The 288,358-nt window shown below is 43.4% G+C and overlaps 2 protein-coding genes across 2 annotated transcripts; one reads left to right on the plus strand and one right to left on the minus strand.

Moving 5' to 3' along the window:
• The first annotated feature begins 78,815 nt into the window (after positions 1 to 78,815).
• LOC121282283 (T-box transcription factor TBX22-like) lies at positions 78,816 to 201,461 on the plus strand. Its single transcript, XM_041195928.1, has 8 exons — positions 78,816 to 78,880; positions 79,536 to 79,692; positions 80,531 to 80,632; positions 81,924 to 82,098; positions 91,845 to 92,009; positions 106,061 to 106,125; positions 106,438 to 106,532; positions 201,354 to 201,461. Coding segments are annotated over exons 1-8 (843 nt in total). The 5' UTR covers positions 78,816 to 78,879; the 3' UTR covers positions 201,437 to 201,461.
• Positions 201,462 to 216,693: 15,232 nt separating this feature from the next.
• Positions 216,694 to 239,688, minus strand: chmp1b (chromatin modifying protein 1B). The gene is made up of 8 exons (XM_041195383.1): positions 239,582 to 239,688; positions 233,752 to 233,849; positions 230,692 to 230,838; positions 227,896 to 227,964; positions 225,307 to 225,414; positions 223,560 to 223,603; positions 220,033 to 220,105; positions 216,694 to 217,538 (listed from the first exon to the last, which is right to left on the minus strand). Exons 1-8 carry the CDS (start codon positions 239,595 to 239,597, stop codon positions 217,494 to 217,496), a joined length of 600 nt encoding a protein of 199 aa, XP_041051317.1. The 5' UTR covers positions 239,598 to 239,688; the 3' UTR covers positions 216,694 to 217,493.
• Between the last annotated feature and the right edge of the window lie 48,670 nt (positions 239,689 to 288,358).

The raw sequence follows: 288,358 nt of genomic DNA on the forward strand, positions 1-288,358 counted from the left end.
ATGTCTTGAGGTTATGAACGGTGCCATACAAATGCAAATTCTTTCTGAAAATTAAACAAATCAAGAATATACAATTTGATTTGCAAGCAAATCAGATTATGATCAATTCAGATTACTGATTCACAGATTTTTGAGACTGAGCTGGACACCATGATCTACACTCCTGGCTGGAATCTTATGAGATAGGATTTTTTGAATGGTGGGGCTTCCTGTGCCCACTACCCAAAGAGTCAGCGGGGAAAGCATCCCTTCCAATACTGCCTGACTCACAGCCATTTGATGTTCGCTGGGGCATGAATTGGCTAAGGGCAAGACTCCAAGCCCCATCTGGGGGAGGAAATCATGCCAGAAAGCTGCTGGTTCAAGCAGTGGCCACTGCAGGGACTACAGCCAGTCCTTGAAGAAGAGGAGCTAATGGGGTCTGGACTGTAGGTAAGTCCGGAGTATCAGTGAGGCCTGGCTGGCAAGTCCAAATGAGGAGAGTGAGGGGGTTGGGGACCGGGTTTGAGAGGGTTAAAAGGTGTATGGTCTTGGGGTGTGCCTTCTTAGGGCAATTTGGACCCCAAAAGGAGGTGAAATAGCGGCAGAGATGAGGCATTTACGTGGCAGGCCCAAGGGCGGGTGGTCCACCTGACACCTCCAGCGCCCCCTGCAAAATGGGAAACAACCCATGGGGTTGGGCAAGCCATGTGCTGCATTTTATGACCCCCTCATCTTCAAACCTATCAGTAAAGAACCGTTAAAATCCACCCACTTTGAATGGACTCAGATGGGGTTAGGGAGGGGGATGGGGTGCAGCATAAAATTGGAACAGACAACGTCAGACTGGAAGTCCAATATCTCTGCACTTTATCAACAGTGACCAACATGGAATGCAGAGTTTGCACATGGATGCAGGGGGGTGGTAACTAAGACTGCACTTTTACCGCACACTTTGAATTTTACCAATGGTGCACGGGAACCCCAAGGCATCATGAGACGGTCTACCATCCAAGGCTCAAGCAAGTGCAAATGTCCAGGCAGCAAAGTCTGCAAGGACTGTGCCTTCCCAGGGAGGCTGTCACTGACCTGTGTACCATGCTGCAGGCTGAGATGATCTTGGTGGGGGCTGGTGTCCACCCAATGCCAGCGTTGCAGATGGCCCACTGTGGCACTGAACATCTATGGCTCCAGATCCCTCCAGGGATCTACTGAAGAGATGTATGGGATCTCACCGTCTGTGGCTCATCTGTGCATCAAGAAGTCAACCAATACCACATTCAAGAGGGCCACCGATTATGTGTGCTATTGCACCAATCCCAGCAGGCAAATTGAAAGAGCCAGTGTTGAATTCCCCCCAGATGCAGGGTGTGATTGACTGCATGCATGTGGCCATCAAGGCATTCACAGTCTAGTCAGTGGCTCTCATCAACAGGAAGGGCTTCCACTCGCTCAGTAATCATTGAAAGAGGATCCTGCAGGCGTGTGCACAGTTCTCTGGGAGCAGCCACAACACCTATATACTTCAGTACTCTCGGGTACCACAGCTTTTCCAGCCCCAGCATGCCTTTCGGGATGGATACTTGGAGACAAGAGATACCTTATCACTGAGGACGTAGCTTCTCCTGCCTTTAGGAACCCATGCATGGATGGAGAAAAGAGGTGTAACACCTGCCATGGGGTAACCTGAGCAACCATCAAGCAGGCCAAAGGTGATCAATTGGTGGAGCCCTTCAACATGCCCCAGTGAGGATCTGTCATATTGTGGTAGTCTGCTGTACATTGCTCAACCTGGCACAACAGACGGAAGAGGCATTGAACAAAGAGGATATTGTGGAGGCCTCCTCTGATGTTAAGGTTCTGAAGGAGGCTCCTGACCAGCAAGTTGAAGGACCCCTGGGACCATGGCAAGAGGCATTGAGAAATGCGCAAGGCAGGTCAGAACGCACTAATACAGAACTACTTCTTATAGCCCTTATAGCTTGCAACCATTCCAATAAAATCTTAATTTTAATCGATACTGATTGTGCCTCCTTCATTTTGCACCCCTCCGCCGAGCACACAGGTGCACAGTGCATAATGGCAAGGCTGAAGCATTGAGCACACACAGTTTAGTCCATCATTTCTAGCCCCCTGAGTAATCCAGTATAAATGAAGTTTCAAAGGACAGCAAGATTTTGAAGGAAGTGCAGCAACAATACATTAACGCTTTATTACTCAGCACAGCAAACGTAAAGTTCAACATCTACATACTCTATTTAGCTGTGAGCCCCAAGTTAAGCTAAGTGCTCGTTTTCAATTTTTAATGCTCCTCTATCATTACAGCTACTCAAGAGCTGAACATGTAATCCAGGATGACAGCCCAGTGCAGTACTGAGAGAGTGCTGCTCTGTCAGAGATATTGGGCTGGATTGTCACAGAAACATGAAGACTCCATGGACCTTTAAAAATGATGGGCAGGACCAGGATTCAGAAGTCCTGCCCACCATTCAGTGCTGAGTTCAAACAGACCCTAATTTCACTGCCAGGCCTTATCCCACTGTATGGGAGTTATGAATGTTTAGAGTACAGATAAAGTGCTCATGAAAGGTGGATAAGTTTGTAGAACTGTCAAGCTAATCCTCAACCCTTTTAAAAAATAAAAAACGTCTGCCTTTGCCAGTGAAGGGTAGTTACTTGAAACACCAACCCTTAATTAAAAAAAAAAACAGCCTTCCTGTGTCAGTGAGTGATAAAACAACTCAAGCTGTGAAGTTATTTAAATCCCAGGGCTTTTAAAATTATACATTTGGCTAGCTAGTTCAATAATTCTAACAATTACAATAGCTGTTTGTTGACATTTCCCTGAGGGCTATCATTATGTCATTATTAATGCTTGGCAGCTTTCCATAACCTAGTTATCTCTTGGTGTGGGGGAGGGGGGATGCCAGTTTGACAGTTTTGACAGCTCAAAATGGCTATCAAAGGATTAGTTGTCTTTCACATGCCCAAATATTTTATATATAGGGGTTATTAATACAAGTTTGTTTGTTTTTATAAGGGAGTGTACTTGAGGATTTAAAAGTCTGGAATGGACATACATGATTGGGAGTGTTTTTATTTTACTATAGGAAAGGCTGTAATAAATATGTAGATCTTTATTTAATGGAATCTCAACATGGCTCTTGAGATCTGCTGATGGTGGATACAGGGTGAGTTGGCATGGAGGGTATAAGGACAAAGGGTGTGGGGTATGAGTTGCCATGAGTTGGCATGGGGAGTGGGTGGGGAGCTGATGGGGTGTGAGAGGTGAGGGCCAGAGGGCCTAAAATTTAGGGAAATAAATAGGACAAAGTATTTGAATCAACCTGTCGCAGAACTCAGCAGCCCCAGTGGCCGTCTCCAATCTGTGTCTGGGGGCTGTGGGCCTGACTTCATCCTGCACTCACTTCACCAATGTGAAAGTCGGATCTGACAGATAACTTTCTCCTCAAACAGGTGCAGTCAGCCAGAAACTTTGCCCACTCTCCCTATCTACCTCAGGAGCAAAAATCCAGCCCGATCCTTTTTCAGGTGAAGCATTAAACTGAGGTCCTATCTTCCATCTAAATTGGAAGTAAAAGAAGGGAAAGAGGAGCAAGGGAGTTCTGCTGGGTGGCCTGGTCAACCTTCATTCCTCGACCCAAACCATTCAGTTTGTTTGACTATTTAACTTGTTGCTGTTTGTGGGATTTCACTATGTGTAAATTGACTGCTGTGTTTCCTACATTGCAGCAGTGACTGCACTTCAAAGTACTTCATTGGCTGTGAAGCGCTTGAGGGTGTCTTGAGATCATGAAAGGTATTAGGTAAATACAAGTTCTTACTTTTGCAAAGATACAGTGTACCAAAAGCAGGACTTCTATGGATGAATGATAAAGTTATATAAACAAAAATGGCAAAGGATAAAGATGGAGATTAACATTGGAGAAAATGATGAGAATTCATAAAGTTTCAAGAATGAGATTAGGAAGGTGAAGAGGGATTATCCATGTGAAATGGCAGTCAGCTAAAAGGGGCGTAGTGCGGGGGTGGGTGGGGAGTTTAAAAACCCATTAAAAATAAAATAAAATGGCGGTTCAAGAATATGTCAAATCACTTTGAGATGAATGGATCATTTTACACTTGAGATTGAAAGATTGGTTAAAGATGCATAACAAGTCTTAAAGCCCCATTTTAAAGAAGATAAAAAATGTGCAGGAATTAACCCATAAATTATGGGCAACTAGACATGCCAGTTGTAGGTTAACTTTTCAAATCCAAAATACTGGATGAAATTAGTAAATAATTAGAAAGACCTGGTTATAATAAGCACAGAATTGCACAGGGTAGTATGCGGTTAACCATATTCACATAATTGTATGGAGAAAGAAAATGTGATGGATATAGGTATACATTTTCAGAAGGTGGAAGTTAAGATCTGGTATTATAGGGCCTGAAGCTGCATTAATTGCAAGCTGGCTAGGGGAGAGAAAACAAAAATAAATTAATACCATTCAGGTTAGGATCTCTTTATCAATGTGCTGCAGGAATCAATGTGTGGACCTCCTTTGTTTTCTATATATAGAATATTTGGGCTTTGGCTCAAGAGGAATGGGATTTAAGATTGCTAATGATTCAGGATTCATTTCCAAATTTGGGCAACCAGTAAGACAGAATGAAGGAGACTGATGGTGGGTAGGGAGATTTTTGGAATAGGTAGATAGATGTAGTTCAATGTTGAGACATATGTATAGAAATAGAATAATGAAAAGAAATGATTCCTAAAAGCCAACAATTTTAGCAGAATGAGGAATGAGTGCTCTAGGGGCATACATGTCCAGATCTTTATAGGTGGGAGTTCAGGTAGGAAAGGATATTTAAAAAGATTAATATGATTTTGAATTTTATATGGAAAGATTTTGAATATACAAAACATTTTAGGTCTCACTGGGATATTGTGTCCACTTCTTTACACCTGCTATAAGAAAGATAGATGGCTTGTGGAAAGAATATAGCAAAGATTTACTAAAATGACAATAAGAATGATGGGTTATGATAATGAAGAAAATATCAAAAGTTTATTTTTTCCATTGCAATGGAGAAGATTAAGATGTACATGATTTTCAAAATGATATAAGGTTTTGAAAAGGTAAATAGTGAAAGATTGCTTCTTATGATTAGCATTTCAGTCACAAGAAGGCAGAAACTCAGGACTAGCACTGGAGGAACAAAAATGAATTAGGTCTGACTTCTGTGCCAAAATTTAATATTGAAAATGCCTCTGTAATGTGTATATAGTTCTGATGATACGCTTGTTGGAGGATGTAGCCACCAGAGAGTGCTGTAGAGTACATTTTCGAGCTCCTTAATTCCTTTGCCACCTTGCACAGAGAAGCACATTTATTTTCATCAACCAACTGTGGGCATTTTACTAGTCATTTAAAAAGAGAATTTGGATGAGCATTTCAAAAAGAAGAATTTAAAAGAAAATAGGTAAAAGGGAAATAGGTTAGAATAAACAGTTCCAAATGAAGATTCAGCAAAGAATAGGTATGATGGGCTGAATTACTGCTCCTGTAATCTCCTTGACTCCATGTACTTGTTATGATGTTACATTCTAATCTTTCTCTTCTTTCATGTGATTAATCCTTGTTCTGAATGGTAGTTTTATGCCTAATCCACTCCCCTTGCATTACACTGCACGATTTTATCTGGACTTACTTTCAATCCCTTAAAGAACCCTAAACAAGTCTTTATGACTAATTTCCATTGGCCCGTTCTGGTTTGAAAGTAAGAACCAACATCTGGCAATAAGCAACTAAAGTCCATTACATCTTCGTACACATTAACTCACATCTACTGTTCTTTTGAAGATGAACACCTAGAGGCAAATACATGTCTTAAATTCTGCTTTACTTCAATAACATGTTACATGAGGTATTTACTTACAATAAAAACTTGGAAGTCCAAAGGAAGTCTGTGCAGTAGGATGTAGACACAGGATCGGCAGTGTACATGCTTCCTTTGACTAGAGGTAATCAAGAGGTCATGAGGCTAAATCTCACCACGGCAAATTTTGAAACTGAATTTGATAAATCTGTTAGATTGTCATTGAAAACCCAAATGGTTCACTTTCAGCTTCGAGGTAGGTAACATGCACTCTTACCTGCAAGTGACTTCAATCACAAACTATATAGCTGACTCTTAATGCCATCTGAAGTGGCCTAGAAAATCAAGCAGTTGTACAAACAATTGTTTCAAGCATGTGGCCCACCACTTCCTGGTGTAATATTACAAGGCATCCATTCCCATTAACTCCCACTAGTTAGCAGTCATTATCTAAGCATAATCTTCATCCAACATTCACCGGAAAATTTTTATGTCAAGTAAAAGATGTAAACGTTCATTTTTTTTGCAGCTGTTCTAAGTTTCTGTGCCCAAACTAGTTAAGAATGCACATCAAACGGGATGAACTTAACCTGATTTGAACAGTCAGTCATAAGGTGTGACTTGTCACTAGGGAAGACTTGCCAAAGCTGTGGTTGTTCACTCAGTATATGTTGAAAGGGTGGTTAACTGTTTCATGCAGTTCAAACTCACTGTGGAATAACCCAGGATATCAAATCCGTCAGTATTTATCCTTCCAGTTCACTCTGGAAATACAAGCACTTTTCCTATGTTTTAAACTACCTTGCACAGACTGAGATTAACTGATCTATTAGGACAGCTAATTGCCAAATTTAATGGATAATTATATCAAGAAGGTAGCCTCAGATGAGCCAGTAGCTTCACTGGAAGTAGGAAAAGTAGTTCAAGCATTTGTCAATGATGGAACCCTGCCTTGAATTGCCAGCATGTGCAATTTTAGGGGCTGTTTTATGTTAGAACAGAGGAGATAATAGGGTGATTATATTGAGGTGTAAAAATTATGAAGGTTTAGGGCATAGCAAGTAAAAATAGACTGTTTTGACAGCACCATACAAAACCGTGATCTCTACTACCTAGAAGGACAAGGACTGCAGATGCATGGGAACACCACCTGCAAGTTCCTCTCCAAGTCACACACCATCCTGACCTGAAACTATATCACAGTTCCTTCACTGTTGTTTGGCCAAAATCCTGGAACTCCCTTCCTAACAGCACTGTGGGTATACCTACACCACATGGACTGCAGCGGTTCAAGAAGGCAGCTCACCACCAGCTTCTCAATAGCAACTAGGGATGGGCAATGAATGCTGGCCTAGCCAGTGATGCCCACATTCCATAAACAAATATTAAAACAAGATTTTCCAACAGTTTGGAGGTCCAGAATGAGGGGTTGTTGATATGTGTTTAAGTTTAAGAGATTTATGATAAAGAGCAGGAGAAACCTTCTTCCACAGAAGGTTGTAAATGGAATGTAGATAGTGGTTGAAGAAATGACAACGCCAACATTCAAGAACAGATTGGATGGGTGGTTGAAGGAAAGGGGGATTAAGTGAAATGAGAATAAATTGGGCCCATGGGATTAGGGCTACTTGTGTGAATGCACACCATGCACAAAGTGGTTAGACCAAACAACCTTTTTCTATGTTGTAATTTCTTCATAACTCAAAGGGACAATTATTGGGATTATTAAAACTGCATGGCATTGAAAAAGCAGTAATGTATCATTCTTCTAACCAAACTGTAATGGCACGCTCTTGTGGCCATTTGTGTATGTATATATATTAGCAAACTGGAATAAACCAGTTTCAGTTGGGCATTAGAAGTCCATCTAGGTGGTCCAGTGTTTCTGTCCTGTAAGGAACTCACAGTCTGTCAATGAGGTGGGATAGTCGATTCCCTAGCCAAACAAAATTGGTTTGGAGAAGTTTCCAGCAAACCAGCAGAGGAACTGTGAGGTTGCTTTGATGAGAAATAGGCTTAAAAATCTGGACTTAGAGAAAAGGCTAATTATACACACGGATGAACTGAACTTCGAAGATGGCTACTTCAACCGATATTACTGGGCACTTGGGAGAGAACAGTTGTGATTGAGAGTCTTTTGGTGCCTATGTGTGCATCTCAAGATGTTTTTTGCTGCTAATAATATCCTCAAAGATCCTGATAATCAAGCCTTTAATCAGGTAATGGGGGAAAGAAGAAAGGCGATATTTTTGACTGAAGCAGGCCCAGAAGTGTATGAAATGCTCAGGAGTTTGCTTGCTCCAATAAAGCTAAAAGACACGACCCTGTCAGACTTTTGGATTAAGCTTGAGCAACACAATGACCCCCAAGGCACTGGACATTGCAGAAAACTACTGGTTTGGAACAAGGAATCAGTTGCCCTGTGAGGACATAGCAGAGCTTATCATGGCTTTGAAAAAGCTGTCCATTCATTGTAATTTTAGAGAATTTCAAAAGAAAGCATTGCGGGACAGATTCATGTGTGGTTTAAAAAGTGAACACATTCGCAGTAAGTTGCTGACATTGCTAAAGTTAACAGTGCCAAAGGGAACGGCATTATCCATGGATGTGGCAGAACGTGACTCGAGAGAAATCACAGTTAACAACTGCCAGTCATCTAATGAAGTAAATAAGCTGCAGATGAGTAAGCCAAAGGCCCCAACGACAGCAGTTACTAGTAGCAGCGGCATGTCAAAGTCTTGCTACTGCTGCCTAGGCCAACATTGGGCACAAAATTGTCCTTTTGTGAAGGTAGAGCGCTACAGCTGTAAGAAGAAGGCTCATCATGCATTTTGAAAGAATGCAAATGGAGAAAACGCTATTTAGTTACTAACAAAAATACTAATTGTTAAACTTTAACTATATTGAAAGAAATTAACTTTCTAAAGGGAGGACCCACAATCCATGATTAACTAAAGAAGTTAGTGAAAGCATCAAACTTAAAGAAAAGGCATATAACTGCACAACGATGAGTGGCAGATCAGATGATTGGGTAGAATAGAAAGAAAAGCAGAGAATGACTTAAAGGCTAATCAGGAGAAAGAAATTAGAGTATGAGAGGAAGCTAGCTAGAAACGTAAAAATGGGTAGCAAGAGCTTCTACAGGTATTTGAACAGGAAAAGAATAGATAAAGTGAGTGTTGGTCCTCTAGAGAGTGAGAATGGGGATTTAATAGTAGATAATAAGGACATGGCGGATAAAACAAACAAAGATTTTGCTTCTGCCTTCGCTATAGAGAATACAAAAAACATTCTAGTAATAGCTGTAAATCAAGAGGTGGAGGGGAGAGGGAAACTTGGTGAAATTATAATCACTAGGGAAGCAGTACTGAGCAAGCTGTTGGAGCTGCGGGCTACCAAATCTCCAGGTCCTGATGGACTTCATCTTAGTGTCTTAAACAAGGCGTCTAATAGGTAGTAGATGCGTTGGTGTTAATTTTCCAAAATTCGTTAGATTCTGGGAAGGTTCTTTCACAATGGAAAGTAGCAAATATTACCCTTCTATTCAAGAAGGTAGGGAGGCAGAAAACAGGAAACTATAGAACAGCTTGATGTCTGGGGGAAAGTGTTAGAGTCGATGATTAAAGAGGTTATAGCTGGGCACTTAGAAACGCTCAAGGTAATTGGAAGAATCAGCATGATTTTACAAAAGAGAAATCATGTTTAACCAGCTTTTTGAAGGACTAACATGTGCAATGGATAAAGGGGAGCCTGTAGATGTATTGTACTTGGATTTCCAGAAAGCATTTGATAAGGTACCACATCAAAGATTATTGTGGAAAATAAAAGTGCATGGGGTAAAGGGTAACATATTAGCCTGGATAGAAAACTGACTGGCTGGCAGAAAGCAGAGAGTATGCATAAACGGGTGTTTGTCTGATTGGCAGGATGTGATGAGTGGAGTGCCACAGGAGTCTGTGCTGGGGCCTCAACATTTTATAATTTTCATCAATGACTTATATGAGGGAAGTGAAGGCATGGTAGCTAAATTTGCAGATCACACAAAGATAAGTAGGAAAGTATGTTGTGAAGAAGACATAAGGAGTTTGCAGATGGAAATAGATGAGTTGAGTGAGTGGGCAAAAATCTATCAGATGGAGTATAAGGTGGGAAAATGTGAAGTTGTTCATTTTGGCAGGAAGAATAAAAAGCAGGATATTATTGTTAGACTGCAGGCACAGCATGCAATCAAGAAGGCTAATGGAATATTATCCTTTATATTGAGAGGAATTGAACATAAAAGTAGGGATGTTATGCTTCAGTTATACGGGGCATTGGTGAAACCGCATCTCGAATACTGTGTGCAGTTTTTCTCTCCTTATTTACTGAAGGATGTTAGTGCATTAGAGTTGGTTCAGGTGAGGTTTACTAGATTGATACTTGGAATGAGCAGGTTGCCTTATAAATGGAAGGCTGGGCTTGTTTCCACTGGAATTTAGAAGAGTGAGAGGTGACTTGATTGAAGGATACAAGATCCTGAACGGTCTTGACAAGATGGATGTGGAAAGGATGTTTCCTCTTGTGGGGTGAGTCCAGAACTAGGAGGCAGTGTTTTAAAATTAGGGGTCACCCTTATTGGACAGAGGTGAGGAGATTTTTTTTCTGTCAGAGGGTTGTTCTATTTTAGAGCTCTCTGCCTCAGAAAGTGGTGAAGGTGGGATCATTGAATATTTTTAAGGCAAAAATAGATAGATTCTTAACAAAAATAAAAAGTAAAAATACCTGGAAAAACTCAGCAGGTCTGGCAGCATCTGCGGAGAGGAACGCTGTTAACGTTTCGAGTACTTAGTTCTGTTGAAGAGTCATACGGACTCGAAATGTTAACAGCATTCCTCTCTGCAGATGCTGCCAGACCTGCTGAGTTTTTCCAGGTATTTTTATTTTTGTTTTGGGTTTCCAGCATTTGCAATTTTTTGCTTTTATCATAGATAGATTCTTGTTAGGCAAGGGAAATCAAACGTTATTGGGGAGTAGATGGGAATGTTGAGCTCGAAACACAAATTGTCCCCCGGAGCTACTGTTCAAAATGCTGGTAAGACAGGTAACTTATAACACAATCAGCCATGACCTTATTGAATGGCAGAGCAGGCTCAGGGGGCTGAATGGCCTACTTCTGCTTCTAGTTCATATGTTTGTATGTAACTTCTAACCTTGTAGTTTACAAACACTTGACTTTATTGATACCTTTCTTTGTAGGACAATATAATGAGAAAACTTAGAAGTAGGGCACAGAATAGAAAATATGCCAAGGTAGAGGAATTCTGGTCAAGTCATAAAGAACTTGCTCACAGCTAAAATGGACAAAACCTTGAAGTTTGTCTGTGTAAAACTACTTGGCTCTCCCTTTACCAGATAAGGAAATATGTAAGATTAGCAACAGCCACATAAAATATTTCTGGTTGGTCAAGGAAAGCATCCTCACACACAGGGCTGAAGATGATTGGGGTGAGGGAGGGGTTAATTGGATAACAGCCAGAATACACTGACATTAAGAGGCAATGAGAGAGGAAGAGAAGCATGAAGACCAAAAGACCAAAGCTATGAAAAAATCCATTTTGTGTGCTCTGCTGGCTAGATGTTGACACGGGAATATATTCCACATTAAGCTGTATATCACCATTCAAGTTTGTTGACATAGTTTTTCTGAGAACTTAACAAACTCACCCTAAATGTGTCTCAATAAACTCGATTCACAACAAAGCTTTGCTACCAAGTCTGATCTGCCTTAACAGAGTTCAAAGACCTCCAAAACTTTACAACTGGCTGGAGGAAAAGGCAGTCTCTGCATAACGTTGTCAAACAGTGCCAGGTTGATGAGGGGTCATTTGAGATCCATATGATCTGAAGCAGAAGGAGGTCCAGTGGAAATTTTCATGGCATTGTAGTCCAAGAATCGTTGGATGGCATCTTGATAAACATGGAAGTCGACATGGGTGCACCAGTCAGCAAGATTCCTGAATCGCTATACTGTGAAAAGCTGGATCAGCATCAGCAGGGTAAATCACGCATTGACGTACATAGTTAAGGAAGAAAGAAAATCCCTACAATGGATTTGATTGTTGGTGGGGGGGCCAACTTTCCCACCGCCGCACATTGGGGACATCATTTTAATACATCTGTATCTAATTATAAGCCCTGCTTGCCTAAATCATTCCCACACATCACAGTTCCAGTCACATACAAGAAGCAATGTGCAAATGTGCCCATCATTATAGTGACTATAGTGAAAAACCAGCTTTGTTAGGAAGAAACTGGTTAACAACATTTAAGTTAAACTGGAATGAGCTTTTTCATCTAGAAGTGAAATTCCTAATGCAAGGCAATGTGATTGCCAAGTACCCTCAGGTGTTTAGTGAAATCGGCAAACTTATTCAAAGATATAAGGCCAAAGTACAGGATCAGAGGAATGTAAGACCAATTTACTGCAGGCCCTGTCTAGTGCCCTACGCTATAAGGCAGGCTTGTCCAACCCATGACCCACGGGCCAAAATGTGGTCGCCGAAGCCATCCTAATTGTCCCCCGGACCCACTGTTCAAAATGCCTATAAGACAGATAATTGAAGTTGAAGATCCTGTAATGGGCTGCTCCTCCAATCATAGGCCATTCCCTCCCACATTTGCTGCTGATAGGCTCACTAGTGAGAGACGCACTGACAGGAGGTATGTGAGAGGCAGAGAGAGAGTGTGTGTGTGTGTGTGTGTGTGTGTGAGCGAGAGAGGGAGAGAGAGAGAGTGTGAGAGAGAGAATGGTCAGAATTTTCTATCCTCATTGGCATCAGGGACAGAAAATATGAGCGGATAATATGGCAGGAAGGCCAAAAATCAGTTTCAAGCCATCATGAAACCAGTTGGCTATCGTCTGCTCCACCCGTCAATGGTGGGGGGGCCAACTTTCCCACCGCCGCACATTGGGGACATCATTTTAATACATCTGTATCTAATTATAAGCCCTGCTTGCCTAAATCATCCCCTCACATCACATTTACCACCCATGTTGACGGAAAAACACATTGGCCCAGAACTTGTCTTGACAAGTGTGACGTGCAGAAGTTGGGATGTACCGTAAGAGCCATGCTCATATTGTGGACATTGGAGGAGCCCTACAGCTAATAGACCCTGGAGGAACAATGAATCGCATGTTGGGTGGATTCTCATGGACATGGCTCCACAGCAAAGCAGCTCACAGAGAGCAGAAGGTCACCAGTGATGTCTGCGGTCTGCTTCAGGACATCAGTGGCCTGGCCATGATCTGCTACAGATGATCATTGAGAGGTGGAGAGGAAGGCCCAGCTGTGAGTGGGTGAGGAACGTGTACTGGAAGGGGGCCAACGATGGTGTCAGTGGTGGCGTGAGGTTGGGAGAGGCGGAAAAATGATGTCTGGGGAAGGTGAGGTTGGGAAGCGGGAGGGAATGAGGGGGGGAGGAGGGTGTAAGGGTGGAGAATGAGGCAACTGAGGAGGTAGGTGTAAAAGTGGGAGGAAGGTACAAGGGAAGAAGTTTGGGATGGAAGGAGTCAGGAGGGAGGCAGGAGTTTGGAGAGGTAAGGGCTTTGGGGGAGGAAGGAGTTCAGAGCAGGACAGGACATCAGGGGAAGAAGGAGTTTAGTGGGGGAAAGGAGTTCATTGGAGGAAGGAATTCAGGGGGAGGAAGGAGTTTGGAGGGAGAAGAAATAAGGTTGGAGGAAGGAGTAAGGGTGGAGGAAGGAGTAAGGGGGGGGGGGTCGATGTCCAGGTGAACGTGCAAGAAAGGGGTCTGCAGAGTCGATGACTGCCTCCTTGGGTGTGAAATAAGGGTGGGCATGGTAGGAGGGATTGGTGTGAATGAGAGAGGGCAGAGTGAGCTGACAAGGTGGAAGGGTGAGGGTGTGATGGTACTGGTAGCAGGGACGGTGAGGGTGGTTGGTGGGGATTCGAAGGCAGATGCAGAACCTGGGGCTGGGAAGGAGAAGGCCAGGGAGATCAAAGTGGATGGGGGTGGGATTCTTGGGAAGATAGGGAATGTGCACGTTCACCTGGACATCCCGGAAAAAAAAAGGTCCTGGCTGGTAGGTGACCATGGGAGGTGGGAGGTGATACCAGTGGGTTGACAGTGATGGGGCAAAGGACAGGGGTGACTGTGGGAGGGAAAGGATGGGGGAGGTGAAGACATACTTAATAACCACTATGCTTCTAAAATCAAAAGTGAGCGGGGCCTCATGTTGGTCGGGCACAGGTGCTACATGGGAGTGTGATCAGTGGTTGGGTGGAGATGCAGGTCAGCTCAGATGGACAACTGAAAAAGAACCCCAGCAGGCAGCATTGAAAATGCTCAGGACATTGAGATGAGAATGATGGAGGAAAACTCTTTGTGCGTGGGAGAGTGCTTACACGAGGCTCTGAAAGGCCCCGCCACACACCCACTTCCCCTTTCAGAATCACTCCTGGGCCAGATGAGTGCAGCTGAACTGCTAGTGAGGGTGGGGTGAGGGGGGATGCTGAAATACAGCATTACGCATTATTCAGTGAAAGTCAATATATTCTCAGATTATAAAGTGACAAAATGTATTCACCCGTGTAACTACTTGCGATCAGAAATTCTTAACTTTTCTAAGACTACAACTTCTTCTAGGTGCTGCCCTGACATCTGCAGCAAGGTTGGAGACATCCTGTGAAATTGTTGGCCCTGTTGCCTCTGACAACTTCTGTGTAGGTCCTCTGGAGAGCCAAGCCCTTGAGAGCCCCAGCTTGCATTGGCTGTCCTCCTGTGGGCCAGCTGCTCCCTCTGTGGTGACAGAGGGTGAGGTTGAGGGGTCACAGGCAAAGGGGACTCGAAGGGAGAGGGCAGCCTCTAGGATTCCTGAATGGATGAACCAAGAGTGTCCAGCTGCCACTTCTCCCTTCCGGTGCCCAAGAGCCCCGGCCTGACTCCTTGAGAGGAATGAGCACCTGGAGAGATGTTGAAATTCTCCATTTCCCTCTCACAGTAGGAACTCACCCATGGTTCCCGTGATGGAGTGCAGCTCTGAGTGCATCTCCGCATTCTGCTGGACCAGGGTCTCCATGGCGTCCGCCACCCTTCCCATGAATACCTCCATGTGCGCACATGTGGGTACCACTTCATCAGAGAGCAGGCAGACACAATCCTCTTACTTGTGTGCCACTCTGTTGAGGGCTCTGCATGATGTTGCCCCACCTTCTGCTGACTCTTCACGATGAGTTGGAAGGCCAAATCTAGAGGCTCATCATCTGACTCAGACCTCATAGATGCTCTTCCCCAGCAGTCCTCCGAATGCCAGGGAGTTCAGCTGAACCTGCCTCCTCCTGATGCGGACACTTGTCTGTGCAGTGACCAATAGATTGTGAATCCGAGCCTGCTCTAGATCTACGTCCCACCGAGGCGTGTGTCTCTGCGCTGGTGGACAGTGTGGGTAAGCACTGTGGCCGGTCTTCCAGACTGCTTCTTTCCAGCTCTTCAATGGAGGGTGTGTCCTGTTTGCTGGAGGTGAGGACCTGAATGGAGCTGAGGGACTGGATGGCTGAGGGTGTCAGTCACTTGGCAGAGCTCCATGTGAACCAAAGTAGAGACAATTAGTGCATGGCAGCAGAGCAGGAGCAGAAGAGCAGGAGAGAGAGCACTCACAGTTGCATTGAGAGAGAGATATTGTGGTGCAGGATCCTCATGTGGGTATTTGCTGCCAACCTTACTATCACCGCAGGTGCGGTCCACATCCTCACCAGTCAGTGTGATGGCATGCTCCTCAAGTGAGTGAGGGGCCTAAAGTGGGCCACTCCACCCCGCGTTCAGGGACCACTCCCTGCTGCTGTGAACCAGCTTCTTCTGTATGAAAACAGATGGACAGAGTGTGAGAAGGACGCATGGCACTGTGTGGAATGTTTGTATGGTGAGCAGAGCGAAGCCATGGACAGGACGAGAACACAAGCTCCAGGGGATAAGAGCCTAATGGAGATGTGAGGGTGTGTGTGAGAGTTAGTTGTCCCCTGGGGTGTGAGATCCCTGTGGGTGTGATGGGTTTATGAATGCGTGTATTGAGAGTGATGAGAAGAGTGACTTACCCTGGCATAATTGATGAGATCATTCATCCTCTTCCTGCTGGATGGCTGTTCTCTCTTGCAGGGTGTTGGCGCTGACCACCACTGCCAACATGTGGGATTGGTGACCTTTCTTGCTGGCCTTCACCAACGGGGGGGTGGGGTAGAGGACATTCCAGAGCTTTCAGTAGGCACTTCAGCGAGATGTCTTTAAATCTGGGGGCAGCACGGTTCCTCCCTTTGGCAGTCATCAGTTTCCAGCAGCTTCCTATCCCTTGAAGAGTGCTGGCTCTGTGCAGGTGTGGCCTTTAAATATGGCACCCCAGTTTACTGAAGGTCTGTGGGGACAGTGGGGCAGGCGAATCAGAGTACGCCCTGCCAGCAGCCCAGCATGTTTCCCTGGAATGCATAATTAATGAGGTGGAAATGAGACGATTTGGTGCAAAAACACTCTATGGCAGCCAGCAGGTAAAACAGCTCTTTTCTTGCCCGCTACTGCATTTAGTGCAAATCTGGGATGATTCCCCATAATATGAGAGAGAGTGTGTTTGAGAGACAGAGTGTGTGAGGGACAGAGTGCATGAGGGACAGAGTGTGTGAGAGACAGAGTGCATGAGAGACAGAGTGCGTGAAAGTGTGTGACAGAGTGAGAGAGAGTGTATGGGAGAGTGTGTGTGAGTGTACGTGTGTGAGAGAGCGAGCTGAATGTTATGGGCTGAGGGAGATGGATGGTACACCCTGGAAACCATGTCAGCGTGAGCTGACACACTCCAGGCTGATTGCTGCGGGGATCGTTGACGAGGGCTGAGTAGGGCTTCTGCTTGTCAGAGGGATGGAGCTGCCGGCCAATTCAATTGACCGGCAATCCATCAGTCTCAGCAGCGCCATGAAGGCATCAGTAGCAGCTGTCAGGACTGCATGTTTGGAGTGGAGCCCAAAGCCTAGGATCTCCGGGGCAGGTAAGTCCGGGGCCGTAGGCTTGGATTGTTTGGGATCATTAGGGACAGGGGCAGTGATGGGAGGGGATGGATTTAAGAGAGGGAGCGAGTAGGAACGAAGGGGTGTTCAGTCTAAGGGGTCGGCCCCACGAACGGCAAAGGACAGCCCCTGAAGAGTGACCCCTCTTCCTTCCTGTCCTTTAATCATTTGAGGTTAAAAAAATCAGCCTACCTGTTCACACTTTGCTGCTCACACCAAACGCACGATGGCTGGGCAGCATATTATTAGTTGCTCACTCTAATATAGCAAGCGGGCTGCCGATTTCAGCAGCCCCCACCAGTATTCTGGGAATGAGCTCCGTGGTGGGTGGGTAGGTGATGGGATGGGTGCCCTCCCATTTTATGTGCTCCTGCAGGAAACATGTCTGCCGGGGGCATGTAAAATTCAGCCCATTGTGTGTGTGTGAGAGTGAGAGAGAGAGTGTGTTTTGTGTCTGTCTCACTGCCAGTCTCAGGATTCTCATTCACCCTCACCCCCTCACACCAACACATACTCACACTCACTCTCACAGTGGGATAGGCTAAGTGAGGGAGCGCCCTGAGACTGGGAGTGAGCCAGACACACACACACACCCATCTTCTCACACTCTAATCGTCATCTTTATTAATTACTCTTTTTTAAATTATTAATTTATTGCTTTTACTTTGCTTTATTTTTGCTCAGCAAGTTGTTTCTTTTGTTCATACCTCCATATTTTTTAAAAAATTGATCTTTAATGTTGTGCCAAACCTTATCTTTCCAAAATTTCAGCAAGCCGACCCCCCCAACTCCTACTCATCCTGATGTCCAGTCCCTCGATCAGGCACTTTGACTGAGAGACACCCCCTCCCCCACCAGGGATGATAAGTTGGCCTCATGGTTTTACCTGTCGTACACGTCAGATGGCGACCGGTCTGCCTGCAGCTGGGTTAATGCCAGGGGTGGTGGGATGAGGCCCTTTAGTGGTCACTGATTGGCCACTTAAGGCCCTCAATTGGCGGCAGAGCGGGAAGGTCAACAATGAGCCTTCCTGGCCAGAACTTAATTCTGGTAGAAGCAGGAAGGCAACGGGGTTCCGGCATGCCATCATGCTACCTATTTAAATGCCCTTTCTGTCTCCAAGCTCGCCACAAGAGAGAGAGCGAAAGATTCCACCCATAATTCACCATTTGGTGTTTCTTCAGCCCCAGAATTTTTCAAGAGTTGATGACCCAAACTTTGCAAGGAATTTGGGGAGTAGTGTGCTCTCTATATGACATAGTTATTTCACCTCCAAACAGGCAGATCCATGATGACAGACTGAAAAAGGTGGAAAAGCATGGAGTTCAAATGAAGGCACACTAATGTCAAATATTTCAAAACTCTGTAGAGTATTGGCTCATAGGGTAGATAAAGATGGGTCATGCAATAAGAAATGTGCCATACCCTCAGAGTGCCTATGAGCTCAGATCTCTTTTGGGCCTAGTGAATTACTAAGGTAAATTCACACCAAATCTGGCTAACTTATTGCATCCATTCAATGAATTCTTGAGGAAGAGCATTCCATGGAATTCAACAAAGGAGTGTGACAAGGCATTCCAGTTGTTCAAAAGTAAATTGGGTAGATGGTACAATGCTTGCACAATATGATATGTCCAAAAAGATTAAGTTAGCATATGCCTCTCTGTATGGAGTGGGTGCTGTGATCTCTCACGTGTTGGATACTGGTGAGGAGGAACCAAATTCATTTTCCTCAGACACCCTCAGTGCCAGTGAGTGAAATTATGCTCAGATAGAAGGTGAAGCCTTGTCTTTGATTTTTGAAGTAAGGAGTAAGTAATGGTATTTATCACATCACCTCAGTACCATACCACCCATCCACCAATGGATTAGCTGAAAGATTTGTACAAACCATGAAACACGCGTTAAGTTTGCCATGAGGACATTCCTCCTTTCAAAACCACGTCTGGGCACATTTCTGCTGAGATACCGAAACACGCCACATGCTACAACTAAACCATCTCCAGCATTCCTACTAATGAGATAGCAACTGTGCACTTGCTTTGATCAGCTGAGACCAACAAAACATAACAAGTTGTACAAGACCGACAGCAAGGCCAAGTGGTAAGAAGAGTACAAAGATAAAAGCTAAAAATATTCTGTTCTGGACAAAAAGTTCTAGCTCGTAATTATGCTACTGGAGCTAATTGGGTTCCGGCTACAGTGATTGCTCCGACAGGACCTGTTTCATACACAGTCCAAATTGCAAATGATCTCACCTGATGGAGACATGTTGACCAACTGTTGCCAAGTCAAGCACCACCTAAGGATACACCTCTAATGGAAGAGCCATCTCCAAGTCAAGGAATGCGGACTCCAGTCTCATCTCCTCAGTCTAGCTCGACTGATATCATCTCCTGCATTAGGCACAACTTCAGATTCGGCTGCAAGTCCTAAATTGCCATCAGTCTCTGGTGAACATAACCCTGTAAAAGTACCAGAAGTCCACCGTAACCCACACTGAGAGGGAAGACCTCCTGAATGCCTGAATTTATAAAGTCAGAGACTTAAGATGGCTTCAGCAGAAATAGAGGCAGTCTACCCTCTTTCCCTAGTTCAGGGAGTGTTTTATTAACCGACATTTCGAATAAGGGGGAAGGAATATGCTATATATTGAATGCCTTATTTAGCTTGCCATAGTTTGCAAGCCAGTGCATTATGGGATCACAGAATCCATGCTGTTTTGTTAGTTCAGTTACTGCAGTCAATAAACAAAGCACCTTGTTCAACCACTTCTGCGCCTTCATGAGTATTTATCAGTCTCTAAAAAGTTATCAGCAGTATATTAAAACATAACACTAGTCAATTTACATGTGCTAATATTCCAAATTTTCATCCAAGGTGAATGGGAGCCTTATGCAATTGGTAGCATTATGTCTTTGTGTCAGAAGGTGGACTCAAGCTCCACTTCAAAACTTGAGCAATTAATCTAGGCAGTCACCCTAGTCTGGTTCAGCAAAAGTTTTACTTTGTATGTGATGTGGTGAGAGATGCAATAGCAAATAATGCAAGCCTTTCTTTCTCAAAATATTAATCTTGAAACATCTTGGTACATTGGTGAAGTAAGAAGTAGAATGACTAATTATCGCCAAAAACAAAACCTACTGATTCGTTAGTAAATTCAGATATGATTTGTCAAGACCATGTAAACCCAAGTGGCTATTTTCAATGAATCTAAATGCTTCGCTTCCTTCATCATGCTTTCTAACTACAGAATAAGTATACTGCTGCTATCAAACTGCGTGTATAATCTAATAAAATGACCATTACAATGAGAGACTGTCAATGTAAATTAATTGCTGTACAATGCTAGGATTTAAACAGGATTGTCAAACCTATTTTAACAGTACTCACCCAGAATGTAACTTGAACCTGAAGAGATTAGCCTAGAGAACGGTGGGATTTCTAAATTAGAAATTCAGAACCCAAATAAATGGCTTGTCTGTAAAACCTGACTAATATTATTACACTTACAGATGTTACAATTTTCTTTGAGCTGACCAATGCCTCCATTAGCCCCAATGGCTCTCCGCTATATGTACAGCCGGTTCAACCTTACTTGTCCCAGACACTGTGTTCCCCTCGCTGGCCGCTTGAAAATCCCAAACTGGCCCAATGAGACCTTTTAATTAAGTCTCAACAATAATTAAGCACTTAATTGGAGGTGTGGCGGTGTTCCAGATGCCCCCCCACTCCCAACAAACCCTGCGTCTTCCCATTGAAAATTGCTTCGCATTCAGAAGCCAGCAGGATCCATTGCCACCCTCCAGGAGTGCAATTTTCAACTCGTGCCTGTTCCCATTCCTGTTGGCAATTGAAAATCCAGCCCAAGACTTTTTGTAATGGACGTGTACAAGTCCCATCATGCTTTGAACTGCTGCAAAGCAACATGGGAAACTGTAAATGCCTTTTGTCTGAGGCAGCCCAAAGAAAATTGTAACATCTGTAAGTGTAATAATATTAGTCAGGTTTTACAGACAAGCCATTTATTTGGGTTCTGAATTTCTAATTTAGAAATCCCACCGTTCTCTAGGCTAATCTCTTCAGGTTCAAGTTACATTCTGGGTGAGTACTGTTAAAATAGGTTTGACAATCCTGTTTAAATCCTAGCATTGTACAGCAATTAATTTACATTGACAGTCTCTCGTTGTAATGGTCAGTTTATTAGATTATACACGCAGTTTGATAGCAGCAGTATACTTATTCTGTAGTTAGAAAGCATGATCAAGGAAGTGAAGCATTTAGATTCATTGAAAATAGCCACTTGGGTTTACATGGTCTTGACATATCATATCTGAATTTACTAATGAATCAGTAGGTTTTGTTTTTGGCGATAATTTGTCATTCTGCTTCTTACTTCACCAATGTACCAAGATGTTTCAAGACGGACTGTCATGCTCAGCTACTCAAAATGTGGCAAAGAGTTGCCAATGCTGGTGCTGAGAGACTGATATTCTTTACCAGTGATAGGCTGAAGTCCTGAGAGGGGTGGCTGGCTGCTGGCATCATCTGGGCAGAAGAGTTTCGCAGACGAAGCCCAGCTGAACATACGAGCACCTATTGAGGGAGTGGAGGTGGGAACAGGCAATTCTGATATTGGGCTGAGTAGCAAGAAGGAGCCTCAGCAGGTTCCTGGAAGGATCTGGAGATGAAGAAATTCAGGGCTGGGGTGGCATTGACAGCCACTGGTAATGTCTGCCCGCCTTGCACTTTTGGCAGGAGTTCTTTCTTCCAGGAGGCTAAAAATGGCACCAATAGTCTGGCAGGAAAGTCCGAGCCTCCTGAAGCACTGCTGTGCAGTCATGCCCAGGAGACTTATCCTGTGTTTCTGTACCCTGACTTGGGGTATCACTTCCTGTCAGCTAGATTCCTTGCCCTCTCTGACTTGTGAAGCAGTAGGTGATGAAGGAGGAAGCTGCTGTTTCTCACTCTGCTGCTGGTGTTATTGGTGCTGTTCTACTCATTCATCATCAGGGGTCTGAGGCAGAGCGGCGTGAGCAGCTCCCAAGTTGCTGTGAAACTGGGAAGTGTGAATCAAAGGCAAAGCTCCAAGGTAGCAGAAATGACCTCCAAAGGCCTGGAAAACCTCCAAAGAAATGACCTCCAAAGCAATGAAAGCACAATCTCAGGGCACACAATGTGAGCAAAAAGCTTACACTTTGGTAACGAAACAACTGTCATTACTCAGCATTTAAAGGCCTGTCAATTGCTCGGGTATGTCAATCCCCCTTTTTTTATCCATTCACGAGATGTGGGCTTTGCTGACTGGGCCAGCATTTATTTCCCATCCCTAGTTGCCCTCGAGAAGGTGGTGGTGAACTGCCTTCTTGAGCCGCTGCAGTCCAGGTGGTGTAGGTACACCCATAGTGCTGTTAGGGAGAGAGTTCCAGGATTTTGACCCGGCGACGGTGAAGAAACGGCGATATATTTCCAAGTCAGGCTGGTGAGTGGCTTGGAGGAAAACTTCCAGGTGGTGGTGTTCCTATGTATCTACTGCCCTTATCCTTCGAGATGGTAGTAGTTGTGGGTTTGGAATGTACTGTCAAAGGAGCCTTGGTGACCTTTACCTGGCACCATCCAGGAAACCTGTGTGCTGGTAGACAGAATCTTCAGTTAAAACTGAACTCAATTGTTTTTTTACATATGCAAATATCAGACCCACCTATCCCACACAAGAGCTCTTGCACATTAACATGTGCTCCAGTTAAAGACAGTATTCAGTACATTACTGCCAACTTCTCAACACACTGCATTTTTTATTCTTTAAGTCTGCACAGACACCCACCCAGCCTGGCAGGTTAAAATTCAGCCCAGTACATTGGGGGGGGGGGGGTGTCAAATTAAGGTAACTTGGATGTGGGGCTTCTTGGATCTCAGTACAGGCCAGCAGTCTGCTCCCATATAGATCCCTGAGCTTGTGTCCAATGGGTGGAACTTGGCAAGGGCAGAGATATATAAGGCATATTACTATTAGTAATTCACCAAAAAAATGATTCGAACTCTAGGTGGGGATGGGGTTGGGGTGGGGAGCATTTTGAATTCGCAGCCGTCAGTTTTTTGCCTGAGAATTGGGAGTTGAATGGTAGGGTGGAGGAGAGAGGGAAACTTCAGTGTGGGGAGATGTGGGAGGGTGAATCTCAGTTCCCCTCCACCTCACTGATGCCTAATGCACAATGGTAAATGGACAAACAGCCCCAGCAGAAAGGCTACTTAAATATGCAAAGTGGTGTCCTACGCCAGTTATAGAACCCTGATTGCAAAGTTCAGGTACAAGTGGACAGAGAGAGCACTGTGCAAGCTCCGTTCAATTTACCTGGTTTTGAGTGGCCTAGCCAGTGTCTTTAAAGAGTTCCTTGGAGATCACATTAAATCCATCCAAAAAAGGTTTGTGTCCTTGTGATCTTCCTGCACTCACAGAAAAAATCTCTGCCCTTCTGTCAACTTGTTCAACAGCATTTAAATGGGGCCAGAACTTGAAAATGACCATGATGCCAACTTTGGACAGGCAGGCTGTGTGGCCCTCTCTGCCAACTTCATGCCCTTATGGGCAGGAATTGGATTTCTCCCTGTGTCTCCCTGCATGCCACTATCTGTGGAACTTGCCAATAAAATAAATAATCCATCTGGGCAAGCCTCTATAAAGCCCCTGTGAATGCCAATGTGTCTTTATTATTCAGTCTCGGGCTGTGGGTGTCACTGGCATAGGTGGCATTTATTGCCCATTCTTAGCTGCCCTTGAGAAGGTGGTGATACAACTGAATGATTTGCTGGGCCACATCAGAGGGCAGTGAAGAGTCAACAATGTTGTGTGGGACTGGAGTCATGTGTAGGCCAGGCCAGATAATATTGGCAGATTTCTTTCCTTAAGGACGTTAGAGACCCAGTTGGGTTTTTATGACAATTCAATTGCTTCATTGTCACTTGAACTCATACCAGATTTTTATTTCCTGATTTCCTAATTTAAATTCTTAAACTGCCACAGCTTTGAACTCACATTCTCAATATTTTTACTTGAATAAGTAGTAGAGTAGAATACTCCCACAGCAGCGAAAATAACATCCCAGTAGAGCCAGTGATTAGCATTCTGTGTTGGTGAGTTCTGATGAGACTGCGCATTAGGATGCTTCATTTGGCAAGTTGCATTCCCAATTGTTCGTCATATTAAAGTCACATTGTAAGTTCTTTAAACAGAACTTTCTACAGTAAGCCTCAATAAGGACGAGCAAGGGTCAATTTTATTTATTATTAAGATAGTCACCTGACCCTTTATAAGGCTTGACTGTAGATTGAAATCATTGTTGATTCACTGATGGAATAATCTTGTGGAGTTATATTCTTTGTCACCTCACCCTATTGTATGAAGCTGGACTAGGGAAGGAAATTTGAAATGATCTCCATTTTTTTAGTCAGTATGAGATTTTAAGTAGCTGGAATGCAAATTATGATACAATTTAAATACCTTGTAACCAAATAATGAAGGTTTGAAAGGCTTTATATTACAATTACTACTCTTATTTAAGACCCTGAAATTTTGCTGTGGGATACTGATGGGCAATTGTTTAACAAATTTGCCTGGGAGTCACCTCCCAGCTCTTTTAATGGGAGTAATAACCAAGTTAAAATAAAACAAGCAATATTTCTACCAAAAGGTTGGCGAGGGATATCATACAAACATGTTAAGCATTCACATGTTTATCTCCCCTGTTGTAATTTCTGGGCCTATGTGTGTTACATCATTGAGTTCCAAAAAGCAGTTTAACCTTGGTTTGTGAGGTTTGGATATCAGTGAACTGACTATATTTCATGGCTTAGAAAATAGCAATTTCTTAAAAGCTTATAACATTTCAAAATAGCAGGGCTAGGCTCAACTTAAATTTAAAAAGCATTGATAATCATAAGAAATAACTGTAGTCAGCCTCACACTGATCCCTCTTCTGTAGTCCTCAACAGGAAAGAGAGTTGCATGACAGTTATATCTTCCTTTCTCAATGCAGCGATTGTATTCAGTTATAAGGAATATCAGGCCTTTCATTATCAAATTCTGCTCACTAGTATCAAGTTTATCTTTATTATAGTGCATGAAGAATGCCAGCTCTTTCTCAATACCTCGCATACCATTACGGAGAAATGCGTCAATCCTCCAAAACTGATGGGTGAGTTTATACCCATGATTCTGTTTGATGCGAGATTCTATTTTTAATCACTGGATCAGAGAAGACCGTGGATTGAAGGATCTGCTCCTTCTTCAACATACAGTGAAATAGAAGGCAAATTTGACTTCAGCAAAGTGATGGAAGGGGTCATCAACCGTGTTATCAAGTGGCACTTACTCAGCAATAACCTGCTCACTGACACCCAATTTGGGTTTCAGCAGGGCCACTCAGTGCCTGACCTCATTACAGCCTTGGTTCAAAAATGTACAAAATAGCTGAACTCCCAAGGTGAGGTGAGAGTGACTGCCCTTGACATCAAGGCAGCATTTTTTTTCGAGTGTGGCATCAAGGAGCCCTAGCAAAACTGGAGTCAATAGGAATCAGGGGGAAAACTCTCCGCTGGGTGGAGTCATACCTAACACAAAGAAAGATGATTGTGGTTGTTGGAGGTCAATCATCTCAGTCCCAGGACATCACTGCAGGAGTTCCTCAGAGTACTGTCCTAGGCCCAACCATCTTCAGCTGCTTCATCAATAACCTTCCTTCCATCAAAAGGTCATTGTCATTCACAACTCCTCAGATGCTGAAGCAGTCTGAGCTCATATGCAGCAATACCTGTATGACATTCAGGCTTGGGCTGATAAGTGGCAAGTAACATTCGTGCCACACAAGTGCCAAGCAATGACCATCTTCAACAAGAGAGAATCCAACCATCTCACCTTGATATTCAATGGCATTACCATCGCTGAATTTGCAACTATCAACATCCTGGGAGTTACCATTGACCGGAAGCTGAACTGGACTAGCCATATAAATACTGTGGCTACAAGAGCAGATCAGAGGCTGGGAATTATGCAATAAGTAACTCACCTCCTGACTCCCCAAAGCTTGTCCACCTTACTCTCCTGTAAGGCTTCATTATTTTTTTATTCATTCATTTATAAAATATAACAAGGCACAAGTCAGGAGTGTGGTGAAATACTCTCCACTTGACTGGATAAGTGCAGTTCCAACAACACTCAAGAAGCTAATCACCATCCCAGACAAAGCAGCCCAAATGATTGGCACCCCATCCACCACCTCCAATATCCATTCCCTCCACCCCAACGCGTAGTGACAGCAGTGTGCACCTTCTACAAGGTGCATTGCAGCAACTCACCAAGGCTCCTTCAACAGTTCCTTCCAAACCCGTGACCTCTACCCCTCGAAGAACAAGGGCAACAGATGCGTGGGGACACCACCGAATGCAGGTCCCCCTCCAAGTCACATCATCCTGAATTGGAAATATATCACTGTTCCTTCACTGTTGCTGGGTCAAAATCCAGGAACTCCCTTCCTAACAGTACTGTGGGTGTACCTACAGCACATGGACTGCAGCAGTTCAAGAAGGCAGCTCACCACCACCTTCTCAAGGGCAGTTAGGGAAGGGCAATAAATGCTTGTCTAGCCAGCGCGATATCCACAACCCATGAAATATTTTTTTTTTAAAGATGGAAATTATGGCTGAAGCTTGTTTGAAAAGTTAAAACAACTCTGTGAAATTTCTCTCTTTTGTGACACAGAGATTAATCTTGAATAAGCACATTTAGGACCCACAAGGGAACACCACTAATGGTACTTCTGTCCTTTAGAAACATATTTCAGGCAAAAGAGGACTATTGATCCATCCAGCCTGCTGGCTCAATTATCCCCTTTCTCTCCTGTAAAGTTTCATTTTTTTTTATTCATTCATTTATAAAATATAACAGCCAGCAATCATACTCCAAGATTGTGACTATTTCATTTTCTGAAACTTTGAAGTTTTCTTTTCAAACAATAGTTTACTCCATATGTTGATGTCCTTTTGCAAAAAGAAGTTTGATCTGAATCTTATGCTGAATCAGATATTTGCCTGGTCACTACTTTCATCCTACTTGAGATCTTCTCAAACTACGTAGCTTCAAGGGAGGCTGATCTGGATAAGAACAATAAAGATACTTTCAGTCTGACTTCCCATGTCTGCCCAGCTGTGCTAAAAATAATTGGGCCAAATCTTCCGGCCTCCAGATTGTTGTAACTCGGACATATGACTGAATATGAGCATCAGGAGCCTGCACAAGTCCTGACATGTAGACCTCATGGGAATTGCCTAGAAAGTTTCATCTTCCGACTGGTAATTCCCCTGCTTCCCAGGGCCCTCTGTAAATGTCTCCGACTCTGAGCTAGAGTCCGAGACCCAGGACATTTCCGATGTACTTAGCTGGATAGTTACCCAGGAAATGTTTGACATATTAAAACCCAGTCTACACCTGACTCCCGACAATCCCACCCCCGGCCCAACTTAACGACACATCCAACCACCTGTGACGAACATCAGGTGAAAAAGAGAAAAGTTACCTTTCAAGATGGAGGCCGGGCCTCAGAGGCTGAGCACTTCAATTCCCAGCATGTCCTAGTGGTCCATCTGTGCATGCACTGGCTCTGAAAGGGCTGCACATATGAGTATACAAAATAGTATCTTATTCGGCCATATGAGCAAGCTCCGCCTTTCAATACGACCAAGGCTGATCCGTTTGTATTTTGAATTCCATATTATCTACCCCCGATAATCTTTGATTACCTTGCCTAACTGGAATCTATCTACCTCTGCCTTAATGATCCCGCCTCTACTGCTTTTGGTGGCAGAGCGTCCCAAAGTCGCACAACCTTCTGAGAGAAAAAAATTCTCCTCATCTCTGTCCTAAAAGGGTGAGCCCTAATTTTAAAACAGTGCCCCCTAGTTCCAGACTCACCCACCAGAGCAACCATCTTTCCCACATCCACCTTGTCAATTCCATTCTGGATCTTATATACTTCAATCAAGTCACCACTCACTCTTCTAAATTCCAGTGGAAACAAGCCCAGCTTGTCCAATCCTTCCTCATATGACAACTCGCTCATTCCAGGTATCAATTTATTAAACCTCCTCTGAACATCCTCCGATGCATTTACATCCTTCCTTAAGTGAGGAGACAAAAATGCACACAGTATTCAAGATGTGGTCTCACCAGTGCCCTGTATAACTGAAGCATAACACCCTTACTTTGATGTTCAATTCCTCTCGTAATAAAGAATAGCATTCCACTAGCCTTATTAATTACATGCTGTACCTGCATACTAACTGTTTGTGACTCATGCACTAGAACACCGAGATCCATCTGCACCCTGAAATTCTGCAGCCATTCTCCATTAAATAATACTCTGCTTTTTCATTCTTCCTGCCAACATGATTTCTCTTCCACAAAACCATGCTGGCTCTTCCCAATTACCTTGAATTTCTCTAAGTGCTCAGCTATAACCTCCTTAATGATCAATTCTAACACCTTCCCCACAACAGATGTCAAGCTAACTGACCTATAGTTTCCTGTTTTCTGCCTCCTTCCCTTCTTGAGTAGAGGGGCTACATTTGCTGCTTTCCAGTCTGACGGAACTTCTCCAGGATCTAAGGAATTTTGGAAAGTTAACACCTACGCATCTATTACCTCATCTAGCCACATCTTTTAAGACCCTAGGATGAAATCCATCAGTACTCTGAGACTTGTCAGCCCGCAGCTACATCAGTTTGCTCAGTACTGCTTCCCTAGTGATTGTAATTTCACCAAGTTTCCCTCTCCCCTCCACCTCTTGATTTACAGCTATTACTGGAATGTTTTTTGTATCCTCTATGTGCGCAGTTCGCTCTTTCTTCTGACCTTTGGATTTTGCGACCTTTGGATTTTGCGCATGTGCCGGGCAGAGAACGACAATAGAAATTGCAAAAAGAGGCAGGACCCAGGAGAGGTACCAGGAGCACGTCCCAAAACAATGATGAAGTCCCAACCAGGCAGTGAGATGGACAGAGGTCCCAGGAAGACAGCCGAATCAAGGGACAAGGACGGGAATCTGAAAGAGCTCCTGAAAAGTGAAGTTAAGAGTGAGGAGCAGAGGAAAAGGCTCCAAATTAAAGAGACAGAGCTGCAGTGAGCAGACTTGGAATGTGGTAGGCTTGTGAGAAGCCAGAAGATCTGAGGAGTCAGCTGAAGATCAGTGACTCCTTTCTATGGGCTTTGGTGTTCTGCTTGGCACAGCCAAATATCTGAGAGTGTGTGTGGAAGGTGCAGCTTGAATGAACGTAGAAATTCAGGGGTAGGAAACCTTGGAAATAGAAGTTGAAACCCTGGAGGTGGATCCTTGATGAAGACATCAGAGAGAAAGCAGTGTTTATGAGAGAGTTTCAAAATGAGTTCTTTGAATGTGGAGATTGGAAACCCTCAGGGGGAAGACAGTGAGACCATTTTGCTCACAGTGTGTCAAGCATCTGGGGGGCTGATGAGAAATCCATAGAAACTTGGCTTTGGAGCGTGGTGTGTCTGACCACAGTTCACCAATAAGTTAAAATGGACTGTATACTTACTGTGAACATTAGAGTATAAGCTAGATTTTGTAACTTGTGTTATCTTTACAAGTTTGTATATATCTGTAAAGGTATAGTTGGAGTGAAGGAGCAATATAATATAGTTCATCCTTTCTTGTTTAATAAATATTTCATTCTATTGTTAGAAGTTCATCAGCAGGCTCCTGTGACTCTGTTCAATAGACACCCGCCAAGTTTCTAAACAAAAAATAAAAATTGGTCTCTAGCATTCCACCCTGGGATCTGACTTGTCCAGTAATAACATCAGCTGGGATTGTAATGCACCCAAATACTTCCCCAACCTGACTGATGACCCCATCAACCTGACTATCCACCAAACCCCCCATGACTACCTTCCAGACCTAACCCAAAACCCCCGACCACTTGGCTACTCTCCCAACCTGACTTCCTCATTCACTACTTAGGTGAGCTATTTACCTACTTAGTCACCTCTCCCACTTGCCCACCTAACCCCTCCTACCTACTTGACCACTTACCATCTCACCCACCTACCTCTTACCCACTTATCTACTTCACCCACCGACCCACTTACCACCTCATCCAACCTCCTACATATTCACTCATTCACCCATTCATCCACTCACCCATTCATGGACCTTTAAACTTGCCACATGGCAGTGAGTGCCATAAAAGGGGGCATGTTCTGTCTTTGCCCGACTCTACTCCACTGTGATGGTTCCCCAATGGATGTTGCTCACACATTTCTGTGGAAGCCTGGCTTGGAAGAACCATGTAGAAATGCACAACAGCGTTGAGTTGGGGAAAATTAGTACATCAATATATTCAATGTACCTCCAGGCTAGTTACACAAACACCACTTTTTATATTTGAAACATTGAGATGCTGTCTGAGTGAGACATTGCCTTGAATATAAATTCCTCGGATTTTCAGCCAAAACAGCATTCTTTTGATGGGGCTGTTTAAATGATTCAATGTGTTTAAACCAGGGCGGAACATGCCCAATGTCTGCACAACAGTGACTGCACAGAGAAAGCCCACTGTTACTGAATCACAGAAAGGATTGGTTGATGAAGATAGCCTCAAGCAACAGCAGATTGCAGGAGGGTGCAGACTGTGACATTATTTGTATCAAGTACCTGTATAATGCCAAGCTGTTAGCAGCACAAGTGCCCAAGGCATCACTCTGAGAGCAGAATGGAAAAGGCTGAGCAAGAGCTAGCAGTACCTTTGCTCCTTCACTGGGTCAAAATCCTGGAACTCCCTTCCTGACAGCACAATGGGTTTTCCTCGCACCATGTGGACAGTTCAAGAAGGCAGCTCACTGCCACCTTCTGAAGGGTAATTAGAGAAAGGCAGTAAATGCCGGCTTAGCCAGCGACGCCCACATCCCACGAAAGAATGAAAAGAAAAGATGGGAAGGGTCTTAAAACATTGTCAGAGAAAATTGTCTTTGTTCCTTTCCCTTAAACTGTAGCTCACATTTTCCATTAGCTAAGAGCAATATGAAAGTAATTACTTGTGTTGTTGGATTTCAAGCCTTTGAGCAAAGATACTGCATTACCTCATATATAAAGAGTAGTGTGTCTAGTGGATTTATTTATCCCTCTAATTTTCAGTTATGGGCATGATACTCTGACGATAGCTAGACTTCATGAATATCTATATGGAGCTTTTCATAAACATTTGCATTATTTAGGCTACTTCTCTTTGTACCATTATCTACATTCATTACTAATTTACAGTAAAACTTCCAGAATATTCTGCTGCGTTATTTCTTGCATAGTTCACATCTGCACCAGCAATAACATCTGCAATCCCACCACCCCTGTCCTTGTCACAATCCATTAGCTTTCTGTGTCCCAGAGAACTGATTTTATCATGGAATTTTAACATGTGAACATGAGGAATTGCATGTGGAGGCAGGTGGGGAATAAAAACCTGGAAAAATTCCAAGCTGGCTCTAATCCACCACCCTTTGATTTTACAGTGGTAGATCAAGTCAATCTGCTCCTTAAATATGTTAATGAGTCTGCTGAGCTCTGATTTAACCTGTTTTGCAGAATTAACAGTGACCAGTGAGGCTCAGGAAACCAGCAAGGTGAAGGTAGAATCGTGGAAAAGGTAAATGCGTTCACAGCAGTGCTTGTTGGCCGGTAGCAACAGGAGTGCTTCCCTCTGGACCTCTAAGTTCCTGTGCATCAGCCCCCCAGCTGTACCAAGATTCCAACGGTCAAGAATCAGACCATAAAGAGTCAGGGACGGACATACCCAGCATTTTGGACTGGACCTACCTAGCTGTGGCCTGCTCTACACCTGACTGAAAGCCAAGGTTGTGAATCTGGGCAGCAACCTAACAGGGCCAAAAGATGCAAGTTGTGGAGTTAAAATTCCAAAACATGCAGGAAAACCTGGACTACAGGATTTCCTGTCTGCAACTCTGCGCCCCCCCCAAGTATATAATCTGTCCTGGTCTGACACAGGCCTATGAGACTCACCCTCTCCGAAGCCTCACCCCTCCCTATCTCTATGATTTCCTCCATACCAATGCCCCTGTGTGCACCCTTAGAACCTCCGAAGCCGACCTCATTCCCTACTCCTTCCACTAAAGGCAGCTTATTCTTCAGTTATATCATCCCTCGCACCCTCTCGAACTCTCCCCCTCAAATCTCCGACAGCTATCAAACATTACACAGAAACATAGGCACACAGGAGGCCATTCAAGACGGGGGAACAAAAAGACAAGTGGTAGTTGTGGGGGATTCTATAATTAGGGGAACTGTTAGCTTCCTTTGTAAGCAGGATCGAGAGTCCCACATGGTATGTTGCCTGCCCAGTGCCAGGGTAAGGGAAATCTCTGACCGGCTTGAAAGGATATTGGAGAGGGAGGGGGAGGATCCAGTTGCTGTGGTCCATGTCGGGACAAATAACATAGGTAAGACTAGGAAAGAGAACCTGTTTGGGGATTATCAGGAACTAGGGAACAGGTCCTCAAGGGTTATAATCTCCGGATTACTAACCGAGCCACGTGCAAATTAGCATAGGGACGTGAGAATAAGGGAAGTAAACACGTGGCTAAAGGAGTGGTGTGGGAAAGAGGGGTTCCATTTCGTGGGGCACTGGCATCAGTATTGGAACAGGGGGGATCTGTACCATTGGGCAGGTCTCCACCTGAACCAATCTGGGACCAATGTTCTAGCGAAAAGGGTAAATAGGGGGGTCAACAGGAATTTAAACTAGAAAGTGGGGCGGGGGGAAGGAAGGGTAAAACTCCAAGAAGTATGACTAATGGGAAACAAAGCAGCAGGTTAGCGTGTGGAGGGATGGATTCAACTTCATGGAAAATTATGAAAAAACTGAAAAGAAAGGAGAGCCCAGGAGAGGCTATTAAAGTCTCCAGAACACAAAGTAGGACAGAGTGTTTGGAAAGGGCTAGGAATCTAACTTCAAGCACATCAGATAAAGGGACGACAATGAGAAAGGGGACGGGAAATACAGGACTGAAGGTGTTGTATCTGAATGCACGCAGTATACGAAATAAGGTAAATGAGCTTGTGGTGCAGATTGAAATTGGCAGGTATGAGGTGATTGGCATCACGGAGACATGGCTGCAAGGAGATCAGGACTGGGAGCTAAATATCCAAGGATATACATCCTATCGAAAAGATAGGCAGGTTGGCAGAGGGGGTGGGGTTGCTTTTTTAGTAACAAATTAAATTAAATTGATAGCAAGAAATGATGTAGGGTCAGATGATGGAGAATCTGTGTGGGTAGAGTTGAAGAACCGCAAAGGTAAAATGACCATAATGGGAGTTATGTACAGGCCACCGAACAGTGGTCAGGATGTGGGGCACAAGATACACCAGGAGATAGAAAAGGTGTATAAGAAAGGCAAGGTTACAGTAATCATGGGGGACTTCAATATGCAGGTAGACTGGGAAAATCAGGTTGGTAGCGGATCCCAAGTAAAGGAATTTGTGGAATGTCTGCGAGAAGGCTTTTTGAAGCAGCTTGTGGTGGAGCCCACTAGGGAACAAGCAATTCTAGATTTAGTGAAAAAACAAAAACAGAATTACCTGGAAAAACTCAGCAGGTCTGGCAGCATCGGCGGAGAAGAAAAGAGTTGACGTTCCGAGTCCTCATGACACTTCGACAGAACGTGAGTGAATCCAAGAAAGGGGTGAAATATAAGCTGGTTTAAGGTGTGTGTGTGTGTGTGTGTGTGTGGGGGGGTGGGGGGGTGGGGGGGAGTTTGGGTTGGGGGAGAGAAGTGGAGGGGATTGGTGTGGTTGTAGGGACAAACAAGCAGTAATAGATGCAGATCATCAAAAGATGTCACAGACAACAGAACAAAAGAACACATAGGTGTTAAAGTTGGTGATATTATCTAAACGAATGTGCTAATTAAGAATGGATGGTAGGGCACTCAAGGTATAGCTCTAGTGGGGGTGGGGGGAGCATAAAAGATTTAAAAATATTTAAAAATAATGGAAATAGGTGGGAAAAGAAAAATCTATATAATTTATTGGAAAAAACAAAAGGAAGGGGGAAGAAACAGAAAGGGGGTGGGGCTGGAGGAGGGAGCTCAAGACCTAAAGTTGTTGAATTCAATATTCAGTCTGGAAGGCTGTAAAGTGCCTAGTCGGAAGATGAGGTGTTGTTCCTCCAATTTGCGTTGGGCTTCACTGGAACAATGCAGCAAGCCAAGGACAGACATGTGGGCAAGAGAGCAGGGTGGAGTGTTAAAATGGCAAGCGACAGGGAGGTTTGGGTCATTCTTGCGGACAGACCACAGGTGTTCTGCAAAGCGGTCGCCCAGTTTACATTTGGTCTCCCCAATGTAGAGGAGACCACATTGGGAGCAATGAAAGCAGTAGACTAAGTTGGGGGAAATGCAAGTGAAATGCTGCTTCACTTGAAAGGAGTGTTTGGGCCCCTGGACGGTGAGGAGAGAGGAAGTGAAGGGGCAGGTGTTACATCTTTTGCGTGGGCATGGGGTGGTGCCATAGGAGGGGGTTGAGGAGTAGGGGGTGATGGAGGAGTGGACCAGGGTTTCCCGGAGGGAACGATCCCTACAGAATGCCGACAGGGGGGTGAAGGGAAGATGTGTTTGGTGGTGGCATCATGCTGGAGTTGGCGGAAATGGAGGAGGATGATCCTTTGAATGCGGAGGCTGGTGGGGTGATAAGTGAGGACAAGGGGGGCTCTATCATGTTTCTGGGAGGGAGGAGAAGGCGAGAGGGAGGATGCACGGGAGATGGGCCGGACACGGTTGAGGGCGTTAAGGAAGAAGGAGGACATGTCAGAGTAACTGTTTTTGAAGGTAGCATCATCGGAACAGATGCAACAGAGGCGAAGGAACTGAGAGAATGGGATGGAGTCCTTACAGGAAGCTGGGTGTGAGGAGCTGTAGTCGAGGTAGCTGTGGGAGTCGGTAGGTTTGTAATGGATATTGGTGGACAGTCTATCACCAGAGATTGAGACAGAGAGGTCAAGGAAGGGAAGGGAAGTGTCAGAGATGGACCACGTGAAAATGATGGAGGGGTGGAGATTGGAAGCAAAATTAATAAATTTTTCCAAGTCCCGACAAGAGCATGAAGCAGCACCGAAGTAATCATTGATGTACCGGAGAAAGAGTTGTGGAAGGGGGCCAGAGTAGGACTGGAACAAGGAATGTTCCACATACCCCATAAAGAGACAGGCATAGCTGGGGCCCATGTGGGTACCCATAGCCTCACCTTTTATTTGGAGGAAGTGAGAGGAGTTGAAGGAGAAATTGTTCAGTGTGAGAACAAGTTCAGCCAGACGGAGGAGAGTAGTGGTGGATGGGGATTGTTCGGGCCTCTGTTCGAGGAAGAAGCTAAGGGCCCTCAGACTATCCTGGTGGGGGATGGAGGTATAGAGGGATTGGACGTCCATGGTGAAGAGGAAGCGGTTGGGGCCAGGGAACTGGAAATTGTTGATGTGACGTAAAGTGTCAGAGGAATCACGGATGTAGGTGGGAAGGGACTGGACAAGGGGAGAGAGAAGGGAGTCAAGATAACGAGAAATTAGTTTTGTGGGGCAGGAGCAAGCTGAGACAATCGGTCTACCGGGACAGTTCTGTTTGTGGATTTTGGGTAGGAGGTAGAAGCGGGCCGTCCGAGGTTGGGCGACTATCAGGTTGGAAGCTGTGGGAGGAAGATCCCCAGAGGAGATGAGGTCAGTGACAGTCCTGGAAACAATGGCTTGATGTTCAGTGGTGGGGTCATGGTCCAGGGAGAGGTAGGAGGAAGTGTCTGCGAGTTGACACTCAGCCTCCGCGAGGTAGAGGTCAGTGCGCCAGGCAACAACAGCACCACCCTTGTCAGCGGGTTTGATGACAATGTCAGGGTTGAACCTGAGAGAATGGAGCGCAGTAAGTTCAGAGAGAGAGAGATTAGAATGGATGAGAGGAGCAGAGAAATTGAGACGACTAATGTCGCGCCGACAGTTCTCAATGAAAAGATCAAGAGAAGGTAAGAATCCAGAGGGAGGGGTCCAGGTGGAGGGAGAATATTGGAGGTGGGTGAAAGGATCCGTTGAATGGGGAGAGGACTCCTGCCCAAAGAAGTCAGCCCGGAAACGAAGACGGCGGAAGAAGAGTTCAGCATCATGCCAAGCCCGAAATTCATTGAGGTGAGGGCGTAAGAGTATGAAACTAAGTCCTTTGCTGAGCACTGAACGTTCAGCATCAGAGAGGGGAAGATCAGGGGGTATAGTGAATACACGGCTGGGGCTGGGATTGGAAGAAAGGGTGGGGACGGAGGGACAGGCAGGGGTGGAGGGTCCTAGATGGGTGTTGGTGTCGATGAGTTGTTGGAGCTTGTGTTCCTTAGCACTTGAGAGAAAGAGAAAAAGTTTCTATTTGTGGCGTCGGATGAGACGAAGAATAAAATGAAACTGGGGGCACGCGCAGCTTTGAAAAAGGGTACAGCAGTGCTGCTGGAGGGAGAGGTCGAGTGTGTTCATATGGCGGCGCATGGCACTGAGTGTGGATTTCAGAATGTGACGGGAACAGCAGTCCAAGAAACGTTTTATGTCCCAGAGATACCTGTAATCCTGGGTGGGTTCGAAACATGAGGGGTGGAATTTCAGTTGAAATCCACGTGGGGTAAGTCGGAGATGGAGACAGTCACTGAGAAAGGAGATATGGCTGTGAAAGCGGGTTTAGTAAACACCTTGCTTGCCATTTTAACACTCCACCCTGCTCTCTTGCCCACATGTCTGTCCTTGGCTTGCTGCATTGTTCCAGTGAAGCCCAACGCAAACTGGAGGAACAACACCTCATCTTCTGACTAGGCACTTTACAGCCTTCCAGACTGAATATTGAATTCAACAACTTTAGGTTTTGAGTTCCGTCTCCATCCCCACCCCCTTTCTGTTTCTTCCCCCTTCCTTTTGTTTTTTCCAATAAATTATATAGATTTTTCTTTTCCCACCTATTTCCATTATTTTTAAATATTTTTAAATCTTTTATGCTCCCCCCACCCCCACTAGAGCTATACCTTGAGTGCCCTACCATCCATTCTTAATTAGCACATTCGTTTAGATAATATCACCAACTTTAACACCTATGTGTTCTTTTGTTCTGTTGTCTGTGACATCTTTTGATGATCTGCTTCAATTACTGCTTGTTTGTCCCTACAACCACACCAACCCCCTCCACTTCTCTCCCCCCCATCCAAACCGCACCCCACCCCCCCCCCACCCCCAGCCCACCATACACACCTTAGACCAGTTTATATTTCACCCCTTTCTTGGATTCACTCAAGTTCTGTCGAAGGGTCATGAGGACTCAAAACGTCAACTCTTTTCTTCTCCGCCGATGCTGCCAGACCTGCTGTGTTTTTCCAGGTAATTCTGTTTTTGTTTTGGATTTCCAGCATCCACAGTTTTTTTGTTGTTATCTAGATTTAGTGATGTGTAATGAGGCAGATTTGATAAGGGAGCTTAAGGTGAAGGAACCCTTAGGAGGAAGTGACCATAACATGATAGAATTTACCCTGCAGTTTGAGAGGAAAAAGCTGGAAACAGATGTATCAGTATTACAGTTGAATAAAGGCAACTACAGAGGCATGAGGGAGGAGCTGGCCAGAAATGACTGGGAGATGAGCCTAGCAGGAAAAAGAGTGGAACAGCAATGGCAGGAGTTTCTGGGAGTAATTTGGGAGACACAGCAAAAATTCATCCCTAGGAAGAAGAATCATACTATTGGGAGGACATTGCAACCATGGCTAGCAAGGGAAGTCAGGAACAGCATAAAAGCTAAAGAGAAAGCATACAATGCAGTGAAGAGCAGTGGGAAACCAGGGGATTGGGAAGCCTACAAAGACCAACAGAAGACAACTAAAAAAGAAATAAGGAGGGAGAAGATTAAATATGAGGTTAAACTAGCCAGTAATAAAAAAGAAGATTGCAAGAGTTTTTTTAGATATATAAAGGGTAAGAGAGGGGCAAAAGTGGAAAATGACACTGGGGAAGTAGTAGTGGGGAACAAAGAAATGGCGGAGGAACTGAATAGGTACTTTGCGTCAGTCTTCACAGTGGAAGACACAAGTGACATCCCCAAAGTTCAAGAGAGTCGGGGGGCAGAGGTGAGTATGGTGGCCGTTACCAAGGAGAAGGTGTTAGAAAAACTGAAAGGTCAGAAGGTGGATAAATCACCTGGACCAGATGGATTATACCCCAGAGTTCTGAAGGAGATAGCTGAAGAGATGGTGGAGGCATTAGTGGTGATATTTCAGGAATCACTGGAGTCAGGGAGGGTCCCAGGGGACTGGAAAATCGCTCATGTAAAAACCCCCTGTTTAAGAAGGGAGTGAGGCAAAAGACTGGAAATTACAGGCTGATTAGCCTGACCTCGGTCGTTGGTAAGATTTTAGAGTCCATTATTAAGCTTGAGATTTCAGAATACTTGGAAGTGCATGGTAAAATAGGGCAAAGTCAGCATGGTTTCATCAAGGGGAGGTCATGCCTGACAAATCTGTTAGAATTCTTTGAGGAGGTAATGAGTAGGTTAGAAAAAGGAGAGCCAATGGATGTTATCCACTTGGACTTCCAGAAGGCCTTTGACAAGGTGCCACACAGGAGGCTACTCAGTAAGATAAGAGCCCATGGTGTTAGAGGCAAGGTACTAGCATGGATAGAAGATTGGCTGTCTGGCAGGAGGCAGAGTGTGGGGATAAGGGGGTCCTTCTCAGGATGGCGGCCGGTGACTAGTGGAGTCAGTGTTGGGACCACAACTTTTCATTTTATACATTAATGATCTGGATGAAGGAACTGGGGGCATCCTGGCTAAGTTTGCAGATGATACAAAGATAGGTGGAGGGACAGGTAGTATTGAGGAGGCGGGGAGGCTGCAGAAGGATTTGGACAGGTTAGGAAAACGCGCAAAGAAGTGGCAGATGGAATACAACGTGGGCAAGTGTGAGGTCATGCACTTTAGTAGGAAGAATAGAAGCATAGGCTATTTTCTAAATGGGGAGAGAATTCAGAAATCTGGAGTGCAAAGGGACTTGGGAGTCCTAGTCCAGGATTCTCTTAAGGTTAATTTGCAGGTTGAGTCGGTAGTTAGGAAGGCAAATGTAATGTTGGCATTTATTTCGAGAGGACTAGAATATAAAAGCAGGGATGTGCTGCTGAGGCTTTATAAGGCTCTGGTCAGACAACATCTAGAATATTGTGAGCAATTTTGGGCCCCGTATCTCAGGAAAGATGTGCTGGCCCTGGAGAGGGTCTAGAGGAGGTTCACGAGAATGATCCCAGGAATGAAAGGCTTAACATATGAGGAACGTTTGAGGACTCTGGGTCTATACTCGACGGTGTTTAGAAGGATGAGGGGGGATCTGATTGAAACTTACAGAATACTGAAAGGCCTGGATAGAGTGGACGTGGGGAAGATGTTTCCATTAGTAGGAGAGACTAGGACCTGAGGGCACAGCCTCAGAGTAAAGGGAAGACCTTTTAGAACAGAGATGAGGAGAAACTTCTTTAGCCAGAGAGTGGTAAATCTATGGAATTCATTGCCACAGAAGGCTGTGGAGGCCAGGTCATTGAGTGTATTTAAGACTGAGATAGATAGGTTCTTGATTGGTAAGGGGATCAAAGGTTACGGGGAGAAGGTGGGAGAATGGGGTTGAGAAACTTATCAGCCATGATTGAATGGCTGAGCTGACTCAATGGGCCAAATGGCCTAATTTCTGCTCCTATGTCTTATGGTCTTATGCACTAACATGGGAGCAGGTGTAGGCTATTCAGCCCCTCCAGCATGTTCTCTCAGTGAATGAGATTATGACTAAACTGTACCTCAAATCCATTCATTCATCTTTGTTACATATCCCTTGATACCCTAACTTAACAAAAATCTATTAACCTCAATCTTCCAGACTCCAATTTTCCAGCATTGAGAGCTTTTCAGGGAAGGGAGTTCCAGATTTCTACTCCCCTTTATGAGAAAAAGTACTTCATGCTCCTTAATGGCCTGCCTCTTATTTCAAGGTTTTGCCCTCTTGTTCGCAATTCCCTCACGACTGAAAATAGTCTCTCATTATCTATCATACTTAACCCTTTATCATCGTAAAATCTGTGATTAGATTATCCCTCAATCTTCTAAACCCAATGGAATACAAGCCAGGTTAATACAACCTGCCTCATAATTTAATTCTTTAAACCATGATATCGCTCAGGTGAATCAATGCTGCATTCCCTTCAGGATCAGTATATCCTTCCTGAGATGCAATGTTCAAAACTGAATGCAGTACTCCAGATAGGCATAAGCCAAGACTGTACAACTGAAGAATCATTTTGCCCCTGTTAACCATGCAGTTAAACGGTAGGCCTGATGACGGAGTTTAACCAGCAGAATCACAACTCTGCAGCAGACATCGAGGTGTATTCTTGATCAAGGACGTGTGTTTGCTTCATGGATTTTGTGATGTCATCGCTTGCTTCCTGCATCTACCGTATCTGAAATTAAACGGCCATTAAATTGCTGCACCAGCTTGACTGTTTGGTCGAATGTAACAAACAGCAACTTGCTGTCTTCAAGAACCTCCTTGAGCCTCTCCTCATTATCGGAGCTCTTTCCTCTTTCTCCCCGTTGCTACCTTCAGGTACACTCATCGTAAAATGGTGGAATTCTCTTTTGGTATGTAACATGCTCAGTAGATGCATGAGTTATATGTAATGAAACATTTTATGCACAGTTTCAGACTGTGAGCCAACTGGCTTTCTAACCTTGAAGGGGTTCGCTGCCCAGCCACATCCCACATTTTCCAAAAAGCAGCACATTTACAATTTTTTTGCAACTTCTCCATTTGTTAGACCCGACCCAGCACAGGAGAACAACATGTGCATATAATCATGGAACTAATTATGATAGTTAAAGAAATTAATTTAAAATAGAATGTGGACACTCTCTTGCAGCAGATTTCTTGTGGTGCTGCGAAGCTTACTGGAGTGTCAGCTTTAGTTTTCCTCCTGCTTTTCACCTTTACGTAGAACATTATAGCTCCTTACTCCTGTTTCAACTTTACCTTTTATTATTAAATTATTGTTTGTGACAAAATAATCAGGCAAATAGCAAGATTATTAATGATAAAATCTGATCTGGCAGCATCTGTGGAGTGAGAAACAGTTTTAATTCACTCAAAACCGGGCTGAATTTTTCTGCTTACCTGGGAATTTTACTGCAGAGTCTGAAAACGGGAGGTGAGGCTGAGAGCTTTATATTGCTGGTGACGGTCAATTAAAATGCTGCCGCTGGGGCTGCCTGCGATTAAGGATAGTGGCTCACTGTGCCCCTACCCCCAAAAGAGCTACTGGCCCAATCAGAGAGCAAACAGCTCAGCAGCCTCAGGAGGGCCACTGCTAGGTGTGGCTATTGCTGAAACTCCAACACCAGGAAGAAGGTGCCTCAATGGCCCAGGGGTTGTGGGGGGGGGTGGGGGTGGTGGAGTTGCGGAACACTGGCAATGCCATTGCTGTGAGTGTAGCCATTGTTGCCCGGGGTGGGGAGGGAGTGGGGCCCCTCCTTGGGCCATGTTGGATGGCCGAACTGCCAAGTTTCTTGCTGCTGGCAATATGGCATGATGACAGAAATACTCCGCCTCCCCTTTCCACGCCTTCACCTGTCTTTTTGCCAATCCTCCTGCCTCCCAGCCCATCACCAATGGGTTGGGAAAATTCAGCCGACTGACGCAGAGTTCAAACATTTCAGGTGGATAACCTTTCAGCAGAACCACCTGTACAGATGCCGCCAAACCGGCTGAGTATTTCCAGCATTTTCTGTTTTTATATCAGATTTCTAGCATCCATCATATTTTGCTTTGTATCAAGATTATGAAACCTGTTATTGTACAAAAGGATTTCCAGCTGAAGGATGTGTAAAGAAGTCTAACTACAGTGAAATTTTCTACTCGAGCAGGATCCAACCCATTAAAACATTACACTTTACTCAAGAAACTAAAATTCCCATCTTGAAAATATTTTGTTGTTATTAAATTCTCTGTTGGTGCATTTGGAGGTGACTTTCCATTCAAATGCAATGATACAAAGGTCTTGAAGTAACACTAAACATCAGAATATTGAACATGTTTATTTGTAATCTCACATTTCTAATGTTACAGGGAGTTGTTTGAAAATAAATGTGTTGTTTGAAATAAATGGGTTAACATCTCTGCCAAACTAACAGAGGCCTGAAGTTCAGGCAAGTAAAGATTTGAATGCTGGGATCCCTTTGCAGGATTTCATGGTGGGGTTCTTTGCAAATCAAACCAGTGAACTTTTAGAATTGTGGGTCTAATTTCAATAATCCTTTATTAGCCTTGATTTGTAGTGCACTACATTATTTGTGTTTCCCCTTTTAGATTCCCAATGGCTGTCCACTGCTACCATGTGGCTGCCTTCAGATAGCAAGTAAGCAACCCCTAGACTGGAGGCACCTTCATAATTGCTAATGATTGGCTGAGAATTAGTGGCTTACAAATTGGATTGCACCCGAATCAGGGCCCATTACCGGTTCTGTGTGCTGGTGCTGCATGTGTCCAAGAAGGCCAATGGGCAGGATCACGTAGAATTAGCCCATTGGGAAAGTGGAGGCCAGCCACACTCTGTGAATTTACTCTGGGAGCTGAGAATACTTCCTCTGCCTCTTGCTCCTATGATTCCTCAACAAGTTAAGTCAAAATTAAAGGCTTCCATTTTGGGAGGCAGCCTCGAGCTGATTTGACTGCTACCTGACAATAATGATTATAGTGTGCATGGTTTGTACTACAGTCAGTCACTTACAAAGGCAGCCTCAAACAGGTGTGAAGTTCCCCCTTTGCATATTGTAAAGGGACTAATGTCCAGGCTCAGGTCCTAGATGCCTATATAACAGCAGTTACCGATATGCCGGGCCACATACTTCTGATACAAATATGTGGCACCCCTACATAAAATACCTGCCTGGGAGCCCATTTTACATCTGTAAAACAGGAATGTTTCAAATGGATTTTCAGGCTGATATCTTCCCATGTGTATCAACTAGACTTGCCAGTTTCTTTTCAGGGATATCAAGCCGTGTTGTCAGGTAGTAGTGCTTTATCTGAAAGCTCAGCTAAAAACTGCTAAAGCTCCAAGCAAAAGCAAGTGTGATCAAGTATCAGGCAAGTGCAGGAATCTTTGGTTAGCAGTTCTAAGCCTCAATCGCTACCATCTGCATTTTGATGGTTCCATTCCTGTGAACACACATTAGGCCAGAAATTTCTAAGAATTTAACAGCACGTTAATGACACATGGAACTGATAATGCACAACTTTGTCAGAAAATTCAGGGCAATCGTGAGTTGCAAATCTACAGAATTTGCTGTTTAATTTATGCTGCTTCGTCATTTGCTTTGTTCAAATGGCACTTCAGCCTTGGCTTCCCAATTTCTTTTACGAACTTGCTGATTTGCTCAGTAATTAAACTTGATGCAAAAAGTTAAGGCTGAAACTTAACAACATCAGGAACTTTTAATAGTGTCTTAATTGTTAATTCAATGCCTCTCTGGGCCAGAAAGGGAACGATTAAAACTGTTCAATTGGATTCCTGCTTGTAGTTAATTTTTTTCACTTTTCCTTTCTGCCTCTTTTGTTATTTTCTTTTAAGCTGATCATTATTTCTCTCTCCTTATTTCTCTTTCTGTAATTGACTCCAATTCACTTCCTTCTCTGTCATTCCTCTGTTTCTTCTCAAACCTTAATTCTCATCGGTTCAGGAGATATTCTTGGTCCTACTGTTAACTAAGACCTCCAATGCCTCACTTTCCTCACCACACCGCTATCAACTCACACCATCAGCAAGTTATTGTACAAAAGGATTTCCAGTTGAAGGGTGCATAAAGAAGTCTAACAGTGATACTTCCTATTCAAGCAAGATCCAACCCATTAAAACATTACACTTTACTCAAGAAACTAAAATTCCCATCTTGAAAATGAGAATTAATTAAAATCTCATGACAATATTCCAAGAAGACCCAACGGGGTGTTGGGGGTTTGGGGTGGTGGGAATTAGTGAGGGGGCATAGTGGAGAGGGGTGCTTCCCAAGTCCTGGTCAACATTAAATCTTCATACAACACCCCAAAAAAATTGGTTATTTTATCTCATTGCTAATTGTGGAACCTTACTGTGTTTGCCTATGATTACACTTCAAAAGTAATTCATTGCTTTTGAACTGCTTTAGGACATTCTGAGTGCATATAAGGTCATTATGTATTTACTCTGAGAGCTCAAAATTCTTTGACTCAATCTGCTAGAACGAAAAAGCATGGTTGTTTAATAATATAACAAGGAAGCTGACGCATCAATTTGTGGGATTATTAATATCTCAACCATGGTAGAGGGTCAGATGAATGGACTGATTTTTTGGGGGGTTGCTGTCCTAAACCTCAACATCGGGGGTGGGGGAGAGGGATCTTCGATAGATCCCCTTTCCACAGGGAGCTGAGAGACGTTAAGGAAGCTCGATTTAACGCTGTGATCAAGCAAGCACTGGATAAAGGAAAAGTCTTGAGTGGTGCAATTGTGGTTGTGAAGTGATTGCTTTTAATGAAATAAATTACAGCAATTCCTTACTTAAAGTTGTGGTTGTTCTCCAGTAATTCACGACTTTAAGTGAAACAACTTTAAATGAATCATTGGTTCCCATAGGAATAAATGTTAAAGCCAGAGTTAGGTTCCTTCAGACAGTGGAAAAACCAATGTGCAACTTGAAATACTGTACCATACGTGCAGCACTGTGCATTATTAGCTGAAATAACATGCAAAATAAAATATATTCACTAAATATAAAAGAAATACAATATACAATAATATTGTTTTGAAAATTACAGTTCTCACCTCAGTACAGGACTTTTAGATGGCCAGGCTCCATCTAGTGGCAGAAGCTATTCAGCTGAAGTCCCAGAACTACCTGCATCGACCAAGCTTTGTCTCTAGATGAAGCCCAGCACAACAGTGCAAGTCCAGGAGCCCAGTCAGAAGCCGTGAGCCACTGAAGAACAGTTCCCGAGAACTAAGGTAAGAACTGGGTGGAAAGGTTGGGGATTGTCAAGGGCAGGAACGGGAGGAAGGGGTCTGTGGGCAACAGTGGAAGCACTGTGGGAAAAGTCATGTGAGCAGGCAGGCCACGGAAAAAGAAGTTTGTGGTAATTGATGTCAAAGTGAAATTGGCAACGTTAAATGGATTTATTGACTCCTTTAAATGACATTAAAGTGAAAAAACGTTAAGTGAGTTGATGTTAAGCGGGGGCTTTCTGTATATCCTATTTGGCCTGTGTGCCAGGTACAAACAAAAATTGCTGCTGGACAGACTGGTTAGGAGCTGAGTCAGGTTCATGCTGAGTTGCCAATTAAAAGATGGACTTGTAGGACTTCTGGAAAGGGAATAGATCAGTGATGTAATGCACATGTTGTGCTGTTAAAACAGTATGTAGGGGATTCCCAAACTCTGTCTTCCCCGCAACTTTCTGCCCCTGCTGCAGGCAGGCAAGTAAAAATCCAGGCCATGCAGCTTCTGTCTGCATTTTCCATTTTTTCTACCAGCACAATGCTGGTAGAATTGATTGGATGTGTGCAGAAGATCACTGAATTTAAGTTGTGAATGAGTTGCGCATGAAGTCATGAATACCTTGTGTTTTCTGTGATCTTTTTATGCTGATTTAAGATTCAATTAGTTGGAATCAGACCCCATTGACCAAACTGGACTTCAGGTTGAAATTGTGAGTTTCCATTACCTATGCTGGTTTGTGAAAGGTTTTTAAATTACAGTAAAGTCCTGCCATTTGTGACTTCCTTTTTCAATTTTTCACTTACCCGTACTTTGTACTTTGTACACAGTGTCGCCCATCACGCGAACAAAGCTTGCTTCTACAGAATTAGCTGGAAAAACTCAGCAGGTCTGGCAGCATCGGTGGAGAAGAAAAGAGTTGACGTTTCGAGTCCTCATGACCCTTCAACAGAACTGGGTGAATCCAAGGAGAGGGGTGAAAAAGAAGCTGGTTTAAGGTGTGTGTGTGTGTGTGGGGGGGGGGTGGAGTTGGGTAGGGGGAGAGAAGTGGAGGGGGGTGGTGTGGTTGTAGGGACAAGCAAGCAGTGATAGGAGCAGATAATCAAAAGATGTCACAGACAAAAGAGCAAAAGAACAGAGAGGTGTTGAAGTTGGTGATATTATCTAAACGAAAGTGCTAATTAAGAATGGATGTTTCGGCACTCAAGGTACAGCTCTAGTGGGGGTGGGGGGGGGCATAAAATATTTAAAAATAATGGAAATAGGTGGGAAAAGAAAAATCTATATAAATTATTGGAAAAAACAAAAGGAAGGGGGAAGAAACAGAAAGGGGGTGGGGATGGAGGAGGGAGTTCAAGATCTAAAGTTGTTGAATTCAATATTCAGTCCGGAAGGCTGTAAAATGCCTAGTCGGAAGATGAGGTGCTGTTCCTTCAGTTTGTGTTGGGCTTCACTGGAACAGTGCAGCAAGCCAAGGACAGACATGTGGGCAAGAGAGCAGGGTGGAGTGTTAAAATGGCAAGCGACAGGGAGGTTTGGGTCATTCTTGCGGACAGACCACAGGTGTTCTGCAAAGCGGTCGCCCAGTTTACATTTGGTCCCCATTTCGCCAACTCCAGCATGATGCCATCACCAAACACATCTTTTGTTTTTTCCAATAATTTATATAGATTTTTCTTTTCCCACCTATTTCCATTATTTTTAAATCTCTTATGCCCCTCCACCCCCACTAGAGCTGTACCTTGAGTGGCCTACCATCCATTCTTAATTAGCACATTCGTTTAGATAATATCACCAACTTCAACACATCTGTGTTCTTTTGTCTGTGACTTCTTTTGATGATCTGCTCCTATCACTGCTTGCTTGCCCCTACAACCACACCACCCCCCTCCATTTCTGCCCCCCACCCCCACACCACCCCCTCTCCCCCCCCCACCAACTACCCCACCTTAAACCAGCTTATATTTCATCCCTCTCCTTGGATTCACCCAGTTCTGTTGAAGGGTCATGAGGACTCGAAACGTCAACTCTTTTCTTCTCCGCCGATGCTGCCAGGCCTGCTGAGTTTTTCCAGGTAATTCTGTTTTTGTTTTGGATTTCCAGCATCCGCAGATTTTTGTTTTTATCAAAGCTTGCTTCTCCTTTTCCCGGGACGGAGCAGAGACTGAAATGGTTTCAGCTGAAGGTGCAGCCCAAATGAAGGGGTTTAACCTGGAAATGTCAGAATTACTGGGCCCAGAGCTGCAATAAGGGCTCAATTCAATTTTAAATCTCCACCGATGTATAGCTGAGAGGCCTTGCTGTCAGTCCTATACAGGTACTGCACCACAGTACTGCCCTCGCATGACTGGAACCTATCTAATTGAGTCCTGTTCACAATTTCACCATTTGCAAGATTTCACAGGAAAGTAATCCTTGGGACTTTACATTTATTTTTTGGATATTTTTTGCACAGACACTAAAATCTTTTGAATAGCAAATATTGAATTTGTTCAGAATTTCACTGAAAATGACTTAGCAAAATCTTATTAAACTATATTTTTAAAAAAGTATTCTTTTATGGGATGTGGGCATCGTTGACTAAGCCAGCATTTATTGCCCATTCCGCCTGCCCTTGAGGTGGTGGTGAGCCCCTTCTTGAACCGCTGCAGTCAATATGATGCAGTTTCATCAGTATACACAAAACAATTTAATTTTATTGGATTTTGGGATGTGAATATTGCTGGCGAGGGCAGCGTATATTGCCTATCCCTAGTTGCAGTTGGCCATCGTCTTTGCAAGTTACTTCTAAATAATTTTCAGTAATTTCAAAGCTGGATATTCACAAGTGGATGATTGGACACTCATTTAAAAAAAAGTAGTCTTGTTGCTAAACCTATTTCCAGCTTTCATTAATAAAACTGCAGCAGGTCACTGCTCTTAAATACATACAAATATAAGAAGTAAGAGCAAGTCATTTGGACCTCCGAGCCTGCTCCACCATTCATTACGACTATGGTTGATCTTCATCAAGGAATACTTTTTAATGGAAAGAGAAAAATAAAGGAATTATTTCCTATTATGCTGCCTGATTGCTCTAGTTCATGGAAGATTTAACCTTATGATTATATATATGCAGTCAACTGAATTGTGAGCCTGTAGAAATGCAATATTTTTGGTGTGATGGTGAGACCAATGAGCGCTGTCATTAAAGCTCTTAGGCTGTAATTTTCCAGCCCCCACCCACACCACCCTCCTCCAACCACCACAGCGGGACCAGCAAGCCATTGGGCGGAATCACACCAGATTTGCACTATGTGCGGGAAAAAGGGCATTTTACCTGCTGGCCGCAATGGTGGCTTTTCACGGCATATTGTCCCAATCCCGCCTCATTAATCATGCATTCCCAGGAAACACATCGGGTCGCTGGTGGGGCATCCTCTCATTCACCCACCCCGCCATTTTCTCAGTCCTTCGGTAAACCAGGCAACATATTTAAAGGCCACCCTGCAAAGAGCTAGCACTCTTCAAGGGACAGGAAGCTGCTGAGAACTGATGGCTGCCAAAGGGAGGAAACATTCTGCCCGCAGGTTTAGGGATGTTCCCTTGAGCATCTACTGGACACAGTGGAACCCACTGTGTCGTCCTCTACTCCTGCTCTGGGTGAAGGCCAGCAAGCAAGGTCACCAATCCTGCTTGGGAGGTGTTAGCAGCGGTGGTCAGCACCAATGCCCTGCAAAAGAGGACAGCTACCCAGTGCAGGAAAAGTATGAATGGCCTCATCCATTTTGTAAGGTTAAGCCACTCTTCTCATCACTCTCAACTCACTGACAAAGCCATCGCACATTCGCAGGGATCTCACACCTCAAGGGACAACACCACTAACTCTTGCACACACCCTCACATCTCCATCAGGCTCATATCCACTCGAGCTCGCATCCTCACCCTGTCCATGGCTCAGCTCACCACACAAACATTCCACGCAGTGCCATGTGTCCTGCTCAAACTCTCTCCATCTGTTTTCATGCAGGAGAAGCTGGCTCACAGTAGCAGGGAGAGGTTCCAGACCCAGGAGTGGAGTGGCCCACATTAGGTCCCTCACTCACTTTGAGGAGTGTGTCATCGCACTGACTGGTGAGGATGTGGACAGTGCCTGCGGCAATGGTGAGGTTGGTGGTGAACAACCACATAAGGCTCCTGCGCCACATCATCCCTCTCTCAACGCAACTGTGAGTGCTCTCTCTCTTGCTTTTGACTCTGCTGCCATGCACTAATTATCGTTACTGCAATTCACAGGGAGATCTGCCAAGCGACTGACAACCTCAGCCAGCCAGTCCCTCAGCTCCATCCAGGTCCTCACCTCCAGCCAAGCGGACACCTCCTCCATTGAAGGGCTGGAAATAAGCAGCCTGGGAGACCCATCACAGTGCTTACCCACACCCTCCACCAGCTCAGAGACACACACCTCGGTGGAATCTAGATCTAGAGCTGGTTGGGTCACAATGTAGTGGTCACCACACAGACATGTGTCCACAGCAGGAGGAGGCAGATTCAGCTGAGTTCCCTGGCACTTGGAGGACTGTTGGGGAAAAGGCATCTGTGAGGTCCAAGTCAGATGACGAGCCTCTAGATTTGGCCTTCTAACTCATCATGGAGAGTCAGCAGAAGCAGAGGGAACATCACACAGAGCTGTTGGAAGCCCTCAACAGAGTGGCACACAAGGCGAAGGAGTGCGCCCTCTACTCTCTGATGAAGTGGTGCCCACATGTGCGTGTATGGCGGTCTCCATAGGAAAGATGGCAGACACCATGGAGACCCTAGTCCAGCAGAACGCAGAGATGCACTCAGACCTGCACTCCATCCCGGGTGAGTTCCTGCAGTGGCAAAGCGAGAAGGAAACAGGGAGCCCCAATATCCCTCCAGTTGCTCCTCCCCCTCAAGGTGTCAGGCTGGGGCCCTCGGGCACCCAAAGGGAGGAGGAGCGGCAGCTGGACATCCCTGGGTCATCCACTTTAGAATCCCAGAGGCTGTCCTTGCCCTCCTAGTCCCCTTTGCCTGTGACCCCCTCAATCTCGTCCTCTGTCACCACAGAGGGAGCAGCTGGCCCACAGGAGGTCAGCCAAAACCAGCCGGGGTCCTCAAGGCCTTGGCTCTCCAGAGGACCCACATCAAAATCATCAGAGGCAACAGGGCCAACAATTGCACAGGCTGTTTGCACCCCTGCTGCAGTTGTCAGGACTGCACCTAGAAGCAGTAGACCTAGAAAAGTTAAGGATTTCTGATCACAAGTGGTTGTACGGGTGAACACATTTTGTTAATTTATAATCTGAAAATATATTCACTTTCACTGAGTAATGTTTAATGGTGTCTTTCAGCTTCATTTACAGACTTCATGAACCCTCCCCATGCACCCCTCTTCCCCACCACTAGCAGCCTAGCTGCATGCAACAGGTCCACAAGTGATTCTGGAGGGAGAGGTGTGTGTGTGTGGCAAGGCCTTTCGGAGCCTCGTGTAAGCACTCTCCCACGCACATGGAGCCTCCCTTCATTACACTCATCTCAATGACCCGAGCATTTTCAATGCTGCCTGCTGAGGTTCTCTTTCAGCAGTCCATCTGAGCTGACCTGCATCTCTGCCAACCCACTGACCACACTCCCATGTAGCACCTGTGCCCGACCAACATGAGGCCCCGCTCACCTTTTGATTTTAGAAACATGTGGTTTGCCTTTAGCTCCCCAGTCCTTTCCCCTCCCCCAGTCACCATGCCCTTTCCCCCATCATTGTTGACCCCCTTGGCATCACCTCCCCACCGTCACCTACCAACCAGAACCCTTGTCTTTTCAGGATGTCCAGGTGAATGTGTACAAATGTATGAGAATGAAGTTCCCAATGTGCGACAGTGGGAAACGCAGCCTGCCATTGACAGGCAGCGTGGCCGATTGCAAGCTGGTTTCGTGACAGTATGAAACTGATCTTTGGCCTTCCAGCCATATTGTCTGCTCAAGCCCGCCATGGCCCCTGATGCCAATGGGCACAGAAAATTCCGCCCTTTGAAATCTCCATTCACATCGATGGGTGGGACCGTGAGATCCCACCAGCATGAGGGGCTGGAAAATTCCGACCTTACTTATAACTGTAACTTAAATGTATCAAAGTTCATAAGGTGTCAGACTTGACTCAGTGGTGGCACCCCTAGATTTAGACTGCAATTTCAATTCAAAAGTGAGGATGCAAGGCTTCAGTTGTTTAGAGCCTTAATCTGATGTAATCTGAAGTATTTAGTACAGTTTTGGATGGAACCTCAGGAGCAATGCAGTGGCATTGGGAGCGCAGATTCACCAGAATGGCACCAGAGCTAAAAGGGTTAAATTAAGAGGACAAGTTGCACAAGTATGGCTTGTAGTCCCTGGCATTTAGAATGTTGAGGGGTAATCTAATTGAGATTTTTAAAACAATTAAGGGATTTGATAGGGCAGAAACAAAGAGACCATTTCCTTTACCTGGGGGATCTGGAACAAGAGGGCATACTCTTTTAATTGGAGCTAAATTTTTGAGGATTGAAACCAGGATGCACTGTTTCACACAAAAGGAAGTGGAAGTCTGGAAGTCTACCCCAATAAGGCTGCGGAGTGGTGGGTCAATTGAAATTTTCAATATTGAGATCAATTGACCTCTGCTACGTCAAGGATATCCAGGCATATGGAACAAAGGTGGGTAAATGGAGCTGAGGTACAGATCAGTCAAGATCTAATTGAATGTGGAGGGGCTCAGGGGTCTGAATGGCCTACTCTCATTCCTACGATCCCTTTCATTACAACAGCAACCACACTTCAAAGTACTTCATTGTCCGCAAAGCGCTTTAAGAAGTTCTTATATTGCGAAAAGGTGCTTATATGAGTTCCTTCTTCCTTTTGAAGTTGGATCTTGTTTTTTTTTCCATTTTTTAAACAAATTCAATGGCCATATTTGATTTTCAGAAACCATAATAGTTTAAGTCAGCAGATTAGAGACTGATTGCACACATTGACCTTTCGCTTCAGAAGCCTGGATCAAAAGCTAGTGCAGATACTTGGTCTGAAAGTCTCTGGCCAAATAACAGTCCAATGTCAAAGAAAACCCAAAAATTCTCAATCCAGTTTGTAGTGCACTATACTTACACATACAAAATTACACCCAATTCAGTATCCATTTATGCTAAATTAGCAACCTCACTCAGAGCTCCCAGGATTGAAATGGAAATGCATTAGTAGGCTTGCTTGTCTGATGTTGAAACTGTGTCAGAATGTTAGGACTAAGCACAGGAATTACATTTAGCATCAATCTCTGTAATATTTGAACAAGGAGTATTTGATGCTGAAATTGGGCGATATAAATGGAAAATTCCCATTCTACAGCACTACATCCCTAACTTTGATCAAAACAGCATTCATAATGCCTAATCAGTTCCACATTTTCCTTCTTAAAACTCTGCCTCGTTGGCAATTGAAATATTGAATAAATTTGATAGTCTTTTCAAGTAACCTTTTGATATTATATTTGAAGAAACTATCATTCAACTTGATAAATGGTGAGATGGTTTCTCATAGCATGTTTTGTAACTGTTTTGTCGGCCAAATTCTGTCTTGCTATTTCTAGTCAGACAAAAATGTTCAATTGCAAGGCCACTGTTCAGAGCCCCACATACAATAACTGCACAATACTCTGAATGGCAATAAATAATACAGATCAAAGTGCACACATCAAAGTGCACTATCACAGACAAGACCCTCTGTACTAGAGTGACTGGACTGAAGACCACAGAAGCTGAATTAGAAAACTTTGTTGTCTGGTTGCCATCTCCAGGTTGAAGCACTTAAAGAGCAGGTCCCTTTAAAAGATTACTTTTGGCAACTGGTGAGTTGATGTATTGGACTGGATGGAATTGATGCTGTCCACTTGTATGATGATGAATTATTGTTAAACAGCAGTAGTGAGAATGCTTTAATACAATCGTGAAATCCCTCCGTTTATTCAATTAACAAAACTGTTGAGCCATGAAAGGACTGATGCCCATAGTTTACAATGTGTGAGTGTCCATTATTTCAGAGCATGACTTGTTTCCTTTTTAATGCAAAATATCTGGAACTGCCATAAACTTATGGTTCTCTGATGTTTGTGAGTGTCCTTGGAACAGATTACACTCTATCTTAAACAAAAATACCTGGAAAAACTCAGCCGGTCTGGCAGCATCTGCGGATAGGAGCACAGTTAACATTTCGAGTCCGAATGAGCCTTCAACAGAACTGTTCTGTTGAAGGGTCATTCGGACTCAAAACGTTAACTGTGTTCCTCTCCGCAGATGCTGCCAGATCTGCTGAGATTTTCCAGATATTTTAGTTTTTGTTTTGAATTTCCAGCATCCGCAGTTTTTTGCTTTTACACTCTAACTCGTTTAGTCATTTGGTAGTAGAGAACTTGAGCGTTACTGAAAAAAGAGACATGTTGTCAAAGCTTTTCATCTTGCACCCATCAGGACAACTTGCAAGAATATCGAATTGAAAACAATTTCTCATGCAGTATACATTGTTATTCCCTTTACAATTTGGTATTCCTGCAAATTGTCCTGATGAGTGCAAAAAGAAAAGTTTTGACAGCATGTCTCTTTTTTTCAGCAATACTCTAACTTGTTTGTTAATCAGGTTTCTTTAAAGGGCAATACTTGTCTAAATAGAAGTTGTAAGTGCCCATCACACTGTAGTTTCCAGACTTTGTATTAAACATCAACACATTAAAATGCCACAATCATAAACAGATGGTGTTCCTATTTTTTTCCCAATCTTGCAATCATTTGGCCTCTTCCCAAGGAGCGAAGGCAGCAGCTGTCAATCTTGGGAAGCTTCGAACTACAACCAATTTCCAGTTGAACATGGAATCTATCTGGACCACTTCATTAAAACAGCAGCTGAATAATAACCTTAAACAGCACAAGCCAGGTTGGCAACAAAACATTACAACTGCGCTATACATTCTAGATTATCCGTGAGTCGATTCACAGGAGGTCAGCTGATATTCTATAAGAAGGAGGTGTTGTATTTTAAGAGATATACAAAAATGGCACACCAGTTTCTTTGCCTGAACAGGGGCTTTACTTAAAAGTGCTTTTTAAAATGTCTGCTCTTGCAGACTTACAGTTTCTTGCTGTTCCTTTAGTTATTCTTTCTCTCTGTAACCACACTCAGGTTTGTCTAACAGTGAACAGAGAACAGTCAACAGACACACCACAATCAAACACTGAACAATTGAACAACTGAATATTACAGGAACGTTTGGTAAATGCAGCTGAAAGATTATAACCACAGTAATGTGGAACCACAAAGATATCACGTTGCTTGTACATGGCTTTATCATGATAAAGTAATGCATGGCTCTTGTAGCCATCCACCTGCCTTAAAACATTGCAATGGTTTACAATTCTACACAGCCCAAACTGATATCTACAGTTGGTTAGTTTGCAGCTTGTCCACAGTTTCAGTCCATTGTTTCATTACCAGCTTCTAGCATCTAGTAATTTGAATGTTTTATTAAAATTATAAACTTTGTAGCACAGAAAAAAAGGATTTTTTCCCTTAGCCCCTCTGCTCTTTGCTTATAGCCCTGCAAAATTTTCCCTTTCAAGTATTTATCCAATTCCCTTTGCAAAGTTACTACTGAGTCTGATGCCACCATCCTTTCAGGCTGTGCATCACCATTAGAATTGAGTATTGCTGAAAAAAGTGACATTTTTTGTCAAAGATTTTCATCTTGCACTCATCAGGACAATTCACAAGAATATAAGGGAAAAACAACAAATTTATATTGTATGAGAAGTGGGTGCTGATTGGTTGGCAAGTGGACTCTGATTGGCAGAGGCATTACCATGAATAATGCACCAGTTGATGGTGATTGACAGTTAACTGCAAAACATTGTTTGAAATTTAAACTAGGCAGCTTGCCCTGAGGAATGAACCAGGGAATGGCTACCACTTATTTTGTTTAGCTGAAACGGGCGCAATGTATATACATGTTCTTTCTATCTGCCAAGAACGGGGCCCTGTGTAGCTTCCAGTACACGTAAATGCGCCATGCTGCAAAACCAACTGACAATCTTAAATTGGTTGTCAATGTATTTCTTAGCACACAAAGATTACCGAGCAAATGTTGTCCAATCACGGAATCACATCTAATGTTGGACACTGTGTTTTGAATTTTGCAAGCATTGCTGGTTGGGTATGGTCTGTACCTTGCCCAGCGTGAACAGCGGAAAGGACATGCTGTTTGATATGATCCTCCAGTCTTTGGAATGGATGGCCTACATACCAAGCATTACCAGGCACTGAAATCCATATACCACATTCTCATTTGTGTGATAGGCAGAACATCTTTTTGGCTTGAATATAGCATCTTGTTAGTGGCAAACACCACTTGTGTTGCTACTGCATAGTAGCAGCGTGAGACAGCTAGCTTCATCTGTTGCTCAAATGTTTCAGATACCTTGCCTTCCAGCATAATCTGAGGTAGACTAGGCACTTTTCAGGGTTGAAAGTGACGGCCTTAGGCCTATTCATGAGTTTGCATGATATACAGCACAAAATGATCTGATCAGGGTAGCCATTATCCTTCAGGGTGCCTTTGATGTGCCCTATTTCAGCACCAAGCTTGCAAGGTGAACAAGTGTCTCAGGCCCTATTTACAAAGTTGCCAATAAAGCCAATCTTTTAGTGTGAGGAACTGTAACAATCACAACACATATATTGACCAGTGAAGGCAGGTTTGGAGTAGACCGTAGTATAGAACCCCCTGTCAGATTTGAGTGCAGGATAGAGCTCATTAAGACTTGTGAGGAAATTATTACATGCAGCTGCAGATTCAAATATAGTAAATGTATCATCCACATATTAGAAATATGCAAGGGGCAGGAGATCAGGTGTCATTCCATCAAAGACACATTTCCCATGGAACCCAACGAAGATGTTTGCAAGAGCTGAACCTCGAGTGGATCCCATGGCAATACCATCTATTTGGACATGCATGGTGTCATCAAAACTGAATTCAGCTGCGCAAGTTACCGAGTTCATTAGTTCAATGAATACTGATTCACAAAATGATGGTGGGTCTAGATCGCCATGAGATAGTGCTACAGCGCAAGTATCTATGGCTTCCTTAAATGGAACATCGATGAATAGTCTAGCAATGCCAAATGAGCACATGGACACAGCATTGCTATCGATATTCAAGTCCTGTATGGCCTTCGCAAATGTTAAGGTATCCTTCAACGTGTATGCTGAAAACATCAGAATTGTTTGTGGCTCAGAAATGATGCTCAACTCCTTTGCTCTCTTTCTGATTTCTGACATCTCCAACCAATGTCATAGGAGAAGGTGGGCAATGAGTATGGTTTAAGAGTTCTGACATAGCAAAGTTTTCCTAAATTCATTCTCTTCTCCCACTGCAGATCAAGGTGTACTATGTCCTTGGCCTTAAGAGCTGTTTCTCCACTTCCCCCCGACCATCCCACAGCTTCCTAATGTTGTGCTGCAATTCAGTCATGTTCTTAAGTTATGATGTATACTTCAGTTGGACAATACCAGGTTGAGGTTAATGAGTAAGCAATGAACAACGCCTATAAAGTCTGTATTGGCTCTGCTTTTTTCACACCATGCGCTCCACCACACTTAATATGAACATCTGAAATAGCAAAATAGACAGACAGGAAAAGAGTAATTGCTTCATTAGTCTGTCCCACACCAGAATGGCCAAACCATCATGGCTAAATACTTCTTTCCTCCCCAACCTTCCCCCACCTCATTCCTACCCACAGCTGTGTTATCTCCTGGAAGAAGTAAAAAGCAAGAGAGGAAAAACAGCACCAATAAGTAGAAAATACTTTGTAGAATTCTTCTCCATCCCCCACAGCTAATCGAAACCAGTCTAGGAGATCACAGGGGCCAATAAAGCCTTTTATATGTTGCAATCCCAGCCCCACTCAGGAACTGCTTCCACTCAGTCTTGAAGGCAGAGAGTCAGCACCCTCCACACCAGCCAGCGATATATTCTATAGGTCACAATTCTCTCAGTAAAGAAGAACGACCAGACATCTAGTCTATTTCTACTTTTGCATAGTTTAAATTCTTGTCCTCCTGTTTTTCCTAATCTGTAAATCTGGAATAATCTAACAGTAAATGCATTATACCGACCTTATATTATTTTGTAGAGCTCTATCAAATGACACCTAGGCCTACACTGCTCTAAAGTAAATAGACCAAGATCCATGAACCTATCTGAATAGCTCATATTTTTTGAAACTATGAATCATTGCTGCAGTTCTCCTCTGAAGGTCTTCCAAGGCCACTGTTTGCAGCCTGGTGTTGTGCACCAAAACTTGCTCCTTCTTCTGCCTCAAGGGGTTGGTCTTTTGGCAATATCGTACGACACCAATGTCGGGCTCAATCCCAGGTCAGGAACTTGGAAGTGGCTGTGGCGGGTTGTCAGTTGCCATCTTCCCCAAGGTGGTCAACGGAGAAACTACCTCTGGGGGCCATGTACAAAAAAGAACAGGAGTGGAGAACTGACAGGCGCATAGCAATGTCCAGCTGACTGCACTACCTGAAATGGTGGGCGCTGCCAGTGTGGGCAGGAGAACGGGAGGAATTTCAAGAATTATAAATGTGTAAAAAATAAGTGTGACTACAGTTACCACGCTATCAGTGTAGAGGGGATCCCCTCCAAAGGGTGGCCTGTGGCCATGGCTGTGTCTCTCTGTCTGTGACTCTGGTGGAGCGGGATTTAAAGGAGGATTTGCTGTCCCCCAACACCCCCCAACATGCCACCAGGAGGTTGTGTCCCAGCAGCAGCCATGTTTCAGCCTCAGCAGGGAGCCCAACAGTCTTCAGAATGATCCCAGTGGCTTCAACAATTTGGCTCTAAGCAGGGGCTTCATTGAGCTTAATTAGTTGGCAGCTAGCCAGTGTAATAATCCCCGTAAAAACAGATAATTTTAAAAAACAGATCTGAATTTCCAGTGACCAACTTCAAGGAATTGCACAACAAGATTTCAAGTTTTAAGACCTTTTACTGAAACAACTAAAATCAACATTCACCATACATTACTTCGCAGACAACAATATATTTAACTACAGAAATGATAACCCTTATTAGCATTTAAACACACTGAAAAATCCCCATGTTGCATTTATACTTTACAGCACGCCCTCTACAGAATTGCAATCTTTACAAAACTTCAGCCCAAAGTTACTCCAGCAGGTCACTTCTCCCCGTTTCACCGATTCTTAAAATCCACTGACCACCAAAAGTCCTTTCCTTTAGTTTTCCGAGAAATCTGACCTCCAGCAATAAAGTTCATACTGGTGATTCCTTCTCCCAGCCACGACTGGACAAATCTTCCCGGGTCCATAAATTTCTACATGTTCCATCTCTTCAACCAGAGAACATCTTCCCACCCAGTTTCTGCCTGGTAGCTAATTGAGAAACAGCCTTTTCCCCTCTGCTGACCACAGCAGCGGCCTTCCTGTCCCTCTCTCCCAAGCCACAAGCCTGTACAGGCAGCACACAGCAGGTTTTACACAAGACTTGGTCCATCTTAAATCTTGAAAGAAAGAAAGGAAAGAGCTGGCATTTAAATAGCGCTCTACATTACCGCTGGACATCTCAAAGCACTTTACAGCCAATTAAGGACTTTTGAAGTGTAGTCACTGTTGTATCATGGGGAACACAGTAACCAATTTGCAGAAAAGCAAGCTCCCATGAACAGCAACGTGATACTGACTAGATAATCTACTTTGTGATATTTATTGAGGGATAAATATTGACCAGGACACCAGGATAAGGCGCCTTCTCTTCTTAGAAAGACATCTTTGATGTCCACCTGGGAGGGCAGGCATGACCTCATTAGACAACTCATCAGAGAAGTGGCACCTCCAACAGTACACACCTCCCTCGGTACTGCACTGGAACATCAGCCTTGATATTTATGCTTCAGTACTGGATTGGGATTTGAACCATTTCCGCCCTTGTGGCCATGCACAACAATTTAAAGGTACCGCACCTTGAAAAACATAGCCATGCAAATCAACAAAATTTTAAAGGAAACATTGGTCTGGGGCCCAGTTAACTAGGGGATTAAATAGATATCCCTTAAAAACAAAAAAAACAAAATACTGCCGGAAAGCTGAAGACAAAAACTGAAAAAGCTGAAAATCCTCAACAGATCAGGCTGCATCAGGCAGAGAAACTGAAGTTGATTTTTTAGATTTTTAGACCTTTCCTCAGAAAGTTATAAGATAGATGAAGTTATAAGATATATGAAAGTCACAAGACACCATTTCTGGTTTAGCTTTAACATGTGGGTGCCTGGTTGACTATCTCTGCAAATGCTTACAAGAGGAAGGAGTGATAAACATGAATGACGGGGAAGTGAAGATTACTGGCAAAACATTTTCCACTCCCTTCCCTTCCCCAGCAGTCTGCTATGAAATGTTTCATGTATTGCCACTGCAGTCTGAATCTTCTCATTTTCTCTATCCTCAAATATATGTAGTCAGATCAGATACTGCAAATCTACCCACAAAGAAAATAGAACAATGCCAATAATAATCACACTGCTTGCCTTGTGCTCAGTTATGGAACATATAGAGACCATAAAATTACATCTTTGAGTTGTCGGCATGGCTACTTCTCATTCTGAAGAATATTCTAATGAAATATTCGTTACCAGTTCCATTAATTTCAACATAATTAAAGTCACTACCTTTACACCTCAATATTGAATATACAATTATTGTCATATTCTAAACTTCTTTCAATGACCAAGGCCTTAATGGCATGCCTTAATTATTCCACAGTTTTATGTTCTGATATTAATATCCATCTGCCTGCTGTGTTCTGCTTCCAGTGTGGGTCCTAGCTCTAGTCTCACACATTCAGGTACTTGAGCCATTTACGAGGGAAGTGTAGTTGAGGTGGCTTTTATCTTTGGAGTACCTTTTTTTGAGTAGGTTGTGACCAAGGCTACAGGCCCCCATTTACCCTTTATGATGGGGAAGGGAACCATTTGTACTGATCAGATTTGTACTTTCAGTGGACCAGAGCGGCACTCAGAGTCAGTGTTCAGGCCTTTGCTTTCCAAGACTATGTAGAGTGGGTTCCAAACCCACACATTTTGACACCACTGAACCAGTGATCACTTCATCTGGATGCAAGTACCCGACTGGATGTCAGTCCAATGCTGTCTTTGGCTTTTAGCCTTCAATCATCAGTGGGGATTAGGAGGGGGGGCAGTGTGGTGTTTGGAGTATGCCTTGATCCTTTTACTTTCTGTCCCAATTGCTGCCACTAAATTAAAGACACTCTTATATAAATGTTAAATATTACGATTCAAGTAGTCTAGTGGTTAAGAGGTTACATCATTGAGTTAATTGTGATGTAATCCATTGTTTCAAAGCTTATATTTTTTGAGACAGATTCTAAAAGGAACTGAAACTGAAACTTCAGATAACTGAAAAGGAGACTGAACCTTCAGGATTCCAAGAAAACTAAAAACTGAAATAGAAACAGGTATGGAAATGGAAACTTCAGGTTGCTAGGGAAATTGAACCTGGTTGAAACTATATTCAAAAAAATCACTGAGCCATTCTAACTCAGAGATTCCAGTGGTACAGTGCGGGCAGGCTGAAGAAGACAGAGGCTGGATCCTAGAGCTGGGAATAGGCAAATACACAGTTGCTGCCACTGTTTATGTTATTTGCAGATTATATGTGAGCAAAGTTGAGGTAAATTGGTAAATTTAGTCATTTTGGTTTATCGGTCTCCATTTGGTCACATATGAATTGAACATTAGTGGAATGGTATCCCTTCCTGTTGATGAATGCTCCTGGCTGTCTGGAAGGTACTTTAATAGCCGCATGTGCAATCTATACATGGCATCTGTGACCACCTTGTGGCAATGATATGCAGCTGGCTGTGTTATCCCAATTAAGTTTCCAGATGATGCCTGGAAGGACTCTGTGGCAAAAAAATTCAGGGCCACTGTAACCTTCAAGGCTGCACAATTGAGTGAGATCAGCCCAGCCAGCATGTCACAGATTGCTGTGACTGTCTCCCTGGACAGCCAGAGTCTACTCAAGCACTGGCACTCTGTTATTTATAAATAAGAGATGCCTGGTAGGCTTTTTAGCAGGATACAGCCTTCTCCTCTATCTGCCTGCCTGCTGCTTCTTCCCCTCCACAGGCTCTTGTTCAGCACCCGGTTTCTCATCTTTCTGGACCGCAAGTCATAGTTGTTCTTGGCCAGCTGTCCTCCTCTTTCTCCTTCTCTTCCTCTCCTCCACACTGGAGAACGCACCTCCCACTGAATGTACCATTCCCATTGGAGACAGTGATAGGGTTGCCAACAGTGATTAAATGAATTCCTGGATGTTTCACCACATGACTTGCCCCACACTCCAGCGATTGATCAGCCAACACATCCAACCTTGTGAGGTACTGCCTTCCTAGACCAAATGGAAAGCAAAATCACTCATTACCCAACTGAATGATGCTTAACTGTCAGCCAAACAGCTTTCCCCCCGCCCCAAATTTTCAATATTTTTATATCCGATAAAGAGAAGTGTTCAAAGAAAATAACAAAGAAAAAACAATCTTTTTAAATGCCTCTGTGATTTTTTTTCCAAGGTTTCACACAGCAGTGTAATGGAGATTGGTCTTCAATTTTTGAGACTCCAGGCTATGCCTGGAGGATTGGCAACTGTTGAGAGTGAAGAACAGCACAAATGCTGTACTGCACAATTTTCTTTGCTGCACTTCCTGCTTTTTCTCCGCCCTCAGGAAAAGCCTAATACCATTTTAAAGTAAAGGAAGAACAAATTAATAGCATTCAGCAAGATCTCCCAGCTCTGTCCTTGATAAAGTCAGCCATCGTCCCACATACAATCTTTATATCCTCCTCTGCAACACTTCCTTGATAAAAACTGTAACTTCCACCAACCATGTTTCCCATGGCATCGGCAATGTATCATTCGAGTGTATTGGCTTGTTAACAAGCTCAATTGCCCTAATAGGTTATTTAAAAATAGCGGCAGTCTGCCAATTTTGGCACCTGCTCGATTCCTGTGTTATGCCAGACCAGTGGGTTTGCAACCTGACATTATCTCGCTGCATTTTAAATATGTACAGGATGACAGCGGTCTGGATTTCTGCACATAAAATCTAGTCCTAGATGTGCACTATCTGAACTATAACTTCAGCCAGCTGCATAGCTTCACTGTACCTCACAGAATATTATAGGCATACGAATATTTTCAAACTTTCTGCACTTTCTGCACATTTAACATTAGCTTTATGGGGAATGGAGCAGAGGTCCAAGGCATGTACAGAGCTTCATTATTGCTGATGTTAATACAGCTTGCCATGATGCCCAGCTAGCAGTATAACTCCAGTCTGCCAAATGTGCTTTATACTCCACCGATGCTAATCTGAGACTAGTAGCTATCTGAGATGTTCATTGACTATGTGAGAGTGAAGTAAATTTACTTTGATGATATCAACTGCCTGAAGTTTGTTTCCCTGCAACCATCGATGTCAGTGTGTTTGGCATCTTTTTAAGTCAGTTCTGAGCCATATTGTTCCTCACTTTGTTAAAAGCAGCATACTATTTAAATAGATATTGAAAAACTCAGTGGTCCAGAGGGATCTGGGTGATCTGTTACATGAATCATAAAAGGTATGCAGGTACAGCAAGTGATTAAGACAGCAAATGGAATGTTGGTGTTTATTGCAAGGGAATCGAATATAAAAGTAGGGAAGTTTTACTGCAGCTGTACAGGGCCTTGGTGAGATCACAGCTGGAACACTGTGCATAGTTTTGGTCTCCTGATTTGAAAAAATATATAATTGTATTAGAAATGGTCCAGAGAAAGTTCACTCGACTCATTCCTGGAATGAGGGGCTTATCTTATGAAGAAAGGTTGAACTATACCCATTGGAATTTAGAAGAATGGGAAGTGATCTTACTGAAAACACATAGGATCCTGAGCGGAATTGATAGGGTAGATACCCAGAGAATGTTTCCATTTGTGGGGGAAACTAGAACTAGGGTACGCAGTTTAAGAATAAGGTCTCCCTTTTGAGATGGAGATGAGGAGATTTTTTTGTTTTTAAGGGTCAACAGTATTTGGATTCTCTTCCACAGAAAGAAGTGGAGGTTGGGTCATTGAATTTATTCCAGGCAGGGTTAGATTTTTGACAGACAAAGGAATCAAGGCTTATGGGGAGCAAACAGGAAAGTGGGGTTGAGACCACAACCAGATCAGCCATTAACTTATTAAATGGTGGAGCAGACTCAAAAGGCTGAATGGCCTACTCCTGCTCCTAAGTCCTATGTTTCAGAACAAATGATGAAAATTATTCTGAACATTATTCAAAAAAAGTGGGAAATGAGCCAGGAAGTTACAGAACATTTAGCCTAACATCTGTATTAGAGAAAATGCAATATATACTCAACCCATACTCACCCAAGAGTGGAGAGACCACAAGGAATAGTCAGCATAGATTAAGAAATAATAAGCTACGCCTCACTACTCTTTAGGAATATTTTGAGGTGGTAACTGAACTAGTGACCATCCTATTGGTAGAAGTGGATTTTCTGATATTTGCACACATGGCATTTTGTCAAAGAGGTTTGAGTTCATGGAATGAATGGGAAGTTTGTCAACTGAACTGAAAACTAGCTTGGCAATAGGAAGCAGAAACCAATGATAAATGATAATTGTAGCAATGGCTGATGCAGTCTACAGGAGCCTGCTTCAGTTACCTTGCTGTTAATAATATCCAAGAGTTATTTACAAGAGAGCAGTACTTCAGCCATCTAAGCCTTACCTTCAGGCCGCTCTGAACTTGTTATTTCTCTTTCCAGCATCATACACCTCCCTAAAAACTATTGTTTTGAGTCATACCTCCAGTCTCCTTTGCAAAGTCTTCCAGTACTACCCAATCCATTCTCATGGACTTTTGGGGGACATTTCATCCCTTTAAATGTGCTATATAAATGTAAGTTGTCATTATAACTTCTTAAAACATAATGTTGGGCTCTTATTCAAAGGAAGCCTGCGGGAACAACATCACACGAGTTCTGTTTTAGATGGGCGCTTTGGGGTCACAAAGTGCCACCCAAAATGGTGCTAAGAGTGCAGGGTGGGATGGGACACCCCAAATTGTATAAACACGATGACAAGATCTCCACCAGCAAAGCTGGATAAAGGAAAAGGTCCTTAATAACTGGCGGAAAGATTCTTGTCAAGGCGAAGCACAAATAAATATCCTCTACTCTTCCTATTCTGATGCCATTGAGCATCCCTGTCTCTGTTCCAGCATTGGTCACAGAACCTTTGAAGCACTTTGGAAATGTTTATTACATTAGGAGAACTTTAGGAGTTTAAATTTATGATGTCAGTGTTAAGAACCAATGAAATGTTGGGATACATATTTAAAGGTTTTAGTTATAGAATTGAACATGCTGACCTGAACCAATACAAATCACCAACTACAGATGGAATGGTTACGGTACTTTTGGACTCCTTGTTTTTAAAAGTGCATCAATGCATTGGAAAGAGTTCACAAAAAACCACATCATTGATTATAAAACTCTGGGTTCTATGTGAAGAGAGACTCACCTTGGCTATCCTAATTTTAGTGGAGAAAAATGTTGAGGGGAACGTGACTTAGGTCTTTCAATTGCTCCATAATATAGGTGAAAACATATTATTTGACTCTGACGGTGAGTACGAAAGTGAGGAATATATGCTCAGTATTAATAATGCTCATGAGAGATTGGGAATGAGAAGTAATGGAGAGATTATGAACGTGCACTTGGACTTGGATGATCAGCCACTTCATGAGACCCAGTGGTTCATGTGTTGCTGGAATGCTGCTGTGATGCCATTAAGGAATACCAGATGGACAACAGGAGACTGCACTTAAATAGTGGAGGTTTGGGCCCTTGTGGATCATAGAACATTTAGGTAGAGCATTTCCTGAGGAAATTAAACAAATTAACTCCATGAGAAGGTAAATAGTGCACACTGTTGGAAAAAGTCTGAAAATGGCCTTCTCACACTCAAAGCTTTTTGTGTTCTATTAAGTTCTTTCTTACCCTGAATATGTCCTTCTCCTTGATGTGAGTTAATTTGAGACATATCAAAAGTCAACAAATAACAAAATAATATTGCAAAATGGTTAAAATGGTAAGAAATATTATATGGAACCAAATGATTGAAATGGACTTTGGGATGAATTGCAGCTCTTAATCTGAGGCTAATAGCTGCAAATCCAGGATCAAGGACCTAGCTAGGCAAAGCCAATTATTTAAAAATTATTTTAAAAAGTTATGCTGCTTGGCACCTTCTGGCTGGAACTCTGACTGTCTTTCCCAGATCTGTATCTGCCAGAATGGACTCGGCCCTCTCTCCTCACAGTTAGAAATGTTAGTGTTTGGTGAGAGCTGAAGGAAAGAATTCCCCTTCTCTAAATATTTAACTAATGCTAGCTATGCTTAAAATGTGCCCAAAGGGTTCAATAGAAGCCCTGAATTTCCACTAAATCTAGTTGAACACTGGGCTGGATTTACACTTCATGCCATAAGTTCACCACCACCTTCTCGAGGGCAATTAAGGATGAGCAAAAATGCTGACCTGGCCAGTGATGTTCACATCCCATGAAACAATTAAAAAAAACATTGACCTCCTGCTGTCTCCACATGCTGCCTGACCTATCAACTATTCCCAGCATTTTTTTCCTGTTTTTAAAATTTTTTTTAAAGATTTAAAGCATCTTCAGCATTTTGCTTTTCTTTCAAGCTGTCAAACTATTGTATGTAATGAGCCCCACTCCAGAATCAAGATAGACTACAATTCTGTATCTACACTTGCCATTTATGTTGCGGAAACCGCTTTGCACCAATGTAATCATTCAGTGCGTACACCTAAAGTATCATTAAATTGCCTTCACCCATCACTTATATTCAGTTGCAGTTGGCTGAGGGATCCCAAGAAACTGTCTTCAGTAGAATCGTTGAATCATAGAATCTTACAGGACAAAAGGAGGCCATTCAGCCCATCTTGCCTGTGCCACCTCTTTGAAAGATCTAATTAGTCTCACTAGCCTAGGCTTTAACTATTTTCGCCACTGTGTCAGAAACAGCAGACACTTTATTCCCATTGGGATGTGGGAGGACAGTATACTTTGTGGAATGCGTAATTTGATTTGGTCTCCTGTACAGTAATTGAAATTCACTGCAATGTGTAATTTGATCCAGTCATTGTCAAACAGGCTATAGCGTGCAGATAAGGCACAATGCTAACAATACTTATTTCAGAGAGCAGACAGCACTGGTATTACTGATTTCAGAGAATGTGCTGTGCTGACACGATTGTGCAAAATTTTACATTCGCCTGCTGTCAGGTTTGCAGTTGGGGAGCCCATAAAATTCATTGGATGGCTTCACCAGACTCCCTCCTCCCTGACCTCTGCAATTTTATGGTGGGACAGGTGAGGCCCAGGACCTCCATTTTCAGGCTGGCAGGAGGACCCTGCTCAGGCGTCAGGTGGGAATGGGGGTGTTGGGGTTACTCCATCAACAACCTCCTTTGGACTACAACCCCCTTCCTTTCCCCATAAGCATAGGCCACTGCGGGTGCTCCTTCCCTCCCACCCCAGTCTGTCCAGCCTCTACCAGCCCTAACCACCCTTCTTCACCCTAAGACCCCCACACTTACCTGGTCCTGGATTCCTGGGAGTTAGACTCTGGGGACTGTTTGCAGACCCAGTCCTGTACACTGCATCTTCTAGCACAACTGGGAATAGAGAGCTGCTGGACAATCAGATTGGCTGGCAGCTCTTTAAGGAGGGATCTCCTACCGAGTGAGGGGCAGAAATCCCATCTCCAGCCAATTAACACTCGTTGGAGCACTAAATGGTTTTGGGGCAGCAAGTATCAGCAAGGACTCATTCACTGCTGGCTCCTTGGATGGCAGAAAGAGAAACCCTGCCATCCTAAAAATCCTGGCCATTGAATTTAGAGAATTCACAACATTAACACTACCAATTTCATAGAGGGATGAGTGAAGCCATGGAGGAATCTAAGCAGGATGAGAATTTGAAAATCAAGGTATTGGTGGACTGGAAGCCAGGGTTGATGGGTGAATGGGATTTGTTGTGAGTTAGGAAATATACAGCAGAGTTTTGGGTGAACACAAGTCTATTGAGAGTGAAAGATGGGAGGCCAGCCCTGGTCTGGAGCAAAGGCAGGGATGAGGCTTTCAGTTAGGTGGGCTGTGGAGGAGCAGAGTCAGGCAGCGTTGTGGAACTAGGTGATCTTTGTGAAGGAGAGGATATGGAGTCAGAGTTCAGCTCAGGATCATATAGGATGCCAACATTGTGTACAATTTGCTACAGCCTGATACAATGACCTGGAAGACATTGGAATTAGTAGAGTAAAAATAGAGTTAAGAAAAAAATGTTTTCAGTGGCCAGAGAGTCAGTAACCAGAAGACTCAAATTTAAGGTAATTGGCAGAAGAGGTGACATGAGAAACCATTACTTTATGCAGTGAGTTGTTACATTCTAGAATGCACTGCCTGAAGGGTGAAGATTCAATAGCAAGTTTCAAAAGGCAACTGGATAAATATTTGGAGGTGAGAAAAACATTACAGGGTTATAGAGAAAGAACAGGGGAGTGAGACTAATTGGATTGTTCTACCGAAGAGCTGGCTACAGCTGGAACAAATATCTATAACATACCATACTGTGATTCTATGGTTTTCTTCTAAGGGAAATGGGACAGGGCACACTAACCAAACCTCCAAACCAGAACTGGACACCTCAATTTCTGTTGTGATTTCGCTCCGATCATCCTGCTGATAGCACACCCACCAGAAGAAAATGAATGATGTTGTTGGTGGTGGCAGGGTGGGGAAGGGGAGGTGATTGGTTGGGCGTTACTTGTGATGGGAGAATTGCTTAATTCAAGCTGACAGGGGTAGTACCTGCTGCCATTACTGATGTGATTATATCTCCTATGCCCCTCTCCTAATGTCTGGCTGGCAGCTACATTGATCTACTTGACTATCATTGCTACTTAGAAACAGAAATAGTCCATTCAGCCCTTTGAATCTGTTCCACCATTGAATTAGATAATGGCCAATCTGTATCTTAACTCCATTTACTCATATTGGTCCCTGCCTCTTAATTACTCTTACCTAGAGAAAAAAAAATCAATTAATCTCAGTCCCCTCAACTTTTTGCGGGATAAATTTCCAGATTTCCCAATAGCCTTTGTGTTAAGTGCTTCCTGACATCATTCCTGAATGGCCTGGCTCTAATTTTAAAATGATGTCCCCTTGTTCTGGACTGTCCCCCAAAGGAAATGGTTTCTTTCTATCTAACCCATTAAATTCCTTAATCATCTTAAACAGCTCAATTAGACCACTTCTTAGAGCTTTATAATCAAGAGAACACAAGTCTATAAAGCCTGTCCTCATAATTTAATCCCATTAACCCCAAAATCCTTTAGGTGAATCTGTGCTGCATTCTCTCCAAGGCCAATATATCTTTCCTGAGGTGAGCTGACTAGAACTAAATGCAGTGCTCCTGATGCACTTTAACCAGAGCTCTGTACTTAGTTCCTCACAGTCCTCTGTATCCCAGTCCTCTTAAGAGCAAGGCCAACATCCCATTAGCACTTAAAATTATCTTTTTGTACCTCTCCACTAGTTCGTAGTGATTTCTGTACTTGGACCCCTAAAGCTGTCTCATTCACATTTCCTACCTTCTCACCATTTAGAAAATACACTACTATATCCTTCCTACGTCCAAAGTGGATGGCTTCACACTTTCTGATCATGAACTGTATCAAAATCCATCTGCCGCAGTTTTGCTCACTCACCTAATCTAGCAATCTCCTTTTCAACTTTGCTTTTACAATGCCACCTAACGTTATATCATCAGCAAACTTAGATATACTACTCTCTATTCTGTTACCCAAAATATTTATAAATATAATGAGAAGCTGAGACCCCAGTACTAGGAGGACACCACTAGTCACATGCTGGTAATATGACTGCATACCTATTTTCCCTACTCACTTTCTCTTACCTTCCCATCAAGTTCCTATCCAAGCCAATATGCTGTTTCCAATTCCATATGCTCTTATTTTTGTTAACTCTCTTAGCCTTGTTGAATTTCAGTCCTTGTAAGTAACATCCAAAGGCACTCCCTTACCTCCCATATGCTTTTAAACTCAAAAAATTAAACTAAATTCATTAGAAATGATTTACTCTTTGTAATTCATGAGAGCTCTCTCTCTCATAGGCTTACATTTGTCCAAATGCTCAGCCACACTGACCCTAATAACAAATTCCAGTTACTTGGTCACAACCGGTGTTTAACTGATGGACTTCTTACCTATAATGTGGTAAACAGGATTGTACACAATATTCAAGCTGTGTATAAAACTAGTATTTGAGCATAACATCACTGCTCTTATATTCTATGTCTTGGCTAATAAAGGAAAGCATGCCATATGCCACCTTAACCACCTTATTGACCTGTCCTGCTGCCTTTAAGGAGCTGTGGACATACAATTCAAAGATCCTTCTGGTCCTCCACATTGCTCAGTATCCTCCAATTTATGTATTCCTTCGCCTTGTTGCATCTTTAAAAATGCATTACCTCACACTTCTCTGAATTTAACTCCATTTCCCACTTTTCTGCCCAACTGAACTCCCCAACAGCACTGTGGGTGTACCTACATGACATGGGCTGCAGCAATTCATGAAAGTGGCTCACCACCATCTTCTCAAGGGGAATTAGGGATGGGCAATAAAAATGCTGGCCTAGTCAGCGACACCCACATCCTGTGAAAGAATTTTAAAAAATGATCGGACCATTTATATCTCTGTGTAGACTGAAGTTTTCCTCTTCACTGTCAATCACACGACCAATTTTTGTACCATCTGAAAACATTTTTATTATGCCCCCTGCATTTGAGTCCAGATGTGAACTACAAAAACCAAGGGACCAAGTACGCAGCCCTGCAGAACCATGTTAGTAATAGTTTTCCAGCCTCAAAAACAATCATCAATCATTACTCTTTGCTTCCTGCCACTGAGCTAATTTTGGATTCAATTTGCCATTCTGTCTTGGTTCCCAAGAGCTTTTACTTTGTTGACCAGCCTGCTGTGTGAGGCCTTGTCAAAAGCCTCATGAAATCCAGGTAGACCACATCCACAATACTGCCATCATCAAATCAACTGATCACCTCCTCAAAAATTCAATCAAGTCAATCAAACATGACCTTCCCTTAACAAATCCATGCTGGCTTTCCTTGGTGAATCTATGCTTTTCTAAATGAAGGTTTACATTGCCCCTGAAAATTGATTCCAATATTTTTCCCACTGCAAAATCAAAGTTAATTGGCCTAAAATTACTCAGATTATACCCTCTTCCCTTTTTAAACAATGGTGCAATATTAGCAGTCCTCCAATCCTCTGGCACCACTCTGTGGACAGGCAGGAATGAAATATGATGGTCAGGGCCTCTACAATTTTCTCCTTTGCCCTTTTTCAACAACCTGGAATATATTTTATCTGGGCCTGGCAGTTTATTCACTTTCAAAGATGTCAAACCCTTTAATACTTCCTTTCTTACAATGTTTATCCTATCCAATTTTTCACACACTTCCTCCTTAATTATGACAGCATCGAAGCCATCCTCTTTTGTAAATACAAGCGTAAAGTATTCATTAAGAACCATATCCACACCCTCTGCCTCCACAGATAGGTTAACTTTTTGGTCCCAAATAGTGAGACCAATGTTTCTGAATTGTTGACCTTTAACGGCCTTGACTCCTGAGATATTGGTCTTAGAATCCTCACTGAATGTCTCTTGCTTATGTTTCCTCTGGGGAAAGACAGGGTGTCTCCTGAAAAATGACTAATCAGTTCCTCCTGCTCATTGCTGCCCTGGGATGCCTAGGATCTACCCTGTGATATTTGCTCTTTGCCAGTAATACCATCTCCCTAAGTGAGCTGTTGTTGAGTAAACAAGATGCCATTACAGAGTGGGTGGACCAATTGCAGATCAGGTTTTTCTGGAGACACCAGGCTGTTCAGTTGCTTCTTTCTCTAAGCATTCAGCACCTTTCGGGAATGCGAAGAGCAACCAGCTGACATGTGCATCAGAAGGTCAATTTTATCCCCTTTCAAATATTTAGCCAATCACCTTTAGAAATTCGCTGTTGACTCTGGTTCTACCACTCTTTGAGGTAGTAACAATATCAATCACTTTCATTTGTCTTTTCACCTGTACTAAGCAATGTAGTGTGGAGGTCTTGTGGCATGGTGGTTGTGTCCCTGCCTCTAAGCCAGAAGTTCTGGGTTTAAGTGACCAAAAAGGTTGCTTATCAGCCTGTAAATTCTTCTTATTATTCCTGATGACAGGTGTTAAAAGCAGGAGAGTTTCCTGGTCAGTTATACTGCAGAAGGCAACAGCAAACCACTTTGCCAAACCTAATCATGGACCAATGGGGGTCTATGGTCACCAATGTCCTCTTAGGACATCAAGAGGAGGAAGAAATGTAGCTTTAAAGTGTACCTATCAGCCTGACACCAAACAGGGGGAAGATGGAATAGTCAATACTGAGGAGGACTGCAACAAATTACAGGAGAGCATTAATAAACTCGCAGACTGTGCAAAAAAATTGACTGATGATGTTCAACACAGGTAAATGCGAAGTAGTGCATTTTGGTAGGAAGAATGGGGAGGTCACTTATTACTCAGAAGGTACGAGTCTAGGTTGGGTAGGGGAACAAAGGGATCTTGATGTACAAATACATCAATCGCTAAAAGATGTGCCACAGGTTAGCAAGGCTATAAAAAAGCAAACACTATGTTTTATTTCCAGAGGGATAGAATTGATAAGTAGGGAAGTTATGCGAAATCGGCATCAAACCTTGCTTAGACCACACTTAGGGTACTGAGTGCAGTTCTGGTCACCGTATTATAAAAAAGTTATAGATACACTGCAGATGATGCAAAGAGGATTTATAAGGATGATATCAGCCATAGGTGGGTATATATATCAGGAAAGAGTTGACAGACTGGGTCCCTTTTCTCTTGAAAAAAAAAGCTGAGGGGTCACCTAATGATAATAAAATTATGTAAGCTTTTGATGGAGTGGATACAGAGAGAATGTTGTAGTAGAGCATAACTAGAGGCTATTGATATAAGATAGTCACCAAGAAATCTAATAGGGAACTCAGAAGAATCTCCTTCACCCAAAGAGTGGTAAGAATGTTAAACTCGCTACAAATGGTTGAAGTGAATAATATGGATGTATTTAAGGGGAAACTAGGCAAGCATGTGAGGGAGAAGGGAATAGAGGGTTACAATGGTAGATTTAAATGAGAAACGATGGAAACGGGTTCCAGGGGAACATAAACGCCGGCATGAACTGGCTGGGCCGAATGGTAAATCCTCTCTAAACAGGTAATCCCCACTCCAGTCAGGCAGTGATTCGTGTAAAACAAAAACAAAAATACCTGGAAAAACTCAGCAGGTCTGGCAGCATCTGCGGAGAGGAACACAGTTAACATTTCAAGTCCGAATGACCTTTCAACAGAACTAAGTTAGTTCTTAGTTCTGTTCAGGTATTTTTGTTTTTGTTTTGGATTTCCAGCATCCGCAGTTTTTTGCTTTTATCTTATTGATTCGTGTAGGCTGCCTGGCCTCCCAACCACTACTATCTTACCCAAGATCTCCTCTCCCAAGCAGTTCAAATATAAGTGTTGACATTGCGGGTGGGAACTTCTACACATTTAAGTCGGTTACAGCCTGCATGTTCTAGGCTCCTTTAGCAGTTTCTGTACTGCTTATGATGTCGAACTAAACAGGCTGAGCCTTCCCTCCAGCGCCGCTGTCAGCGGCTGGGTCTCAACCCCCAACAAACTGTCTGTAACTTCAGCATCACCGAGAAGGAAAAACCGCTTCCTGCTAAAGTCGCTGTTTACCGCATGTTGCCTTTTACATTAAGTGAAACAAATACTGTGGATGTTAGCTCTTTTCAAATTTAATAAAAAAGCTGCAGTAAAGTAAACTCCACCTTCAGCTAGTCCAAAGGCAGCTTTCTGTGTTGTTTTCAACAAGGAAGTAAAACGTGTAATTTCTAACACGTTAAAAAAACACTGCGTGACTTAATTCCTGTCAAATCAAAAGTTTCTAATTATTTGTACCTGCAGAAGCAAACGATTTCTATTACAGCTTCGGAGAGAAACAGGTCTGAGGACGGAGTTCTTGCGTTTTGTTCTGTTACTAATCCGACTACGATTGGGAAGACTTCTTTTCTGTCCGAAACAAAAACAGAATTACCTGGAAAAACTCAGCGGGTCTGGCAGCATCGGCGGAGAAGAAAGGAGTTGACGTTTCGAGTCCTCATGACCCTTCAACAGAACTTTTCTGTCCGCTTTTACTGAAATCAGCAGCAATGAGGACAGCGGCTTCAGGTAAACCCGCAGTGGAAATTGATTTCTTCCCGAGATTTGAACTAGGAACTGGGCTGTGTGGGTGAAGTCGCTCAGTGCCAACATTGTAACCCATTGATTCGCGGAGATGGCATAACAGCGGTAAACATTCAAGCCGGGGAAACTCTAACCTTTTAGCAGAATCACTGGGTACTGGGGTCTCCATTACCTCAAGACCTGCTGTTAGATAACCCTCTTCCCCTAACCCAAACACTTGTCACTCTCAGCACCTTTAGTTCAGTCAGTCAACCACCGACTTCCGCCCATTCAGGTTAATTTAGAACCGAGCTACCTGTAAATACGTGACTGCAATAATATTTAAATGCCCTTTTTTTTCTTTAAAATGGTAAATCGATTGCAGAATGTTAAATGTACATTTGCGGAGGGTTTTTTTTACATATACGCCACAAAGGCCTTTGGAATTCTCCAGCCAGTGTGCTTTGGAGTCTCAGTCATTGAGTTTGTCCGATAGATTTCTAGATATTAAAGCTACCAGTGCGGGAAGATGGATTTGGGTAGATCGGCCATGATCTGGTTGAAAGGCGGAGCAGGTCTAGGGGCCGAATGGCCTATTCCTGCTCCTATTTCCCAGGTTTCCAATCCCTCTTGTTACATTTTGTTAAAGCCCAATAACAGGTACAGTGGCACTCTCAGGCTCCAAATCCGTAAGATACATTCAGAGTGAAGTCGGAAAGTGGAGTTCTTGACTATTATTTCAAGACATCTTCATTATTCCGGGCTGAAATCTGTCGTTTCAAATGCACTTACAAAAATCCAGTGAAATACATACCAATCTTGTGAACCTGTTTCACGCAGACTATGATCGTGTTAATATTGACTCCGTTTTCAAAAATCAGTGGTCCACATTGTGCCTATCTCTTACCGCCCTCGCTTACCATCACTACAATAACCGCGCTCTGGCGGATTGCAAAAGATTTCCGCAACTTTTGTGATGAAAAAACACTCCTAACAAACATTCAGCAATCCGACAATATGTGAAAATATTTAATTAATGAACGAATGGCTTCCAGCTGTGAGATTCGCCGACCAGTTAAAGGAGAGATGTTACCGCCGACTATATTTGTGACACTCGCTCCACTGAGCCTGGTTTCTCCATCCATACTTAACGAATCCTTTCACAAAGGACCAAGCTGCTCGTTTGTTTAAGACACTTGCTGAAAGCTCCCCAAGTATATATTTTTTCTACATCTACAATGAGTGCGCACTGCCAGTTATAAATCAGATTCCGCCCCATTCTGCTTAAATTAACAGTAAATGTCACGAGTATGTTCCATATAATTATTATTTTGGAAACGATTGGACATTTCTGTAATTAAGGGTTCATTTTCTTTAACAATTACGGAGAAATGGCGTTTTCTAAAGAAAAAATCCGAATAGCTGTGGTATAGGATAAATGGGACAGTTTATTCCTGTCGAATCTGTTTGAAATGTGATCGTTGTAATTTAAATTTAATCATTTTGCGCCGGTATTTAAGGGGAAAAGACGTCTGGTGGCGGGCCTCAATAATAAATTATAACTTTCACCTTACGTATAATAACAAAATCTTACTTTATACACTTACATACATATATGTACATTTACGCGCACACACAAACCGGAACATACAAACACACACACACACAGACACACAGAAGCACACACACAGACACACACAAATAGAGACACACAGACACACGCAAACACAGACACACAGAAACACACATATATATACACACAAATACACACATGCACACACACACAAACATACACAAACACACACAGAAACACATACAGACACAGAAACACACGCACACACACAGAAACACACATATACATGCACACATAGACACACAAAACCCACACACACATACATAGAAATATGTAATGATTAATCATTAGAAATCCAACACACTGTTGAGGTTAGTATTTAAAGGTTGGCCCTGCATGCAGCCTGTAACTATTTAAATTTAAATCATCACCGCTCAGTCAGGTTTCGGTTTAAATTATGTTTGTTAACGATAGTCATCCATGTGAAAGGAAACAGTGCCCGCTCCTTAAGGATGCGTGCTGAAAGCAGTAGAAAGTGGAAGTAGTAAAATGTAATGCATATCCATGCTTCTTTTACCGTCAGCATAACCCCGCACGCTGTAGTAACCGTGTCGAAACGCGAATGTTCAACTTGATTTAATTTATAGTTAAAACATTTGAAATGTTCAAGCTTAAAAAGAGAGTGTGCAGTACTCATCAGCTCGCGTTTCCTTTAGTGGTGTCAGTCACAGGTATAGATTTCTGGAAATATTAGGTCAATTTCAATAAACCAAAAGTATAAACAATTGTTAAAATAATCCAATTGAAATGGAGAAAGGAAACCGAGAATGTACCGCATAGCTCTACACATCCTCTGAGAAGCCTTTGCTTGACCACATGTATTCAAGTCTCATGAAAGAAAATATTTTTACATATGGAACCAGTTATATGTCAGTCAGCTGTGTTTCTGTTGTTCAACCCCCATGTTATTCCTGCTCTGCATTTTATTTTGCCTCTCTGGCCAACGTGTGTTAAATTCATCAGCAAAAACACAAAACAGAATGTTTTTTAAACTGTAAAAACAATTAAATATTGTAATCGATAAAGGGTGAATCAGTGGTGAATTGTAAACCTTTTAATATTCGCAACATGGCAAAACGAATCCTGGGAGCTCATTTCACTTGTATTTGAATATTTGAACACTGTATTTGAACAATGCCTCAGTAATCACATTCAGTTGCTCCATTGATTGTACTATATTATTAAATAATTTCACCGCGTTACATAAGCTGGGACTGATTATATCAATAATGAATAGTTTAAGATGAAAATCTTTTTTTGAATAATTTATGTTGAATGCAAGTCGAAAAGCTTCGACAAAATGTCTTTTTTCGACAATACTTAATTTATTCTGATATTTGTAAAAAAAAAATAGATCGATCGATTAGTTTGACACGTATCACCTGAAATTTCAGACTCTTGGGCTGAAATGTTTGGGAAGATTTTCGTGTTTGCAACGAATTCACTTTCACGATTCAGGAACAAGAATTGGCTGCATGTTAACAGTTAATGTACGCAACATATTCAATACTTACAATCATTGCAGACGGAATTCTGCCTGTACGGTTCAATATCCGGTAGGGTTCTCACTGCCATTTGGTAAATGTATGGTTACTCGTTCTGTGTAAACTTGGTTATTGGAAATTGAATTTTCAGCTGACTTTTAACAATAGCGAACCGGGGAACGAAAATCGAATGGTGAGTCTGAATGCTGGGCCTGACCAGTTTGTAACTCCCGCTGCCTTAATTTATTAGCACATTATTACAGTCAAACTAGTTAAGATGCTCTATACATTTAGATATATCGAAAGCGCCCAAACATTGATATCAAACAGCAGACACTGAGGATCTCTCCAACAACACTTGTGGAGTGATTTAGGCTGTTTTTCGCGGACCTTACTGGTACTGAGATAGTTGAGATATTTTGACTAAAACTTTTTAAAAAAACACATACACATACCTAAATGCTACTATAATCTATAGAGGGGATTAAATTGAAATGAAGAACTAGGAAGAAATTGACTTTTCGAATCTTCTGAGATTATTCATTAGTTAGATTGAATAATTAGAAAATCAACTCGCACTGGTTAAGACCGGCAGGATGGTCCCAGAGGGTCAGGAAAGGTGTGAACAGGGGACAGTTTGTCTCCTAAGGTATCTCTGTCTCCAGTGGAGCTGGATTGTGAAGTAAACCCACTGACCCCACTGTGTTCCGCTGTCAGCACTGAGCCAAATGTACAGCAAAGGGCAGAAACACGTCGTGTTCTGAATGACAGTCCCATGCTGCTGAAGATGCAAACAACACTGCTGTCAAATGCTAACTGCCCTAATTTTCTGACCGCTCCCCTGCACCCACATCGCTATCTCCGCCCCCTGGAACGGAGGGTCACTCGCCATACACAGCAAGCTCCCCACCCAAATCCCGCCCCCCCCCCCAACCCCGCGTCTGAAAGGAGAGGTTATGGTTTGGTAATGGGGGCGCAGACCCTCCCTGCTAGGAGCCACACCGCAAAGAAATAACTGCTTTCTCCTTCCCTGGTGCCGATTGTCCATTTCCCAACAGTGCTTGGTTTTGTTTGAGTTCCAGCACACAGCGTTTGTGATTTTACTTTCATCTTGTAACCTCAGCTTGGGAGCACATCTCCAGGGTCGAGATATAAGTCCCCTTTTGTCATTTCAGTGTCCTGTTCATCAGTTCATGGGTAGAACTACACAAACACGTCAAATGTGGCATAAATGTGATTTCCATACAGTGGCTAACAGTGCATTAAAAGGAGCAGCTTTGTGGGAGCTTTCTGTTCAATGGAAACTTCAGAAAACTGGGTCTCGTTCAAATATTAAAGATACATAAACACATATACCCGCACACTTTTATGTACACACCCATACGTAAATATATATGCATATATATGTACACACACATTATAGATGTGTATATATAGATACATGCAGGCGGTGTTACTGGAGATTCGCTCCTTCTTGGAACATTTGCCTTTGAAGATGAGTCTTTGCCAAAGTTGATCTTAACTTGCCACAGGACTGATAAAAACGTGTCAGTGATCCGTACATGCCCATATTTACATACTGTATCGCCAGACAGACAGGCCTGCCTGTTAATAATTAGCTCCACGTCCAGCCAGTGTAAGGAAGGGCACTTCCTTGGGTATAATTAGTAGAGCTTCACTCGCTCTTGGCTCCACTGGTGTGTTGCTATTGGCTTGACTTTGACGAGGGGTGAGCTCTCGCCCTCCAGAAGCGCACTTGGCACTGCAGGGGGGAGACTGTGGGGAAATGAATGGCTCCTTTTGCCCTGGCGTGATGCAGAGAGTGCGGCTTCCAGTCAAAGCCTCCCACTAAACTGGAATGGCACTCATTCTGGGACACAGAGTGAATCTCCTCAGTCTCCCAGCACGGCTTGGACGCGCCGTTTCAAGACGATCTCTTCAATTCCTCTCGACCCCGGGACTGGCGTCTGATCGCCGGGATTTAAGGGTAACGGCCCGATGGCTCTGAGTTCCCGTGCTCATGCTTTCTCCGTGGAATCTCTGGTGGGGAACTCCCTGAAGAGAAAACTTGAAGACACCGAGGATGAGAAGCTGAGAGATGGGGCGGGCGACCTGCTGAAACAGCCTGAGCGCTCCAAGCAGAGAGAAGAGGAGCAATCTAGTCAGTCAACTTTGTCTAATAATGATCGAGACGGGCAGAGACTAACTCACAATAGCGGAAAATCTCCGCGATCTTTATATTTCTATGCTATCATTCCGCAAAAGGACTATGTTTACAAATTAGAAGTCTTTGATTTTTTTTCTTATTTGGTGGATCTCGGTTTGTAAGCCGGTCCTTGCCTTTTTCGATTCTGCTTTTTACTTCAATAACTTTTATTCTGCTTTTGTCGATACCGGGATCAATTTTTAATAGATTATTTAGTTCCAGGCTTCAACCCCCCACTTTGTTTTGGAAATACGAGTTAACATTTAAAGATGTGAAGCAGTAATAATCAATATTTTAAACGATATCAGCTAGCCTCATGAATTATATCCCACGACCAAGTAAGTTGTGGGAATAAAAGGTTGTTTTTCCTAGACCCAGGTTGCAAGTTTCGTGTAACTTTTGAAGAGGCTTTATTTGTTTTTTTTTTGTTTAAAGTTGCCCCAAGTTGCAAGTTCGAGGTGATGACATTCAGATGGAGGTCTTGAGGGGTTGGGGGAAGGGACGGGGGTGTGGTGTGGAGGTTGCTGGAACCGGGTGTCGAAGCGGGGGCATTGGACGTGGCTTTGTTCAGGATTGTTTGTTTTTGTTATTTTGCATGTTGATGGAGCAGTGGAGGCGAGAGGCCAAAGGAGCAAAAGCCGCCGTTGCCTGTCCCCCATATCGCGCGGCGGTGACTCGGGAGGTTTCCGGGTAGAGCTACAAGGAACGGAGCTTTGGAAAAGGTTCCATGAAATTGGAACAGAGATGATCATCACTAAAGCTGGCAGGTGAGGACGGGCGGGAGGGGGGGGGGGGGGGGGGGGGGCGGAGGGGAGAGACCAGGTCCGTGCCCGATAGAGAGAGAGAGAAAGCACCGATCTCATCAGTGCATTGCATTTTATGAATATACTCTGGGTTGTTCCGTCTTCAATTTATAACGAAATGGGGAGTCTGTTGATGTTTTTCCGTTTGACAAATTTTAAAACAAGCAAAGCGTCACCGAATGGAAACGCAGGGGTTTCTTTTTATCAGATCCCCTCTGGCCCTGAACGAGGGTTAACTTCTCAAAAGTCATTCAGCTAAACCGGGAACAGCTGAGCTCCGGTCTTCCACACATTTTGAAAGTCCGGTTTGTTTCACTACCCCCATTTGCTTCGAATTTAGCCCGATACATATATATATATATATATATACATAAAACCAAAATCACATAGCCTCTGCATGGAAACAGGCGGTTAAACAATCAGTTCCTTTCAAATATTGGGAATATTTCTACTTTTGTGGAGTTGCATATCAGAAATGTAATGATGCGTTACTCGCTCGGTTCCTCACATACTTGGAGCAAGGCTCGTGATTTATGGTTTCCATGTAAAACAAACAGGGAAATGTTAGGATTTGCTGCTCCAAGTATCAAAGAAAATCTCCACATAATAGATTTGCCTGATTCAGTCACAGTCAGCCAAGAAGCTTGATTATAAATCAGGGATCCGGATTCTCAAACCGGAGAAAAGAATGCATAATCACATTTGAAATGCGATGTGTTCTGTTCGGCGGGCTGGTTAGAAGCTCGTGTCTCATGAGGGGAAAGGCAAGTGCGGGGTCTGACCGTAATTTATCTGTTTGCAGGCGCATGTTTCCCGCCGTACGGGTGAAAATCAAAGGCCTGGAACCGGCCAAGCAATATTACATCGCCATGGACATTATCCCCGTGGATTCTAAGAGATACAGGTACCGAAACCTATAACTGCCCGTCCACCGCGAGGGCATATTGTCAACTCTCCGAGAGACCCGCAATGTATTTCGCTCACCTACCCTTTAAATCTTAACACATGTAACACTATTGTCCCTCATTGTTACAGGGATCATGTTGTGACTTGGCTTTTATATACAACCGTATAAAGGCGTATAACATTCGTGAATTAAGCGATTTAAACTCCAATTGGATTTTTTTTTATTTGCTACTGTGGATTTCTTAGTGAGCCAAGTCATTTTTTAAGGTTCGGTTTCAGACCGCCTTCTCTGACTAGATTTCACATCTTGAGAATGAGTTGCTTTGCTTGACACTTTTCGCTCATCGCCTCAAAAGTAAGTAAAACCAGAACTGATATAAAAGCAAAACACTGGGTCCTGGACATCCGAAATCAAAGCAGTAATATTCAGCAGCTCTGGCAGCACCTGCGGAGTCATAAACCAAACAATTCGGGTAAATGTTCAGTAGAATTGAGGGGAAGACTCGGAATTGAAGTGTTGCACCTGATTACACAGCAGGACAACATGAGGCACAAAAGTCAAATCGACGGCGGTTGTGAACCCGACAAGAACCACGACCCCAGCTCAAAATGAGAGCTGTCTCTCATGTTAACATTTAATTGTCCACCACCCCCCCCACCCCGCAAAATCATTATGATAACCACGCTTCAATGCTGCTCCCGACATACCAACTCTCAGGGACTGACTAAGCAAATTTGGCGGCATGACACCGGGGACAAGGGGTTTCAGTTATGGAGTGACCATGGATGTTGTTCGTGTTCCTCACCGAGCCGAGATGTTCGAGGGAGATGTGATCACGTTCAAAATGAAGGCCGTTAGCAAAGTAAATAATAAGGCGAAAGTGTTCCCAGTCACAGCAGGGTCACCAATCACAGATTTCAGGAGGTTTCGTAAAGGGAAGAGGATTCTTTTTACACAAGTTGTTATTGTCCAGGCTGCACTGCCGGGAAAGCGCTGGAAGCAGATTGAATAATGACTTTCAAAAGGAAATAATTGAAAGGGAATGTTACAGCAATGTGGGGGGTGGGGGTGGTGAGCAGGGAACTGAGACTAGTTGGATCGCTGTTTCAAAGAGCCGGCACATGCACGATGGGCCGAATGCCCTCCTTCTGTGCTGTATTATCCTATGATTCTTACACCCGTTAACTTTTGCAGCTTGAGGGCCAGATCCAAACCCCCACGCCCCGTCACCTCTCCCCCTTCACCCTTCGCCCTCCCCGGACATTCACTGGTTGTGTGTTGTTTACAGGTACGTGTATCACAGCTCCCAGTGGATGGTGGCCGGAAACACGGAACAGTCTCAGCTAACACCCCGCCTCTACGTGCACCCTGACTCACCAGCTTCAGGGGAGTCCTGGATGAAGCAAGTCGTCAGCTTCGACCGGGTAAAACTCACTAACAATGATATGGACGAGAAGGGACATGTAAGCATTCAGTCTCCAATTTTAACCTTATCTGAGCAATACAGGCCCCGTAAACCGTGATATTTACACGACCACAAACCCGGCAAATATTGTTGCATGCAATAATTTTCAAACTCGAATGTGTGTATGTGCGATAGTGTGTGTGTTTCTGACTGTGTATGTGACAGTGTGTGCGTTTGTGACTGTGTGCGTGTGTGTGTTTGTGACTGTGTGCGCAATGGTGTGTGTTTCTGACTGTGTACGACAGTGTGTGTGTGACTGTGTGTGTGTATGTGTGAGACAACGTGTGTGTATGTGACTGTGTGTATGTGTGTGTGTGACTGCATGTGACAGTGTGTGTGTGAGAGACAGTGTGTGAACAGACAGGCGTTTCTGCGGCTGTCAACGTGACTCCAGGATGGCTTGTTACCTCCCTGGTGCTAGGGTCAAGGATGTCACAGAACAGCTGCAGGATATTCTTGTGGGGCAGGACGAACAGCCCGAGGTCGTGGTCCACATTAGCACTAATGACATAGGTAGGAAGGGGATGTGGTCCCGCAATTGGAATTTGGGAGCTAGGTAGAAAATTAGCAAGCAAGTCCTCTAGATTACCCCAGTGCCATGTGCAAGTGAGTACAGAAATATGAAGATAAGACAGATGAATGTGTGGCTGGAAAGATGGTGCAGGAGGGAGGGCTTTATGTTCCTGGGACACTGGGACTGGCACTGGGGGAGATGGCACCATACAAACTGGATGGGGGGGTTGCATCTGAACAGAACTGGGATTGAATTCCTTGTGGGGCGTTTTGCTAGTGCTGTTGGGGAGGGTTTAAACTATCTCAACAAGGGTGTGGGAACCAGGAGATAATGTTAGAAAGTAGTACCAGGGTGCACAGAATTTTGGGAGAGGCAGATAGCACTAAAATAGAGAATCATAAGTAAATAGATGGTGTTGAGTACGGGAGCAAGAAATGAAGTCTAAATCAGGGCTACACTGCATGTATGTGAATGCATGGAGTATAGATAATAAAACTGGGAAGCTACAGGCACAGATTGCCTTGTGGGATTATGATGTTGTGGCAATAATGGAGAACTGGCTTAAGGAAGGACAGATCTGGGTGCTAAATATTCCTGGTTACAAAGTGTTCAGAAAAGATAGGAAAGAAAAAAAGAGGAGGGATGGTGCTTTTGGCTAAGGAGGGTATTGCAGTACTGGAGAAAGAGGATGTGCCAGAGGATTCAAGGATAGAATCGATTTGGCTAGATCTAAGGAATAGGAAGGGTGCAATTACATTGCTCGGTGTAATGTATAGATAACCAGCCAGTGGGAAGGATATAGAGGAACAAATCTGCAAAGAAATTACAGAGAGCTGTAAACATCATACGGAGGTTATAATTACCCATAAATAGACTGGGATAGTGGTAGTGTAAGGAGCAGTGAGGGAAAAGCATTCCTGGATTGTGCTCAGGAGGATTTCCTACAGCAGTATGTGTCCAGTCCAACAAGAAATGAGGCACTGCTAGACCTGGTTCTTGAGAATGAGGTGGGCCAAGTAGATGAAGTGACAGTGGGAGAACATTTAGGAGACAGTGATCATTGTATCATAAGGTTTAGGATGACAGTGGAAAATGACATTGGTCAATCCAGGGTAAGAATAATCAACTGGCAGAGAGAGGACTTCAATGCGGCAAGAACGGAGCTGGGCCAGATAGATTGCACTCAAAGGTTGGTGGGAAAAACAGCTGAACAATGGGCTACCTTCAAAGAGGAGATGGTTTGGACACAGTCAAGGTACGTTCCCTCAAAAGGAAAGGGTAGGACAAACAAATCCAGAGCTCCCTGAATGACAAAGGAGATAGAAATTGAGTTAAGGAAGAAAAAGTGTGCTTACGACAGGTGTCAGGTAGCCAATACAATTGAGAACCAAACAGAATGCAGAAGGTTCAGAAGGGATGTGAAAAAATGAATATGAGAAGCAAAGAGGGTTTATGAAAAAAGACTGACAGCTAACATAAAAGGAAATCCCAAAATATTCTATAAGCACATCAGTAGTAAAAAGGTGGTGAAAGGAGGACTCGGGCCTATTAGGGACCAAAAAGGGGATTTACACATAGAGGCAAAAGGCATGACCAAGGTATTAAATTAATACTTTGCATCTTTCTTGACCAACCAGGCCTTGGTCTCAGAGGAGGAAACTCAGTCACTAGAAGGATTTAATATTGATAAGGAGGAGGTACTGGATAAGCTGTTGGTACTTTAAGTTGATAAGGCACCGGGAACAGATAAGAAACATCCAAGGATATTGAAGGAAGTGAGAGTGGAAATTGCGGAGGCACTTTCCATGTTCCCTGGATTCGGGGGAGCTGCTGGAGGACTGGAGAATTGCAAACATTATGCCCTTGTTCAAAAAAGGTTGTAAAGATCTGCCCTGCAATTACAGACCAGTCAATTTAACTTTGGAGGTGGGGAAACTTCTAGAAACAATTATTCGGGATAGAATTAATAGTTACATGGAAAAAGGTGGATTGATTTGGAAGAGTCAGCATGGACTTGTTAAAGGAAAATCATGTCTAACTAACTTGCTGGAGTTTTTTGAAGAGGTAACAGAGGTGGTTGATGAGGGCAAGACCGTTGATGTGGTGTACATGGACTTCCAAAAGGCGTTTGAAACAGTGTCACGCAACAGACTTGTGAGGAAAGTTATAAGTCATCAAATAAAAGGGGAAATAGCAACATGGATACAAAATTGGCCGAGGTATAGGAAACAGAGAGTAATGGTTAATGAGTATTTTTTGGGCTGGAGTTCCCCAGAGGTCAATATTGGGACCCTTGCTTTTCCTGATATAAATTAATGATTTAGCTCTTGGTGTGCAGGGGACAATAAAGTTTGCAGACAACACAAAACTTGGGAGAATTGTAAACTATGAGGAGGGCAGTGCAGAACTTCAAAAGGATATTGATATATTGGTGGAGTGAGCAGATAAGTGGCAGATGAAATTCAATGCAGAGAAGTGTGAGGTGATACACTTCAGTACAGAGGACATGGAGAGACAGTATAAGATAAAGAATACTATTCTAAAGGATATGCAGGAGCAGAGAGACCAGGGTGTATATGTACATAAGCCATTAAAAGTGGCAGGACAGGTTGTTTCTGAAGCATAGAGTGTTGCCTCTAAAGCATACAGTATTCTAGGCTTCATTAATATGGACATAGAGTACAAAAGCAGGGAGGTTTTGATGAACTTATATAAGACACTGGTTAGACCTCAGTTGGAGTATGTGTACAGTTCTGGCCGCCAAACTATAGGAAGGATGTGAACGCATTGAAGAGAATGCAGAAGAGGTTTATGAGAGTGGTTCCAGGGATGAGACACTTCAGTTATGAGGAAAGATTGGAAAAATTGGGACTGTTTTCCTTGGAGATGAGAAGGTTATGACGAGACTTGACAGAAGTTTTCAAAATCATGAGGGGGCTGGACAGAATAGATAGGGAAAAACTGTTCCCGCTCATAAACGGATTATGAACTAGAGGGCACAGTTTTCAAGTGTTTTGCAGAAAAAGCAAATGCGAGTGAAAAAAAACTTTTTCACACAGTGAGTAGTTAGGGTTTGGCATGCACTACCTGGAAGTGTGGCGGAGGTAGGTACAATTGAGGCATTCAAGAGGGCATTAGATAATTATTTAAATAGAAACAATGTGCAGGTTTATGGGAAAAGGCAGGAGATTGGCACTAAGTTAAAATGTTCAGACATCTGCTGCCGACATGATGGGCCGAATGGCCTCCTTCTGCACCATAACAATTCTGTGATTCTGTATGTGACTATCTATGTAATGGTGTGTCTTTGTAACAGTGTATGTTTGTGACAGCGGGCAGAATCTTTATCTCGGCGGGCAGGCACGCGCACGACCCACTCAAGCCTAAAATGACATGTGTTGATGTCAGGCGAGCAGTCGCATGGTATTTCGGTCTGTGAGCGCGCGCGGGAAATGGCAGCACACCGACCGACAATTAAAAGGCTTATTAACGCCATCACAAAGAAAATTAACCTTAAGGTTGACGGGCTGGATAAGGTTTCCAAAAACAAATAAAAGTAAAATAAAATTTTTAAAATTTCATTTATAACTCATGTGAAAAAGTTACATGTGGGGTCATGTTTATAACATTTTAAAAATCCTTTTTTGTAACTTTTAAAATTCTTCATGTGATCTTTTAAAACTCTTTCAAGTGCTCACTCGCACGCATGCGCAAAGTTCCCCACTCGCCCTCCTCCCCTGCCTGCACTGAGCGCTACCACTCGCATTTCATACTGGGCAGGACTTAATTGGCCCCCCAGTATGAAATCGTGGTTCGGCCCCGATTGCAGGCGGCATTCGGCTTCCCGACTACCCCCACCCGCCCCTTCTGAACCAGCTTTCTGTAAGCCTGCTAATGGGGATTGTGGTCTCCGCTGGTGGCATCTCCTCTGAGGAGGAAGAGAGGGGCAGAAGGAGAGGAGATCGGGTGTCCCAATGCAGTTTCCAGGGGAGGGACCTGTGGGAGGAGAGCACAGGTAGAAGGGGTGCAGGGCCAACAGGAAGTCCAAGGCGGAAGGGGCTATAGAAGAAGTCACTAAGGTATTGCTAGGGTTTACAGGTGGCGATGCAGCTACCTCAATATGCCTGGGGTGCATTGCTGAAGGAGGCTCCGTCTCTCAAGGGAGACAGTGACCTCCACTGTCAGAGGATCAGGCCTGAGATCACCTCTGACTATGTGGTCAGACACCCCATGCCAGTGGCTCTGAAGGTCACAGTGGCCTTCAACTTCTATGACTCTGGCTCTTTCCAGGGGTCAGTGAGGGATCTTTGTCCAGTGTCCCAGTCAGCTGTCCATAGATGTGGCAAGCTGGTGACTGATGCTCTGCTCAGGTGGGTATTGACATTTATTCATTTCCATATGGACGAGGCCAGCCAGACTGAGCCAGCCAGAGGTTTGCTGCGATTGCTGGGTTCCCCCGCATCCAGGATGCAATGGACTGCACACATATGACCATCAAGGCTCCAGCGGGGCAGTCGAGTGCCTTCATCAACAGGAAGGGCTTCCACTCCATGAACGTGCAGATAGTGTGTGATCACAGGATGCAGATTCTGTAAGACTATGCGATGTACCCTGATAGCAACCATGATGCTTACATCCTGAAACACTCGCAGGTGCCGAGGCTCTTCAGTGCTGCAGCCTGACTGGATGGATGGCTGCTGGGTGACAAGGGCTATCCGTTGAAAAGGTGGCTTATGATGCCTCTCCACTACCCAAGAACAGAGACAGAGCAGCGTTATAGTAGGAGTCATGCCTCCTCAAGGGTAGTGACAGTGAGGACCATAGGTCTTCTGAAGATGGCTTCCGATGCCTGGACCATTCATGGGGAGCACTACAATACCCCCCCAGAGTGGGTGTCACTGATCGTGGATGCATGCTGCTCTCTTCACAATCTGGCACTGGCAAGGGGGGACCCATAAGATGAAGAGGATCTTGAGGCAGCTCCACAGGCCACAGATGATGAATCCAGTATGAGTGAGAAGAGGAGCATGGTGAGGAGAACACTGAGGGCATGGAGGCAGACGTCTGTAACCTCCAGGGAGGCAGGGTCATCCATTCAAGATGCCTTGATCCAATAGTCCATCAGCTAGGCTGCCAAAGATCTGCTTTCGCTTCATGCCGGGGCTCCTGCCTCCATCCCAGATGTCTGAAAGGATCCTCTCATTTGAATCCAAAGTCCACTCAATGCCTGTCCAGTAAAATTTAGAGCCACTCATGTCCAGCATTACATACTGGTGTACCCTGTACCAAAAATAAAAGGTGAAGCATACTCAGACCATTACGACAAAAACTAATTTATGTAATTTTCACAATTAAAACTAATTAACATAACCATTCCTGGTGTTCAGTTCCACACATAAACATAAAGAAAACATTACAGAACAGAAGATCACCCGTAACCAGTCCCTCTTGTGCTCATGGCGTCTTAAACCTATGTTTCTGAGTGCCCCCCTCCCCCCTCACTGGCACCGGCATTGGAGACAGCCTGCTGACTCTGCTGTCCTGTTGGCCTTGATGACCTAGGCTGTTGTCCTCTGGCCAGTGGAGCCTGCGCCTGGGAGAGAGCAGCCAGTACCATGGTTGGCATCTCCCCAGTCATTGCAGCCTCATCAGATGCCACGGTCGCTGACAGGGGGGGTGGAGGAGCTGCAGCCGTCATCCTGAGCACCCTGAGAGGAGCCCGCAGAGAAGACAAGCAGCTTGTGCACCAACGTGTTGGGGTTTCTCTGGATCTCCCTTATCGTCATTGATGGACAGGCACCTTGATGGGATACTGGGTGCCTCATCCAACTCCTGGCATTGACCACCTGAAGTTATTGCCTGTGCGAGGGTTTGCAGGTCCGAGTGCAACCCCAGGAACCCCTGATTCTGATCCTGGAGCTGCCTTTCCATGAGAGTCGCCACTCTCTCAATGGAGGAGGCAGTGCGCTCGGTCATGAGGGTCAATGCAGTGCTTACGCTCCGCATGGACCCATGCACAACAGAGACCATGGCAAGCATATCCTCATGAATCTCCACCAGGTCCTCACGCACAACCCACTGGACATCCAGCATCTGCTGCCGAATGGATGATTTCAGAGGCCATCGCCTCAGTATCATTCTGGCCTCCAGCAGTCCTCCAACTGCCGGCACCCTGGGCACTCTCTGCCTCCGCCTGCTCCTCAAGTGAGTGTGAAATGCCCTCACCGCTATGGTCCGACATTCTAACTGAAGATCTAACACCCACCAAGGTGCTGGTATCTGCATTGGTGCCTGGTTCAGGGAATGGGTATGACGCAGGTGCATGTGAAGCCTGATGATCCTCTGGCATCAGGGGTAGCTCCTTGGGGTTCTGTGGTTGGCTGCATGCTGGTGAATATAAGAAAGAACAACAACATGTCAGTAGTTAAAGTCATCACACTGTCATTGTGCATGCCAGGCACCTGGTGAGACAATGGAGATCTGCATCATGGTGCCTTCATCTTTCAATGATCAGTGGGAACTCCAGGTTTGAGGCTCCCATCAATGAAGAGACTGCACTAGAATGGTTGCACAGTCCAAAATTCTCATCTCTGTGCACTGTGCTCTTACCTTCATCTGACACCCCAGCCTGTCCACAACTGGTTGATTGAGGCGCATGGTGCCTCTCCAGCTCTAGGTGTCCTGTTTGTATCAGGTCAGGATTAGGATGTTTGGGGGGCCTCCATCTGTCCACAATCTCTCAATATTGTTGTGGGATATCTTCTCCTGAAAGGACAGAGAAGCATTGATTAGTCCACTCTCTACCTGCAGCACCATTGCAGCCTGGCCAACCCCACCTGAGGAACACCTGGCAGGGTTCATCTGAGTCGTGGCCCTTGAGCTGCAAGGTACTCAGTCCAAGCAGCCAGGGCTCACCCCCTTGGCCAGCTCCACCGTGATTTACAGTTGACACTCAGACTCTGCCACCCCTGAGCTCCACAGGGGCACAGCCACACCTTAACACTTCATCACACTAATCCATGCCAACACGGCACTAACCCTTCCCAAGCGCAGCAGGTCATGGTACCATTTGCAGTACGGCACCCATGTGCACCACACAACACCATGGCAGCTGACCTCAGCTGCCACCTCCTCTCAAGCTCTTTTTGTCAAGTGCAGTGGCCCCCTCCTTCCATCTCTGGGGACGAGGGTGTCCCACCTCAGCCCTCTGATGCAGCCGACTCCTCCAATAGCACCGTGAGGCACTCACCCGAAAACTGGGGGGGGGGGGGGGGGGCAAGTGCCCACCCAACCAGCCTTCCCTCTTGGCATCTCCAGTCACTGTTGAGGCCATAGCTTCACTCTCCAGCACGGCAGCCTAAAAGGAGCTGCCTGTGCCATTTTCAAACTGCCCACTGGGTCACCGTTGGACCCACCGCCCGATAGATCCCCGCCCCCACCCCTGCCCCTGCCTGACCCTTCCCAACCATTGGGTAGACACATTTTATGCTGGACAGGCCTTAATTGATCCACCAATATGAAAGCGCAGTTGTTGTCCGATCGCCGTCGGGACCTGTTTCCCGACCGGTCCCGTCGATTGTACGCGCCTGCCAAGAGTAAAATTCAGGCCTATGTGTGTGTTTCTGACAGTGTGTGTGTATGTGACAGTATGTGTGTGACAGTGTTTGTTTGTGACGGTGTGTGTGTGTATGTGTGTGTGTATATGTAACATTGTGTCTGTATGTTCTTACATGTGTGACAGTGTGCGTGGATGTGACAATGTCTGTCTGTTTGTGACTGTATGTTTGTTAATGACAGTGTTTGTGTAAACGTGACAGTGTGTGTTTGTGACAGTCTGTGTATTTGTGACAGTGAGTTTGTATGTGACAGTGTGTGTGGATATGACAGTGTGTATGTATGTGACAGTGTGTATGTATGTGACAGTGTGTGTGTATGTGGCAGTGTGTATATGAAACAGTTGCATGTCACAGTGTGTGCATGTAATAAAGAATGGATATGTGACATTGTGTACATGTGACAGTGTGTGAGTGTATGTGCCCATCTGTGTGTTTGCGACAGTGTGTGTGTATGTGATACTGTATGTGGGTGTGACAATGTGTATCTGTTTGTGACTGTCTGTGTGTTTATGACAGTGTGTGTAAATGTGACAGTGTGTGTATGTGATAGTATATATTTGTGACAGTGTGTTTCCATGTGACAGTGTTTATGTATGTGACAGTGTGTGTATGTAGCAGTGTGTGTGTCTGGGATAGTGTGTGTATGTAACAGTGTGTGTTTCTGTGACAGTGTGTGTGTATGTGACAATATGTGTATGTGAGTGTGTGTGTATGTGACAGTGTGTGGGTATGTGACAGTGTATGTGCATGTATGTGACAGTGTGTGTATGTGTGTATGTCACAGGGTGTGTTTTGTGACTGTGTTAGAAACTATGTGTTTGTGACAGTGTGTGTTTATTGCAGTTTGTGTGTGACAGTGTTTGTACATTTGTGGCAGTTTGTGTGTGTGACAGTGTCTATGTTTGCGACAATATGTGCTTGTGACAGTGTGTGACAGTGTGTATGCGTTTGTGTCAGTTTATGTGTGTATGTGACAGTGTATTTGCTTGTGACAGTGTGTTTGCTTGTCACAATTTATGGGTGCGAGAAACTATGTGAAAGTGTATAATACTCAGGTATTTATGTGATGATCTGGAATGCACAGCTGAAAGGACAGTGCAAGCAGATTCATTAGTTACTTTCAAATAGAGACTGAATAAATACTTGAACATGTGGAATTTAAGGGACTAGGAGGATTGAGCAGGAGAATAGGAATCATTGGGCAACTCATTTTAAAAGTTGTATGGGTATGATGGGCCGAATGGACTTGTCCCATGCTGCATAATTCAGTAGTTCTGGCATCTAGTTTAAAGTGAACTGCATGAGACACATTTTCTCAGCAGTGGGAGAGGTTCGCCTATGCTGGACAGAAATTGCATTCTTGCAATGTTACTGCAGATACGCACAACCTCTGCCCCATTGCTAATCACAACAACAGTGAATAAACTCAGACAGCTCAGACTGTGATTTATCATTAGCTTTAATAACCACAGGTTTATTTCAAATGCATGCAAAAACATAACTTAAAACTAGAAGGAGATGGGAGATCAGAGAACTGTTCAACACACACAATAGATTTTGATAAATTTTACCTTAAATAGAATGTCTTTAAAGTATTTCTCTCACTATTTCTAGATTATCCTCCAATCCATGCACAAGTACCGACCACGAATTCATGTGATAGTGAAAGAGGCGGATGAACACATCTCTGTGAATCAGAGCCTCCCAGCTAATGGAGTCCACACATTCATTTTCCCAGAGACTGAATTTACAACTGTCACAGCTTACCAGAACCAGCAGGTAGGTGTGGGTGAGAGACAGCAGTAGGCAGGAGAGAGAGAAAGAGACGGGCAGAGACAGGAAGCAGAGAGACAGAGACAGACTGACAGGTTATGAGAGAGAGAGAGAGAAAGGGAGACTGACAGGTTGGGGAGAAAAAGAGAGACTGACAGGTGAGAGAGAGAGAGGGGGACAGTTGGGTAGGAGAGAGAGGTCATATGCAGAGAGGAGAGAGAGAGTTAGACACTGACAGGTAGGAGAGAGAGAGACTCTGAAATGTGGGAGAGAGAGAGAAAGATAACAGCAGGAGAGAAAGAAAGAGAGACATTCACTGACAGGTTGGATGCAGTGAGATTCATTGACAGATAGGAGAGATAGAGTGTTTGACAGAAGGGTTAGGAGAGAGAGGGAGAGAGCGAGAGAGGCGCTAAGAGGTCAGAGAGAGAGAGAAGCACTGATGGATAGGAAAGATAGTGTGTCAGATGGAAGGGATAGGAGAGAGAGCAAGAGAGACACTGACAGGTCAGAGAGAGAGGGAGAGAGAGACACTGACAGGTCAGAGAGAGAGAGGGAGAGAGAGAGAGACACTGACAGGTCAGAGAGAGAGAGGGGGAGAGAGAAAGAGACACTGATAGGTCAGAGAGAGAGGGAGAGAGAGACACTGACAGGTCAGAGAGAGAGAGAGGAAGACACTGACAGGTCAGGAGGAGTGAGAGAGACACTGACAGGGCAGAGGGAGACGGAAAGAGAGAGAGACCGACAGGTCAGAGAGGGAGTGAGATACACTGACAGGGCAGAGAGAGAGAGAGAGAGAGAGAACACTGACAGGTCAGAGAAATAGAGAGAGAGACACTGACAGGTCAGAGAGAGAGAGAGTCACTGACAGGTTGGAAAGAGAGATAGAGAGAGACTGATAGGTCAGAGAGAGAGAGAGACTGACAACTAGGAGAGAGAGTGACTGAAATATGGGAGAGAGGGAGATGACAGCAAGAGAGAGAGAGGAACACTTACAGATTGGATGCAATGAGAGACACTGACAGATCAGAGAGATAGAGTGTCTGACGGAAGTTATAGCAGAGAGAGAGAGGGAGAGAAAGAGAGAGAGACACTGACAGGTCAGGAAGAAAGAGAGAGACACTGACAGGTCAGGGAGAGAAGAGGAGAGAGAGAGAAAGAGAGAGAGAGACTGACAGTTTGAAGAGAGATATGAGAGTGAGAGACATTGCCAGGTCACAGAGAGAGAGAGCGAGAGAGAGACTGGCAGGCTGGAGAGAGAGAGAGAGACACTGACAGATCAGAGAGAGAGAGAGAAAGAGGGAGAGACATTGCAGGTCAGAAAGAAAGAAAGAGACACTGACAGGTCAGGGAGAGAGGGGCAGAGGGAGAGAGAGAGAGAGACTGACAGTTTGGAGAGAGATAGAGAGTGAGAGACATTGCCAGGTCAGAGAGAGAGAGAGCGAGAGAGAGACTGACAGGCTGGAAAGAGACACTGACAGGTCGGAGAGAGAGAGAGAGGGAGAGAGAGAGACAGAGAGAGAGAGACACTGACAGGTCGGAGAGAGAGAGAGGGAGGGAGGGAGAAAAAGAGAGACACTGACAATTTGGATAGAGATAGAGAATGAGAGACATATACAGGCCAGAGAGAGAGACTGACAGGTCAGAGAGTGAGAGAGTGAGACAGAGAGACACTGACAGGTTGGAGAGAGAGAGAGAGACTGACAGATAGGAGAGAGAGGGACTCTGAAATGTGGCAGAGAGAGGGAGATGACAGCAGGAGAGAGAGAGAAAGAGAGGAACACTGACAGATTGGATGCAGTGAGAGACACCGACAGATCGGAGAGATAGAGTGTCTGACAGAAGGGATAGGAGAGAGAAAAACGCTAACAGGTCAGAGAGAGAGAGAGAGACTGACAGGTCAGAGAGTGAGAGAGAGAGACTGACAGGACAGAGAGAGAGAGGGGGGTCACTAACAGGTCAGAGAGAGAGACACTGACAGGTCAGAGAGAGAGAGAGAGAAAGGGAGTGGCAGGTCGGAAAGAGAGCAAGACTAACAGGACAGAGACAGAGATTGAGAGACAGAGAGAGAGACACACTGACAGATCAGAGACAGAGAGACGCACTGAAAGGTCACAGAGAGAGGGAGAGCAAGAGTGAATGACAGGTCACTGTGAGAGAGAGAGAGACACTGACAGGAAAGAAAGAGAGAGACAGAGAGAGTGACAGGTTGGAGAGAGAGGGGGACACATTGACAGATCAGAGAGAGATAGAGAGACTGATAGGTTGGAGAGAGAGGGAGTTAGATACTGACAGGTCAGAGAGAGAGAGACATTGACAGGTCAGAGAGAGATAGAGAGATTGATAGGTTGGAGAGAGAGGGAGTTAGATACTGACAGGTCAGAGAGAGAGAGAGAGACATTGACAGGTCAGAGAGAAAGAGAGAGAGACATTGACAGGTCAGAGAGAGAGAGAGGGAGACACTGAGAGGTTAGAGAGAGAGAGAGAGAGAGAGACATGTTGACAGTTCAAGAGAGAGAGAGAGACTGACAGGTCAGAGAGAGACACTGACGGGTAGGATAAAGGGGGAGTGAGAAGCAGACAAGTTGGAGAGCAGGAGAGAGTGAGAAACACTGACAGGGCAAGAAAGATAGAGAGACACTGACAGGTCAGAGAGAGAGAGAGACACTGACAGGTCAGAAAGAAAGAGAAAGACCATAAGACATAGGAGCAGAAATTAGGCCATTCGGCCCATCGAGTCTGTTCCATTATTCAATCATGGCAGATACGTTTCTCAACCCCATTCTCCCACGTTCTCACCATAACCTTTGATCCCCTTACCAATCAAGAAGCTATCTATCTCGGTCTTAAATACACTCAATGACCTGGCCTCCACAGCCTTCTGTGGCAAAGAATTCCATAGATTCATCACTCTCTGGCTAAAGAAGTTTCTCCTCATCTCTGTTCTAAAAGGTCTTCCCTTTACTCTGAGGCTGGGTCCTAGTCTCTCCTACTAATGGAAACATCTTCCCCATGTCCGTTCTATCCAGGTCTTTCAATATTCTGTAAGTTACAATAAGATCCCCCCTCATCCTTCTAAACTCCATCGAGTATAGACCCAGAGTCCTCAAACATTCCTTATATGTTAAGCCTTTCATTCCTGGGATCATTCTCGTGAACCTCCTCTAGACCCTGTCCAGGGCTAGAACATGCTTCCTGAGATATGGGCCCCAAAATTGCTCCAATATTCTAAATGTGGTCTGACCAGAGCCTCATAAAGCCTCAGCAGCACATCCCTGCTTTTATATTCTAGTCCTCTCGAAATAAATGCCAACATTGCATTTGCCTTCCTAACTACCAACTCAACCTGCAAGTTAACCTTAAGAGAATCCTGGACTAGGACTCCCAAGTCCCTTTGCACTCCAGATTTCTGAATTCTCTCCCCATTTAGAAAACAGTCTCTCTATTCTTCCTACCAAACTGCATGACCTTATGCTTGCCCACGTTGTATTCCATCTGCCACTTCTTTGCCCTTTCTCCTAATCTGTCCAAATCCTTCTGCAGCCTCCCCGCCTCCTCAATACTACCTGTCCCTCCACCTATGTTTGTATCATCTGCAAACTTAGCCAGGATTCTCTCAGTTCCTTCTTCTAGATCATTAATGTATAAAGTGAAAAGTTGTGGTCCCAACACTGACTCCTGCAGAACTCCACTAGTCACCGGCCGCCATCCTGAGAAGGACCCCCTTATCCCCACTCTCTGCCTCCTGCCAGACAACCAATCTTCTATCCATGCTAGTACCTTGCCTCTAACACCATGGGCTCTTATCTTACTGAGCAGCCTGCTGTGCGGCACCTTGTCAAAGGCCTTCTGGAAGTCCAAGAAGGTAACATCCATTGGCTCTCCTTTGTCTAACCTACTCGTTACCTCCTCAAAGAATTCTAACAGATTTGTCAGGCATGACCTCCCCTTGATGAAACTATGCTGACTTTGCCCGATTTTACCATGCACTTCCAAGTATTCTGAAATCTCATCCTTAATAATGGACTCTAAAATCTTACCAATGACCGAGGTCAGGCTAATCAGCCTGTAATTTCCAGTCTTTTGCCTCACTCCCTTCTTAAACAGGGGGGTTACATTAGCGATTTTCCAGTCCTCTGGGACCCTCCCTGACTCCAGTGATTCCTGAAAGATCACCACTAATGCTTCCACTATCTCCTCAGCTATCTCCTTCAGAACTCTGCAGTGTAATCCATCTGGTCCAGGTGACTTATCCACCTTCAGATCTTTCAGTTTTCCTAGCACGTTCTCCTTGGTAATGGCCACCATACTCACCTCTGTCCCCCGACTCTCTTGAACTTTGGGGATGTTACTCATATCTTCCACCGTGAAGACTGACGCAAAGTACCTATTCAGTTCCTCCACCATTTCTTTGTTCCCCACTACTACTTCTCCAGCGTCATTTTCCAGTGGCCCAATGTCCACTTTTGCCTCTCTCTTACCCTTTATATATCTAAAAAAACTCTTGCAATCTTCTTTTATATTACTGGCTAGTTTACCCTCATATTTAATCTTCTCCCTCCTTATTTCTTTTTTAGTTGTCCTCTGTTGGTCTTTGTAGGCTTCCCAATCCAGTGGTTTCCCACTGCTCTTTGCTGCATTGTATGCTTTCTCTTTAGCTTTTATGCTGTCCCTGACTTCCCTTGTCAGCCATGGTTGCAATGTCCTCCCTTTAGTATGCTTCTTCTTCCTAGGGATGAATTTTTGCTGCATCTCCCAAATTGCTCCCACAAACTCCTGCCATTGCTGTTCCACTGTCTTTTCTGCTAGGTTCATCTCCCAGTCAATTCTGGCCAGCTCCTCCCTCATGCCTCTGTAGTTGCCTTTATTCAACTGTAATACCGTTACATCTGATTCCAGCTTTTTCCTCTCAAATTGCAGGGTAAATTCTATCAAATAATGGTCACTTCCTCCTAAGGGTTCCTTCACCCTAAGCTCACTTATCAAATCTGCCTCATTACACATCACTAAATCTAGAATTGCCTGTTCCCTAGTGGGCTCCACCACAAGCTGCTCCAAAATGCTATCTCGTAGACATTCCACAAATTCCTCTTCTTGGGATCCGCTACCAACCTGATCTTCCCAGTCTACCTGCATATTGAAATCCCCCATGATCACTGTAACCTTGCCTTTCTTAAACATCTTTTCTATTCCTGGTGTATCTTGTGCTCCACATCCTGACCACTGTTCGGAGGCCTGTACATAACTCCCATTATGGTTTTTTTTATCTTTGCGGTTCCTCAACTCTACCCACACAGATTCTACATCATCTGACCCTACATTTCTTGCTATCAATTTAATTTCATTTCTCACTAGTAAAGCAACCCCATCCCCTCTGCCAACCTGCCTATCTTTTCGATAGGATGTATATCCTTGGGTATTTAGCTCCCAGTCCTGATCCCCTCACAGCCATGTCTCCGTGATGCCCACCACATCATACCTGCCAATTTCAATCTGCGCCACAAGCTCATTTGCCTTATTTCATATACTCCGAGCATTCAGATATAACACATTCAGTCCTGTATTTCCCATCCCCTTTCTCATTGTCATCCCTTTATCTGATGTGCTTGAAGTTAGATTCCTAGCCTTTTCTAAACACTCTGTCCTATTTTGTGTTCTGGAGAATTTAATAGCCTCTCCTGAGCTCTCCTTTCTTTTCAGGTTTTTCATAATTTTCCATGGTTGAATACCTCCACAACACCCCCCCCCCCCAAACGCCCCACACGCCAACCTGCTGCTTCGTTTCCTATTAGTCATACTTCTTGGAGTTTTACCCCAGAGACACTGACTGGTCAGAAAGAGGAAGAAGAGAGACTGACAGGTCAGAACGAGAGAAGGAAAGAGAGAGACGCTGTCAAGTCAGTGAGAGAGTGAAACACTGAGAGGTTGGAGAGAGCGAGATACACTGACATGTCAAAGAGAGAGAGAGACTCCGACAGATCAGAAAGAGACAGAGAGCAACACTGACATGTCAGAGAGAGAGAGACACTGGCACTTCGGAAAGAGAAGGGGAAGGAGAAAGAGAGAGAGGGATATGCTGACAGGTCAGAGAGAGATGGAGAGAGTGAGAGATAGAGAGAGAGACACACAGATTGATCGGAGAGAGAGACAGAGAAATACACTGACAGATCGGAGAGAGAGAGACAGACGGAGACACTAACAGATTGGAGCAAAGGAGAGAGAGACACACTGACAGAACAGGGAGGGAGAGAGAGAGAGAGACTGACAGGTCAGAGAGAGAGTGAATGAGACAGAGAGAGAGATATGCTGACAGATCAGAGACAGAGAGACTAACAAGTAGGAGAGAGAGAGATGCTGAAAGGTCAGAGAGAGAGAGAGACACTGACAAGTCAGAAACAGAGTGAGACCGACAGGACAGAGAGAGACATGCTGACAGATCAGAGAGACAGGGAGAGACACTGACAGGTCAGAGGGAGAGAGAGAGAGAGAGAGAGAGACTGACAGATCAAAGAGAGAGACAGACAGAGTCACTGGCAGGTCAGAAAGAGAGAGAGAGAGACAGAGCGAGAAACACTGACATCAGAAAGAGAGAGAGAGAGACAGAGAGAGAGAGAGAGGCACTGATAGGTCAGAGAGAGAGAGAGGGACACTGATGGGTCAAGGAGAGAGAGGGAGAGAGAGTGACCTACAGGTCAGAGACAGAGATGGAGAGGGAGAGAGACAGAGAGAGAGAGACATGCTGACAGATCAGAGAGACAGAGTGAGACACTGGCAGGTCAGAAAAAGAAAGGGAGAGAGTGTGGCTAACAGGTCAGAAAGGGAGGTAAAGAGAGACTCAGAGACAGAGAGAGAGAGACATGCTGACAGATCAGAGAAACGGAGAGAGACACTGACAACTGAGAGAGAGGGAGAGAGAGAGGGACACTGACAGGTTGGAGAGAGAGAAGGAGAGAGACTGACAGGTCAGAGGGAGAGAGAGAGGCAAAGATAGGTCAGAGAGAGCGAGGCACTGACATAGCAGAGTAAGACAGAGACACTGACAGATCGGAGAAAGAGAGACAGAGGGAGACACTAACAGCTTGGAGAGAGAGGAGGACACACATTGACAGATCGGAGAGTGGGAGAGAGACTGACAGGTCAGAGAGAGAGAGACAGAGAGAGAGACAGAGAGAGAGACATGATGACAGGTCAGAGAGACAGAGAAAGACTCTGACAGGTCACAGAGAGAGAGAGGGAGAGAGAGAGACACTGACAGATCAGAATGAGAGAGAGAGGCACTGACAGGTCAGAAAAAGAAAGAGAGACACAGAGAGAAACACTGACATAACAGAGCGAGAGAGAGAGAGACACTGACAGGTTGAAGAGAGAGAGAGAAAGAGACATGGATAGGTCAGAAAGAGAGAGACAGAGAGAGACACTGACAGGTCGGAGGGAGAGAGAGAAGGAGAGAGAGACAGTGAGTGACTGACAGGTCAGAGAGAGAGAGAGTGAATGACAGGTCAGAGAGAGAGACATAGAGAGAGAGACACCCTGACAGATCAGAGAGAAAGAAAGAGACGCTGACAGATCAGAGAGAGAGAGAGAGACACTGACAGGTTGGAGAGAGAGAGAGACTGACAGGACAGAGAGACGGAGGGGGGGAGGGGGGAGGGTGGGGGGAACACTGACAGGTTGGAGAGAGAGAGAGAGACTGACAGGTCAGAGAGAGAAAGAAAGAGAGAGTGGCAGGTCGGAAAGAGAGCAAGACTGACAGGACAAAGACAGATAGAGAGTGAGAGACAGAGAGAGAGACACACACTGACAAATCAGAGTCAGAGAGAGACACTGACAGGTCAGAGAGAGACGGAGAGCAAGAGTAACTGACAGGTAAGTGTGAGAGAGAGACATTGACAGGTCAGAGAGAGAGAGACTGACAGGTCAGAGAGAGAGAGGTGGTGAGAGAGAGACAGTGAGTGACTGACAGGTCAGGGAGAGAGAGAGAGAGACTGACAGATCAGAGAGAAGGAGAGAGAGAAGGACACTGGCAGGTCAGATAGAGAGAGAGAGACTGTCAGGTCAGAATGAGATATAGAGAGAGAGAAACTGACAGATTGGAGAGAGAAACAGAGAGAGACACTGACAGATGAGAGAGAGAGATACTGACAGGTTGGAGAGAGAGAAAGAGAGAGACTGATAGGTCAGAGGGAGAGAGAGAGGCACTGGCAGGTCAGAGAGAGAGAGGGGGAGAGAGTGACTGACAGATTAGAGACAGAGATAGAGAGAGAGAGACAGGGAAAGAGACACTAACAGATCAGAGACACAGAGAGAGATACTGACAGATCAGAGAGGGAGAGATACTGACAGGTCATAATGAGACAGGTCAGAGAGAGAAAGGGAGAGAGGGAGAGAGATAGAGAAAGAGAGACAGAGAGAGAGAGACTGACAGGTTGGAGAGACAGAGAGAGAGGCAGACAGGTCAGAAGGAAAGGGAGGCACTGGCAGGTCAGGGAGAAAGAAGAGAGGGAAATACTGACAGCTTGGAGAGAGAGGGAGAGAGAGACTGACAGTTCAGAGTAGGAGAGAGAGAGACACTGACAGGTCAGAATCAGAGGGAGAGAGAGAGGGAGAGTCACTGACAGGTCAGACAGAGAGAGGGACAGAGGGAGAGAGAGTGACTGACAGGTCAGAGACAGAGAGAGAAAGAGAGACAGAGTGCGAGACACGCTGACAGATCAGAGAGACTGAGAGAGACACTGACAGATCAAAATGAGAGAGGCAGAGAGAGAAACACTGACAGGTCAGAGAGAGAGAGGGAGAGAGAGTGACTGACAGATCAGAGAGAGAGAGACAGAGAGAGACAGAGAGAGACACACACTGACAGATCAGAGAGAGAGACACTGACAGATAGGAGAGATAGAGTGTCTGATGGATGGGATAGGAGAGAGAGAGAGAGAGAAAGAGGGAGAGACACTGACAGCCCAGAGAGAGAGAGGGAGACACTGACAGATCATAAAGAAAGAGAGGCACTGACAGGTCAGAGAGAGAAAGAGACACACACTGACAGGTTGGAGAGAGAGAGAGAGAGAGAGCGAGACACTGACACATTGGAGAGGGATAGAGAGTGAGAGACATTTACAGGCCAGAGGGAGAGAGAGAGACACACACTGACAGGTCAGAGAGGGAAAGAATGACAGATAGGAGAGAGAGGGACTCTGAAATATGGGAGAGAGTGGGAGAAGACAGCAAGAGAGAGAGAGAAAGAGAGAGGAATGGTGACAGATTGGATGCATGAGAGACACTGACAGATCGGAGAGATAGAGTGTTTGACGGAAAGGATGGGGAGAGAAAGATGCTAACAGGTCAGAGAGAGAGAGAGACTGACAGGTCGGAAAGAGAGAGGGAGAGACAGACTCTGATGGATCAGAGAGACAGAGGGATTCACTAACAGTTTGGAGAGAGAGAGACATGCTGACAGATCAGAGAGGGAGAGAGACAGAAACACTGACAGGTCAGAAAGAGAGAGAGGGAGAGAGAGAGAGATGCTGTCAAGTCAGTGGGAGAGTGAAACACTGACAGCCTGGAGAGAGAGTGAGAGACACTGACATGTCAAAGAGAGAGAGAGAGAGACTCTGACAGATCGGAGAGAGAGACAGAGAGAGATACTGACAGACTGACAGGTCAGAGATGGAGAGACACTGGCAGGTCGGAAAGAGAGGGAGAAGGAGAAAGAGAGAGAGAGATAGATGCTGACAGATCGGAGAGAGATAGAGAGAATGAGAGACAGAGAGAGACACACACAGACAGATCGGAGAGAGAAACACTGACAGATCGGGGAGAGAGAGACAGAGGGAGACACCAACAACTTGGAGAGAGAGAGACACACTGAAAGATCAGAAAGCGAGAGTGAGACTGACAGGTCAGAGAGAGAGAGACAGAGAGACATGCTGACAGATCAGAGACAGAGAGACACTGACAGGTTGGAGAGAGAAAAAGAGAGACTGACAGGTCAGAAGGAGAGAGAGAGAGACTGGCAGGTCAGAGAGAGGGAGAGAGAGAGAGACAACAGGTCATAATGAGAGAGACAGAGGGAGAAACACTGACAAGTCAGAGAGAGGGAGGGGAGAGAGTGACTGACAGGTCAGAGAGAGAGAGATAGAGACAGAGAGAGAGACATGCTGATAGGTCAGTGAGAGAGAGAGAGAGACATTGACAGGTCAGAGAGAGAGAGAGACTGACATGTCAGAAAGAGAGAGAGAGGCAGGGACACTGACAGATTGGAGAGAGAAACACTGACAGATCGGGGAGAGAGAGACAGAGGGAGACACCAACAGCTTGGAGAGAGAGAGACACACTGAAAGATGAGAAAGCGAGAGTGAGACTGACAGGTCAGAGAGAGAGAGACAGAGAGACATGCTGACAGATCAGATACAGAGAGACACTGACAGGTTGGAGAGAGAGAAAAAGAGAGACTGACAGGTCAGAAGGAGAGAGAGAGAGACACTGGCAGGTCAGAGAGGGAGAGAGAGAGAGACAACAGGTCATAATGAGAGAGACAGAGGGAGAAACACTGACAAGTCAGAGAGAGGGAGGGAAGAGAGAGTGACTGACAGGTCAGAGAGAGAGATAGAGACAGAGAGAGAGACATGCTGATAGGTCAGTGAGAGAGAGAGAGAGAGAGAGAGAGACATTGACAGGTCAGAGAGAGAGAGAGAGACTGCCATGTCAGAAAGAGAGAGAGAGGCAGGGACACTGACAGATTGGAGAGAGAAACACGACAGGTCAGAGAGATAGAGAGAGACACTGACAGGTCAGAGAAATGGAGAGTGAAAAACAGATAAGTAGGAGAGCGGGAGAGAGTGAGAGACACTGACAGGTCAGAGAGAGAGATACTGGCAGGTCACAGAGAGAGAGACACTGACAGGTTAGAGAGAGAGAGGGAGACACCGACAGGTCGGAGAGAGAGAGAGAGAGAGACATTGACAGGTCAGAGAGAGAGAGAGACTGGCAAGTCAGGGAGAGAGAGAGATAGAGAGAGACACTGCCGGATCAGAGTGAGAGAGAGAGAGGGACACTGACATGTCAGAGAGAGAGGCAGAGACACTGACAGTTCGGAGAGAGAAACACTGACAGGTCAAAGAGAGAGAGAGAGAGAGGGACATTGACAGGTCAGAGAGAGCGAGAGAGAGACTGGAAGGTCAGAGAGAGAGAGAGACATTGACAGATCAGAGAGAGACTGACGGGTCGGAGAAAAGGAGAGTGAGAAACAGACAAGCTGGAGAACGGGAGAGAGTGAGAGACACTGACAGTTCAGAGAGATAGAGAGAGACACTGGCAGGTCAGAGAGAGAGAGAGACACTGACAGGTCAGAATGAGAGAGACAGACAGAAACGCTGACAGATCAGAGAGAGAGAGACATGCTGACAGATCAGAGAGACAGAGAGAGACACTGTCAGATGAGAGAGAGAGAAACACTGACAGGTTGGAGAGAGACAAAGAGAGAGACTGACAGGTCAGAGGGAGAGAGAGCGAGGCACTGGCAGGTCAGAGAGAGAGAGAGACACAGACGAGAGAGAGGGAGACACCAATAGGACAGAGAGAGAGAGAGAGAGGGACACTGACATGTCAGAAAGAGAGAGAGAGGCAGAGCCACTGACAGATCAGAGAGAGAAACATTGACAGGTCAGAGAGAGAGAGAAGCATTGACAGGTCAGAGAGAGAGAGACTGACAGATTGGAGAGAGAGAGAGGGAGGCATTGACAGATCAGAGAGAGAGAGAGAGACTGGCAGGTCAGATAGAGAGAGAGAGAGACAGACAGACAGACAGACACTGCCAGATCAGAGTGAAAGAGAGAGAGAGGGACATTGACAGGTCAGAGAGAATGAGAGAGAGAGACTGTCAGGTCAGAGAGATAGAGAGAGAGAGAGACATTGACAGATCAGAGAGAGAGAGACTGACAGGGTCAGAGAGAGGCTGACGGGTCGGAGAAAGGGAGAGTGAGAAACGGACAAGCTAGAGAGTGGGAGAGAGTGAGAGACACTGACAGGTCAGAGGAAGAGACAGAGAGATTTTGACAGGTCAGAGAGAGAGAGAGAGAGACACGGACAGGTTGGAGAGAGAGTCAGACAGAAACACTGACAGGTTGTTGAGAAAGAGAGAGGCATTGATAGGTTATAGAGAGAGGGAGAGAGAGAAAGACTGATAGATTGGAAAGAGAGAGAGAGATACTGACAGGTCAGAGAGAAATACAGGGACAATGCCAGGAAAGAAATAGGTGGAGGGAGAGACTGACAGATAGGAGAGAGAGAAAAGGATATTGGAATGAGGCGGGAAAGAAAGACACACATATTGACAGGTATGAGAGTGAGAGATAGGGACTGACTGGTAGAAAAGTGAGGGATTCTATTAGGTACCAGAGAGAGAGAGGCACTGACTGGTAGAATAGTAAGAGAAACTATCAAGTACTAGAGAGGGAGAGAGAAAGGGAGATAGAGAGAGACTGACAGGTTAGACAGAGAGAGAAAAAGACTGAGAGGTAGGAGAGAGAGAGACTGTGAGACTGAGGGGTAGGAGAGAGACATATAGATAGGAGAGACAGAGGGACATGCTGACAGATAGAAGAGAAAGAGAGATAGACAGGTAGGAGAAAGAGAGAGACTGGCAAGAGGGACAGGACTGAAGGAGAGAGAGGGAGACTGACAGGTAGGTGGGAGAGCGAGAGAGACATGGACAGGTAGGTGGAGAGAGAGAGATATGGATAGGTAGGAGAGAGAGAAATGGACAGGTATGGGAGAGAGAGAGAGATATGGACAGACAGGGGAGAGAGGGAGATATGGACAGGTAGGGAAGAGAGAGATATGGACAGGTAGGGGGAGAGAAAGATTGACAGAAAAGTGAGAGACACTATCATTTTTATTCTTTCACAGGATGTGGGCATTGCTGGCCAGGCCAGCATTTATTGTCCATCCCTAACTGTCCTTCAAAAGGTGGTGATAAGCTGCCTTCTTGAATTTCTGCATTCCATGTGGTGTAGGTACACCCACAGTGCTGTTACAAAGGGAGTTCCAGGATTTTGACCCAGTGACATTGAAGGAATGGTGATATAGTTCTAAGTCAGGATGGTGAGCGGCTTGGAGGGGAACTTGCAGGTGGTGGTGTTTTCATCTGTCTGTTGCTCTTGTCCTTCTAGATGGTAACATTTGCGGGTTTGGAAGGTGCTGTCTAAGGAGGGTTGGTGAGTTCTTGCGGTGCATCTTGTAGATGGTACACACTGCTGCCACTGTGTGTAGGTGGGAGGGAGTGTGTGTAGGAGAGAGAGAGAGAGGGACTTGGGGGGAGGGGAGGGAGAGAGAGCGATTGAAATAAAGTAGAGAAAGGGGGGCTGACAGAAGAGAGAGGAACACTGACATAGGAGAGAGATTTACAGGTTAGAGAGAGGGAGAGAGAGAAACTGCCAGGGAGGGGCGAGAGAGAGGCTGTCATATAGGAGAGAGAGGGGGACTGACAGGCAGGAGAGAGAGAGAGTGCGACAGAGACACAGGTGAGAGGGAGAAACGCCGACGGGTAGGCGAGAGAGACCCGGCCTCCTTAGAGAGACTAGTATCTGCCAAATAGAGGCTGACTTCCAGATACATAGCAATTATAACTATACGTCAATAGGTGTCCATTATTACTTACTTTACAATGCACATTGTATATGTTTCATATATTATTTATGTATATATAAACCATATTATCTGTATCTTTAATCGATGTACAATTTTTACTCATTGCTCGATATCTCCCAGTGGGTCTTTAAGTCGGTTTCCATTGTAGCTATATAACTCCACGGCTTCTCATCAATTCTGTCAATTTCAAGCGCAAATTTCTATCTGAATATTGTTGTTCTTAAAAGGAAATATCTGTACCTATAAACTTGGATCCCAAATTCAATCCATTCTCTTTCTGCCAGGCTTATTTTTCTCCCTTTAACTTGAACTCCCCGCTTCCCAAACAGTTTAAAATGAGAATTGACCCGTGATATTTATCATGTTCATCGACCTGTTCTTACTTGTAACTTCGCGTTTTCGTACTTTTGTAGATTACAAGGTTGAAGATTGACCGAAATCCTTTCGCCAAAGGTTTCAGGGATCCCGGGAGAAACAGGTACACTAAAACCCCCTAACCTCAAACCGTAATGCATCATTTCAAATGGGCGTGGAGATATCACAGGCGATGTCTAGATTCACGGATCCCGATATTAACCATTAACCAATCAAACCAGCTCAGGTTTTTGCTGGGGGAAGTTATGAGTCGTCTTGTAACTGGTGTCTATTTAGTGGCTGCAGTGATTGTTAAAGACTTTTAGGTGTCGCTATTTTTGTTAATATATTTAAGACAATCCGAGAATTGTGAGGATATCTGTGATGCTTCAGATCAAAGAGCTATTAAAGCTGTAACATGCCATCTTGCATTTAGGGTTAGTCTGGAACGAGTGATGGACAGTTATCCCTGGAGACCTGTCGACTGTAGACCGTCCCTAGACTTCCAAAACTTTAACATTCAAAAGCCAGGTATGTGCATTTCCCGGAATCTATGCAAGCAGCTGTGTGATCTCAGTAAGATATCAGTTCATTCAATACATGAATTAAAATAAATATCCGCCTCTCCCTACATCTCCTTGTTTATTGTGTGGAAGAGCTACCCCTCATTGTAAGAACTATTTATAAAGTGTGAGCTGTGTCCGCAGACAGTTTAATACCGTGCATTTCTGGTTTTTTCCTCCCCAGTTGGGTGCTCTGCCTCTCCTCTGGGAAGTTCCTGCACCGGGACTCCCACTCCCTTGAGCTCGGTGCTCTCTCCATCCTGCTCTCCGCCCTTGTTCCATGTGTCTTCAGCGTCCCTGGGTTTGGGCTGCCAAGACTCTCCCCTCTGCGGTGTGGACGGCCCGGTGTGCTACAAGGTGGGCCCGGCTCGAAGCCCGGCTCCTCAGCGTTTCGCTGTGCCCCTCTGCGACAGGCTGAGAGTCGACAGCTCGCCGCCGGAGATTTTGGTGCCTCAGAGATCGCCACCGCTCCTCTTCCGGTTCCCCTCTCTGTCCTCACTCAACGCGCTGACTGTAAACAACGGGAAGAGTGCAAACTGCGGCGGGCACGACTTGCAGCTCACAGCTCGGGGGACACTTTCACCCCTTCAAATGATTCATCCAGGGTGCACCGTGTCTCAGGAGAGTCAAATGCACCAAGACTTGTACAACATGCCTGCGCGGCGCCCATACACTTTTTATGGGTATCAATTGTCTGCACCTTCCAGACTGACAGCCAACCCATTTAAATTGGTGGCCCAGAACACTTCACCCTGTCCCAGTGCCAGCAGCCTGGCGGCCGAGAAGAGTTTCAGAGATGGGAATGTTAGGCAGTGGCCACAGACAGTCAACCACTGTATCTGATCGGTTCAACGTGGGTTTAACAGAGATCTGGATCTGAATGGAGAGTACAATGCGAGTTGTGACTCTGGGCACCGGCTGGAGAGCTGTGAAGCTTGACAGGGGAAGACCGCGAAAGCAATGCAGGGAAAAAACACGGAGAGTGATTTGAGAACGGGAGGGACCAAGCTTTGTGGCTTTCAAGTCAACTAAACGCGCGAGCAGAGCGGTTATATCCTGGCACACCCAAGCCGAATCGGGAATCACCGTGGAAATTCATTGTAAATAACCATGTCTGGGTCTAAATTTGTTGAGCGGGGTTCCATTTGAAAAATAAGCAAAAAGCAGATTCTGGAGACTATAATGTTGGCTTAGAAAGAAAGTAATCTAGAGAAAGAATCAAGGCTAGTTTCCATTAACACGCACTTGGTTGGATTCTCAAAAGTTCACAGGAATCCTTACCCTTGATTCGATAAGGTAATCTATTCCCAATATTGCTCTTCGGAAAGATTGGACCCCTTAGCAGAGTCCACATAGTTAATATACATTTGCGATGGGATCAGTTGTCCGTTCGGCTCTTCACAAAAGCAGTTAATCAGCAACGCGAGTACTCCTTGAATCCGGCTCACACCTCTTGTGAGGGATCACTATTGCACCGCAATAATCTTTAAAGCATGCTTTATGAGTATCTCGATCTTCGTGTATTTTATGATCATTCTATATCTGAGCTTTGAACATTTTATGGTCATAGTTTTACGGTGTACATTATGCGCATTTGAACGGCGCACTCTTTAAAACAAAGGATGTCCTCGCATCGAGTTCCAGCAAGGCCTGAAGCAGCACCAGTGTTGGCGGTAATGTCCCAGTCTCAAACCTTCTTTGTTTCTGGTAATCGAAACTTATCCAAGTGCAGCAGCGGTTAAACTTCATCGAAGTGTTTGGCAGTGTACACGGCAGTATCTTGAAGTGTAGTAAATTAATTTATATTTATATGTACAGCGACCTTAAAGAAAGAAAAGACTGGTTTTCTAGGGACAGGGCACCCATCCGGCTGTACAAGAGGTGGCTCACTCCCACTGGAACTCGTCATCTCTCAGATATCACACTTCAGAGTGCCAAAAGTGTATTAAAAAAAACATAAGGCATTTCATGTCATTTTATAAAGACCCTGTCGATGTACAAACTCTTTCACCAACTGCAGGTTACTTTTAACTGAATTACTCACAATTAGATTTTGTGACTTTAACCGTGATGAGGGAAATTGCAGATTTGCAGCAGCAGTATATCATTGGATGCCAGGTGGTATAACTCTCGCCATTGCAAAGCCTGTACTATCAGACAGCAAAAGGTCCAGCCTGTCCCACACAACTGAGGCATCCTGTACATTAACATACATCCTTTCCCCCACACCCTTCCTGAAACCCTTAAGATTTCCTTTGGAAACTATCAGGAGAACCCGCAGAGGAGTTCCAAGTACCAACTAGTGATGGGCCACTTACAATGGAAATATGAATCATTGATAGAATAATCTTCTCATGTACAGTGTTTGCTTAATTATTGAGATAGGGAATTTGCTTGTTCTTTTTATTGCTAACCTATTCTTGCGTCCAATTAACGTGTACGTGAAAAGAAATAAAAGTATTGGTTCTGAATGCCAGTGATTGTAAAGCTCTCAGTGTTTCTAATGCAGTCCTTTACATCTCTTGCAGTTGTCTGTTGATTGAAGGGTGTGCGCTTTGTAAAGATTCGGTACACAGCGAACCATACAGGAGCTGGAAGGGATTTTCTGCGCTTGCGCTATACTGTTCTGAACTGACAAGATGTTTCGGTTGTAATTTAAACTGGAGTATATTTAAAAGTCGTTGATGGGTTTCTTCGAAACGGTCCGACAAATGATAAAACAATCAAATTCATGTTGGAGTTCGTTCCACCCGAAACAGCAACTCCGTTCACCCATATAGCAGCAGGCATTGCATTTCAAAGTAATTAATTGCGCTAAAAACAAAAAAACTGCGGATGCTGGAAATCCAAAACAAAAACAGAATTACCTGGAAAAACTCAGCAGGTCTGGCAGCATCGGCGGAGAAGAAAAGAGTTGACGTTTCGAGTCCTCATGACCCTTCGACAGACCCTTCTGTCGAAGGGTCATGAGGACTCGAAACGTCAACTCTTTTCTTCTCCGCCGATGCTGCCAGACCTGCTGAGTTTTTCCAGGTAATTCTGTTTTTGTAATTAATTGCGCTGTTGCTCAGTGGGACACAGAGAAGCATGCCAACCAATGGAATAGATTTCAGTGGATTTCACACCACACAGTCTGTCACACAAAATACAAAAAAGGCTCCAGATAAGAGATGTGCACAAAGCTTCGCTTTGGGATAATGTGGGACTTCCATCGGGGGAAAATATGCATGAAATGGGTTGTCCAGTGGGGAACACCCTTTGGCTGATTGTAATACAGGACTACAAGGATATCGAGTGGCAGGGGAGGTTGGGGCGCCTTAAAATCATGTTTTAATGATTTCCACCGATACATTCCTTCAGCTTCTCTTTTTGAGTTGGTGAATTAGTAAACATAAACAAAACCCTTCTGTATCAGAGAGAGAGAGAGAAATCCCTGAAACTTTTCATCCTTTTAATCTTGGGTCTAGAGACGTGTTCACTGGGTGTGCGATCTCAGCACACCTTGAATCAGTCTGAAGACTGACACGGACTCGAAATGTTAACTGTCTTTCTCTCCCCAGATGCTGTCAGACCTGCTGAGTTTTTCCAGCAATTTTTGTTTTTGTTTCAGATTTCCAGCATCCGCAGTATTTTGCTTTCACCTCGGCACGTCATGCTCGTATCACAGGTCGGATGTCCCTACATTTCTGCACCTAATTTTTAGCAGGAAAACAGATAAGTTTTGAATTTTAAAAAAGGATGGAAAAGCGTATCTGGTTTTGTTGAAGTAAAGCTATGAAGAATATATACTTTGTAGCAAGTGTAAGTCTTTCATTCGGAGTTAGACACGTGACAAGGCACAGCAATAGACTGACACAGTGACCATACTGATAGTCCCCCAAGGTCATTAAAGCCTACCCTTAAAATTTCTACCCTTAATGTCACTATTAGCATATTCCTTAGCTAATATCACCACCGTCAACACCCCTTTGTCCTTTTGTCTATGACATCTTTGGCAATCTCTTCTTTGCCTCCACCTATCACTGGCCCTCTCTCCAGCTCTACCTGTCCCACCCCCCTCAACCAGTTTATATTTCATCTCATTTCTATATTTCCTTAGTTTTGATGAAGAGTCATATGGACTCGAATTGTTAACTGTATTCCTCTCCGCAGATGCTGTCAGACTTGCTGAGTTTTTCCAGCTATTTTTTGTTTTTGTTTCATTAAAGCAAAGCCTGGGTTTATTAGAATGATAGGCCATACTTTATTGATATACTCCTTCAACAAAGAACTGACTACAAACTGTAAGAGTGATCAGAAGGAACTTGCATTTATATTACGACCATCTCATCTCCAATTTCTAAAAGGGCTTCTTTGCCTTACTTTGAAGTGATTTCTTTTTTGTGCGTTTACTAATTCACCAATTCAAAACAATCCAGGAATTTATCGGCGGAAATAACTATTTACTACTGTTTCCATCAGTTTGCCACCAATTGTTATTTGTTGTCTGTTATAAAGGCCAGGACACAACAAGTTCTTCAAGTTACATTTTAAATCTGAGTAGAGGCCGATTAAGATTCTGTTGGTGAGGCCCATGAAGGTGGTGTTCATGAATCATGTAAATCATTAGTTAGGGTGTACTCTTCAAAAAAATTAAGTGATTGTTTGTTACCATGAGTCTTAGCAACATTGAAAAATACTTTATTGACCTTTTGCAATTTTATTCAACTTTTTGGGGGGGGTCCATTTTTTTCTTATTTTTAAATCTTAAAGGCAGAAAAATAACAATATTTTGAAATGTCATCTTTTAAAATGACATTGATAATCAAGTCATCGCTGCCACTCCTGTGCCTTGCCAACTAAATATGAAATAACATTACCCTTGCATTGAAAAAATGCATGTCCACATCATAGTACTAATTAGTACTATAGTACTAATTTCATATTTGAATTTGAAAATTACACATCAGATCAATGCAGTTTAACATTTGAGTACATTAAAACATACAACGGAGTTTGCAGAGCTGTACAATGGAGACTATAAAGAAAGACTTGCATTTCTATTGTGTTTTTCACCACCTCAGGATGTGTCATAGTTTGTTACAGCCAGTAAAATATTTTCAAAGACTAGTCACTGTTATGTGCAACAGTTTTTAATCATTATTTTCTTAACCATAAAGATGAAAAGTACTGGCACATAAGAATACAATGTAATAATTATACAGGGATCCAGTGTGCATTTGTATATTGTTGAGGGCATGATGTGTCTTGGGAGTGATTTCTATGTTAAAGTTACTATATAAATGCAAGTTGTTGATGCACATGTATCTGTACACTAAAGTGCACTGCAGTTAATTAAATGTTGTCATTAGTTAAAACATCACATTGCATATGTCTAATCTGGAAGCAGCAAAAGATTCCAACATTGATGTTGCTGAGTTACTGGTAAGATGCAGTTCAACATTGGTCAAACAGGTAGGGTGGGCAACAAAGCAGCCAACACTGGGAAAATGTTCCAGTGTAGCACCTTTGGGAGTGAAAGCCATGCTGCCAGTACTCTATCTCCCTCAGAGAGCTTATATTGTTGCCCTGTACATCTTTTTGTACTGGTGCCTGCTGCTTATTGGTGCCAATGTCTCTGTAAATGGCACAGCAAAATTACAATGATCACTTCTGTTGGGTGTACTAACGAGACAACAATTGGAACTGTCCACTCAACAGGGAGTAAGGCCTGCCCACTCAACACCACTGCTTGCTGCTGCAACACTTTGTACTGCATCTCTGCCTTGGTATGGAGGTAATGTGCAGCTGCCATAAGCCAGCATTGGAGTTTTGAAGAAGAGTCGTATTGCACTCGAAACATTAATTCAGATGCTGTCAGACCTACTGAATTTTTCTAGCACTTTCTGTTTTTATTTCAGATTCTCCAGCATCTGCAGTATTTGTGCTTTTATTTCAGGGTAGGAGTGTTTTCTTTTCATATTTCCCAGCAGCCAGTCATCTAAACTTGGTAAGATTGGATTGGTAGAGGATGTAAGATTGACAGAGGAACAGTAGTAGGCCATTTGGCCATTAGAGCTTGTTCCATCATTTGATTAAATCACAACTAATCTGTACCTGAATCCTATTTACCCACCATTGCTCTGTCTTACTTGATATCATTGACTAACAATTCATTTCAATTAACTCAGTATCCACAGCCTTTGGGGAGAAAGTTCCAAATTTTCGCTATCCTTTGTGTAAAAATGTGCTTCCTGATTTTATTCCTACATAGCCTCACTCAACTTTTAAGATTGTGCCCCCTTTGTTGTGAATAACCCCAGAAGAGGAAATAGTTCCTCGGTGTCAGCCCTATCAAATCCCAAAATCATTTTAAATATCTCAGTTAGGTCACCCCTGAAAATCCTTTCAAAACTCAAGAGAGCGCGATCCAAATAGTGCAATCTGTCCTCGTCATTTAACCCTTTGAGCCCTGTTATCATTCTGCTGATTCTGTTCCATGGTGCTTTTGAGGTTCAATGTCCAGACCTGATAGCAGTATGGCTGGCCAAATCTCTGTACAGTTCAAGTATTAATTTTTCATTTTACAAACATACAAGGAGCAGGAGGCGGCCATTTGGCCCCTCGAGCCTACTCTGCTATTTAAGAAGATCATGGCTGATCTGCTAGTAGCCTGAAATCTGCATCCCACCTACCACCGATAACCTATCACCCCCTTCCTTACCAAGAAGCTATTCACCTCTACCTTAAAAATATTCAGACTCTTCCTGAAAAGGCAGTGGAGGCAGAGTTCCAAAGACTCATGATCCTCTAAGTGAAACAATTCTGCCTCATCTCTGTTTTAAATGGGTGAACCCTTATTTTTAAACAGTGACAGCTAGTTCTAGATTCTCCCACAAGAGGAAACATCCTCTTCACATCTATGCTGTCAAGACCCCTCAGGATCTTATATGTTTCAGTCAAGTCACATCCTACTCTTCTAAACTGCAGCAGATACAAGTTCAGTCTGTCCAACCTTTCCTTGTAAAACAATCCACCCATTCCACGTATTAGCCTGGTGAACCTTCTCTGAACTGCTTCCAATGCTTTTATAAGTAAGGTGACCAAAACTGCATACAGTATTCCAAATGTGGTCTCACTAGTGCCCTGTACCAATGAAGCATAACTCCCCTACTTATGTATTTGATTGCCCTCACAATAATTAATAACATTCTATTAGCTTTCCTAATTACTTGCTGTGCTTGCATACTAGCCTTTTGTGATTCATGCACTAGGGCACCCAGATCCCTCTGCACCTCAGAGCTCTGCAATCTCTCACCATTTAGATAATATGCTTCTCTTTTATTCTTCCCGCCAAAATGGACAATTTCACATTTTCCCACATTAAACTCCATCTGCCAGATTTTTGCCCACTCACTTAACCCATCTATATCTGCTTGTAGCCTTCTTATATCCTCTTTACAACTTACTTTGCTACCTATCTTTGTATCAGCAAATTTGGCACCTGTCCCTTCAATCCCTTCATCCAAGTTTAGTATTTCAATTTCAGAATAAAGATCAACATTATAGATACAGATATGCACAATTTTGGGAATTGCTCACCATTAAGGGAAGAAAACAAGGATACCATCTGTGGGTGCTACACTTGATAAAGGCTCTGCTGCCTTTGAGAACTGAGTTGAAGCTTTGTGTCACTCTACAGATGGGCTCTTGTTTACTGGTTTTGTAGATTAAATTGCACCTCAACTTGTGTGGCACCTTGTTGGAGCTGGGTGTTCCTACTGGCATATAAATTGACATCTGCCTTGAGGTTGACCTGGCAAGGTGGCATTGTTGGCTGAAGAATGGCCCTGTAACTCATCAATTCAGGGATGGCACAGGCCTTCCCCGGGCAGATGGAGCTTTGCACTCATTGCTTCATCATTAGTGAAAGAAAACTGCTTCCTGGACTGTACAGAAGGGTTCTTGAGTAATTGATGCTAGGGTTGCCAACCCTGCAGGATTGGCCTGCAGTCTCCAATAATTGAAGATCAATTTCCAGGACACTGCTGGGTGCAATCCTGCAGAAAAATCATAGGGACATCAAAAAATATTGATTTTTTTTTGTCATTTTCTTTGACCATTTCTGTTTACCAGATATAGAAATCTTGAAAATTTGGAGAGTGGGGGAAGTGCTGTTTGGCTGACAGTTAAACACCACCTAATTGGGTAATGAGTCATTTTGCTTTCCAATGGGCATAGGAAGGCATGCATCACAAAGATGGATGTATTGGTCAACTAATAGCTGGAGTGTGGAGGCAAGTCATGTGATGCAGTCTCCAGGAATATGTTTAATCACAGTTGGCAACTCTATTTGATGTAAATAGATTTAAGAATTCTCTGCACTCTACCCTTTGACTCTTACAGCGTATTTAAGTCTCAGAATAATACCAAAGCCACCCATTGTCAATTTTGCCCCATGGTTGCTCATTTTATTTCCTAAAATCATCACTAGAACACTTAGGCTAGCCATTGAAGGAGATAGTGATGTAGTGGTAACGTCACTAGACTAGTAATCTGGAGGTCCAGGCTAATGCTCTGGGGACCTGGGTTCAAATCCTATCACTGTAGTTAGTGGGGTTTAAGTTCAAATAATAAAAAAAATCTCAAATTAGAAAGAGATGGGAACCACAATACTTCATCTGGTTCACTAACATCCTTTAGGGAAGGAAGTCTGTCACCCTTACCTGGTCTAACCTACATGTGATTCTAGGCCCACAGCAATGTGGTTGACTCTTAACTACCCTCTGAAAGCCTCTGAGCCACCCAGTTCAACGTTAGTTAGGGATGGGCAACAAATGCTGGTCTTCCCAGCAATGCCCATATCCCATAAAAGAATAAATAATTTCCAACCGAATTCAATTTTTCAATAACAACATGGGTGATGATTTTTTTTTAATTAATATATTGCCTCTTACAATAATACAACACATGTTTGAAAGAATAGTTCAGTTGGGTGGAGACTTGAGCTCAAAATGTCATTCCAGTCAATGCTAGGGATAGATCAGTCAATAAGATGGATGTTGATAGCACTGATTGTGCGGGCTATGTCTGAATGCCAAATAACTACAGTATAATTTCAGGCTAATTTATAGCCAGGTATAAAACTAGAGACATTCACGGGCTAGTTGGTTTGTTAGTATTTCATAGAATTATGTCCAATTTGCAGCACAGAAATATACCATTCAGCCCATTTAGTCTATGCCAATGTTTATGGTGAAACTCTTCCTACTTCCCTTCATCTAACCCAGGCTTGTCCAACACGCAGCCCACAAGCCTGATTGTGACCTCCGACGCCATTCTGTGTGGCCCCTGGAGCCACTGTTCAAAATGCCAGTAAGACAGATAAGTAAAGTTGGAGATTCTGCAAAGGACTGCTTCTCCAAACACAGGCCGTTCCTTTCCCGCATTTGCTGCTGATAGGCTCACTAGTGAGCCTCACAAACATGCAGCTGAATGGTACAGAGGGGATGGTCGAGGGCCAGGAGATAGAAAAAGGTGCTACCCTCTGCACAGGGTCTACAGATAAAGGGTCAGCTTCCTGGAGCTTTCAGAGTGGCAGTGACTCTGAAGGTTGTAGTGGTCACTCCAGGAGTGAGACCATACATTCACTGGCCTTGACACTCACTGTTATCATCACATCCAGGGTGCTCCTTTTGGTGATGGTGAAACAGGCCATTAAGAGTTACATGAGACTTACCACTTAACTAACACAAATGGGTTCATCTCAATAAATCAAATAAAGTTGACAGTGGCATAAATAAGGCACCCAAGTGAATCGTCATGCAGCTAAAGCCATTTCTATATTCTCTTCTGCAAACTTGGTACCTTTGGAGGCCTGATACAGACTGGCATGCTTGCATCTGTACAGGGGCAGCCTCAGTAACAGGAGCAGGACACAGCATTTATGTCTCTGCCAGAAGGTTTGAGGTAGCAGCTGCAATCTGGGGGAACCTTCAGGAGAGACCCCATTGCCATGATCCCTGTCTCCCTCTGCTCTTTCAGGGCCCACCTGCTCACCAAGAGAGGGAGAGCACCTGGCTGTGTTTCCATGCACTTCAGAGCCATCACAGCGACCGAATGATCAATGCTGTTGAAAGCTGCAGTGTGGAGGCCACTTTACTGGTCCTGCATCCACTCATTGGCCTGCTGCATATGATTTTCCCTGAGGGTGGCCACTCTTTCAATGGCGGAGGGCATGCGCTCATATTCCTGAGACATGCCAGCACCCTTGTCAAGGATGGACTCTTCCATCTTCTACCCAAAGGTACACTTCATGTCAGGAAATTCTGACAGAGGGGCACATCTCCCTTTGTGCTCCACAAACACTTCGTGTATGACCCTTAAGTCTCAGCTGAGTCGAGCTGAGCATGGCTGGAGCTGTGTTGGTCCTCCAGTGACACTGCTCCCAGCTCTTACTGCCTCCACCACATGCTCCTGCTCACATGGGACATGCTCCCCAATTGTGCCATCCATTCTATCGATGACTAAGGTCTCAGCAATGTGCCAGTAGCTGCATTGGTGGAGGGTGTATATGACTCATGATGATGCATCCCCAGAGTGTTGATCTTCCTCTGAGGTCTGTGCTTACCCCTCATGGAGCATTGCCTCTGTGGAAATGAGAAGGCCTCAGTTAGTGAAGTTGGCAGCTGTCAATGGTTGCATCTTCTGATACCTTTGTTGATATTCAACCATGAACATATGGATAGCACAGCACAAATGGAGGAGTTGATCCAATGTGACTGCATGGATAAAGCGTGAGGATTTAATCCACCCTCCTCTGCACCCCCATTTCACCATTGGCAAAGGCCTGGTGTTATGACCAGAGCCGGTGATAATTGCTCCACAAACCAAATCCCAGAGGGAAACTTGGCTTATGGGCCACACCTTTGTTTTTGTATTCCGGAAACAAGAAGATGATCTCAGCAGTAAGAGGTCCAGTAACACTTTTGGGATTTTAAAAATTAAAAGTAAAAATTCTATTTCACAGGAATAAAAGAAAACTTAAGCACATAAGGTTAAAGTTACACAATTAAGGTTAATCTTATAAAATATTCCCCAAAGAAGACTCTCTACTTGATCAGACTCACAAGTAAACACCTCCAGGCAACATTCCCTTATGATATTAGCTATAAAAGAAATCCAGCAATTTTTTTTTATTTATTCATGGGAAGTGAGCTTCGCTGGCTGGGCTAGCATTTATTGCCCATCCCTAGTTGCCCTTGAGAAGGTGGTGGTGAGCTGCCTTCTTGAATCGCTGCAGTCCATGTGATGTAGGTACACCCACAGTGCTGTTAGGAAGGGAATTCCAGGATTTTGACCCAGCGATAGTGAAGGAACAGTGATATATTTCCAAGTTAGGATGGTGATGACTTGGATGGAAACTTCCAGGTGGTGGTGCTCCCATGTATCTGCTGCCATTTTCCTTCTAAATGGTGGTAGGAATGGGTTTGGAAGGTGCTGTCCAAGGAGCCTTGGTGAATTCCTGCAGTGTATCTTGTAGATGCTACACACTGCTGCTACTGTGGTGGAGGGAGTGAATGTGTTACCACTAAAATGGATTGCTTTGTCCTGGATGGCGTCAAGCTTTTTGCGTGTTGTGGAAGCTTCACTCATCTAGACAAGTGGGAAGTATTCTATCACATTCCTGACGTGTGCCTTGTGGTGCCAAGGCAAACTTGTACCTTGTGCCAAGGTAAACTGCTGTAGCTTCAGTAAAGGCATCCCACATGACCTCTACTCTCACCCATTGTGTGGTGGAACCCACTTCAGAATAAAACTACTTCTTGCAACGCTGTACTTTTCTGGCTTGACTGGATGATTGACTCAATCTGCACCTCCTTCCAGCCCAGCGATAACAACTCCCAACTCAGCTCCAACTATCTTTAGCTAAATTCTTCACAGTAACTCAAATACTTATTATTTTCCTTTTATCTTGGTTCCATTGTTCTCACACCTTTTTGAAACTCAAATCCTTCCAAATATAAAGATCTTTTATGTCTCTATCTTGTCTTTGCTTTCGGGTCAATAAAATATATTATCTCCAATATTATTTATCTGTGGAGCTCCTGCAAGATACAAGATAGGTTCTTTCCACCTCGGCCTTCCCTTTGATATGCAAACAAAGTTTCAACTTATTTAAAATGCAAATGTTAGATCTAACCTATTTACTTGTAAATTAGCACCCCTATCCTTTTCATGTTTCAAACCGCCCAGACAAACTGACTCCCATTAATCTCTGCCCAGCTTAATTAAATCACACACAGACAGACAGACACACAGACACCCAGTCTTCTTTATAGAATAACACAATATTCCCCCAAAATATTAAACAAAGAAACATCTATTCTCACATTTCCCTCTCTAGCAAAAAATGAACCATTATATTTCCAAAAAGATTTTTCAACCAATTTCTTATTCCTTACTACTTTTAACTATACAAAGAAAACTATTACACTATAGTGTACATGAATATAAATACACAAGTCTTTTCTAAAAATAGAGTTCATTCCAGTCCATTCTCTATTTGCCAATATCCAAGTTCTTGCGAATTTTAAACTCTTGACAATGCACCTGCAATCAAATTTTCTTGTCCAACCACATGTACAATTTGTAAATTGAACGGTTGCAATAATAAACTCCACTGAAACTGCCTTATGTTTCTGTCCCAAAACTTTTCCAGAAACTTCAAGGATTGTGGTCAGTATATATAATTTTCCCTGAAGAATTGTTTGCAACATACACTTCAAAATGCTGCAAAGCTAAAAACAAACTTAAAGTTTCTTTCTCTATAGTTGAGTATTTCTTCTGGTGTACATTCAATTTCCATGAGAAACATCCTACTGGCTTCTCAATTCCTAGTTCATCTTCCTGTAGCCATATAGTACCAACACCCACACCACTGGCATCAATAGCCAACTTAAACTGCTTTGTATAATCAGGTGCTGATAGAACAGGTGTAGTTGTGAGTACAGCTTTTAAGCTGTCAAATGCAGTCTGACACTCCCGTGTCCATTGGAATTTTCTGTCCTTTTTAAACAATCTGGTCAGTGGGGCAACTACACTGCTGAAGTTTGGCATGAATTTTTGAGAAAATCCACTCTTGCCTAGAAATCTCAAATCTTCCTGTTTCACTGTAGGCACTGGAAATTTCACAATAGCTTTTACTTTTGCACCTTGTGGGGCCACTTGATCATGTCCAACAGTATGGCCTAAATATGTATTTTGTGCTTTTGAAAATTCGCTTTTAGCCAAACTTACGACCAAATTGACTTCCTGCAGTTCAATTAAATAGTTCCTTTAAATGTTGTAAATGTTCCTCCCATGTTTGACTGAATGCTACTAAGTCATCAATATATACAGCACAATTGCTCAGTCCCTCAGTCACTGTTTGTTAGTCTCTGAAATGTTGCTGGTGCATTTTTCATTACTTTGCCTTGATATAGACCAGCTGGCGTCACAAAAGCTGATATCTCTTTTGACCTTTCCGATAAAGTTACTTACCAATATCCTCGCACTTTCTCGATACAATCCCCCAACTGTGGAATAGGATATGAATCTGCTTTTATTACTGCTTTCACTTTATGGTAATCAATACATAGTCTTTTTGATCCATTTGGTTTCAGCACCATTATAAAAGGTGAGCTCCAATTACTGTGACTGGACTCTATGATGTCATTTTGAAGCATAAATTCAATTTCTTTCCACACTTGAGCTACTTTTACTGGATTTAATATGTATGGGTGTTGCCTCATTGAACCTGAATTCCCCACATCAACATCATGTATAGCTAAACTGTTTCCCCCAGTTTATTTCCACAAATTGCTTTGTGTGACCGCAAAAGCTTGTTTAAATCACTCCGACACTTTTCTGGAAGGTAATCCAATAACATTTAGATTCTTAAGCACTTCATCATTGTTCAATTTAATCAGAGGAAGATCAATTTCAGAATCCTTAATTTCTGCCCTCATTTCCTAACTTGCAGCTACCAGTACCTCCTCCTGTTAATCCTCCCTGTTGAAGTATCTTTTGAGCATATTTACATGGCACTCTCATTGATTCTTCCTTCTATCTGGGGTATTTACTACATAGTTTACCTTAGTCTCTTTACAATCTGGTAAGGTCCACTAAACCCTGCCTTTAATATTTCGCCTGACATAGGCAACAATACTAACACTTTTTCCCCAGTCACAAAACTACAAGTGATTGCCCTTTTGTCTGCCTTTGCCTCCATCTCTTTTTGAGATTTTTAAAATGTTTTCTAATTAGTTCATGTGGCTTTCTCAATCTCTCTCTGAATGTCATCACACAATCCAGGAGAGTAGTTTCAGAACTTTGATTCTCTAATTTCTCCTGAATCCTTGTGAGTAGTCCCCTTAATTCATGACCATAAATAAACTCGAAAGGACTGAACCCTGAATCATTAGGGGTGTCCTGAATAGCAAACAACAAGAGTGGAATCCATCAATCTCGATCATATGGGTAGCTTTGACTATATGCTCTAATCATAGTCTTTAATGTCTGGTGCCACCTTTTTGAGACACCTTGTGATTCAGGGTGATAGGCTGATGATCTAAATTGCTTTATTCCTAGGCTGCTCATTACTACTTTAAACAGTCGTGATATGAAATTGGATCCCTGATCTGACTGTGTTTCTTTTGGTAATCCATATCTTGTAAAGAACTTGGTTAACTCCTCTACAATTGCCTTTGCTGTAATCTTCCTTAAAGGAATTGCTTCTGGAAATCTTGTGGACACATCCATGATTGTCAGTAAGTACTGATTTCTACTTTTAGTCTTAGGCAGAGGTCCTACACAATCAATCAGGACCCTGTTAAAAGGTTCTTCAAAAGTTGGAATTGGAGTTAAAGGTGCAGGCTTAATCACTGTTTGAGGTTTTCCTATCACCTGACATGTATGACATGTCTGACAGAATTTGACTATATCTCTATGTATTCCAGGCCAATAGAAATGTTTTTGTATCTTAACCTGAGTTTTCCTAATTCCCAAATGTCCAGCCATTGAAATTTCACGATCCAGCCTCAAAATTTCATTCCGGTACCCAGATGGTATCGCAACATGGTGCACTATCACTCATTTTTCATTTGCCAGGACATAAGGCGGTCTTCATTTCCTCATTAACACATTGTTCTTAATGTAATAATGCTTTGGAGTGTATTCTGCTTCTGTTTCAGAATAAGCTGTCTGATATAATTGCTTCAAACCTGGTTCCTTCTGCTGCAACTCCACTAACTTCATTGAACTAAACACCTCAACCTCATCTTCTTTAATCTTGTTGTCCTAAGTAATCTTTTCAAAGATTGATCCAGCCAACTGAATTTGAGCATCCTCCCCTTGTCTTTTAGATTCCTCTTCTTCCTGTTTAAACTTGTATGTTTGTGATCTCATCACCATACAATCTGGAAACCCAGGATGCTCGTTCAGTAACACTTCTGTTAATCATGTCTCAACAGGCTGCTCTACTACAACAGGCATAGTCAATATCTGTGATCCAGCTATCTCATTCCCTAGAATGAATTGAACCCCTGCAATGGGCAATTTCTCTACTACCCTAACAATCAACTCTCCTATTTCCAAATCACTTTTTACATTTACCTTACACAATGAAATAGATTTGACTTCGCCATGGATTCCCTTAATTAATAATTTGTCATGCAATAACTCTTCTGGACAACAGATAGCACTATCCCATAACAATAAGGGCTGGCTAGCCCCAGCATCTCTTAAAATTTTGACATCCTTTCCTACACTTCCCTATACACATGGATATACTCTCCCTTCACAAAGAAAATCCTTAAACATTTCTGCAACCTGCCCTTCAGAACTCCCTTTGGTAAGTTGTGAACACATTCCCAATTCTCCAGCTACTGCTAATTCTTCCTGCTCCATCTGTACAAAACCACTGGGGGTTTACCTGGCCTCCATGTCTCAAAGTCCAGTGTACTCCTACAGAACTTTTCTGAGTCCCAATCACAGCAAACAGTTTCCTGTTTAACCCCCAACAACCTGATCTCATGTGTCCAGCCTCATTACAATGGTTACGTATCAGCTTCCTTCCTTCAACTCTTCTTTCCACCTTCCCATCTTTAATGACTGGGGTCCTTCAGCTTGATCATTATTACTAACATTTTTACCATCGCTAGGTTTTCTATATCTTCAACTTACTTGCCGATTTCTATATGACCCTTTCCCTACACTTGACTGTTTGTGTGAAATATCATATGTATCGGCTAAAATCACAGCAGGATGAGCAAGGTACAGAATTTAATATCGCCTTCTTTACTATCTCAATCTTCAGACTGCTCCTCTGGTAAGCTTGCATACACACTCATTGCTGTACCTGACCAAACACTATATAACATGATAGTCCAAGCAGTTCTTGGCCAATTCAATTTCATCGCTATCTTTTCAAACGAGATAACATATCTTTCAACTCCATCCTCTGTAAATTTAGGCACTAACTGAAGATTTTTAGTTAAATCAAATTCCTCAAAGGAATCAAAGTCACCATCTGAATCACTATCTCTCCTTTCTTCCTTAATTCTAAGTTTTACTTTAAACAATTCACACTGCCTGGCTTCCTTCTCCCTCTGAAGCTCTCTCTTTCCCTCTCTCTTTCTTCAGTTGCTAACTTCTCTTTCTGAAGTTCAAGTTCAAACTTTCGCATTTCTATATCTTGTAATCTTTTCTTCTCCTTTTCCTGCTCCTCCTTTTCCCATTGCAGATTTTTTACTTTTAGTTCTTTTAAGCTGTCCTTTTTTCCCTTTTTTCTTTCTAATTCAAGATTTTTAATTTCTCTTTCTTTTTCTCGTTCTTCCAATTCAAGCTTTTTTCTTTCTCTATCTCTTTCTATATTAAGCTGCTTCATTTGCAATTGAACTCTCACTACCTCCAGTGTTGACATTAGTTTCAGGTATCCCTTCCTCCAACTTTAAATGCTGAGTTAATACTTTAACCATACCAGCCTTACAAAATTCCACTTTCATTTCCACCTGCACTTTCTCTGCTCGTTCTTTCAACTGAGTTTTAGTCAGATATTTCAAATACTCCACAGTTACATGTTTCACTCCCAGAAAAATCATAGCAATTAACAATGCCATTTTGCAGTCTAACCACTTTAAAACCCTTCAACACAAAACTCCTGAGTTCAATGTTCTTCTCGTACTCGTATCCCTTGGATTTACAACTCCAACCCAATCAAGGAATTTTAACAATCCCGCAAAGAGCCCCCAAATTTGAAATGATCACAGCCAATGTTAATTGCTGTGTAAACCGAAACCCAGAGGAAAACTTGCCCTTTTTTTTAATATTCTGAAACCGAGAAGACAATGTACTAATCTCAGAACTAAGAGGCCCAGTAATACTTGGGGATTTAAAAAATTAAAAGTAAAAGTTTTATTAACAAGAATAAAAGAAAACTTAGGCGCACAAAATTACAGTTACACAATTAAAGTTAATCTTACAAAATATCCCCCAAAAGAGACTCCCACTTGATCAGACCCATAAGTAAACACCTCCAGTCAACACTCCCTTATAGATGTTAACTATAAAAGAAATCCAATAATATTGCACAAGGCAAACTGCTGTAGCTTCAGTAAAGGCATACCACATGACTTCCACCCTCATCTGCTCTGCGGTAGAATCCACTGCAGAATAAAACTGCTTTTTGCAGCCCAAGGCTTTGCTGGCTTGACTGAATAGTTGATTCAAACAGCACCTCCTCCCAGTCCAGAACAAATAGCACCCAGCTCAGCTATCTCTAGCTAAACTCTCCACAGTAACTCTAAAATACCTTTTACTTTCATCTCAGTTCCATTATACTCACATCTCTTTGAAACTCAAATCCTTCCAAATATAAGATCTATTATGTCTCTATCTTGTCTTTGATTTTGAGCCAATAAAAGATAATATCCCCAGTACTATTTACCTGTGGAACTCCTGCAAGATGCAAACATATTTCTAACTTTCCTTTATGTTCAAACTCTCAACTTATCTAAAAATGCAAATGTTAGATCTAACTTATTTACTTGTGCCTCAAACTTAGCAGCTCTATCCTTTTCATGTTTCAACGCCACCACACCCCACCCCCCAGATAACTTGACTCCTTTTAATCTCTGCCCAGCTTAATTAAATCACGCACACCCGCACATGCATACACCTTTCTTTACACAATATTACCCAAAAATATTAAACAAGATAACATCCATTTTCACACCTGGCCTGCTGCCATCTTGACAACCTCAAGGCCTAGCTCCTTCATTGGCATCAAACATACCAGCAAGGGAGCTGCATCCCTTTGTGTGACTCTTCTTCTGGGTTTTGTGTGCTCTCTTCTATGAACAACAGTGATGTGAGCACTTCTGACAGATGAGGAAGGGACCTGGGCACACATTCCTCTGTGTTGCTGCAAATAGAGTGACTTTCAGCTGCTCCATGCAGAGGACTGTGAGGATGTGACAAATTCATGGCTGGCATCTGAGTGTTGGTCACCTTCTGATCACGCTCCAGCTGCTGACCTCCTGCATGACCTTGAATTATGCCCATAAACAGAACATGCCTCCATGCCCTCACCATGTCCAACATAGTGACTGTGGAGCATCATGCAGCCAGTCCCATGTCACTTTCATTTTTCTGCACCCTCTTTTGTGCCAGTCTCTTCAGCAGTACTCTCACTGCAGACACAGTGTAGGCTGTTGGTCACCATTAAAATAACTACTTCGATTCACCCTCATCAACCTCATTATTAGATGCCTTTCAGAACATTGAACTGGAACTCGACTTATGGGCTTGGAAATAATCACGCTCATCTTTAAAAATGAAGGCAGGATGAATCAACTTTCCGTATTTCAGAGAGGATTCTTCAATCTGATTGTTTGAAAAGCCTTGCTGTTTGCCCCGCTCACACAAACCACAGATTGTCTGGAGAGGGTGCTTCACTGGATTATAGGACATTTCCATTAATAAAGCCACAAAAACGCAGTGTGCAACTATCAGAGAAGTGACTGACGAGTGCCATTCCTTCACCACTGAGAGCAAAATCCAGACCATTGACAGGCAGTCTGACCAATTATTGCATTGGAAGAGCAGAAGATTAGATGCCACTGCAATGCCCAGTAGTCAGTGACTCATATTTCTGATGTATGGGAGTTTTGTGTCAGCACAGGCTACAAGATTTTGCTCAGATTGCATTGGTAAATAATGATGCAATTGCTTCCCTTCTTCTTAAGCAGTCCCTCAGGATCCACTCTGGTTCAACGGGCTCGGGGATGGCGGATAAGCCCAATGCAGACTCTGCCACATGTGGGGCAGGTTATGCTTGAAGGTTTGGGTAGATAGTTTGTTTGCAGGTTTGTGCGCTCTCTCCGATGCCTCCACTTCACCTCTGCACTTCCTTGACAAAGTCTCTCAATGTGTTTGACGCCTTCCTGGATGAGCCTTCTCCACTTTGGTTGGTCGCAAGCCAGCGACTCAGCAGGGTAGTTTAACCTCTTCAGGGATGCTTTGAGGACATCCCAATTCCTCTGTCCTCCTGGGAGCCTCCTGCTATGACCGAGTTTGGAGTAGAGCTGAGGCTTCAGGAGTCCAGTGTCAGGCATATGAATGACATGTCCCATCCAGGGTGGATGAGTGATTAGAGTCTCAATGCTGGGCAAGTTGGTTTGAGTGAGGACGCTACTGTTGGACTGCCTTTCTTGCCACTGGATTTGGAAGATCTTGTGAAGACACCACTGGGGGTGCCTGCTGTAGGTTGTCCAAGTCTCTGAAGCATGGGGATCACTGTTGCCCAGTAAACCATGACTTTAGTCTCAAGTTTGAGATCCTGATCCTCAAATACTCTTTTCCACAGTCGGCTGAAGGCTGAGCTGGCATATTGGAGGCACCATGGTACATATTTATGACTGCTGGACTGATCACCACCTTATCCAATCTACTATCACCATCAGCCTAGCTCCCAAACAGTAGAGACAACAGAAGCAATGAGCAATAAAATTAACATCAACAGCCTCAAAGATCACACTCTTCTCAGTCAACGCCCCACTGCCAACCTCTCAACCTCCAGGCATTAGGAGCTACAGTATGCCCATAAGTGCCTGCTTTACCCTAAAGTCCACCATAACAACTACTGCTGGAGAAGTCCTGGGTCTCTCTATCAGGGAACATCATGACCAACTTGTAGAAAATGACCAAGAGATACAGGACCTAATCAAGCTTGGCACAAAGCTTTCATTGACTGGAAACTTCACCACAGTTCAAGAGAAAAGCAGCTGTTCTACAGGTAGCTGAAGACAGTGGTGCAGCATAAATGTTGCTTTCAAAACTGGGATTGGTAACTTTTTGCTGATTTGGGTATCTAAGGATAATAATCTAGAGCGGGCAAATGGAGTTCAGGCATAGATCGATTGAATTGAATGTAGAACAGGCCTGAAGTGCTGAATAACCTACTCCTGTTCTTGCACCTATTCTTTCTCCATCTTGTAGAAAACCAGGTTATTTGGTCTCAGTTGCATTTTTCAAAATTTAGGAAGGTGCGAAAGTATAACTGTGGAGCCATTGTTAAGGCCAAGTGATGGTTATTAATAAATCTGTGTTTGGAATGGGGCTAAGCTGGATTTTTGCACATTTTGAAGCAATAATGGTGAACAACTGTACAATGTTGTTTCATTGTCTCCCATTAGGGTCATTATTAATGAGGAAATAAGTTGTACTGAAACAAAAAATGTTAGGCTTTCTACTGTACACAATAAGCTTCAAGCCCTGCTCATGTCTACAATGCAGTTGGCCAATTTGGGAATTGCTAGAACCTGACTATTCTGTCCTCAAGCTGTGATAACATGTTTGTTGATACAAGACGTCTCTGCTTCGATTTACTTTCTATAAACATTAGCTGCAAGTTAACATGATGGGTGGCCTGGGGAGCAACTCTTGCTTTAAGTCTGCAATCATGCTTTGCATCACCTCTGAGTTTACTAACATCACACACACGAGACTGTGCTGAGGTGCGTGTTTATACAAATGAAAAATATGCAGCATTACATTGAAATGGCATCTAAATTGAGGAAGTTAATTTTGTCTGTCAGACCATGTCACAAAAGGCAAAAAAAAAAATCCACAACAAATGGAATTCTGTGTTCTAAGATGTTGCAGCTCACCCAGTCTCCCAAGGTCAATGGTTTGTTGGGTGTCTAGTTTCAGTTTTTGTTTGTTTCTTTCCCATATGGAAGTGATGCATAAAGAATCTGTCAGGGAAAGACCCTTCACTTTTGAAATGCAAACAAGATCCAGCATGGTACTATTAAAGAGTCCTGTGCACTTATTGACACTGATCTTCAGGGTGAAATACTTTCGCCGCATTGATATATCCCCAACATGCAAACATACACAACCAAATAAGAGTGCTGTCATCTTTGGGGTTGCCAACTGTGACTAAATGTATTTCTGGAGGTTTAATCACGTGACTTGCCCCCATGCTCCAGCCATTGGTCAGCCAACACATCCATCCTTGTGACACACTGACTTCCTGTGCCAACTGGAAAGCAAAAAGTCTCATTATCCAACTGGATGATGGTTAACTGTCAGCCAAACAGCCTTTTTTTACCCCATATCCACCCCCCCCCACCCCTTTCAATATTTTTGTGAGAAATGTTCAAAGAAAAATGAAAAAAATCTTTTTGCTCTGATGATTTTTCTCCACAGTTACACACAGCAGTGTGCAACACTGAGCAGCATACTTTGGGAGAGGAGACAACCCTCAAAACCCTAGTCTAGACCCCGACCACACAACGAAACAGGCACAGCACTATAGCTGGGGCGTTGTCAGGGCTCACAGTCTTTGCTGTGTCCAGAGTGCTCTGCCATTTCTTGATATCATGTAGACTGAATTTAATTCCTCTGTAGGTTATGGTATCCCAGCTGCACATGTGATTTTTTTTTAAAATGCAATGAGAATTTCTACCTCTACCATCTATTCAGGCATTGAATTCCAGACCCCACCATCCTCTGGGTCAAAAGGTTGTTCCTCAGCTCTCCTCTAATCCATCTACCAATTATTTTTAACCCACTGGTTTGGCCTCTCTGTTCAGAAATAGATCCTTCCTATCCATTCTATTTTGGCCCTTCTTAATTTTATACACCTCAATTAATTCTCCCCTCAGCCTCCTCTGATCTAAAGGAAACAATCCCTGTCTATCTAATCTTTGCTAAGATTCTCCATCAACAACATCCTCATAATTTCCTCTGTAACCCCTCTAGTGCAATGACATCCTTCCTGTTAGGTCAGAACTGAACTGGAAATATTCAGCAGTTCTGGCAGCAGCTGTGGGGAGAGTTTTTGGATACAGGCAAAAATTTAGTGTCACCAACACCCCAATCATTGAACATTTGACCAAGTTTAGTGAATGCAAGGTAGAACACATCAAGAAATGAATTCCTGCACTGTGTCATTAGCTCTCTGTAGAACCAACGTGAAACTAACCAGTCCCGAACAAACATCTCACAATCTGGCACCAATATATCACTCAGTTCCCTGGCGCACTTAAAAGGACTGCACTGAACTTGGTTTCATGAACTTTTTGGAATATTACAACAAGCGCATCCTGAATTCAGTTGCATCTTTCTGGTTTTGAGTGTCCTTTTTGGTGTTTTCACTCAGGGTTTGAGACTTTCTTGTGTTGCACACGATAAATCTTCTCTTCAAGTTGCTGTTTATTTCATGTGAAAAGCCAGCATGCTAGCCAAGTGACAGATGGTGGGATGCACTGGTAAGATGCTTCTGCTTAGGGAGTGGACCAAACCCACCACCCATCCAAGGTCGCCTTCTGTTGGTGACCATCTTACCCATTCCAAACAAATGTCATTCCATGTCAGGTGCTATGCACAAAACCTGTGACAGCTGGGGCTGGTTATTAAGATCTGGAAATGATCCCAGTGCTTGAGAAGAGATAGGACTGTAGGAGCAAAAACCATCAGGACTATGCCTTCAATCAATTAACTCTCATGACACCCATTTACCATTGTCAACCTCTCTCTTTGCAATTCCACATGGTTGATCTGGAATCCTTCAATTTTCCCATCTTCCTATAGAGGGACTGTCCAACTAACCAATTCTGTTGAAAGGTCATTGGGCTAAAACTGAATATCCTCCTTCGCTGAGACGGGCATGGAGGCAGGAGTGCCAGGAAATTAGGGGGAAGCCGCTTCGGGCCGGCTGCCCAATATATTTGTACCTCCGGGAGAACTTCCTTGGGGTAGGTGGGGAATGAGTTTGCTCCAACAGTGAAGGCAACCATTTATGCCACTTAAGGGCCCAAATAGGCCAATTAGGGACCACCTTCCAATGGGGATGAGGATTGGACCTTCCCACCTTTGGAGCATGCCCCCCTCCCCTCCATCCTGTGTACAGAGTCCACCAGCTATCTGGAGGTGGCCTCTCAGTGGCAAACTGGGAGGTTTGTGGGGTCGGTGGGGGGGGGGGAATGTGTGGTGGCGGGGGAGGGAGGGAGGTGCCATCGATGCCTCATTTAGATGCCCCCTCCATAATTATAGGTTGGAAGCTGTGGCTTCACTTAATTTTAACAATTTTAGATGTTTTCCAAATTAAGATCAGCTACAATATAATTGAATGATGTAACAGGCCTGAGGGACTGAATGGTCTACTTCTATGTAACCGAAGAAACTAAACCCAAATATGTCGTGAGTTGTATCTAATCTTGTGCAAATCATTTTCCAAGGACCTGAAAGATCATGGTTGTGCCTAATACAGGTTCTGGCTTCACGGTGCAAATACATCACCGCTGTGATTATGGTTGTACACAGTCTTACAAATCAGACTGGAATGATCATGCATACACATTTGTTCAGGAAAGTACGGAGCCAAATTTGGTAGAATTTAATTGAATTGACCATTTTAATGCTGTTACCTCAGGGGTAGCTACCATCTGTCAGCAGCATTGTGTTCACACTTTCCGATCAGTATCTGTACTTTTCCCAAAGTTTCTCTTCAGTAAATGGAACGTGCCTGTATTGTTACTCATGAACATCTGAAAACTGTTAAGTACTGCATTTCATTTTGTGTTAACAACTTACTTTCCTGCTTTTTAATGCATATGAAATTCTAGTTTTTTAGCCTATAACGGATTTGCTGCATGACCCACAGAATAAATGTTAGGTTTCAGTTGGTCTGGATTTGATCCAAACAGTCATTAGAATTAATTGTTTCAGTGACTTTAACATAAGTTAAATGAACACCCTCTGGCCAATTGTGCTCAGGCTCTGGGCTTTGAAGATGTTTTGAGGAAAATCGAAGCAATTTCTTGATTTAAAAAAGTGCAAGGTCATGAGATTGAGCATACAAGGTTAAGTAAATGAGGGGCTGTATGGTACCTTTGAACTTGAGAAGGCTGAGTTCAAACCTGTTCTAATTATGGACCATGAAAGTCAGTTCACCAAATTTCAATGCACACCAGACTTCAGGTGAAAAACAACGCATTGAAACCTGCTATTTCTCTATTCCAGGTTTCAATATAAGTAATAGTGCTGAAGAAATAAAGGGTATTCCTGTAATCCTTTCAAATAATTCAGCAGATACTGAAATAAAGTTCTTAAAATAGAGCTTAGTACCTCTTTGAGAATACTAAAAGCCTAAGAAAACAGATTGAACCTTCCCAAAACAATAAGAAACACAGACTGGAAGTTGTAAATTAAAAGTGTCAATGGTTCATATGCATTACATAAGGTAACAGATACCAGTGGGTGCATTGAAGGATGTGCAAATCCCAGATTGCATAGTAGGCTGTAAATTACTTCAGCATTGCTCCCATGCTGCCCGATATCATTTCATATCTTCCTTTGGTTCTCAATGTGACCTGTTCGAAGCCATCCATTAATCTATACATTGCATTTAACATCATCTCAACTGGATTGCAGGTAGGTAGGTACGGTATAATTCTGTTGGTCAAAGTTAGGATTTCAAATTATGCTGTTAAAACCAGGTGTAATTTGTGCTTGGGGACTGGCTATATTAGTAGTATAGAGAAACTTCCTGTATACTTCAGGGAGGTGTTAAGGCCACATCTGGGCCTTATTCCCCATCCAAAAGAATAGCGGTGTATATGCTTTCATTTTGCTTTATTTATTATGTTTTATTAAATTAGTTCATCTGGTTGTAGTACAGGGCCACCTGCAAAGACCTTGGAATGTGATCTTCCCTCTGCATTTTAAGAGCAATATGCATTAATCTCTTCACTATTAAACAATTGGAAAGTAAAATGTTTAAAAGTAAACCTTACATTTTCCACGTGCTTAAGAAATTCTTTGAAGCAGTGGTCAAAGCCATTGTTATAAATAACGTACTAAATCTTCTCATGAATTACAAAGTAATGCTTCATCTGGAAAACAGAGATAACAGGTTATGATATAGAAGCAATTAGCTAATTATACTTGGATTAAGTTCATATCCGGAGTCAGAATTTAGCTGCTCCTTGGGTGTTCAATGCTGCATCTGGCCTACAATATATTCTAACAGGGTCACAAAGCACTTCCTGCTCTCCACAGAGTTCTTCATTTTTCAGAAAACCTCTTGATATCAAACTTTATGTCAGTCACCAGCTGCCAACATTACTAGTCACTGCACAGGGAGGTGCTCTCCTTCCTTCTATCCCATTGAAAGTGTTTTATTAACATCGGCTGCTGATTATACAGGGCAGGTTTTTAGAAGGGGTACAGATCCAATCTTTGTTGACTAGTTTTCTCCCCTTTCCCTCCTGAGGGCATTAACTTGTGCAAGGAGACCATTCTTTGGATATTAGCAAGTATATTATTAGGACCTAAGCATATGTGTGGTTTATTTAAACTGAGTCTACAGTGTTTGATGCAGGAGTAGAACATTTTTGCCGTAATAGGATAGATACCGACTTTGTGCAATAGTGTAAAGCAAGTGATGGTGAGTCAGCAGCTCTTTAGAAGTCAGTAGAAGTAAATGTTGAAAGAGATGTAATGTTAATTCATTATTACACATTTTATACTATTGCATTATTAGATTTAGGGTGCTATACTCTTTGTAGCACTCCCTCCCCAGCAGTGTTAAATGTGTGGCTACTCTTATCAGTTCTGGCTTTTTAATTAAGTCTGTTGCAATCTCATAGTTTTGCCATTGTCAGTGGAAAAACTGCCAGTTCTGGCACATATCACCGTTTGTTTCAACTGGAGATAGAAGTGGATAATTTACTACGGTCATTTTTACTCACTCAGTAACTTACTTACAGCCTTTCTTTTTGTCCTTTTGTGTTTGCATTTTACAGTAGCTGTCTGCAGCTTTGAACTTTTCTGTGTGCCTTTCTTAGCTGTGTCTTTTCTGTAGCCTGTATGTTACTTGCAGCTTTTCTCATTGTCCTTTTTTTTCAGCAGCTTCTTTTTTTAAGCAGACTTGAACCTGTGTTCCTGGGTTTTCAGTGTCTTCTCTATATCATTTCCAGGGTTGAAAAATCTATTTTTTCTTTACTTCCTCACACCATGTTTCATGTATAAGGACAGCAGTCTTCATCAGGTCTGTCTCTGAGAGAGGTTTCATTGATCTAAATAGAAATGGCAGCCTAAAATGACTTTGCCTCATGGCAGAGTCACATGAATAAAACAAGTTAGATGTGATATCAGACTGATTACCTTTCACAACCCAAACATGCAAAAAGTCAGAATTACCACCAAATCATAAGGAGTTTATACCAGATATAAAATAAGATACAAAATAAATGAGTTATTCTATCAACTCAGACACTTAATATGATAGGTTGCCAAGCCACAATGCCAGTTTTATACGCAGGTGACAAATTGAAAACATTGACCCCTGTGTTTCCAACACACTAATGAGTTCCTGTATAAGGTATGAGATCAGACTAAAACTAAAGTGTGTTAGCTGCCTGGCAAAATATTCAAGCAAGTGATATTTTGAGCAAAACCTTTTTGAACACATTAGTAGCAATAAATATAGGAAATTATCCATTATGTTTAGTGTTATTAGCCCAGATGAGGTCTCATGCTTGTGATTCTCTATGTGTCTATAAGGTGCAGTTAAAACTGTCAAATCGCATGCTGTTACATAATAAAGTTTGCTTTGGCAAATCAAAGTTGAGTCTTAAAGATACTTACTTAACTGTGATCAAAATTAGGAACACGTTTGAATACTTAGAGCAAGGAAACGTTTCCTGTCTTGAAATAATCAATCATTTTTTTTCAAAGCATCAAAGTGGTAGCTACCAGAAAATAACAAGAGAATGGCAATCATGGGGTCATGTTCAAGGCCAAGTCCATAATTGTTCTGTTATACAAGGTGCTCAGTCACTGGTTATTGGGTGAACAAGGTCAACCATGTATGGCAGTCTTATTCTAGGGACCTCTCTACACCCACCTCCACCCCCACTTCAAATTTATTAGCTCTAGGCTAAAAATAAGCCTAAAGTGGTTCCAGTTATCTCTTTGTAACTGAACTAAAGATTATCCTTTATGAAAAAAGCAAAAAAATAGTTTTGTACAGCATTACTTCCTTGCTGCCATCCAGTCTATGGAAGGTGACAATTTTCATGCACAGAATAAATTAGGTGGGCAGTGCAAAGCGTATGTTCTGTACCCACCCAAGGAATTAGCATGGGTCCCCTTGCCACTTTAGCAGTCGGGCTAATTTATGTGGAATCGGGGAGCTGCCAGCATGAAATGTGCTCCCAGGAAGCTCGCTGGGTGAAAATCCGGTGGAGTGGCATCAGTCACCTGCTTAGTGCAAGCACAAATAGCAGGTTGATTGATGTTACTAATGTCCCAAGGAGCCAAATACAGATGATTCCAGGGCTGCAGTGACATTGGCTGCAAAAGACATGTATGCGTTGTTGGAGTTCATTTTAGGGCTTGTTGCAACGAGTGACACAGCCCTGTCAAAGTATCCTTGGTGAAGCTTATGCACTGCTTCTCTCAAAACTACAGCTATATTGTCCTGAAACTATAAACTCTGCTGGGAGAGTAAGGTTCCCTCAGTCACGTCTCCTGCACCTCTTTGTGCTCGTTCCTCTTGCTGCTGCTCTTGCTCCTCCTCCAAATGGTAGAGTGGAATTTCCACAAACACCCACAAGACAAAGCTTTGCTGCCAGTCACCCCTTAAGAGCTTAGAATATTTTACAGCAGCTGCTATGGAAATTATCTCAGTAGCTGAAAACCACAGTCTAACGCAAGCAAAATGTCTTCAAAAACTCTCTCCTATTTTACTCGAGAGCAGTTGATGGATCTCTTTGAATATCACAAGAAATGGCGACCTGTCCAGGATCAGGAACCAACAGTAGCAATGCAAAACTGCAGTTGGGAATAGTGACTATGTTATCTGACCCCAATTTGCATTTATTATTGAGGCCCCTACCTGTTCCCAACGGGAGGACCAGCTGCCTAGATTGTGGTTTGCATGAAAATCTTTGGGTGGACAACCCAAAGTTGGATCTTCAATTCCACTCACCATTTTGATCTCTCTGCCTCCTGATTTTCGGCAGAAACAGGGTGGTAACTGCTCCCGGCCTCTGCAGTTAGTCCTGTTTAATTTCAATGAGGTGGCTAGGGGCGAAATTCCTCAAGAACTATAGAGAGATCAAAAATCCTGTGTGCCATTTTCTAAGAGAAAATAATATTTTGGAATACAGTACAGTAATTTGAGCCATGGAGGAAAGAAATTGATAGTCCCCACAAATTAAATGGAGGTTACGATGCACAATTAGCCCCGACCCAATCTTTCCACTCAAATTTTCTGCTGTCTGCTAACTTAAATGATAGTTGTGTGCAGCCCTGTGCCAAATATGCTATTGAGAGGCTGCTCACCTCAGCAGGCAGCTCAAGTTCGTGCAAGGCTAACACCATTTAAAGTTATCCTGCATTACTTAAAGCTAGTCTGTACCTCTTAAAAGGGAGATGTAATCTGCCTGGGAAGGGGCTGAAAATGGCTGGGGAAGAGAGTCTGCCCTGAAAGAAGCCTGAGTAATGGTGCAATGAGACACAAAGCATACACCAAGGTTCTCAGGTACAGTGATGAAGCATTGGTGGGAGAGGCGGACAAAGGGAGAAAGGTCCTCTACTACAAGAGCCAGCAGGCCCTCCATACAAATGCTGAGAAGGCAGTGGGAGCAGATAGCCACCACGGTTAATGCAAGCAGTGTAGCCCTGACGATCAGGACATGGTGCTGTAAGGACTATAAGGAACTCACACAAGTGATCAGGGTCAGTGAATTCATCTTCAAATGTCATATCTTTACAAATGAACCATTAACCTCACCCACTTCTCCATTCACCACCCCCGACATCATTCACCTACCACCAATCTCTCATACTGAATCACTCATACTGAACATCCATAGCTCTGCCTCACCTTCACATAATTAGCATTGCTGCAAGCCTCACATTCACATCTTAGCTTGTACAAACTGCTAGCTTTTCAACCGTAACAGACACATCACCAAGCAGATTGCACAACAATCACTAATGCACTTTCCTTTCTCTTGCCAGACAAGATCGTCCATAGCCAGAAAGGGCAGCACTTAACCAGTGGGTAATAAATATGGCTACATGTCCATGCCCCGTTGAGGAAATGGCACTTGCCATCATTGGAGTGGCCAGTGATGGGGCTGAAACCAAAGATGATGATATGCTCATACCCTTCTCATAATCCTATTCCCCCTCATCCCATAATCTTTTCTGATTCCTAAGCTGAAGATTGTATAAGCATATAACCAGACCCTTGCATGCCTTTCTCCTCTCAGATTCCCAAAAACTGCAGCCTAGTCAGGTAGTGGTGGAAGAGCAAGAGCCAGAAGAGCAGGAAGGCAGTGATAATTAGAAGCACTGTCACTTGCTCTCACACTTGAAGCCTCCAGCTCTGATATGGACACTGTATGTACTTTAGAGGACAGCACAGAGGCAGGATCTACATGATACACTGGGCACAAGTGGCCTGCAGCCAGGGGAAAGGACAAAAACAATGCAGGTGTCAGCTTGCTGGAGGGTGAAATCTTGCAAGAGTTCTCCTGCAGAGAACTCAGATAAGGACTTCCATGGGGTGGCCTACAGAAGGAGCTATTGGGTAGGCACATTGAAATGCTTGGTGCATTGGCAGAGCTGCTAGAAAGCCCACTGTCACTGTCACAGTAAATGCAGGAGTAACCTTGCAAGGCGATTTGCACAGAACTTGGGGCCCATTCTCTCCAGCATGGAAGTGGTGGTCAGCTCCATGAGAACAATTGTGGACTAAACTATGACACTGTGTCTGATATCTGATGTCTCCACTTCCATTGCAGTACAAGCAGAAGCCACACAACCTCTAAGTGTTGCAGTGGAAGCCCAAACTGAAGCCACGCAAGCTCACACTGCTGCTGTCAGAGCTGTGGCTTTCAGAATTCAAAAGTGCTTGGGCTTGTAAAAGCAGTCCAGCAATCTAACCTCCAACATATTGCTAGGATTGCCATCAAATGCAGGTGATACAGTGGACTGGTGCTGAATGAAGGCATCATGACTGCTGCCAGGCTACTGAGCATTGACCTGCATGGATATGTTGAGTATAGTCGCACCCCAGCTGGACATCAAAGGAGTGAAATCCCTTCTGGTTGAGGTACACCTCAGAATTTACATAAATCACTTACAAAGTTAACGTGTGTTCAGCCAGTGGCACCCAGCACCATGAGAAAGCTGGTAAAGTCAGATGTTCACTCCATCTGCTTCTCTCTGGTAATAAAGAATGAAATATATTCAGCTGTTTATAGATGCAGAACTTCAGTGATCTCCCTTACTCAACAGTGAACAAGTAAACTTCTCTGCTTCAACCTGGTAGGAATCCGACACACAAAAGTTCATGGCCACAGCCCCTGGCAATACTGTCCTCGCCCTGCTTTTGAGGCTGTAGTTCTGCCTGTATCAAGTGGCATGTTTCAATGAGCATGTCTGATTTGTTGTAGAGTAATTGGTAGAGATTGATTGCCATAGCCAAAGCCCCATCATCATTACATTTTATGACTACCAGGAGAGCAGAAGGTGAACTAGATGAATCTTGGGGGCAAATTTAACAGGGGCGCATATTGCTTGTCCCCCCCACTGTCCCAGTAGAAAAGTTGGTCGACAGCTTCCCGACTTTTTCAAGTGCTGCCCCAGTTTGAAGTTACGCTGGGGGTTGCCATAACAAGGTGAGAGTGGGACTTGTGCCCCTCAGTGACAGGAAGTCCCACCCACGAGAACTGTCATCCAATCTGATTGGCTGGCAGCTGAATAGTCCCAGCAGTAGCAGAACACAGCAGTGGCTGTTGCTGGGGATGCAAGGGAGTCCTGGGAAGAAGATCCATGGATCCGGACAGAAAGGTAGGTCTGGGGATTTTGGTCAGGGAGGGACCGGGGACCGGATGGAGGAGTAGTAGGGGGATGAGGGATTGTGTTCTAGAGGCTGGGAGGGAGGCATAAAGGGGGAAGAGGTACTATCTTGTTGGGGGGTGCGGGGGCATATGCCCCTGATAGAAACAGGTAATCTGCCAAAGAAGACACTCCCTTTCCTCCCTCTTTTTACCCTAAATTGACAAAGTAGCACTGGACAAGTTCCTTCCATCTTCCCCTGCCCACCCTATCATGGCAACGGAGGTGAAAAGAGCCCCTTAAGTGGCCTTTAATTGGCAATGTAAGCACCTCAAAAGGCCTAAGGGCAGGTGGACTGGATGATGCCTTACTTTCCCCACCATAAAATGGGCTACAGCTCAGTGGTGGACCGGAGGACGGTGGGCTAGACACCCACTTTATTTTACATGTCCCCCTCCCTTAAATATGCTGGCCGGTGGGGGTGGGAGTCAGGGTGTGTGTGTAGGATGTTGGTGATGGGGTGTAAATTTCATCCTTGGGCTCTTTTCCTCTGGCAAATCATATGTTCCATTGTCAACTTAGTTACGTGATTTGAAGCAGAGACAGTTCTGCAATAATTATTAAAGACTTCTTTTGACCGTCTATGTGCTTAATATGAGTCAATGACTTTATAAGAATGGAATTAGCAAGTTCAGACTAAAGAAGTTGAAACAGTCGAGTAGCATTTCCTGCCAAGCTAACATTGTTAACTATAGGAATGAAAAATAGACTGACCAAAATGAGAATATATTTAGGAAAACACCATTAGGTGCCAGCTAGAGAAAACAGGAGGTGAAATACATGGGCACACACAACAGGACACAGTATCAATAATCTTTGCTACCTTGCAACCTATGTTTTTATGTTGCATCTTCCCTTTGAGGAGGACTGCCTCATTCTCCACGTGGCATGCTATATTAACTTAGTTGAGAAATGAGGAAGGTGGAACTGAATGGTGGGCCAGCATGAAACTTGATATTACAATCTTTTTGAGTGTTCTGTGCTAGGAGAGACTGTGCAGGTGGGACGTCCTTTTAGCATTACAAAGAATGCATGCACAGTTTTAAACATTCAAAAAGGATCAATTGCTGCATGCCCTTTGCATCAGACTGGAGTTAAACCGCATGCCATGTGCATGATGGCCACCAGGACGGGACCTCACAATCTTTGCATTACTGCACAACCAATAATTGACTCTCGAGCTGTACTGCCACTTTCTCATCAACGTGCACTGGAAATTACTTCACAAAAAATGTGAGCATAACTTCAGTCTAACACTTCCAGACCTACATTAACTGATAGCTAATTATTATTTTCCAAATAATGTTTGAATCATTTGAACATGAAATGTTTATGAAGCTCTCCGCTGCTGCAAATTTGATTCCAAACTGGAATAGACAAACCAGCACTGCTGGGGGCCAATGACCACCTGTGTTTGCGCTGGATTGTCGAAACAGCATGGAGTAAAATGAAAAGAACTGAGGCTAGCTCAACTTGCTCAGAAATGACACTTGTGTAAGTGACACATTCAGGCACCTTATATTCAATTTTAAGTGACTCTGATGATATCATAAGTAATTCTAACTACAAGTTCAATGGAGATATGAGATTTGAAAAGAAGATTGTCCATATATTATTGCAAAGACACAATTTCAATTTGTTATGATTTTTAACAATGTTTATGTTTTCAGAAATTAATCTTTATAACAGAGTGTATTTTTAAAAGCCCAAAACAGAGATTTGAAATCTAAAACCAGAGACTAGATCTGGAAAGTTTTTTTTAAACACAAGGCGAATGCCAATCAACACAAGCCGTTCACTAGGAAATGTCATTAGCTTACAAAACAGGATTGTCTGACTGGCATGTGTGTGCAAACTGATCCTGAAGAAATGCATACCTCTGAGTCTGACACATGGAAAAGCTCCAGTAACATCAGGGAAACTGCTTATTATCTCAGTTAACCCTTTCTAACTCAGACAGGCTATGGGAAAAAGTAAACTCTTCCCATTCTTCTCTCGCCTTGATCACTATTCAGGGATTAGTTGGAGATGGCAACTGATCCTCTTGATGCCATTATGGACCTGCTTGCCAAAAGCCACAATTCAAATCAGTTGAGATCACTGCCCGTTCATTTAGAAGATGTGCGATTTTAAAGCATAAATCTATTGCCCTTCCAAATGGAAAGTGGGACTGGAAAGAAACTGTTCCTACATTATAACAATGGCATCAATTAAGAAGTGCTCCACTGGCTGTAAAGTGCTTTGAAATGTCCCAAGGTCATGGCACTTGATAAAGAAATGCAACTTCTTTCTTTCTACCCTAAGTTCAAAGACATTCTGTCTAATGTTGATGACACTCAAGTGATACAGGCAAGGGACTTTAATTGAATGTTCTGGCAATTCGGCTCAGCAGTTTGTGTTTGGCAGTTATGTATTCACAGTCCTTACAAATGTTTAACAAAAATCGAGAGATCAGTTTCCCACTTGGTCTCAGTGCAATTAATTCATGTTATGATATAGCACATTCCCTTCTCTAACTAACAGTTACACAATGTACTATTTACTGTGATTTTGAATTTAACTTCTTCAAAGTTTCTCAGCTGCCTGATTTAGAATCAGGTGCCTGAACCTTTTAGATGGCGGGGTTTCTCTTCCCATCATCCTCTGAGTGCCCCGCAGTCATTTCACTTGAATGAGCGTCATTTGGCTGCAGGCAGGACTTCCACCCCTTGCTCAGGAGGAAGCCTTGCCTTAGATTGGCCGGCAGCTCATGGGTCTCTGCAGCGACAAGAGCTGCAGTGGACTGAAGAGGAAATTCAGGAAGATGCCTGAGCTTAAATCCTGGGACTGGAGGGCAAGGTAAGTTTAAGGGGTTGCAGGGCAGGGAGGGAAGGGAAGGCCTGGGGAGGTGCAAAGGCGATGATCAGGCTGTAGGGGAGAGCTTACGGGGATTGCTGGAGGAAGGAAGTCCAGCGGTCACTGGACCTTAAGTGGGGGGAGGCACCCATAGTCAGAAGGGGGCTTCTGATGGAGGTACCACCCCTCCTCACTTCCCGCATGAGATCTAAGCCCATTCATTTTTTGGGCTTCCCCCATGCCAGGTAAATCCTGCCGCCAGCCTAAAAACTAAGGCTGGGTGGGAAACGGCTTTTAAAGGGCCTCAGTAGGGGGCAAAAGCGAGCATCCCATCCTAGCCCATGCCCGCCCAAGTGGAAAATTGCTACGAGGTCAGGCGGGTGGGAACTCAGAGATAACCCCATTCCTTCAATTTCACACTCCCCACCTCCATCTAAAAACCTGACCAAGGTAGGGATCAGGGGAGCAGGAAACTCAAACCATAGAATCATAGAAAGTTTATGGCATTGAAAGAGACCACCCGGCCCACTGTGTCTTAGCCTGCTGAAAATCAGGCCACTCAGCCTAATCCCACTTGCCTGCAGGTTACAGCACTTGAGGTGCATATCCAGACAGCTTTTAAAAAAGCTGAGGGTTTCTGCCTCTATTACCCTTTCAGGCAGTGAGTTCAAGACCCCCACAACCCTCTGGGTGAAAAAAACCTTTTGCTCATCTCCCCTCTAATCTTTCTACCAATCACTTTAAATCTATGCCCCCTAGCCACCAACTGCTCTGCTAAAGTAAATAGGTCCTTCCCATCCATTCTATCCAGGACACTCACAATTTTGTACATCTCAATCAAATCTCCCACCATCAGCCTCCTCTGTTCCAAGAAGAAAACCCTAGCCTATCCGAGCTTTCCTCATAGCTGCAATTTTCAATTCCTGGCAACATACTCGTAAATCTCCTCTGTACCCCCACTAATGCAATTACATCCCATCTGTAATGAGGTGATCAGAACTGCACACAGTAGCCAAGTTGTGGTCTAACTAATGATTTATATAGTTCCAATATAGCTTCCCTGCTGTTATATTCTATAGCTCAGCTAATAAATGAAAGGATTCCATATGGCTTCTTAACCACCTTATCAACCTATTCTGCTACCTTCAGGGATCTGTGGACATTCACTCCAAGGTCCCTCACTTCCTCTACACCTCTCAGTATCCTCTCATTTATTGTGTAACCCTTTGCCTTATTTGACCTCCCAAATGAATCACCTCACACTTTTCTGGGTTAAATTCCATTTGCCATTTTTCTGTTCACCTGACCAGACCTTTGATATCTTCCTGCAGTCCACAGCAATCCCTCTTGTGATCCTTCAGCAACTCACCTACATCCAGTGAGGATTAAAAATTGATGGTCAAACCCTCTGCAATTTCCTCCCTGGCTTCTTTCAACAGCCTGGGGTACGTTTCCCCTGGCTCTGGTGATTTATCCACTTTCAAGGATGGTAATCCTCTTAATACTTCCTCTCTTCTTATGTTGATCATATCCAGTACTTCACACTCCTCCTCCTTAACTACAATGTCTGCATTGTCCCCCTCTTTTGTGAAGACAGGTGCAAAGCATTCAATAAGAACTATACCCACATCTTTCGCCTCCAAACATAAGTTAACTTCTTGGTCTGTTATGGGCCCTACTTTTTCCTTGGTTATCTTATTACACTTAATGTATTGATAAAACCATCTTTCGGTTCTCCTTGATTTTGCTTGCCAACATTCCTTCATGCCCTCTCTTAGCTTTCCTAATTCTATTGTTGATTTCACCCCTCATCTTTCTATACCCCTCTTGGCTTTCTGTAGTATTGAGATCTCGGGTACCTAATGTAAGCTTTCCTTTTCTGCCTTATCTTATTCCTCAACATCCAGGGAGCTATAGATTTGGCCATCCTACTCTTTTTCTTTGTGGGGATATGTTTACTCTGAACCCCTTGAATCTTCCCTTTAAATGCCTCCCACTGCTCTAACACTGATTTACCTTTAAGTAGCTGTTTTCAGTCCACTTTTGCTAAATCACAACTCAGCTTAGTAAAATTGGCCTTCCCCCAATTTATAACTTTAACTCCTGTTTTATCTTAGTCAACTGAATTTGAAAAGGACAATCTGCAAATGTCTATTTTATATATGTTTCCAAAGTTTCAATAAATACAAATGTCAATTTATGTTAAATGGATCTTAGTCTCCATAAATGCAAGTATTTTCTAATCCCTTGCTCTTCATGTATATTGTGCGAGACATTTACTTTTCCCTTTACCATTTTAGACATCATGAACAGGGTTTTTTCCATTCAGTATTTGCTGACCCCGATTTTCTTCCCAAAAGAGTTCAGACTTCAGACCACTCATTGTCTTCTCATAAAACCTTACCTTACAGAGCCCTGGACAGCCAACGTTCCTGCAACTGAGCTGCTTGACTTTTCAGTTAAAAAATGTTTTGCCTGACCTTGGATGTTAATCCCTCACATCCTGTTTCTTGCAAACAAGCCAAACAGTCGACACAAAAGTACATTTTTGCAACACAGGTAATTAAATTAGTTCAAACCTTGCCACACCATGTGTAGATGCAGTATCATGCATCAGCTTAGGGATACGTCTTCCACGATGGACAATGCAATCTTTGACCTGGGTGTAAATTGCACCCCCAATTTGCTCTGGTTTAATAAGTCTTTTTGTTTCCTTCAAGCTTCTGCTCAAACTTATTTGTATATTTGACCCAGCACAATTAGGCAACTTTCCTGTGCAAAATTTTTAAAAATTAAATTGCCTTAAGAAACATTCCTTGATATATTTAAGAGAGGTACTTAGTACAGCTTGATTACAGATCAGCCAGTCAGCGCCAATGCTGGGGCGATTGCTGCTGACTACGAAAATACTTCCAGCTTTACATTTTTGCATCCCTTCAGCCAAGTTTGCTGACCTGGCTGTAGCTGCGCTCCCTCAGTGCAGCCATCCACAGAGGGCAATGGCGAAAAGGAGCAGCGGGAAGGTCACGCCCATTAGCTGCTGTATTCAGGTACATTTTTAAAGTGGAGTGAGTGGGTGGGTCGGTGAGTGAGTAGGTAGGGAGGGAGGAGGTTGAGTGAGTAGGTGAGCAGGTGGTGGATGTGGGGAGTTGGATGGGAGTCAGGTCGGTGGGATGGTCGGGGTGGGGAGCTGGGCTCCGCTGTTAATCACGGTCCTACGCCAGGAGTTAACAGCGGGACAATACCAAGGTAATTATCACGCAACAGGCTCAGAGAGACCCGGGCAACACAAATCTGCCCATCAGAAGTTTAAACTTCCTGGGTATTGCCACGCATTTGCGTGAGTCAGAATTTGCGAATGTCTCAACATTTGCCATTGTTAGAATTGGAAGATCCAGCCGAATGGATTTATCACTAAAATATGTATCTACATCAGAGTATCTAGTCCATCACCTTTGAGTAACCTGATTTTAAATAACTGAAATATCTTAAAAAAATATACAGAACCATTTGTTAGTTATATTGGGGTACAGATGGCAGCTTGATTAGAATATACAAAAGCTTTTAAAATGTACCTATTGGTGTCCTGGCGTTCAAAAGGACCAGCTTAAGTTTTCGACCCCCTTCGAGCAATTAGCAGAAATTCACAAGTCAACCAGGTGGCATGGTCAGCTGTGTGTTTGGGGCCATCTAATATGGCGATGCTCCTTAAACCAGTGGGGAAGATCACAAAAACTCACTTTTGCTGAATGCAGTCTTTTGCGCTGGTTTCGCTGTTTTTGGGTGAATTGTGTCGACAAATCTCTGTGAAACCAAATGGAAACTCCAGGCCCTTTAGTCCAGCTACTCGCACTTCTGATGTCATGTACTAGATATCAAATGTGATTATTGTTGATAAGCAAGCTTTTAAAAAGGGCGAAGGAAAGCCAATCTTTAACCTTGAGCTTAAAATCATTACAACCGACTATTGACTGCAGGAAACAGTGTAAAATGAAGAATATTGGTTAGGCCAATTGATAAACACTCCTTGTTTAGAAACTGAGAGTGTATCTATACCATATGGACTGTGGCGGTTCAAGAATACAGCTTATCACCACCTCCAAAAGGGAAATTAGGGATGGGCAATAAATGCTGGCCTAGCCAGTGACACCCACATCTTGTGAAAGAGTAATAAAAAAAATGAAAATTGCGAGTGGTGTTTAATATTGAGGTGCTATCACACATTTTACACCAGCATTCCGAGTCATATTTACTCCCATAATCGACCACAACACTTTATATATGGGATGTTGCACTTATACAATACATTTATCCATTCCCTCCCACTTTCATGTCCCTTTTTATTTTCTGCTAGAAGCAATAAATGATGCTCAATTCATGGATCACTTTTGCTGAAATTATATTGAAATGATATAAATATGCCATTCAATGTATTTTCTATCATTTGACCCATAGTAACATTGGGCACCCGCATATCCATGGTGCCCACCCCATTGCTTTGATCATCTTTTTAAATGAAACCAATTAAACTAAATCAACAAAATTGGGATAAATCAGGCACAGCCCCTAATTCAGGTCAGCTGTAAAACCAAGGACAAAATTTAAAGGAACCTTACAAACTTTAAATCAAAATGTGATTAAAGGGGTCAACAAAACACCCCAGTCCCCGCGGTGCCCACCGAGCACGGAAGGCCTCGAGCGTGTCAGCAGACACCACATGCTCCCTCTCCAGGGACATCCGGCAGCGAACGTAGCCACGGAAGAGGGACAAACAATCGGGTGGGACTCCCCTGTCGATCGCCCACAGCCTGGACCTGTTAATGGCCAACTTGGCCAGGCCCAGGAGCAGGTTCACGAGGAGGTCCTCCTCCTTCCCGACCCCCTTCCGCACCGGGTGCCCATAGATCAAGAGCGTGGGGCTGAAGTGCAAACAAAACATCAATAAAAGGTTTTTCAAATAACTAAAAAGGGAGTGCAGCCCACAACACCCTATATATGCATGGTCCACGGACTCCACAAGACCGCAAAAAGGGCACGTGTCCTGAGAGTCCGTGAACATATGCATTCTCCTATTATACGGGACTGCTGCATGCAACACCCTCCAACCCAGGTCCCCGATAGAAAGGGGGAGGACACCTCCGTAGAGGGCCTCCCATCGGGGGCCTCCGCCGCCGAATGGCGACAAGGCACGCCAGGGCGTGTCCGGGCAGCGGACAAGGGCGAGAAAATGGAAGGTGTGCAGCAGCAGTCCGTACAAAAAGCTTCTCTTTGCCATGGCACAGAGGGCATGTCCCCGAGGCGGCTCATATTGCGGGGCACCAGCACCCGAGGGAGGGTTTGGGGCTTGGGGCCAATGTGGAATTCTGTCCGAACAGGGGAACGCTCAGACGGAAGACCACCGCGCACCTGGGCCACCTCAAGACCCAAAATAACGTCGGGTCCGAGCACGACCGTTCTCAGGTCTTGGATGGCATCGGCTGCAACCTGGACACTCAGAGACGCACGACGCGCCAACTCCTGCGGGAGCATCCAGCCCAGTCCTCCGCCTCCCAGCACGTCCCCGATCCTGGTCACCCCTGCGGCCACAGCCCTCCTCTCCGCCAACCACTGAAAAGGACGGAGGGGCGGATTCCTGAGCAGCGGCTCTCTGACAATAGCCGCTACTCCTGATGGGGGAGAGCTGTGTCGCGAGGCGACCACTTTCCAGACTTTGATCAGGTCCTGGTAAAAGACAGGCAATGCCTGCAAGGAGCCACTGAGGCCCATCTGTTCTATAAACAGGAGCTGCACGTCATAATTCAGGCCGTGCACCTGACGGAAGAAATACGTCGTCAGGGCACACCATCTAGGAGGAGGCTTGACGTAGAGGTATCGCTGCAGGTTCTGAAGGCGGACCCATTGCTTTGATAATCTTTTAAATGAAAACCAAATCAACAAAATTGGGATAAATCAGGCACAGCCCCTAATTCAGGTCAGCTGTAAAACCAAGAACAAAGTTTAAAGGAAACTTACAAACTTTAAATCAAAATGTGATTAAAGGGGTCAACAAAACACCCCAGTCCCCGCGGTGCCCACCGAGCACGGAAGGCCTCGAGAGTGCCAGCAGACACCGCGTGCTCCTTCTCCAGGGACATCCGGCAGCGAACGTAGCCACGGAAGAGGGACAAACAATCGGGCGGGACTCCCCCGTCGATCGCCCGCAGCCTGGACCTGTTAATGGCCAACTTGGCCAGGCCCAGGAGCAGGTTCACGAGGAGGTCCTCCTCCTTCCCGACCCCCTTCCGCACCGGGTGCCCATTGCTTTGATGATGGAGAGGGAATTTCACTCATAAGACTAATCAATTACACAAGATTTGTTTTCATTGGCAGGTCAGAAGCCATTGGTAACACTAGGCAGCAGAGAGCCACAGAAGCAAATCTCTGGATCCACTTCTCCAAAGTCAGAGAGCCCATCAAAAATATTTAAATGATTCCAGAACTGGAAGAGTTGCCATGACCTGGGCATATCTTTCTGGTGGGTCAGGTCTTGCCACACTACACATATGCCCCAATTCCACAAAAAATAATATATTTGGGTCCAACAGTGGCTGCAGTTACCTTGGGTTCACTTAATTGGAGCAGCTGCCTTAAAGATGCAAGCTATGTAATCATTACAGACCCAGGACTATCTGTGTGCAATGCTATAGGAGATCAGTTACTATTAACAAACTGGTAAATAATTTAGATTGCATTTGGAATATTGGGAACAATTTTACCCCCATTGGGGGAGAAGTGCAGGAGCGGGCCTCCAATTGGACCGTCATTTTACACGGGTGTGCCAATTAAGGCCCGCCCAGCGTGACATCTGCAGCGAAAGAGCTCACTGAGCTCCCTGAGGCCAAGTGCTGCCTCAGGGAGATCCACTCCAAATTTAAAAATGTTACAGGGACAAATGCAAAATTTCCCTGACATCCCCTCATGTGACACTGTCACATGAGTTGGGACATGTCCATCACTTTCAGTGAAACCTTAATTAAAAATTAAAAACCCTCATGAAACCTCATCCCACCCATGGATGAGGTCTCATAATTTTTCTTAAGCCCACCAGGGCTCCCAGCCTGCCCACCAACGTTAAGTACTTTGTCAATGGCATCAATAGGCCGTTGACAGATTGACAGCGCACAGCTGATTCAGCTGCTCCCCTGCCAACCTGGAAATTGAAATGACGCGTGATGACGTTAGGAGTTCCGCCCGATGTCATCCCGCATCATTTTACGCATCAGCAGGTGGGCCCCGCCCCCCCGCTCACCAACCTAAAGATCCTGCCCACCGTTTCCAGTTTTGTCCTCCACATTTTGGGTAAATATTCAGAGAAAAGCAACAAGACTGATCCTAACTTTAAAAAAGCCTCAGCTAATCAAGCATGACCTTGATCTATTTACTTTAGAAGGGACTTGATAAAAGTCCATAAAATTGGATAGGTGCCCTATTGATAAATTACTCCAATTTAGCAGATTGGGGACAGCCAGTGAACATGAGTTTAAACTATGGAAGACTGGGAATATACTATATATGTTGGATGGTTCTTCTTTTGCCAGAGAGTAGTCAGCCTCTAGATATTGCTGGCTGGTGTGGTGATTGCTGACTCTTCACCTTCAAAAGTGAGCTGGATCAGTTCCAGACTGGGACTGGGATCGTATCATATAAAAGGCATATGGTTTTATAGGCAATACCTGATCCATGCGGTCTCCTGGGTTCATTTTGATTAACTTGTAGGGGTTGGTTGGAGATAAATATTCCCCATGTTGCCCTTGGATTTTTTCCCTCCGTTCTATCCTTTCCTATGAGCTCACAGGAGAAGTGGGTGCAGTGGTCAGTGGGGTAGTGGGGAGATGGGGGAGAGTTAGGTAGAAAGCATTAGTCATGATGCTCCAGCCATGATGGCGTGTGGCAGGCTTGATAGGCTAGCTGATCTTTTCCTGCCTGTCAACTTTGTGTGCTCATACGATAAAGATGAAGGACTCCAATAAGCGAAAGTGAAACATTTTTCCATCTTTTGCACTCAGTGATATCAAAGAATCACAGAATCACACAGTTCATTAGAGGCCCTTTGGCCTATCGAGTGTGCACCAACACATGAGAAACACCTGACCTACCTACCTAATCCCATTTACCAGCACTTGTCCCATAACCTTGAATGTTATGACGTGCCAATTGCTCATCCAGCTACTTTTTAAAGGATGTGAGGCAGCCTGTCTCCACGACCCTCCCAGGCAGCGCATTCCAGACCATCACCAACCTCTGGGTAAAAAAGTTTTTCCTCACATCCCCCCACAAACCTCCTGCCCCTCACTTTGAACTTATGTCCCCTCGTGACTGACTCTTCAACTAAGGGGAACAGCAGCTCCCTATCCACCGTGTCCATGCCCCTCATAATCTTGTGCACCTCGATCAGGTCGCCCCTCAGTCTTCTCTGCCCCAATGAAAACAACCCAAGTCTATCCAACCTCTCTTCATAACTTAAATGTTTCATCCCAGGCAACATCCTGGTGAATCTCTTCTGCACCCCCTCCAGTGCATTCACATCCTTCCTATAATGTGGTGATGCAGAACTGCACACAGTACTCCAGCTGTGGCCTCACCAAGGTTCATGACCTCCCTACTTTTGTAATCTATGCCTCGATTAATAAGGACAAGTGTCCCATATGCCTTTTTCAACACCCCATTAACATGCCCCTCTGCCTTCAGAGATCTATGGACACACACGCCAAAGTCCTTTCGTTCCTCAGAACTCCCTCGTGTCATGCTGTTCATTGAATACTTCCTTGTCAAATTACTCCTTCCAAAGTGTATCACCGCACACTTTTCAGGGTTAAATTCCATCTGCCACATATCTGCCCATTTGACCATCCTGTCTATATCTTCCTGTAGCCCAATACACTCAACCTCACGATTAACCAGCCGGCCAATCTTTGTGTCATCCGCAAATTTACTAATCCTACCCCCCACATAGTCATTTTTGTCATTTATATAAATGACAAATAATAGGGGACCGAGCACAGATCCCTGTGGTACGCCACTGGACACGAGCTTCCAGTCAATAAAGCATCCTTCTGTCATCACCCTTTGTCTCCTACAACTAAGCCAATTTTGAATCCACCTTATCAAATTACCCTGTATCCCATGTGTATTTGCCTTCTTTATAAGTCTCCCATGTGGAAGCTTGTCAAAGGCTTTGCTGAAATCCATATAAACTACATCAATTGCACTACCCTCATCTACACATCTGGTCACCTCCTCAAAAAATTCAATTAAATTTGTTAGGCATGACCTCCTTCTGATAAAGCCATGCTGACTATCCCTGATCAAACCTTGCCTCTCCAAGTGGAGATAGATTCTCTCCTTCAGAATTTTCTCCAATAACTTCCCTACCACTGACGTGAGACTCACTGGCCTGTAGTTCCCTGGCTTATCTCTACAACCCTTCTTAAATAGTGGAACCACATTAGCTGTTCTCCAGTCCTCTGGCACCTCCCCCGTGGACAGAGAGGAATTAAAAATTTTGGTCAGAGCCCCTGCGATTTCTTCCCTTGCCTCCCTCAGCAGCCTGGGACACAAATCTTCCGGACCTGGAGATTTGTCCACTTTTAAGCCTGCCAACACCTCCAATACCTTGTCACTCCCTATATCAATTTGCTTAAGAACCTCGCAGTCTCTCTCCTCGAGTTCGATACCTTCAACCTCATTCTCTTGAGTGAAGTTGGATGTGAAGCATTCACTCAACACTCTAGCGATGTCCTCTGGACCCTTCGTCCCTTATGGGCCCTACTCCTTCCCTGGTTATCCTATATTCAAGCATTGGGGCTGGGAAAGCTCAGGCTTGGTATAAAATTCCAATTATCGTCGGCCTGACAAAGTACCTTAAATCTCAACCTCAGAAAGGCACCTTTCAGCTAACATGTTTTTCATTGTAAGGGCAATTCAATTAGATGCAAAATTTGGTTTCAACAGTCCAGTGAGTTAGTGATTGAATTAATTATTTTTGTTTCGTTAGAGAACCAAGTCATTCTGTGCAATGTGTCATTCTGAAAAAAGAGGCTCTCATCAATTTTAGTTCACATGTCCTCTTCCATTTAACATAATAAACAAAACACCCAGCTCAAATCTTTGGTCCTGTCTGATGTTTTCCCATTGTAACAATACACCATATTTTGTTAAGATTTTAACAAATCATATTACTTCACTTGTTGTTTTAAGATTTCTTTTCTAAATTTATATTATGCAAGGAAATGTTCTACATCAGTGGTACGCTTTAATAAAGTACAACTTGGGGCAAATTACTTATTTTTAGAAAATGCACCCGAACTTCTTCTTGAGTCAATAAAAATGACAGGACAGAGTGAGGCCATGCAATTTATTGGCTGAGTGGGGCTGCCAGCTTATTAAAGGGAGCTTTCTCTGCTCTTTCCCCATTCACTATGATGTTGCTAAGCCTGAATGGCGGGCTGAGTGTAGATGAGAAAGCAGGATGTCATGTTTGCACTCTACTGTACCTGGATTAGTAGGGAGTCTGATTTCGAACGCTTTCAGAAACTCTTCTTCTTGTGGTTTGCAATGCTCTGAAATGTGATGACGGCTCTTTTCTTTTGCGATTGTTGGTCAGACAGGCTCAAGTTGAAAGCCCCACATGGACCCATCGATCACATCCTGCCTTCTTCAGCCCTGCTGACAAATTATGCTCCGAAAGGTTAAGTGTCGGTTCGGAGAACATGTGTGGGCGTGGAGAAGCGTATGCCAGAAAAGTGGCCCCGTGACATAAGGCCTGCAAGGGCACTGAGGGCAAGTGTTAAATTACTGGCCTATGAGGCACCCGGTTCAAGTGACAAGAAAAAACAAACCTAACCAGTGGCAGTTTCAAACCAGGGACTCCATCGGATACTCATTTTTTTAACTACTGGGTAAAATAAACTGTGAAACACTACTGCATTATTAAAACATGGATCTACAGTATGGCACAATTTTAACAGCACACTTTGCTTTTGTTCCTATGAGATTCCTGGACTGATAGAGTAAAACAAGACAACATTGCATCCGAGAACTCAATTGTAAATGTAGTCACCTGAGATGATTTTAATTACAGTAGCAGGTTGAAGCTGGCTTTCATGTTCTGGAGAAAATCTTCCCCATTAAACCATCCATTTCAGAAAACCATTCATATTTTTGAGACAAAAAAGCCACATTTATTCATTCTCTGGTGTCTTTATCACAGAACTACAGAGGGGAATTTTAACCTTCAGGAGCATCTAGATACACTTGTGGGGTCTGGGAAAACTGGGACAAATGGGAGCGGGTCAGGAACCCAGCTCCAACCTTCCACATTTAACTGGAGCACATTAGGTTGCTTGCAAACAACCCTCTCGGGAAAGGCGAGTTGCCTATTGACATAAGATAATTGCTCAATTAAGGGGACATTTCAACTGACTCACATTTAATAGCATATCCATGGGTTTCCCAGTCTATCTGATCTAGCCAGTAAAAGCCAGGCCACAGCACAATGCAATCGAAGGGGCTGAATTAATCTCGTGGAAATACGACAGTAAGTCTTCAGTTCTCACAGTTGCTTTCTTACTTATTAGTGGGAAAGGGTTTGTTCACAGTTCTTTTTGGTGAGTTTACTTCCTGCACTTCAGAGGTTTAATTGCCTGAATTTTTCATTTGGCGGGAGGGACGGGGGCGGTCGGGAACCCGACTGCTGCCCGCGATCGGGTGCACACCACCATTTTACGCGGGTGGGCCAATTAAGGCCCACCCAGTGTAATGCGCGTCTCCCAAGATCAACTGGAAGGGATGGGCAGGGGCAGGAGGCCAATGTCTGCTGGGTCTAATGGTGACCCAGCGGCCAATTCAAAAACAGTGCAGGCAGCCGTCCTGAGGCTGCCATTGACTTTGCAGATCAGCAGTGGAGAATGTCTTCGGCAAACAGGGCAGGCGGGAGGGCAGGTCAGTGGGGCAGTCAGCCCCGAGGTTTTCCAACAAGTATCTCGCTGCCCTCCTGGAGGAGGTGGCAGCACGCCAGGATATCCTTGCCCGAAGGGACGGGAGGAGGAGGCCCCCCTCACCCAACCAAACATGCCTGGGAGGAGGTGACATCACAGGTCAGCTCCCACGATGTGGTGAGATGCACCTGTGTGCAGTGCCGCAAACAGTTTAATGACCTCTGTGATCGGGAAGGGTGGGTACTGTGTTGGCATGGGTCACTTAGCACAGCAGTTATGTGGGCACTCCACCCCCCCTGGGCACCCCAGCTCCCCCCCGCCACCCTGGACCTCAGAGTTCTTAGAGTGTGAGTGGAAAATGTTATGGAAGCAGCATCTGGACAAGGGGGTCAGCCCTGGTTGTTTGAAATGAGTGTATTGTGGCTCCAGAGTCACGAATTGGCTGTGCCCTGTGAGGTATTCCTCTGTTGGGGTTGGCCAGGCTGCAATGGCAATGCAGGTACAGGGTCGATTAATCAATGCTCCTCTGTCCTTTCAAGAGGAGACAGCCCACAATAATGCCAAGTGGCTGTGGACTGGCGGAGGGCAGCCCCACCTTCTGATCATCACCAGATACGAGTAGGAGGCACTGGAGCTGGAGAAGTGCCATCCGCCCAGGTCAACCGGCTGCAGTGAGGTTGGGGTGCCACAGGGAGTTGAGAATGCCATGCACTGAGGTCACAATGTCTGTCAGTGCAAACATTTCACTGTTGACTGTATATTAAATTCAGCCTCCAACATGGAATCCCCATTGAAAATGGAAAGATGAGGGCACCTTGATCGGGGCCAGGCATGCACATTAACAATGTGACTACTTCAACTAATCACATGTCCTTGTTCTTCCTTTCAGGCTCACCAGAACACCCTCAGTCTCAGGAGCTTGAGGGACCACCACTCAACCCTGATGGCATGGAGGATCTGAACCCACCAGCGTCACACCCTCTCAGACAGGCAGGCACCAGCGCAGATACCAGCACCTCGGTGGGAATAAGATCGTGAGCTTGTATCTCGGTGCACGGCGGTGAGGGCTTCACACTCACTTGAGGTGCAAGCAGAGGCAGAGGGTGCCCAGGGCTCTGGCAGTCAGAGGACTGCTGGGGACCAGGAACATGCTCAGTCAGTGACTGATGATCTGCCTCTTGAGTCGGCCTTGAGGCAGCAGATGCTGGAAGTCCAGCAGGGTGTGCGGGAGGATCTGGCAGAGATACATGAGAGAATGTTTGCCATGGTCTCCGTATTGGAGGAGTCCGTGTGGAGTATGAGGAATGCAATGACTCTCATGGCTGAGTACACTGCCACCTCCATGGAGAGAGTGGTGACTTTCATGGAGAGGCTCCTCCAGGAGATCAATCAGGTCTTCCTGGGGATGCGCTCGGACCTGCAAGCCCTCACAGCGGCATTGACTTCATGTGGTCACTGTCAGTGTGGGAGATGGATTGGGCGCCCAGTAACCCAGCTAGGTGATCATCCATCAGTGGTGAGCAGGGAGGTCCAAAGCAACCTGACGTTGGCGCACGAGCTGCCTATCATCTCTGCAGGCTCCTCTCAGGATGATGGCAGCAGCTCTTCCACCCCTCTGCCAATCACCATGGCATCCGATGAGGCTTCAGCGATTGGGGAGATGCCAGCCGTGCCACTGGCCGCTCCCTCCCAGTCGACGCCAGCACAGGCTCCACGGGCCAGAGGACGCCCGCCGAGGTCATCGAGGCCAACAGGACAGCAGAGTGAGCAGGCTGTCTCAGATGCCGGTGCTAGCGAGGGGTGAAGCACCTGGACGTAGCACCCCCAAAACGAAAATGTAAATCATCATATGTACAACATGGGCATGGTTTTCTTTTGCCCCATTTATAGGTTATTTTTAAGTTGATGTGGTGTTGAACATCTTTTCATTTACTTTGATTTCTGTATGCCAGGCTGCAAAGCAGTAAATGTGTTCATCCTCAACAAGCCTCTGGGTGCTTCATTGGTTCTGCAGGTGGAGGGGAACCCATGATGTTACGAGTGGCTTGTTTATCATTGAGTTTTATTGAAATGGTACATAGTGCATGTTGTTCACAAAGCAAATGTTCCTGTCAGGTATCGAGTATGGAGCCTGCAGCCCTGGCATGTGGTAATAGTTCATCTTTGGTAGGCTAGCTGAAGGAGCATTGGGTCAAATCCCCCCGGGTGTCCCTGCCTCCCTGGAGGTTGCCCAGATCGGCATCTATCCCCTCAACGTTCTCCTGAGCGTGCTCGTCTTCGGACTCACTACTGGACTCATCGTCTGCTGCCAGAGCAGCTGCATCAACATCTTCTTCCTCCACTGCATCCCCCCTTTCCAGCACCAGATTGTGGAGAGAGCAGCATGCAACAACTATCACTGACACATGATCTGGGAGGTATTGCAGTGCGCCCCCTGAATGGTCCAGGCATTGGAAGCGCCTCTTGAGAAGACCAATAGTTCTCTCCACATGGCCCTTGTGGTGCTGTGGCTCCTATTGTACCACTGCTCAGCTTCTGTTCTTGGATGGTGGAGAGGTGTCATGAGCTACCTTTTGAGGGGATAGCCCTTGTCACTCAGCAGCCATCTATCCAGTTGGGCTGGAGCACTGAAGAGCCTCGGCACCTGGGAGTGGCTCAGGATGTAAGCGTCATGGGAGCTGCCAGGGCACCTTGTACAGACTTGCAGAATCTGCATCCTATGGTCACGCACTAACTGCACATTCATGGGGTGGAATTCCTTCCTACTGATGAAGTCTCTCGGCTCACCCGCTGGTGCCTTGAAGGCCACGTGTGCAGTCGATTGCACCCTGGACGCAGGGGAACCCAGCAATCACAGCAAAGCCTCTGGCTCGCTCAGCCTGGCTGGCCCTGTCTGTACAGAAATGAATGAAAGTCAATACCCGCCTGAACAGAGCTTCTGTCACCAGCTTGACACAACTGCGGACAGCTGATTGGGAGACTCCACAAAGATCACCACTGACCCCTGGAAGGAGCCAGAGGCACAGAAGTTGAGGGCAACCGTGACCTTCAGTGCCACTGGCATGGGGTGCCCACCCACACAGTCGAAGCTAATCTCAGGGCCTATCATCTGACACATGGAGGTCACTGTTTCCGTTGAGAGGTGGATCCTCCTTTGGCACTGCACCTCAGACATATTGAGGTAGCTGCATCGCTGCCTGTGAACCCTGGCAGCGGGATAGTGGCGTCTTCTGCAGCCCCTTCTGCCTTGGACTTCCTGTTGTCTCTGCACCCCTTGTGCCTGTGCCTCTCCTCCCACAGTTGGCTCCCCTGGAGGCTGAATATGGATTCCAGGCCTCCTCCCCCTTCTGGCCCTCTCTTCCTCCTCAGAGGAGGTGGCTCCAGTGGAGAGCACAATCCCCATTCTCAGGGTAAGGGAAGGCTGTCTGATACCTGGAAGGTCCTAAGTGTTATCACTCCTCCGGAGTCCTGAACTGAAGCCTGTTATTTCTGTCAAAGCAGTTTTGAAGCAAAATGAAGTTATTCTGTTCACTCAAGCAAATAGCAGTAAGTTAAACACTAAAATTCCAACTACTCGCATTAGCGAGCCCACTCACCCCTCTTATCCCACCCGTGGATGAGGTTTTTAAAAATGCAGCCTACCTACCTGCCTGTTGCGCCCGTGTGATGCACTGAAAATCACATGGGCTGCACAAAATCGATTTCAATTGCAGCCTCAAGGGCCTTAACTGGCCTGTTAATTAATGGCAGGCGCGCCTCCAAACTCATAATGCCTGCCTTCCAAAATATCGCGATGGCACACGGGCACGCCCAGCGTCACCATGCGTCATTTTATGCGCATTCATGTCGGGCCTGCCCCCGCACGCCAACTCTAAAATCCTGAATCACGTCAAGGTTGGTGGCACTTTGGCTGCCTTAGAATGGATCTCGGATGAGGGATAACATGACCATCAGCAGCAGTGGCAGTACTAGCACACTGCTGTTCAGAGACCCGCTGGACAGCAGAGAGGTCAACTGCAGAGACAGCAGAAGCAGAGGGGTGCTGCACGCAGGAGGCAGTACCCATGTGACACAGTGTACAGTGAGAGGCTGAATTTCTTTGATATGTCCTAACTGTAGTACATCAAGAGACTCAGATTATTGCATCAGGTGGTGCAAAGCGTCTGCCACCTCTTAGAAGAAGATTTTCTACCTACTGGACCTGGTGGTCAAGTGACACCAGTGGCTGTCAAAGTCAACACCGCTCTCAAATCTTTTCCTTCTGAATCCCGATCAAAATTATTCACCAGTTTCTTAATTGTAGTTAATCTCCTGTAGCACTACTCACAGTCAGGGATCTTGTTGTGGCATATCCAGGATCTCTCAGTCAGCACCTCATACTTGCAACAGGTCATTGATGACTAGTAAACCAGCTGACAATTTTTTTTAATCTATTCATGGGATGTGGGTGTTGTTGGCTAGGCCAGCATTTACTACCCATCCCTAATTGCCTTTGAGAAGATGATCATGAGCTGCCTTCTTGAACTGCTACCGTCCATGTGAACTTTTATCAATTATGTGATCTTTGTCTGTGATGGTGCTAGTCAGGATGAATGGATGCTTGGGCTGTGTTTCTGGCTGGTTTCCAAGAGATAAAGAACATCTTCAACTGCATATGTGCCAATCCTCACAACCAGATCAAACAGGAGTGTGTGTGAACCGTAAGGGCTTCCATTCCATTAGTGTGCAATTACAGAATGATATTTCTGCAGGATTCATGGGAAGCTTCAATGATGCTTTCATCCTGTGACCGTGAAAGCTTCCTGGTGTCCACATAACTGCAAGCAGACTAAAGGGAGACAAAGGATCCCCACTTCAAACTTGGACGGAGACACCCATCGGAAACCCAATCAATGAAGCTGAACAGTGCTACACTGAAAGCCATATGAACAGCAGGTGTGCAACTGAACAAGATATCGCCAGACTGACGACATGTTTCAGGTCAAAAACAAAAATACCTGGAAAAATTCAGCAGGTCTGGCAGCATCTATGGAGAGGAGCTCATTTACCGTTTCGAGTCCGTATGACTCTTCAACAGAACTAAGTAAAAATAGAAGAAAGGTGAAATATAAGCTTGTTTAAGGGGGGGTGGAACAAGTAGAGCTGTCCACTTGCCCCACCACCCCCCCTTAAACTAGCTTATATTTCACCTATTTTTACTTAGTTCTGTTGAAGGGTCATTTGGACTCGAAACGTTAACTGTGCTCCTCTCCGTAGATGCTACCAGACCTGCTGAGTTTTTCCAGGTATTTTTGTTTTTGTTTTGGATTTCCAGCATCCGCAATTTTTTGCTTTTATTGACATGTTTCAGGTGCCTGGACAGATCTAGAAGTGCTCTTCAGCGCACACTTTCTAGGGTGCCCAGAATGGTCATTGGTGTGCTGTTCTAATCAACATGTTGCACAGCACAGCAGCAGAATTTGGACTGCCAGAAGAAACAACTTGCAGAACGCAAATATTCTTTGGACGATTCAGCCAATCTTCTCAGACCCATCATCCCCAATGCCACTGACATGAAGCAACCCTGCAAACAACCAACCAGTCCTTGCACATCCCATCATTGGCCCCTGTCAAGTCATGTCTTCCAATCCAAGCAAGTTAAAAGGCAACTTGTCACCTGGCAATCATGAATGGGCAACATGGTGTATAAAAGAATAAAATTTGCGATTGAACTAAAGAACAGAAACTTCACAATATAACATTTTCTCATAAACCCAAGCACATAAGCTTGTGCAGTGACAAAGCCTTACTCTTCTTTTTCCTATTGCTGTAACATGGAGCAACTTTGCGGCTTCAGCAGAGGTAGAGACAGGTTGTTCAAATCCCTGCTTTGATTGCTGGGATACTCCCTCCCAGATCATCAGAGATTTGGAGCCTATTAGGGCTCTGCCAAAGACTGCTCCGCCTGCACTGTGCAGGTGCAGACTCGATCACTGGGACACAACGTAAAAGATTGGATACTGTTGTAGAGGTGGGCTGGGAGTGGAAAATGGAAGCCCTTTGAGTTGAGTTCCCATTTTCATGTTCCTTTTTGCCATCATCCCTCTGATGGCACAGCTACACTCCATTGCTAAAGCTGTGCCGGGGAGCACTTTGTTGCAGATCAGCAGAACGATCAAGACGAGGTTATCTGCCATCCTGTTATGTCACCAGGGAGCTCCCCATTTCCCCATCTCCGATGGCCAGGGATGCTGAAACTCCACGGATCTCCAGCACCAGCTTCTCTGCAGTTGTGAGCTGCGGAAACTGTGGACCAATCCCAGTTCTCTCCCTCTCTCTCGTGGTCTGTGCTTTCTTCTTCTGCAATGCTTAAAAGAAACATACCATTGTGTTACTGTAATGGCACATGCTCAGCCAGTGGATGCATTTAGTGAGGGTGACTATCAGTGAGAGGCATCAATTTGCATAAAGACCAGGGTGAGTGTCAGTGGTGGATGAATAAATGGGGATGTGAGGCAGTACAAAGAAAGCAAAGTATGGGTGTGCATGTGAGGTAAGTGGGTGTGAGGAGTGATGTGATGGAGAAGGCTTTGGAAGGCAGAAGCTGGGGTGATGTACATAGCAGGATATGGTTGAATGTGCTGCTGTACATACCTTTCCTACTCTTATGAGCCTGCATTGAACCAAGAGTGTGGCTTAAAGCTCCTGTTGCTGACCTCATTAGCCACCTCCAGACACATCTCCTTTGTGTCAGCCTTATGCATGATAAGATATGGACAGTACAGGTTTGGATGCACTAAAAGGTAGTGGAAGAGAAACTGGTCAGGCCAGCATTGGTATAGTCAAACCTGTGGGTAACAATGATATGGATGAAAGCTCCAGCAACAGATGGGCTGACACAAGGGCAGAGGTGGGCAACGTTTTAAGGCAGGGACATGTGGAGTCTTTGTGCTAGAGAGGAAATGTGCTTGGTCAGTGTTGAATATGACACTAAGGTTGCTCACAGTGTGGTTTAGCCTGAGACAGTGGCCAGGAAGAGGGGTAAAATTGACGTTAAGAAGATAAAGCTTGTGAGGAAGGGTCAAAGAAAGGAGCTTCAGCCTTCTCAAAGTTTAACTGGAGAAATTTGCAGCTCATCCAAAACTGGATGATGGACAAACAATCTGACACTGAGGCAGTATAGAGGTTGATTTGTATTTATTTGTTCATGGGTCTTGGGTTTGCTGGCTCGGCAGGAATTTATTGCCCATCCCTAACTGCTTTTGTTCAGAGCTTAAGCATCAACCACATTGCTGGGATCTGGAGATATGTGGCCAGACCAGGTAAGGACAGCAGGTTTCCTTCCCTAAAAGACATTAGTGAACCAAATGGGGTTTTTTCAGGTCATCATCAGATTTTTTTTATTGAATTCAATTTTAATTCAAATTTTACCATCTGCTGTCGTGGGATTCAAACCCAGATCCCCAGAGCATTAACTTGTTCACTGGATTATTAGTCCAGTGACAATACCACTATGCCACCACCTCCTCTGATTGAGGTGGGTGTTGTCAATCCTAAATGTGAAGGTGATCCCATGTGTTTGAATGATGTTGCCAAGGGGCAGCATTTAGCTAAGCAAGAGGAGAGACCAAGGAAAGGCCCTCAAGGGACTCGGGCAGTAATGGTCTGGGGACAGGAAAATAAGTAATTGCTGGGGATGCTCTGGATATGATTGTACAGGTAAGTTAGGGAAGTAGGAAAGTCCCACACTACTGGACAGATGTGCTGGAGGAGAATAGTGTGATCAATTGTGTCAAAGGATATCGAGGTACTGTGAAAGGTGAGGAGGGTCAGTTACAGGGCACTATGGCCATGTATGAGTTAGGTTCAGGCTATTTCACTGCTGTGCTAGGGTTGACATTCTGAATGGAGAAACACAAACATGGAAGACTGCAGATATAATTGGGAGCAGCTTGCTGAGAAATTGCATGCAGAATACTCCTTCCTATAATTAAAAGATGCCTGTGCCTATTTCAAGCAGGCACATCAACCTGTGAAAATGTGGCTGAAGTATAAAGCAGTGCGATCTCAAAACAAAACAAATTCAGGAAAAAAAATCCAGCACCAGAAAGATTTTTCCTCCAGAATTGATCTGCAATAAAATTCTGCAATAGATGAACATTTCAAATTTGCCTCTAATACATACCTCCTACTCCCTGAGATATCTGCACTCTAATTCTGGCCTCTTAAGCATCCCCAGTTGTAATTGCTCCACCAATGATGGATGTGCCTTCAGTTGCCTGCACCCTAAGCTCTGAAATTCCCTCCTTACACTTCTCAGCCTTTTTACCTCACTCTCCTTTAAGACACTCCTTAAGTCATCTGACCTAATATCTCCATATGTGGCTCAGTATCATATTTTGTTAATAATGCTCCTGTGAAGTGCCTTATTGGGACATTCTATTACATTAAAGGCACTAGATAAATATAAGTTATTGTTGTTCATAATCCCTTTGCCCTTGTTTGATTACAGGCACTGATCATGATCAGATCCATCTCTTTATATAATAAAAAGAGTGAATTGTTTCTTTCCCCCAGAAGTTAGAATGTAGTTGATGCCTGTCAGATTGACAGCACAAATCCCGTCAATCTGGAAAGGAAGTGAACTGAGGAGTTAGCTGTCAGCAGCTCTCCACGATCAGATGTAAAGCAGCAAATGCTTTCCACATTCCAACTTTTACTGTCAATCATCATGCAATAAAACAACATACAGCAGAAGCGACACAATCTGCTGAACAGATCTTAATAGCTGTAGCCGACTCAGCAGAATAGCAAGTTTGCTATAGTGTCAGAGAAAGGTAAAGTTTGTTTATCATCAACTTGCATTCTGACAACTAGTTAACAGAGTTCAGGCACAGCACTGTGCAGAGCATTGCAGCAATCTATACTGGCTCATAGGAGATTATTTGAGATTCAATTTTTCATCTTATCTACAGGATCATACCAAATTAAACTTCAACTGTACAATCTAAATTTGCTTCTGGTTTATGCACAGGAAATTCATCAAAATATCAGGCTGAAAATGTCTGTTTCTCAAAGGAATGCCAAACAGGACACCACTAGATGAATGAGTGTGACTACAGGGTAGCAAGTTAGTCGAGGGGTTAAGATGGCATAATAAATTGCAAGATGGAAGTTCAGTTATTTGTTTGTCACTTGAATCCTGAGGGCAAAGAAAAGATAGACCCAGAGTTTGTGACTAATTGCCGATAGTCTGTGCTACCTAACTTAGTACATACAAATTAGACCCCGCATACATCTTATAATGATGATATAATATATTATGAGATATTATAAGCAGCATAGTACAATAAATGGGCAAATAGGAATATAAAATCAAAATAAATACTCCAAGGACACATACAAGTTGATTAAAAAGCCAGATCTGATTGCAAATACAGATGAGTCTGAATTCAAGTAGGAAAAAAATGTAAATTCAATGCAGGAAATAAATATCAATGATTTATATCAAAGCAAACCTAATGGCAACATAGTACTTCATGAGCAAAGAAAACTACAGGAAAGCAAAGACACTGTAGAAGGGTTGTGCATCTGTGGAGAGTAACAGTGTACGACACGCATATGGATTTAGATTGCTTTGTAAAGGAACTAAAAGGGCAACAAAGCTTAGATAAATAGTTGGAACAGTTGGCTAGACACAGTGCTCCTGAATCTTAATAACTTAGGGTTTAATATTCATGATTTTTAGTGTCTGTGTTTTTCAATGACTGCAAATTCCAATGTCCATTGATTTAATTAATCATGATTTTTTTTCCAAGTATGGCTATTACTGTGCATGGATTTTACTTTCCATGTATTTACCTCCTGTGGATCTCGTTATCCTTGGTTTTCAGGGTCCGTGGGGTAATTTCACCTTTACTGGTTGGGTGGTGGAGTGGATGCCATTTTATTGAAATCAATGGAACTGAAAATTGGGCTTGTTGTAATGGGAGGACAATGCACTCCACCATCCAATCAATGAAGGTAGAAATTATCTCCCCCCATGAGTTTTACTGTCTATGGTTATTTGCTGCTTAGTCTTTTCTTATTTCCTTTTTTCCTTTTTAGGAAAGCAGATTTATATTGTTCATAGTTCTCCGAGATGTTACCAAATACCTTTTCTTTCTAATGCCAGAGCTGATAATGCTGTCCTGGCCATGTGTGAGTGGAAGACCTAATCTTTGATGCTCTGTTCACTTGCAGCACTTTAAAATCACCTTAAGAAACTGATCTATCTTAGTGCCTATGTAAATGGGTGTTGAGTTCTGGAAGTGCAAGTTGAATTACAAGTTGTCTGCTTCTCCTCACTTCAGTAAATTAAAAGCAAAATACTGTAGATGCTGAAAATCTGAAATAAATGTGCTAGAAATACTCAGTAGGTCTGGCAGCGTTGGTGGAGAGAGAAACCAAGTTAACGTTTCATTCTCTGTTCCTCTTTCTTCATCTCCTTTTCTCCATTTCTCTTAGAACAATGATCAATTTTGGGTGGAAAACTGGTTGTATCAGATCAGCTGTCCATCATATATCTCAGCCAATTCCTTTTTCTATTCAGTTAATGGAGCAGAAGAATGTCAGGGTAAATGACAGGCTGCAGACGCAATACTGCCAAATAATCATCACTGCCAAAGTTCAAAATAACCAATCCCCTACCCCATCTCTCTCTCTTTCTAATTCCACATGAAATTATAGGATGAGATTTTTAAAATGGACATCAAAAGTGTGTGATATTAATGCCCACCCAATGGGGCATTGGCAGGTTTGATTCGTTATCAGTTTTGGGCCTTGTTACAATTTTTGGGGAGCTTTGAGTGCCAAATGGGCACTATACCACTGCTCAGAAGTAAAATCATCCAGCTACTCCATGCAGCCAACAGCAGGTGGGTGGGAGAGGCACAACTGTGGATCTGGTGAGCACTCTGTGCCCTCCTGGTCCACCAAAAAGAATTATAATTACAAATCCCTTCCCTATTTGGAGAGGTCTCCCACAATGCCCTTAAAGACCATTGGTTAAGTCACTGAATTCCTGGAGAGAGCGGGACAGGCTTGGATTGTACTAGCTTCATACATGTCTCCATGAAAGTTGAAATCGCTGTCCCACAACAGGCATCAGTCAACAATGTTGATATCTAAATAGTACCCTGGCTAGTTTGGGTGTGAGTGCTGGGCATCTGCCAGAAAACCTGCTTGTAAGTTGATTGAGGTTGATAAATGAATGCCTCCAAATTTTACACTGCTGCTTGTGCAATTTTTCAGGCAAGAATTGGGTGTCTGGCATGAGAAACATACCACCACATCCACTCCCAAGCCAACTCTCAATAGTTTGTCAGAGGTGAGTGCTTTCCTAAGTGATTTGCAATCACATTTGTGGCTGGCCAAATTTGCTTCCTCCCCTGGCTATTGCCTTATTCTTCAATGGCGTGTAAACGGGACTGCTGATTCACTATTGGCTGATAGTCTGAATACAGTGTACAATTTGGGTAACTCTTTATGGAAAGCATATTAAAACCATAAAGAGTGTTAAGTGTAGGTCTGTCAGAATAATGTTCGAGATGGGAAACCATTGAGAAGATTTAAGAGAGTCTTTGATCGGGCAGGGCATATTTTAGGAAAAAAATCAGAGATTTGTTAGAGCATGGAGTGTTTTACTGCAATAAGTGGTTGTGGTAGGGTCCACTGGTCTTTGGAGGGGTGAACAAAATAAGCATTTGAAGCAATCGAAAATACATTCTATAGAGAGACAGCTGGGCAGTGAGGATTCATTTGAATTGCTTTAGCAAAGAGCTTCCACAGTTACTATAGGCTGATTTGCCTTCCGAGCTATAAACTAGTCATACCATGAATGCAAAACTCAACAAAAAATGGAGAAATATGGCGTAAAAGTAGACATTGTTCTACTGGATTATAATATTGGTTTGAATTGTTGAGAGTAGACAACATTTTTCTGTATAGTAATTGTAGATATGAGGAAAGAAAGACTAGTATTTATAGAGCATTTGTCACAAACTCAGGGCATCCCAAAGTAGTTTAAAAATGTAATCATTGTTGCAATGTCAAATACACAACCGAATTTGCACACAAGCACCCACAAACAGCAATGAAATCTGTTTTTGTGGTATTGGTTGGGGAATAAATTTGGCCAGGACACCAAGAGAATTTTCCGCTCTTGTGTTCTGGTGTTCTCTTCTTTGAACTGTACAGTAGGATCTTTTACATCTATTTGAGAAGGGCTTGGGTTTAAAACTCATCCAAAAAAACAGCACTTCTGACACTGCAGTCTCAGCACTGAACTGTCAGCTTAGATTATGTGTGCAAGTCTCCAGGGTGGGGATTGAACCTAAAACCTCTGACTTAGAGACAGGCGTGTTACCACTGAGCCTCGGATATGACTTTACCATTAGGCATGGTCATTGCTTTGACAATGCTGTGATACAAGCAACCAAAGAATCCTCAGTGGAATACAGAGTATGCTGCAAGGAAAAAGATGAATCACTCCCTCATTCCACACAATACATCCAGGGTAACAGAAACATGAATCATAATCTTTCCTTATGTATTTAACTGACTTATAGCATCGGTGGTGGAAACTGCTGGTAATCTCAGTAAGATATTTTGATGACAATACAGGAAAGGTCGTCAGCCAACTTTGGGATATGTTACTCAGAGATTGAATGGGACATCTTTGAATTCCTAATTGGCTTCTTAAAAAGATTTGAGATCCCTCAAGGAATTCTTGTTGCTTCCTCTCAAAACGTAGCCTCAATAGTTGAGAAGGACAAAATCCGTGTTGTCCAAAATGAAACAAATGGATCTAAGCATTGTGAATTTGGATGCTATCTGCAGCAAATCAAGTTTTAATGTATTTTTCAGTAACAATTGAGGAAACAATTAAGATATCCATTCTTTTGCCAGTTCTAAAAGCCAACAACTACTCAGAGTTAGCCATGTCAGATAATCTGGAACAACTGAATATGATAAACCATGTTCGCACATGGAAGAGACTGAATCCATTTGTCTTGTATGCTGAACCTCAGATTGTCAATGTAGAGCCTGGTCAGATGCTACAATTACAAAGTCTGAGCAAAGTTCCTCTTTCTGAAGCATGCACTGGAGTCACCGTATCACTTTACTTTTTGCAAAGGTGCAAGCCATGGGGAGCTCAGTGTGGTAAAGAAGTAATTTATATTACTTTTCTCATGCTTGACATACAATATATTATTTTGAAACATGCAGATTGGTCCTGCAAGAGGGTCCATCTATTTGATCAGGAAGTGAAGTTTTAACAAGACAAACGAGAGAAATTTCAGCCTTAAAGTGAGAGTAATTTTGCGCTACAAGTGTAGAACTATTTTTTTAACCAAAAATCTGTATTTTCACAGAAACAGGAAACCCCCATTCCAAGGCCAGCTTTGGAAAAATTCTGCCTCAATTTCAAATCTTCAAGGAATTTTCAAGTGCAGCCAAAGCTGTGGCACATCCGCCTACATCCTTGGGAAATAAGCGGAGGAGCATTCGTTATCAAAACCGCCTAGTTCCACCTCCTTAATATCACCCAACTCCATCCCTATCTCAGCTCACCTGATGCTGAAACCCTTGTTATCTATAGACTTGACTATTCCAATATTCTCCTGGCTAGCGTCCCAACTTGCACCTTCCGTAAACTTGAATCATTGAAAACTCTGCTGCCTGTGTCGTAGCTTGCACTAAATGCCATTCATCCATCATCCCTGTGCTCGTTGTCCTACTTTGATTTTGGCTTGTTTTTAAAATTCTCAGCCTTGTTTTCAAATTCCTCGATGATCCCACCCCCGTCCTTATCCTTGTAACCTTCTCTGGCCCTACAACTCTCTGAGATATCTACTCCACTCCTGGCCTCATGCGTAACATCAATTTGACCTTCTCCACCACTAGCACCTATGCCTTCAGCTGCCTGGGCCCTAACCTCTGGAATTCCCTCTCTAAGCCTTTCCACCTCTCTACCTCTCTTTCCTCCTTTAAGATATCGCTTAAAACCAATCTCGTTGACCAGACTTTTGGTCATTAGCCCTGGTATCCCCTTATATGGTTTGGTGTCAAATTCTATCTGATAATTATCCTTGAGACTTTCTACTGTGTTAAAGTTGCTATATAAATGCACACTTGTTGTTATTTCATGTACCAGTTAGTATTTGAGGTTTGTCAGAGGTGTCCATAGTGCTGTATTAAGCAGAATGTGTGAAACTTATGAATTGATGAAGATACTTGAATGGTCATCTCTTGTTTGCTGCCAAATATTAAGCTCAAACATGATTTCTAAGGGAGAGGGTAGAGGGGGTGGGAGCACAGCCAAACAGAACTGCAGCAAAGTGTAACAAGATTGCTTGCCATAGATTTAAATGAAGACTGAATGATTTGGGGTACCACAACTAAAATGACTCCAAAAAAAAGCTACAGTGATATAGAAAGAGCATTAAGAAAACTGTTGTGGTATAACATGGAGCTTTGAGCTTTGGGAGCAATTTGACATTAAGCAGCACTGGAACGTAATGCGTTCTAAAAAGGTAATATCCCAAAATGTAGAGTTAGGAGATTGCAAGGTATGGCACTGCATTCATACTGTGTCACCAGGTTAAGTTCTTTTTTTCTCCCTTGCAGTCTAGACAGAGTAAACTTACTCTCAGATGTAGGAGCTAAGTAGTCAATTAGCTAACTGATTGAATCTGGTTACTGTAGCCCCAGTTCAGTTCACCAGCGTAGTGGTGTTGTCACTGGACTGGTGGTCCAGGGACCCAGGGTAATGCCCTGGGGATCTGGATTTGAATCCCACCACTGCAGCTGGTGAAATTTAAATTATATTAAAAAAATGAAATTAAAAACTGTGAAATGACACAAATTAAAAAATGACTGTGAAACCGTTGTTTAGAAAAAATAAAGTAAACTCAGGGTTCTTTAGTGCAGCCAAGGCAAATGGAGTGCAGCTGAGGTAACTGAGTAAAGACTTGGGGCAGGATTTTCCGTTTGTCGGGCGGGTGCACCTGACCCAATCGCAGGCGGGCGCGGAACCGATCACCGCCAGTGATCAGGGCCGCACCGCCATTTTACGTGGGCGGGCCAATTAAGGCTCACCCAGCGTGACGTCCACCAGGAAGCGCTATGCGCTCCCTGTGCAGGTGGGCGGAGGGGGGAATCCCTAAAATCAAGAGTGTGCTCTTTCGCGCACACGAACGAAAGAGCGCTCTCATCTCCCTGAGGCTAAGTACAGCCTCAGGGAGATCGCCTCAACTTTTAAAAATATTAAAAATAGAGAAAAGAAAAATCCCTTACATGTTCCCTTCATGTTCATAATTTCCATAACATCTTTATTACAATTTTTAAAACCCTACATGAAACCTCATGCTGCCGCTGGATGAGGTTTCATGTTTTCTCTATTTGTCACCAGAGCTCCTGGCCTGCCCGCCAACCTTAAGGTTGGACAGCAGGTCCTTTAATTGCTTAATTGATCCTGTCAATGGCCTGAAGTGGCCATTGACAGGTCAGCGGGTCCGTAGCTGATTTTGCTGTGCCCCCGCCTTCCTGAAAATTTAAATGGAGTGGGGTGACGTTGGGGGTTCCAGCCAACGTCATCCCGCATCATTTTACGTGTCGGCGATCGGGCCCCGCCCCCGCTTGCTGACGGTAAAATTCTGCCCCTGGACTTTGGTGAAAAGGGAGTTTGGGAGAAGGAGTTGTTTGTTTTCTCTTTCTATCTTTCTCACCCATAGAAATTGATTCTTGCTCTACTACAAGGAAAAGAGCTAGCAGTTTGGTGAGTTGGTAGGTTAAATTCTATCCCTAAGTTTTAAAATAATACATAATTTGGTGGTAAAATTAATAAAATTTATAAGGCAGCATAAATAAGTAATTAATATAATTAAGTAATTATTTAAAACACATTAAGGATGGCAGGACAGGTGATATGTCAAGGCTGCAGCATGTGGAATCTCCTGGGTAACATTGTGATCCAGGGCAAACACGTCTGCAGTAAGTGTGAGCGGCTTGAGGAATTTCAGCTCAGAATCATTGAGTGGAGGCTGAGCTGCAGACTCTGTGACACATCCTGGAGGGGGAAAGTTACCTGGATGCTTTAAACCAGGAGGCAATCACACCACTTAGGGTAGGGTCTTCTGATTTGCCCAGTGGTCATGGACAGGAGTGTGTGACTGCGAATGAGGCAGGTAAGGTGGCCCAGAGGGCAGGAGTGTGAGCCTCTGCAATTGTCCAACAGGTTTGAGGTTCTTTCAGCTTGTTTGGATGAGAGTGGGGGCTGCAGGGTGGATGACCAAACTGACCATGGCACCGTGGTACAGGAATCCATCTAAAGACAGTATCAAACTTTAAGAAAAAACATATAATTGCGCAAAGACAGATAGCAGGTCAGAAGATTGGAAAGAATATAAAGAACAGCAAAGAATGACAAAAAGATTAATAAGGATGGAAAATTAGAGTATGAGAGAAAGCTAGCTAGTAATAAAGATGGATGTAAGAGTTTCTATAGATATTTAAATAAGAAAAGAGTTAACAAAGTGTGCGTTGGTGCATCTAGGGAATTGATAATGGAAAGTAAGCAGATGGCAGATGAATTAAACATATATTTTGCTTCTGTCTTCACTATGGAGGACACAAACAACATCCCAGAAATAGCTGTAAATCAGAAATGGAAGGGAGGAAGTAACTTGGAATATTACAATTACCAGGTAAGTGGTATTGACAAATTGTTGGGGCTGCAGGCCGACAAATCTCCAGGTCTGGATGGACTTCATCCTAAGGTCTTGAAAGAAGTGACTAGTGAGAGAGTTGATGCACTGGTTTTAATTTTCCAAAATTTCCTAGATTCAGGGAAGGTTCCATTAGATTGGAAAATAGAAAATATAACTTCTTCATTCAGAAGGGAGGGACAGAAAGCAGGAAATTATATGTCACTTAGTCCAACATCTATCATAGAGAAAGTGTTAGAAGCTATTGTTAAAGATGTTATAGCAGGGCACCTAGAAAAATTCAAGGCAATCTAGCAGAGTCAACATGGTATTGTGAAAGGGAAATGATGTTTAATCAATTTATTGTAGTTCTTTGAAGGAGTCACATGTGCTGCGGATAAAGGGGAAATCAGTGGATGTACTAACATATGAACATACGAACATAGAGCAGGAGTAGGCCATTCAGCGTCTCGAGCCTGCTCCGCCATTTAATAAGATCATGGCTGATCTGATAGTAATCTGAAATTTACATCCTATCTACCCCCAATAACCTATCACCTCCTTGCTTACCAAGAATCTATCCACCTCTGCCTTAAATTTCCAGAAGGCGTTTGATAAGGTGCCACATCAAAGGTTATTGCAGAAAATAAAAGCTCATGGTGTAGGGGGTAACACATTGGCATGGATAGAAGATTGGCTAGCTAACAGGAAGCAGAGAGTTGGCATAAATGGGTTTTTTTCTGGTTGGCAGGGCGTGTGCTGGGTTTTCAACTTTTTGCAATTTATATAAATGACTCGGATGAAGGGACCAAAGGATTGGTTGCTAAATTTGTGATGACACAAAGATAGGTTGGAAAGTAAGTTGTGAAGAGGATGTAAAGAGGCTACAAAATGACACAGATAGGTTAAGTGAGTGGGCAAGATATGGCAAATAGAGTATAATGTGGGCAAATGTAAAATTGTTCATTTTGGCAGGTAGATAAAAAGCTTATTAACTAAATGGTGAAAGATTGAGGACCTCTGAGATTCAGAGATATCTGTGTGTCCTAGTGCACGAATCACAAAAGGTTAGTATGCAGGTGCACCGTTAATTAGGAAAACGAATAGAATATTATCATTTATTGTGAGGGGAATTGATTACAAAAATAGGGAGATTATGCTTCAGTTGTACAGGGCACTGGTGAGACCACATCTGGGGTATTGTATACAGTATTGGTCTCCTTACTTAAAGAAAGATGTAAATGTGTTAGAAGCAGTTCAGAGAAGGTTTACTAGACTAATACCAGAAAGGCTTTCCACTGGAATTTAGGAGAGTAAGAGACGACTTAATTGAAACCTTTAAGATCCTGAAGGGTCTTGACAGGGTGGATGTGGAGAGGATGTTTCTTTTTGTGGGAGAATCTAGAACTATGGGTCACTGTTTAAAAATAAGGGGGTCACCCATTTAAAACAGAGATGAGGAGAATTTTTTTCTCTGAGGGACTCTCTTCCTCAAAAGGCAATGGATGCAGAGTCTTTGAATATTTTTAAGGCAGAGCTAGGTAAATTCTTGATTAACAAGGGTGTGAAAGGTTATTGGAGATAGGCAGGAATGTGGGGTTGAGGTTATATTCAGATCAGCCATGATCTTATTGAATGGCTGAGCAGGCTCGAGGGGCCAAGTGGCCTACACCTGCTTTTAATTCGTATGTTTGTATGCATAATATTTAATGAAGTGCATTAGAATTAATATTCTGATCCTATTATAAGGCCATTAGAACAGAGGGTTTTCCTAGATTGTTTAAGTAAATAGTGACTGTCTATATATAATTGTGAATGTAATTTTCTTGGATGTGGTCATACCTGCTTTTGAGTAAATACTTATGGTCCATTTTGAGAGGTGGTATTGAAATTAAAGTGGGTTGAGATGCAGTTTTGACCAGGTTAAGCTGGAAGCAATTTTGGTTTACTTTTTTTGCTTACACACTGATTGGGTTAATCCCTTTCAGAGCTTGCTTGTATCAGTTAGCAGTCTATCGCCCGGATGATTTATATTCAAATTCTTTTAGCCCTTTCCAGGTCTGTTCCCTCCTGTGTTTTTCTTTCATGTTTGGTAACAGAGGTCAGTTCTATTGGTAAGTTTATGCATTCACCCCACAAGACAGTTGCTGCTGTCGGTCCTGCTCCTCCCATACTGCCTTCAGTCAGACAGGATGTGGCCATGCTTGTAGTCTGATAGGTTAATTGATTTTGGGAAGCCCTCTGGGTCAGCTGGTTTAAAGGATCACCCACTAAGCCTGCTATTCACTGTCAAAGGTAATTCAATTAAACCTCCAGAAGTGTGACTAATTACCATTTGTTGAACACTTTACTGTCCAGCCCATAAACTGGAGCTGTCTATAATTGGATAAGTCATAACCTTGATAGATAGTTTCTGGTCTGAAGACAGCGCTGTTTGATCTAACATTCCAGACCTCTGCCCCGAGTCTAACTGATGAGAACAGCTGTAGAGAAGCTTATAAAAACGTGATAAAGCAGCCATGCTTTCATTGGAAACAACTGCCTCCCTTTAGAAAAACACAGGAGACAGTGAAGACATGATGCACCACTAATTGCAATGGAGCAACTCATCTTGAACAGGACTCAAATGAAAATCATTGTACCTGCTGGCCTCCCAGCTACCACCAGTAGCTACAAAGCATTTCCAGGAGCTAAGTCAGAATGTTTTATCAAATGAATAGAGCCCTTTTCCTTAACATGCTTCGAATTTTCAGACCAATTTTTGTCTCCTCCCCTTCTTCCCTTTTGTAGGTTTTGAATCATTGTACAGTTTCATAGCATCAATCACTCTCTGATCTATCCAAGTGACCATTATCCAAGACTGTCAGCAGCATGCTCAATGGCAAGTTAAGTGCTGGTGCCAAGCTTAACAGGAGCAGCTGATATCCCCCCAGGAACATGCAGACTTCCAGCAGGAGTCACTGGATAGAGTTCCCAGGAAAAAGAATTCCAGCCAATTTTCCTCTGTACAGTTAGGGATGGGCAATAAATGCTGGCCTAGCCAGCAACGTCCACATCCCATGAATGAATAAGAAAAAGCTAAATCAGGATGTTGAACGTGTGACCCTCTTGGTCTGCATTGCTGAGCAACTCAAAGAACAAACACACTGACCAATCAAGGGATCTGTTCTTAAAGTGTACCTGTTTATTTGTGTGTAGGTTGTGCTCAGTTGATAGCACTCTCACTTCTGACAGTCTGGGTTCAAGTTCCACTATAGGAGTTGAGCACAAAGCATAAGGCACAACACAGTGCCATACTATTTATTTAGTGAAAACAAATCACCAGAACCAAGCAATCACCTCCTCATTAGCTGAATTTAATGTGATTAGTCCGCCACTTAGTCTGTAGAGGGGACAGCTTGGCCTAAATAGGCAAGTGGTTATGGTACTGGGTTTATAACCCCAAGATCAAGAGTTCAAATCTCACAATGGCAAACTATGAAACAATGTAACTTCATCTGAAACAGATGGAAACAGGTTTACTCAAAAGAGTATCAAGAGTTCAAATCTCACAATGGCAAACTATGAAACAATGTAGAGGGGACAGTCCTTGGTAACATGCAGCCTTGTTTGTGTCTCTCCACAAGTGTATAAGGGGGTTTTACTGAGGCCCCAATGGGGGAGGTTGGCTGCACAGGGACCCTGACTTGGCTTGAATCTGCTTAGCACTCCCACCATGGTAGATCAAAGCCTGTCATTCAACAAATGGGGTTTGTCACAAGCAGCTTATTAGTGACATCCCATGTTTTCATTCCTTGTTCCAAAGAATGTCTGCTGGTATATCTTGCCCAGGGAGATTACTCCATATGGGGCGCTGAGTTGGAAGGCAGGCATTGGTGGATTGAATATATCATTGTGGAGTGGTAAGTGAGGTTCAACACATGTTTCCAACCAGATGTGGGTTTTCACCAATTGGCAGATGTGTGGTGGAGTGATGTTTGCAAGGACAGGAAGTCATAGGAGGGGTGTTGAGTGGAGAGTTCCAGTTAGGATGCACATTGTTGCAATTGGTTGAGAGTCAACAAGATGTGTGTGTGATGACCTTTGCCAGAGGGTGCACAGTACTCTGCTGCAGAATCTGATAGGGCAAATGCTGAGGTCCAGAGTGTTGTGGCAGGAGCACCCCACATAGATCCAGCAAGTTTGGTTAAAGTTGTTTCTGGTTTTCACTTTTGCTGCTGTTTTCTTCAAATGTTCCCAAAAGAATAAAGTCCTATCTAGAGTGACTCCCAGGTATATTGGGTTGGGTTCATGCTTTAGTCTCTGACCACCCATGTAGATATACAATTCTTGTTTGCAACTGGCATTATGGACGTGGATATAGTTTTACAGGAAGTCAGTGTAAGTCGCCATGTGCTGCAGTAGTCTGTCAACTTTGTAACGTCTTCGTTATGGATCTGGCCCAGGGTCTAGACGGATGGGGCTTGGGTGTCACAACTGATGTCGTCAGCATAAATGAACTTACAGGATGTGGTTGTTGGCAGATCATTTATATATATGTTGAACAGCATTGGGGCTAGCACTGAGTCCTGTGGTAGTCCATTGGCCTGTCTTTCCATGCACTTCTCCCTTGTCCAAGATGGACTCTAAATTGTTCATTGAAAGGGAGTATTTTAACAACTGTCCTGACCCAGACTGACAGCACTCTGGGCAGCTTTAGAAGCAGACCAGAGCACCACACTGTATCAGAAACAGCTATGAGGTCCAGCAGCACCACGCCTATCTTCAAGTTCTTTTTGGAAGCCATTTTCGATGTAGATGGTGAGTGCCAGAACTTGATCAGGTGTTGCATCCCTTATGGAAACCAGCTTGGTCGACATTAAGGATGGTCTCTACTTCTTGAGGTATGCATTGCAGGATAAGACACTCAAAGATCAAGCACACAGAAAGTATTAAAATTGGTTGATAGCTGGCCACCAGTGCAGGATCTTTTCCAGATTTTGGAATGACAATGATTTTTGCCATATGCCAGACCTTCGGGATGAGTTTGAGCTGATGATTCTTGTGTAGAACTGAGCCAGCCAGGCACAAGCATGGGAGGGCTGAGTTGTTTCAGGAATTCTGGTGCAATGTTGTCATATCCTGCTGCTTTGCCACATTTCAGGTTCTTTATGCTGTCTCCAGTTCTGTGATCTTGCAGGGATCAGAACTGCCGTGTTGCTGGTGTTGTTTATTCAGTTTGTCACAAATGGTACATTTTGTTTTCTTATCCAATGGTGTCCTCGCTATATTGAGCAGATGATGAGCAACTTGGGCTGGCCTGACCGGTGGGCGATTTAATACAGGTGACTTTTGGGCAGCTCCAAGACGGTGAATCAGACTCCAGCACTTCCGACTGAAATGAGTGAAACTGACCCCTGCTGTTGTATCCTCCCATCTGGCATGGCAAAGAACACTGAGACATGATGAGGTGGTCTGCTATATCAGGGTCACCAAATAATTCATATTCCTTTAGGAGTGCTGCACTCTCTGCATCAAGGCATGGGATGTAAATGGGCTGGTAGCCACGAGGGATGGCTGTGCAAGGAGCTTTGTGATTGGTACCATAAAAGCGCTTATATGTATCTTCCACAGGTATGTTATAGATAGGTATTGTTACAATGATGCAGGCCAAGGTCTTGCAGTATTTTTGCCAATCAGCTTTATGGAAATCCCACCACATCTTCTTTGCACTGTTGATGACTGGAAGGCAAAGGCCAAAGTGGATGAGCCATGGCCTGTGTTGTCTATGTGGGAAGTCAACCAGGACTAGGCACTGTGCTGGTTGAGGGTGACCATCAATGGAACTGACCCTGCACAGATCATGAGTATTTCCAGCCCCATCCAGCTGAATGGAACATTTCCTGTTGCATGGGGTTGTGTATCAAGATGAGGTCATTTTTTGAGGCCCTCTCTAGGAACTGTTCACTATCACTGTTTGGTACTGAGTAACCACAGCCAGTGTGGTGGCTGTTGTCCCCCACATAGGGGGCTGGGTGAGGCAGTGTTGGCAGAACTTGCTGTTCCCAGCTGGCACTTGGAGACATGTGCACATCTGCAATCTGGAAACTGCCGACCTGAATTGTGCCACAGAATGTGACTGATGACAGGGCGGCTGCATTGGAAATGTTGGGTCAGACATAGGTGACATGGCCATGAGGGGAGTAGCACAGTAAGTCAAATCCTTTGATGTAATAGTGACCTGCTTCTTCAGTTCCAATGTGGGTCTCTTATGGGTAAATGATGTCAATGGATTGTTGGGTGGCAAGAATTCCAAAGAAGTTTCTCTTGGCGATTGATAGTCTCTCAACATTAAGTTGCCAGGTTTGGGGAGCATGCTTTATTGCCGTAAAGCCAGAGGGCTGCTCAATGCTCAACGGTGGTTCTGGAGTAACTGGAATTCTGCAAGGGGGCTCTTTTGGAGTCCTTTAATTTTCTCTTGAAATTCACTCTGCTGGCAAGATCATTTGCTTCCCCAGGGAAACTGGGTACTGACGGGGGGCGTGACATGAATGCTGATCCATTGTCCCCCAGTGCCATTCTGAGGGAGTGCTGCACTGTTGGAGGAGCTGTCTTTTGGATGAGGTGTTAAACTGAGGCCCCATCTGCTTTGGTGGATGTGAAAGATCCAATGGCACAATATCGAAGAGCAGGGAGAGTTATACCTGGTGTTCTGGCAAATATTTATCCCTCAATCAATATCATGGAAAAACAAGTTATCTGGTCATTATTACATTACTGTTTGTGGGAGTTTGCTGTGCGTAAAATTGGCTACTGCATTTCCTGTATAACAATAGTGATGACAATTCAAAAGTACTTCATTGGCTGTAAAGCGCTTTGAGATGTCTGGTCATTGTGAACATTTCTTTTGTTTATCATTGAGATTTGAAATTCAGATTGTATTTTCTGAATTTTCAGCAAAGTACCATAGTGGTGTCACATGTTCCCCATTTGTCATAAGTTCAACTTCTCTCATTCTGGATTGTTTTTTATGTCCACCACAGAATTCACATCTTTCTCTGCAGGTCTGGATCACATATGAAAGAAAGTGAACAATTTTATAAGCAAAGAAAATATAAGTAAGTGCCAGGTGACAGGAAAACTAGCCTTGGCTTCTCTAGTGTCTACATCATTAACTTTGGCTGAGAATTATGCATTAGTTGAACCCTAAATGTGTCAATGGCTCCGAACTACCTCAAGCCAATGTTGAGAAGTACAGACCACCCCCACAAATTAACTTAGTCTCCTCTCTGCAAATGATCTAAAGATTGGTGAAATTTGCCTCCGGAAAGCCCAAGTGTGAATGCAAGCAAAGACTAGGGTTACAACACGGAGCTTTGCCAAAAGCCTAACAGTAATGCTGGAGCACTTGGCTACTTTTACATATGTTTTGAATTTCAGTCATATTTCCTTAATATCTTGTTGCAAATGAAACAATTGATAGTTGAAATTATTATTAAGATAATAGGACAATGGAGTCCAAATGGCCCTCTAAATGACAATTCTTAACTCATAGGGTGTAGAGATGGTTTTGCCATTTTAACCCTTCCCGTTCAACAGAAACTGGACAGGTGGAAAAATAAAAGCAGGTTAATTATCCATTTGGAATTTGCCCCTTTCCAGCCTTGGGGGACCTTAACCTGCAGGATTCTGCGACCGGCTGGTGTGTACATCAGGAGTGGGTGGCGGGCGATTCCTGGACAACATTGGACTATTACAAAAATGGGACCCAAATTGCATTTTAACCTGGGCCTGAGCAGAGGAAGGTCACCTTGTCTTCACAGACTGGTAAAGGCAGGCTTACAGCTATTGGAAGGAAGATGAGGGTGAAAGGATAAATCTGAAACATCCCTCTGTTCAACTAGGAGGAGCAGGAGTGCAAGGAATTCAAAGTAAGTTGTTCTTTAGGCTCCTCCTTGCACAGTTCTCCCCCCCCCCCCCCCTTCACCTTCACGCTCTCAAAACCTGCTCCCTCCCATTTATCTGGAAGCTTGGAGTGAGGGAGAACAAGAGGACCCAAAATTCAACAGTCAATGGCCCTTCTGCTCCCTTTTTCTAGCTATTACGGTTGAGAAGCAGGCGCCATTTAACTGTGACCTGTGGTTAAAATCAGTGAGGCCTCTTGATACTATTGGTTCAAGCTTAAATCTTCACAATGTGGGACTTGGTACTGTTCTGCTCCCAAATTCCTCTCGAAACCAAGGATAATGTCAAATTCTAGATTTATAAAGTTCTATGAGATATGCTTAAATTGTGAGTTTTCAGCACTTCTGGGTTATTGCAATTTATCTCGGATTGGGGGAAAGTATATTTTTTATGTTGAATACGGAGTTGCAATGTATTTTGTTGGAAACAGTGGTCCTGTTACCAGCACGTTTGGACAAAGGCTGTTCTGAGGTCTGGAGCAGAGCAGCCCAGACAGAACCCAATCTAAACATTGGTGAGCAGGTGAGTAAGTGCCATTTGACAACACAGCTGGTGACACCTTCCAACACTTTGCCGATGATTGAGAGTAGATTGATGGGGTGGGAATTGAATGGCTTGGATTTATCCTGCTTTTTGTGGGCATAACTTGGCAATAGGAAACATTCCCTGACTAGATGAAATAATAAAAAAATCAGTCATTATTTTACACTGAGTTCCATTTAATCACAGATATGCCACTCTTCCTTGGAAAAGTAGTAAATCACCTTGTCTGAGGCCATGTCTTCAGCTCAGTCTGACTTTTTGATTTAAAAATGTGGCCCCATAGGAGTTAAAGGACCAGAGTTTCCTGAAGAGCTTTGGATTACTGTGGCAGAAAAGTAATATAGTGCATTTTTTCCAAAGGAAATTACTAGTTTTAAGCAAAGCAACATCTCCATTGGAGAACTTCCTCAATCATCTGTTGCTTCTGAGATACGTTGCTGCTCATTTATATAGCCCTGCCTCATGCAAAAGTTCAGCTGGTACAAGTGTCCTGGATTGGCATGAATAATGTGGTGGCATAGATTTATGCCCAAAATCTTAGGTATAGCACAGCTCAAAGTTAACTAATATCGACACAATGAGAGTTTGACAACCAATTTCTTTGTGATTGTTTTTGGTGTTGAGACTTTTAGCCTCAGTGAACCTGAAATTATTTTGGACACTCCTCTCCCCTTCCTGCAACATGTTCAGGAAGAGAAAATGAATGGAGTGATATCTCCAGTGGGCATACCCTTGTTCTGCCTAGCAATGCAAGAAAAAGAGGAATAGCAGTGCCAACCAGCTCAAGGAGTGAGGCACCATGATAGAAGACAACTATCCACTCGCTATTACTCCTACTGGTCAAATTGTATTTGCATGTGTTTCACATTAGATTTCACATTTGATATAGACAATAAACCCTAAAGGAACTTTTGGCACAAGAGCCCATTGGCAAGATCAATACAGAAAATACCACCCCATAAGTATCATACAGGAAATTCAGTGCCATGATGATCAAAACAAGCAAATTTGGAGCCAATATGAACTAAATCAGGATATTTTATGACACTATGATATTACCTAAGAAATTTGGTACCAATATGATTTAAGTTTTATATTTTTTCAAGATATCCATCATAGTTCAGATGTTGCATTTGCTGGGTTCCAGATGACATGAAAAGAAATCCAAACCATTATCTTATTGCTATTTTAAACAATTGACGTTCTGCTGAACCAAAAAGATGGTTGTTACAAGTCACATGACCACAAAGTTGGCCCTTTGTTCTGGGCGGCACCACCAGGAGTTACAAGAACAACAGAATTCTTTCCTCAGCCAGTAGAATCTCACACCTCAGGCCCCTTGTATTCAAGAAACCAGGAGTCTCACCCATTGAAATGTATTACAACTATAGAGCTATTAACAGATTCATTTCACACCTAGGAATATCCAGGTCCATTTCAAAAGGAGACCAAGGGATGTCATTTGCATCTGATAAGCTCACCCTTAAAGCAAGCCTTTCGACACCAGACCCTCAATATGGATGGTAGATCTTTCAACAGCTAATGACTGGGACATTATCAGTCCTGAAATCAAAGCCAGTTAAAGACACTGGACAAACATCCCTTTTGAAGTCACTGTGGAGAAATAAAGTCACATGACTTGAGTGACCAATTTAAACTCTCTATATGCCTCTTTTTATTCATTCATGGGATGTGGGCTTCGCTGGCTGGACCAGCATTTATTACCCATCCCTAATTGCCCTTGAGAAGGTGATGGTGAACTGCCTTCTTGAACCGTTCCAGTCCATGTGGTGTAGATACACCCACAGTGCTGTTAGGAAGGGAGTTCCAGGATTTTGACCCAGTGACAGTGAAGGAACGGTGATATGCTTCCAAATCAGGATGGTGAGTGACTTGGAGGGGAAATTCCAGTTGGTGGTGTTCCCATCTATCTGCTGCCCTTGTCCTTCTAGAAGGTAGTGGTTGTGGGTTTGGAAGGTGCTGTTGAAGGAGCATTGGTAAATTCCTGCAGTGCATCTTGTAGATGGTACACACCACTGCCACTGTGTGTCGCTGGTGGAGGGAGTGAATTTTTGTGGATGTGGTGCCAATAAAATGGGTTGCTTTGTCCTGGATAGTGTCAAGCTTCTTGAGTGTAGTTGGATCTGTACTCATCCAGGCAAGTGGGGAGTATTCCATCACACTCCTGACTTGTGCTTTGTAGATGGTGGACAGGCTTTGGGGAGTCAGGAGGTGAGTTACTCGTTGCATGATCCCTAGCCTCTGACCTGCTCTTGTAGCCACAGTATTTATATGGCTAGTCCAGTTCAGTTTCTGGTCAATGGTAACCCACAGGATGTTGATAGTGGGGGATTCAGTGATGGTAATGCCACTGAACATCAAGGGGTGATAGTTGGATTCTCTCTTGTTGAAGATGGTGCTTGGCCTGACACTTGTGTGGCATGAATGTTACTTGCCACTTGTGAGCCCAAGCCTGAATATTGTCCAGGTCTTGCTGCAATTGGACATGAGCTACTTCAGTGTCTGAGGAGTTGTGAATCATACTGAACATTGCACAATCATCAGCAAACATTCCCACTTCTGACCTTATGATGAAAGGAAGGTCATTGATGATGCAGCTGAAGATGGTTGGGCCCAGGACACTACCCTGAGAACTGAGAACTCCTCAGACTGCTGTTTAATATCCAACCGGTGAACCCCCCAAGAAGCAGAACTCCAAAACAAATGCCTGCTGCTCAAAGCTTGTCTCCGCTGGAATATTTCCCATCATCATCTTAGAACTGACCCAGTCTCTGTGTACCTACTTCATCTGTGGTATCAACACCAGCTGTAAAGTGAACCCTACAATTCCTGTCTTTATCTAGCTGAACTCAAACTCCTGCATGGAATAATTCCTTGTTGGACTCCTAGTCTGGACTCTGGAAATCCTGTAGACTAATATTCATTTCTGTGGTTATCACACTGTTGCTATCCATGCTTGTAAAACTCCTTTTTTTATTTCCCTCTTTTACTGTGTGTGTGTGTGTGTGTGTGTGTGTGTGTGTTTGCTGCAGGTTATTAGTAAATTGGATCACACAAACCAAGGATTGGGGAAAACATGCCGCTGCATACTTTAAAAATAATTCAAAATACCTTCTTCTTACAGCCAGGTTGTGAGAGGAAATCAGTGCAATTTGCCTATCTCTCTCTGTCCACAACTCATTGCATCATGAAAAAGGACAGGAAGCAATGAAAGGCCAGTAATTTCCTGTTGGTTTCCTCTGACTTTGGGAAGGAACCAGTGATTCATATGCACTGGCCAAGTGGTAACATTGCATAAGACAATTTTTGTGGTTACACCATATAAGGGGTGCCACGTAAAGAGCAGATGTTACCTTAAAAGAGCTCTGTAAAAGAACTCAACCTACTCAACCTATTGTCTGGAGAAAAAACTGGAATAGGTGAAAGAGGAAGTTATATCATGGAGGATGTGGATATGGGAAGGGTCTTTCTGCTGATTGGTCAGACTATGGTGTTTGTAATAGGTTAGTATGTGTTAACATGTTTGCTGCTGATTGGCTGACTGTTTAGAATGGATGCTAATGTGCTGCTTGAGTAAGGGTGCCAGATGTCATTGTTGAGAAGGCCACTGTCTTAGGCAACAGTGTGCTGTTGGTAGATCTCCATGGCCTCCCTGACACATTTGTATTCCAATGTATGATAGATGAAATAACCTAGAGGTGGACCATTGAATGTGGTGAGTGTTAATTTGAGCTGATGTGTCTCATTCGCTATGTTTGAAGCACATTTGATGTTCCTTTAGTCTAATAGACTGAAGGCTGTAGCCCCTGATGTAGATGAGTCCACAATCACATGGTATGCTGTAAATTCCTGGATTACTGTCAGATAGGTTCTTGTCTTTGTGGGTATAAATGATGAAATAGGGCTTCCTGGATGACTTAATGTTGAACATCTATGTCCGCTGATTTAAGCATACATGTGAGGTGGAACCAATGTATTGGAGGCCAGCTCCTGTCTTTGTGCAAGTAATACTCCCCATATTTTTTCTACATCCTCTGTATTCACACCAATTATTCTAAGGAGGTGCTCCTTACATATGGTTTACTTATGTTTGCAACCCAAGTTGATTGTTGCCTTTCAGAAACCACAACAGAAGATATAAGTAATGGAAGCTCTGGACTCTGCATACTTCAGGCCTTTTTCCAAAATGATCAATAATGCAATAACATATATTTAAAAAAGTTCTCAATGATATTCCAATAGGAGTTCCTCAGCAATGCATTATTTGCTAAACAAGAATTGACAACATACTTTGTGCTGATAGTATGCCATCTTAAATAGTTGGAATTCCCTGAGGATAGTATTCCTATAGGATGCTGAAAATACAGTACTGGTTTAACTTTTAATATATTTCTCAACATCAAAAAATATTTCTTCTCAGCAAAGATTGTGAATTATTTGCTTCTGGGACTGTTTCATTGGTTTGACCATTTTTTTGTTATGACAATGTTGTTATGACTGGCAAGTCTACATCAGTCATGTAGCAATCTATAAATGTGGTTATCTAATTAAAGTAGAGATGAGAAAGAGAGAAAGAACCTGAGAGAGACTGAGGAAGAAATAGATAAAAAGAGAGGAAGATTGAGAGAAGCAGATTGAAAGAGGGCTTCAGAGAGAGAATGAGATAGAGAACTTAAGAGAGACTGAAGGAGAGAGAGAGGGAAATATTAAGGAAAAGAATTAAAGAAAAAGAAAGGCAAGGAAGAGAAGTGACAGGAGACAGAGAAAAGGAAGGGGGGGGGGGTGTGCAAGAAGGAAATGGAAAGAAAGGGAAGGAAGGAAGCAATTAGAGTGGGGAAGGAGGCAAGAAAGGGAAAAGGGGGACAGAGGAAAGTAAGAAAGAGAAATTGTAAAAAAAAGGAAGAAAGGGAAAGAGGAAGGAGAGAAAGAAAGAAAGAAATTTTGTCTCCTGAACAGGAAGGTATTCATTAGTCCTACCCTTACAGTTGAAGATGTGAAATGATTTTTATTGCATCCAGGACATTGTCTCTGCTATAAGATGCCACAGTGCTGACTGTAATGAACCTACCTAGGCATCAAAGTTGGATTTTGGAACATTTGCAGCATTAGGTATGAGATCAAGAAAAGGGCCAACGGAGTATCACCAGATGGCCCTAGATTATGAGCTGCATAATCTTTTGGCTAGTTAATGTAATAGTGTTATTTTCATACAACTTCCCTGGAGATTAGAAACTGACAAAGCTTCCCGTTATCTGTAATAGATTCTCCAGATTTATTCCATACCAGTGTTATCCCACATGCTTCCTGCAATCATGGAATCACCGGAGAGCATAAAGAACATCTGTATAACAGCACTTATCTCTCATTAGCAAATTGAATTTTGGAAGTGCTATTTGACTGTTGACCTTTTCAGAATATTTGTAAAAGTTCGGTCCAATCATCCTAATGAAGTAGAAGATGCTTACCGTATGATATCAACAATGGCCAACGGATGATAGCCCTATCCAAAGAGGCAGTCACCACGGCAACTGACAATCTTATTACCCAGTCAATGGGACAGTGCTATCATTCTTTGGTAAAGAAGATTAAAATGACTTAGTTCTTCATTTGTTAACCGTTAAATCAGTTTTCAGAATCACCAACATGATAGATAAGTTAAGTATCTGCTGTTCTTTTTGAAGATAATGCCTTCCTCTTTAGGCAGTCGCAGAAACTGTAAAACAACATCACGTGTAATAAATTAACTATTTATTCATATAAATGAAGAAACTAAACACTATTGTTTCACCTCTGGGAGTTGGGTTGAAAATCAGTCCACTGGTAGGATAAAAATACTCTTTTCTCAGTATATTTGTAACCAGTGTCCATGGCCATGAGTTTGAAGGACAGCATTTCACATAATTTGGCGCAAATAAGTACTAGATCAGCCCTCTCACTCTGAGACGCCACTGGATAGCTGGTGTGGGAAGTCAAATGGTCACACCAGTGCAACAGGAGGTGCTCACCAGAGGCTAGCGGTGGGAATCCTTATGATAGCAGAAGGAACTTTACCTGTATCCAACTTGTGAAGGAATCAGAACTTGTTGCATCATCTCATATTCAATGCTTTTCAGGATTACCAAATTATAGATTGATTTTGCTCTCCCCTTCCTCTTAAAACCCCAACATTTTTAGAAGCAAAGTTTGATGTCACCTAGCCAATACTACTTGTTTTTACTTTGTTAACTTTCCCATTTTTGATCCATATTTTGTCCTACACTCTGGGCCTTAGCTTTAATCCCAATTTCACAATTTGTATTTTAAAAACATGAGCTGATATGAAATGAGCAAAATTATTTAGCTCACTTATTGCCTCAGAGGCCCACATACGATTTTCTCAACTATGGACTTCAACCTAATTTATTTAATCCTGCAAAAGGAGATTCTGCAAAAATTCTGCCTATCCTCTCGGGGGTAATAAAGTAAAACTTAAGAAATTATATCTAGCCTCTCAACCCCAATTATTCATGTTTGAGAAATTGCTCAGCAAAGGATGGTATTTCCAAAACCACAGCAGCTCCTGAAACATTATATTGAGCTTTAGGTTACCTCCAGCAACATGGGCGCAAAAAAAAAATTAAGAAAGAAGCATTCCATCCCCTAACACAGACATCTGTTACTTTGAGAAGTTCAAACTTGGTCACAAATTTACTGTTCATCAGCCACTGGGGTCTGTAGTTTGTGAATGACATTGTCAACAGGTTTATACCGATAAGGTAGCACACCTGAAGGCATGCTTCACCCAATAATTAAAGCCAAACTGGGCCTGATAAGCTGCGGGCAACGATCCAGGCAGGAATGCAGGTTTGTGTCTTGGTGCAAAAAAAAGGCTTAAAACTGGACTTTTTAGTGGGAGCTGGAAACAGGAATATATAGGTGGCATATTTTATATGTTGCTTCTGTTTGGCTTACAGACATGACCCTGACTATCACGAGCCGTTATATTGTCCATGTTGCATTGCTAACTAGACCACCAAAGACAACTGCCAGTGAAATGCTTGAAGGGCTCCTGTTGTCCTAAATTGAATGATTTGTTGATTTAAATTGTTGATGCTACATAAATGGAGATAATAAGGGTTTCCTGAGAAATTATCATAATTAACTGTCTATTTTTATGAATTTGTTACTATTTTGACATCAAGTCATTCCTCACTGGCACAATTTATTGTGTCCTAGATTGTATGAATCTTGTCAAGCTTGACTTAGATACTGTAGGAACATTTTCGTAGTGGTGATTATGGCTTTCGTATTTAGTAATTATTTTATAAAGTTGCCTGGGATCCTGCCTTAAACACAATTGAGTGCAGACGCAAGGTTTAGGAAAAACCTTGAGAAAACAATCAACTAGTTCAAAGAGGAATCACATAAAACAGAAATGATGGGAGAAGTATATAAGATGCATCAGTATCTATAAAGAATAAAGATGGGTTCATAATATGGGCCCTTCTTCAGAAATTCATGTTTATTCCCCTAAACTATAATAAGGTTTGGTAACAACTTTTGTCTTATTGCAGTCATCTTTAAACCTAAAATTGGGCCAACAGCAGGACTCAACCCATGTGGAGAATTGACCCTCTGACTTACCATTTGTTATCTGCCATTCTGATTATCAGGTAGACCTCAGGTTAGGCATCCATGGCTCCCATTGGAAATAGGTAAAGCTCTCATTAGTGTATGCAAATTGGAATCAGGTGATACAGTTACATGATATGTTTTTGTCTTTACTTGTACTGCTACCGACAGTTTCTCAATTCATTCATAAACCATGGGTCGTTTAAGCTGGGAGGTCATAATTTCTAATAACAGTTAAAGGGGCTCCAAGATTTCCAGTAGTGTGGAATTGGTGTGCACTCCAGATTTACTTGTAATGGCACACGTTCCTCCAAGTTCCAAGCAACAGAGGTGGCCTCCCATTAATCCCATGGCCAGGATTTACCGGTCGGCAAGCGGGCGTGAGGCCTGCTCACAAACGTGTAAAATGACGTGGGATGACATCAGGCAGAACTCCCGACGTCACCGCGCCCATTTAATTTTTCAGATAGGTGGGGGCTCAGCAGAATCAGCTGTGCAACCGCCGACCTGTCAATGGCCAATTGAGGCCATAGACAAAATCATTAAAGTAATTAGTGAACCTGCCCATCCAACCTTACAGGCAAGCCAGGAGCCCTGGTGGGCATTAGAAAAAGCATGAAACCTAATCAATTGTGGGGGGAATGAGGTTTCATGTAAGTTTTTAAAAATGTAATAAAGTGTCTTTGATAGTGATGGACATGTCCCAACTCATGTGACAGTGTCACATGAGGGGACATGTCAGGGAAATTTTTCTTTTCTATTTTTAAGATTTTTTAGCAGGAGCCTATCTCCCTGAAGCAGCACTTAACCTCAGGGAGATGAGTGCACGCTTTCATATGCATGCATGAAAGAGCACACTCTCTGCTCAGGGGATCCCCCACCATCTGCACAGGGAGTTCATAGCGCTTCCTGGCGGACCAGGAATTGGCCCACCCATGTAAAATGGCGGTGCACCCCCAATCGGGGGCACCAATCGGAGGAGCGTCTCCATGCACCCGCTTTTAAACTTCCCCCTTAACGGGGGGAAAATTCTGCCCCATGTGATGTAGCAGAGTCAACATGAAGAGCACTGATGGGTACAACCTTAAGTAACTGCCAGGATTGGTGCTCACAGGTCATTGGTGACGTTGATTAAAGGAGGAATGTTAGCCAGGAAACTAGGATAACTTCTGCTACTCTTTACATCCATCTGAACATATAGAGGGGCACTCAGTTGAACATCCCATCTAAGAAAGCTGTAACTCTGTCTGCACTTAGAGCCTAAATTAGATGCTCAAGTCCTCCAGCACAGGTCTTCAACTCACAACCTCTGATGCAGCGGAGTCCTACTAACTGACAAATCTGGTACAAACGTGTCTTAAAGTGTCATGTCTTATTAAAGGTAAACTAGCACAGTATTTGTCAGCATAAGCCAATCCAAAGCTACTGCATGACAAACCAATCGTTTGACAGCAGCATTTTTCTGGGTTTTAATATCAGAAACATATCAGTCAAACCTCACTGTGAAACCATAGCTTAAGTTTGATCTGACATGGCACTGTACATAATGCTACTTACTTTGTGTGTGGCCCTGACCTAGACATATTGAAACCCGACGCATAGCAATGATGGGTTAAAAGAAATTCCTTAATGTTTAAGTGACATGAGGAAAGGCAAACTTCAAGCATACTCATATCTCAGTTCAACACATTTTAGAGTAAATGCCATGTGTCAGCATCATATAAGCAAAAATTAATAATCATTAACAAGTACAAAATTGAAAATCATTACAGCGCAAGCAAAGAAAACTCTACATACTGAGCCATCTTCACAAGCTGTTTCTTGGTATTTTTTGTTAGGACCTAAAATTGCATAATTTAACCACTCTTGCATAATGCCATTTTCATGGAATAGAGGTTTACTTCATCCCCTACCTTCTTGTTAATTGTCCACTCTTCCTTAACATCTTGAGGTTGTTGACATTTTACTTAGAATATTTACTCTTTATGCAGACTCTTGGGCCATGCCCAAGTGGCCATTATTCATCTGTGAGCATTGATAAGTGTTAACAAGCTTTTCGACCCCAGAGGCATCACAGGAATCCCTCACCCCATCCCCAACCCTAACGTTTGCCCACTTTCAGCAATATATGCTGGGCACTGATCAGGAACAAAAGCCTCAGCCAATGTCTCCCTTCTGGCACCCAGAATGCCACTTGTAATGCTGTTATTTCTGAGGATTTTTTACAACAGGCAAGGAATCAAAAATGGCTTTATTGTGCTCTGATGGCTCAGCAACAGATTGGGATGTTCACCCTTAAATCATCTTCCCCAGTTGAAACATTCGACAAACATTTTGTTTTGGATACAGTGCCCTCTTTTCAGTAAAACACAATTTAAGACTTCACACTGGCCTGACTGCTCCAAGATGAGCAGGTTATAATTCAAATTTCAGACAAAGATTCATCATCTATTGTGAGGAAAAGCAAGTAGACCTAATCCATTCTCCAATAATTACAATGGCTCTCTATTCTGGTGTCTTTGCAAATCAATTTTTAATTTGATATGAATATTTAGTTAATTTAGTAAAAGAAAAATGGTCAGGCATTAAACTTGATGCATAAGACTGACAGGCAGCTAGCCCTTTACACTTGTGCCAAAAAACAATGGTACAATTGGCACATCAAATTGGTTACAGATTGCAGAGATGGGTCTTTTCCTCCATTGAAATGGTAATGACAGGAAGGTATGCGAGTGAAGAGAGTTGCTTCCGACACAGGTGAGACTTTTGACCTCCTGCATATTTTATTGGAAATATTTTAGTCACAAACAGCTTCAGCATGGCAACATCCCTACAACCTGAGATATCCGCAGTACCATCTTAAATCCATTATTTTTGTCAAAAACACACAGTGACTTTATATAAAGGGGGGTGAAATCTATGACATTGGAAGCTCATGTGAAATTAAATTTAAAATGGCTTTGTCACCAACTACAGCAGATTACATCAAGAGATCTATCACTAGCATTATTGAAGGGAAGTCATGCTGCTGCTCAGCGGTTCGGACAAAGTGAGTTTAGTTTTGGCAAATTTTGACAATTAAAATTAGCTTCAGCCTTCTCTAATCAGTTGAAGAGATTTACAATAATTACAGTTCAATTCACCTTCGCTGTACAGCTGCACACTCTGCTCAAGATTTTCGAAAGAAAAAGCCTTCAGATTACTGCTGGCAACATGAAGTAGACGAATGGTTAACTCACTCATGTCACATTCCTCTCCCCATTGTTTTATTGCAGAAATTAAGCCACCTATTTTAAACTGGCGACAGAATAATAAACAGTTTAAGTTACCATCTACAGATATCATTATGAGATATATTGCCTGCTAGTCTGTGGAATTCTGTTAAGCATATTATACTAATGATGTGTAACTTCTGCTTTGTTTACTTATTTAAAAACTGATCAGTGGGTCCAATTCTGCAATTTACACATACAATTGTTTTCAGGCTGACATTTTTTTTGACCAAAGATTTAAAATAAGTGGCAAAAGAACCAGGGGAAAGATGAGGTTTTTTTTAAATGCAGTGCATTGTTATGATCTGGAACGTATTGGATGGGAAAAGGAGGTTCAACAGTAACTTCCAAAAAGGAACTGGATAAATACTTGAAACAGAAAAAGATTGCAGGGTCATGGGAATCGAGCAGGGGAATGAAGCTAATAGATAACTTTTTCAAAAAGTTGGCACAGGCAGGATGGGCTGAATGACCTCCTACTGTGCTGTAAGATTCGATGATCTAATGACCCAAAACCCATTAGTCATCAACATGCACTCTTACAGCATCTTTAATGAGCTGAAACATCAACCGCAAAATGTATCAAGTGTAGCACTTGAATACTGTAAATTGAAGAAACAGTATTCTAAATTAATGCATTTTTTGCAATAGAGTTGTTACGTTAATCAGAAATACCGAGGTACCCAAACTAAAAGACAAAACAGATAGGAGCTCTTTTACAGATATAAACGGTTTTGCGTTGTACTGTTAGTGTTTTATGTTTCTAAAACAAAAAAACCCCAGTTAGCATTTAGTTAAATAATTAAGAGTTTTCTGCAATCAGCACTCTTTAGCTTTTAAGTATGTGCACATCAGTAAGACATTCTGCCTTGTAAGCTTACTTGTACTTTTAGGTACTGCAGTCCAACTTCAGTGTAATGAACCTTGCTTATAAAAAAAGCCATGGTCTTAATGATTTCATCAACAATGCATGATGTTTTTCGATGGAAATCAGCCCCACAACAAGAATAACTTAAGGAGGGTTGATTTGATACAATGATGTCATACAAGCTGTGGGTAATTTAAAGATAACCGACTGTAGTTTGAGTCAAATGTGATGTGTGTATTTATTTCCTGATACAGTAGGCCTTACCTTCCTCAGAGTGCTAATCAGTGTCGGATTGCCACTCCATGCCTACTTACCTATGCCAAAGTTCTTCCGTGCCTGTGTCACCTGAACTTCCATTCAGATTGGGAGAGATCCAGGCAGTGCAGTCGTTTCCGAAGTCCAGCATTGCAGTCCAACACCATTGAATTGAAGGCGGACATGCCCCTTTTTTTAATGATACTAGTTGCCGTAAAGCAGGTAAGTTTAAAGTCCTGTTGAAATTGCAAGCCAGAGAGCAGCTAAGTGCCTAAGGTAAGTGGAAAGGATTAAGGTGGTGGGGGAGGTTTGGAGGTGAGATGGGGATGGGGGGAGGGGGCCGGACTTCAGGGGTGGTATGGGGCAGTCAGGTATCGGGAGAGGGTGCAGTGGGCCGGACATTCGGGGGGGCGTGGTGGGGTTTGAGGTGGGGGACAGACATCGGTGGGGGCTGGGGGTGTTGGACATCAGGGAGGGGTGCAGTAAGCTGGAATTTCAGAGGGGTTGGAAGGTCGGACATTCGGGAGGTGGGGTCGGACATTGGGGTGGGGGGTCATACATCAGGAGTGGGTGCAATGGGCCAAACATTTGGGGGGTGGGGGGCTGGGGGTTTGGACTTTGAGAGAGGGTGGGGGGTGCTGGACATTCAGGGGGCTGGGGGTGTTGAAATTTCAAGGAGTGTGAGTTGGACAAGGGGGGTGGGGGGGAATTGGGTTGGAGGATAGGAGTCGGGCCCGCGGAGGGGAGGGGGGTGAGCGGTGGGGTGTCAAGTGAGGAGTCCGGTGCAGGTGGGGGGAATCCTATGGGGGGGTTCAGTGGGTGGGGAATACCTTGGGGGGGATTGTTTAGTCAGGGGTGGGGGTGACCACTTTGGGGCCGGGTTGGTGGGGAGAGTCCTGTGGGGAATCAGTCTGGGTCTTTATAATAGTTACCCATAAGTTAGAAAGGTTTTAATTCTTCTAACTTTTTCTGGGTAACTATTGGTATAACACTAGCAGAGTCATCTGAAGTTTACGATTTGATCCGCATTTTTGGATGGTTCCAGCACAGCGCAATTGTCCAGAGGAAGTGTGCATTTCTGGGCAATTGCAGTGCAAACCCTTACCTGGGAACTTCCCAGAGACATTCCCCAGCTCATCTTTGGGGTACCCCCCAAATCGAACGTTGGGGAGCTTGGAGGTTACGGCCCAATGATTCCCCATCTCTGCACACACAGTCTGACAAGGCAACAGGTGTAACACAAACATGACACTTTATGACTCTACACCATCGACCAAGAACCCCACTCTCTGAATTTGGTTGGGGAAGGTCCAGGATTTTCTTCTATTATCATGGGGGCACTGCCAAATGCTGCTTTGCTTGTGTCAGCCATGGATCAGTTGGTAATATTTTCACCAAATGAGACGGCTGTGGGTTCAAGTTCCATTCCAAAGTCTTAGCACAAAGATCTAGTCTGACACCCCTATATACACTATTGAGGGAGCTGCTGCCAGAGGCGTGGTCTTTTGATGCCCTCTCCGGAGGACATAAAGAACCACTGGCATGATTTTAAAGAAGTGCAGGGAATTATCTTTTAATCAATATCACTAAAATGACCATCTAGTCATCCTCACATTGCTATTTGTGAGCGTTAGTTGAGTGCAAATTGGCTGCTTTTTCCTGCATCTGTGGTTTCCACCCGGGACCTGACTACTGGGGGTCCATAGAGTCCACAAAATAATAGGGAAGTCCTTCCCCAGGACACAATGGTCAGGGGGTTGAGTCAGCAGATGAGCAACAGCAGGAAGTGGGCTGGATGCAAGCTGAGAAGCAGGAACAGAGTGTGACTGCCATATGCACAGTGCAGAGTGGGCTGGTTGTCTCAAACAGGAGGAGAGCACACATGGAGGAACACCAATAGTGGCACAAAGATGGCCAGGTAGCCCTGTGGCTATCAAGGCAGTGATGGCTGTCAGGTGAGTTCGGCCTTGATCAAAAGATCGATATTTTTAAAAATACGTTTATGTGCTACGTGCTTAAACTCAAAGGAAGGGCAGCAAAACCTAAGCAGGTAGACTCATCTCACTGATATATACCTGTTTTCCTAAAAACAATATAAAACATTGTTTGCCTGCAGCTCTTTTATTATATAGTCTAATAATTTAGATTTGACACTGCAAAACCAGTGGGAGAGGTTAGAGCACAGCAGGGATATTAGGAGCGGCGGAGAGAGTGAGAAGGATACTGCAAGAACAGTGGGGGAGGTGGGAGCACAGCCAAGATAAAATGAGTGGTGCAGAGAGTAAGTGAGTCACTGGGAGAGATGAGGGCACAGCAGGGATAAAAGGAGTGGCAAGAGTGCGAGAGTGCTGCTTCGAGTCTTAGGAACATAGTACTTAGGAGCAGGAGTAGGCCATTCAGCCCCTTGAGCCTTTTCCACTATTCAGTGAGATCATGGCTGATCTGGTTGTATCTCGACCCAACTTTGCCATCTGCCCCCATAAAGTTTGACTCCCTTGTCTATCAAAACTCTCTTTAATTCAGCCTTGAATAAACTCAATGACCCAGCCTTCACTGCTTTCTGGGGAACAGAATTCCACAGGCTAATGAGCCTTTAAGAAAAATAAATTCTCCTCATCTCTGCCTTAAACGGTAGGCCTCTTATGCTTAAATTGTGCGCTCTGATTCTAGTCTCTCCCACAAGAGGAAACATCCTCCCAGTATCTACCCTATCAAATCCCCTCAGGATCTGATATGTTTCAATAAGAACACCTCTCATTCTTCCAAAGTCTAATGTAAAGTTTAGACCAACCTGTTCAATCTTTTTTCATAAGATAAGCCCTTCATCCCAGGAATGAGTTGATTGAGCTTTCTCTAAACTGCTTCTAATGCAATTGTATCTTTTTTTTCAATTAAGGAAACAAAAACTGTACACATGCTCCAGATGTGGTCTCTCACCAAGGCCCTGTACAGCTGCAGTAAAACTTCCCTTCTTTTATGTTCCACTTCTCTTATAATAAATGCCAACATTCCTTTTGCCTTCCTAGTCACTTGCTGTACCTGCATATTAACTTTTTGTGATTCATGTACCAGGACACCCAAATCCCTCTGTACCACTGAGTTCTGCAATCTCTCTCTATTTAAATAGTATACTGCTTTTCAATCCTCCCCCCAAAGTGAACAAGTTCACATTTTCCTACATTATGCTCCATTTGCCAATTTTTGCGCACCCTCACAACCTGCTTTTCCAACTCTCTGCATCCTCTTGTCAACTTACTTTCACTGGCAAATTGAGCTACCAAACACTTGGTCCGTTCATTCAAATCATTGATGTAGATTGTAAATAGCTGAACCTCCAGCATTGATCCCTGTGGCACTCTACTTGTTACAGCTTGGCAACCCAAAAAAGACCCTTTCATCCCTGCTCTCTGTTTCTTGTTAGCTAACCAATCCTTTATCCATGCTAATATGTTACCCCCCTACACCATGGCCAGAATTTTACTCTCCTCAGCTGGCGGTTTCTTAGGCAGGAGGCAGAGGGGAGTGTGAAGTTGAAGGAATGGGATTCCCTCTGGGTTCCCGCCCATCTCAACTTCACAGCAATTTTATACTGGGCAGTCAAGGACTTGGATGGGAAGCCCACCTTTGCCTCAATTGCGGTCCTTAAGTGGGCAATTATAGGCCACTTAAGGGAATGCCTCCATCTGAAGCACCCTTCTGAAGTTGGGTGCCACTCCCCTTAAGGTCTGGTGGCCTGTAGACCTCCCTCCCCACCTCCCCCACACTCCACCCCGGCCTCTCCACCAAGATTCCGATTGTCGTCTTCGTGCCCCCCCCCACCCCAGGCCTTCCCTACCCTCCACCTCCCAGGACCCCTTGAACTTACCTGGGCCTCCGGTGCCCAGACTTAGGCACCGACATCCTCCTGCATTTCTTCTTCTGTCCACTGCAGCCACTCGGATTGGTTGGCAGCTCTCTAAGGCAGCACTTCCTCCCAAGTTAGGGGCGGAAGTCCCGCCTATAGCCATTTAATGCTTATTCGAGCGTGAAATGGCTGCGTACACTTGGAGTCGGTGGGGATTCTTCAGATGGTGGGAAGCGAGAAAAATTCAGGCCCATGTAATCTTACCTTGTGTAGTAACCTTTGATGTGGCACCTTATTAAATGCCTTTTGGAAGTCCAAGTACACCACATCTACAGTTTCCCCTTTATCCACCTTGCTTGTTACTTCCTCAAAACACTCTAATAAACTAGTTAAATATTATTTCCCTTTCACAAATCCATGCTGACTCTGCCTGACCAAATTATGATTTTCTAAGTATCCTGCTATAATCTCCTTAAAAATGGATTCTAGCAATTTCCCTATGACAGATGTAAGGCTAACTGGCCTATAGTGCCCTGCTTTCTGTCTCTCTCCTTTGTTAGATAAAGGTGTCACTTAAGCTATTTTCCAATCTGCTAGGATCCTATGACAAGCAGACCATTTATGGGTCATCAAAATATTCTCTACTTTGTGTGTTTCCGCAAGCTCCCTCAGTTTTAAGGATTCCGATGAATAGCTAACTCTCATCAAAACTGGACCTGAAGAGCTTCACTGGGCTTGACCATTTGAAAGCAGGTGACATGCATTTAAAGGGGCAATACTGCAAATTAATAACAGGCCCTTTATTCTGCAAGAGCCCTGATTAATGTTATTAGCACAACTTTTACATGAATTGACACAATATAAGTACTGCTAGTATTATCTGTCCATAAACTGCAGGCTGTGTGTTTTCATAATGTATAAAAAAGGGATCACTTTTCATGGAATAAACTCAAGTCAGCATGTTTTCTCCAGTAAAATAAATAAACCCTTTACATTCTTCAAAATTTCTTATGTTTTGAAATAAATCTGATCCCAGCAATGATGTAAAGAATAGATCCATGACCAGTATAAACAAAACAACTCATGGGGACCTTGGACACAAAGAAAAAGTTGCATTTATGTAACATCTTATAATGTGTCTAAGACATATCACAAAATGCTTTATTTACAATGAAATGGAATGAATATTGTTAGCAAAGAAAGAATATTAATTTTTATAATGCTTTTCACAAATCAAAGCACTTTACAGTCAATGATGTACTTTTGAGATGCACTCACTTTTGTAACATAAGGGAGTGCGGTGAACAAATTGCAGACAGCAAATTTCCACAATCAACAATGTGATAACAACTGGATATTCTGTTTTAGGGAGGTTGAACGATAACTGCTGCCAGGATGCCAGGGCAAATTCCCCTGCTGTTCTTTGATTAGTGTTATGGAATCTTTTAGAAAGAGGGGGCAGTCTGTCTCTTGGTTTAACACCTCATCCAGAAGACACCCCTGGCAGTGCAGCACTGCAATGCTACTGCATTGGAGTATTAGCCTAAATGTTGTGTTCAACCCCTTGAAGTGGATCTTAGATCCACATAATTCTGAATCAGAGGCCAGAGTGCTATCATGGAGTTGATTGGCAGCCTTTTTAGCACACTGTAAGGCACAACAAACAGCAATCAGTTTGCTGACTGAGGACAATATGTAGGCCAGAATGCTAGTACAGCTCTCTCTTCAAATAGTGCAATAGAAAGAAAGAAAGAAAGAATTTGCAGTTACATAGCACCTTTCATAATTTCAGGACATCGCTAAGAGCTTTACAACCAATGAAGTACATTTGAGATGTAGTCACTTGTTATAATGTAGGTAATGAGAGAGCCAATTTACACACAGCAAGCTTCCCACAAAAAAAATATGATAACTCCCAGAGAATCTGTTTTAGCGATGTTGGTTGAGGGATAAATATTGGCCAGGACACTGAGTGAACTCTTCTATTTTTCTTCAAAATAGTGCTGTGGAATCTTTTACATCTATCTGACAAGGCAGACAGAGTCTCGTTTTAACATCTGGTCCTAAAGATGACACCTCTGACAGAGCTGTACTAACAACTGGAGTGTGCTTAACCCTATGGAGTGGGTCTTGAACCCACAACCTTCTGATTCAGAGGTGAGATTTCCAACTTCTGAATGAACCACTAAAAAAAGGTAGGCAGGGCTTTGTGTTAACATCTCCTTTAAAGACTGGCAATGCTTGATTATGTCCTCAAGTCCTGGAATGGGTCTTAAACTCACAAACATCTGGATTAGAGGCAAGAATACTACCAAATGAACCAGCTGAGCTGTAGCCAGAATAGAGCAGTGTTGAATGACAAGTGAAATTAAGTGAAGGAGTACAAACATACGAAATAGGAGCAGGAGTAGGCCACTTGGCCCCTCAAACCTGCTCCACCATTCAATAAGATCATGGCTGATCTGATTGTAACCTCAACCCCACATTCCTGCCTACCCCCGATAACCTTTCACCCCCTTGCTTATCAAGAATCTGCCTTAAAAATATTTAAAGATTCTGCTTCCACCACCTTTTGAGGAAGAGAGTTCCAAAGACGCAAAACTCTCTGAGAGAAAAAAATTCTCATCTCTGTCTTAAACAGAATGGAGAAAACTGGGAACTGCTAACTGAAGGCTGAAATCAAGTATGTTCAATTATAGCATTTTAAAAACACTTATCATGGGCAATTCTAGCTTTTGGTCAAGTGCTTGTCATTGAAATAACATTTTCTGCAATATAGTATGGGAGCCAGTTAAGTTACCTTTACTTTGCTCAATTCCTTTTTTCTTTATGGTAGTTGCAGCAGCAGCAAACCCTGTCAGCGAAGCCTCAGTAGTAGTAATAGTTACCTTGGCAGCAGTGATAGAGGTTATTAATAGTAATAGTAACCTCTGTGGGAGATGTCTCTGTAGAAATATTGGCAGTTGTTTGTGGTCATAATAGTTTCTTATGTAGAGTCGGTCTCAGTAACAGCCACTGTAGGAGAGCTAGTTGCTGTGTCGCATTTCAGTGACCTGATGTTTTAGACGCAAACATCTTTAACATCACCTTTCACTTCAAAGCAATGGCTTAAGTATGATTAGCCATCGCCCTTTAACATTTAGCAACATTATCCTCACTGCATCCCCCACCATCAACATTCTGGGATTACCATTGGCCAGAAACTTAAGTGGACCAGCCACTTAAGTATTCTGGTCATAAAAGCAGATAGGAGACTGGGGACTCTGCGGTGAGCTACTCCATACTTAACTCCCTAAAGCCTGTTCACCCCCCTCAAAGCACAATTCAGGAGTGTGATGGAATACTCTCCATTTGCCTAGTAATGAGGGCAGCTCCAACAATGCCCAAAAAGCTCGACATCATCTAGGACAAAGCAGCCCATTTGATTGGCATGCTTTTCATCAGCTTAAACATTCACTCCCTTCACTGCCGACACACAGTGGCAGCAGTGTGTACCATATACAAGATGCACTGCTGCAACTTGCCAAGGCTCCATCGACAGCACCATCCAATCCTGCGACTTCTACCACCTAGAAGGATAAGTGCTGCAGACGCTTGGGATGGTGGGTGGGGTGGGCGGTGGGGGGCTAGTGCGGGGTTGGGGTGGGGTGGGTGGTGGCATCCCATGATAAAGTGCTGGTGGAGGTATAAAACTGCCATTTGGCCTTTTAAGTGGACTCATTGATGTCCTGTCTCCAGTTGGCGGGCGGGCAAGCTGCTACCTTTCAGTCTTTGAAAATGTCCTGTGGCAGCAGGAAGATGTCAGGTTTCCATTTTGATGCCTTCTGCTACCATGTTACAAGTCCACCCAACTCTGAGCCCACCTCCAGAGGGATGGTAAAATCCCAGTCCCTGACACTACCAAACCGTTGTAAAAAAAATTTGGTTCAACTAGTGACTTTTAGGGAGGGAAATCTGCCATCCCTACCTGATCTGATCGATATGATTCCAGACCCACAGCAATGTAGTTGAGTTGACCCTTACCAACCCCCGAAAAGGCTTAACAAATCATTCAGTTATCTCAAGACCAATTAGGGATGGGCAATAAATGCTACGTATGATACCCACATCCAGTAAATGATTCTAAAAAAGCTGATTTAAACTGTAATGGTCTTATTGCAAGAACATCTCTCTGCTCAAAATATGTTACTTTGCACTACATAGATGCAAACTTTTACATTCTTTTCCTAAGTACTTATTTCAATCTCACATTAACTGTTGTGGTCAAATTATACAGTTTTTTGAAAATCAATTTATTCCAAATGTGTCTCTATCACCACTGCATTTAATTCGACCCCCTGTCTTCAATATTTTTTTTCCAGTCTTCTAACCATGTTATCCATTTCCCATAGCTTAGAATGCAAGCCCTTAAAATATTATAGATAAACTGAAATAATATTTGACCATTTCTCCTCCAGTTTTTATACTGTTTATTTTGTTTCTTTATTGGTCAGCAATTTAAGCACAATGGGGGAAACTTGGAATGCAGATTTAAACTCTCCATCTCACTCCATGGTGAAACATGATTTGTTTTTATTGTACCATGTGCACCCTGCTCTATAATCCTGGCAGCAATGACTTGAAAATTAGCAAAAAATCAACTTTGCAATAATTATCACTGCGAAAGGCACTTTACAGGAGCTTGATGGAACAAAATGCTGAACGAAAGAAAGGAGGACAAGTGACCAAGTACTTAGTCAAAGATTTTAAAGAAGGAGAGAGCAGTGGAGAGGCAGAGTAGTTTAGGAAAGGAATTCCAAAGTTTAGGAGCTAGACAGCTGAAGGCTTGGCTGCCAATGGTGGAGCGAAGGAAGTCAGGATTGGGGAATGCACAAGACACCAGAGTTGGAGGAGCGCAGAGTTCTCAGAGGCAGGAGGACGTCACAGAGATAGGGTTGAATGAGGCAGAGGTAAGGCTGAGTGAGGCCATGGAGGATTTGAACACAAGGATGAGAATTTTAAAACTGATGCATTCAAAACTGCATGGATAGGTATGATGGGTGAGTTGGTAGAGATGAGAGCAGCAGAGTTTTGGATACACTCAGGTTCATGGATCAACTTGGAGCGAAAAGCAGGGTGGGGCAGGTTTAAATTTGTCCGCTGGTGGTAATTTGAAGGGTACAATGCACCCAACAATCTGAGTGAACTTACAGACCCCATCCAGTCCATTGGTAATTACCTCATTGAAGATTTTGTCTTCTTCTACCCAGCACCACTTGTATATGGACTGGAAGGGAAATCTAAGGAGCTAGGAACTGTGCTTCACTGGCCTCCCTCATTATATGATGGATGTGTAGGGAGAAATCTAGAGTATCTGCTATTGGTGTGCCTCTCAACACTATCTGGCTGGAGTCTGCTTACATGGTGATCCCTCAATCCTCCTCCTCCTTCAGGTACCATGCCCTATAAGGGCATTGGCGATCATGGACTTCCATTGGATTGGTCCATGATTATGCTTGGCAAAGTAATGCAATGGTTTACCATTGCCTCCTGCAAATGGCTGACCAGGAAACTCTCCCACTCTTACTGCCTGCCATCAAGCATATGGGAAATATTTACAGGGTGAGAATTAATCTGTTTGGCCATGTTATGAATACACCTTCTGTGGCCATCAAGTCCTGAAGTGGGACTTAAACCTGGAGCTTCTGAACTGGAGGTAGAGACCTACTGCTGCACCACAAGACCTCCTTGCGATCCCTATCCTGCCACATTGGAGCGACTTTCTTCCCTGCCAACCCCAGGAAATTCTTTGGGAGGTGAAAAAAATGGGGAGAGCCATGCCGACTGCTGTCCCCTATTTTTCCAGCCCAACTGCCTCCAATCCAGTCTTCATGGGGATTGAGAAAATTCAGCCCCTTTTCTCAAAGTTGAAAAGCCTTAGTATCTCTGCATAACCCTATAATATAGTAGCCTTGTGGCTCTTCTTTGCACATCCTCCTGAATGTCTTCCTTGTGCCTCAGTGACCTGAAAAAGTTGAGGACTTATAGTATTCTAAAGTCTTGGCTACATTGTTCAAAATGCAATCGGCTTTGTTGATTCCTGCTCTTCATTGGTTGAACATGTTAAGCATTAATTCAATTAATGTTATTGGTCCCCTCTCAGCTTCATCCTTTAGTTATTTCAGCACCATTTATGTAGTACATGTGTTGTCCATTTTCCTTCTACTATGTTGTTAGAGAGATGGACCTGGGTGCCATAGCTTAGTTGATTAAAATGCCTGTCCAGTAAACAGAAGATCCTGACTTTGAATCTCAGTGGTGCCTTTATCCCCAACTCCCATAGGACAGACAGTGGCATAGTAGTCATGTCACTGGACTAGTAATCCAGAGTCCCAGACTAATGCCCTGGGACATGGGTTCCAGTCCTAAGAAGCAGGTGGTGGAATTTAAATTAAATTAATAGAATATCTGGAATTAAAAGCAAGTCTCAACTGTAAATCTATCATCAGTTGTCATAAAAGCTGATCTGGTTTGCTATTGTCCTTTAGGGAAGGAAATCTATCATCTGTACCTGGTCTGGCTTACATGTTACCCACAGACCCACCGCCACTGTCCTCTGAAATGGCTGAGCAAGCCACTCAGTTCAAGGGTAATTATGGATGGGCAACAAATGCTGGCCTCTCGCAATAGAGCAAACATTTCATTCAATAAAATACTGTATACATTTGCCTGCAGAGCATCTGCGGTCAGTTTGCTTTATGTGTATATATTTGTCTTTACAGATTCCTTCAACCATGATAACTCCGTCTGAGTATATATATATTTTGATTGGTCTGGGACAATTACTCAAGAATTTTCCAGTGCTTGGTTTAAAAAAAATTCTGTTACCATTATGTTATAGCTTTATTGCCAGGAAAAATGGAGCTGTAACTGTGTAACAGAATTAATGAAAACATAACTACACCATTTTGTTTTGCCACATAGCAACCTTGAAAAATAAAGAAATGCTTCTGCCACTATCTTGTTAAGAAATTAAGGTTACCTTCAGTGTTTTATGAAATTGTTGTGTGTACGGGATTCATATCCAAAAGAGACCGTTAGGGAGGGGACTAAGGACAGTAGAAATGGAGGAATGGAAGGGAAGGAAGAAAGAAAGGAAGGGAGTGAGGGAAGAAAAGAGGGATTAAGTAAGGAGAGGAGGGAGGGAGGAAAGGAGAGAAGTCTTATCACATTTCTCTGGGCATCCCTAAGTCAATGAATGAATTTCGAAGTGCAGTGATGTAGGCAAACAAAACAGTCATTTTGTGCACAGCAAGATCCCCAAACAATGAGATGGATGACTAGTTAATCCAGGTCTGCATGTTAAAATGTCCAGCTGGACTACTTTTGATCTTTGTACTGCCCAAGACCTTTTCAATATCAGTACTATGTATTAATGTATTCTAACTGTTCCTTTGATTCTTTTAAAGTCATTCACACCACACAAGCTACAACAAGCTTCTGTCAAGCAGACATCCACCAAGCTCCACAGAATCATTTTTCAAGCTGCTAAATGGTCCCTATGCAGCTAGACCTGCATACTTTGACAACGGGCATCCAAATTTCGAATCAAGCTGCCACACGAAAGTGTTGTTTTTATGGAGTAAATAGACCCTATTTACGCTTCATCATTCTGATGCACTTGGCTTTGCATGTCTCAAAAGAGGGACATTGTTTTTCCATATACTCTTGGTATGGTCATTAAAATCTCTTTCAAAAGATAATGACTGATTCAAACTACCAATCCAAAGCTTGAAGTAGGGGATTTATTTATTAACAGGAGGCAACACAAATAAGACAGGCCAGCTGGAAAGACCATGACCATGACTTTTAACTTGCTGTGTGAACAGCAAATAAATAAATGAGAGTCAATACCAACACATCACCTTGTCTTCACTTCCGACTTCAAACCAGCACATTCATTTGCAAGTACACATGAGCCAAAACTCTGGAAATAATATCAGTACCAGTGTCTGGGCTGTGTTTACATGAATGAAAGTTAGCAGCTCTAATAGAATACTTCAATATTGGTTAAACCCCAGCGCTCATTTTCCATTTTCTGCAATTACAATACATATCTTAAAAAGATATTGTGTTACAGAATTTGATAATCTGCACCTTAAATCAAAAAATCTGAATTCTTACATTCTGGAAATGTTAGATCAAAACTCAGAAAAATGCAGGATTTAAGCAGCATTCACTTCCAATTTGGTATTAACAAATTGTACAGAAACTTGGAATGAGCAAAAGTCGCTCAAAATTGCTGTTACATTTACAACTTACATGGAAGTACACCTATGTTGCAACATGGAAACAGGCCATTTGGCTCATCCATTCCATGTTGGTGCTAACCCCTACACAAGCAACTTATCTTGATCATATCTACTTACTCTCTCCCTGTTATGGCATAGCCAATGGTAAATTCTGAGCTGCTCAAATCCCAGAAGGAAACTTGAAACAACTACCACAACTGTTTTGGAATTTGTATTTTTATTTCGATATGCATGTCTTGAGCTCTCTAGTAATAAGTCCACCAAGTCTTAGAACTATTTTACAAAGCTAAATTAAACATTTATTAATAAAAAATAATTTTAAGCACATACATAGGTCTAAAAATTACTACCATGCTCCCCTAATTAATTTGACTCCCAGTTACACCCCCCCACCCCCCTCGTTAAGGAAACAGTAAAAACAATTTAGATTTTAACAGAGCCAGGCAATGCACATGATACCCTGGACAGGGATATTCACAGTGAATTCTCATAGCTTTGGTTCCTATAGGCAGCAGCTTGGTACACAGAGGCTGGAGGCTTTTCACACTTGTTAAATATGAGATTGCCTTCATCTTACACATAGCCTTCTCTCCTTTATAAATATTTTCCTCTTTGAATGTAAATTTAATTGTTTCAATATGTCTTTGGACTTTACCTTTCTAATCACAGAATCACACAATGCAGAAGAGGCCCTTTGGCCCATCAAGTGTGCACCGACATGTGAGAAACTCCTAACCTACCTAATCCCATTTATCAGCACTTGGCCCATAGCCTTGAATGCTATGATGTGCCAAGTGCTCATCCAGGGAATTTTTAAAGGATGTGAGGCAACTCGCCTCCACCACCCTCCGAGGCAGCGCATTCCAGACCGTCACCACCCTCTGGGTAAAAATGTTTTTCCTCACATCCCCCATAAACTTCCTGCCCCTCACCTTGAACTTGTGTCCCCTTCTGACTGACCCTTCAACGAAGGGGAACAGCTGCTCCCTGTCCACCGTGTCCATGTACCTCATAATCTTGGACACCTTGATCTTCTCTGCTCAGTCTTCTCTGCTCCAACGAAAACAACCCAAGTCTATCCAGCCTCTCTTCATAACTTAAATATTTCATCCCAGGCAACATCCTGGTGAATCGCCTCTGCACCACCTCCAGTACAATCACATCCTTCCTATAATGTGGCGACCAGAACTGCACACAGTACTCCAGCTGTGGCCTCACCAAGGTTCTATACAACTCCATCATGACCTCCCTACTTTTGTAATCTATGCCTCATTTGATAAAGACAAGTATCTGTTATAAAATCTGTCATTATGAAGTGCAACAGAATTAGGAGTGAAGAAATTACTCACCAAGTCTATCCCTCGTAAGGCTCCTTTAACATATCAGCATGGCTGTTAGTTCCGCATCTCAGCACTGATTTTAAAATTTATATTGGGTTTCCCTACAGTCTCCTCATCACCCATTAATATTTTCTTCCCTCTGGTAAACCAGTGTCACCTGCAGAGTGAACATCTCATAAACAAGGGTTTTCATGATGTTAATCATAAAGCAAGTGGATAAATTTCTAATGTTTACTAGTAACCATCAATATTCACAACAAACCTAAGTAATATTATTTTAGATGGTGGCTGATGTTTGGGGTGAAACATTGCTTAAGTATTAGTAGAATTTACATGAATTTTATTTCTGAGGAAAATTTACACAAATGTAAGAAACTGGATTCATTTTGCAACTTCAAATGTTTTTGTAATAGGCCTAATACCACCATATTATTACCAAAGGAATTGGTTTTATACATGACTGCAGAAGAGTAAAATTAATCCTCATCATTCTCATGTTGCTTGTATCGTATTGTAATTGGTATGTTGTTGAAATGCATGAAAATAAATATATCAATGGAAATATTTTTGAAAATGTTAAAAAGTTACCTCTCAAGGAAAATATCAGTAGCATCTGCACATGTATCTATACGTACTTCCTGGAGCACACTTAAAGCAGGGCTAGGATCCAGGAGTTAATTAGACACACAGACTGGAACTTTCTTCTCAAAAGATGTGAGGTTTATTCACCCACTGCCGTTGTACCTTTGAAGTGTACAGGCGAACAAGACTAACAAGGACTGTTTTCTAGCACACACATTCTCACACTCAGTTCCTTCCTCTCCAACTTCCTCAAACTGAATTTTATCTTCCAAAGAAGAGTCATATTAGACTGGAAATGTTAACTCAGTTTCTCTCTCCACAGATGCTGCCAGACCTGTTGAGTTTTTCCAGCATTTTCTGTTTTAATTTCAGTTCTCCAGCATCCACAGTATTTTGCTTTTGAATTTTATCACTGCCTTTTATCCTTCCAGGTTTGGAGTTGTTGCTGATTGACTTAATTGCCTTTAAAGATTTCTGTAGGTTATCATACCTTGCCTTGGTCATCCTGATAGCTTATATAATCTCTCAAAGCTGTATCCTTATAGCAAATGCTTTTGGCTCACAAATCATCCTTCCCTCCCCACTGTAACTACACCCGCACCTCCACCCCCCCCCCCCCCCCCCCCCCCCCCCCCCCCCCCCCCCCCCCCCCCCCCCCCCCCCACCCCTCCCACCCCAGTGCCACAAACACTCAGAGTCCATTTGATTCCTGTTGCAAGGCATGATATTTGGGACAGGGTATTCACATTCCAACCTGACTCAATGTTCATCTACAAAGGCATATGATTGAGGGAACAAAAAGCATTGTATAACTTGAGCATTCTTTATTCACCCACATCTTAAGGGGGTATGATCTGTTACCAGCAGAAAGTTCTCCTAATAAATAGCATTTTTGTGTCTCCCCTGCCCATTTGTTTGCTACACACTTGTCAACGAGCATAATTCCATTCTCAAGGTAGCAACTTTCTACTTAGGTACTCTGCACCTTTGATAGCCTGGGATAGTAGTGTCCTAGGCCAACATCCAATGCACCCAATCTGGATGATAAACTCCCATGGAAAATTCAGAATGGTCAGTACTGGGTCTGGGCATAAAGAGTCCCTGAGGCCCCAAATGCTGTTTTCCTGATGAGCTCCACTGGATCACATTCTCTTCCCTAGATTTGAGATCTGTCAAATGTGCTGCCCTGGTGGCAGAGTGTGGAATAAATCGTCGATAATATCAAATGAGGCCCAGCACTGTTCTTAAGTGTTTGTCTTGCCATTTCCTAATGGCTTTTATTTTGTCAAGCTGGGGGTTAATTAGTCCACTTTTGACTACATACATGCTATTTCCTTGGGTCAGCCATCAACCAGCTTTTTTTTAAGCAATCCAACTCTGCTTCTAATTTTTATTGATAGGACTCCCAGTGGTCACTGTAGATTAGAATATCATCGATGTCTGAGCAGCATATAGAGCAGGAGGCCTCAAAACCTAATCCATTAGCCATTGAAAGATGGTAGGCACCCCATACAGCCCAAATAGCATCACTGGATACTGGTATAGACCTTCAGATGGAATACAGACCATTTCCTTTGTCAAAATCAATTAATAGTATATCCTTCCCCTTCAACCACCCCCACCCTCCCCAGTGCTGTTGTAAGGTCTAGGGTGGTCAAGAATTTGGCATGCCCCATCCGTTCAATTAGGTCATACACCTCACATATGGAGTCAGTGTTAAATTTGGTGACTTTGTTTCATTTTCTAAAATTGTCACAGAATCTCTACAACCTATTTGCTTTTGGTGCCATAACTATAGGGCTTGACTATTCACTGCCTTCTACCACTGCCAACTCCAACATTGTCCTGACCTTATGGTAGGCCTCCTGTCTCTTTCCCTTGGGGATCTTTCACTGAGACTATTACCCTAGAGGCTTTATGACATCATGTTTAATATCTTGAGTTTTCTGGGTCAAGAGGTAAAAAGCATTCCCATTTCTTTAAACTAACTTTAGCAGGACAATTCACTTCCAGCTTGCTGTTTACTTCTTCAGTGAGATGGATTTCTCCCACTTGTCAGGTCTTGGTTTCCAAATGAGACCCCAGCTCAGACTTAAATGACTCCTGATCTCTCCATGATTTTTGCAGATTAGTATGACAGATCTATTCCTCCTGTCTTCTCCCAGGCTGATTAATTTTCTAGTTTATGGGCACTATTTGTTCCACAATCTTGTAGAATAGCAAAAGAATAAGAACAGGAGTAACTCAGAACCAAATTCAAATTCCACCAGCTGCAATGGCAGGATTTGAAGCCATGACCTGGAACATTGGCCTGGGCATCTGGATTACTAGTCCAGTGACAATACTACTACATTACCATCTTCCCTTGCTGTACCTGCATGCTACCATTCCATGGTCCTTGTGCTAGTACTCCCAAGTGTCTCTGAAAATCAGCAAGTTACAAGTTTCATACCTTTTAAAAATATTCTGCTCTACTTCTTGCTTTCAAAGTGAATAACCTCAAACTTCCCCATATTATAATCCATCTTCCACCTCGTTGCTCACTCACTTAACCCATCCAACCTGTCTCTTTGCAGTTTGTTTCTCTCCTGCCCACAGCTTACATTACCACCTAGCTTTGTATCTTCAGCAAACTTTGCACTGCATTTTACTCTGGCAGCCGGGCCCAGGTTGGGATGACCCGCTGCACTTGGCCCGCTCGCCCGACAGCCATTTAAGAGTTTTCAGGTCTTTAATTGGCTTGCGGTGGGACTTCTTCCCCCTTTCAAGAGGAAGTTTTGCCTCAGAGGACTTCCTCAGAGAGTTGCTGGCCAATCAAATGGCTGGCAGTGCTCTTGTCCAAGCAACGCCAAACGCCAATGGGAGACATGGCCACTGCTGGGGCTATAACAGTCCTCGAGGAAGGCATTCAGCAATGGAGCCCAGATGTGAGGTGAGTCTTGAATCTCACTGGGGCCAGGCTGGTAGGCTCCAGTGATGGAGTGAGAGATGGACAAGGAGGATTCAGTGGAGGGAGGGAGTTGACAGGTCAAGGGGGGAATGCAGGGCGGAAAGGGACCTCTGATGGGCACAGGGATGCCCAACCAGGAAGCACTCCCTCCCCAGCCCAGCCACCGTTGACTTGGCATGGACGTCTCCTGCTGCAGGAAAAATGTCCCAGTGGCGAGGGGAGGAAGTCCTTAAGTAGCTATTAATTGACCACTTAAGTGCCTCAATTGGCTCACAGGGATGGGATACCCAATCTCTCCATCTCAAGGGTGAAATACCCAGGGGGCCGGTTTGCAGGTGATGAGCGCAATGTTGTTGCCATGGCGCCCAATTTTACTTGCCCCACCACCACCCCAGCTTGCCAGCCTGCCCCAGGAAGGATCCTAAAATTTCGGTTTTTGATACATTACTCTTTGCATCTTTGTCTAAGCCATTCATACAAATTTGAAAATCTGAGGCCCTAGCACTGATCTTTGCAGCACTCCACTAGGCATTGCCTGGCAACTTGAAAATGCCATGTTTATCCCTACTCTCTGCTTCTTGTCTGGTAACCAACCATCCATCCATGTTAATATAGTACTCCAACTCCGTGAGCCTTTACCTGGTGTATTAACCTTTTGTGTGGCACCTTATCGAAAGCCTTTAGGAAATCTAAGTATACTTCACCTGCTGGTTCCCCTTTATCTAGTCTACTGGTTAAATCATCAAGAAATTAATACATTTCTCAAACACAATTTTCATTAATTTTTCAGTCTTCCCTAGACTCAGGGGAGGTACCAGAGGACTGGCGAATTGCAAACATTACACCCTTGTTCAAAAAAGGTTGTAAGGATAAGCCCAGCAATTACAGACCAATCAGTTTAACTTCAGTGGTGGGCAAGATTCTAGAAACAATTATTTGGGCTAGAATTAGTAGTCACATGGAAATATATGGGTTGATAAGGAAGAGCCAGCATGGATTTCTAAAGGGGAAATTGTGTTTAACTAACTTGCTGGAGTTTTTTGAAGAGGTAACAGAAAAGGTTGATGAAGGTAATGCTGTTGATATGGTGTACATAGGCTTTCAAAAGGCATTTTATACAGTGCCACACAACAGACTTTTGAGAAAAGTTATTGCTCATGGAATAAAAGGGATAGTAGCAACATGGATACAAAATTGGCTGAAAAACAGGAAGCAGAGTGTAATGGTCAAAGGATATTTCTCAGGCTGGAGGAATGTTTGTGGTGGAATTCTCTAGGGGTTGGTTTTTGGGGCCATTGCTTTTGGTATGCAGGGGACAATTTCAAAGTTTGCCAATGATACGAAGCTTGAAAGCATTGTAAATTGTGAGAAGGACAGTGTAGAACTTCAAAAGGACATAGACAGGTTGGCGGAGTAGGCAGATAGGTGCCAGATGAAGTTCAATGAGGATAAGTGTGAGGTGATGCAGTTTAATAGGAAGAACATGGACAGACAAAATAAAATAAGGGGTGACATTTTTAAGGGGATGCAAGAGCAGAAAGGCTTGGGTGTATATGTGCATAGATCATTGAAGGTGGCAGGACAGGTGGAGAGCGCAATTAATGAAGCATATGGTATCCTGGGCTTTATTAACATGAGCATAGAGTACCAGAGCAAGGAGGTATAAGACACTCATTAGAGCTCAGCTGGAATTTTGTGTACAGTTCTGGGTACCACATTATAAGAAGGATGTGAACACATTGGAGAGAGTGCAGAAGAGGTTCACAAGAATGGTTCCAGGGATGAGAAACTTCAGTTATGAGGATAGATTGGAGAGGTTGGGACTGTTTTCCTTGGAGAGAAGAAGGCGAAGAGGAGATTTGACAGAGATGTTCAAAATCATGAGGGGGCTGGACAGAGTAAATAAGGAGAAGCTGTTCCCACTTGTAAAGGATCAAGAATGAGAGGGCACACATTTAAATTGATTTGCTAAAGAAGCAAATGTAACATGAGAAAAAACCTTTTCACACAACACCTAGTTAGAATCTGGAATGCACTGCCTGAAAGTGTGGTGGAGGCAGGTTCAATTGAGGCATTCAAGAGGGCATTAGATGATTATTTGAATAGAAACAATGTGCAGGGTTATGGGGAAAAGGCAGGGTAATGGCACTAGGAGATAATGGTTATTTGGAGAGCTGGTGAAGACATGATGGGCTGAATGACCTCCTTCTGTGCTGTTAAAATTCTGTGGTTTCATAAAACCACATGACTCTGTCTGATCAAACTTTACTTTTCTTACTACATTGTTAAGAATGCTTAATAATAATATAGCACCTTCCATTGAGACACTGGTTTGCTCCTGGGCATGGAAACCAAAAGTAAAACTTGATCACCCTATTGAAAATGTCTCAGCCGAGGCTACTAATGTAGTAAATGTGTTGCTTTTCTTGGAACTTTTCCAAGTGTTGCTTACTATAGGGGTGTCTGTTCTATGTTGGTGAAACAGGCTCTGTAATGCCCATTTTTGGATGCAACGAGGACTCATAAACTACAAGTGCTAAAATTGCATCTGTGATGCATAGACATAGCAAGTGCCCCATTCTAAAGGAGTGAATGTGCATACACCTAATGGTGATCGTAGATGATACACATTCCACCATAGAACATCAGAGGTGAAGGGAATGGGTTCAAAGACTGCAACATATGTTTGGCACAGTTCACTGTGTGGCATCAACAAGGCCTAACCGGTTGCATGGGTGGTGGAGAGACAGCAGGTACTCTCCCATGGAGCCAAGGCCAACCTGGGACTGCAACTCAAAATGCTGAACAAGAAGAGTGTAGGAGTGGGATGTGGTGTTCTGGAAACTCGTATCAATATTGGCCCCCAAAAGCAAAAGCAATTGTCTGGATCTTAATGGCATCAATGTGAGTTGCCATGGAAGCTGTCAAATGCATTACCTGAGGCTCCATCATTGTGCCCTGTTGTTTTCATGTGCTGACCACTCTCTCCATGTTGAACAGAGTGGTCTCCTTACTCTTCATGAAACCTAGACACAAGTTGAATTGGATTCCTCTAAGCTATGAGTCACTGTGAGCAATCTTGCTGGCCCAGAGCTCTTACCATTTCATGTTGTATTCCCAGCAGCCTTCCTCAGAACCTTGGGCACTTGAACATAGCTTCTGAATATTCTGCTGTAGAGTTAGAATGTGATATCACCTTTGGCATCCTATCTCCCTTTCCAAGCTCCTACGTACTTGCTGATGATTATTCACTGCATGAAGACTCCCTCGTCTAGTCTCTCCTCTAAAGTACACATGGTGCTAGTCTCAAAGCTGGTGTTTGCTAGGGTCAGATCAAGTGATGCTGCATTTTCAAAAAGGCTGGTCTGTACTTCTTGGAAGTGACCACTGAAAGAGCTGTGATTTGCCATGCAGTGTGTACAGGATGAAAAAGGGAAAAATGTGTGAATAAGGTCTGTGCAAGGTCTCCTCAGTCAGTCTGTGATTCTTAATTTCACATTAACAATTCAGACACAGAGCAAATTTAAAATTTAATAAAGGCAATGTTTTATATTAGCTCTCCTCTTCAGGAAGAACTTTTAGCATTACCTTTAATTATCAATATATTAGATACAAAATAATCAATGCCTTCAACGGAACTGAAAAAAGAAACCTCAGTATTACACAATACCACAAAGTGCTGAATTTTTGTTCTCTCCTCTAAGCTTAGCATCTGACTCCAAGATTTACCATAAATATGAAGTCACTGAATGGTTTTTGCTGTCATGTATACTTGAGGAGTTTTCCTTACAATAGTTTATCTTGCTGTTGGACTATGATGTTTCCTTCCTTACAGGAGTTAGGACAAAAAGCAAAAAATTGGGTCAATTCAGTGCTCCCACTGGAGAGCCTTGATCGATGGGATGATGGGTTAGGAAAATTACCATTACCTTATTGTAGCCCGGACTCTGACCTGCTCTCCTGTCAACCAGCTTCCCATCGACATCATGGAATTTAACTAAACATTTTATCACACAATTACTTTATTACTAATAGTAAAATTCATCACCTTTATTTCGCAATCTAGTCTTCTTAAATAAGTAAGATATTATATTCCCTTTGTTGTAAAGACTGAATGAAATTACTTCCAAAAAGTAAAATTTGCAACATGGGAGCTTGGCCGTATCCTCCCAATGCTCGATGAATGCCATTGACCACAAATTGGAGCACCCTTCTGAAAACCACATTTGCATCAATGAAAGACCATGTGGGCATATTCTGAATTAAATTGTCTTTTCGTATTAAACAAAGTATGGGTTTATATAACAAATCAGTGAAAGGATGTAATCTGATCTGCAGGCCCAGAGAAATTTTAGAAACCGTGTGAACTTCAGCATGATGTTTACACCATCAAAATCCAGCGAATGGTTAAAGCTCCATCTCTCACTCTCTTCCATCTGATATTCTAGAGTTTAAGAAACCGCTAGTTCCTGATGTAGTGAGACACCTTGTTCAAACAAGGACAAAGTGTTTCAGAAAGATTTCACAATCACTGAATATGAACGAAATTGGAAATGTCATAATGATACATCAGTCAGTGTAGCGTGTTATGTAAATTTATAATGCTGAAAATAATGGAATTTATTTGAAAGTACAGATTCTTCAATTGGAGCTCAACATGTGGTAAAGGAATATTGTTACAGGCCTCAACAGGTTAATTGGCTCATTTCCATCTAAATAGCTAAGCAGAGCAAAAACTATCAGTTAAGCGATTCCATGTTGTAATTTGCAAAAGCTAAAACAACCATACTTTTACAAGGAAAAATGTAATTGATCCAAATGTGTAGACTTTATATTGCAATACTTTGATAGTGCTAAAATACACACTTTACCCAGGACACTAAAAGTGCATTCAAGGCTCGAAATGAAACTCTAGGCAAGTTTTGCATCATGCTCAAAAAGGCTTTGCATTTGTTTTTGATGTAGCATGAATCTTTGAAAAATGAAGTAATACATATCAGAAACTGCCAGGAGCAGAAAAACCACTTCATCCAGCCATCTGGTGAACATATTCTTAAGGAGAGTTACAGCACAAAGATTATAACTGTCATTTAATCTGCAGCCTCAGGATGTGGATCATGTCTTCCATTGAAATGAAAGGCTTTATTTATTGCTAGCCTATCAGTGCCTACTGTTCACACAAACAGGAACCTCCAAAAATGCACTAGGGTCTGGGATTGTGTTGAGATTGATGAACAATTGTCTCAAGATGTCACAAACTATCAAATGTTGGGGTGGGGGGTGGGGGGGGAAGTGGAAAAGGGAAACAGACATAAAATATCACCATATTGGTGATAATTTAGTAAAGCATACGGGTGCAATTTTATAAAGCAGTTTTCTAACATCATTGAAAAGTTTTAGAACTAAGACCCATTTCAAAAGGAGGCTGACTCAAAGTACAAGTCCTGTGTGTATATATAAACACACAAACAATTTATAGAATGTCCTGTTTAACTTTATTCTTTGAATAATTGACATACATTTTAAGATCTTAATTTAAAGACTCTATCAGCATTACCACGAAAATTACAGACTGCTAAATCTACTGTAACAGCATTAAGGATATGCAGGCATGTGGTCAATTAATGTACAGATTTAGTTTCAGTATACAAAACCTCAAATTAAGGCTTCCATATAAATTGAAACAATATACATATTGGCATTTACATAACCAAATAAATATAATCAGCTATCTATTTCAGGGTAGTAACTTAATGTCAGGGTTCAGATGACTTATAAACCATCTGAGATTAGTTTTTGTGGTTCTTGATGTTATTGAACATCTAGAATTAGATTACGGATATATTTTGTCTTTCAGAAAATCCATCTTCCACCAAAATACCCATTTCATAGACAATGTAAAATTGGAACCTTTTCATTTAATAGGAAAACTAAGCATAACCCAGTTAAGTGAAATTTAGCACAATAATTCCAGGTCATTGGCAAGGCAATGTTAATCTTACACATCTACTCTTATTCCAAATGTGCTCATTACAGAATTGTTACAAATTCAACAGTAAACTTCAAAAAGTCTGGACCACATAGAAGGTTCAATCCCTTTCACCTTCAAAACTATTGAGTTGAAAATTTACAACCACTACTGTTATGCAAACAAAGTTAGTCAGAACTGACTCAACCTACTACCTAGCAAGTGAAATTCCACAGCAGAAAGCTACAATTAATACATTTCATTCAGAGGTCATAGTGATCACCTTGGGCAACAAACATGCCAATAAGACTATTGGCCCAGGACTTACGCTATATAGAGCATATAATGTTGACTGCAGTTAGTTATGAACATTTGAATTAGGGGTAACAGTAGGCCATTTGGCCCATTGAGTCTGTTCTGCCATTTAATAAGAACATGACTGATCTGATTGTGGCCTCAACTCCACATTCCACCTACCAATAACCTTTGACTCCCTTGTTAGTCAAGTCTAATTAGACTTGCTCATATACATTTAACTTTTAAATATTTTTGTGCAAGTTACTGGAGGTTAGAGTTGATTAACCAGGGCAAATAACTGCATCTCCTTAACTAATCAGGATTGTAAAATTAACAGCACAAGCATCGAAAAGGGTGAATGAGAGTGGATGTTTTCAATGATCACATATGGCACATAGAGAAGAGGGAAAGAAAGATTTGATTGAGAAAATTATGATCAATTTGAAATGTTTTTTCTAAAAAAAAATCAACAATTAAAACCTGAATGAGAATCAACACTTAATTGGTAATCTTTGGTGCCAGAAGTTGATTGGCAGTGATTAATACATTTCACATCATTAAAATGGTATTTTACTTGTAATGATCAGACTAAATTCTGTGGAGAATTTAACTTGTATCTATTGTGAAAATACAGTAAGTTTGATATTCAACACATGTCAACAAGGCAGGCAGCAAAATGCCATTTTCGCAAAGCTAGTAGTAGATCAATACATCTTAGACAGCAACATTTAGATATTTGACCTTAATCAACTGATCCTTGCTTGGAGTTACTGCACCATTTAAAGGCTTGTAGCATTAGTCTCACTTATCTTGACAGTAAAACCTGGCTGATAACACTTCAGTTGTAGCATCCTTGCCCAATTCAGAAGGTTTTGGGCTCACCCCCCACTCCAAGGACGTGAGTACATCCAGGATGACAATTCAATGCAATGCTGTAACATCCAATGTGACATGTTTTGGGTAAGGTGCTAAACAGAGGCCATGACACTATTTCTTAAGAGGAGCAGGGGAGTTCTTCCCAGTGTGCAGGCCAATATTTATCCATCATTACTAACCTGGCTTATCAAATCAGTGTCACGTTACTGTTTGCAGGACTTTGCTGTGCATTAATTGGCTGCCAGATATCCTACAACATTAACTACGCTTCAACACTACTTCATTGATTATGAAGCACTTTGGGATGTCCTGCAGTCATGAAAGGCACAATACAAAAACAAGTTTGTCCTTTGTAATGTGTGCTTTCAAGGGCATTTTCAGTTTCACAAATGAGGGCCGAGTTACAAGAGCAAAGGGATGAGCATATAAATTTGTAATGGTTAGGCTACAGGTCAGAATGTTGCATGCAGTTTTGGACATCCCACTAGAGAAATAAAAATTAAAAGCATTTGAGTCCATAGAACATTGATTCGCCTGGATGATGCTGGGGATGGAAAACAATAGATGAGGATAAAATGGAATTATTTTCATGGAGGATAGGAAAATTTAATTGAGATTTTTTTCTTTGAAAAATGAAGGGTTTTTATTGGATGACCAGGGAAAGATTATTTCCTCTCTTCTAGTAATCTATGAAAGAATCAACAATTTGAAGTGTTGAGAGAAATTTCATGCTGAAAATTACTAGGAGTATGGGAATATTTTACCACAGAGTAGTTTGGGCAGAGATGTTATTTTTTTTAAAAGGGAAAATTGAAGAAACATTTGAAGCAGAAAACATTTGAAGCAGAAAACAAAATGTTTGGAATTTCGCTAAAAAGAGCCATTACACATACATTGGGCTAAATGACATCCAATTCGTGCTGTAAATATCTAAGCAAAACAAGAGACCCACTTTGGAGAGACCGGTAGACCTGGGAAATGGGACAGAGCTCTGCATCTCTGTCCTCAGACACTCATTTGTTATCTTATGGTTGCCAGTGAAATTTACAGAAGTCAGTTCTTTCAAATTGAAAGGATTGATGGGAAGCAAATCAAAATACTTCATTGGCTGAAGAATATGCCTTATGGTTCAATTTCAAACGATCACCAAGGACCATCAAATCAGAACCTTCGCATGGATTCCAATTGCACAATTACCAAGAGGCTGATCGACAAAACCAGCCAGCAGCAATTAATTAAGACCAAGTCAAGCTCCAAGGTTAGAAAACAAGAGCAAGCTGGATTTCACAATATTATAGGCTGTATAAAATATGCTTATCAAAACAAAAACCGTCAATTTATAATCAATAAAATTCTATGTTTTAATATTCCAGGCCACGCTTAAATGAATTACAAAGCAAACAAAAATATGGGTTTTAAATTACTGCAGATAAATTTCTCAACAAAATGCAGTAGCTCTGATCATCAGAACTGCATGAATAAAAATTAAACTTCATAAAACAATTACTTCACTTACATGTGCTCAAAATGAATTTACACTGTGTGAAGATTAGAAAAGGAAGAGCTGGTTCCTTGTGTAAATTAAAATTGGAAACACATGCTGCAGTAATTGTACGCAAGTGATGACAGAAGTGCACATGCAATTAGCCAGGAAACAATTCCAGATCTTAAAGGCAGATCTAAGACAAACAAGGAGCATCCACATCTTTCGTTGGCTTTGTTGGTAAAGACACTGCCCAGGGTTGAACAGACCTATGCAAACCAGAGCCTTAAGTTCAATCCTTGGTCCTTCTTCAAGTAATTCATCCCAATCAAGGCACTGGGATCCTACAATTGGTCTCACTCCCCTAAACTGTAAGGGGGAGGGGGAGACAGGGAAGTGAGCCTAAATTTCTGCTTCTAATTGCTATCCAGCCAACCCTGCTGAAAAGTGCACGGGTGATGTCAGACAAAGATGGGATGATGCCTCCCACAAATGTATGGTCTGCCAATGCACATAGCACATGAGAAGAATGGTTATTGGGGATGGAAACAATAGAACTGCCTCCAGTGCCAGAAATTGTTTGCAGAGAGAAGTAAATAAAAAAGAAATCACATGTAGCGATGTCCTCCAGGTTGAGGAAATGGTACAACAATGGCAAAATCTCTAGTCCACACACCACTTTCCCAAAAAAGCAAATTCAATTTCAGCTTCTAACCATCAAAATAACAGCCGCAATCATATCAATTAGTTTGTGGGCTTATATTGCAGCAAGCAACAAGAAAATGACAGGTTGGGGTAAAGTTAAGCAAAACCCCACTTGCATTGCAATGTTTTTAAATTGTCAAGTTCATTTCATTGCTCTTAGTTTTTCTTTGGTTAAATGAAGCAAGGTCACTGCCCCTTGGGTTGAGAAAATTAGTCCTGCAATTTAAATGAATGGCTGTTGTCAGAGGAGGATTTGGAATTGGCAAGAACAGTTTCAACTCACAGTAACGCACACGTTTTGGCTCAGAGAACCTTTAATTGTGGGGTCAGAGTACAACGGAAGAAACCCAAAGTTAAAAATATTCAAACCGACATGAAAATCCCAAACAGACACACAGCCCTGCAATTAGTGTGCTCATCAGGAAATTTCATACAATAGCATTCATTTATACCCCTCCCCATTTAGGTTACATCTTACAAAAATGAACAGTTTTGTTCAGACTCCTTAAATAGATTAAATTTTACAATAAGTAGAGAACATTCCAGCAACTATGGAAACAGCAATCCATTAGTTAAAAACAAGACTTTCCAGTGCAGCAAAATTAGGATTAAACACATCATAGTACAAAAAATATTTTCAATCATCTTTTAATTCAAACTTCTTTTTTGTTCATGATGTGATGTGAATATTTAGGGTACAATTTTTAAATAGCAAAATTATAATACATTTTAGAGAGAGAAAACTGCCTCAGCATACACAGATCATGGATGATTTTTTTCCAGATAGGAAAGTGCACCTGAATTTTTTTTCCAAAATTTGGATTCCCAGTTTATACTGGGAAATGTGCTGTACAAAAGATAGTGAAAAAAAAACAATGTGAATGACAATGTATTAACCAACCATATTTTTGGTTTACTTTTAACACTAGCACTGTTGGTGACAACGTACCAGCGACTACACTACAAAGAAAATCCAAATATACTATTCAATGCTACAGTTTTTTCCCCATATGGATACATATAGATATATATGTGTGTGTGTTAAAAAAGCAGGAAACTATTCCTAGAATAAGGCAGCCAACGATTTTCTTCATCTTTACACTTGATCTCGGAGCCGTGAAAGCCTTTGGGAAAGTTCATCCTATAAAAAGCAATGGAATTGAATTAATTCAGTAGTTAATTGCATTAAAAATAAAAAATACTTCAATCTATTACAGATTTAAACTTTCAAAGCATTGAAGATCATGGATGTGCTGTTGTTGTTTCTGCACCAATAATCCAGAGGTTTGAACTAATAATCCAGAGATTCCGAGTTCCAATCTCACCCATTGCTGTTTGACAAACTGAGTGATTTTTTTCCTAATATAAAATCCAGGAAGTGGCCAGATTATCATAAGCAGCCAACTTGGATGGAAACCTGCATCTTTACTCAGACTGACCTGTATGCAACTTAAGTCTCACACCAATGTGGTTGATTCTTAGCTACCTTCTGAAGTGGTCATTTATATCACAACCTCTACAAACATGGACAGCTGCAGGCAGCCTGTGCCACCTCCAAACAGGGGTGCGCAATAAATGCCATCCTTGCCAGTAGCACCCATATCCTGAATGAATATTTACAAAGACTGAACTTTGCCTAGAATTACTACAATTTATCATCCTTAATGAGTTTTGTGCTATTGTCTTATGCTACTTTGATTCCTACAGATGCTCACTGCACTGCCCAGAGGGCAATGGTATGTAATGACAATTTCTCCATCCCAATCAATTGATTCCTCTGTTGTTGAAATGAGCAGCATTTTGGCATATCCCACTCTAATACACCATCTAGTGGCTCTTTAAAATAAAACCATCTACCCAGCTAAAGACAATAATAACCTTTAAAATCTTGTTTGCTTTCTACTGGTACAATATCGGATTATCTTCTTCAGAACACTAGGTCCGAAGAAAGCTCCTTGACCTGAAACATTAACTGTTTCACTCTCCATAGATGTTGCTCAACCTGCTGACTATTACCAACATTGTCTGTTTTTTTACCATGCATGAGTACCACATTATCTGATACTGTAATGTTAGCTGAGTGGGAGCCACAAGAGTAACAATTGAGGACACTGGTGATGTAGTCATCCACAAGGCAATGCTATCCATACATTGCATGCTGCAGGTGTCCACACTATGGATGGCAAACCTTCATAACTGGCTCCCTGTTGATCCACAGCACTCTGAAGCAAATGTCCTCAATCCTCCCACAAATGGGAAAAGTTTATTCCCATCTATTCTGTCCACACCCCTCATGATTTTGAATACCTCTATTAAATCTCTTCTCAACCTTCTCTTCTCCAAGGGAATCATTCCCAGCTTCTCCAAACTGTCTATGTAATGGAAGTTCCTCATCCCTGGAACCATCCTTGTGAATCTTTGCTGCATCGTCATTAATGCCTCCGCATCCTTTCTAAAGTGTGGTGCCCAGAATTGGACGCAGTACTCCAATTGAGACCAAGCCAGTGTTTTATACAGGTTTAACATAATTTCCTTTCTTTTGTATTCTATGCTTCTATTGATAAAGCTCAGGATGCTGTATGCTTTATTAACCGTGCTCTCAACTTTTCCTGCCACCTTCAATGATTACACACCAAGCCCCTCTGCTCCTGTACCTCTAGAACTGAACCCTTTATTTTATATCATTTCTCTGCATTCTGCCTACCAAAATGAATCACTTCACAATGCTCTTCAGTAAATTTTATCTGCCACTTGTCCACCAACCTAAGTCCTTTCGAAGTCCTCATGGTTCACAATAGTTCCTATGGTCCTAACACCAACCTCTAGGAAACTCCACTACAAACCTTTCTCCAGTCTGAAAAACAACCATTCACCGCTACTGTTTCCTGTCACTCAGCCAGTTTCGTATCCCTGTTGCTACTGCCCCTTTTATTCCATGAGCTCTAACTTTGCTCCCAAGTCTACTGAATCTTCAACTTATGAAACACAGAACTGAAGAGTGAGCAATGCTGACATGGAGCCCTTTCTCCTAAGTTAGATGAAGAATAAATTATCTGCAGTTTACATTTCCACCCGAGATACACCTACAATGTAACTTAACCACCACCTCAGACCTTTTGTGCACCAATACATGATGCTTCCGCTTCCTCTATAAGCTGCTACTGTGATTTGTGCGCACCAGCTGGTCTTTGCTGGATTGAGAGAAATTGTGGGCCTTATCACATCAGCAATTGAACAGACACTGCCTGAGTCCTGTTTAACATGGAACTCATAGGCAGCAAACCAAAGGTTTGCAACTGAACGCTCAGTGCTGCACTGAATCCAAGTTCCAGAGTCAAAAGATAAACTTGCAATTGATAACATTTCTGCTGTAAAACAAGTTAATGCAATCGGTCTAAGATGGGTTCAGCACCCATGCATTATACAGATCGATATGCGAACGAGTTAAAATGACAAGTAGCAGTTTAAAATACATCATTCCAAAATGGAGAAAGTGCTGTAATCAACAACTCTTCAGTTCCAAAAAGAATACCTTTTATAACGAAATTAAATGTGCAGCTAAATAGACAAAAAATCATTTTGTTGCTGCAATGTTTTCTAAAATGGCAAATTTTCAAGATTGTTTAGGATTTTACCTGTTCTGCAGATGCCACACTGGAACCAACTGATCCCATTTGGCCTTCAGGTAGCTGCAGGTTCAAATCAAGGCTAGAAAAAAAAACAGATCCTACGTTAGATTTTGCTCGCATCTTTATTGGAAGAGTGGCTTTACTGTTAGAAATTAGTTCAAACAAAAGTATAGACGATTCTGTAAATTTGAAAAATATGTCCAATACCAGGCTGTACTTAAAAGAAAAGCACAAATTTACATTGTAGGTTTTTGTGATTTATTTTCACATCACATGTATGCAGACGCAAGTTAAATGCTTTGCCTGAACAATAAGCTCTTATGATTTACAACAGTTATAGGGCTTGTCATGTGGTTACTAATACAGTAGATGGCACTCTTTTAAAGCTAGGTTAAATTGCAGCATCTTACTTCAATGCTAGGTTAGTGGCATGGTGGCCATGCCAGGTAATGCTTGAGTTAAAGGTCTCAGCCATTTTAAAACCAGCTGCTTAGTCAATTGGATTTAGCAAATGTACAACTAAAAGGACAAAGAGTTTTAATACAAAAACAGAATTACCTGGAAAAACTCAGCAGGTCTGGCAGCATCGGCGGAGAAGAAAAGAGTTGACGTTTCGAGTCCTCATGACCCTTCGACAGTTCTGTCGAAGGGTCATGAGGACTCGAAACGTCAACTCTTTTCTTCTCCGCCGATGCTGCCAGACCTGCTGAGTTTTTCCAGGTAATTCTGTTTTTGTTTTGGATTTCCAGCATCCGCAGTTTTTTTGTTTTTATCAAAGAGTTTTAATAGTTCTTTGGCATCATTTTAAGAAAATTAAATTAACAAATCCAACAAAACGACCTCCTTCCTTTCACAAAAAATGCCACTTTCAAACTATTTACTTCTGCAATTAAATGGGGTGCCTTACACCCTAGCCCTGAAGATTCATTTAATAGTAGCTTGTCCAAATGTTAATACCTGAAATAAATTTCAAGTGTCTACATGAATGCAGAACTTTAGAAAAGAGGAATTCCATATCTGAATACTGTACTAATTCAAAAATGTTTTTAAATAAACTTCAATTACTGACTTCAAGCCTATTTATGAGGCAGTAACAATAAATCTGCCATTATGCCAGAATTTCACTAAAGCTGCCACTAGCTGCAACTGGATGTGAAAACATGAAACATTGCAAGTTTTTCAACAGTTTTTTTATGTCAGCCCAGCTAGCAGTGATTGATTTCCCTGCCCCATCAGATTATCTAGTGAATTAATCATAAAATGGAAATTGCCATATTGCACTGATATTGCAACGTTACCCCAATAGACAAAAACTGCCTGAACTAGACCCACAGCATTTCAATTCCATACAGTTTAGATACCATATTCATCAGAATAACTTTAATCTTTAAACAGTAAAGGGGTTACAGGAACTTTATACTGAAACGGAAAACATAATAAAACTAGATCACTGGGGGGTCTCTGAGCAATTCTACAATGGTTGCTCGAGTGTCAGGAGAAACTACAGTAGATTAAAGATACAAAGTTTATTTCCATTGGGTGATAGCAGGACACAAATTAACTGCTTTCATATATATTTCTTCACTTTATAATTCCTGGTGCACAGGAGAAAATATATTCCCTCACATTGTGTATAAATGATATGCACAAATTATTTTTCAAATGGTACCAGAAACAAGCATCTATACATCAAGGTGCAATAATTATCAAAACAATTTTAGATTTAATGAGTAATTAAATTCAAGTTAGAACTCAATGGTTCTGTGAGAACTTTTCAAATGTACCAATTCTTAATTAAATGGAACCATACTCCTGTTACAATAAAATCACCCACGTATAAGTGAAAGAAATAAAATCTACCCTCTGCCAGATAAATGTATTATTCTTGATAAGGCTGACGAGCATGCCCTGCAAAACATTATACTGTATTTCGGCAAAATTAATTGTCTATAAAAGTATTGATGTTCCTCTCTATTAAACTGCACTGCGCTCTGGTCAGGTAGCACCTTGTGTATTGAAGCCAGTTCTGGCCACCATGACATAACTGAGACTTTCAAGCACTGAAGGCAGTGCAGAGAAGAGCTGCCAGCCTGATAATGTGTCTTTTGGTGTCAAGTTATGAGGTTTTCATCCCTTGAAAGGTGTTTGATTGCTGATCCTATAGTGATAATGAATGTAGTTAAGGGACTGAAGTAGGTACATCTGGAACACATATTTTAAATTAAATCATGAGAGTAGACCAAAGAAATACAGGTTCAAGCTATCAAAAGATAAATTTAGGGATAATAAAGAAAATTTTCTCCACAAAATGTGTGATCGGTCTATGGAACAGAGTTACAGTAAGTGCAATGGAAGTAGAAATCCAGGAATCGATTTAAAAGAAAAGACATTGATATAAAGGGGGAACATTAGGATCTTTCTGGATGGCTTGATTAAGACAGTCAAATGGCCTACCTCATCTGTAATCATCTTACACAGAATATTAATATTTTGAAAAACTCAAATGAACCTGAACTTATTTAGCACCCTTCAGATGTTCAGTATGTCCCAACGTACTTCACAGCTACTGAAGAACTAGAAACAGCAATGAGATAAATAACCAGATAATCTGTTTCAGCAATGTTGGCTGAGAAATTAATGTTACTCAGGACCTGGTTAAACTCCTCTGCTCTTTAAATCTTTCACATGAGCCAGGAAGGGCCAACAGGGCCTCAATGTGATGTCTCAGCTATACAGTTAAACAGGGCATGGTGAGGCCACATCTTGAATACAGTGCGCAGTTTTGTTCTCCTTATTTAAGGAAGGATGTAACTGCATTGGAGACGGTTAAGAGGTGGTTTAGTAGATTGGGCTATTTTATGAGGAAAGATTAGATGGACTGGGCTTGTTTCCACTGGAGTTTAGAAGAGTGAGGCATGACTTGATTGAAGTATATAAGATCCTGAATGGTATTGACAAGGTGGACGTGGAAAAGATGTTTCCTCTGGTAGGCGAGTCCAGAATTAGGGAGCGTTGTTTAAAAATTAGGGGTTGCCCTTTTAGGACAGGGATGAGGAGAAATTTGTTCTCTCAGAGGGCTATGAGACTTTGGAACTCTGTCTCCGAAGGTAGTGGAGGCAAGGTCATTGACTATTTTTAAGGCAGAGGTAGATAGATGCTTGTTAGGCAAGAGAATCAAGGGTTCCCAGGGGTAGATGGTAATGTGGAATTCAAAACACAAACAGATCAGCCATGATCCTACGGAATGGTGGAGCAGGCTTCAAGGGGCTGACTGGCCTACTTCTACTCCTATTTCATATGTTTGTACCTGAAAGTAGTCACCTCCCTCAGAGCTACACTGAAATGTCAGCCTAATGTCATGCTCAAATCTCTGGAGTGGGTGTGCAAACACCAAGCTAAAAGCTGAGAGAGAGAGAGAGAGTTCAGAAATAAATGGAACACTGGTTCAAAATGTGAGTCACAGTCACACCGTGAGAAGACAGTACTTGAGTAAGTGCTCAACATCAAAAACTCTTTGGAAAATCCATACTAACCCAGCTTCGTCAGCCATTTCATGCAACAGTGAATCCACTTGGTGCTGGAAGAAAAATGAAATATCAACTTGAATATATACTGCTGAAAAAGAACCTGCCTTTATATAATGCAAATTATATCCCAAAGAATACGCAAAATCCAGCATGAATTACATTTGAAGATATTGTTTTTGAAACAAGGCACTCAATTTCCACAAAGCATAGGATCGGACAAACAGCATAGTAAGGTATATGAGCAACTGATTAGTTTTCCTTTGGCTGTGCTGGTTGAGGGGAAAACAGCCACTGGATTATTACATCCCCTTGAGCAAGTTGACAGTACTCAATTTATGCACTGTCTAAAGCATCAGCCTACATTGAGAGATTAAGTTGATGGAGTGAGGTTTGAATCCAATGTTCTGACTCAGGCAAATGCACTACCAAGTGAGTCAAACTGATACTTATGACGAAAGCAAAATACTGTGGATGCTGGAAATCTGAAACAAAAACAAAAATAGCTGGAAAAACTCACCAGGTCTGACAGCATCTGCAGAGAGGAATGTAGTTAACATAACTGTATTCCTCTCCGCAGATGCTGTCAGACCTGCTGAGTTTTCCCAGCTATTTTTGTTTTTGATACTAATGATGTATCCTTAGACACTTAAAGATAGAGCAAGAACAAAGATGGTGTGCATCCTTGGGAGATCATTGAATTTAATTCAATATATTTTTAAAATAACATCGCTACAAAACTTATAATTTGCATAGAAGTTTGGAGATTAATTGCTATAGTAATAAGTCTGCTGTTGCCATTTATGGCTCCTCTGGACCCATCTTCTGTTTCTTTACTTGTCCTGTTGCCATTCCCTGTTGCCTTTCACCCTTCTGTCATTTAATATTTCTGCCTTACACCCTATCACAAACCTTGTGTCGAAATTGTTTCTCTTTAATTTTACGTGCAGCACTATGTCAAAATTTTACAGAATCATTGGGTCTGTTTTTATTTTTATCAGTTTTGCTTATGTTCTTACAGTCCAGTACAGCAGTATTTTTTACTGCCAGTAGAAGTAAGTCATAAAAGCCTAAAGGACATGAGCATGAATTACTTAACATTTACCTGCACTGCACATTTTAGAATACAGGGCCTTGCATTCATTTCAGTCACAATCTATAATGACAGCATGCTCTAAGGTATGATCTTCCACTGAAAATCACAAATGGCAGATAGCTTTCAGAAATTTGGGATATTACAGGAAAGATAGCCTCCATTTTGCCAAAATTGTCTTATTATCAACTGAAAAACAGCATTACCACTGGTGATATCTGTAACAAGTCATTAACAATAGGCTGAAGAGACAGGACAAGCATATTGGAGGAACATGGACAACACCAAGGCTCCAATGTGACCATTACTACCTAAATGATACATTCGTGTAGCCAATTAGTTGCACTCACATTTTCAGTTGCAGAATACATTTTGGAACAGTATGGAATGAGTTTTTCATATCTAGTGCCTTATAAATAGTTCACAATTAGAACTTCTTGTTCTAATTTGCAATCTAGAGTAACCAAACATAACAAGGATATAGGTAGGCTATAAGTTGAGCTTTCTCCACTATTCTTGTAGTGTGTAATGAGAACCTTTCCTGCAGTTTATTTTTGTAGTACCAATAGATCTTCAAAAGGAAAACAATTGTCATTATTTGAATCATAATGCAATTACACAGTCCATTCCATCAGTAATTTGCCAATTGTGTCTGTCCCTTACCTGTGGTGTGGTCAGAGTTGTTGTGCTGCTCATAGTGTCCTCCATTTGCTGGGTCTGCACATCTAATGTCTCAAATTGATGCTCAAACTTATCCATTAGAGCAGATATCTGTGAGAAAGAAAAGGCTTAGAACATTGCATTACAATTGTCTGGGCTTCCATTGATGCAATTTAAATGAACTCAGGAAGGCATATGCACAAATTACTGGAGAAAAGATTTTAGTACTCCCACATAGGGGGAGATAGTGGTGTAGTGGTAATGTCACTGGACTACTAATCCAGAGGCCCAGGCTAATGTTCTGGGAACAAGGGCTCATATGCCACCAGGGCAGCTGGTGGAATTTAAATTAAATTAATAATCTGGATTTGAGAAGCTAATGCTGCGGATACTGGAAATCTGAAATAAAAGCAGAAAGTGCTGGAAAACCTCAAAAGGTCTGGCTGCATTTGTGGAAAGAGAAACAAGTGTTAACCTTTTAAGTCCAAATGAGTCAGACGTGCTGAGTTTTTCCAGCATTTTCCATTTTTATTTTAATCTGAACGTACATGGGATAAAAGCTGGTGGTCAGGAATGCAAGTTTCACTATGTTCAGATGTGCTATTTCCAACCGACTGGTTTCTGTAACAAACAGCTAGAGCTGTGCTCTGCCAGGATGTAGGAAAAAACCCATGCAACAATAATTGTTAGAATAAATATACAATGTTATATCTTAGCAGTCCTGTCCCCCATTCTTTCTCAGTTGGACCAAATCCAATCGTACAGAAGTAACCATCCTTGTATTCTATAAAGGTTTTGAAAGGATGGAGCTGGAAGGTCCCTTCCTTTTCTAACTGTTTCTAAGTAAAGAGTCAATCTTTTACAAAAATATCCTTTTCGGTCTTCTATACTGGTTTCAAGTACTCTCACTGTACATTTCCAGTCACATCCAATCAATTTAATTAACTGCTGTTGAAGTTTAGAAACAATAGCATGCAACATTGCACTGGGGCTCAAATGTTTGAACAGCCTACTTTTCTGTACCAATAGCATCAACCCAGATTCATGCCACTTTGGATCATAATGGAACTGCAGTGTTACAATATCCCTATCCCCATTTTCGTTATTCTTATAAATTTTAATTTACTTTTCTATTATTGCAGTTTCTGTCCTCAATAGAATCTTCCTATTCGTTTGGACAGCTTACCAATATCATTTTTTTTTTACTTTCACATGCAACTTTGATATCTCCACATAAGAAACTCGCAATACAAGTTATCCTATTTTGCATCTCACCACTTTTTGTGCACAAAATCTGTCTGATCATTCACTGACATTTACAATGTCCCCAGTGACTTTAAGGAGGCAACATGAATAATATTTTAATTTGTACCCCATAGTAAAGGAGCCTTGACTTTCTGAATCTTGGAATTCTTAGAGAGCCTGCTTCCTACACAGTTTTAAAAAAAGTTCTAGATATGAGTATCCTTCACTTGAGAGGTATAAAGGCCAGATATCAGAAAACCTATCAGAAAAGGAATGAAAACATTTGAAAGGTTCAATCATAATAGGCCTAGAACCCAAAGCCAAAGTAATTTTGGCTGAGTGAAAGGTTTTATTAATGGCTATAATATATTGAGGGTGTCCTCCTTCCAATTCTGCTTAAGCAAATTTGAACATCCACAGGAGTTATATTGTTCCTGATTGCAGGCAAATTAAATCAAAGCCATCACCCAGGCAATGCTTTTTCCTTGCGTTAGGTATGTCACTTTTTTCTGGGGTATGTTACGGGAAATGTGAACAAATATCCTGCCTGATGCAGCACAGATTTTTTTTTTTGACAGAATGTGATGGGACCAAATGAGACAGTCCCACTATTCTGGGATTGATGAACATGCAGACAAATGAACAAGGAACAGGAGTAGGCCTTTCAGCCCCTTAAACCTGCTCCGCCATTTAATTAAGTTCATGGCTGATCCGATAGTAACCCGAAATCTGCATCTCACCCCCTTGCTTACCAAGAATCTAGCCACCTCTGCCTTAAAAATATTCAAAGACTCTGCTTCCACTGTCTTTTCAGGAAGAGAATTATAAAGACTCACTGCCCTCTGAGTGAAAATATTTCACCTCATCCGATTTAAATGGGTGACCCTTTATTTTTTTAAACAGTGACCTCTAGTTTTAGATTCTCCCAAAAGAGGAAACACCCTCTCCACATCCACCCTGTCAAGACCCCTCAGAATCTTATATGTTTCAATCAAGTTGCCTCTTACTCTTCTAAACTCCAACAAATACAAGCCTAGTCTGTCCAATCTTTCCTCATAACACAACCCACCCACTCCAGGTATTAGTCCGGTAAACCGTCTCTGAACTGCTCCAATCAATGAGCATCTGATTGAATGAATGGAAAATGGTTCTACAGTCATGGTTGTAAAATTGTAGAAGTTCATTCCCTGTATAAGAATAATTTTTGTATCTCAAAAAACAGTGATCATTACAAATTCATGCTAAAATGATAACTGAAAGTTGACCTCTTTTGAGGCATGCAGCTACAATGACTGGAAAGGAAATGAGACTAGGTATTGAACTCATGTCATCTCAGTTAAGTGATACCTTTTCCAGGTTCATGCTTTTCAAAGTGATGTCCATGGATTTGACAACTCCTGCCATAGATTTGGTTACCTAAAACAAAAGGTGATAATTTGGCTAAATACAGAAAACAATTTATAGTCATAATCAATCTGTGCAATAAAACTTCTACTCAACAGCCCCATCTAGAGTATCCTTTATATGAACACACAATGCAAGGGATTGACTTGCGTGATATGATTACAGGTTAAACAAACCTGCATTGCAAGTTGAAATCTAGTCTGATATAACAGCCTTTTGTTATTGAAGATGCTGCAGTACTATGTACTAGCACCAAGGATAACAAACCTGCAGTTTTGTCAAATAAGGGAGTGAAGGAATATTTGGATGCTGATAATCTTAATTTTACTGAGGATTTGTGGGCTTCTATTTCAATGTCTGATACCTTTCTGAATGATTTTTGCGGTAATTTATTGCATAGCCACAGCAAGATGGTTTGACTTGCACAGTTGATACCCATTGCAGTCATGGCAATTATTAATGGGGAAGCATGCTTAACAGTGATGACCAGAACTACTGCACAATATATTTTGAACTGCTTAGATACCTGATAAGGTAGTTAGGGTCAGGTTATTGCTCACACTAGGAACAAATTCTGTATTCCACATATGGAAACTAACATACATTACCTGTTGCTCTGACCACATTAGATAAATTACAAGGCGCATAACTTGCATTTGAACAGCACCTTTAATATAGAAAAAGTTCCTAATGTGTTTTGTAGAGGTATAATAGAAAAATAGATTCTGATCTTTGAGGGGGCATATTAGCAAGGTGACTAAAATCTTGCTCAAAGAGTGGGTTTTAAACAACAATTTTCACAAAGTTTTACCATTGTAAAACTTCCAAAGGCACGTCAAAGGAGCACAATTAGACATAATTTTACCTATAGTCACCGAGGTACTGGTAACTAAAAAGCTTGGTCAAAAAGGCACATTTTAAGGATCGACTTAAAGGAAGACAGAGAAGTCCATGCCGAGAGAGGCGCAATTCAGATCTTACGGCCTAGGCAGCTGAAGGCACACCGCCAATGGGGAGCAAAAGAAATTGAGGAAGCCGAAAAAGGAGCAGCTTAGAGATTTTGGGATTGGAGCTTATAGATGTAGAGAGGGGCAAGGCCACAGGGGGATTTGAACACATGGTTGGGAATTTTAAAAGTCAAGGTATTGCCAAACTGGAAGTCAATGCACTGAATGAAGACAGAGTGATGGGTGTTAAAGGAGGAGAGGTATGTGCGGAGATGGAACTTTTTAGGGAGAGAGTTTTGGAACATCAGGCATTGGACCTAAAGGCATTGCTGCCAAAGATGCAGCGAAATGAGAGGGGGGTTGCATAAGAGGCTAGATTCAGAAGAACAAAGAATTTAAGCAAGGTTGTAGAGCTGGAGGCAGTTGCTCAAGGATGAGAATTTTAAATTCGAAGCACTGAAGGAACAGGAGCCAATGCAGGTCAGCAGGGACACAAGTGATGGGCGAGCGGGACTTGGTAAAGAAAAGGATACCAGCAGCATAGTTTCAGATGGGAATTTCAGAGATAGCATGCAGAGTGAGGAACAGGAGCTACTGCTGGAGGTGCTATGGTCAAATTTTGACAGGTCAGATTGGATCCATGTGAGGGCACTCCCACTTACCTGAGGAATGGTGCAGAAGTACTGGCTGAAGCTGACGTGGTCAAACATAAGATGTTGCAAAGAGACAGTGAACCAGAGTCATAGCAGAAACATTTGTGATTAGTTAGAGCTGTTTCAGCAACATGGCTGATTCACAGAGGGCAGAAGATGAGACCCCGAACATGGGAGCATTGTATTTGTCTACTCTTAAAGTGACAAAGGCATGGATGAGGGGCTCCGGCAGACATTGTTGCGGAGGTGGAGGTAGACAGTCTTAATAACGGGGAGGAGAGGGCGCTGTTTTGGATGGAAATCTTGTAAAATGTTTGGTTTAGTCTGATGCTCCAGCCCGGGAGAGGGTCAGCATTAGTGGCAAGGGCGTAAAGTTTGCGGTGAAGGCTGAAAACAACAGCTGCACTCTTCCTGATATCGACCTGGAGTAAACTGCAGCTTATCTGAGTCAAGTTATCAGATAAGCGATCTGACAACGCAATGAGGTGGGTCAAGGAAGGGGATTGAGGGGTAATTCTGGGCATTTCCAGGATAAATATGGTATTTGATCCCACGTTTGCGAATGACATTGCCAAAAGGCAACAATATAATTGAGAAACTAGAGAAGTACAAGATAGATCCATGAAGGATTTTAGAGATAGCATGCAGAGTGAGGAAGAGCTGGAGGTGCTATGGTCACGTTTTGACACGTCAGAGTGGAACCATGCGAGGGTAGTCCTATTTACCTGGAGAATGGTATGGAAGTGCTGGACAAGACTGACATGGTCAAACATGAAGTGTTGCAAGGAGACAGTGAACAACAGTCACAGTGGAAGAATGTGTGATTAGTTAGAGCTGTTTCAGCAACATGGCTGGTGAAACTTGACTGGAGTGATTGAAAAGGGAGGGAACGATGTAAAACGTGCACACAGGTTTAGGAGGTAGTAAAGGCAGATCTATAATTAAAACACCATTGCGGGACCACTTCTCAATGGGCATCCGTTAAGTGCAGGTACAAGACTGTTACTGCTTCCATCCTGATATCCAAAAATGGAATGCATAGATGGGTTAAATATGACATTTCTAATCCTTTGAAATATTTTTCTATTGGCTTACATCTAAATATGCTAACTTGGATATTGATCAGGAAGATCCTTTACCTTGCCCATCGTAACCGCACTCTGAACACGTGCTGCAACAGCATCCACTCTGGCACTCATTCGCAGAAAATTAATGGACTGGTTCTTTTGCCGGATTGCATTTTCTGCATGTATTCTTGCTACTTCCGTATTACCTTTCTGAATTGCCTGCAAGCAATCATATAAAACATGAAGCGGCAGACGTTGTAACATACATAGCAAGTCAAGCTTTGTTGTTAAAATTAATGCTGGGGTTAAGCATAATCAGTTTACTTATTTCACAATAAATATGGAGTCGCCCCTTTCAATCTACCCAAACCAGTTTGTGTTTATAAGTGCAGTGCAATCACATTTACATGCCTCTCTGACGAGAATCTCTTTTCCTCACTCTTTCATACTCAATGTTAATGAATGACTTGCAAAAACTGCAATTTCAGCTTAAAAGTAGTTGATGTCAAGTGGCAAACCTATATATTGCAAACTTTACATCTGAATACACTTGCTGTATACAAAAAACTTATGGTTGCAACATTTATCACACAAATCAACTTATTTTCCATTATATTTGCTGCTATTGATTTGGATCGGTTGAAGGACATATTCCTCAACTTCCCTACTTGTACTTATCATAGATTCATCAGTTGTAATACAGGAACAGTATCTCAAATAATTCACAACATAAATTGTCTACAAAAATACAGGATTACCAAATCCAATTGGGTTCAATTTGTACTGACATTTAATCAAAAATATACATCTGTAGTTTGCCTGTGATGGAATAAAAATTAGTTTACCCTAGAAAAATTGTGGCAATCAAAAACCTCAGACTGTGACAAAATGAGCATATTAAAAAGTTCTCAACTATTCCTCAATCTATTAAAGTCACAAGACTTTAATATGTTGCTTAAGGTGTATGTTTAATTTTCTTCTAAAAAAACATGTTTCTTTTCTCTCTTTGGGACATTTCAAATTTTTCAGTCATCATGGATGGACTTGCCTTCAAGTATAAAATGAAGTTATGCCCTCGAATCCAGCCCTGGGTTTAACAGTTAGAACAGTTAAGGTGATGTTTATTGCTCAATGACATGACTGCCCATCTTGGTGTGATTCAGAAGAAAAAATACAAACTGAACAGGCGTTAGCTGGTGTCATGCATGTTTGCATTCATTTTTTTGCCCAATTGTCTAGTGTAGTTTTACAACAGCTTGCATTCATATGGCAAATTTAACGCTGAATATCTATACCCAGATCCAACCAGAAGCTCCCCATGAAACTCTGGCAACTGCATATATTTCTCTTCCTCTCCCCTGCAGTAATTGCACTGATACTCAAAAAATACTACGCAACCTACTCAAAAAATAAAGGCATGATACAGCTAACATCTAAAGTTCTGCGCCCTACAGAATGCCACACTTTGGGCAGATGACCAGTGGGGAATTGCAGATATCACAAATTCCATAGTCATTCACTGCATTTTTAGCTTTTACTTTGACAAAAAAACAAACCCGTAAGCAAACTCTCTACAAACTAAAGTATCACTTTATATACACAATATCTGTCAGTGTAGCACTGTCCAAGCATTGAAACTATTACTGTCATTGCCGTTTGAAATTAGTATCAGCTCTGTTGTATTCGCCAAGTCTAATGGAAGACTAAGCATCCTGTTAATTTCAGGTAAATGAGCTATCAGATGTATTAAAAGTAAACATTGGACAGTACCATAAAAGTTACTACTATGGACTCTACAATAACATCACCTCAACTGCAAAGAAAATCCAGGTAAATTAGTGCTGTGGCAGATATGCTATCTGTGGACTTGGTTTTGTTTGCAATGCTGCACTTACAAAATTTAATTATTTGAATTGCAAAAGGGCTTCTATTAATTACACCCCTTAGAGAAAATGAGAAAAATATTGGCTTGGAGCACTTTGACATATTACAGGCATTGGCAACATATTGTGGCTCTTCTATCAACCATGGCTCATCGCTAACAACAACCTAAATAAGTTAAATAAAGGTGCATCTTTTTGTTCTTTAAAAGGTGAACAATTAACGTTTAGCAATCCAATAAAATTTTTGCTCTGTGTTGGGCGAGAAAATAAATCTTAATAGACATGCTATAAACAGATTAACACTCAATCCTGTAATAGCTCTAGTCTTCCTGTAGAACTCTGGAAGTTATAATAAAGAAAAGACATCTTGAAGATGCTTATTGGTGTCATGTAATAGAACACAACCATTAATTTCATAGGATGACAATAAAAGTCAAAGAATTTGCTACAAAGGGACACACTGAACATTACCAACAGAAGTTCCCCTCTGAGCCACTCAACATCCTGACTTAGAAATACATTGTTATTCCTTCACTCTCATTGGGTCAAAATCCTGGAACTCCGGCCCTAACAGCACGGTGGGTGTACCTACACCACGTGGACAGCAGGGGTTCAAGTCGGCAACTCACCACCACCTTCTCAAGGGCAATTAGGGATGGGCAATAAATACTGGCCGAGCCAGCGATGCCCACATCCCACAAATGAATAAAAAACTCAATTAGCTGGCTTAGATAGATAAACCATGACAAGGACAATGGGGAAAAAAATGAAAGTTAGTAAATCATAGATTTCCCAACAGAAATCCATCTGAAACAATGAACAGCAGTCTGCAGTTTCTGCAAGTGACTCAAGCAGAAACCTAATAACTGTAGACCATTAGGAGATAACATTGATTAGAAATTTTAAACTGCCTTATGTTGTTTTGTGTTCCATGGTTGACAACAGTAAGGAGCAGTCACCATCTAATTTCACACATTTCTGAGGCACAAAGATGGGGATCATCTGACATGAGGTGCTGGATATTCACATTTTGATTCGTTCAAAATACAACCGCTGGCAAAGAAAGCCAGGCGGCATTGTACAACCAAAGTAAAATATACCTGCAGAATAGACACTGGGGCTGGAAGGAAAATTAGGAGCCAAGGGTATTGTTTCAGTGCCACAGTCAATTAGCTACAAACTTGACCAGCTCAATAACGTGCATCTTTCCTCACCTGCCAGCTATATAAAAACACGGGTAATTAATTACCTTTTTGATTTTGGCCTTTTCTGTTTTTTCTTCTTTGTCACATTTTTTGGCACTTCTTGAAAGTTCCTTTGCAGCAAACTTAAGGTTGAACAAGTGTTCTGGAAATAAATGTTAAGGATGTATCGTCTAAAATGGTCACTGCTATGAGGCAGCACGCTATATCTGGAGAATAGTAATAACCCAGATTTAATATTTACTGTAGCTAGGATAGATGACCTTGAAGCACTTAACTTGAGAAACTCTAAGTTCAAAGCATAAACAGTGTCATACTGAAGATTAGTATTCAATATAACTGCTATGTTTGAAACAGAAAATTAATTTGACTAAACTGGTATTGAAACTTTTAACCAGACTATTTCTCACTGTAGATATTAAGGAGGCAATAAATAAATTTAAAGGCGTTACTTGGCTTAACATATAACTGTGATTTGTTCATTTACAGTATCATGTCTACTATTTTGCAAATGGATGGGTTGAACAGACTTGGGCAGTGGCAATTATACAGGCCATCACCCTGCCCATCACACCAGCTGAACTGGAAGTCTGCAGGGCCAGATGTAATATGAAACAAAACCACATGTCCAGAATTACTTTAAAATAATGTAAATGTAAATCTTTTAGATTATAGTTCATTTATTCATGTATGAGTATAGAGGGTACTATAATGGCATTCAACTCCAGGAGAATGAATCGGATCTAGTTTTTAACCGATATCAACATGCATACACTTTCTAGTGAGAATCCAGTGAGATATTAATTAAAAACATCAACCATGCCAATTTTCCCCCTCTCCCATCCCTCCAACAAGCCCCATGGCAAATCCCTATCAGCTAACTCAATATGCAAAGGGGCAATCAAACCTCCCCAATTTGTACATCTCTGTCCTTCTCTAGGATCCTCTAATTCTGGCCTATTGTGCATTTCCAAATTGAATTGCTCCACCATTGGTGGACATGCCTTCAGTTGCCTAGGCCCAAAGCTCCAGAATATCCTCCTTATACCTCTACCTCACATTCCTCCTTCAAGACACTCCTTAAAACCTCTTTGAATAAGCTTTTGGTCATCTGAGCTAATATCTCCTTATGTGGCTTGGTGTTTTATAATAATCTTGTGAAGCAACTTAGGATGTTTCATTACATTAAAGGTGCTATATAAATAAGTTGTTGTTGTTGTTGTAGGCAACTTATCAACTGAATCATCCCCTTGTGCCTTTCTTGAAATTTGTAAACCATTTCATGGCTGGGGAGCAAAAACGTGGCAGGAATGCAAAGCAATTCAGAATCCTTCTTAAATAGGAGAATCATAGAAAGTGTCAGATATGAGTTTACTGGATATCTGGGAGCGAGTGCAAGGAACTAATCTTACTGAAGCATTCAGATGACATCAGAAACCATGAGGGAGAGGTTTGGGCAATTCACAAGTCACATGATTGCCAAAGCGAGACCAGGCACCAATGGTTACTTTTGCAAATGTACATTAGAGATTTGCAGGTCAATTGAACTCCAATTTAAATGTTCCAGGCACAAACAAGGCAGACCACTCTCATGAAAACAAAACACTTTCAAAAGCATGACAATAATTGCAGGTTTGATAACAAGTTCCAAGACTGTACTTAACATGCATTTTAGAGACAGACCAAGCAAATTTCCTGAAGTGCTGCTCAAAGATCTTCTGCAAGTTGCATCCAACAAATATGCATATTATGAACATTTGATTATTTTACATTCCAAAACATAATACCTATTTTTGCCATGGCAGCAGTATCATTGTTTTGTCTTCAAGAAACAAATAGACATGAAATATTTGAAATCTGAACTGAATCTTCTAACGGCAATTAAGGATGGGTAACAAATGTTGGCCTTGCCAGCGACGCTCACATCCCGCAAATGAACAAAAAAAGTATGGTTCTGCAAACATATTTGACAAATGGTAGCTGACCATTTTAACCACATACAGCTATAAAATGGATACCAGATAGAAAATCAGTAGTGAATTTTAGGCACATGAGACATCATAAACATGACCATCACTTTTCCATGATGCAGAAACACCAAATACAGATGGCTGAATTTTGCACATTTCGAGATGACAATACTCTGCACTGTCCAGATATTTAGTGCTTCAGCAGATTTTTAACTATAAAGTTACAAGAAGCAGAATGTCAGAGTGAGTGTCATGAAAACATCAGAGGCACATAGTCTGGGCAAGACATGCACAGCAGCAAGAAACACTAACTGTGCCCGTACGAACTGGGGAAACGCTAGAAATGAAGACGGGTTAAAAACTGCCAGCTACAGAAAGGAAGTTAAACTTGAATTCTGGATACTGATAAGTGCCAAATCCAAGTGGGGACAACTTGGTGCATGAAGGTCTAAAATATACTTTTTAGAAAAGAGCACCCGCATCGGCTTAGACAATGGTAACAACAATTGCAAACTTAGCCCTGTCGACCCTGCAAAGTCCCCTTACTAACATGTGGGGGCTAGTGCCAAAATTGGGAGAGCTGTCTCACAAACCAGTTAAGCAACAGCCCGACAGTCATATTCACAGAATCATACTTTACAAATCATGTCCCAGACACTGCCAGCATTATCCCTGGGTACGTCTTGTCCCACCAGCACGGCAGGCCCAGCAGAGGTGAGGCACAGTGGTATACAAATCAGGAGGGAATTGCCCTGGGAGTCCTCAACATAGAGTCCAAATCCCATGAAGATTCATGGTATCAGGTGAAACACAGTCAAGGAAATCTCCTGGTGATTACTATGTAGTGCATCCCCTCAGCAGAAGAATCAGTGCTCCACCATGTTGAACATCACTTGGAGGAAGCACTGAGGGTGGCAAGGGCGTACTCTGGGTGGGGGACTTCAATGTCCATCACCAAGATTAGCTCGGTAGGACCACCACATACCGAGCTAGCCATGTCCTAGATGACATAGGTCTGCGGCAGGCAGTTAGGGAACCAAGAGGGAAAAACATACTTGGCCTCATCCTCACCAACCTGCCTGCCGCAGATGAATTTGTCCATGACAGTATCATTAGGAGTGACCACCACGCAGTCCTTGTGGAGATGAAGTCCCATCTTCACATTGAGGATAATCTCCATCATGTTGTGTGGCACTACAACTGTGCTAATTGGGATAGATTTCGAACAGACCTAGCAACTCAGACTGGGCAACCATGAGGCACTGTGGGCCATCAGCAGCAACAGATTTGTACTCAACCACAATCTATAGCCACATAGCCTGGCATATCCTCCATCTGCCATTACCACAAAGCCAAAGGATCAACCCTGGTCAATAAAGAGTGCAGGAGGACATGACAGGAGCAGCACCAGGCATACTTAAAATGAGGTGTCAACCTGGTGAAGCTACAACACAGGGCGACATGTCTGCCAAATAGCACATGCAGCAAATGACAGACAGAGCTAAGCAATTCCACAAATAACAGATCAGATCTGCAGTCCTTCAGTCATGAATGGTAGTGGACAATTAAACAACTCACTGGTGGAACAGGCTCCATAAATATCCTTATCCTCAATGATAGGAGGGGAGGGGTGCGGTGGGAGGTATCAGTGGAAAAGATAAGGCTGAAGCATTCATAATAATCTTCAGCCAGAAGTGCTGAGTGGATGATCCATCTCGGCCTCCTCTGGAGGTCCCCAGCAATAAAGATGCCAGTCTTCAGCCAATTTGATTATTTCAATGTGATATCAAGAAACTGCTGAAGGCACTGGGTGCTACAAAGGCTATAGGCTCTGACAACATTCCGGCAATCGTACTGAAAACTTGTGCTCCAGAACTTGCTGTGCCCCCAGCTAAGCTGTTCCAAGGCAGCTACAGCACTGGCATCTACCTGACAATGTGGAAAATAGCCTAGGTATGTCCTGTACACAGAAAGCAGGACAAATCCAATCCGGCCAATTACCACCCCATCAGTCTACTCTCAGTCATCAGTAAAGTGATCAACAATGCTATCAGGCAACACATGCTTAACAATCAGCTGCTCACTAAAATTCAGTTTGGGTTCCGCCAGGGCCACTCAGCTCCTGACCTTAGTTCAAACATGGATAAAAGCGCTGAACTCCAAACATGAGGTGAGAATGACTGCCCTTGACATCAAGGCAATATTTGACTGATCGAAGCATCAAAGAGCTCTAGCAAAACTGGAGTCAATGGGAATCGGGGGAAAACTCCCCACTGGCTGGAGTCATACCTAACACAAAGGAAGATGGTTGAGGTTGCTGAAGGTCAATCATTTCAGTTCCAGGGCATCGCTGCAGGAGTTCCTCAGGGTAGTGTCCTCAGCCCAACCATCTTCAGCTGCTTCATCAATAACTTTCCTTCCATCATAAAGTCAGAAGTGGGGATGTTTGCTGATGATTGCACAATGTTCAGCACCATTCGCAACTCCTCAGATACTGAAGCAGTCCATTCCCAAATGCAGCAAGACCTGGAGAATATCCAGGCCTGGGCAGACAACTGGCAAGTAACATTCACGCCACACAAGTGGCGGGCAATGACCATCGCAAACAAGTGGGAAGCTAACCATTGCCCCTTGACAGTCAATGGCATTACCTTTGCTGAATCCCTCACTATCAATATCCTGGGGGGTTACCGTTGACCAGAAACTGAACTCGACTAGCCATGTAAATAGTGTGGCTACAAGACGTCAGAGGCTAGGAATCCTGCAGTGGGCAACTCACCTTCTGACACCCCAAAGCCTGTCCACCAACAAGGCATAAGCCAGGAATGTGATGGAATACCCTCCACTTGACTGGATGAGTGCAGCTCCAACCACACTCAAGAAGTTCAACACCACGCAGGACAAAGCAGCCTGTTTGATCCACATCCAAAAACATTCATTCCCTCCACTACTGATGCACAGTGTGTACCATCTACAAAATGCACTGCAGGAAATCATCAAGGCTCCTTAGACAACACCTTTCAAGCCCACGGCCACTAGGACAAGGGCAGCAGATAGAATGGGAACGTGACTTGGAAATATATCACTGTTCCTTCACCCTCGCTGGGTCAAAATCCTGGAACACCCTCCCTAACAGTGCTGCGGGTGTACCTACACCACATGGACTGCAGCGGTTCAAGAGGACAGCTCACCACCACCACCTTCTCAATGGCAGTTAGGGATGGGCCATAAATACAGGCCTAGCCAGCAAAACCCACTTCCCATGAACGCTTTTAAAAAAAGTTTCTAGACAAACCTGCATTCAAAAAAACCCTTCCCCTGACATTCATCTAAACCATCAAGTGGCTAGTTTGCACTGTCTCTAAAAAAAGAACCTAAGGCCACAGCCACATTTGGCTTGTATGCGAAGGGAGAGAAATTTGAAGTAAAGTTGTGAATGATTTTAGATTAACTCAGCAATGGAACGCCTCCCGTCAAACCTGTCAGGCCCAGGTGAACAATTAGCTTACTTCCTGTAAGGACAGTTTAGGCATCTACCAGACCTAGCCATAGCAACCGGGATATGGGTGGCCGTATAAAGCAGAAAGTGCGGGGCTGCTCCGTCAGCGGCACGCAACCCCAAGGGGCTCCTACGCCCGTGTGACATCCCAACCCCAGAGAGGGCCGCCACCCCTCTCCCTCCCCCCACCCCACGCCCACCCCAGCGAGGGCCGCTCCTCCCCCGCTGAAGAATGCTCCGCCCCTGCCACGGCCCACCATTGATGCCGCCTCCCCGGAGCCAGGGTCTCAGCTCCAGCAGGTCTAACTCAGCCAAACCGCGACACCTTTGCTCCGCAGCCTCACAGAGGATGTCCCTGCGCCTGCCCTGCCTCGGCCCCTCGGCTCTCCTGCGCCGGGGAAAGGATACTCTCCAGACTGGACATCTTGAAGGCCCGAACCCAGCTCCAGCTGCCACCCAAACAAACACCAGCTGCACTTCCGCCTGCAGCGTGCTGGCGTCACTGCCTCTGACGTCATAGACGAGGTAGTGCGCGACCTCGTCATCAACAAGCCAGATCACGAACCCTTTACAAAAACAGAATTACCTGGAAAAACTCAGCAGGTCTGGCAGCATCGGCGGAGAAGGAAAGAGTTGACGTTTCGAGTCCTCATGACCCCTATGAACCCTTTACCTGTCCAACTACACCCTGAGCTAATACAATACAAACTGTCATTATCCATTTACCTGCCAAACTACACCCTGAACTGAGTCAAAAAAGAACTGTCATTAATCCTTTCCTACCATTTACCTGCCCAACTGCACCGTGAACTAAAACAGTACAAATTGCCACGAACCCTTTACCTGCCAAACTGCGCCCCGAACTAAACAAATACAAACTGCCATTAACCCTTTCTGGCCCAGCTACACCCTGAAGTAAAGCAATGCAAACTGTCATTAACCCTTAGATAAAAGCAAAAAAACTGCGGATGCTGGAAATCCAAAACAAAAACAAACAGAAATACCTGGAAAAACTCAGCAGGTCTGGCAGCCTTGGAGGAACAGCACCTCATCTTCCAACTATGCACTTTGCAGCCTTCCGGACTGAATATTGAGTTCAACAATTTTAGATCTTGAACTCTCCTCCATCCCCACCCCCTTTCCGTTTCTTCCGCCTCCTTTTTGTTTTTTCCAATAATTTATATAGATTTTTCTTTTCCCACCTATTTCCATTATTTTTAAATGTATTTCCACCCATTGTTTATCTCTACCTTTTAGCCCTTTTAGTATTCCCCCACCCCTACTAGAGCTATCTGTACCTTGTCTGTTCTTAATTAGCACATTCCTTTAGATAATATCACCACCTTCAACACCCCTTTGTCCTTTTGACTGTGACATCTTTTGGGTATCTCCACCTATTACTGGCTGCTTGTCCCAACAACCCCCCACCCCCACACCATAAACCAGCTTATATTTCACCCCTTTCCTATTTTCACTTAGTTCTGTTGAAGGGTCATGAGGACTCGAAAAGTCAACTGTGCTCCGCCGATGCTGCCAGACCTGCTGAGTTTTTCCAGGTATTTCTTTTTCTGTTTTTGTTTTGTCATTAACCCTTTCCTACCCAACTGCACCCTGAACTAAACCAATACAAACTGCCCAACTGCACCCTGAACTAAACCAATACAAACTGTCATTAACCCTTTACTGTCCAGACTGCAGCATGAAATAAACCAATACAAACTGCCATTAACCCTTTACCAGCTCAACTACACCTTGAACTAAACCAATACAAAAGGTCATTAACGCTTTACCTGCCAAACTGCATCCTGAACTAAACCAATAAAAATAGTCATTAATCCTTTGCCTGCCAACTACACCATTAACTAAACCAAGGTAAACTGTCATTCACCCTTTACCTGTGCAACGACATCCTGAACTAATCTGATACAAACTGCCATTAGCCCTTCACCTGCCCAGTTACATCCCTGAACAAAATGAATAAAAACTGTCATTAACTGTTTAGTGCCCAACTACACCCTCAACTAAACCAATGTAAACTGTCATTAACCCTTTCTACCCAGCTTACCCTGAACAAAGCCAAAATAAACTGTCACTAACCCTTTCCTGCCCGACTGCAACATGAATTAAACCAATAGAAACTGTCAGTAACCTGTTACCTGCCCAACTACACCCTGAGCTAAAACAATACAAACAGTCATTAACCCTTTACTTGAAAAACTACACCCTGAGCTAATACAATACAGTCATTAACCCTTTACCTGCTGAACTTCACCCTGAGCTAAACCAATACTGTCATTAACCCTTTACCTCCCCAACTACACCCTGAGCTAATACAATACAAACTGTAATTAACCCTTTACCTGCAAAACTACACACTGAGCTAATACAATACAGCCATTAACCCTTTACCTGCCCAACTACACCCTGAACTAACCCAATACAAAACTATCATTAACTCTTTACCTGCAAAACTACACACTATGCTAAAACAATACAGTCATTAATCCTTTACCTGCCCAACTAGACCCTGAGCTAAACCAATACAAAACTGTCATTAACCCTTTCCTACTAAACTGTTATTAATCATTTACCTGCCCAACTATAACATGAACTAAACCAGCACAAATTGCCCTGAACCCTTTGCCTGCCAAATTGTGCCCTGAACTAAACCAATACAAACTGTCATTACCATTTAACAGAACTCTGTTAAAGTGTTCTGTTGAAGGGTCATTCGGGCTCGAAACGTTAACTGTGGTCCTCTGCTGCCAGACCTGCTGAGTTTTTCCAGGTATTTTTGTTTTGTTTTGGATTTCCAGCATCTGCAGTTTTTTTGCTTTTGTCATTACCATTTACCGGCCCAACTGCACCATGAAATAAACCAATTAAAACTGTCATTAACCCTTTATCTTTCCAACTGAACCATGAACTAAACCAATACAAACTGCCATTAACCCTTTACCTGCCCAATTGCACCATGAACTAAACCAATACAAACTGTCATTAACCTTTTTACCTGCCCAACTGCACCATGAAGTAAACCAATATAAACAGTCATTAACCCTTTACCTGCAAATGGCATCTTGAACTAAAGCAATACAAACTGCCATTAACCCTTTCCATGCCCAACTGCACCTTGATCTAAACCAATACAAACTGTCATTAACTCTTTAACTGCACATCGACACCCTGAACTAAACCAATAAAAACTGTCGTTAACCATTTACCTGCCCAACTGCAACATGAGCTAAACCAATACAAACTGTATTAACCTTTTACCTGTTTGACTACACCTCTAAACTATACCAATACAAACTGTCATTAACCTTTTACCTGTTTGACTACACCCCTAAACTATACCAATACAAACTGTCATTACCCCTTTATCTGCCCAACTACATCCTGAACAAAACCAATACAAACAGTCATTAAGCCTTTACCTGTCCAACTACATCCTGAATTACACCAATGGAAACTGTCATTATTCTTTAGTTGTCCAACTACACCTTGAGCTAAACCAATACAAACTGTCATTAACTCTTTACCTGCCCAACTACACCCTGAACTAAACCAGTGCAAATTGTTGCCATCACTGAAACCAGTTTTCAATTCCTAATTTGTTAATTTAATTCACATTCCACCAGTGATATTACCACTACTCACCATCTCCCCACAACTAAACTAATACCCACATTAATTAAGACTTTCTCTGCCCAACCACACTCCTCAGCTAAACCAATTGAAGCTGTTATTAACCCTTTCTCTTCCCAATGACACCCTCTCAACAAAACTAATACAAACTGTAATTCACCTTTTCCCTGCCCAACTATACCTGTTTAACAAATCCAAAACAAACTGTCATTTACCCTTTCCCTGCACAGATGTACACCCCTCAACTAAACCAATGCAAACTGTGATTAACTCATTCCCCTGCACAGCCAGGGTTTCTTAACTGCAATGGAAAACAAGAAAGTGTTAATCAACTTGCAAATATGCATCCTGTTTGGTAATGTATTTCAATATAGATAAGTATGAGGTGGTGAATTTTGAAAGGAAGAACAGGACATTACATACTGTTTGGATACTAAGCATTTAAATATGATAGAAGAACAAAGGTATTAGGAGGTATAGATACACAAATCACTACAAGTAATGATGCAGGGTGCTTAGGCTCTAAAAGAGCAAACCAAGCACTGAGGTTAATTTCTAGATGGACAGAACTGAAAAGCATAGAAGCTATGTTAAATTTGTATAGAACTTTTATTTTTCCACAATTGAAGTATTGTTTGCGGATCTTGTCTCCATGTTATTAAAAGAATTTAAAGGCAATGGAGAAGGTAAAAAAACATACACAAAGGTCATAATACAATTGAGAGGACATAATTAACAGGAAAGTCAGAACTGTCTGGAACTCTTTTTTCCAAAAAAAATGAAGTCTGAGAAATGACTTGACAGAGGGCTTTAAAATTGTGAAAGGGTTTGACAAAGTAGACAGAGATAAAATGCTTCTAATTGTGGACTCTACAAATGTAGAGATCATAAATATAAGAAGTCACTAATACATCCAACAAGCGGCTCCTTCATTTTGTCAGGGGATAATGGGAAAACTGTGCTTGTGTAATTTTTTTATTTTCTTTCATGTGATGTAAGCATCACTGGCAAATCAACATTTGTTGTCCATCCCCAATTATCCTTGAGTGGCTTGCTAGGCCATTTCAGAAGGCAATTAAGATTAAACCACATTGTTGTGGGTCTGGAGTCACATGTAGGCCAGAGTGGGTAAATGGCAGATTTTTTCCCCTAAAGGAAATTAGTGAACCAGATATGTTTTTATGATAATCATTGATAGTTTCATGGTCACTGTTAATAGCTTTATATTCCAGATTTGTTAATTGAATTTAAATTGCCCCAGCTGCAATGGGATTTGAATCTATGTCCTGGAAGCATTAGCATAGGCCTCTGGATTACTAGTCTACTGATATTACCACTATGCCACTTAATGAAGAGCTGAGTGGAGTCAGTGAAGTCACTTTCAAGGCTGCATCTTTAAGAAAGGATAAGAAAAGTTGATTTCAGCCTTTATAAAGAAGCTGTTCAGAGCTGTTCAGAGCTTCAGAGTATGATCCATTTAGTGTTACATGCAGCAACAGATTTCCTTATATTGCATATCAGCATGTGAAAAATCAATTTGATTCAGATGAAACTTCACCCAAAGAGTGTTAAGAATGTAGAATGAGCCATTACAATGTATAGTTGACATGAATAACATAGATTCAAAGGAAAGCTGGATAATAACATGAGGGAAAAAGGAATAGGAGCATAAACTGGTAGGATTAGATGAAGTAAGGTAGGAACAAACTTGTGTGGAGCATAATCATCAGCATAGATCTGTTGGGCTGTTAACCCAATCAAATTATGTAACTGGACTCATGAAACTGTGATTGATCCTGATAACTAAATAGATACTAACTCCTCAACTGGACCAATATAAACTTTGAATAATACTGTTCACTGCTATTTATATCAGTATTTGTTCAAGGGATCATCACACAATCCTTCAGAAGACAAAGTCTTGCTTATACAATGAGAAAGTCCTTCATGCTGAAGTATGGCACCACCACTGTGCTAAGTGCTACTTGATAAAATGGAAAATTTCCCATCTCTTCTCTACTCACAAAAACCAGGACAATTCTAACCTGGATGACCACCATTGTTTGAGCCTCCTCCCAGACATCAGCAAAGTGCTGGAGGAGGTTATCAATAGCACTTATCAATAACCGGCTGGCCAATCCTCAATTTCAGTTCCACCAGAAGAGTTTGGCCCCTGACCTTGTCACAGCCTTGATCTAGATATGGATGCTCAATGCCAAGAGAGAGTAAGAACAGCTTCCTTCGACATCAAAACATCATTCAACTGAATATGGTACCAAAAATCTCCAGCAAATCTGAAGCTTATGGAGCTGCGATGGTTAGGATCATACAGAGAGGTGAATGTTGTTGTCAGATGCTAATCATTGTAACCTTAGGGCATTGCTGTAAGAGCTCCTTAAAGTTAAATCCTTGGCTCAATCATTGTTGCCTACTTCAGCTTCAACCTTTCTTCCACCATAAGACCAGGAGTGTGGCCGTTTGCTGACAATTTGACAGTGTTCATTAAAATTCTTAACTCTTCTGATAATGGAGCAACTTACTCTGGCCTTGCAGCACTTGGACAGTATCCAGACGCGGGCTTACAAGTGGCAAATAACATTTGTCCTAGGTCAGAGCCAGGCAATTATAATCTAGAAGAAGAAAAGGCTCAACTATCTCCACCAACCTGTAATGGCATCATCATTGCTGAGTTTCTTACTATTGACATCCTGGTTGCTACCATTAACCAGAAGCTCAACTACATGAGCCATATCAACTTCATGGCTGTATGACAAAGGTATTCTGTAATGACATCCTGAACCTTCAAAGTCAGGCTCAAGTCAGATGTTCTCACTGTTCACCTGATGGATGCAACAGCAACAAGATTCACAGAGCTCAAAACGATCCAGGGCAGAGCCGTACACTTGATTGCCAACCTTACCATTGGACTCGTTAGCCACCTTCTCCATCTCCTGCGCACTGTGGGCTGTAGTGCTATCTGTAGGATGCACTGCAGCAATATACCAGTTTACTTCAACAATACTTCACACTTCTTTCACTAGGACAAAGAGCAGCAAGTTCTTCTCCAAGTTGCGCACCATTTTGCCTTGGACATAGACACTCATCCCTTCATCATCACTGGATGAAAGACTAGAATTCGCTATTTAACCCACCATGTTGAAGCCCCTTCTGTGTAAGGACTGCAATGGTTCAAGGAAAAAGCACACTGTCACTGGGGTGACCCACACACCAAAAACAAACTTTTAAAACAAACATCTGAACCAATGCAAACTGTCATTATATTCTAACCACTAGTCACTAAAAAATTCTTCTTTGGCTAAAGTAATTATTTCTCTGGAAAGGTTACATGTAAATTAGAGGTGACAGAAGCAATTGTCAGAACTTCAATGCAACTTTACAGGATCCTGTTCCCTTCAGTTGGAACCCAAGCCTAGATATAATATGTTAATTTGTAAACTGAAATCTTTGACAATATTGATCCCAATGCACAGGTGCTTTACGTTAACAAAGCAAAACCTATTCATTCTCACATCTGTCTCTGTCCTGGTTGGTGTGGGTAGCTCACAGGCAGGCAGGGTTTGGGGTTACCTGGATGACAGTATGCTGGATTAACAATTCTAAATAAACTTTTTTCACTTTAGGGTCCCACTTGCCCTCACTTTTCATCCCACCAGCCTCTACTTTCAAAGGATTCATCCTCCGTCATTTCCACAAACTCCAGCATGATGCCACCACCAAACACATCTTCCCCTCATCACCCTGTCAGCATTCCATAGGGACCTTTCTCTCTGCAACACCCTGGTCCACTCCTCCTTCGCCCCCAACTCCTCATCCCCTTCCCACGGCACCTTCCCAAGCAATCGCAGAAGATGCAACACCTGCCCTTAACCTTCCCCCCTCCCGTCCAAAGGCCCAAACTCCTTTCAGGTGAAGCAGTGCTTTACTTGCACCTCTTTCAATTTGGTCCACTGCATTCACTACGCCCAATGTGGTCTCCTCTACATTGGAGAGACCAAACACAGAAAGGGTGACTGCTTTGCAAAACACATTCGGTCTGTCCACAAGCATGACCCAGATCGTCCTGTGGCTTGCCATTTCAACACACCATCCTGCTCTCATGCCCACATGTCCATCCTTGGCCTGCTGCAATGTTCCAGTGAAGCCCAAATCAAACTGGAGGAACAGCACCTCATCTTCCAATTATTACTTTACAGCCTTCCAGTTGAGTTCAACAACTTCAGATCATGAATTCTCCTCTCCATCTTTATGCGTTTTTTAGTCCCTTTCTAAATTTTTATATTTTATTTTTTACTTACTTATTTTTATATTTGTTATCCCTTTTTAAATCCTTTTTCCTCAATCACTGCTCCTTTCTCCACTGCCCACCCCCAACAGGACCACCTGTCACTTGTTCAATCTGTTCTTTCGGAGTGCAGACCCTTATTCTGCCATTAACGCATTCTGCTTTCTCACCTTTATGCCGCCATCAGCACCTTCTTTAGTCTTCACCACTATCATTAATGTTCCCTTTGTCTTGTATCCATGACATCTTTGTCAATCTCTCCTTAGCACCACCATCGCTGACCATCTATTCTGCTTTACCTGCTCCGCCCCTCCCTTAAACAGTGTAAAATCTATTTACTTCCTACTCTTCAGCTCTGAAGAAGAGTCATATGGGCTTGAAATGTTAGCTCTGTTTCTCTCTCTACAGATGCTGTCACGCCTGCTGAGTTTTTCCAGCATTTTCTGGTTTTATTTCAGATTTCCAGCATCCACAGTATTTTGCTTTTATCTTAGTGTTTAATTTTTTGCCACTTCTCTTCCAGGAATGCCCACCTTGAAGAAGTACTGTTCTTCTCTCCAACAGGGTTTCCGCTTTTCTCTTTCACCCTCTCCACCTTCATTGCTTTCCATTTCCTTCCTGGTGTTTGACAAGGTGTTTACCAAAACTCACTTTCACAGCCACATTTCCTTCCTCAGCAACTGTCTCCATCTCTGACTTATCCTGCATGGATTCTAGCTGAATTCCATCCCTCATGTTTCAAATCCACCCAGGATTATAGGTATCTCCAGGACATACAATGCTCCTTGGACTGCTGTTCTTGCCAAATCCTGAGATCCACACTCAGTGCCATGCGCCGCCATATGAACACACTCGACCTCTCCCTCCAGCAGCACCAACTCATCCGATCTCAAAGCTGTACTTGTCCCAAGTTTCATTTTATTCTTTGTCTCATCTGATGCCTTAATAGGAACTTTTTCTCTTGCTTTCAGGTTTAAGGAACGCAAGCTCCAACAACTTATTGATACCAATGCCCATCCAGGACCCTCGACCCCTTCCCGCTCCTCTGATCCTTTCCTGTCTTCTAATCCCAGCCCTTACTGTGTATTCTCTATACCCTCTGATCTTCCCCTCTTTGATGCTAAACGCTCTGTACTCAGCAAAGGACTCAGTTTCATACCCTAACGCCCTCACCTCAATGAATTGCGGGCTCAGCATGATGCTGAACTCTTCTTCTGCTGCCTTCACCTCCATGCTCACTTCTTTGGGCAGGAGTCTTCCCCCTATTCCATGGATCCCTTCACCAGCCTCCAGCATGCTCCCTCCACCTGGACTCCTCTCTCTGGCCTCTTACCTATTCTTGATCCTTTCATTCATAACTGTCAGCATGACATCGGCCACTCCAATTTCCTTGATCCTCTCACCCACTTCCACCTGTCTCTTTCTGAACTTGCCACATTCAGTTCTCTCAGGTCCAACCCTAACTTTGTTATCAAACCTGTGACAAGGGTGGTGCTGTTGTTGTTGGGTGTACTGACCTCTACCTCGCAGAGACTGAGCGCCAGCTCTCGGACACTTCTTTCTACTCCCCCTGGACCATGACCCCACCACCGAACATCAAGCCATTGTTTCCAGGAGTGTCAATGACCTCATCTCCTCTGGAGATCTTCCCTCCACAGCTTTCAACCTCGTAGTCTCCCAACCCTGGACAGCCCGCTTCTACCTCCTACCCAAAATCCGCAAACAGGACTGCCCCGGTAGACCCATCGTTTCAGCCTGTTCCTGCCCCACGTTACTCATTTCTTCCTACTAGAGTCCGTTCTCTCTTCCCTTGTCCAGTCTCTTCCCAATTACATCCGCGATTCGACTGATGCCCTATGTAATACCAACAATTTCCAGTTCCCTGGCCCTAACCGCCTCCTCTTCACCATGGATATCCAATCCCTCTACACTTCCATTGCCCACTGGGATGGTCTGAGGGCTCACCGCTTCTTCCTTGAACAGAGGCCCGAACAATCCCCATCCACCACCACTCTCCTCCACCTGGCTGAACTTTTCTCTCACTGAAAAATTTCTCCTTAAACTTGCCTCACTTCCTCCAAATTAAAGGTGTGGCTATGGGTACCCGCATGGGCCCTAACTATGCCTGTCTCTTTATGGGGTATGCAGAACATCCCTTGTTCCAGTCCTACTCAGGCCCCATCTCACAACTCTTTGTTCAATACATCAGTGACTATATTGGTGCCGCTTCATGTTCTCATCTGGATCTGGAAAAATTTATTGATTTTGCTTCCAATTTCCACCCCTCTAACACCTTCACATGGTCCATCTTCGACACTTTCCTTCCTGTACTTGACCTCTCTGTCTCCATTTCTGGTGATAGCCTGTCCACCAATATTCATTACAAGCCCACCAACTCTCAAAGCTCCTCACACCCTGCTTCCTATAAGGACTCCACCCCATTCACTCAGTTCCTTTGCCTCTGTTGCATCTGTTCCGACGATGCCACCTTCCAAAACAATACCTTAACCGAGGCTCCCCACCACTGTGGTTGACAAGGCCCTCAACCGAGCCTGACCCATGTCCTGTGCCTCTGCCCTCACATCTTCCTCCCTCTCCCAGAACCATGACAGGGTGCACCAGGTCCTCACTTTCCACCCCACCAGCCTCTCATTCAAAGGATCATCCTTCGCCAATTCTGCCAACTCCAGCGTGATTCCACCACCAAACACATCTTCTGCTCACGCCCCCCGTCAGTATTTCATGAGGACTGTTTCCTCTGTGACACCCTGGCCCACTCCTCCATCACCCCCAGCACCTCATCTCCTTCCCACGACACCTTCCCATGCAATCGCAGAAGGTGCAACACTTGACATTTAACCTCCCCCCTCCACACCATCCATGGGCCCAAACATTCCTTTCAGGCGAAGCAGCGCTTCGCTTGCACCTCCTTCAATTTGGTCTACTGCATTCGCTGCTCCCAACACTGTCTCCTCTACATTGGGGAGCCCAAATGCAGACTGGGCGACCGCTTTGCAGAATACCTTTGGTCTGTCCGTAAGCATGATCCAGACCTTCCTGTTGCTCGCCATTTCAACACATCATTCTTCTGTCTTGCCCATATGTCTGCCCTTAGCCTGCAATGTTCCAGTGAAGCCCAAAGCAAACTGGAGGAACAGGACCTCATATTCCGATTAGGCACTTTACAGCCTTCTGGACTTAACATTGAGTTCAACAACTTCAAACCATGAATTCTCTCCTCCATCTTCACCCTTTTTTTAACCCCTTTTAAAATTTTTAAATGTATTTTTATGGTTTATTTTTATTTACTCATTTTTATATTTTTAATTCCTTTTTTACCCCTTTTATCCTTTTTTCCCAACCACCATCCCCTTTCCCCAAACCTCCCCTCCCCGCCCAAACAGGACTATCTGTCACTTGTTTAATCTGTTCTTTCACAGGGTGCTGACCATTTTTCTGCCATTAACACACTCAGCTTTCTTACCTTTGTACCACTAACTGAGCCTTCTTTAATCTTCACTACTACCATTAATGTTCCCTTTGTCTTGTGACCATGACATATTCATCAATCTCTCCTTACGCACTCCTATCACTGACCTTCTATTCTGCTTTACCTGCTCCACCACCCTTAAACAGTATAAATTCCATGTCATTTCTACTTCTCTTTAGCTCTGAAGAAGTCATAAGGTCTCAAAACATTAACTTTGTTTCTTTCTTGATAGATGCTGTTAGATCTGCTGAGTTTTGCCAGCCTTTTCTGTTTTTTTTTTACTTCATATTTGCTTTGGGAGAGTGAGCTAATATCCTGATTTCTAGATGGGTTGGGCCTGCTAACATGTTTTATTTTCTTGCACTCAAAACTCAGAACACACAGCAATCAATAAGTAGATAAACTAAGTACAAAAATCATGTGACTTGCAGGAACAGACAAAAGAGACCTGAATTTCAGCTCTTGGGTGGAGTTGATTGCATCCAGTCTGGGAAATGCAATCCATTGTATTGTGAATTAATGTCACTTCATGATAGAGTAACTTTCTCCCCAGTTACTAAAAAGTAGTAAAAGGCATTAACCATTGGTGTGTAAATAAACTGAAAACAGTTTTTAACGTTTCAGAAGAACTTAAAGCCATGACAACATTTAAGTTTGCAAACAGGAGGCGCATAGTAGCCTTTAGTGTTGTTCTCACAAACCAGAGGTTTGTGGGATCAGATTTTCCCTCGGAAAATTATTGAATTGATTTCAATGACGCGGTCATTTCATAGGCTAGCATCAGAAAGACACAATGACCATGAAAGCTGCTGGATTGTGGTTAAAAACCAAGTGAACTTTGGTTTGTTGGTAGTATTCTTGCCTCTGAGTCTAGGATCTAGCTGACTCTCTCCCTGACTCTGGGACCTAGCCTCGTTACAGAACTTTGAGCACAAAATCCAGGCTGACACATGCATGCAGTACGAAGTGTTGCAACATTGGAAATGTCCCACTACATGTGAGATATTAAACTGTCTGCCTTTGCAGGTGGATACAAAAGATTGAATGGCCCTATCGCAAAGAAGAACAGGGACATTCTCCCAGTATAAATATTTACCTCTTAACCAATGTCGCAGACGATCGGGTCATTATCTCACAGCTGGGGCCTTCTGAGGGCAAATTGGTTGCTTTGTCTCCTATGTTACAACAGTAACTATATTTCAAATGTACTTAATTAGCTGAAAAACACTTTGGGGCATCTTGAGGTTGTGAAAGGTGTCATAGAAAGGCAAATTCTCTGTTTCTGTCACACTTACTGCCTTGGCCTACATGCAGAGTAAGACAAACCCACATAAGAGGTACACAATGAGAGTTTGAAGGTAAATAATGGAGTATTCCTCCCACCCTCACCCCCATTTCATGGGTGGTGAAGTGATGATAAAGTGAGTCGGCAAAAATTGGGCAGATGGAATATAATGTGAGAAACTGTGAACTTGTCCACTTTGGCATGAAGAATAGAAAAGCAACATATTATCTACATGAGGAGAGATTGCAGAACTCTGAGTTACAGAGGGATCTGGGTGTCCTGTTACGTGAGTCACAAAAGAATAATGTGCAGGTACAGCAAGTGATTAGGAAGGTGAGCAGAATGTTGTCATTTATTGCAAAGGGAATGGAATATAAAAGCAGGGATGTTTTGATACAGGTCTGGCAGCATCGGCGGAGAAGAAAAGAGTTGACATTTCGAGTCCTCATGACCCTTCAACAGAACTAGGTGAATCCAAGGAAGGGGTGAAATATAAGCTGGTTTAAGGCGTGTGTGTGTGTGTGTGGGGTGGGGGGGGGGGTGTGTTTGGGTGAGGGGAGAGAAGTGGAGGGAGGTGGTGTGGTTGTAGGGACAAACAAGCAGTGATAGAAGCAGATCATCAAAAGATGTCACAGAATAAAAGAACACATCAGTGTTAAAGTTGGTGATATTATCTAAACAAACCGCAGGTGTTCTGCAAAGTGGTCGCCCAGTTTACATTTGGTCTCTCCAATGTAGAGGAGACCACAATGGGAGCAACGAATGCAGTAGACTAAGTGTTAATTAAGAATGGATGGTAGGTCACTCAAGGTATAGCTCTAGTGGGGGTGGGGGGAGCATAAAAGATTTAAAAATATTTAAAAATAATGGAAATAGGTTGGAAAAGAAAAATCTATATAATTTATTGGAAAAAACAAAAGGACGGGGGAAGAAACAGAAAGGGGGTGGGGATGGGGGAGGGAGCTCAAGACCTAAAGTTGTAGAATTCAATATTCAGTCCGGAAGGCTGTAAAGTGCCTAGTCGGAAGATGAGGTGTTGTTCCTCCAGTTTGCGTTGGACTTCACTGGAACAATGCAGCAAGCCAAGGACAGACATGTGGGCAAGAGAGCAGGGTGGAGTGTTAAAATGGCAAGCGACAGGGAGGTTTGGGTCATTCTTGCGGACAGACCGCAGGTGTTCTGCAAAGTGGTCGCCCAGTTTACATTTGGTCTCTCCAATGTAGAGGAGACCACAATGGGAGCAACGAATGCAGTAGACTAAGTTGGGGGAAATGCAAATGAAATGCTGCTTCATTTGAAAGGAGTTTTTGGGCCCTTGGACGGTGAGGAGAGAGGAAGTGAAGGGGCAGGTGTTATATCTTTTGCGTGGGCATGGGGTGGTGCCATAGGAGGGAGTTGAGGAGTAGGGGGTGATGGAGGAGTGGACCAGGGTGTCCCGGAGGGAACGATCCCTACAGAATGCCGACGGGGGGGGTGAAGGGAAGATGTGTTTGGTGGTGGCATCATGCTGGAGTTGGCGGAAATGGCGGAGGATGGTCCTTTGAATGCAGAGGCTGGTGGGGGTGATAAGTGAGGACAAGGGGGACCCTATCATGTTTCTGGGAGGGAGGAGAATGCGTGAGGGTGGATGCGCGGGAGATGGGCTGGACACGGTTGAGGGCCCTGTCAACGACCGTGGGTGGAAAACCTCGGTTAAGGAAGAAGGAGGACAAGTCAAAGGAACTGTTTTTGAAAGTAGCATCATCGGAACAGATGCGACGGAGGCGAAGGAACTGAGAGAATGGGATAGAGTCCTTACAGGAAGCAGGGTGTGAGGAGCTGTGGTCGAGGTAGCTGTGGGAGTCGGTAGGTTTGTAATGGATATTGGTGGACAGTCTATCACCAGAGATTGAGAGGTCAAGGAAGGGAAGGGAAGTGTCAGAGATGGACCACGTGAAAATGATGGAGGGGTGGAGATTGGAAGCAAAATTAATAAATTTTTCCAAGTCCCGACGAGAGCATGAAGCCATACCGAAGTAATCATCGATGTACCGGAGAAAGAGTTGTGGAAGGCACTTTACAGCCTTCCGGACTGAATATTGAATTCTACAACTTTAGGTCTTGAGCTCCCGCCTCCATCCCCACCTCCTTTCTGTTTCTTCCCCCTTCCTTTTGTTTTTTCCAATAAATTATATTGATTTTTCTTTTCCCACCTATTTCCATTATTTTTAAATATTTTTAAATCTTTTATGCTCCCCCCACCCCCGCTAGAGCTATACCTTGAGTGCCCTACCATCCATTCTTAATTAGCACATTCGTTTAGATAATATCACCAACTTTAACACCTACGTGTTCTTTTGTTCTGTGACATCTTTTGATGATCTGCTTCTATCACTGCTTGTTTGTCCCTACAACCACACCACCCCCCTCCACTTCTCTCCCCCCACCCAAACCCCCCCCACTCCACCCACCCCCCCGCCCCCAACCACCCCCTTCCCCCCACACACACACATACACACACCTTAAACCAGCTTATATTTCACCCCTTCCTTGGATTCACCTAGTTCTGTTGAAGGGTTATGAGGACTCGAAACTTCAACTCTTTTCTTCTCCGCCGATGCTGCCAGACCTGCTGAGTTTTTCCAGGTAATTCTGTTTTTGTTTTGGATTTCCAGCATCCGCAGTTTTTTTGTTTTCATCTCTATGTTTAATTGACTGCCACTGCTCTTCAGGAAATGCCTTCCTTGAAGAAGTTTTGATCGTCTCTGCGACAAGATTTCCGTATCTCTCTTTTGCCTTGCTCACCTTCATTGCTTCCCATTTCTCTTCTGGTGTTTGACAAGGTGTTTACTAAAACCCACTTTCACAGCCATATCTACTTTCTCAGTGACTGTCTCTGTCTCCAACTTACCCCACGTGGATTTCAACTGAAATTTCACCCCTCATGTTTCGAACCCACCCAGGATTACAGGTATCTCCAGGACATAAAACGTTTCTCGGACTGCTGTTCCCGTCACATTCTAAGATCCACACTCAGTGCCATGCGCCGCCATATGAACACACTCGACATCTCCCTCCAGCAGCACCGCCGTACCCTTTTTCAAAGCTGCGTGTGCCCCCAGTTTCATTTTATTCTTTGTCTCATCCGACGTCTCAACAAGAAACTTTTTCTCTTTCTCTCAAGTGCTAAGGAACGCAAGCTCCAACAACTCATCGACACCAACACCCATCTAGGACCCTCCACCCCTGCCTGTCCCTCCGTCCCCACCCCATCTTCCAATCCCAGCCCCAGCCGTGTATTCACTACACCCCCTGACCTTCCCCTTTCCGATGCTGAACGTTCAGTGCTCAGCAAAGGACTTAGTTTCATACCCTTACGCCCTCACCTCAATGAATTTCGGGCTCGGCATGATGCTGAAGTCTTCTTCCGCCGTCTTCGTCTCCGGGCTCACTTCTTTGGGCAGCAGTCCTCTCCCCGTTCAACAGATCCTTTCACCCATCTCCAATATTCTCCCTCCACCTGGACCCCTCCCTCTGGATTCTTACCTTCTCTTGATCTTTTCATTGAGAACTGTCGGCGCAACATTAGTCGTCTCAATTTCTCTGCTCCTCTCACCCATTCTAATCTCTCTCTCTCTGAACTTACTGCACTCCATTCTCTCAGGTCCAACCCTGACATCGTCATCAAACCCGCTGACAAGGGTGGTGCTGTTGTTGTCTGGCGCACTGACCTCTACCTCGCGGAGGCTGAGTGTCAACTCGGAGACACTTCCTCCTACCTCTCCCTGGACCATGACCCCACCACTGAACATCAAGCCATTGTTTCCAGGACTGTTACTGACCTCATCTCCTCTGGGGATCTTCCTCCCACAGCTTCCAACCTGATAGTCGCCCAACCTCGGACGGCCCACTTCTACCTCCTATCCAAAATCCACAAACAGAACTGTCCGGGTAGACCGATCGTGTCAGCTTGCTCCTGCCCCACAGAACTCATTTCTCGTTATCTTGACTCCCTTCTCTCTCCCCTTGTCCAGTCCCTTCCCACCTACATCCGTGATTCCTCTGACACCTTATGTCACATCAACAATTTACAGTTTCCTGGTCCCAACTGCTTCCTCTTCATCATGGATGTCCAATCCCTCTACACCTCCATCCCCCACCAGGATGGTCTGAGGGACCTTAGCTTCTTCCGCGAACAGAGGCCCAAACAATCCCCATCCACTACTACTCTCCTCTGTCTGGCTGAACTTGTTCTCACACTGAACAATTTCTCCTTCAACTCCTCTCACTTCCTCCAAGTAAAAGGTATGGCTATGGGTACCCGCATGGGCCGCAGCTATGCCTGTCTCTTTATGGGGTATGTGGAACATACCTTGTTCCAGTCCTACTCCGGCCTGCTTCCACAACTCTTTCTCTGGTACATCGATGATTACTTCGGTGCTGCTTCATGCTCTCGTCGGGACTTGGAAAAACTTATTAATTTTGCATCCAATCTCCACCCCTCCATCATTTTCACGTGGTCCATCTCTGACACTTCCCTTCCCTTCCTTGACCTCTCTGTCTCAATCTCTGGTGATAGACTGTCCTCCAATATCCATTACAAACCTACCGACTCCCACAGCTTCCTCGATTACATCTCCTCACACCCTGCTTCCTGTAAGGACTCTATCCCATTCTCTCAGTTCCTTTGCCTCCGTCGCATCTGTTCGGATGATGCTACCTTCAGAAACAGTTCCTCTGACTTGTCCTCCTTCTTCCTTAACTGAGGTTTTCCACCCACGGTCATTGACATGGCCCTCAACCGTGTCCGACCCATTTCCCGTGCATCCGCCCTCACGCCTTCTCCTCCCTCCCAGAAACATGATAGGGTCCCCCTTGTCCTCACTTATCACCCCACCAGCCTCCGCATTCAAAGGATCATACTCTGCCATTTCCGCCAACTCCAGCATGATGCCACCACCAAACACATCTTCCCTTCAACCCCCCGGCGGCATTCCGTAGGGATCGTTCCCTCCGGGACACCCTGGTCTACTCCTCCATCACCCCCTACTCTTCAACCCCCTCCTATGGCACCACCCCATGCCCATGCAAAAGATGTAACACCTGGCCCTTCACTTACTCTCTCCTCACCGTCCAAGGGGCCAAAAACTCCTTTCAAGTGAAGCAGCATTTCACTTGCATTTCCTCCAACTTAGTCTACTGCATTCGTTGCTCCCAATGTGGTCTCCTCTACGTTGAAGAGACCAAACGTAAACTGGGCGACCGCTTTGCAGAACACCTGCGGTCTGTCCGCAAGAATGACCCAAACCTCCCTGTCGCTTGCCATTTCAACACTCCACCCTGCTCTCTTGCCCACATGTCTGTCCTTGGCTTGCTGCATTGTTCCAGTGAAGCCCAACGCAAACTGGAGGAACAGCACCTCATATTCCGACTAGGCACTTTACAGCCTTCCGGACTGAATATTGAATTCTACAACTTTAGGTCTTGAGCTCCCTACCCCATCCCCACCCCCTTTCTGTTTCTTCCCCCTTCCTTTTGTTTTTTCCAATAAATTATATCGATTTTTCTTTTCCAACCTATTTCCATTATTTTTAAATATCTTTAAATCTTTTATGCTCCCCCCACCCCCACTAGAGCTATACCTTGAGTGCCCTACCATCCATTCTTAATTAGCACATTCGTTTAGATAATATCACCAACTTTAACACCTATGTGTTCTTCTGTTCTGTGACATCTTTTGATGATCTGCTTCTATCACTGCTTATTTGTCCCTACAACCACACCACCCCCCTCCACCTCTCTCCCCCCGCCTAAAACCGCCCCCCCCCCCCCACCCACAAACACACACCTTAAACCAGCTTATATTTCACCCCTTCCTTGGATTCACCTAGTTCTGTTGAAGGGTTATGAGGACTCGAAACTTCAACTCTTTTCTTCTCCGCCGATGCTGCCAGATCTGCTGAGTTTTTCCAGGTAATTCTGTTTTTGTTTTGGATTTCCAGCATCCGCAGTTTTTATGTTTTTATTTTTTTTTGCTTTTATCTCTATGTTTTGATACAGTTTTCCAGGGCATTGTTTTTTCATGCGATGTGTGCATCGCTGGGTAGGACAGCATGTATTGCCCACCCCTAAACGTCCTTGAGAAGGTGGTGGTGAGCTGCCTTCTTGAACCGCTGCAGTCCTTGTGGTGTAGACCAACAGTGCTGTTAGGAAAGGAGTTCCAGGATTTTGACCTAGCAAAAGCTAAAGAACGGTGATATATTTCCATGTCAGGATGGTGAGTGACTTGGAAGTGATCTTCCAGGTGGTGGTGTTCCCATATATCTGCTGCCCTTGTCCTTCTAGATGGTAGTGGTCCTAGGCTTGGAAGGTGCTATCTAAGGGACCTTGATGAGTTCCAGCAGTGCATCTTGCAGATGGTACACACTGCTACTACTGTGCATTGGTGCTGGAGGGAGTGAATGTTGTTTGGATGAGGTGCCAATCAAGCAGGCTGCTTTGTCCTGGATGGTGTCAAGCTTCTTGAGCATTGTTGCAGCTGCACTCATCCAGGCAAGTGGTGAGTCTTCCATCATACTCCTGACTTGTGCCTTGTAGATGATGGATGGCTTTGGGGAGACAGGAGGTGAGTTACTTGCCACAGGATTCCTAGCCTCTGACCTGCTCTTATAGCCACAGCATTTATATGGCTAATCCAGTTCAGCTTCTGGTCAATGGTAATCCCCAGGATGTTGACAGTGGGGGATTCAGTGATAGTAATGCCATTGAACATCAAGAGATGATGGTTGGATTCTCTCTTGTTGCAGATGGCCATTTCCTGGCACTTATATGGCGAGAATGTTACTTGCCATTTGTCAGATCAAGCCTGGATATTATCCAGGTCTTGCTGCATTTGGACATGGATTGCTTCAGTATCTGAGGAGTCATGAATGGTGCTGAACATTGTACTATCATCCGCGAACATCCCCACTACTGACCTTATGATGGAAGAAAGGTCATTGATGAAGCAGCTGAAGATGGTTGGACCTAGGACACTACCCTGAGGAACTCCTGCAGTGATGTCCTGGAACTGAGAAGATTGACCTCCAACAACCACACTATCTTCCTTTGTGCTAGGTATGACTACAACCAGAGGAGAATTTTTCCCTTGATCCCCATTGACTCGTTGACTAGCGCCTTGATGCCACACTCTGTCAAATGCTGCCTTGATATTAAGGGCAGTCACTATCACCTCACTTCCGGAGTTCAGTTCTTTTGTCCATGTTTTAACCAAGGCTGTAATAAGGTCAGGAGTTGAGTGATCCTGGCGGAACCCAAACTGAGCATCAGTGAGCAGGTTATTTCTAAGCAAGTGCTGCTTAATAGCACTGTTGATGATCCCTTCCATCACTTTACTGATGATCGAGAGTAGACTGATGGGTGGTAATTGGCCAGGTTGGATTTGTCCTGTTTTTTGTTTACAGGACATACCTGGCAATTTTCCACTTTACTGGCTAGATACCAGTGCTGTCGCTGCACAGAACAGCTTGGCTAGGGATGCGGCAAATTCTGGAGCACAAGTTCTCAGTACTATTGCCAGAGGCCCATAGCCTTTGCAGTATCCAATGCCTTCAGCCATCTCTTGATATCAAATAGAGTGAATTGAATTGGCTGAAGACTGGCATCTGCGATGCTGGGGACCTCCGGGGTAGGCCAAGATGGATCATCCACTCGGTACTCCAGGCTGAAAATTCTTGCAAATACTTCAGCCTTAACTTTAGCACTGATGTGCTGGTCTACCCCATCATTGAGGATTGGGGTATTTGTGGAGCATCCTCCTCCAGTGATTTGTTTAATTATCCACCACCATTCATGATGAGACCATACCTAGAATATAGTGTACAGTTTTGGCCTCCTTATTTAAGAAAGGACATAATTGCATTGGAAGTAGTTCAAAGAAGGTTCACTCAACTGATTCGGGATGAGGGAGTTATCTTATGAGGTTGGGCCTGTTTCGAATGAAATTTAGAAGAATGAGAGGTGATCTTATTGAAACATATAAGATGCTGTCAGGACTTAATCTGAGAGAATGTTTCCCCTCATGGGAGAGACTTGAACTGGGAGACACAGTTTAAAAATAAGGGGTCTCTCATTTAAAGTGGAAATGAGAATTTTTTTCTCTCTCAGGAGGTTGTGAATCTGTGGAACTATCTTCCTCAGAGACCATAGAAGCTGGGTCATTGACTATTTATAAGGTAGAGGTAGATAGATTCGTGACTAACAAGGGAGTCAAAGGATATAGGGAGTAGGCAGGAAAGTGGCATTGAGGCCATAATCAGATCAGCCATGATCTTATTAAAGCAGGTTCGAGTGGCCAAATGGTCTACTCTTGCTTCTAATTCCTTTATTCTTACATATGTTTGTAATTTATTACTCATGACCTTGGTACACAGACATCTTGAAATAAAATTGGACCCATCAAATTATGTTTGCAAAACCTAACTGCATGGTGCATGGTCCCAGAATGGCCTAAAGTTGGGCGAATGTCCGCTGTGGTGTATCTCCTCCCTTAAGTTCTAAATCACAAGAATTCTTTTGCTTGTTGCAGAGAGTCACATAATACAAAGGAACCAAATCCTTGTTTCTCTTGGAAGAGGCCAGCTTGATCACCCAAGCAAATAATAGCATGGACAGATAGGGGAAGGTAAAGGTCAAGCTAGAGTCCTTTGCTAACTTGTCGTCTAATAGTATCCTATTCTTACGTCTTGCAACCTTACCATTCATAGCAACATGAATATACAAACATCACATGCCATATATTGCAAGGCAACATGCTGAAGGCAGTATTTTAAAATTTGCTCATTGTCTATCATTGGAAAAGCAACAGTATTACCAATGGCCCAAAAAAGACAACAGAATATAGCAACCCATGTCCCTCTCATCAATACTTTCCAGTAACTGTGCAGCTATACACATCCCAGAGGAAAATTAAAAGTTAGCACCAAATAAGACACAGTGCAGGAGTGAGGAGCAACAAGTGGTGTTAGCGGTGGAGTAGCAACTTGAATGACTGTTTGACTGGCCACGTACCTGCTCTTAATGATTGCCTGTACTGCCTCAAACATCCTGTCACAGTGAAATTTGGACAGCTGTGTTATTCTCATTGTTGTTTAGGAGGGGAAGAGTTGAGATGCCTGGTCATGCTGAGCAATATATCTATTACCTGCATATAAGAACCGCCTACCTCTGTGGAGTAGTGGTAATGTTACTGAGCTAGTAACCCAGAACATCCCAGGCTTAAGACCCTGGAGGCATGGGCTCAAATGTCACTACAGCAGCTGGTGGAATTTAAGTTCAATTAATAAAACCTGGAATATTTTTAAAAAGGTTCTTGCAGTAATGATGACCACAAAACCATTGTTAATTGTAGTAAAAACCCATCTGGTTCACTAGTACCCTTTAGGAAGGGAAATTTGCCATCCTTACCTGGTCTGGCCTACATGTTGACTCTTAATTGCCCTCTGAAATGACTGAGCAAGCCATTCTGTTCAAGGGCAATTGGAGATGGGCAACAAATGCTGGCCTTTCCAGCAATACCCACATCCCATGAAAGAATTTTTAAAAAGCCAGAGTTTGAGTCAGAAGGTGGGGACACTAGTCTGAACAATTCTGTTCAGTGGAGATTGGAGCCTCTACATTGAACCCTAGATTGACTTCCAGGGGGATTAATCACACCAAGTAGGCATGGATGTAGTATGGGTTGTAAGAGCCCATAAAACCGTCCCGCCTTATAGGACTGGGTAGCTTATTGCTGGTATAAAGATTGTAAAAGCCATGGAAGGAGCATTCACTTTGCAGCCCATTTAGAATAATAATCATCCAGCAAATCCTTCCATGGCTTCACACTATGAAAAGTGTGTGAAAATACAAACTTAACCTGCTCAATATATGCATGTCAAAATTGTTAGCGTTTATGACATCTTTTGCAATCTCTCCTTTGCCTCCACCATTGGAGCCCACTGTGATGTCCTCTACTCTGGCCACAGGAGGCCCATCAGTGTCACAACTGGCAGGTGGTGGCAGAGGTGGTCAGTGCCAATGCTGCACAAGAGATGTCGGCCATCCAGTGCAGAAAATCAGGGTAAGTTAGCCATCTCACACTCAAGCCCATCACACATTCACTGGGATCTAACTCACTGCCAGCTCAAGGGACATCACCACTCACTCTCTCACACACACCCTCACATCTTCATCTGGCCTCATCTCCTCTGGACACTGCCTCCTCAGCCCTCACCATCTTGAGGCCACTTCTTGTATAGATCAATATGTGCCCCCAAACACATCCTGGGAAACCCCCCTTCCCCAGTACAACCATCGCCCTACAGCCTCTTCCCCTGCCTGAGGTCTCTTCTCCCACTTCCCCAAGCAAGCCCTAGCCCTGCAGCCATTGAAAAGCCACTCCCGCCATACAGATCTACCCATGAGCCCCTCTAAAAGTGATGTGGTGCTGCCTGCGAGGCCTGGTGCTGATGACTGCGAGTGCTGCCTGAAGCAAAGCAGGCCAACAAACTTTGAAGTCCCGAGCGAATTGCAGATCACCAAGTGCATGTCACTTATGTTCAGTTGTGAAATGTGTTGGGGTGCAATCACGCCGACATGCTGAGATGATCCAGCGTGGAGGGATGATTCTGGCGAGCTGGGCTTATAATGATACACAGATGTATTACAATGAAATTTCTGACGTCTGACAGCAGGAAACATGGCCTACCATTGATGGGTAGAGCAGACTGTAGCAAATTGGTTTCATGTTTGTCATTGTGAAATTGATTTTTGGTCTTCTTGCTATATTGTCCGCACACGGCCCCAAACATGTCCGACACTAGTGGGCACAGAAAATTTCACCCATGGGGTTAGTCAACTTGCTAATCAATCAGGGTTCTGGTGAAAGGTCACAGATCTGAAACCATTTCCCTTTTGCACAGAGGCTGCCAGGCCTGCTGAGTATTTCCAACACTTTCTGTTTTTATTCCAGAGGCGGAATCGTCCCAGATTTGCAAAAAGTGCGGTAGAGGGTGGGGTAAATGACGTTTTATTTGCCAGCCACAATGATAGCTTCTCATGCCATATTGCCCCAAATCTGCCACATTGATTATGCATTCCCAGGAAACCTGCCGTTTCGATGGTAAGCAGGCTCTCATTCACCCGCCACACCAGCACCACGCTGGGCACCCTATTTAAATTGCAGCCAGATGCACACCACTCAGCGCTTCCAGCCAGGACTGCCACACGGAATACAGGCTAGCCCTGAAAGGTAAAAAGACTGCAGCCCCCAGTTTAGTGACATGTCCCTCGAGCGCCTTTTGGACATTGTGGAGACCCACCGTGATGTCCTCTACCCCCACTCTGGCTGCAGGAGGGGCAGTGGCATCACCAATCTAGTTTGGGAGGCAGTGGCAGCGGTGGTCAGCCCAATGCCCTGCAAAAGAGGACAGCCACCCAGTGCAGAAAGATCTCCTATGTTCCACCAGGGTAAGTCATTCTTCACATCACTCTCAACTCACACACTCTCAAACCCATCACACATCTACAAGGACCACACTCACTGTCAGTTTGAGGGACCTCACCATTCACTCTCACACACACTTTCATTGGCTTCATCCCATCCCTGGGACCACTCACCACCCAAACATGCCATGCTTGCTTATCATCTGACCTGGCAGGGGTCCTGCTTAGACACTCTCTATCCTTATTCATGCAGGACAAGCTGGCACACAACAAGAGGGAGAGGTCGCAGACGGGTGGGAGGATGCCTGAAATCAGGGTCCTCACGGACTTTGAAAACAGAGCCATCCAGCTGGCCAATGGTGGTCTGGAGTGGTCCTGTGCTGATGGTGAGGCTGGCTGTGCTCAACCAAGTGGGGGTCCAGAAGTGCAACATCCATCAGATAACCATACTGTGAGTGATGTGTCCTCTTTCACAGGTCACTGCCATGCACTAATCATCTCTCCTTCCTTTTGCAGGCACATCTGGGAAATGGCCGACGGATTCCATGACCCAGGGCCTCCATTCAAGCTCCTAAGACATATCAGAAGAAGGTTTTGCTGAAAGCCTCATTGAAGACCCATCACAGCGCTCACCCATACCCTCCACCAGCACAGAGACACACACCTTAATGAGATCTAGTTTTAGAGTAGCCTTGGGATCGCAATCTGGTGAACACGTCACACTGTCTGATCCACAGCAGGCAGCAGCAGGGACTTCCCAGGTCCCCAGCATTCAGAGGACTGCTGGAGGCCGGACGTTTGCTGAGTCCAAGTCAGATGAGGAGCCTCTGGACTCTGTCATGTCACAGTTGCTAGAGCTGCAAAGGCAAGCTCAAGAACATCAGGAAGGGATGTCCGCTGCATCCCTCAGATTGCAAGGCACAATGGAGGAGTCTGTCCACTTTCAGGCTGAGGTGACAGCGCTGGCATGCCAATACACTGAGGTCAACACTGGTAGGATGTTGGCCGCCATGGAGACCTTAGTCCAGGACATCGCTCCCGGACTGCTGCACCAATTGAACTCCATTGCTGAGGTCATAGTTGGCCTCCAATAGTGTGTACGCGAGAGATGTGTGGGATAGCTAGATATCACCCAGCTTCCCCTTCTCCAGAAGAAGTCATCCAGTGGCCCTCGGGCACCCATAGGAAGGGGGATCAGCAGGTGTATCCCCCAGGGTCCATCCACCCAGGTGCCTCTAGCAGTGTCCAGCCCATTCGAATCCCTTCTTCCTGTGAGCCACACAGCTCTAGCTTCACAGGCCAAGGAGGGTGCCACTGCCACACAGCAGGACCACAAAAGCAGGCTGGGGCCCTCCAGATTTTGGCCCTCTAGAGGATACCTGCCAAGGTCATCAAAGACCGGGCATCACAGTCAGCAGGCTGCCTCCACCTCCACTGTGGATGTCCAAGGAGTACCAGGCGTAGCAGCAGGGTCAGGAAGGTTAAGAAGATGTAACTCTTTCGAGTACAAACACGTTTCCATCTGCTTCAGATGAAGTTACATTGTTTCATAGTTTGCCATTGTGAGATTTGAATTCTTGATCTTGGGGTTACAAACCCAGTACCATAACCACTTGGCTATTTAGGCCAAGCATTAAGAAGATGTAACTCTTTCGAGTACAAACACGTTTCCATCTGTTTCAGATGAAGTTACGTTGTTTCATAGTTTGCCATTGTGAGATTTGAACTCTTGATAATCTTTTTAAATGAAACCAATTAAACTAAATCAACAAAATTCGGATAAATCAGGCACAGCCCCTAATTCAGGTCAGCTGTAAAACCAAGGACAAAATTTAAAGGAACCTTACAAACTTTAAATCAAAATGTGATTAAAGGGGTCAACAAAACACCCCAGTCCCCACGGTGCCCACCGAGCACGGAAGGCCTCGAGCGTGTCAGCAGACACTGCGTGCTCCATCTCCAGGGACATCCGGCATAAGATGTAACTCTTTCGAGTACAAACATGTTTCCATCTGTTCCTATTCAGATGAAGTTACATTATTTCATTGTTTGCCATTGTGAGATTTGAACTCTTGATCTTGGGGTTACAAGTCCAGTACCATAACCACTTGGCTATTTAGGCCAAGCCATTAAGAGGATGTAACTCTTTCGAGTACAAACACGTTTCCATCTGTTTCAGATGAAGTTACATTGTTTCATAGTTTGCCATTGTGAGATTTGAACTCTTGATCTTGGGGTTACAAACCCAGTACCATAACCACTTGGCTATTTAGGCCAAGCTCGTTAAGAAGATGTAACTCTTTCGAGTACAAACACGTTTCCATCTGTTTCAGATGAAGTTACATTGTTTCATAGTTTGCCATTGTGAGATTTGAACTCTTGATCTTGGGGTTACAAACCCAGTACCATAACCACTTGGCTATTTAGGCCAAGCTCGTTAAGAAGATGTAACTCTTTCGAGTACAAACACGTTTCCATCTGTTTCAGATGAAGTTACATTGTTTCATAGTTTGCCATTGTGAGATTTGAACTCTTGATAATCTTTTAAATGAAAACCAAATCAACAAAATAAGATCTAACTCTTTCGAGTACAAACACGTTTCCATCTGTTTTAGATGAAGTGACATTATTTCATAGTTTGCCATTGTGAGATTTGAACTCTTGATCTTGGGGTTACAAACCCAGTACCATAACCACTTAGCTATTTAAGCCAAGCCGTTAAGAGGATGTAACTCTTTCGAGTACAAACCCGTTTCCATCTGTATTCAGATGAAGTTACATTGTTTTCATAGTTTTGCCATTGTGAGATTTGAACTCTTGATCTTAGGGTTACAAACACAGTACCATAACCACTTGGCTATTTAGGCCAAGCGTTAAGAAGATGTAACTCTTTCGAGTACAAACCCGTTTCCATCTGTTTCAGATGAAGTTACATAGTTTGCCATTGTGAGATTTGAACTCTTGATCTTGGGGTTACAAGCCCAGTACCATAACCACTTGGCCATTTAGGCCAAGCGTTAAGAAGATGAAGTTGCACAGCCTGGGCGTGGGTGTTAATCACTTGTACATAATGTTTACTATTGTAAATAAACTGTTAATAATGTCTCTCTGCCTGTGACCCCTTGTTCTGATGAGCAGTGTTCTTGTCACTCAGATGTGAAACCTTTCTGCACAAGGCAAAGGCAGGTGTCTCAGTCCAGGGCCTCTTCCCTGTGCATTGTGCAGCCTTCAAAATGAAGTGATGGTCCAGCCGCACAGTCCCTGGACACATTATTGATGCCTGCACCTCGATGGTGCTTGTCATTGCTGCCAGAATGTAGTGGGCAGGTCTCACAGAGTTCCGTCATTCTTTCTGTGTGCTCTCAGCGCCTTTAAGGTGGGGCTGGCCCTCATCTCTTCAGCGTCTATGACCAGTAACGCTGTGCTTCTGCAGGATTCGGGTGCTGAAGGCGGAAACGAATCAGATGATTCTTATGTTTCACCACTGCATCTCTATGATATGACCCTGATCACAGAGCACAAGGGAGCTGCCCTCAGCCAGACAGAAGTCAGACATTCTCAGAGGCTATGTGAAGATCTATAGAGTGTCTTCACAGCATGTCATCATCATCCACCTGAAATTGTGCGACTAGTAGGACCTCCGCTATGTCACCATGACAGGAACATTATCACAGAGGGCACGTGCGCTGCCATAAGCCATACTGGAGTCAAATGTCATAGATGCAATGTGAGCATATATGGTGTCTCCTCACTGCATGTTGTCATCATCCTCCAGAAATCTAGCGATCCTGGCTTGGCTAGCCAATGGGATGACTTCATCACAGTCATCATCACCTTTGAGGACCTCCTCACCTTCATTACCATCAATGTCCTCCTCATCGGAGGAGACCTCCAGCACTTCCATCTCCTCCTCAGCCAGCTCCTCTCCCCATTGCAGTGCCAGGTTGTAAAGGGCGCAGCAGGCGATGACGATGTGTGACACCCTCTGCGGACTTTATTGCAGGGCTCCACCAGACTGGTCCAGGCACCGGAACCTCATTTTCCACATCCTGATGATCCACTCTACCAAGTTGCAAGTTGCAGCGTAAGCCTTGTTATACCTTCAGCCTGAGGCCGCCGCATGGATGTCATCAGCCACGTCCACTGCAGGTAGCCCTTGTCCCTGAGGAACCATCCCTGCAGCTTCTCTGAACCCTGGAAGATGTGACTGACTGAGGATGTAAGAGTCGTGGACACTCCCTGGAAGCCGTTCGCAGATTTGCAGGATGCATTTGTGGTGGACGCGCAGCAGTTGCATATTCAGCGAATGGAATCCCTTGTGGTTGACAAAATTGACCACTTGTTGTGACAAAGATCTGAGCCCCTCATGAGTGCAGTCGATGGCACCCTGCACCTGTGGGAAACCCGAGATCTGGGCAAATCTCAGCACTTTTACATCCTGGTCCTGGGCGAAATGCATAAAGTTTTGTGCCCTCGTGTAGATGGCATCAGTGACCTCATGGATGTATTTGTGGGTGGAGGATTGTGAAATCCCACAGAGGTCACCTGTGGAGCCCTGAAAGGAGCCCCTGGCATAGAAATTGAGCACTGTGGCCACTTTCACAGCCACTGGCAATGGAATCCTCCATGTCCCCGTGGCACCAAATCCTGCAGTAGCTGGCAAATGTGGCTGACCAGTTCCATAGGCATGCATAGTCTTCGATGACATTGATTTGTGATCTTCTGCAGGAATGAAAGGCGGTGTCTATAGACCCTGGGTCTAGCTGGACGCCGACCCACAATGGTTCACTGTGGCTCTTCAAGTAGCGTGTGTGGGAGACCCAGCTGCCCCTTCTTCCTGAGGACACTGCTCCTCCCTCTGTGCAGCCAGGCACCTCCTCCATCTCTTCTTTGTCGTCTTCGCTTTCTGTAAGCCACGAGGCATACAGCTAGTTTGCCAGGCTCCATGCTCCTGATATACTCCTCCTGCAAAATGAAAGGAAGAGACACGTGGGTTAGCTTTGGTTTTCTAAGAACCTGTCCTGGCTAAGTCCGAAGGCCCCTTAACGCTTCCCAGAGAGTGCTGGCCGCCACTTGGATGGCCAGAGTTTAGTGCACTGCATGACTGCCCAAAACCCCACCCGCTTCCGCCTCACTCCACCTGACTGATTGGCAGCAGCTTTGCCCATTGCACTGCCTGCTGTGCTGTCAGCTCAGGCACAGGCATTCTCCTATTCCACACTGCAAGGCTGCGCTGTTAGCTTGAACCATGGGGGAGACTGGTCCAAACTGGGATGATGACGTTGCAAGGGCCTGTCAGCACCTCCACCAGTGACTACTCCATGGCCAGTTTTAGCAAGGAGATTGTGCAATATACCCAGTCATCCAACTGTTCTGCAGTCCATTAAAATGCTCATTAGTTTGCAGCCTGTGTCAGGAGCACTTGGTGGCTCTTTCATGTCTCTGTGTTGCTTGAGTCGGCAGAAAAGTAGAGGCCCCACTCCAATCATATCAAGTGGCTGCACCTGAACTGTCTCAGCTGCAGAGGAATGGTCACTTTATACAAGATTTCCCTAATGAGTGGCCATTTCCCTCCCCCACCCCAGCCTGCATGTGCTTGTGCGCCACCTTCAACCACAGGGCAGCCCTTGCACCTATCATAACATGCCTCAACCTTGAAGTCCAACAGATGACCCGGACGGGCACTGCAACGTTACTGTGTACTCACCTCTGAGTTCCCTTTAAATGCCGCGCGCCAAGAGCATGCCTTATAAATGCTGTTGTGAAATATGTTGGTGTGATTGGGTGGACGATCCAGGGTGGGAGGGTGATTCAGATGGGCTGGCCTTATAATGATATGCAGATGCATTACAATGAGGTTCCTGATGTCCGATGACTGGAAATGTGGCCCTCTATCAAGGGGCTGAGTGGATGATTGCAAACTGGTTTCACGGCGTCGTGGAAGTGATTTCTGGTCTTCTTGCCATATTGTCCGCTCACGTCATGGGGCACGCCAAACGCCAGCGGGTACGGAAAAGTTTGCCTTAGATTTCCAGCATCTGCAATATTTTGCTTTTAGACCATAACCTACTTGCTCTTTGTCTTAAATAATAAGGCACTAGCGAATATGAGGGTGGCTGATTTTTGGAAAGTTCACAGCATCAGGATTGCTTCAGTTGGAGATGCTTTTCCAGATATAACTAAAAGTTAGGCCACACTATCAGTATTAATTCTTGGTTAAAATATTAAAAAGAAATGAACTCAGTGAATTGGACATGCAGTTATACTACATTAATATACATGACAGAGAAAATATTCATGATATAAACAGGAGACACAGTGGGAGGCTCATTAGGGTTAATTTTGTCAGACTCCACTTTTTTGTAAAGCCTTGCCAACTGTGATTAACTTTGCAGCTTTGAATGCAGATTGCAAATTCAACCATTAGTATTCAGCACCTCCTGTCTCACACAGGTTTCTGCGAAGTAGTATTGTTTAATACCATAGGCACTAGTCATTTGTGTCTAACTGTGAATCCAGATGTGGTTAATTCAATTTATGATTAGTAAACAAAACTTGAGTAATCAACACTGCCAATGGCTGTGTGATCTCAGTACTCATAGTTGCATGGAATGCACATGTAAACTTAAACCTTTCTGTATTTTTGTTGGTAAAATGATGAAACAAAAAACAGAACTGAGTGCTTTACTTCCTTGGTTACTGAATGGTGGGAGATGTTTGTTAAGTAAACATGCATATGAAGTACCTGCATGTAAGCTGATTTCACTAAAATTAGTATATGTGTCTATAGCTGCAGTGTAGCCACATCTGTGGCTGGTCAGCCATGTCTATTGGAAAATATTGCTGCAGAGTGAGGCTCTGTGCTGGGAGCTTTGCCATGTAAAATTTGTCAGCTATTCAATCAGGTCTGCTTGTTAGATATATTGAATAGGTCTTGATTTCCATGGAAATCATATAGGTATCTTGGGGAGACCTGTGCTGTGGGGACAAATGAATGTTTACCATGTTCTCATCTGGAATAGTCTTATTTTATTGTTAATTATAATATGTTCACTATTCTGAATAAAATCACTTTAAATGCTTCAGAGATTTATGAAAGCCTTCAAAGAGTAATTCAAACACAAGACTGAAATATAATGAAAAATATATTTTTATAAATTCCATAAAATAAGTCACTTCCGTAATGAACGGGGTAAGATTGGCATTGTGCACGAAAGCAAGAATATTGTATTTCCATTTGCTTTGATTATCAGAACTATATACATGTTTTATAAAGTGTACTTTTAAAGGATCTGATATCTATCTTTTAAATCGCAAAAGTAACTAAGCTTCAAGACAGAGGTACATAATTGGCTGTAAATCATGTTGGGAAGTCTTGAGATCATGAGAGGTGCTATATAATAAATCAGTTTTTCCTTGTTCCAATGGCATTTGATATATCTGATTTATTTTGCTAGCAGCAGCAGCCTTCTAACATTTTGAGTTGTCACTAAATAATTTGATACATTTTCCAATTTTGTTATTAATTTTGGATCAGAGACACATTGGAATGTATACTTAGTAGCAGTAGTTTATTCCAATTGGTCCACATTCCATTCAGTGAAAAGGCTGAGTTTCCCTAATTGCAGAAAAGGCAACAAGAAACTCCAGCACCCCATTTTCCACAACATTGAACCGGGCTGAATTCTAACTCCCAAAAATGGGTGGGCTGCAGGTCAGGTCTGAGGTTAAAATGCAGGATGTATGAAACAGGAACAGCTATTCTCGATCCCTGCCACTTCCAATCATAACAGGCAGGAGGAGGGGCAGGTGACCAACTCACTCGCAGGAAGTGTGCAAGTAATTTAAATATTATAAAGAAGCTGGGTACCTACATTTTAATAATCATTCTATTTTTTACTGCAGGCAGCTGGCTTTCCCAGGCCTCAGGGAAATCTGCAGCTTGACAGAAGTGAAGAGGACTGAATCCATGATGGAAATGTTTTTATGGCACTATTTGTGGACCAGGAGGAACGGAAATGTTTCCTTCGGGCCCAACAAGTTACCCAGTAAACAATGTCACTGGGCACGACGATCAATCTAACTCCCCCACCACCATCGGATGACCCCAACTAACATTAGACCCCAAACCCCCATCCACAATTGGACCCCCTGACCAACAGAGAGCCCTGTTCCCAACCACCATGAGATCCCTCATGACTGCCATGTGCCACTCCACCCTCCAACCACTATCAGAGCCAGCTGACCACCAACTGCTGATCCCAATACCATCAGACATCTTACCCTGCGATCTGTCTTCTCCCCACCACCATCTGACATCCTGACCACCAACTGCTCTCCCTGACTGCTATTGAATCCCCTCCCACTTGCAATTGAGACCCCTTTGACCAGCATCAGACCTCATCCGTGATCAGGGCCCCCAGAATCCAGACCCCGCCATGATCCAGGTCCGAATGGAATACGGACCCTTTTTGTGATTTGGATTTCCCGTGGTTCGGAGCCCCCTCAAGATCTCTCTCACTCCCACTTCTACACCGATCTGCCCTGTAGGTTTTGGCCCTGTGAAACAGGCTTCCCATGCAAGCAGCCTTCAGCCTGTCAATAGGTTGCCTGTAGAAGGAAATCCCACTTAAAGGAGCCCTGCAATTAAATCCTGCAGGGCATAAAGGAATTCCTGATATCACAACAGGATCACACACACAAACTCATATTAGCTTAACAACAACAAAACTTGAATATTGCTGAAAAAAGAGACATGTTGCAGAAGATTTATGTCTTGCACTCATCAGGACAAAGCAAGAATGTTAAATTACTGGGAGCGACATACATTCATATGCAGGGACACATTCTCTGCCAACAAAAGGAATATGTTCAGGACTTGCACCTGTTTTGAATTACCTGGGAGCCTGAGGAGCTTATAGTTCCCATTGCTATCTCCATGGCAATGCATCGACCAATCAGAGTCGACTTGCCAACTAATCAACACTCCTTTCTCCTGTGGTATAAATTGATGTGATTGTTTGAAATTTGACATTCTTGCATTTGGCCGGTGTAAGAAGAAAAGCTTTGGCAATATGTGTCTCTTTTCAGCAATATTCAATTTCTGTGGTACTAAGTTCTGTACTACTGGTCAAAAAAACTTGTATTCATATAGCGCCTTTCACATTATAAAATATCCCAAGGTACTTTTCAGGAGGATTATAAAGTGAAATTGGACACTAGGCCACATAAGGAGATATGAGAGCAGATGGCCTAAAGCTTGGTCAAAGAGATGGGTTTTAAGGACCTCCTTAAAGGAGAGTAGAAAAGTAGAGTGACTGAGAAGTTTCGAGATGAATTCCAGAGTTTGGGGCCTAGGCATCAGAAGGCATGGAACTGGCCTCGGGATCCAAGGTGAATCATGGGAAGAGTGAGGCCATGTTCTTTGGGAACAGGGCTGACCGATCCTTTGTCCCCTTCACCGTCAGGGCTGACAGCCTGAAGGTGCTGGGGATATGGTTTGGAGGGACCGGGGCATGTGTTAGAAATTGGAAGGAGTGAGTGGCTATGGTGGAAATAAAACTGGGCATGTGGGAGCGACTCTCCCTCTCCATTGCGGGTAAGAAGGTCATCAGGTGTGAGGCATTCGCTGTTGATGTACGTGGTGCAGGTCTGGCCAATTCCACACTTCTGCGTGATGGCGATCACTCGAGTCATCTTTCACTTTATCTGGAGGTTGAAAATGGGTCATGTCCGCGGGGATGCGAAGTACAAACCTCTAGATAAGGGCAGAAAATATATGCCCAACATCGCCCTCATCCTGATGGCCACCTTTGTGTGCGGCTGCATCAAGCTGTGCATAGACCCTTGGTATGCAAACACCAAGTGTCACTACGTGCTGAGGTTCTACATGTCCCTGGTGTTGTGAAGGATGGGTCTGGCCAAGAGTTTAGACTGTGCCACACCACCTGTCCCTCATGGAAAAATTTATGCAGACAAACACCTTTGACCACAAGTCCATCAGGCAGTGGTCGGCATGTAACGTCTTAGAAGCCCTGCGGGAAAAGGAGAGGGTGGATCCTGTGGGATGGTTCCCCGAGCAGACTGTCAATGTCATTTGGCAGAATGCCTCATTGCCAGAATTTTCTAACAAGCACCAAGATGTAGCTTGGCTGGTGGTGAGAAAGATCCTCCCCGTTAGATCCTTCCAACATTCCAGGAGTCTCATCCCCTCTGCACATTGCCCTCGAGGTGGCTGTGGTGGGGACGAGGTTGTTTTTCACCTCCTTGTGGATTATGCCTTTGCAAAGAAGGTCTGGAGAAAGATGCAGTGGTTTTTGTCGAGGTTCACCCCAAGCAGCGTGGTGACACAGGACTCTGTGCTGTATGGGCTGTTCCCAAGGACACACACCAAGACAAACATCAACTGCAGCTGGAGGATCATCAACTTGGTGAAAGACGCTCTTTGGTCTGCCCGAAACTTGTTCGCCTTCCAACGCAAAAAGTTGTCCCCGACCGAGTGTTGCAGACTGGCACATTCCAAGGTCCAGGACTACGTGCTGAGGGACGCACTAAAGCTTGGGGCAGCCGCCGCAAAGGCGCAATGGGGAAAGGTTGCTGCCTAAGACCTTTCTGCAACAGTGCACTGAGGGGCTGTACTGCTCACAATGAATGTATGCATTGAATACTAATTGTTTTATAATTGTATTGAAGCACCTCAGTATGCAACATGGGGCTGGATTTTATCATCGGCAAGTGCGGGCGGGGCCCGCTCACCGACACGTAAAATGATGTGCAGTGATGTTGGGTGGAAATTCCGACATCACCGTGCCCCATTTAAATTTTCAGGTAGGAGGGGGCGCAACAAAATCAGCTGCGCGCCCGCCGACTTGTCAACAGAGCAATTAAAGTAATTAGTGGACCTGCCTATCCAACCTTAAGGTTGGCAGGCAGGCCAGGAGCCCCGGCACAAACTAGAAAAAGCATGAAACCTCATCCACGGGCAGGTGTGATGACTTGAAAACAAAGATAAAAATTTTAAAATCAAGGCACTGCTTGACTGGGAGCCATAGGCCAGGGAGCAAGGGATGAAGGGTGTATGGCACTTAGGGTGAGTAAGGACACAGGAGGCAGAGGTTTGGGTCACCTCATGTTTACAGAGTGTAGAACTTCGAAGGCTTGGAGGAGCATGTTGTTCTAGTCAACTCTGGAGGTTAAAATGTTAAAAGTTTAAAATCCAGCCTGGTAAATCATTGGCCCACCTAAATGCTCCAAAGACATGAGTTCAAATCACACTACAACATTAATAAACCTGATATAAAATAGTAGGCTCATTTAAAATAATCTTGAAAGAACAGGGTTGTTGTAAAATAATTGTTCAGGGGAGGGAATTGCTATGCTTACCCAGTCTATTTGAAGCTTAACTAGTGTGAGTCACCTCAGCTCTATTTAAGAAAGGGACTATTTAGAAACACACTACAGTGTGCTTGCACACGAACGGGGGCGAGAGCTCAATCTGAGTGAGATACAGCCAGCGTGAGTATGGGTATTGGCAATTTGGTGCACAGTGGGAATTCGGTGCATAGGGGAAGAGTTGCTCTTTGCATTTTTTTCTTGGCTATCTAACTTCTTAAATCTTCAGAGAGTGGTCTTGCCCTGCTGCAGCAGTAGAGGCTACAAGGGAAAGGAATGACTAGTAAGTAGTGGGTCAGGTTAGGTAAGTATTTACCATTTTAATCGCTTATAGCTTAAGGTCTTTTTGTGGTTTATAGTTTGTATATTCTATAGTAATGAAGATCAGGAAAGAAGGGCCCTAGAGTACTTGATTTAAAAGGTTTAATTTAAAGGGATATGTCATGGCAGGAGAGCTCAAAGCTGTGGTGTGATCCTCGTGCTCCGTGTGGGAAGCTGGGGACATTTCCAGTGCCCAGGACCAACACGTGTGCAGGAAGTGTGTCCAGCTGCAGCTCCTGGAAGCTTGGGTTTCAGAGCTGGAATGGCGGATGGGGACACTGGATCATCTGTGAGTCTGAGAACATCATGGATAGCATGTTTAGAGAGGTGGTCACAAGGGACTTGAAGAAGGAAGGGAATGGGTGACCACTAGGCAGTCCAAGAGAAACAGGCAGGTAGTTCAGGAGTCCCCTGGGGTCCCGCTCGCAAATCGGTATTGCATTTTTGAGGCTGATGAGGGCGCTTATTCCTCCAGGGAGTCAGACAGAACCAACTTCTGGCACCACAAGCAGCCTGTCTGTACAGGAGGGGAGGAAGAGAGGAAGAGCAATAGTAATAGGGGATTCTATAGTCAGGGGAATAGATAGGTGCTACTATGGCCGTCAACGTGACTCCAGGATGGTATGTTGCCTCCCTGGTGCCAGGGTCTGGGATGTCACTGAACGGCTGCAGGGCATCCTAAAGGGGGAGGGTGATAAGGCACAGATCATGGTACATATTGGTACCAATGAGATAGGTAGAAAGAGGGATGAGGTCTTGCATCAAGAATTCAGGGAGTTAGGCAGTAGACTAAAGAGCAAGACCTCTCGGGTCTTGATTGCTCCCAGTGCCACATGCTAGCGAGCTCAAAAATAGGAGAATAGTGCAGATGAGTATGTGGCTTAAGAGTTAGTGCAGGAGGGAGGGTTTTAGATTCCTGGATCACTGGGGCCATTTCTGGGGAAGGTGGGACCTGTACAAGTGGGACAGTCTAAATCTGAACCAGAGCAGGACTTGCAGGTGAGTTTGCTAGTGCTGTTGGGAGGAGTTTAAACTAATTTGGCAAGGGGAGGGAATATGGAATGTTAGCAGAATAGGGACACATCATTTTACAGTAAATCAATCAAGTCAGAGGGAGTACAGCTGCATTAATTTTCAAGGGAGTAAGGCAAGGCTGGATAGCCTCTACTTTAATGCCAGGAGTATTCCAGGTAAAACGGATGAGTTAAGGGTGAGGATTGACATGTGGAATTGTGATATAGTAGCTATCACTGAGACATGGTTGAGGGAAGGACAGGATTGGCAGCTCAACATTCCGGGATATAGAATCTTCAGGCAAGACAGGGGATGGGGTAAAAGAGGGGGAGGCATTGCATTATTAGTTAAGGAGTCAGTTACTGCAGTAAGGAGAGATGATATCTTGGAGGGGCATTGAATGAAGCTTTATGGGTAGAACTTAGGAATAAAGAAGGGGCAGCCACATTGTTAGGTGTTTATTATAGACCCCCAGATAGTCAGCGGGAAATTGAGGAGCAAACATGTGCACAATTTGCGGAGGTGTGTAAAAGCAATAACAGTAGGGTAATTATATTAGGTGATTTCAACTTTCCCAACATTAATTGTGGAAGACATAATGTTAAGGGCTTGGATGGAGAGGATTTCTTGAAATGTGTGCAGGAGAACTTTTTAGGTCAATATGTAGAGGGTCCAACAAGGGACAGCGCAGTGCTGAACCTAATTCTGGGGAATGAAGCCGGACAGGTGGCTGAGGTGGTGGTGTGGGAGCACTTTAGTGATAGCGACCACAACATGGTACAGTTTAATTTTGTTATGGACAAAGAAATAGACAAATTGCAAAAAAAGGTTTTGGATTAGGGGAGAGCGGATTTTAGTAAAATAAAGCAGGATCTGGCCAAGGTAGACAGCGAACAGCTACTTGTGGGGAAATCTACAGAGGAGCAGCGGAGGGGTGGGGGGGGGGGGGGGGGGGGGGGGCGTTCAACAAAGAAATAGGGAGGGTACAGGCTCAATACATTCCCTCTAGGGTAATAAGAAGGAGTAACAAGCCCAGAGAACCTTGGAAGACCAGAGATATTCAGGTTAAGAGAGGATTTTAGCAGGTACAAGGGAAGCAAATCAGTGGAGGTATTAGTGGAGTACAGAAAGTGCAGGGTGGAGCTTAAGAAAGCAATTAGGAGAGCAAAGAAGGGATATGAGAATGCTCTGGCTGGCAAAAGTAGGGAAAATCCGAAGATATTCTATAACTATATCAGTGGGAAGAAGATAATAGGGAAAGAGTAGGGACCATAAGAGACCAAGGGGGCAATCTATGGGTGGAGCCAGAGGACATCACTAGAGTGTTAAATGAATACTTCACATCTGTCTTCACCTAAGAGAATGAAGATATCGAACTTGGGGAGAGAGACTGCGAGGTTCTTAAGCAGATTGATATAGGGAGTGACAAGGTATGGGAGGTGTTGGCAGGCTTAAAACTGGACAAATCTCCAGATCTGGATGATTTGTGTCCCAGACTGCTGAGGGAGGCAAGGAAGGAGATCGCAGTAACTCTGACCCAAATTTTTAATTCCTCTCTGGCCATGGGAAAGGTGCCAGAGGACTGGAGAAACAGGTAATGTGGTTCTGCTATTTAAGAAGGGTTGTAGAGGTCAGCCAGGGAGCTACAGGCCAGTGAGTCTCACTTCAGTGGTAGGGAAACTATTGGAGAAAATTCTGAAGGTGAGAATCTATCTCCACTTGGACAGGCAAGGTTTGATCAGGGATAGTCAGCATGGCTATGTCAGAGGGAGGTCATGCCTAACAAATTTGATTGAATTTTTTGAGGAAGTGACCAGGTGTATAGATGAGGGAAGTATAGTTGATGTAGTTTATATGGATTGCAGCAAAGCCTTTGACAAGATTCCACATGGGAGCCTTATAAAGAAGGCAAATGCGCATGGGATACAGGGTAATTTGATAAGGTGGATTCAAAATTGGCTTAGTTGTAGGAGATAGAGGGTGATGACAGAAGGATGCTTCAGTGACTGGAAGCCAGTGTCCAGTGGCGTACCACAGGGATTTGTGCTGGGTCCCCTATTAATTGTCATTTATATAAACAACATAGATGACGATGTGGGAGGTAGGATTAGTAAGTTTGCAGATGACACAAAGATTGGCCAGGTGGTTAACAGTGAGGTTGAGTGTCTTGGGCTACAGGAAGATATAGACGGGATGGTCAAATGGGCAGATAAGTGGCAGATGGAATTTAATCCTGAAAAGTTTGAGGTGATACACTTTGGAAGGAGTAATTTGACAAGAAAGTATTCAATGAATGGCATGACACTAGGAAGTTCTGAGGAACAAAGAGACCTTGACGTGTGTGTCCATAGGTCTCTGAAGGCAGAGGGGCATGTTAGTGGGGTGTTGAAAATGGCATATGGGACACTTGCCTTTATCAATCGAGACATCGAGTACAAAAGTAGGGAGGTCATGTTGGAGTTGTATAGAACCTAGGTGAGGCTACAGCTGGAGTACTGTGTGCAGTTCTGGTCGCCACATTATAGGAAGGATGTGAATCCACTGGAGGGGGTGGAGAAGAGATTCACCAGGATATTGCCTGGGATGGAACATTTAAGTTATGAAGAGAGGTTGGATAGACTTGGGTTGTTTTTGTTGAAGCAGAGAAGACTGAGGGGCAACCTGATCGAGGTGTATAAGATTATGGACAGGGTGGATAGGGAGCAGCTGTTCCCCTTAGTTGAAGGGTCAGTCACAAGGGGATATATGTTCAGGGTGAGGGTCAGGAGGTTTAGGGAGGATGTAAGGAAAAACTTTTTTACCTAGAGGTTGGTGATGGTCTGGAATGCGCTGCCTGGGAGGGTGGTGGAGGCCGGTTGCCTCACATCCTTTAAAAAGTACCTGGATGAGCACTTGGCATATCATAACATTCAGGGCTATGGGCCAAGTGCTGGTAAATGGGATTAGGTAGGTAGGTCAGGTGTTTCTCACGTGTCAGTGCAGACTCAATGGGCGAAGGGCCTCTCCTGCTCTGTGATTCTATGATCCTGTGATTCTGCTCTACATGTTACTCCAGACCCACAGTAATGTGGTTAACTCTTCACTGCCCTTTGAAATGACTGAGCAAACCATTCAGTTCAAGGGCAGTTAAGGATAGGGATGCTCACATCACAAGAGCAAATTTTAAAAAATTCCTGCATGTTTAGGTATATAAAATCTCAATGCACTTTTTAAATTTTCAATATCACAAGTGAACAGAGCACATTTTAAAGATGTCTGAGATAATTTCCATTTGTAAATTGTGTGTTCCTGAACAACTTGCATTTTTACGGTGCGTTTAATGTAATGCAATGTAAAACATCCCAGGGCACATCACAGGAGCATAATTAGACAAAAAATGACACCAAGACAAAGAAGGAGGCATTTGGATGGCTGCCTTGGGATTTAGGGAGCCTCTTGAAGTAGGAGGGGGAGGTGGAAAGGTGAATAGATTTAGCGTCTGGATGACCCATGGTGAGGCAAAGGAAGTGGTGGTTTCATAAGGGGGCAGATTTTGAGGAGTGGGTGTATTTCAATAACTTAAAGGGCTGGAGGCGTTTACAGAAATAGGGAGTCGCACGGTTGTGGAAAGTTTTTAACATGCAGCTGAGAATTTGAAAATTAAGATGTTGATGGATTATGAACCAATGCAACTTTAGTGTATTACAGTATACTGCCCATAACTTAAATCAGCTTAAAATAATAAAGTATTAAATATCTCAATTAAACGTCCACTTCCTGTCAATTGATTACCATTGCCTTTCTGGCCTGACATATCCCTATGTGTATCAGATCCACTCAGCAAAATCCCAGCAGCTACAGTGAGATTATAATGCTTTAGACAATAATCTTCAAATAGCAAGACATTAGCAAAGATAAATAAAATCACATCACATACATGATAAAAGGTGCCTGGGAATGTGGACAAGGTTACAACATGTCCCAGTATTCAGACAATTATGAAGTATTTGCTTAACTTTCTAAACCTGTGACGTTATCCAAATGTATTACAGTGTTTTAACAGATTATCCATCAATGTTTGTTCTCAATGTAATATCATAATATATGCTGGAAGAATTATTAAGATTTTATACTGCTGTTCATGTTGAAATCCAATCCCATGTCAGCTGAATGTTCCCCTACTTCAACATTGAGCATACCAAAGCCATCGTCTTCAATCTCCTTGCCGCAAATTCCATTTCTCTAGACACCCTTCCTCTCCACATCCTTCCTCACAACCTCGGTGTCCTATTTGATCTGGAACTCAACTTCGGACACCATAACCTCTCCAAGACCACCTGCTTCTACCTCTGTCACATCGCTGATCTCAATCTCTATTCAAAGCAGCTGCTGCTGAAACACTCATCCATGCATTCATTACTGCTAGAATCAGCTACTCTGATGCTCTCTGGGGCTGAGGAATGTCAAACAGAATTTTGAAGTGTTCAGAAAACAGCAAACAGTAATTTCCAAACTCATTGTTTTTTGCTGGCTGCAGCTCTTTTAAGTTGCGTAACATTAATTCACAGTAAATCTGGCTTATTTTTTATTCCTTTTTATGATCTGTCTATGCTGCAGCTTTCAATATTTATATTCATTTCTCTTTATATTCAGAGCATTAACTGAACATTCATTGGAGACTCATCGGCAGATATAACACATAATCCATTTTGGATTTTGTCATTTGCTCATTATACAGAAGGCCAATATGGTGACATAGTCCCTGCCATGTGCTAAATGCAGATTCATTCCTTACTATTTTAGATACTGACTAAATATCTGAACAATAACATTGTCATTGTGTCTTGAATCAATTTGGCTAAGGATTGGCAACGATTCTCTAATGCTTATCCATTGAAAAAACATTGAAAGAAGCCCATATGGCAGGAACAGCCTGACACTGGTCTAAACATCCTGGGTTATGAGGGTAATTGGCCAGATTGAGATCCATTGGGCAGGATTTATTGGTCACAGCGGTGGCCTGCCCTTTGGCTGGAGAATCTGTGGTAACCCTGCCAAGGCCATTCCCAGGCACCCTGTCAAGATAAAAAGCCAAACAGGCACCTGCCTGGTCAGCGAGGGGTTTCCAGGTCCTGCAGCTTTTCAGTACCAACAGTACCACTGGGAGCGGTGGCCACTGCTGGTACTGCAGTGGGGGTCAGGATGATGAACAGCCATGGAGCCCCAGGACCCACATAAGTGGGGCAGACTTGCCAGGACCAGTCATACAGACCTCATGAGGTTGGAGGCAGGGAGGTCATTTTAAAGAGCAGGGGGTGGCCTTGCCACAGGGATAACCTTGATGCTGGAGGGTTCCTCCATTGGGCACAGGGTATTAGATTTTGCCCATTGTGCATGAACATCAGGCAAGGACCGGAACAGTCTCCACCTCGATGCTCCCTCAGTTTGCCTCTGATTCCATATTAGGGTTACAAACACTGAAGCTCACTGTACCAAAAAGCTGAAGATTTTATTTTGATTCCTGACAAAAATTATTCTGATGTATTTTTAGTGGTTGATGATCTTCTTGAGCCTCATATGGGAAATGGTATGCTTGGTTTTAAGGGCCCTTGTCATTCATGAAAATAAATTGCTGCTTTTAGCTCCCAGTCTGGGATAATTATAGAGAGCCATGTACTAACTTTGACTTCAAAGCGGGGGAGAGGTTTACAGATCGAGTTTAGTGTGAAATAGAACCTATTTATGCTTTCAGGCTCAGGCCTGATGCTTTATTGCAACAGGAGAATAAACTTAAATTATCTAGATTGTAAAAAAGGGTAATTTATTACAAAGTGCATTGTTCTTTATTCTTACACAGTAAGTAGGATTATCTTTCTCACGTAGCTATGTGCATTAAATGTCTGGAAGTCCCATCAAGTGTGTGAAGTGGAACTCCCACAGATAAAGCCACCCATACAGAAAGGCAGGCACCATCTTTTTCATGGAGACATGGTTGTTAGCATGAGCAAGGCCTCAACTTTTTGTAATTTATATTAATGAACTTGGATGAAGGGACCGAAGGTATGCTTGCTAAATTTGCTGATGACACAAAGGTAGGTAGGAAAGTAAGCTGTGAAGAGGACATAAGGAGGCCCAAAGGGGATATAGATAGGTTAAGAGAGTGGGCAAAGATCTGGCAAATGGAATATAACGTGAGAAAATGTGAAATTGTCAATTTTGGCAAGAATAGTAAAAAAGAAGCATATTATCTAAATGGTGAGAGATTGCAGAGCTCTGAGATGCAGAAGGATCTGGGTGTCCTAGTGCATGAATTACAAAACGTTAGTATGCAGGTACAGCAAGTAATTAGGAAAGCTAATAGAATGTTATCATTTATTGTGAAGGGAATTTAATACAAAAGTAGGGAGATTATGCTTCAGTTGTACAGGGTTTTGGTGAGATATCCTGACTATTATAAACAGTATTGGTCTTCTTACTTGAAGAAGGGTGTAAATGTGTTGGAAGCAGCTCAGAGAAGGTTTACTAGACTAATACCAGGAATGGGAGAGTTGTCTTATGAAGAAAGACTGGACAGGCTAGGCTTGTATTCACTGGAGTTTAGAAGAGTAAGAGCTGACTTAATTGAAACATATAAGATACTGAGGAGTCTTGACAGGGTGGATGCGGAAAAGATGTTTCCTCTTGTGAGAGAATCTCGAACTAGGGGTCACTGTTTAAAAATAAGGGGTGACTCATTTAAGACAGAGATGAGGAGGTTTTTTTCTCTCAGAGGGTAGTGCATCTTTGGAACTCTCTTCTTCAAAAGGCAGTGGAAGAAGTTCTTTGAATATTTTTAAGGCAGAGGTAGATAGATTCTTGCTAAGCAAGGGGGTGAAAGGTTATTAGGGATAGATGGGAATGCGGGGTTGAGGTTACAATTAGATCAGCCATGATCTTATTGAATGGCGGAGCAAGCTCCAGGGGCCAAGTGGCCTACTCCAGCTCTTAATTTGTATATGTTTGTATGTTCTAAAGGTGCATTAGAGGTGCCCACTCCAATCCATTGGCAGATTTTGGAATGGCCCAAGAGAAGTAGGTCAGGTATTTTAGAAACACTTTTATTGGAGCTCAGTGTCACAGTTGAAAAGTAATCGATTCTCGCTCGGAATTGATTCCTTTGCTTCTGGCACCTTTCCAAAAGCCTCAATGTGTGCCAACTCTCAATTAGTAAGATTTCTGATGAGGCCTAACAAAAGCGTAATGCTTAAAGTCCCAAGTTGGAAACATAAACAAATGCAGAAACTGGCCAGCGAGCCTAAAAATTCACAGAAGCCAAGTATATTTGAATTTATTCACTAAATGCTAAATGAATAGGCGTTGCAATTTTTTGCACCAGTTAGCAGTGCAATTGTCTTGTTAGTAATGTTCCCACTACTGTTGGTGTATTACACTGTTAAAATGATAGTGTTTTTCTTCCTGGTTCTTTAATTGTTCCATTTTATTTCAATAAATTAAATAAAAACTGACTATAAAAATTATATCAGATGATGAATTTGTGTAACTGCCTTTGCTTCAATTGGATTGGCTCTCCACTGCTATACTGAGTGAACCCCATTCACCAATAGTATGTTGGTGTCCTCCTCACTATTTCCCCGGTTCTCCCTCATTTGTGACAAATATGCTGGATTTAGCCTTGTGGTTGGGTGATGTATTGACACAGAAATAGCACCCATTCAACAGAATTGTATTCCAGAGTGTGATTTAACGGCCATGTGAATTCCCAGCCATGCCTTCTTAGAGAACAATGATGGGCAGAAGATTTACTTGCTACCACTTTAGCCAGAATTTAGTGTGAATATTAACTGGGGCAAAAACCTGCCAGAACGCAGGGCAATGGACCTGCTTTTTGCCCTGTGCTTGGCAGAGTCTATTGCATATAATGCCTGCCAAGATGTCACATTTAAAAGTGTGACCTGAGAGAGACATCACACCTCAAATGTCACACCTCAAATATTGCATCTCAAGTGTCACAACCTCAAGAACCTAGAGGGTTATTAGGATATGGTACTGGAGTCTCTACCACCATTGTGATTCTTAGTTGTAAACCTCGCCTGTCTCAATAAGATCATAGTGGGAAGGTGGTCTAACTATATCTATCCTAAGAACTGTGGCTATCTCTAATCAGAGGGCACTTGTAGCTATTTTTAATTTCTGGCTCCAGGTCAGAAATATCCAACAGGAAATAACTGGCTTTCTTTTCTTGTTAAGGTTGTTTTATTGCTCTGGAATAAAGTGTGATTCTCTTAAGTGTGAATCCGATGTGTCACAATCACATAGTTTATTTCCATAATAGATTTTAGTGTTGTGTATTTTGGCCAAATGTCCACAACGCTGAATAAATATATATTGTAAACAAATGATAATTTGCATTCTAGGTACCTTACTCCTTCGTGGCATGCCTGTTGCCTATTCATTTACTTTAATGCTGTATATTTTCTCCATTTCATTCTGCTCATGATGTTTCCCACTTTTCCTTTAAAAAGAATAAAATCAGCATCACACTCCTTCATTCTGATAGAATTAAATTTTTCTTCAGATGACTGCCGTGAGTTTGTTTCGTGTAGCACGTGATTACTGCAGTTACTTACTGTAATATAACCTTGAGCCCAATGCATTTTCAATAGGGAAAATTAATTTGCTGTTTCCACAGTACGGTAACAATGATGCATTTTGTAGTGTTTTCCGGACTTTCAACCCACACAACACTGTCATGTAGATAATCCTCTTCTTTATTTCACAGGTTAATGACGTCAATTGCGATGTTTCATTACTGAAATTCAATCTTTAGTTCGAACACTGCTGCCACATCTCACATTGTAACAGGTGCGCTGTGACTACATGTCATGAAAAATTGATTATAGCTAGCAAAGCGGCTAAAACCATCCATTCAGAGAAGGCCTTGAGGGGTTTTAAATCAATAAGAATGTCCAAATATAGAAATCCCATTCTGCCTTGTTAGTCATCTCCCTAAATAACATCATGCATGCTGCTGAAATTGAGGAAGATTTGCAGTTCCTTTAAACAGTATTTTCCAGTTCCTCTTAATCGGTTTTTCCTAAAATTTCATGCCAAGATTTGCATTATAATGAAATACAAGTTTTGTGGTTAAAGGAACAAAATCAGTTTTCTACTTTTAAAATGAAGGTGCATCCACTAAGTAGCATGGAAAGCAAAGAAGATTGCTACAATAAAGTAACTAATTTAGCAAATCTAGCAGAACCAGCTCCTACAGCTTTTGGAACTGTCACTGATGGTAAATTCTATTTAATTATTCATAACACTGGGCAGAATCATCCCAGGTTTACAAAAAGTGCAGTAGCAGACAGGAAGAAGAATGTTTTACCCGCTGGCCGCAATGGCGGTTTTTTGCACCGTATTGTCTCATTCCTGCGCGTCCTGCCTCATTAATAATGCATTCCCAGGAAAGATGCCAGATCGCTGACAGGGTGGTCTCTGATTTGCTGTCCCTGTCGTCATCTCAGGCCTTCAATAATCCGGGCGCTATATTTAAAGGGCTCCCCTGCACAGCACTTGCTCTCTCTAAGGGATACTAGAAAGTCATGGCTGCCCAAGAGAGGAAACATGCCGCCTGCAACGTTAGTGATGCCTCCTTCGGAGGCCCGCCGTGAAGTCCTTTTCCCCTGCTCTGGCCAAAAGTCAGGAGGCAAGGTCACCAATCCAGCAAGGGAGGCAGTGACAGCAGTGGTCAGTGCCAAAGCCCTACAAAAGAGGACAGCCACCCAGTGTCGAAAGAGGATGAATGATCTCCTCCGTTCCATCAGAGTAAGTCACTCTTCTCATCACTCTCAACTCTCATATTGACAAGCCCATCACACATCCACAGGGATCTCATACACTGCCAGTTCAAGGGACATCGCCACTCACTCTCTCACACACACACACCTTCATCTGCCCTGCGGATCGTGTCCTCATCCCATCCATGGCACCACTCACCGCAGACACATGCCAGGAGCCCTTATCATCTGGGCTGGCAGGCATCCTGCTTACACTCTCTCCATCTGTATTGATGCAGGACAAGCTGGCACACAACAAAAGGGAGAGATCGCATGCTGGTGGAGGAATGCCTGAAAGCAAGGTCCTCACAGATTTTGAAAACAGAGTCATCTAGCTGTTTCGGATTTCCAGCATCCACAGTTTTTTGCTTTCATCTAGCTGGCCGGCGATGATCTAGGTCATTCCTGTGCTGATGATGAGGTCGGCGGTGCTCAGCCAAGTGAGGATCCAGCAGTGCCACATCCATCAGACAACCATGCTGTGAGTGAGTTCCCCTCTACGCAGTCTCCTGCCAGGCACTAATTACCTCTCCTTGTTTTCACAGGCTTGTCTGGGAAGCAGCAGAGAAGGTCCATGATCCACATCCTCGACTCAAGTCCCGAAGGCATCTCGGAAGAAGAATTTGATCACCCTAATTGAAGTCCTGTCACAGCGCTCACCCACACTCTCCTCCAGCTCAGAGACACACACCTCAGTGGGACCTAGCTTTAGAGTAGCCTCAGGATCACAATCTGGTGAGCATATTGCACTGTCTGATCCACTGGGAGCAGGAACTTCCCAGGTCTCCAATGCTCAGGGAACTGCTGGAGGCCAGAGATCTGCTGAGTCTGAGTCAGATGAGGAGTCTCTGAACTGTCATACCTCAGTTGCTGGAGTTGCAAAGGCAAGCTTGGGAACATCAAGAAGAGATGTCAGCTACAGTGCTCAGGTTGCAAGGCATGATGGAGGAGTCCGTCTGTCTTCAGTTTGTGGTGATAGCGCCGGCATGCCAATGCACCGAGGTCAACACTGGTAGGATGGCGGCCGCTATGGAGACCTTGGTCCAGGATATTGGTCCTGCACTGCTGTGTGGGCTGAGCTCATTGGCTGTCAAAACCCCTACCCACCTCCACTCCACTCCACTTGACTGATTGGCAGCAACTTTGCCCATTGGACTGCATGCTGTTCTCTCAGCTCAGGCGCAGGCATTTCCCTAACCCACACTGCAAGGCTGACTGTTAGCTTGAACCATAAAGGAGACTGGTCCAAACTTTAATAAAGACATTGCAAGGGGCTGTGAGCACCTCCACCAGTGACTGCACCATGGCCACCTTTCACATGGGGATTTTACTACTTGCCCAGTCGGCCAGTTGCTCTGCTGCCCCCTAAATCCCACATTAATTTTCAGTCTGCGCCTGAGGGGTGAAAAGTTCTGGAGCATTTGGTGGCAGTTTCATGCTTTTGCATTGCTTGAGTGGGCAGAAAAGCTTCAGAGGCCCAATTCCAAGCATGTCAATGGAGCTGCAGCTGAACGATCTCAGCTGTGAAAGAGTGCTCACTTTTAACAAGATTTTCCAAGCGCGTAGCTGCTTCCCTCACCTCCCCCACCCAACTCCCTCCAGTCCCCCAGCATATGCTTGAGTATTTCTTTCAGTCTGTCTGTGCTGCCTTGACTCTATCCCCCCAATCGCCTGCAACCCCACCCCCCCGCAACAACGCCCTCCCCAACCCACCCTCAGCCTGATCCACACTGGAGCCATTGGCCGGCACTGCACTGAAAGTCAGCTGGGAAAAAGCAACTTGCCTGTGCCCCTCACGAATGCGCAGCCTCTCATCCTTGATGTCCTACGGGCGATGCTGGTGAGCACTGCGCAAGGTTGTCTGCACTCACCTTTGAGTTCCCCTCAAAGTTCAGCTCACCATGTGCATGCCTTTTAAAGGCAGCCATGAAGCATGCCGTTTTGAAGTCACGACGATGTGGGCGGTAAATATGATGTGGGGCGGATGATTCTGGTGGGCAGGGCTTATAATGAGATGCAAATGTTCTAAAATGACGTTCCTGACAAAAAGCCACCTACCATTGATGGGTGGAGCAGATGATTGCAAATCGGTTGCACAACAGTGTAAAACTGATTTCTGGCCTTCTTGCCATATTGTCCCCCCACCACCGGCCATGACGTCCAACGCCAACGGGGCCGGAAATTTCCGGCCATTGGGACTCAAAGCATGTTGATGGATAGGTTGTCTCCATTCTGAACGATTGGTAGCAAGCTCCTCCAGTCATTAATGCCAACACTGCCACATTTCATTGAGAGCTTCAGAATGTCTTTGAAATGTTTTCTTCATCCTCCCCTGGAACATGGCTGATTTTATAATTAAGGAAACAGGACCTGGTGGTTGAGGCAGTTTTCAGCCATTCGGACACAATGTCCAGCCCATAAAAGTTGTTTTTGCAGAAGTTTTGCTTGAATGCTTGTG

The sequence above is a fragment of the Carcharodon carcharias genome, chromosome 9 (assembly GCF_017639515.1).
Source record: "Carcharodon carcharias isolate sCarCar2 chromosome 9, sCarCar2.pri, whole genome shotgun sequence".
NCBI lineage: Eukaryota > Metazoa > Chordata > Chondrichthyes > Lamniformes > Lamnidae > Carcharodon > Carcharodon carcharias.

What these genes read in the sequence shown, in the direction of transcription:
- LOC121282283 (XM_041195928.1), top strand. An exon ending in CAGCTTACCAGAACCAGCAG is followed by an intron (nt 92,010 to 106,060) that starts GTAGGTGTGGGT and finishes GTACTTTTGTAG; the next exon opens with ATTACAAGGTTGAAGATTGA. An exon ending in AGGGATCCCGGGAGAAACAG is followed by an intron (nt 106,126 to 106,437) that starts GTACACTAAAAC and finishes TCTTGCATTTAG; the next exon opens with GGTTAGTCTGGAACGAGTGA.
- chmp1b (XM_041195383.1), bottom strand. An exon ending in CAACTCTGACCACACCACAG is followed by an intron (nt 223,604 to 225,306) that starts GTAAGGGACAGA and finishes TTTTTCTTCCAG; the next exon opens with CACCAAGTGGATTCACTGTT. An exon ending in GTGTGGCATCTGCAGAACAG is followed by an intron (nt 217,539 to 220,032) that starts GTAAAATCCTAA and finishes TGCTTTTTATAG; the next exon opens with GATGAACTTTCCCAAAGGCT.